Source organism: Podarcis pityusensis (assembly GCF_964106645.2).
Source record: "Podarcis pityusensis genome assembly, chromosome: 3".
In the NCBI taxonomy this organism is placed as follows: Eukaryota; Metazoa; Chordata; class Lepidosauria; order Squamata; family Lacertidae; genus Podarcis; species Podarcis pityusensis.
The window spans coordinates 39,640,907-39,861,086 of record NC_138026.1 but is presented as its reverse complement, the minus strand read 5'-3'; the positions used below and the strand labels follow the sequence as shown (position 1 = coordinate 39,861,086).

The window sequence follows — 220,180 nt, the reverse complement described above, 5'->3', positions numbered from 1 at the left end:
TTTTTATGTTGTAAATCGCTCTGTAATGAAGGGAAGCATACAAATTTATTAAATAATAATAATAGAATACATAATACTTATTCAAAGTGTAAAATTAGCTCACAAAGTTAGTGAATTAAATATATTTTCTTAAGATTATGGTTCTTAATATAGCCGATCACCTAAAAGAGGAAGATTTAAAAAAAACACATTGTGAAAGAATGGGCTTCTATCGCTAATACGAATTTTACTGGCATACACAACCATGTTAGGTTTTCCTGCAGTTGAATTCCCAGCTAAATAATCATTGTCTGAGTCAGTGTTAAGGCTCCACTTAGAGGATTCATAGACAACTGCAGTGGTGTTCACAATGATTCTGTTGTTCCTTTAAACCAGGGAGGATACGTCTGTGAGTCCCCTCATTGCTACAAACTTAGGTGCAGAATTATATTCTTAATGGTCACTAGACTTAAGGAGAAAGGAAATGGTGGTTCAGAAAGTGCCGTATTTTTCGCTCTATAACACGCACCCGACCATAACACGCATGTAGTTTTTAGAGGAAAATCCGTAGGCATGCCACCCATAGGCATTCCCTCCATAAAACGCACAGACATTTCCCCTTACTTTCTAGGAGGAAAAAAGTGAGTGTTATGGTGCAAAAAATACAGTATATAGCGCAAGTCAGAAAGAGATAGGAAAGGACCTCTGTACAACCACCCCTTTTGTGGAGTAGTGTTTAAAGTGTCAGACTACTTCTGGGGACATCTGGGTTGAAATTCCCATTCAGCCATGAAGCTTACTATCCTGGGCTAGTTACTATCACCCTCAGCTACATCACAGGGTTGTTGTGAGGACAAAAATGTGGTAGAAGAACAGATAAATTTAACAGAAAACCTTGGAGAAGTAGGTTCAGCAGCCATGTGCAGACGTTTTATCTGTGTAATGACTGATCAGAAGGGAGGGTAAGAGGAAGAGGAGGTCAGGATTAAGCCTACTAATCCTATCCCATACTACATTCAAGGGCTCATTGTCATAAGGGTCCTAAATGTCAACACTTCAATATATGTAGGCTCTGTATGTGTGATTGAAAACTTGCACTTCTTTTCAGGATACAAGTTGAACAATAAAAGCTAAATCAAATCATATAAAACCTCTGGGGTGACAAAATCTTGAGTGCAAGGGATGGAACCAAATGATGTGATCCCAACCCATCTCTCTTGTGTGTTGGTCAGACTAAACATGATCATGTTGATCTACATATGTCTATTCTCTAATTGGTAAGTTTTATTTTTACATATCAAAGTCAACACAATTAATACACAGTTTAAAGCCCTACTATAAAAAAAAATAAATGACTCATTTTCCATAGCGTGGAATTCAACGAACTTTTACTCAGATTAGCCACATTGAAATTAGTGGACCTAGCTTAGGCATGTTCACTAATTTCGATGGATTTACTTCGAATACATTATTGAATTCCATCCATTATGTATACTGCGTGCTACTGGTTTTTGTTCTCTAGTTGTCCAACATCTTAAATGCACTAAATAAAAGAAAACTTGAAGAGAGATCAAAATCAAAACCAGGACATGAAACAAAGTTATGATAATTAATGCAAAATTATGAAAGTGATATGTGCGTGTATCAGAGAGAGAGAAAAAAATATGTGCTTTCCCTTGCAAGGCTTAAAATTTCACAGATTATGAAAGCCTTATTTCTTGAATGTAAATGACGATTCACTGTAGGCGATGCAAATTCTGATGCCTTGATATGCTGTGGGAACACTGTTCAGCTCACAGGAGCCTCATCCATGTTTGCCTGCCAAAAAGTACAAAAGGGATATCAGTAGTGACAGGAGCAGTTCTGCTGCTGTTGCTGTCAGGAGGATATATTGGAAAATCCTGTGAGGAAGCTGCAAGTAGCTCAGCGCTATGAAAGCCGACAGCAGCTGAACATCTTATGTAGCAGGAAATAAAAGTAATAAAAAATGCCCTAGTTTATAAAACTATGCAGTTGCATCTGAGCGGATGAATAAAAAACAGTGGGGAATGTCACCAGCAAAAAGGTGATCTGAGACTGGACATCACCAGGGCAGCCAGGTCACTCTGGTGACTAGCTGTGGGACCCCTCCTAAAATGCGGCATTTCCCAGGCAGTGTCCATCCTCAAAGTGAGCCCTACTGATGAGACTGGTGAGACGTTTTTTCCTACACCATTCCCTTAAATAAAAAAGACAGAGGCCTGAATATGTTATCTACCACAGGGGTTCGGAAACCTTAACCTCTCTATCTGACCCTTGCTACTCTCTCCAGGCCACACATCTTCTCCAGCTACATCCTTTCACCCCAGACCCCACCTTTCAATTAATTTGACATATTATGCCCCTGGCCCCACTCACCTTTTGGCTTGTGGTCCCTTGAAGGTTACTCAGAAGGAAATGTGGCCCTCAGGTTGTAAAGGTTCCCAACCCTTGATCTACTGGACTAGCAGTTAAATATTTATTGATGCCACCATGCTTTGCTTGTAAACTTATGGTTGGCCACTGCCAGAGACAGAAGGCTGAAGCAGATCCAACAGTTTTTATGATCGGGATTGCATGCGGCAACCACCCCGCCAACATAAGGCCGCCATCTTAAGTGTCTTGAGTTTCAAGCCCTGAACACTCTAACAGCTCAGGAGCTTCAAGCCCTTTCATCCATTCAGTTTTGGCATCTGAAGACTTAAGGTGGGCATTAGAAAAATGGATGTCTTGGTTCTACAGGCTGTAGACAATCAGGGATAACCAACATGGCGCCCTATCTCCATATATTGTTGGACTACAACTCCCATCATCCCTGACCATTGGCCAAGCTGATGCATCACATTAGTAATTAAGTGAGATACCTTTTCACATTCTGGATCTTTTCCACTCTCCAGTTTGAGGAACCTTAAGTTTGGAGCTACTCTTCCAAGCTCCAGGGCCTTTGGCTACCTGTTTTCCAATTCCAATCCTCATCTCCTGCTACTACGTCTTGTCTTACAGCTTTACTCCACCTTTACCCTGGGCTGTCTACTACCCCTAATACTCTTGGAATGTCCATCCCACACCTTACTGCCCATCTAGATTTCATGCTACAGTTCTTTCTCTGGTACAATATTCAGCCACACTTGGGCTTTTAGCCCAGTTAATTGACTAGGAGTGCCACCCTAGGCTGCAGATTTTCTTGGGCATCAATGTATAAACATTCTTTCTACAGTGGTACCCCAGGTTAAGTAATTAATTCGTTCCGGAGGTTCGTTCTTAACCTGAAACTGTTCTTAACCTGAAGCACCACTTTAGCTAATGGGGCCTCCTGCTGCTGCCGCACCGCCAGAGCACGATTTCTGTTCTCATCCTGAAGCAAAGTTCTTAACCCAAGGTACTACCGTATTTTTTGCACCATAACACTCACTTTTTTCCTCCTAGAAAGTAAGGGGAAATGTCTGTGTGTGTTATGGAGAGAATGCCTACGGGTGGCATGCCTACGGATTTTCCTCCTGTAAAAACTATGTGCGTGTTATGGTCGGGTGTGTGTTATAGAGCGAAAAATACGGTAATTCTGGGTTAGCAGAGTCTGTAACCGGAAGCATATGTAACCCAAGGTACCACTGTATTTTCATTGTCCTTTTCGTTACAATACACATTTTTTGGTAATGTTATGGAGCCTCTTAAACATGACATAGTTTAGGGACTCAGCATGTTTTAATCTTTCCCTGTGGTCAGGGTCCATTGGCAGCACTCAATTCTGGTGGTAGCCCTGCATGTGAAATTCAGTGGGATTCTCTGAGGGAGAGTTAGCTTCTGATTTCACAAATATGGGGTGTGAAGGGCAGGGGTGATTGTTTCATTTTTGAAAGCTGGCAACATTTCAAAAAAGGAAGTTTAGTTTTTTTATCATTTGCTAAAAACAAATGATTGATTCAATCTTAGTCAAAGATCAATTAGATTTGCCTATGGCTGCCTTCGCTTCCTGTAATCCAGCTAGGAATTGGCAGTATTATCAACAATGTAAATGTATTCCTAAATCTATATTTGCAAAGAGTTTTGTGACTAGGGTTACTGGTTCCTTTATATTTTCTGATCATTTAATTAAAATGTAAAACCTGCACTACAATTTAAAATGGTTTGCTTCTACTTTCCATTCAACACTGTCAAAATCTAATATAATTTGTTGATGATACTAATAGTTTGTCTTCTGGTTTCTTGTTTAATCCTGCTATCTTCTGTATGCTTTTTTCTTAAGGCCATTCTACTAGTTTTAAATGGTTATGAGCCTCTTCAATATAACAAAATAAATATGGGCGCTTTTATACATGACATTAAAAAGCCATTCAAGCTTCTTCCCTGCCATTTGACTCATATGTAAATATTGTTAATATGGAATATGAAGCATAAGGTAGCATTTTTAAAATCCGTTACATTATGATTATGACAAATGTAGTTTTTACATTCATATAATATGCCTGTTTGGACTTATTCATTTAGTATATCCCCTTAGACGATATATGTTATTTATTTCACATATGTAGATTCCATCTGTGTGAGTGACAATACATTATCACATCTAGCAATAATACTTTGGTACCAGAGATTTTCTCTCAGCACTTAATACTGCTGTACCCAAGTGTAAAAACATACAAGTGTAAAAACGTACAAAGCTTAGCTAGGAAAATTTGAATTTTTCAAGTTATGTACAAACACATGCCAGACACCAAGGACACAACTGGATATGTATTTCCAGGGGGTGTTTTGGAGATCAGAAGAAAATGTATTACAAAAGCGACAACAACTACTTCCTGAAAGGGAATAGCTACAATGACCAAGACAGTGTTGGTGGCAATTCAAACATTGTGGCATTGGCAACCTAGTTAACACACCAAGTGCAAACAAACACTCACGATCTCAATTCAAAACCACAAATGACTGGATTGAATTGCCCTGCAAGGCACTTTAGAAATAATACCAGATTTACAGCTCACTCCTAATCATGGCCACATCCACATCATATATTTAAAGCACTATGACCAGTGCTTTTTTTCTGGGGGGATGCTGGGACACGAATACCCCTAAACATTTTGTGAATCTTTGTCCTTTCGCTGTATTTATTTGAACTATCAAATTGTGATTTTCCTGAGTCAAAATGAGAGTACCCCTGAACATTTTTTTTAGAGGAAAAAGTACTGACTATGGCACCAGAGTCATAGCTTTCCCCCCAGAAAAAGACTTCTGGAAGCTGTAGTTTGCCAGAGGTGCAGAGAGTGGTTTATGAGACACCCCCTGTTCTCCTCAGAAGAACTACAGTTCCCAAAATCCCCTATGGAGAGGAATTGCTCCCATAATTCTCTGGGGGAAGCCATGGCTCCTTACAGCGGTACAACGGCGCTTTAAACATATAGCGTGAATGTGGCCCGTGTCTACTCAGAAGCAAGCCCTACTGAGTTTCACTTCCAAGTAAGTGGGGGTCAGAACTGCGGCCTTATTACGGCACCGCAGGAACCAGCTGCTGGGATAGGACGCTCCCCGACCCCCGCTGCTCTTCTCCTTCCCGTCGGGTTTGGCGAGCTTCCGCCCCAAGTGGCCCAGCAGCCAATCAGCACCTTCACCTGCCCCAAGCTTCGGTCCAATGGAAGGTTCCCTAGAGCCTTCTCCTTCGGCCCGCCCCTTCCGGCCCAATCGCACGCGGCGATTGGGGTTTCGAGCGAGGGTTTTGGCAAGGAAGGCGGCCAATCGGGGGAGGGGAAATAATCGGGCTCCGGGTCCTCCTCCTCCTCCTGCCCTGGTCCCGCCCCTTTCCTTCTCGCCTCATCCCCCGTTACCTTGGAACCTGCTGTAAATATCCCGGGACGCGCGAGATGGTGGCGGCGGCGCGGCCCCTTTAAGCTGAGCCTCGGCAACCGTCCGGCTCGTGCAAGGGGGTCGAGGAGGCAGGTAAAGCCGGGGCGGGCCGAGGGGCGGGAGGGGGCTGGCGGCGCCTGTTGCTCTTCGGATATATTCTTACCCCCCTTCTTCTCCTCCTCCTCCTCCTCCTAACTCCGAGTGTTGTCAAAAGGCAGCAGTGCAACAACAACAACAAAAGCAACAACGCAAAAAATCCCTATAAAACACCCACCTCCCTCTCTTCCTCTTTTGCCAAATGTTTCCCAAAGGCTTAAAGCACCTTAGTGCGAGTGGGCGCGAAATAAATCTTTTTGCAGTAGATGAAAGCAAAGGTTTCTGACTCAATTACACACAGACAGAGAGAGAGAGAGAGTATATATACTGTCTGGATTAGGCTGCAAAAATGAAGAAGAAAAGCTAAAAAGCAAGCCATAAGTCTTAACTCAAGTGCAAATTCTGGTGCTGAAAACGCACCCCATGACTCCTAACATGCTCATAGGCACCCTGCTCTTTGAATTCCAAGCTGCAGGTCGTTGATATCTGGCTGGTAAAGCCTGAGGTCCTGGTAAAAAAAATAAAAATACAAAGTGTAGAACCAACAAGCCTGAGGACAACGCACGTCTGCCGCCAGAACTTAACAGGTTTGTTGTAGTATATGTGCTTTCACAAACTATCAGATGTGGGATGAAGACAAATAAATATTTGGAAGTGCATCTGGTGAAGTGGGTGCCAGTCCTTATTTCCATAGTAAAGTTTGCTGGTCCTTAGGCTGCCTCTTTGTTTATTCTTTGTTTGCTGCCACAAACCAACACCTCCATCCCCTTTGGGAACTTGGAGATCTGTGGATAGTATTTTCATTTAATGAAGCAGGACTTCCTTCATAAGTAGACATGCATAGAATTGCACTGTTTATTTCTGATCTTGCATATATTAGGGCTGGGGGTTGAATCTCTTGTGTTTCATGGCCTCCTGTTCTCCACGTTTGCAACTCTTTTATCTCTATGTGTGTATATCCGCACAAGCCAACTGAGCATATAACACTTAATGCTTGGGCAGTGTTCACAAAATCCTATTTCTAGCTTATGAAAATTTTCACCGCAATAACAGTGCAGTACTATGCATGTTTATTCAGACGTAATTCCCACTGTGTTCAATAGGCATTACTCCCTTGTAAGTGCATTTAAGATTTTCAGGGGAAGACTGTTAGTTTTTAAGATAGCCTAAAATGCTTGGCTGTTTTCATTTAATCTCTGAACGTAAAACCTTTCTACCCCTGCCCACTCCACCCCCACCATTCCAAAACTAGAAGCTGTGGTAAACAAAACCTGCCTGTTTTCATAACTCTTTTTTTACTTTGTGGACAGGTCAATTAGGTACACCCGGTTCAGTACTCCAGAATACATAGAAGCTGTACATTTTTGCCGGCACAGTTATTTGAGGTCTGGTTACTTGTACTATTTTTTATATTCAGAAAATAATAGAGAGATGTGTTAACCATTCATAGGCAGACATTTATGGCACCTGTGCTGCAATCCTAAGCACATATGCTAAGGAGGAAGGCCAACTGAACACAGTGGCACATAATTCCAAGTAAACATGGATTGGATTCACTGGTATTGATGTAAGGAATTGTGCATTTAGATTCTGCTATTTCAGAACTTTCTTGTTGAAGCATGTAACTAGATTCACAACTGTGGATTCTTTATATTGTTGACCATGATGCCATGAATCCCTTGTTTATTTACCATAAAGCAACGTATCTTCTTCTGTCAAATACTGTCAGATACTGGCCTGTATGTATACATATGTTGCAGAATACTAAAATACTTGTCAAACATTAAAAAATAGATACATAGAATAAACATAAAATGAAACAAAAAGTTTTCAAGCATGTTCACCCAACAACAATAATAAAAAGGACAAATCCTATCTCACCTTTGGCCCTCCAGATGTCAGTGGGCTACAGTTCCTATTGTCCTTCACTGTTGGCTGTGTTGGCTGGGGTTCATGGAAGGTGGAGTCGGGCAGCATCTGGAGGGCTGCTGGCTCCCCACCCAAGTTATTCCAGGAAAACACGGTCTTGTTCCCAGCTTGCATTCACCAGTGAGCTTTCTTCCATTATTTTTGTATGTGAGGTGTTTCTGCTTTGGTTACTCATATGTGCTCGCTGCCATTAGTGACTATTCAATGTGATGAAATAATTCTGCACCTCATTGCAAGAATTCTTTGTAATCCCTTGCCGTTCGTCCAATCCTCATACTGTTAAGCCAAGTTGAAGCCCCACTGAAATGCAGTGGTACCTCAGGTTACATACGCTTCAGGTTACAGACTCCGCTAACCCAGAAATATTACTTCAGATTAAGAACTTTGCTTCATGATGAGAACAGAAATCATGCTCCGGCGGTACAAGGCCCCATTAGCGAAAGTGGTGCTTCAGGTTAAGAACGGACCTCCGGAACGAATTAAGTACTTAACCCGAAGTACCACTGTAAATGGAGTTTGCATTGGAGTAACAGTCTGAGAATTACAGTGTTACATCCGAAATCCTCAGCTGAGGAGGAGGCATTGATTTTTGATGGGTCAGAATTGCAGGCTGAGGCTGTGATTCTAAGCATACTTGTTAAGAAATAAGTTCAATTGAATGTAGTGGGAATTACTTTCAACTAAACAGAGTAAAGCTACAAGTCAGCTTTGTTCATCATTGACATCCTGTACTGCAACATCCTTAAGGAAGAGACTTGGAGTGCCTCATGTTCTCTGTACCTGTGAACATGCATTAGAAAATGAAACCTATGAGGAAAATGGAGATATTAGTTTAATAAGGCCAAAAATAGCCCTTCGTGGCTTTTATTAACTATATTGTACTGTTGTTACTTCTATAGACTTAATTTCAGTACATGCATATTACTTGCAAGTAAGTCTGTAAATGACTGGAATTTTGAACAATGTTATCGAAATTGCCAAGGAAATGCAGATAACCTTGAGGATTTAACTTGCGTGTGCTGAAATTAAAAGGACTTCATAATTAAATGAAAGTGTTCCATGATAGTTAAAGGCAATGGACCAAGAAGTTTCTTAATTATAAAAGTCCTCATACTTGCTGAAGTAACTCAAATTTCAAAGCAATTCATTAGCCTCTAAAATGAACAGTACTTCTTTAGGATGAAGAAATTGCTTACAAGTTGGCAGGGTACCAAGCTGGGCAAAACTTGGCAGATAATATTCTGGATTTTCAATGGAAAATAAACCTGTTCCTAATTTATAAAATCCACAATTGTATTGAGTTGGCAAGGACCCTCAAACACCCTTTTACTGATTTGACCATTTACACTGGTAAATCTGCCTATAACGCCACAGTTGTGTAACAGCAGTGTTTGTTTTGTTATGTGTTGCTGTTGGTTTTGGATTCTCTGCTCCTGTTTGTTCTGCAGTGCTCTTAAGCCTTAGGACTAGAAGGATACTTTGACAAAATATCACTTGGACTACTTTGAGACTAATTTCCTTGATGTTATATTTTTCTGTATGTTTCCCTTTGAAAAAATGTAGCGAAAATAGCAAAATTATGTGGGAGCACAGCAGTGGATTGGAAATATGTATTTTCATCATAGCATTTTCTGTCAGCTGTAAGATTCTGACAGCTGGTGATTTTCTTTTTAACATTTAATTCTCGGTTCAGTTTAATTTCCACATTGGCCATATATGGTGTGTTTGTATGTATACATGTACAAATACATATACATATACAGTCATCAGGGTAGCCAAAGTAGAATAATATGTCTGATCAAATAGTTCAGTAGGAAAATATGCATATTTTAAATGCCCCCAATATCAATCACTTTCTTTTCTACCTTTTGCATCTTGATTGCATCTTGATTTAGTCTTTCAGTTACACAGATCTTGCTGCCAGCATAATTTTCAAGCTAAAGATTGCATTTGTAACCCCACCCCCAAATTAAAATCAGTCACAAGATTAAGTAATAAGGAGAATGGGGAAATGCAAGATTGTCCTAGTACTATTGAAAACCTTTCCTTAGCTATCAGAATATTGTCATCTATATCTTTGTTTCCAAAGGCTTCTTCAGTCACAGGTGACATTTTATTTATTTATTTTTTGTTTCATTGATGCTACATTTAATGGTTCTTATTATTTTAATCATTTTCCGCCCTTTGAGTATGTTAATGTTGGGGGAAATACTAATCAATGTGTTTGAACTAAGAAGAGTACTTTTAAATTTGCTTGGAGATACTCATTGCCTATTTCTGTAGCCTCTCAAACTGCATTAGAAAATTCAGTTTAATTCATTATAATCTTACCATATCAGCTGAACAAGGCATACTGTATTTATATACAGGAGTGTGGATATTCATCTAATTAGATTAAAATGTGTTTCTCATATTGGAAAAAAATGCTTCTTTTCAATGAAAACACCAATAACGTATTAAAACTAAAATCTCTGCCTATTCTTTTCTGCATAATATACTCACTGAGAAGGACATTCTAGTTTCTACCACTTTGTTTTCCCTAATGTGTTTCTTATCAAAATTCCACTGGAAAAGCACAGAGGTTGGACTAATCAAACTACATATTCTGGAGTAGTTCCAAGGACTTCAGTGGGATTTTAGTGATTAAATGGTTTCTGGATCATAGCCAGAATGTGTGGGAGGCTAGAAAGGTGACTCCTGCAGTTACAGGCTAGGGTCATGTGTAGTATGAGATGGTTCACATCTGTGGAAATGAATGGAACGCTAGTTAAGGAGTTCATAACAATAGGAACTTTGAATCCTCTTGCCCTAGGGAATGAAAATAAGCCCTTGAGGGTGAGTGACCCAGGAGCCACGTGGGAGATCCTACTTCTATCCAAAGGAATAAAGTTATGAAGAGAAAAGGATTCATAAAGTTATAGGTTCAGACAGCTGTAAGTATTTTGAGGTTGATTTCATTAGAAGACTCAGTGAAATTTTGTAGAATGGTTACTAAAATCATTAATAGGCTAGAGTTCCTTTCCTACAAACTTCTGAATCATTTTGTTCAAATGACAAAGTTTTTAAATAAGATCCCGAACAATATAGAGACATTTTTTTATCATCATCATCATTGTACCTCACCCATCTGACTGGGTTGCCCCAGGCACTCTGAGTGGCTTCCAGCATATACAAAAACATAATGAAACATTAAACATTAAAAAGCTTCCCTATACAGGGCTGCCTTCAGATGTCTTCTAAAGGCTGTACAGTATAGGTACTTACCTCCTTGACATCTGATGGGAGGGCATTCCACAAGCCCAACAGGAATTTAGGGTTGAATCAAGTTGGTGGATCAAGTAGAAGATTTTGAATTTGGCAGGGTTAATTTGTTTTTTAAATTTTGTGTTCTTTTGTTGTTGTAAGCCACTTTGAGACCTACATGGTGAAAAGCAAGGTACATTTTTTTAAAAAAATAATGCATGGACATAGGAAGCTGCTTATAATGAATCAAACCCCTGCTCCATTTCTTCAGAGTTTAACACCTGAGCCTACCCTGGGAAATAATTATTTCGCATAACGTTCTGGTCCACATGGCACATTAAACTATAGTTAATGTTTAACTATGCCCTAACGTGAAGGAGCAGAATGCTGATGCACACTGTACCAAAGTTCCCACTTTGCTCCTCCTCTTCCTCACCATGTTGTCCTGGGAGCTGCATCCCACAAGCCTGATGATGCCCAAACCCAGGCTCCTGGTGCTTTCCATGATCTTAGGCAGCTTTTTAAACGTATTAGACAAGTTTAGGAGAAATCAGGTGACAGCTGTTAGCCACAATAGCTAAATGAAGCCTCCATATGTTGGAAACACGCCTGGGAAGACCTCCAGCTTCCCAAGACTCCGGGGCATCTCTCTGGTGGTCACACTCTGGCTATAAATCTCCCTCAGTCCAGAGAGACCGGTGATAAGCGACCCCTCCCTCCTGAGAGGAGCACGCTCGTCTTCTGGCATCTCATAGCAGAAGAAAGAGTCAATCAGTAGCTCTAGTGTGGTGAGAGAGCCAGTGTGGTGTAGTGGTTAAGAGCGGTAGACTCGTAATCTGGTGAACCGGGTTCGCGTCTCCGCTCCTCCGCATGCAGCTGCTGGGTGACCTTGGGCTAGTCACACTTCTCTGAAGTCTCTCAGCCCCACTCACCTCACAGAGTGTTTGTTGTGGGGGAGGAAGGGAAAGGAGAATGTTAGCCGCTTTGAGACTCCTTCGGGTACTGATAAAGCGGGATATCAAATCCAAACTACTACTCCTCCTCCTCTTCTTCTTCTTCTTGTCCTTTAAACTACTTTATTTTACAGTCTATATACAGAGAATCCATCAGCACGTCTGTGCTCTTTGAGCACCAGAACAGAACAGAAAAAACACTTTCAGAAGTGAAACTAACTTCCAACAGTACAGTGGAACCTCGGGTTACATATTCAGGTTACAGACTCCGCTAACCCAGAAATAGTACCTCGGGTTAAGACCTTTGCTTCAGGATGAGAACAGAAATCGTGCTCTGGCAGCACAGCGGCAGCAGGAGGACCCATTAGCTAAAGTGGTGCTTCAGGTTAAGAACAGTTTCAGGTTAAGAACGGACCTCCAGAATGAATTACGTTCTTAACCCGAGGTACCACTGTACTCCAACAGTACTCAGACTTCCTGTCTCACACTCTCTCAGATACTCACATGATATACACAAACATAGTGCCACTGCTGGAGCTGCACGGATGGATAAAAATCCTAAAACCATATTCCAAGGTGCCATACACTGATAACATACAGGACAAAACCATCACCTGCAGGCCTGGCTTGTGATCTCTCTACAGATCACCGGCAATTGTAAGAAACAAATGCTTGATTTCAACCAGGTCTGGGGAACCTGTGGCCCTCCTGCTGCTGCTGGACTGGGGGTAGATGGGAATTGTAGTCCAGCAACGTATAGCAAGGCCCCAGCCCTGGTCTATATTCACCTTTTGTTGTTGTTGATAGGTTTGCTATTATAATGGTAGGGAAAGTATTCGAAATATAAAAAATCTGATTACCACAATCTTAAATAGTAGCTTATGTAGAGCTTGAAAATGTTCGATTATTCTGAAATCAAACCACCGTACTTTCAATTTTTATAAAATAATGGTTGATGAACAGATGGGTTCTTCTGCTCTGGTTTCCTTGTTTGTTTCCTTGTTTATTTAAACAATCCAGATACCATACCTTTTAAATTATTTTGTTTTCAAGTGATGTAATGCACTACTTCAAACACTTTTTAATTTTTTTTTGTCTCCTCTGCCATGTTACCAAGAATGTCAAAAGTGTACATATTTGACAGCAGCTTTTAATGAACAAGCCAAAACTGCACTTCTCTGATACACACAAACACTAATTTCAGTGTTGGATGCAGAAATAGCTAGCTACTTTTTTGCAAATTATTTTATCTGTTATAAATATGTGTTTGTGGCAGGTGGGTTGTTGTTTTGTTGCTAAAAATACCTTGTATTTTTATCTTGTGAACCACCCTGATATCTTATGATGAAGGGCAGTATTTAATTCTAATAAATAAATAAATTAAAAATAATTTTTAAAAAGTTACAAAATGAAACGCTAAATCACTTCCATTCCCCTCTCTGAATTCAGAAACAAACATACATTCTGAACAAAACTACTGACTGCCAAAGGGAGAGGCGGCAACCCTCCTTCTGAATGTAGGGTAATGATGAATTGGCAAGCAGCCAGCCAGCACTTCCACTGTGACTCTGTGAGCCGTCCTCTGGCAAGATGAATATTCCTTGAGGAAAGGTCTTGAACATTATTTTTATTTAGAATGGGGGAGAGAGGAAGGAGTCTCGATTCTGGACCCAACAGAAAATCAGACAGTGATAAAAGCAGTAACTCTTACTATTCTGACGACGAGTCATCTCACGGCTCTGACCATTCGCCAACGATAAGCACTCAGTCTACAAACGCTGGAGAAAAAAGCAGCAAATCACAGACTTTGAAAAGCCTCGCACATTACCAAGGTAAGTGGTAGGTAAAATACAATTTCTAAGCTAAACTGCAAGCCTAAACATATGCGAAAGTAAAATAAGTTTTGCTGAACCTTTCCTTCTTGTGTAAGCATAGAAGTTATATATATGACTGTAGGTCAAACAGTGCTCTATTATTTATAGTCTATTTTTTATATTATAGATTTATAAAAAGTTGTTTTTATTTTTAATAAGAATGAAAAAGAAAAGAGTTTTCTGTCAGTGGGGGGGATCCTGTAGTTCCACAACTTCTAAATGAGCAATTGAAACCTAATTCTTCCCTTATTTTGCTGAGGCATTTGCTCAAAAGACTGACCCACTTGCTTCGCAGAGCTGTTCTGGCACCGTTCTCCTTCCTTTCCACTACACAGTTTTTGGTCTGACTTGCTCAGTTGTTGTGCTCTCTTGAGCAGCCAGCCTCTGACTGTGGCTGTGTAGAATCCATTTGGTGCTTCTCTGCTATTGGAAGGTATCTGACGGGAGAACCAAGAGGGAGGCAATTTTTGGCGATTCCCTTCTCCCCTGCAATCCAACCCCGCTCGCCCAATATCTTCTCTAGAAAGTTGGAGGACTTTGGAGCAGATTTGGGGAGCTAAGTGCCGGGGGGGGGGGGGCTGGCTGGACGAATCTCTGAAAACTGCCTCCTTCACCTTCCATCAGTAGAGGCACAACAGTAGGATATTACCATATTACCCACTCTTGAGGTGATTTGCTGGGATCAAAACACCTTTAAAATAGATCTCCAGAAGTAATATTCAAAGTTTGCTAAACCAGTTTTGCTATACAGCTATCCTTTTCTCTGGAAATAGAGCTGAAATTATGTGTTTAATGTCTTAGAAGTGGTACAGAACTTTTGTTGCCTGTTACTAAGGGACATGCCTATAACATGCCTGCAAGGAGAGCTCTTGTGTGTCTTAGAAGTATAGCAGTGGGTTGTTGATTTTCATTGTAACACCAACATCATCTTTTGTTGCAGGCACTAAGCAAATTGCCTCTAAATATGCGCCCAGCAAAAGAGGGATCCGCTGGGGGTTTCGCTCCCAGAGCCTCAACAGGGAGTCTCCTGCCAAAGATATTAGCCTAGTTACAAAAAGAGTTCTTTCTGCCAGGTTGCTGAAAATCAACGAGCTCCGTAATGAGCTGACGGAACTGCATGTCAAGCTCGATGAGCTTCAGAAAGAGAACAGGGCGCTCAAGCGTCTTCAGTACAGGCACGAGAAAGCCCTGCATAAGTTTGAGGACACTGAAAATGAAATCTCTCAGCTCCTGGCACGGCACAGTGACGAGATGAGGATACTGAGGGAGCGCTTGAGACGATCTCAAGAAAGAGAACAAACGACGGAGCGGAAACTCCGGGCTTCGGAGGAGGAGCTGTACAAGGCCAAAAGCAACTTGCAAAAATTGAGAAGGCTTGCTGAAGACAGGCACCTCCCGGAACGCGATGAGCTGGCTAAGAAGCTGGCTTTAGCAGAAAACAGGCTGGATGACACTGAGAAGAGAATTAAGGTAGGGGACGGTGGACGACGACACTCAAACTACTTCTTATCATTCTTAATAAATTTCTCATTGTATAGGATTGCTTATATAGAAATAGCCAAGCCGTTGTTGGCAAAAGTATAGCAGAGAGTGGGGAAAAGAAATGCAATGTAGAAATACTGTATATACCCGAGTATAAGCCGAGGCACCTAATTTTACCACAAAAAATTGGGAAAACTTGTTGACTCGAGTATAAGCTGGTTCACCACACCACAAACCTCTCCCTGCCCAGCCCCTCCTGTCCCCCTGCCTTCCTAGGGTGCTGCTGAGAGGCAGAGGCTGGTGGCGGCAGCAGCGGAGGAAGAACAAGCAGCCTGAAAGGGCTCCTTTTGGGCTGCTTGTTCCTCCTCCTCCACCTTTGCCACTGTCGGAAATGCGCTTAGGTGGAACCCTCACTCGAGTATAAGCCAAGGGGGGCTTTTTCAACATAAAAAATGTGCTGAAAAAGTCGGCTTATATACATGAGTATATATGGTAAATATAGTAAATGCTAATTTCACCAATAATTATGCTCCACCAATCATTAATGCTGTTGTTATTCACAACGTCTTGAAATCTCAACGACTGCATTCCCATATGTACTTACCTGGGTATAATATTCCGGTGTATTCAGTGGGATTTACTTCTAAATATAAATCAATAAAGTAAGTAAGTAGGTATGTATAGGACTGCATAATAGATAAAGGGAACTTCTTTATCCATCTTTCCATTTTATTTACTGGGTTGGATTGTAAGATCCTGTGAGCAGAGTTCCCCTCATGATGTGACTCACCCATTGCTTGCTACTGGAAGACAGAGAGGCATATTTTTTTTGCCAGTTGTCCATCTCCCCCATCCTTGTGTCCTCTTGCCCCCCCAAAAAAATTTTCTCTGGGTTTGGAGTCCTCTGGAACACCATGAAGGATGGGCAGCTGGCTAAAATTGCCTCCCCACCTTCCCTCTGTAGATCCCTCTACTGAATCAAAGGTCCCTTCCATTCATGAAAGTGCCCCTTCGATGAACAGAATGGCACCTTTGGATCTGACCTTAGTTGTTGAATTAAAGATTTAAACAAAGTATAATTTTACAAAAGCTTAATTAATGGGATGAACAAAGTCTTTGAAGATATGTTGGTTTCCTGCTGCTGCTTTTTATGAAGCTGTTTATGATGATGATTAAATTACTGTTGATAGTTTGTTTCATTTCATTGTCAGGATTTTTTCCCTTTTGTTCTATATTTTTATGCATAAGCTGCCTTGAGTTTGATTTTTCTCATAGGAAAGCAGGATGAAAATGTTGAGATAAATAAAATATAAGTAAAATGAAATAACATACCAATTTGTAAAATAAATGGACAAGATTCCTTGCACCACCATGAAGATTGGTGTTGAGGAAGGTCCTGTGCCCAAGGGTTGACAACCAAGAACCTGTCACAGTGGCACCCCTCTCTTGTTAAATAATTATTTCATGTTGTCCAAGTTTGGAAAATTAACAGACATTTGGAGAAATTGATATTTCTGATATATTCAATCATAGGACTTGGAGAAGAACCTTGACCTCAGTAATAGTAGTTTCCAAAGACAGTTGCATTCTGAGAAAAAGAAATTATGTGATGCCCAAGAAGAAAATAAAGTTCTCCAAGAGGAAGTCCAACGGCTAGGTCAAAAATTAAAGGTAAAAACTGCAACTTTTCTTGAATAGAACAGCCTTAGCACATGATTTTCCAGGACCAAGATAGACCCACTGGTGGCCCAGGAGTTGCATCGGGACTGCACCATGGTAGTATTTTGAGCTTTAACCAAATGGATGGCATGGTTATGCATTTGAATAATGTGATATATATTCCAAAACACCCCACAGCACAGAATATGCCTGTACAGGCGAAGTTAGTTTTTTCAAGGACTCCACAGTAATGGCAGTCTAAATGAGCTGCAGTTGGTTGTAGTGAATCTGCCTGGGCACTCCAGTGGGTGTCGGACACAAACTGGGGACTACAGCTAAAGAGATTATAAAGTTGCTGTACTGTGCTAAAAAGAAAAAGTCACTGCTTCGGAGCATTGCTCAGCAGCATGCATTCTACCCAAGCACATGGAGAAAAGCTATTCCACGGAAGTGTTTGTGTGTCATTATGCACCCTGCTCATGTGACTTCCATTGTCATAACTGTGACTGCAGCATTCATGAACAGGATTTGAGTGTTTCTCAAGTGTTGAGTGAATAAGTTTGCAGTGGCAACTCCTGTTAGGGGGCTGCAGTGAGTGAATTCCTAAAAGCATTCTTGTCTTTCATAGTTGTATGTTTCTTCATTGAAGCAAACATATTGCAAGATGAATGTTGTTGTTTCAACATGGCTTGGATCAGGAGTTGCATCAACAATAATACTTTGGCTAGTGCTACATAAATAAAATTATGTAAAATAAAATAAGAATAATATTATTATTATTACTGAATGCTCTCCCATCAGATGTCAAGGAGACAAGTAGCTATGCTACCTTTAGAAGACATCTGAAGGCAGCCCTGTATGGGGACGTTTTAATGTTTAATGTTTTGTTACACTTTTATATATGTTGGAAGCCACCCAGAGTGGCTAGGGCAACCCAAACAGTTGGGTAGGGTACAAATTGTTGTTGCTGTATTGTCCTTTATAGGCAAATTTGCTCATTTTACACCTCCAGTTGTGTCTTCATTGTATGTCAGGAGGTAAAGCACATTGTAAAGCAAGACTTGCAAAATAATTGTTATAGACGCTGAAAAGCAAATATTTTTAGTACATAACTTTTTTGAAGATCGTATCTAGAAATTCTGTAAAACAAGGAAAGTGAAAAGTGTTTCTGATTAGCCTTTTGACAATTCACATTTTTTATTAGGAAAAAGAAAGAGAACTGGATGCAAAAAATATATATGCTAATCGGATGTTAAAAGTTTCACCCAAAAAAGATGTTGATTCTGCACCAAGGAAAAAAGGTAAACACTTTCTGGAAAGTTTTATAAGCAAATCTATTGGACAAGCTGAGTTTCAGGGGTCATATAAGTCAATAATGATCAACGCCTCCAGTATTTCTGGAATTTTGACCCCACAATTTATCCTTTCAATGTTTAGGTGTTTTTTTAATCAAAATGATATTTATCCTGAAGTGGCACAATTAAAAATTCAATGAATGTCATTGTATGGCAAGAATATACTTAAAAGAAGAATGAAGTCTAGTGTGGTAATGAATGAGATGGGCTGACACATCAAGAGGTTTGAGTTTTGAATACATTGGTTTTGATAGGGAATGAAAACTAGCCTCCAAAGATATGTAACTTTCCCCCTTTATAGCTCCAAATTCCATTATACATTTTCTAATATGTGGGCTTTGAGTTGTATCCAGTGGTGTTGCTCAGCTAAGGCTTCCATCAGTGAAACAGCGAGAGAACCCACTTTTGGTGATTCCTCCTTCTCCCTGCAAAACCCTTCATCTGCCCTTCATCTGCCCTGGAGGGTCCCCCAACACTCTACAGCAGATTTTTGGGAGAGGGGGGGTGTACTTGAAAATTGCTCCCCTTATTCCACAGACAGACGCCTGACTATCAGGTTAGTACAGTTGTAACTTGGATCTCAAACGCCCTGGAACTTGGATGTTTTGACTCCCAAACGCTGCAAACCTGGAAGTGAGTGTTCCAGTTTGTGAACGTTCTTTGGACCCAGATGTCTGACAGGGCTTCCGTGGCTTCCGATTGGCTGCAGGAGCTTCCTGCAGCCAATCAGAAGCTGCGCTTTGGTTTCCAAACGTTTTGGAAGTCGAACGGACTTCCGGAATGGATTCCGTTCTACTTCCAAGGTATGACTGTATATGTTTAAGACCTTCAGATGACTAAGGAAACACGGGCCTTCATGTTAGACTGTTTAAAATGAATCTATTTTAAAAGTGATGTGAATTGAGCATTCATCTATTTACAGCTTTTAATAAGAATACTAAACGAGAAGTACAGATAACAAAAGGAGTCCAGACTACTGGATGCTCTTCTCCAGTAGAATTTCCTCAACCACCAGACTTTATTTCTGATGGAATACCAGAGGAAAAGGAAGATGATGCACATCTCAGAATGGTGAGTTTAGCCCGCATTCTGCAAATCACTGTTCCCAGTGCAATAAGGATAAGTTCCTAAAGGGTGGTTGAAAATGAGCCTTGTTATCCTTTGTACCTGGGGTGAAGGTAGCGCAGACTGAAAGTATGAGTTTGTTAATGAGAGGACTCCCAAACAGTGTAAAGGACAAATTCAGGATTGGTCCAGTCTCCAGGGGTCACCTGCTAGTGGTGGACATGGCCAAAAGGAGCTGTGCCCTCTCATAGACATGCCCCACGCATACAGCTCAGAGCATACATTTTCCTTCACACACACGTAGGCACAGAGGCTTCTCTCTCATGCACATACCACACTCATCTCCATCCCATCACTGGGCTCAGAGAAGATGTTTAAACCTCTGCTCTCTGCCCAGCACTGAGCTGAAGAAGGAAGACTGGAGCTGGCTGACCACTTTAAAAGCCTTGTGCAGTGAGGGAGCTCATCCAGCCTGTGGGTTGTGCATTCAGCACCCTTACACTGATGGGGGAGAATAATAATAATTGAATGTTTGGATTAGATATAATCCTCTGCCTTGTTGCTGAAGAAATGCCCTGGAGTTCACAGGTTTTTGCCCCCCCCAACCCCCCACCCCCAAAAAACCATTTTCATGTGTGATCCAGATACTGAAAATGTTATCACTGCCTTCAGGATGTTGTACTGTGGGATGGAGGAGAACATGGGTGGGGAAGCAAAAGGGGATGGACAGAGCACACTGCATATTAGAAAACAGAAAAGGAAAGAGAGATTGTCCCATCTCTTTATTTCCATAGGCTTTTAAGTGTACCATGTCAGTGTTTGAATTCTCCTTTCAAAACTGACTCCAGGAGCAATGAACTGGAGCTCTTTTATGTTTTTAAAAAACCACTGCTGTATATTTTGATGCTACAGTGGTATATAAATATATAAATTAGTGTTGTGAGCACGTCCAGTGGTAAGTGAGTGGAGGATTTGCCCTGAAGAAACAGTAGGTTTGGGGAAAAGTTGAACAGTCTGTTTCTTAACTGTTTCCCCTGTGAGGTCTTTTATTTGTTTTGAGGATCAGGCTCTGTGCAGCTATGATATGATGCCAAAGTTTCCATTAGTGGAAATTAATATAATGCCATTGAATCGACTGGCTATAGCATATCCTTTTCCAAATATCTTTTAAAAAAAATAATCCTTCAGGCAACATTCACCTAACCAGACCTGTCAACGGAAGCCCTGCACAAGGACTTCCGCTTGCTCAGTGGGGCTTCTCCCCTCTCCTCCCTTGCTCCCGTGCCCTAAAAATTGGTTTTGCAAGGGCACACAAGGGAGGGGGTACTGTTTGATCAGGCACGCCTACACAGATGGAACAACAGGAAGAATGTGATGTTATATTCCCCCCCCCCTTCAATTCTATATTTAAAACTTCCTACAGGAACGGTCAATTAAAGACTGGAAAGAACAAACAGAACGCTTCAAGGAAGAGCAGAGCAGAGAAAGAGAGGAAAGACTGAAAAGTGATCAAGAACTGCAGGCATTGGAAGAGAGAGCCAAGAAACTAAGAGATGGTAAGAAAATGCACTTAAATTTGCAACCGGAGGCTGCCATCCTATCCACTTTTCACTTGGACATAAGGCTCTGTGAACTGAATAAGACTTACTGCTTACTCTGAGTAAACATGTACATGATTGCGCTTTCTTTTAGTAGGCAGGATATTAATTCATATGTGAAACACTTCTTGCTAGTAAGCATAGGAAATTTTATTTTTCTTGAAGAAAATAAAACGTGTGATTCTTAGTATTTATTGGCTGTGCTGCTTGTGAAAAAATTATGGGCTGTGTTCAAAATAGTCCTCTTTGCGGGCGGAACAACATACGCCATGCAGTGGGGCTTGTTTTTCCTCCCCCGCCCCCTGCATACCTTCCAAATCTGTTCTGATCTATTCTTTGAGGTAGATTTGTGGACAACACAGAGTACATACAAGGAGGAGGGAGCCCTATTTTACCAGCAGAAGTCATTCTGCTCACACATTTTTTTAGCCCTGTTCCTTCTCAGATTATACTGAGTTCTCATGTTCTGCATTTATTTAAAGGAGTGCAAAAAGGTAAATAAACATGCCATTAACATTTTGTTTTTTCATTTCATACAAGAATTGTCCTTTGGAATTATATTTCCCTTTAGAAAGGTTAGTGTTAAGCTTCAATACAGGAAACTTGTGTTTTTTGTGCATTGTGGAGGGATGTTTTTATCAACAGTGACAGGTGAGTTGTTTCAGTACCAACACAGTCTAGGTCACTGCATTTGTGGAACAATTTTGCTCCAGTTTTCAGTTTATGTGTGTACAATGCCACTGAAGTCAAACCTGAGAAATGTGTGCAGAACCAAGTGCAATTATTGGTTGTGGGAGGCTATCCAGCATGGTGAAGCCCACGTATGTTCCCCATACCTGCTGTGTCATGGCACATGGGCTCAAGCATGTTTAACTAAACATGGGGTTCCAACCTCACTGCACAATTCTCAAAAATCGACCAAAACTCCAGTAAAAAAGTAGAGTTGGGGGGGGGGCGAGCTTTATATGATGTTAAGTTTTCAAGTGGAAATAGTATTTCACCTGGTTCACAGACTACAGAGTAAATGGAGTTCTTTTGCATTTGGACTCTGAACTCTCATCAGCCCCAACCAGCATTGACAAAGGTCAGAGATGTTGGGAGTTGGAGTCCAACAATTTCTGCAGGGCCACAGGCTCCTCATCCCGGAGTTGTAGGGATAGTTGTAGATCATTTGCAAAAGCTTGATGGTGACAACATCAGTCAACACTGAGCTTTATATAATTGTTTGAACTCAAAGGGGAATGGAATTCTGTAAAATAAGCAAGTACGCCTTGGGTTATTTAGAAACCAAGAATGTGTTTCATTGTAAGTCATTCACAAAGGTGACTTACATAATAATACATCATTCTAAGTCAATGTTTTTGATGCTTTAACCCACAGAATGGGAGAAGGAAGAATCTGAGAGAAAAAAGAGGGAAAATAGTCTTCTGCCGGAAAAAGAAGAAAAAGCAAAAATGGAGACAGACATATATAGTTTGGGAAATGGGATGCAAAATAATGAAAGCGAAGAAGAGGAAAGACGGAAGGCAATTCTGCTTTCTAAGATGTATGAAATTGACAAGGAAACGCAGATCAATATAAAAGTTACTTCACAGGAGCACACTTCGGAGACGGCAACTATACCATATTCCTTGGAAAAAAGTAAGAGGCCGTACCAGAGCTCAGAAGCAACTGAGAAATTATTCAATGGTTTTCTGGAATATGGCCAGCACAATACGGCTACGAAAGGAGAAATCCAGAAACAGCAAAATATAGAGACCACAAGCCCAAGCAGCAATTTGACATTTGGTTGCTATGTACCTTCTTTTGGGAAAGTATCAGGGAGGCCAAGTTGGGCTAATCAAAAAAGTGACTTCCTTGACGAACCCACTAAGGAAGACTTGGGTCTCCACACAAAGAGAGATAAAAAGGCCAACTTAATGGAGCAGCTGTTTGGAAGCGGTGCCAGCACCATCACTCCACCTAAGAAAAATGATTTGGGTACTTTCCGACAAGACAGCGGCCCAAACAATGGTTTCCAGGATAAAGGCTCTACGGTCAATGTAAAAGACGACGGCGATCTTTTCTTCAGTGAAGGGAAAAACTTCAATCCCAAAAGGCACCGACTGCAGCACACAGCAAGCAGACCAGCAGTGAAGGCTTTTGATTACTTGGAAGACGAGATTGAGGAAGTACTGTTGCAATGATTATATTCTGCAAAAGTCCGTACGTGTAAAGAGTACATGTATTTAATGAGCTATTTATAGTTTTTAAAACTTTTCAGATATCGTTATAAATATGAAGTGACTGAAAATATTTACGTGGGGGGAAATGGGATATGTAGCCTGATGTGTCATCAAGAACGCAGCTTTTTTATCTAGGGTGCCCTAAGCAATTGAAAGTGGTGACTGATATAGGTATACCAATCTGTTGGGTTTCTTAGCACAATCCTACCCAGTCTATTCAGTATTCTCTGCCCGCCCACCTTCATAATAATCTCCCCATTTTCTCTAGATATTTTCCATCCTTCAGTTTTAAATGTACACAGCTTGGTGGCACAGTGAGTCAGGGTGCTTCTGCGTGACATCATTAGCGATACATTTTGCATGTGGCCACAAAAAGAAATAGCTGAAATTCCTTTCTCCCCCCCCCCCCCCCAAAGTAATAAAGTCGGTTCCATCACTACTCTTCTTTAAATTGTTTCTCTAGGGCTACAAATGACTTTAACCAGTTCTGAGGGCAATTTTAATCCTCCCCCTGTACCATCAGGGAAGGGAGTCTCTGCTATGGTGAGTCTCCCAAGTAGTATAGTTTCAATACAGCAGAGGTTAAATGCAAACATTTTGTTGAACTAAGAAATGAGAACAATTCAAAGGAGACGGCATATTATGACTTTTCAACCCATCAGCTTGTTCATCTGGTCTTGCATAATAAGCCTAAATATTGAGAAAAGCAATACCGATGCTATTTTTCTTATAATAGAAGGGAATCTGATTTTGTCATTCAGTCAAATAGAATGTAGGACTTGATGGGACTCTAGATAATTTCGTAATTTCTCACCACCTGTTGGAATGCGTATGAGAAAATGGTTTAATGGTGAAGTGAAAAAGTGTTGCCACATTTTAGGTTAACCTAGCACTTGCTTAATTTGTCATCAGCCACACTCCGGCATATCACACCAATCCCATTAACAAGCCTTCTCTGTTGTAAATGGGCTGCAGATTGCAGCCATGAGCACAGTCCACTTAATGAAGTGGACTTGTCCGACACAACCTTGTGCAGTTGTTCTTAGTGGATTTATTAAATAATGCCTGATGTGATATCCAGTGGTGGCTGTTGGAGGATGGAAGAGAATTAATCAATGGAACTGGAAGGAAGGCAATTATTTGCAGTCCACTTCTCTTGTACAGTACACAGCTCTCCTTCTAAATCTGTTCCAGGGCATCCTCCAACCCCCCTGGAGCAGACTTCAGGACGGCACTGAAAGGGGTACAAGTGACTGCTGAAAATTGCTTCTGTCCTCTTTCTAACAGATTCCTTTCCATCAGCAGGCGGTTAGCCTGCAATGCCATAATGGAAAATACTATAATATTTGAGCAAATAAATGGGATTTGTTTTAATACTTAGTTTTTGTTCACTTTCAAAACTTTAATGTAATGTTTATATGAGACTTAGGAAGATCTAGTGCTATGGCTGGTAAAAATGTACATTTGGCTGTGTCACTTAGTTTCAGTTCTTTGGTTGTGTAAAATGCTCCGTTCATACTACTTATATGGAACATTTTGAATAGGAAGCAATCTAAAAACATCAGCAAAAGAATTGGTTAGCAGCAGTCCAGATCTCAACTTAAATACATCTGTTGGACTTGCACTATTGTGCAGCTAAAGCAAAGCACCAACTTCACCTTTTGGGGCTGTTTTTATTTTGGCTATAGACAATTGTCCCAATCTAGAGAACATAGTTGAGTTGGGTCAGATCCACATAAAGTGCAAAAAGCTGTTGAGAGATGAAAAATAGCCTTTCACTTTGGTGTGCATGTAGAACTATGCCACCCTAAAGTTTTTGACCTCCTTAGGCCTGTCAGAGGCTTTATGAGCACTTGCAGTTGAGTCTCCTAGCGATGATAAGGAGGATGCTTCAGCCTCTGATGGCAACTGTTGAGTAGGAGAGAGGGACAGGGACTAAAACTAGGTGCCTCTGTGGCCCCGCTCCCCTTGCATGCATCCATCTAAACAGATAACTCAAGCTGTCAGTGACTTTGTTGGGGCAAGAGATATTGAGTAAGTGCTCACAGACAGACGAAAGGAATACTGGTGTTCTAGAATGAGGTTAAAGGCAATGCAAAGAAGGAAAACACTATCATTTGCTACAGAATCAAATTAGGAAACAATTCCACAGTGAGAAACAGTAACTGTCCATTTGGTTCATGGCTATTACGCTATGTAGCTACCAGTTGCCATTTTCGTTTTTGCTGGCTAACCTGGATTTTTTAGAGATGCCATCTTTGCTTGACGCAAGTCGTGGGTCCGTACAGCTCCAAAGTACCCTCCGGTTTTTGCCAATCTCCTCAGCTACTAGTTTAGTTGCCAGGATTTTTGAAACCTTGTGGGAAAGACCACAGCGGATTTTTGGGGCAGTGCAAATAGCTATTGTGGAGGTTTGATTTTAGTATTCTGCTCTGCAATATAGATGGAGCTTGACCATTTCGAAGTTTCCAGTCGGAATCTCAGCAGACGTAAGTCCATCTTGACATTTGTTTGTGATCCGCCTGTGAGAGCTGGTGGGAACTTTTGACAAGTGTTTCGCTGTGGTCTTCCACGTGTCATCTGTTGGCACCCTCTTGTGCAGCAGCTTCAGGGTCCCAGCAGCTGACGTGTGGCCTGTAGCCTGGAGAGGGAGCTTCTTAGCACTGAAAACCTTTGCATTTCTAATGCAACACTAAAGGGCGATAATGTTTTTTCTTGTAATATAAAACAAAGCATTTTTATGATTCAGAAGAAAATAGTATGTATTTTAAAAGAATTGTTTTAGAGCTAATGCTATAAAAATATTACCATCTGTACTGATTTTTAATATCTATTTATTATGTAATGTTTAATTTGTTTTTATAACTTTATATTTTGTGTCAAAAGTTCTACCTTGGAACAATGCTTGGGTGTTTTTTTTTAACAGAATGATTTATATTAAAATATTTCTGTGATGGGTTTGTGTAGATCATATCTGTTTCCAAAAAAAAAAAAAAGTGTTTAGACCTCTCCATACCTTTCCCACCTTATCCAAATCTTGGGATGGGTTACATTAAGACTTTACGTAATAACAGTCCTATGTGATCAGGATGAAACAATGTGGAACGCCAACTTTCTACTTCCAACGCTGATGCCCTCCTGTACCTTTCTGTCTCTGACATCTTTTAATTTTACTAATGAAACCATTTTTCACTGAAAGAGCATGTAAAGATTCCGTTCACCACACATGGGATACCAATTGGTTGCGGAGGTATGAAAAGAATTGTGCTGCTGCACATGCATTAAATGCCAACATAGCATATCTCTCAAAAGTCAAAATTCTCACTTCTGAAATAGGCACGTGCCATATTTTGTTCGTTTTCTAATGGCTTATTCTAATTTACTTATTAGAAGAAAATATCCTTTCACTTTTACTGACCCCCTTTATTCCTAACACAAAGCTTCTAAGAGGCACAGAACATAGAAACTTCCGTTTTTCTCCAGACCAAATGTATCCTTCATCCAATAAAATTATTTCTTTCAGTCAGGAATAAAATCTGAGTGATATCTGTACAAAAAAAGCAAGCCGTCCTTCGGTACTATTGTCAGCTGGCTACTAGCATGTTGCTAGGATACACACAGTAGATTTGATTAACTGCAGTTTGCATGAGAAATCCATCCACATATTTGTTTTGCGTTAATATAACTCTCAATGGTACATATATTTAGAAAGAAGTAGGTATTTATATTGAGCTTTTTGGTTTTTTTAGCTTTGCCATTTCCATATCTGATTTTTCTCAAAGCCTTTGCAAAATGAACGCTAACAGCAACTGTTGGCTCCGCCAGTTAAAATGTGCTTACTCTACCCTAGTTGTGGGAGAGTGGTACCCAAGTTATTCCAACGAGAAATGTGTCTGTGGGAAATCCTGCACTGGGAACAATCCATAAGAAAATCTCCTTCCCAATAAAGTTCAAACTGCTTCTAGCGGTGGACTAGACATTTGGCCTTGTATCTTCTGTCCTAAAAAAGGACAGTCCTTGCACATGTATCAGGACCTGCATGTACTAAGCAATGTGTGCAGATTCCAATAAGGGTTAACAGATCTTATTAAATGTTTCACAAAATCATGGAATTGTAGAGTTGGAAGGGACCCCGAATCTTTTGCCCATCATGGGGCTCGAACCCATGAGCCTGAGATTAAGAGTCTCATGCTCTACCAACTGAGCTATCCCAGCAGGATGGTGAGTTTTCTACACTGGTGCATTTGTGATTTGATTCAAAGACCTGTTTGATGTTCACTCTTCTTGAGGAGTTTCATTCTGTTTGGAGTGCAGATCCTAGAGGGTGGTGATGGGTGTCTTCTTGGAATCGTCCTTTTGTTTATTGTTGGAGAAGGCTGACCTGTAAAGAGACAAACTCAAGCCTACAAATACATATCCAAGTGATTGCAGCCTTGTTTTTCATAACAAAGATTAACAGGTGCAGCAGCTCAGTTAACCAGGCCTCATAACAAAGGGTGCAGTTGCAGAGTCACTTTTAACTACCACAACTCTATAAATAAATGGTTTGTTTAAATGACATCTTGGCAAAAAAAAATTTGATCACATATTCGAAGAGTATATGATTTTGAGGCACAATTTTATGCACCCTACTCTGGCATCAGAACTTTCCACCAACCGCCTCCCATTCTGTTAACTCATCAGAATTTCTGGTGACAAAAAAGAAGTCGTTTGGGGAATAAAGCATTCCCTAAAAATGAATTAATTGCCAATGGCTGTGTGAAGTTCATCTTTCCTTTCTTTAAATAAATTGCAGATCTTACTAACTCTATGACTGGTTAAATGTTGAGGAGAGTCTGTTTCATTCCACCAACTTGAAATTATCTGGAATATTTTCCATAATGGTGTCTCTCTCTAGTTTCTAGCTTATGACTGTTATTTTCCTGGACAAGGAATTGGAATGGAAAAAGCTATTTAATGAACTGTAATCAAACAGAATTCCTTTAGAGGGCACTATTTTACTTCCATAGAGTTGTACGAAACTGCTGATATGAGTAAGATTTAGCCTGCATGGGTAGATATTTAGAGTATATGTAGTCTTAAAAAAAGAGAAAGCTTGGTTTTTAAAAATTAGGCATGCATTGTGTCATGTCTCATGGATCTGTAGAAAATACAATTGCTAGTGGTCTATCAAATATTATGTCATTCATACATAGAGTTCTCACTTTTGCTAGGCTTCTTCCTTAGGGCTGATTCCCACTTCTTTGCCAGAGTGAAAAATGTCCACAATGCTCATTAAAACATTCATTATATTGCTCTTTAAAATATATCCAGTAATATTTGAGGCCCAGTCCATCTAGGGGGTGCTGCAGGGCATTGCAACTATGATGTATTGAATTAAGCAGAACAGAAGGCATGAGGCAGGGGGTGCTGAATTTTGGCCTTGCACAAGGTGCCGCTGAAATTTGAAATGCCAAAGTCCATCCCTGCACTAAAGAGTTATTTCAGAAAATGCATAGTTTCTCTTGGTACTATATGGAGCATCCCCTTGTCACCAAAGATTGCATGCTTAAGTCTTGCTCATCACATCATAGGCTCTCTTTGCAGATTGTTCAACTGCAAATAGTTGTTGTGGCCATCAAAACACACCAAGGTGGTGTTGCCAGTGACTTGAGCCATGAGACAGAAGTGTTCTTACAATTTTTTTAAAAATCAGCTTCTTAGATACGGAAGAACTATTTAGACTTCCCACACGCACACTGAAAAATATAATTTCCAAATGTCAAAAAATAATTTGAGCAATAGATTAGGAAAAAATCTAACAGTGAGAGAAGGGTCCTAATGCCCTCCTATCTTTCTCCTTAGTGATTAGTTTTATGTGTGGATGTTGACAAGATCTGAGGGATAAATACAGCCCCAGTGCCGATGTCTAAAATAGTCAAATTTTTTTTCCAAGCCTTCATAGAGCTTGGCAGCTCTGTAGTTTTACATTCCAAAAACCGAACAGCAGCATCAAAACAGCATTATTTTGTCTTCGCCTTATCAACAACATCCTTTATATTTGGAAATTCCAATCGCTTTCCCAGATGCAAACTGGGTAAACATTTCCCCCTGGAAGCAGAATAATCGTAAGAGAAGAAAATGGGGCCAGGCTGAGAGAAGGCTCTGGTGCAAGAATTTTAACTAGGCTAAAATTTCAAACAATTCTCTGCCTCACTGGAGAAACTGAGAAGTCGGTCTCCATCTCCCACCCAGTATTCCGGCTCGTATGCCAAAGATGCCGTCACGTGTCTGCAGCCATCAGCTCTTAGCCATGCTGAAGAAAAAGTGTGAACCAAATGTGAGTTTTTCTGTGGCACGTGGGCATGCTGCCAAGATACTAATGAAGGCTCATTCCAAGGAGAATTGTCGGCCTTTTATTGTACTGTTTTTCAGTATTCCACCTACACAAAGGCTACAGCTCATTTGGTTCCATTCTGCTGTTGGGTATTGTAAGAAAAGAGAGTGGCGGCTCCCTTTGTGACATGACAAGACCCCTTCCGGCTTTAAAAACAAAACAAAACAAAAAACTCACCTGAACTTTGGGTTGAAAGCATCTTTCTGCTTTCAAATGTTAATCCATTTATTATCCTGAGCTCTTTAATGTCTCGCAAAGTATTCTTTAATTCAAGACGGGGGGGGGGGGGGGGGAGAACCTGCTGTTCCCGCTACATTTTCAGGAAACCCCACAGGACCTCAGGGGCAAAATACAGCTGAAGATGACACAAGCTTCTATACACCAGATTGGTCTGTTTGTTCATCTAGCTGGTACCCAGTTGGCATTGCCTCTCCAGAGTCTCAGGCAAACCCCCAGCAGATATAGCCAAGGAAACTGCCTTATATTGAGTCAGACCATCTTGCTCAGTAGATTGACCATCAGTAGAAGAAGAGTTTGGATTTGATATCCCGCTTTATCACTACCTGAAGGAGTCTCAAAGCAGCTAACATTCTCCTTTCCCTTCCTCCCCCACAACAAACACTCTGTGCGGTGAGTGAGGCTGAGAGACTTCAGAGAAGTGTGACTAGCCCAAGGTCACCCAGCAGCTGCATGTGGAGGAGCGGGGAAGCGAACCTGGTTCACCAGATTACGAGTCTACCGCTCTTAACCACTACACCACACTGGCTCTTGTGCCTCTCTAGGGTCACAGGCATGGTTCTCAAACCTACTTGGAGATGCCAGGGATTGAACCCAAGACATTCTACATGCAGAGCAGATGATCTGCCACTTCTCTTGACTTCTGGCTTTGGAGCCCTACCAATAAAAGCATCTGCACCGACGGCAGAAAAGCACGGTGATTCTGTTCTGTTTGCCTAACTGCACTTTAAGTTGCCCTTTTTCTTTATAGGGATTGGGAAGCAATTCCATTCTGACACATGGATCTACTGCTCTCCCATGTAGCCTGACCATAAATGATGTCAACCATTCCCACCCCCACCCCCTGGATTAGAAAATGCCATTTCTTTTCTAGAGATGTCATTGAAAACAGATGATTGGGGATCCAATTTTGGTTTGACATTTTTAACCAAAGAGTTCAGGTCCCATCACGAAAAATTCTCAGAATAGCAACTTGTGTTTTGTTTAATGATTTATAGGAGCCATATCTGAAGGAGCTAGGATTGCAAGTCATGTGGTAAAAATGAGATTTAACTGAGATTCTACCAGCTGGAATGTCAGATTAGATCCAGTAGTAAGTTGTGTTTGTGGCGTGATTCATCCTACACCCCATGTAAGCTTTTTTGGTAACCATTGTTTCTTGTTCTGAAAGCTGTCTAAACACTCCTTCTGCTTCTTGATACAAAATTGCTATAGTGAATGTCTAAAAGTGTCCTAATAGAATTGTATTCCCACCACTTTTTCTAGACGTTTTAAAGAAGTGTGTGGCGCAACAGCTTCTGTGGAACATTATCCTGATTTCCATATAGGTATGACTGTAGAACAGAGAATAATTGCACCAAGGATTTGATGTTTCTGGAAAAATATATAAATACAATGTATCCACATAAAACTTCACTATTGCTGGGACTAGTTTATCATCCCTTCAAACTGAATTTATTAGTGACCATCATTTGCATTAAAGATCCTAAAAGGGTAAAGAGCTTTAATACTAACGCATTTGCTGTGATCAGCAAAGTGAAGAACACTCTGATCTCAAAAATAATCCTTTATAGTTGTTATATTGTTATGTAGATATACTGATAGCTTTGTCAAGGGAACGGGGCACCTCATACGAATAACTCATAGGAATGTATTGTTAGATGGCACAGTTCCATACAAGAAGACCTGTCAAGAGTATAATGTGTACTTTACTGGTTGTGTACATTACTGTTTACTCTGCCTCCAGCCCACTTCTACTGCTGGTGTTTGAAACAGTGTACACGACATTAGCCGCAAGCTATATCTATCCTGTAGTTTTGTGAGACATACCAACGTGCTTCCCATCGAACCAACTTCCATCCCATTTGAAAACATAAGCCACATTCGCTTTGCAGTTAAACTGTGGTGTGCACATTTGAGACAGACGTTGCACACAAGCAGATGGCTGCGCAGGTGACAGGTTCACTCACAAATAGGTGCTGGGGGGGGTCGCAGGTGTGGGAAAACCAAACAGGTGAAGACTTCTCTGACCTCTCTCTGGTGCACACAGTAACATGCAAATGCAGTTTGAAATGCACTGGTGGGGTGGGGGGAAGACAGCCCTGCTGCATTTTAAGATGCTAATTTGTACAAAACCAAACACGAGGAAGTTCTTTCAAATCCCTTTGCTGGTCTTTGATTTTCATGCCACCATCCTTTGAGCAAATGAGCCAAAATAATCTGGGCTTTCACCGAAATAGAGTTGACAAGTGGGAACTGCAACATAATGTTCCAGTATGGAGTACTCAGTTTAGCATTTCAGCCAGCCATTTTTGCAGAACACTCCATTCCGTTTCCTCCCTGCCCCCATTTTCCTACCCTGCCCAGCAGTCACCGAGTATTCTGTGCCAGATGAGTATGCTCAGTCCTCATTTAGATTATTTTTTGCAGGCAGGGGTGTGTATCTCCAATTCAGAGTTGTTGTTTTTACCTCTGAATGATATTTCTGCATAACTTGGGTTTTTCCCAGGCCTACCAATCTACTTCCCTCTTGTGTGTGAATGGGGCCATATTGTCTACATCAGACCCAAACTCAGAGAATGAGTCCTTCCTCTCTGCCTTGACATTTTTGCCAACGCAATTTCTCATACATATTTTACAATGTGTTAACTGAAATGCTTCTTTGATGCGTCTAGATCCAGCCCCTCTGTCCTTCTCCGCCTTTCTCTCTTTGATGGGCCCATTTTATCCAAGTTAGCCATAGTTACAGTATGGATTTTCTCCAGATTATTATTTCTATTCTTAATAATTGTAATTTTGCTTCTTTGTATTTAGCATCTCAGCAGGAATATACCACACTGTGTGGCTTGAAGACTGTATGTAGCTCAAGTCAATAAATATACAAATATACATCAGCAAACATTCTAACTTTGCAGCTCCAGGTATTTTTGAGTTCCAGTTTAGACCATTTACATTTCCCCTTTCTGGCTGCTCTCAGGGATGCATTTACACTGAGACCCTAAATCTTTGGATTTCCACAGATCCCATTTCTATGGTCACTAAGTTACAGGCAAGCATAATTAAATCTATGCACTGCAGAATGCAGAGGCTGTGTCCCCAGAGAGGCCTTGATGCCACAGATAGTCAAAGTGGATGCGTTCCAGGAGACAGCTGGAAAACATCCTCCTTTTGCACCTAGAAGCTCCTTCAGCAGTCCTACTGAAAGTTTGGCTAGCTTTTATATTTCATTTCGTAAGTCAAACCACATGTGACTTTCTGGCTCTGAAAAGTTATTATCCATTTTGTTCTATTTCGGAATGGCACATCAGTACTGCGTAACGATGAACAGAGCACAAGGAGGATGAGAGAACAGTCAAATGACAGGTCTCAAGTGTGGGGATTCCCACAATTGAAGATCTGGATGAATCACTGGAAAACAGGCTATGCTCAGTAACCCCCCTCCCCCAAAGTCTTTTTTTTTTCTTTTTCAGCCTAGAAATATCTAACATGGTTCAATTTATCCATCCTTTAAAGACAGCACAAAGGAGGCAACATACAGAAGAAAATATAACTGCCAAACTCTGTAGTAAGATTACTAAAGTGAAAGCGCTAGGAGACTGAGATCCGGGGACTCCTTCAACTACAAAATGTTCTACCACTGAGCTATGCTCTCACTTACCTCTAACAACAAAGGGAAGTTCAGATACAATTGGGGACCACTTGATCTACATGCATGTAGCCTACAAATGAGCTATACCTCCACCTGCCTGAGAAACCTAATGTCTTGCCTTGGGAATGGGGAAAACATACTGATTTCTTTATGAGTAGGTCTCAGCTCATTGCCAGAAATGACCTAGAAACTTCTACAGCCACTTAGGTGTGTATGTATATATTCCATGGGTACTCGCTCGCTAGGAATACTTCTTTGAAAGACACACATGATAGGTTTAGCAATCTGGAACAGTTGAGTAAAACTGAAGAGCTATCTTCTGTTTATCTCTATGCAGGAATCATCAATCAATGAGTTGAGAATGGAAAAACATGGGGAAAGTAAAATAAACTTTTACTTATGTAGAATTTTCATAAATGATATGGTTGATCCACAAATCTGGTCAAAGCAGGAATAACATCAGGCCTTCATTCCCATCAAGTTGACTTGTGTTCTCACTGATCCAAGATCTATGAGCAATAGTTGAAGGAGCTGGGTGTTTGGCCTGGAAAAGAGGAGACTGAGAGGAGATATGAGAACTATCTTCAAATACAGTCATACCTTGGTTGTTGAACTTAATCTGTTCTGGGAGTCCGTTGGACTCCTGAAACGGTTCAAAAACCAAGGCATGGCTTCTGATTGGCTGCAGGAGCTTCCTGCACTCAATTGGAAGCTGCGGAAGCCGTGTAGGATGTTTGGCTTCCAAAAAACATTCACAAACCAGAACACTCACTTCCGGTTTTGCAGTGTTCGGGAGCCAAAATGTCTGAGTACCAAGGTGTTTGAGAACCAAGGTATGACTGTATCTGAAGGGCTGTCACATGGAAGAGGAAACAAGCTAGTTTTCTCCTGCTACCAATGGCTTCAAGTTACAAGAAAGGAGATTCCAACTAAGCATATGAGAAAACTTTATCCTTTTTGAAAAATGTGTTTAATACAACCACATTTACTTTGAAATAAAATCAGATGCATGGAACCTTGCATCAGTTTCCCACCTAATATCACCGGGCCCTTCCTTCACTCTTTCTCCCCTAAGGTACTGTCTATTTCAAAAACAGCACTCCTGGAGCACAAACAGCAGCTTGGGAGAAAGGCATTTTTGGCAATGAACTGGCATGGAGCCCTTATGTCAATTGAGAACACAGCACTGCATCAGGACTCCACACTTCTCCTGCAAAATAAAAGTGGCAGTGCTAAGCACACTTTTCAAAAAGCATGATTAATACAATGTGTTGTTAGGTAGCTGCAGAGATCTTATGTGAGTGCACTGAAAGGTAGCTGCTCTTCTGAGGATGTGTGATGGGCAGAAGAAAACAGTGAAAGATTGAAAGACTGAAGTAAAATGATCTTTTCTTCAGCTAGCATATACTGGTAGAATACTTACACCCTCATTTGTGTGAATGACTACAGTTGAAGATTCCCCTGCCTCCTCCATCTAATTTGTGCCCAAATTTGGTAAGGCTATTTTAGTTTATATTGCATTTTACTTTGAAACCGTAAAAGCATTCATCTCACAAGAAGCTGAAACTACTCTCAATCCATTTTTAAAAATCTGGATGGGCTACAGTACTGATCGGATTTGAATATGTTTGTTATCGGAAACTAATTTGGCTCCTTAATAGTGAATATTCTATTTTCCAGATTCTCCAACTGACTTGAGATAAAATATTAAACATGGTCATCCCTTCTAATGAAACAAGATAGCATTTCTGTATTAAATTGTTAAAGATTACATACCACACCTTCTGAGAATATTTCTTTCAAAAGAAAATTATTGTTCGGTTATTGATTGTGTATTTTTTATTATGACCTATGCATTTGACAATGTTCTTAGCTTGGGACTTCAGAAATGAAGGGAAGTCACTGGCTAGGTGGTCAAGCACTGTTGAGAAGTTGCACCCAGGAACAATATTATGACAAGGGAAAGACTAACCTGACCCGATCCGTGTACTCCATTTCTTGGTTTCCTCTCCCCCCTCCATGCATTTTCCCTTTTTTATCATGTCTTATTAGACTATGAGCCTACAGGCAGGGAATGTTATCTTTTAGCATCCGTACAGCACTTAGAACATTTTAGGTGCTTTAAATAAATACATACATACAGGGCCGGCCCACCTATGAGGCAAGATGAGGTGACTGCCTCAGGCAGCAGGATCCACAGAGGCAGCAGATTCCAATGTAGATCTTTATCCCTGCTTTGGTCCTGATATTTATCTTCACTCGCCGCTTCTTCCCTGGTGGAGAAGGGGCACCATTTTGTGGTTCACCTCAGGTGCCAAAATGTCTTGGGCCGGTCTTTCATGCTCCTTTCCCCAGAAGTCTCTCTTCCTCATATAGCTCTACTAAAAACATATTTATGAGAGTGTTAAAACACTGCCTACATTGCATGCCATGGTTGCTGTTGCCTTCCCAGGCTACACAAAAAAGGCATCTTCCGGTCAAAATAATCTTGCAGAATTTGACAACAGATCTGTCAAAAGTAAATGAGAGGTTCTTTCCAATTTGTCACATGCTGTCTCTATAAAAACAGCAGAAATAATGGATATGAATTTTAGGTTCTTGCAAATGAATTTAAATGCATCCTCCCTTTCCTCTTTTGTGTCTAAACTTCAGGATGGTGAGAGGAAAATGAGTCAGAAAAATCAAGAATTCAGAAAGAAGACTGGCAGTGAAGCTGTGGGGACTTGGAAGCTCCCTAGACACTATGACTAATGGAAAGCTTGAGATTGTAATAGTAATTTCATCCTGTTCAGATATGGGAAACGCCTGCTTTTCAGGGAAAAGGTTCTAGATATGTATATTTTGTATTGAACTTCTATCCCAAAGAGGAAAAATCCATAATAAAGCAATGTAAAGAAGCAGCAGCAACAATTAATTTTTGAAAATCGAGTGAGAAGTTAAAATTCTGTAAACATGAGAGGAAAAATTGAGCTGCTCATCGTTAACTATTTCATATCTGCTAGCAAGTACTCTGGGTTACTTGTGCAACACACATTTTACAGAAGTATTTACTATTGCAATTGATGTACTAACTCTGCATGTTTGTGTGTGTGCTGGGGGGAGGGGAGGACGTACACTGTTTGTTTGTTTGTTTGTTTGTTTGGCATACATCTCACAAGATCTCAGGGCAGTTCACAGAACAAAATATTGACATATGTGTACTGGAAACACACCACACAGTGCAAACAAAAGGAATACCACCTTGAGGGAAGACATCTGGATGCACTCTAACAAATGAATATAAACTGCTCACTTATGGAAATATAAAATGGCTGTTAGAAAAAGACATTTCTAATACCAATAAATGGAAGTTTTCATTTTGCCAGCATGGGTGTGTTTCTGGGTCCTGGAAGGGAGCCCTCTTCCCCACATCCGAGTGGAACAGGCCACTGCGCTGCCACAGGCCAACATCCCATCTCTTTAGAACTGCTGGGCCTCTTTATTAAGCAAAATTTGTACCTCACGTTTGTTTAAGCATTTATTTCATTTTGACAGCTGTGACGTAAAGAAGTCCCTTAAAAAAACACATTTTTTCCCTAGTAATAAAAATGCCTTTGACTACCAAATATCAATTTCCTGAGTGACCTGGAAACACCATAACCATAATATTTGAGGGCAGTAGTGTTGCCAGGGCAGGATTTGAGGTGACAGCCATTCAAGAGGCAGGCACTCTGTAGAATGAGCAGGACTCCCAAACCAAGAAGAGCTGACTTACCAGATTTTGAAATCGTTTTTGTTGTTGCCATGTTACAAAGTTCCCCCTCCCTCCCGCTGCATAAGACCATTTGAAGTACAGTGCTACCTCAGTTTAAGAACGTAATTCATTCTGGAGGTCAGTTCTTAACCTGAAACTGTTCTTAACCTGAGGTACCACTTTAGCTAATGGGGCCTCCCGCTGCTGCCGCGCCGCCGGTGCTCAATTTCTGTTCTCATCCTGAAGCAAAGTTCTTAACCAAGGTACTATTTCTGGGTTAGTGGAGTCTGTAACCTGAAGCATCTGTAACCTGAAGTGTCTGTAACCCGAGGTACCACTGCAAAGTGAAGTAATGCCTATTACTTCCTACCTTCCCTCCCCCCAACCTCCAGTAAATTCAGAACATAAAATTACCTAACTGCACCTCTGCTTCAGGGCTATTTAGACACCACCACCATTTGGACGTGTTATGAATGCAGCAGGGAGGAATGGGCTCATGCTTGCTGGAAACCAAGCCAAGTTCTTCAGAATGGAGAGTTTTAAGGAAATTCCATATATTGCTGTTGTTGGTTTTTTTAAAAACACATTACAAACAGGACCATTTCTTGAGCCAGGTAGCAATTTAATCAATTTAAATTGTCCGACGCTGGAGATAGTGACACTCAATGTTACTCACTGGGCTGTTGTTCTATAAACTGTATATATAAGGAAGGCAATTTCTCTCCCAGCCCCCCAACCTTATTTGACTACAAATGGTATTGGAAAGGTTACTTGGAGTTAATGGATTTTAAACAAACCACAGGGGTGGTGGGTTGTTTTTTTTTAACCTCCTTTCCCCTAGCAAAGCAGATGGCATTGGCAGGTGTTGTGCCTCACAGGTCTTAGTATAAATAAAAATTCTGGCTATTTGTTGGACAAAAAGGGGATGTATAAACAGACCCGGGCAGTCAGATGACCTGGGACAGGGAATGTAAGCACTTCAAAATCAAGTCTAAACCAAAGTTGCATGGACGTAAGGACAGGCTGAATGATGTAGCTTTGGGCTGCGTAACTTGAAAGGACAGACCTTTGTTCCCTACCCTAGCTAGGTCTTGTATACATTCCCTGTGATTTTGATGGCCAGCAGTTACCTGGAATGCTATGCTCCATCGTGGTTGAGGAGGCAAACCCTGTGTAATATGGCAGGTCATTTGGGGTTCTCCATTAAGTGGAAGTACAGTGTTAACTTGTGCTGTCAAGCAAGCATTAGTGTCCCCAGAATCTATTCTTGCCGTGTCTCTGTGGTCTACTTTGTTTTCTTTGTGATAGCAGTGCTGCTGGTACAAGGGTATTACAACGCATGATTTTAGAAACAAGCCTTTCCTTAGCCAGCAGTAATAGTAGCTGAAGGTGAAGCTCTCGCTGGCAGCCCCATTGAGTTCAGTGAGAAAGTAAATAAAGGAAGTACTCAACTCTTCCATTAAATCAATGGCATTTAAAAGTGCTCAGTCCCAGGCAGGGCTTTTTTCAGCTGGAACTCACTGGAACTCAGTTCTGGCACCTCTCTGGTGCCTCCAAAAGAATAATGGAAACTGTAGTTTGTTAAGGGTTTCAGAGAATTGAAGCTGTGAGGGGCAGAAAACTACTGTTCCCGTGATTTTTTGAGGGCAATAATGTGCTTTAAACATGAATTGGATGTGATTTATAAATGTATGGTGTGGATCTGCCTTAATAGTCCCAAACTAATATATTCCACTATGCAACTTTATCATCGCTTTCTGCTAAGAGGGAGAAGAAACCTTAAAAGATCTGTACCTAGGAGCAGTTCTGTTTACAAAATACAGTACAAAGCTGTATGAAACACGAAATGCAAAAGTGTGGGGTGGGAATGTGAGCTTTCACAAACAGGGGATAGAAAATGTAAAGTTATGACACAAAAGGCTGAACGTTATTTATCACAGGCAGGGAGGGCACATCCTGTTTCACTGATGCCCTGCCACTGCCACTTTCTCCCCCTCCTTTACCCAGATTGTGCAACCGAGCCTGTGAAGCCTTATGACCAAGTGATACTAACCTAAGGTTACCAGATGTCCCCATTTCCCGGGGACAGTCCCCGGATTTACAAATCAGTCCCCATACAAAATCCATTGAAGTTAAAGAGTGTCCCCGGATTCATTGAAAAAAATCTGGTAACCTTGTGCTAACTGCTGGCAGTCATCTCCAAGGTTCCTACTACACCTTTTCATGGTTCCTCATCTTAAAAACCAAATTTGGGTGGGCTGCCCTCAAACCGGGATACTGTCCAACAGAGGACCGTCCTTCAAAACAGAGGACTGTCCTCTATAAAAGTAGGACACAAGGCTAGCCACTTCCTGCTTGATATAGGCCTAATTTACCGGTATGTGAAATAAGGGCAAATCCATGACCTGATGGTTTTCAACTGACTGTTGAAATCTCTCAGATTATATGCCCGCCATATTTAATGAAGCTAGCAGCTTCCTCCGGAGCAGGCAGCAGAAACAAACAATATCGTAATTTGAAATTCCCTTGAAGTGCATGGCCTGAAGAGGACAACCGACATCTGCTCTCAAGAGGGAAGCAATCCGGTGCGTAAAATTAAAATAAAAGCATCAGAGACGAATGGATCAGGGCTGCAGGGATTTATTGCCAACCATATTTCGTAGGCTACAGCATTTTACACACTAACTCGGTATAATAATAATAATACCCTCCAAGTGTCCCTATTTTCCAGGAACAGTCCCGGATTTACTGAAAACGTCCCTGTTTCTGATTTGATTGCGAAATGTCCCGCTTTTCCTTAGGATGTCCCTGTTTTCACTGGAGGGTATGGTCTCGATATCAACATTATGGCAACAACGATGAGGTAGAAGGACATGTTAGGATCTTGGGAGGGGGGGAGCCAGTTGTGCCAAACGCGGAAGAGTGGAGAAGGAAGCAAGCCTCCTCTCCCCGCTACACTCGGGGTAAATGGAGACAGGGCGATCCGCCTTTCTCCTTCCGACCTTCCTTTGGGAAGGAAGCCTCCGCGCGCCGCCGGCTGGCCAATGGCAGGATCCCGCCTCGCCCCTCGCCCTGCGCGATGCCCCTGCATCTGAACCGCAAGGCCTTCCCCTCGCTAGGCGTCTGCGGCGGAGGGGGGGGGCTACCGAACGGGGGAGCCAATCGCGATTCAGAAGTGTGCAAATCCCCCCCCAACACACGCACACATGCGCGCGCTTCTCCTTCGCTCTCCGGACGAGGCGGGCGGTCGCTAGTGGCAGCGGGTGGAGGCCGCCGCTTGCGCCCCCAGGAAGGCTCCGCCGAGAGCGCCCAGGCTGCTGCCGCTGCTGCTGCCGCCGCTGCTGGTTGGGGCCGCCGCGGATCGGGGACATTTCGTAAGGCACCGCCGGAGGAGGACGCGAGATCTGCGCTTGTGCAGCGGCGGTGGCAGTCATAGCAGCAGCAGCAGCAGCGAGCGAGCAATAGCGGCAGCCGCTTCTTCGTCGCTTCCCTTCGGCGGCCCGCAGAAGGGACATCATGCCGAAAAGAAAGGTGCGTGGAGGTCGCCTCCAGGTCTGAGTTAGAGGGAGGCAGGGCGAGGGGAAAGAAACGCACAATAAAAAGAAAACGCAGCCTTTTGCAACGCGCGGCATTGGCGTGGTTCCGGGAGGCCGCGCGGGTCGTGCACGACTTCAGCGTTGCTGCTGTTGTTGTTGCTGGAAGCGCCTGTTGCAAGAGGCGGCTTGTCGGGAGATCTCTGTAGTGTGACATGTGCGTGTGGCCTTCGACGTCTTGCACGTTTTAATGGCGTGTGTTTGTGTATGATACAACCAGCAGTGTGGGCTCCTCGCTCCGTCCTTATCTAGTTGTCCCCGGAGCTGCTTTTGCAGCCACAACTCTTGCGCGCTCGCTGGCGCAACGTCGCGGCGGCAGCGCTGCCGCCGCTCCTTTCTCCGCCGGGGGAAGAGTTGGCTGCTGACAAACTCCGAGCGGGAGGCTGTGCAAACTGCCTCTGTGTGTTGTTATTGTGTGTGTGTTTGTGTGTGTGCATCTCCCCCTTCCCTCCCCCTTCGGGGACCTGCGCCCCTGCCTTGCGCCTGCCTCTTGTCTCCCTTGCAGCCTTGATGATGGTGGTGGCGCCAAGGTAACATGGAGAGACGGGGAGGGGGCAGACCAGAAAAGCCATATTTAGACCAAACGACACCCTTCTCCTCGCCTCCCGTGACAGACCCCGTATGTACCAACTCCGGTGTCAATCAGGACAGGAGGCGGCATCGACGGCCTTGGGCAGCACAGGCTGCCGGGGATCTGCTTGCGTACGAAGGCGGCAATAACAACGGAGAGTTTCCAAAGAGCACCCAGGGAGAGCGCTCTGGACGGCGGGGAGGAGCTCGGCACCCTCGGGGAGGAGAGAGGGGAGCCGAGAGGGAGGCCTCCTCGCCGATGCGCCGCTTGGCCTCGGAGAGTTTCCCACCTCCGCTGCCCATTCCTCGTTTCCTTCTGCGGCTGTTGGGGATTTCCTGCGCCCCCTGCACTGCACTCCCCTCCCTCCCCAAATTCAGATCTCGTGCCTCCCCCTGCACGCTTGGATTTGGTGGTATGTTCCTTCCCTATCTCTCGATGCGCTTGTTTCTGGCAGGTAGTTGATTTTGCATTTCACCCAGAAGCCAGCAAGGCAGGGCTGAAATGCTCAGAGGCAGTGCTCCCCCCCGGGGGTACTTAAGGGTACCCCCGCCCCCAAAAGTTAAATGTTAAAAGTGTGGCACTTACTGTAACAACTTCATGGTGAGTACCGGCACCTTTTTTAAAAAGAGCATGAAAATGTATTGTTTTCCCCAAAATGGTGCCCTGAAGAAATTTGGGGCTGGGAACTTCACGGGGTAAATTCTGAGGAGTTTGCAAGTCTATTAATCCAATGTAAGCATGTGTAACCAAAACAACAACAACATCTGTGGCACTCCTGATACTACAATTCCCAGCACCTCAACCATTGGCTATGCCAGCTGGCTCTGATGGGAGTTGGAGTCTGCAGTGCCACGAAAGAGGGCTTTCTCTACATAGAAATGGAATTTCTACAGAGGTTCTGTAGAAGTTAATATCTGAATAAAAGGTGCCGATGGTTTTCTAAGGTTGTTTAAAACATTGAAATAAAACATGCTGTGCGGTTTTGACAAGAGGAAGAGTAAATCCAAACTTGACAAAGTAAAACCAATACACCTGGCTTTGGGTGCCTTTTCTTGTCTCTTAACAGCTTGTGTCCTTTCCTTCTCAACCCCTCTTTTTATCGCCCTCTGTAATACAGTCGTACCTCAGAATCCGTTCCGGAAGGCCATTTGACTTACAAAATGTTCGGAAACCAAGGCACGGCTTCCAATTGGCTGCAGGAAGCTCCTGCAGCCAATCAGAAGCAATGAAAGCCGCATCGGACGTTTGGGTTCCAAAGAACGTTCGCAAACCAGAACACTCACTTCCAGGTTTGTGGCGTTCAGGAGCCACAACGTTCGACTGATAAGGCGTTCAACTTCCGAGGTACGACTGTAAAGAATGCAGATAACCATATTATCAAGAAAAGTATGAAACTCTAGAGCCAGGGATTTCAACTCAAATGGTATTTAGATATATTTTGAAGTTTTAGCCATCAGTGGACTGGAAGAATCAAAGTATTTGTGCAGAAAGAAACCTATCAATTACTGAACTATAATACAGTGAAGGGTCCGCGCTCTAAGCTCTTCCAGTTAGGCTTTCACATGTCTGCTGCTGTACTGAAAATACTGAATTAGCACTAAGTAAACCAGAGGGACGCGGGTGGCGCTGTGGGTAAAACCTCAGCGCCTAGGACTTGCCGATCGCATGGTCGGCGGTTCGAATCCCCGCGGCGGGGTGAGCTCCTGTCTTCGGTCCCAGCTCCTGCCCACCTAGCAGTTCAAAAGCACTCTTAAGTGCAAGTAGATAAATAGGGACCGCTTTATAGCGGGAAGGTAAACGGCGTTTCCATGTGCTGCGCTGGTGCTGGCTCTTCGGACGGCGCCGGCTCCCGGCCTCTAGAGCGAGATGAACACGCAACCCCAGAGTCGGACACGACTGGCCCGTACGGGCAGGGGTACCTTTACCTTTAACCAGAGTTTTAGTATGGGATTTATAGCCCAATACTGCACTAGAACATTTGTTTTCCCCAAAACCCTTTCATATATAATGCTCAGAACAAATGTGCCGTCGCCAAGACTGGAAGAGGCCAACTTTTGAGGTTTACTGTGAAGCTATATGAGTAGTGTTTTGCACCGTTTTGCACAGTAAAGAAATCTTGTCATGTGACATATTAAGCTAGAGGGATGCAGTTATGCTGTTTTGGACACAGGACTTGGTGGTCTTATGGTGGAGCCCAATGGGTTTTACTTTACTTTCTTCAGAATTGTAGTAACTGGGGAACTTGGTCATTCTGTAAAGTAGGACCATAAATTACTGCCCCAAACACAACTCTTAACAGCAGCACTGTGCAATTTGCTGTACATAAAAGGGAAATTTGTTTTTAACGCTTTGCCTTTGCAGGTCTGGGTAAAGGTAAAAGGACCCCTGACCATTAGGTTCAGTCGTGACTGACTCTGGGGTTGCGGCGCTCATCTCACTTTATTGGCCGAGGGAGCCGGCGTACAGCTTCCAGGTCATGTGGCCAGCATGACTAAGCCGCTTCTGGCGAACCAGAGCAGCACACGGAAAGGCCGTTTACCTTCCCGCCAGAGTGGTACCTATTTATCTACTTGCACTTTGATGTGCTTTTGCACTGCTAGGTTGGCAGGAGCAGGGACAGGGATTCAAACTGCTGACCTTCTGATCAGCAAGTCCTAGGCTCTGTGGTTTAACCCACAGCGCCACCCGCGTCCCTGCAGGTCTGGTTAGGTGACAGTAAATGCAAATGCAGCTTTAAGTCAGACAGTGTCCTGGTTTGTACATAATACTAAGCTGTGTTTTGGACAGACAGTGAGCTAACTATGAGTTGTTCTAGAGAAAAACAAGCTATGGCTTGTTTCTCTAAAGTTTGCCCTGATTTCCACCAGCTCTTGCTTCATGCTCTTGTAGTTTAGTGAGCTGCTGGGGAAGGATGGTCAAGCAAACCATGGTTAAAGAAGGGTGCTTGGTGTACATATAATGCCAAGCCATGGTTAAAAGAAATGGATGTTTGTCTAAGCCCAACAACAAACCATGGCTTCAGATCAGCATTATGTGTGAGCAAGCCACTGGTTTCAGATGCTCTGTGGTTCTTTAAACTCAGCTCCACCCATTGTTACAGCTTTGAATGATTTGTTGTTAGACCATTTTATTTTTAAAACATTTTATTTACAACCCCCCTCAGTCGTTGTAATGTTATCTTTAAATAAGAGGTTGGCGGAGGGGAGGTTTCACTAGTAAAGCAAGCACATTGAATTGTTTTTAGGGTTTTCAACCTGAAAATATCAGCTCCTGATGTAATATTGGATCTTTATAGTGAACAGAGCAATCCCGTTTTGCATGTATGGGAACCAGTAGCTCTCCAGATGTTGTTGGACTGACCACTGGCCATGCTTGTTGACACTGATCTGAGTTGGAGTCTGCAGGTTTCCCCTATCTGCTGTACAACAGTTACATTGAGGGGGCAATCCCTGATTTCCAACCACTCACCCACTAGTTTACTTTCTGTCTTTGTCCGGCCAACTCTCTGACCACGCTCTCTTGAAGTTACATCCTGAAGCCAGTTGAAGCCAGATCAAATTATTATAGAATCATAGAATCATGTGAGTAAGCGGATCCCTGTCTACCACTTAAAAACAAACAAACATGTTATTGTAAATATAGAAAAAGCATTTGTGATACTATACTCATTCATCATACTATAAATAACAAATAAAGAAGAGGTTATTCTAAACCAGAGGAAATAGTAAAAACAGATTTCAGACCTTCAGATTTTCATTCCAGTAAGGTTAAAAACCACACACGTTCTCTGTTGGACAGCATCTAGGATGGAGGAGTTCCTGATGGGGAAATAAAGAATTGGGTGTCACTAGAATTGCAACTTGCATGTGCATGCAAAATGCAACTTAAGACTGCATGCACACTGCAGTTTACTTTCCTCCTTGTGCCTTCTCACTACTAGTTTGGGAAGTAGCTTGCACAGGGCTTTAGCCACAATCTATCCTGGTGTTTGTACAGTGGTACCTCGGGTTACATACACTTCAGGTTACATACGCTTCAGGTTACAGACTCCGCTAACCCAGAAATAGTACCTCGGGTTAAGAACTTTGCTTCAGGATGAGAACAGAAATTGTGCTCCGGCGGCGCGGCAGCAGGTTAAGAACAGTTTCAGGTTAAGAACAGACCTTCGGAACGAATTAAGTACTTAACCTGAGGTACCGCTGTACTGCCTTTTGATGGGTTCTCCCCTAAACCAGCTTTGATCTGAATAGAGAAAAAGAACAACCTAGCTGCATTATAAGCTGGTAGGTAATGTGTACACAGCCTTGTTTAGTGAACAGTATGCACACCCTCCAACGTTTCTCCAAGGAAAATAGGAACGTCCTATTCCATAATTATTTTATTGTTTATACCCCACACATCTTACTGGTCTGCCCCAGCCACTCTGGGCAGCTTCCAACATATATAAAAACACAACAGAACATTAAACATTTTAAAAACTGCCCTATACAGGATTGCCTTCAGACGGCTTAGGGGGTCGGATAATTCCATACACTCCCAACATTTCTCCAATGAAAATAGGGACATCCTAAGGAAAAGTGGGACATTCCAGGGTCAAATCAGGAACTGGGATGGCTTCTCTAAATCAGGGACATCCCTGAAAAATAGAGACACTTGCAGGGTCTGCAGTATGAAACCAGTGACTGAAAAAGGACTGTGGCCCTGCTTCTTTGTATTCCCAGCAGAGCAGCAGTGTACATGTGTATGTCCTAGTACCTTGTACAACTAGGCTGCAGTTGTAAAATACATTCCCAAGACAGTAAGTTCCATCTGCAACACCTACTTCTCTGAAGAAGGAAATTTAGGATGGAAGTATGTCAGGGATTCCCATCTAGCCCCACAATCCTAAGTGAAAATGCTTTGAAATAAAACCTATTAAATTTAACGAGAGATTTCAAAGTAAGGCCTATTGAAAGCAATGAGGCTTCTAAGTCATTATAATTAGGCATGGGAGTTCAGGCCTGCTAACTATATGGTGAATTTCTTTTTTTAACCAACATCTCCTGAAGTTTTATTGTTTTTTTAATTATGTTTTATGGGTATTTATGGACTGGTTTTTATTATATTTTGTATGTTGCAATCTGCCTAGAAATTCATTATTAAAGTGCAGACTGTAAATACCTAAATAAAACAAATAAGTATCAGCTTCTCGATGGGGCAGACCTCTTCACTTTGGCTTCATTCGTTTATTTCATACAATTTATATACCCCTCGGTTGTAAAAAGAAACCTCAGAGTGGTTTACAAAAAGAATAAAACAATGAAATTATCAGTAAAAATAATTAAAAACAATTAGTTTAAGCATTCAAATGATAATTAAAATCTGCACAAGCTTTGTTGTTGTTGTTTAGTCGTTTAGTCGTGTCCGACTCTTCGTGACCACAGCACGCCAGGCACTCCTGTCTTCCACTGCCTCCCGCAGTTTGGTCAGACTCATGTTTGTAGCTTCGAGAACACTGTCCAACCATTTCATCCTCTGTCGTCCCCTTCTCCTTGTGCCCTCCATCTTTCCCAACATCAGGGTCTTTTCCAGGGAGTCTTCTCTTCTCATGAGGTGGCCAAAGTATTGGAGCCTCAGCTTCAGGATCTGTCCTTCCAGTGAGCGCTCAGGGCTGATTTCCTTAAGAATGGAGAGGTTTGATCTTCTTGCAGTGCATGGGACTCTCAAGAGTCTCCTCCCTGCACAAGCTAACAACGCATTAAAACACATAGAAACATTCTACATATCTGGGTAGGCTTGTTTAGCTAAAAATGTTTGTAACAGCCGCCCAAAAAGAGTACAGTAAAGGCGCCTGCCTGATGTCAGTAGACAGGGAGTTCCAAAGTTTGAGTGTTTCCGCACTGGAAGTTTGAATTCTTACAAATGCAGAACAAGTATTGTGTGGCACCTATAACAGCTCCAGCTCCGCAGATTGAAGCGGTTGTGTGGGCATTCTGTCCTCGCCTCCACTGAGGTACTTTATTGGTGATATTGCTGTTGACAAACGGTAAATTGCCTGATAGCTGAGCTTGTTAGGGCTAGATCAAAAAAGAGCACTTATGTAAAACAAATTGCTCAGATGGGGAGCCGGAGATTAATATAAGTAGAAGTGGAATGTCACGAAAGCTGGGTGACTTCTGAAGCCCAACTCCCTGCTGCTTTACAAAATAAATAAATAAAATGTATTAAAAATATTCACGACCTGGCATTCCGCTATACACCTCAAGATGTTCTGTACTCTGTAACATTGGAAATCACCTTTCCAGAGTCAGCTTCTAAGTGTGCTGTTTTTTTTGTAACCCTGTTAAGCAGTGCTATCATAACTTACACCTCTGCCATTGAATATCCAGCAGTTTTGCATCCACCTACTCCTGGGTAGGGGTCCCTTTACCTTTACCCCTGGGCAGTCCTTAAAGACCTACCAAAAATGGTGGGACGTTTGCTTTTTAAAAAGAAAAAAAAAAGACCACAATTCTAATGGTAGTGTTTAAACTTTATAGACATGGAAGCAAAAGTAAAAGATAAACAGCGTGTGCGTATTCAGGAGCTTTAGATATGCTTTCACAAAAACTCGTTTGCTGTACTGTGTTCAGTTGTAACCTCTGGTATGTTGCCTCGTGTTCTGTGCTACTCTGCAAGGAAACCAGTGTGTAGGTAGCCTTGGCCCAGGAAGCGAAACCATACTACCTTCATATCCTGCCCTATACTAAATCTGCTGGTTTGTAATGACAGGTACCTGTCAAGGCTGTGCAGGCCAATAAATCAATACAGAAATCTTCAGCTTTTTGCCAGGTACAGCAAACAATAATGTTCTCTAGATAGCAGTTCCCAATTTAAAATAAGCAAGTGTCCATAATCCATATATACACACAGGTTTTTTTAAAAAAAGAAAGGATGAATCAGAGATGAGATTGCAAATAGGTTTTCAGCAGATCAGTAAGAATGTTAGACTCAAATGGATCAATTTCATTGATAAGCTCTGTACTCCCAGAACAGTTTGTACAAATGTAAAAGAAGACTGTTGATAGTTGAAATGTCCTACAACTTACATTCTCATTCTTGGACCACAATTTAGTTACCCAGGACTGAATTGGATGGGGTTGGATCCAGGCTAAAGTTATTTGAACCTGGTTCTTGTTAAAATCAATGGGATTTGAGTTAAATTCTGACTAATGGCTGATTAAATTCAGTGGAACCCAAGCTTAACTAACTTTGTCTGAACCCATAGATTACAGTGAAACTTTTGAAGCATGTTCTGAGGTTCTAGGCTGCGAGGCTGAGACCTGAAGCTGCATTTTATTTGAAAATCAACAGTATGTAATTGCTCTGTTCATTAAAAGGGTGCCTCTTTATTAATCAGGGCAGCAGAAGTTTTTTTAATGCAAGTGTTGGTAAAAACTGCAGTAGCAAGGACTATCTTAAAAGAGGCATTCTCTCTTTTCACACGTACAATAGGAATGCCGTCTTTTAAATGATGCCAGGTATTGCATGTGTGTGCATTATCTAAAAACAAAGAAAATGTGCCTCTGTCTTGTTTCAGAAATACAGTGGTACCTCGGGTTAAGTACTTAATTCCTTCCGGAGGTCCGTTCTTAACCTGAAACTGTTCTTAACCTGAAGCACCACTTCAGGTTAATGGGGCCTTCTGCTGCTGCCGCACCGCCGGAGCACGATTTCTGTTTTCATCCTGAAGCAAAGTTCTTAACCTGAAGCATTATTTCTGGGTTACTGGAGTCTGTAACCTGAAGCGTATGTAACCCGAGATACCACTGTACTAGTTTGGATTCAGCTAGAGGCGAGCAGACAGAGGTGTTGTTTTGTGAACTGTTGTGAAATGTCGTTTACAAATGGAAACACACCTCTGGTTTTTAGTCGTCTTTTTCTCACAAAAGGATCTTGCACTAAACATGAAAAAGCCCTTCCATGTGTGGAGAAGCCCTTTGCTCCCGTCTAACTTAATGTTTGTACCTATATGCACATTTAACTGGTAGATGTATTAATCAATTAAACACATACAACTTATGATTAAAAATATTTAAGAAGAAGAAGAGTTTGGATTTGATATCCCGCTTTATCACTACCCGAAGGAGTCTCAAAGCAGCTAACATTCTCCTTTCCCTTCCTCCCCCACAACAAACACTCTGTGAGGTGAGTGGGGCTGAGAGACTTCAGAGAGAAGTGTGACTAGCCCAAGGTCACCCAGCAGCTGCATGTGGAGGAGCGGAGACGCGAACCCGGTTCCCCAGATTACGAGACTACCGCTCTTAACCACTACACCACACTGGCTCTCTCTTTAACTGGGTTGCAGCCCTAATTTAAATACATTGTTTGTCTAACAGAAGATGCAGCAAACCAAATGCATATATTTTGATAAAGAGCAATCACTTTGATCACCACCTAGAACCTGAGGACAAGCATTTGAGGCCTTTTTGTGCCTGTAAGTCTGAGTTTGGGAACCTATGGATATGCTACAACTTCCATTATCTCTGACCACTGGTCATGCTGGTTGGTGTTGATGGGAATTGGGAGTCCAACAATATCTGGAGGGCTACACAGGTTCTCTTTCCCTGCTGTAAATAGACCTTGGAGGCTGGGTATTGAGTGGTGTACTGTGGTTGTTGTGCACAAGTTATACTTGCTTCAAATTTATTTATATTATATCATATTTTATTTATTATTTTCATAGCCCACATTTCCTCCCAAGGAGCTTAAGGCAGCATACATTATTATTATTATTATTATTATTATTAATACCCCACCCATCTGTCTGGGTTTCCCCAGCCACTTTGGGCAGCTCCCAATAGAATATTAAAACCATGATAAATACACCAGACATTAAAAACTTCCCTAAACAGGGCTGCCTTCAGATGTTTTCTAAAAGTCAAGTAGTTGTTTATTTCTCTAGAAAGGGTCTTGGGGTCATCTAGACCAACCCCCTGCAGGCTGAGAGTGAGTGACTGGCCCAAGGTTACCCAGTGAACTTCATGACCATGTGGGGGATTTGAATCCTGTTCTCCCAGGTCCTAGTTCAACATTACACTACGTTGGCTCTCAGAGTTGGCTCGGTTGGTAGAGCTTGAGACTCTGGATCTCAGAGTCGTGAGTTTGAGCCCTCCTATGGGCAAAGATTCCTGCATTGCAGGGGGTTGGACTAGATGACCCTTGAGCTCCCTTCCAACTTTGCTATTCTATGATTCTGAGCTTCAAAAGTGTTGGTCCTGTGTCCATTACTGGATCTCTTGAATTTACCAGGCTAGATTCCAAGGGCAAAGACGGATCAGGAAGGGATCAGGTACAGTGCAGAGGAGGCACAGGGGTTTTTTCTGTGTCCTGCAATCAATTGTGTGTGAGGGTGTACACACTCTTTTTTAATAATAATTTTTATTAGGCTTTCGAGAATAAATATAAAAGCGGTGGAAGTTACCTGCAGGATAAAGTACAGTACACTGATACAGTTGCAGTACACTTTTATACTTCACTTAGCAAACATACATAGAACCACTATAACAAATAAACAAACTAATTGAAACAAAACTAAATCCCCCTCGCTCCCCTCAGTAGGGTTTTTTTTTTTTTTGTTCTCTGTTCTTTTGATGAATAATTCATGGAGTAATTTTGAATAGATAATTTTGGCTGTAGAAATATAGCAAAGATTTAAATGGTTGTGGTTTTTGTGTGTGTGTGTGTTTTTTTAAAAAAGGGGTTAAAACTGTGTATGCCTACAATCCATATTCTACTGAAGCGCAAGCTCCATTGAAGTTAATGGGACTGTCTTCTAACTAATAAACTAATAACTAGGATCAGCCTGTATATCAGGAATGGGAAGATGCTTGAAATTCATAGGGTTGCGTCCAAACAAATCCTTTGTGTGCACAGAGTGAATTCTGCAAGCACAGTGGAATTTCCATTTACTTTCTTTCCCCTGGTGTGCTCCCAAATCTGCCCTGGGATCCCCCCCCCCCAATTCTCTGGAGTAAATTTTGGGGTGGGGAAATAGATGGAGGGGTAGTTCAGTTTTGCTCACAGAAGTGATTTGGAGCAAGCAGTGATTTATCTCGATAAAATCCATAGTGTCAGGTTTTTAGCTTGGTGTTGATGTGCCTGGAGGTTTTTGTTTTTTAGCCCGGTGTGTAGGAACCTGCATGTGTTTTGATGTCTTCAAGTCATGTGGCTATGTCGCCATGATCCAAAAATTTCCTGCAGCTGTTGGAGCTCTGTCTCAAACATGGTTTCCACATCCAGAAATGTTGCCCAGTTTGTTTCAGCGAAGGCTGTCAATTGCACATACATTCCTTTGTGTGACACACACACAGATAGATAGATTGTATTGACGTAAACAAGAAATTTGGCTCACATTGCCCACTGTTTTTCTGCTCTTGGACTCTTCAAGGCCAAGGCCTCACTTTATTGAACTCTGTGGGCCTTGCTTCTGAGTCAGTGTGCGTAAGATGGGACTGGCAGTGTATTAAGCATTAGCGCCTAGTTCATTCTCATTTCAGGAAAGTGTCACTTCATGATGTTGACATTACCCTCTTAAGGATTAGAAAATTATCATTCTGCTTCCAGTGCATATTTTTAGAATTTAAATCTTCTCTGTGAAGGAGTGAAACTGTTTCAGCCATTTTGTGTGCTTTGTTCTTGATTGTAAAATGGTTTCTTTTAGTTAGTTTGCTCTTTGCAGGAGGGTCAAATTTTCAGCCCTAGAAAAGGAAAATTAAGAGTGAAATGAAACAGTAAAATAAAAAGAGGGGGCCGGGAAAGAAAGCAAAGAAATTGTGGGAGCGAGAAACCCACAGAGAACTCGGCTGCCCTTCTGATTGGCCAAGACATTGGAATAGGGAGCGGAAATAATGTATATAAGTAAAGCTGATAAGTATCGTTTGACCTTTGTTTGAAGAAACGAGAAAGCTAAAATCAGAGAAAAGAAGCCAGGATGGAGAGGAGGGATGCAGTAAACCTAGAATCCAGAAGCTGAACTGAGAGAACTAATGACTTGAGTAAGGAAACAATATAAACTAGGTTTATCTGGATGTGTTTTCCTATTTTATATTTCAGGAGTAGCTCACCTAGTGGGCAGAGCTGCAGCAGTCGCCTCCCGGCATTGGTGTCAGGTTTGGGGCCCTGCTCAACTTGGCAAGCCACTCCTGATATATTTTTTAAATTTGCTCTTTTGGTTAACTGTTCAAACTGTTACTAAAAACCGGCTCACTTTATGTGTGGCCTTACTATTCACCCCATGCCTCCTGGCCAGGCCATGCTACCCAGAGAAATGGCTAGGCCACTAAATAATTGGCAGAGGTGAACATCCTGTTATATGCAAGCAACCAGGGAATAAGGTATCTTTTTGGTGGTAGTGTTCAGGACCAAGGAAGAAAGGGCTGGATTAGCGGGTTTCCTCACTTACCTGCTTCTTACAGTGCAGGGCAGGCTGCGGTCCATGGTCTCATACTGATATTTTCTTCTCTTAGATTTCATTACGTATTTCATGGAAGCATCTACATAGCTGTGGAAGCACCTTTTATTACTGTATGCACATTTAGTTTGAAGACGCAGGTTGCAACTCAGAACTCTCAAACTACACTGGTACCTCGGTTTAAGAACAGCTCTGTTTACGAACTATTCGGTTTACGAACTCCACAAAACTGGAAGTAGTGTCCCGGTTTGTGAACTTTACCTCAGTCTAAGAACGAAATCCGAACGGTGGAAGGGCACCGGCGGTGGGAGGCCTCATTAGGTTTTGGTTTAAGAACGGATTTCCGGAACAGATTAAGTTCGTAAACCGAGGTACCACTGTACTAGAATAAGGTACAAATACAAAAGGTAGTAGTCTAGAGAGGTGCTTTGGCCTACATATGCTCTAAAGGACTTTGGAAAGAAATTAAGTGGCAATGGTTCATGCCAGAGAAGAAGCAATTCTCTGGGAAACATTTGTACTGACTAAGGGTGGAATCCTTGTGTTGGCTGGGCTTTCCAGCATGGCCACATCTCTGCTGCTCATAGTGTCCTCAGCCAAAGGGGCAGGGCACTGATCTGATCAGGTCTGATGCTGTCACATGATGGCAGTCAGACCAGCTTGGCAGCCAGCAGATCCACAGCTAGCTCAGCCCCACCCTGAGAATGCCCTGTTTTTTGAGGCCTCCCATTGGCTCTCACCAATGGATCTCCTGCCCACCTGCACCTTTGGCAGGTGGAAGCGGGATATTGGCAGTGATGGAGTGACATGGGAGCCACGCTGAGCCAGGGGAGGACGTAGCCACAACTAGCTTTTTAGCTAAATCAAGATCTGGGTGTTTCAAAACAGACCAATGATGTGGGGGAGAAAACTTTCCATTCCAGTCCCTTATTTTTCCACCAAAAGAAATCCATTTCAAGAAGATTATTCGTTCCATCAACAGTTAGCAGCAATGACAATATTGTGTAAGCTCTAAAGTTGTAACTGATGATTTTCTGGATGTTTTTCTTAGGTAGTATGTTAGAGAGCGTATAACATGCTTTATTGATTTTTAGATAGAGGTACAGACAAGTGCATATACTAAACCAAACTCAAATTCATACTGTAAATTTACCTATTTGGCTGTGCAGGTCAGATTAGCACCAAACCTGAAATTGTTCAAATTGCTAAAATGGAATGGAAGCATATCCTGTTGTTTACATATTACACTTAAGCTACATTTAAGTGTGCATTCTTTATTCTTGAATCAAATACTATTTACTGTTTATATACCTGCTGCTTGGAGAGTTTTATTTTTTTTAATCCTTCCCCAAAATAAATCAAACATGTTAAAGCAGATCACACTGTAAATATTTAGGGCGGATCAGAAAAAACCATCCAGTTCAAATCACAGGATATGGTAAAGGCTGCTGTTTAAATTTTAAATGTGAAAATTCTATTGAGCCCATGCAAGCATGTAGTTTTTATACATCGAAAAAGAGGGCTTGTATTAATGCTTATTAGGCAATTGATATATACAATATACATACATTGAATATTTCAGAATCTATGGAATGCTAGTAGTTGTTCTATTTTAATACTTTTTAAAACCTTTCTGATGTTTAAAAGTCACACAGTAGCATTGTTATTTGTAATTTTCATGGGTTGTTTTAGGAAGAATGTCCATAGTAAGTAAAAAGCTGGTTGAGTTTGCCTAGGTTTTCTGTGATTGCAGAATTTTTATGTCCCACGGAGAGCAATAGCCAGTATATCAACAAACCAAACTAGTGAGATTCCCATTGGTTTTTTGAAATACAGAGTATTGTGGTAGTGCTTTTGATCCATCATCTCACTCTGAAAACCGAATGTGTGGTTTGAGAAAACTCCTGGTTTCTTAAAAAAATAATTATGGTTTATTTGCCATGCCCAGAGGTGCTAGTCAAAATTCTGGGGCGAACATTTAAACAATCCCCACCCCATAATAGACATATATTAAATACATACGTAATTCTGATGCCTACTTTAGAAGCTTAGAATAAATTTATGGACTTGTTAAAGGTATTTCATAGGCTAGATAGAAGCCCTATTCACATGTTACTCTGTTATTAGGAGAAATCTCTACTACCTGTGTTAGACTGTCTGTCTGTCTATTTTTGTGAAGTGTGGTGCTTAGGAAAGAATTCCCTAGAAATGCGGACCAATGTAAGTGCAGGATTTTTAATTGTGCACAACAACTCAGAAATCTTTATGAAAGCGTCCAATTTTTCATGTTTCAGATGGTGGGGAAATCTGTTTGCTAATACTGTACTACTATATAAATAACTTTTGAAAAAGCAGTTACGAGTAATCACAGCTTCAACAAAACGTGGACAGCATACTGTACCAAGTTTACAAAATATATTTGGTCAGAATATACATTAAGGCTGCCATTTTGATCCTGCTTCTCTAGGACTGAGCCCCAGGGAACTTACTTCTGAGTAGGCATGCCTTGGATAGCATTATAAGAGGCATTTTCATTTTGCAGTTAAAAGGGAACAAAAGGAGGAAAGGAAAACTAGACACATGCTTAGAACTGTAGGAGCCAGAAGTCCAAAATATTCTCCCAGTTCTGTTGTGTCTTTCTCTGTGTTGGAGAGGATGAGAGCAGCCATGCCAATTGTATTTTAAAAATCATTTTTCCACACCTACAATTGCTGAGCTATTGGCCTGGTTTGGGAATATTTTTCCCCTTCAGTCAGCAGTAATGGTAATTGAAGCAGTTAATAAGGCAAGGCTTATCAATACATTTTGTCTCGTCACTGGCTCATAGCAACACTGCATTTAAATTCAGGAGATTCTGCAAAAGAATAATTTACAATTAGATAAGAGTGTCTTAGAGAATCCAATTTCACCCTTCACCTCCTTCCACTCATGCCCCTCAACTTTTGGCATTTACACCAAATGTTTGCCACAATAAAATATTCACCACAGCTTATGATGAAGCTTTTATTATTACTAAGGCTTTTTATTAACATGCATTTTGGAGCACAAATCTCCTAACTTGCACTCTCTCTCTCTCTATTACTAAGTTATTAACCTTGAAGAAATTGGGCATTAATTCTATACAAGGGGCTTTTGCACATTTTGTTTCTTTTGCGGTTTCCATCAAGAGTAATATATTAATACAGTAGATATTTAAACAGTTTAAACTGTTACAGTCTATATATCATTACAGTCTATATAGCAGAACTTTTTTTTTTTAAGGAAATCTTTTTTCTTGAAGCGTTTGTTCTTACCCTTATGGTCACAAGACTGCAGCCTAAATTTTCGTTCCTTTGCCTACTTACTTGGAAGTATTTTGTGTAAAGTTTAGAGTTGTTTGTATGATGACATCTGTAGAATAATGTATTTTTAACATTGGCTCAAGAGAGCCAGTGTGGTATAGTGTACAAAAGTGGGATGTGAAATTAAGGTGTGAAACTTCTCGAACAGTGATCTTGGCCCCTTCATAGGATTCTTGTGTGGATGAACTATATGCTACCTTAAGTTCCTTTGTGGAAGTCTGAGATTTAGACTACTGGCTGATTTGGAAGGTCAAGGAATCAGTTTGATTGCTTGTAAAATAAAGATGGCAGGAGCTGTGAACAGCTAAGTTCACCTCCCGCCCTAGTCAGTGCAAACATAGCAGTAACTGATCACATCTGCCCTATTTACTGGTGTGGCTGATCGGAGACCATTTTTGAGGGAAAGCACACAGGATACTTACCATGGGACAGGATAATATCCCACGCACTTTTTCTAAACATTTGAATAATAATATGATGCTGGTGCCTGTGAATTAATTTCAGTTTTGTTTTCCCTGCCTGCTGAGCAGCTGACATCTAATAATCTAAAATAATTCCAGATCTGGGACTCAGTAGAGTTCCTTCTTCTCTCTCTCTCTCTCTCTCTTGTTAAGGTTTTGCCTCTGAAATTTCATTTTATCCATCGAAACCTTTAAACAAACCAGAACACACTGGTAAATTCTAAAAATGTAGGCTTTGGTTATCTTTTTATTTTATTATTTATTTGTGTTGCATTCTTTTCAATATATCTCGCCCAGTGGCAGCTTACAAACATTGTAAAAGACTGTACACAGTAAAATCACAGGTGTTTTTATTATTTTTAAAAGCCATGATTTGGAAAACAAAACACACAGGCCTATATTTTCCTGAAACGTGCAATTCCAGATCACTGGGCAAGTCTGCCTTGTAAGCATGCGTCATCTCCGCAAAGTTCATTTCCCTCCTTTTGTTCTCTTTCCTTGTTAAATTTGCAAATAAAAAAATGAATTTTTAAAAAAAAATCACTAGGCCATCCACCAGAATCGAAATATATGCTGGTTTAAGAATTTTACTGCTTGTAAACCATACTTGTAACTGCCATGGCATGCTCAGTTCTTGTTAGATGATAAACAAACCTTGGTGTTTGGGGTTCAGTTAAACAAAATAAGCCTCTGCGGTAGGCTCATGATAAAATACTGAAAAGTGGGCAAGGTTGAAAACTGTTGCTTTGGGTAGAGAAACCAAGGAAACCTGTTTATGTTATGCATCCTAAGCTGGAATAAGCCCCACTAAACTCCATGGCATTTTACTTCTGCGCAAGAAGTGTGCATAGACCAGGCAACGTCAGTCTCATTTCATGGCTTCACTAATAAGAGACGTTGTTTGCTTTCATTTTTGCAGGCTCGCTCAGGTTGAGTAATCAAGCAGTGAGAAATCAACTGTTGTACATGCATGTGTCTGAGCTGCCTATTGCTCCCTCAGCTCCTTTCTCAAAATGATTCTATTGATTACTTGTTTTCATTACTTCTCTCTTCACTTCTCTTCTACAGTGACTTGTAAAATAAACTGGAATACTGTACATGCGTAATTGAATGGTTGTTCTACTTGAAGCTGCCGCTGAGTCTTCTTCTGAAGCCATTTTAATTTTAATTTACATTATATTTTCCCTGATGGCCCAAAGCATTTCAGGGTCTGGAGCATATCAGTTTTAAAGAGTGATGTGCTCACTTTCTAGGATTGCGGCTTGCAACAGAAACCTAATTCAATTTTCTTTGCTGAGGCATTCAGGTCTCCCTTTAGCAGAAAACTGTAAATGAGATGTTAGTCACTAAGACTGCAGGGCAAGCGAATAAGCCTCGTTGAATTAAGTGGGACTTGCTTCTGAGTAGACATGTATATGAGTCTCCTGTTATTTACTCAGTGGCCACTCCCACTGAGCTTAGTCCTGAGTATTGAATTGCAGTGGTGCTCGGTAATGCATCAATACATCATCCAAAATCGGCTTGAAGTCCACATCGTGATGGGGTTTCATAATATTTGACATGGCAATAGATCGTAATTCACAATGTGTTTGTGTGCTATGTAAAAAAAATGTGATGTGGGAAAATCTGTGAAGCTGGTTATCCTTTCTCTCATGATTCCTGCTGCCCTGTTGCTCTGTATTATAAAATAACAGTTATAAAAATATGTTTAAGTAAAAATGTATCAGTTTTAGACCCCCTAAGTAGTAGCAGTTGCCAGGACATTACAGTCGTACCTCGGCTCCCGAACACCTTGGGAGTTGAACGTTCCGGCTCCTGAACGGTTGAAAACCGGAAGTGACTTCCTGCAGCCCATCAGAAGCCGTGCTTTGGAAGTCGAACGGACTTCCAGGACGGATTCGGCTTGACTTCCGAGGTACAACTGTACTCCGTTCGCCTCTACATGGTTACATCCTTATTTCAGACATTGTGATACGTTGGTGATATATTTAGCTGGTGATATATCGTGATGTTGAAAGCTGGACATCACTCAGTCCTAGATTGTATCCTTTGTCAGTTTGCCGGTGACATTACTTGTGTCCTGGGGAAAATGGGGCGACCTCATGACTGCCTACATGAGAGGCAGGATGAATTTGAAAATCAATTCCCGTGCCATAGTTTGGTCCATTCGTCATTTCTGCCTCATGGATCTCTTAATATTGGAGGAGCCCATGCCTGTGGGAAGCGAAGCATTTGGTGTTCCAAGAGATTTCTACATCCTTGTTAGGTTAAGCCTCAAGGCTCCACTTCATTCCCTTATCTTATCAATCTCCAGCTGTTGCATCCCTCTATGAACGCACCTTGTTAATCAGCTGGAAACTCAGCTGAGGAATATGAACGCCATCTTTTTTAGGCTGTAAGGCAGCCAGTGTCATATCCTTGGGGAAAGCCTGATTCTTGCCACAATGAAAAACTTACATAGACAAGATTTCAGCACTGGGGTTGTAGCCTGAGAATTCTGAAGTGCCTTCAGGATGTGTCTGAATGCCGTCTTGTAAATCTGCCATTTTGTTTAAAGTGATGTTCTGTTACTGTCATGTGTAGAAGCAAGGGAAATACATATTTAGCCTGTGCTTTTCTTGTCTCAGTGTTTCTCTGTTATTGAGGGAAGTTTAAATATATTTTGCAATTGCACTCCATTACCCTGACCCCCTAGAGCTAGGCAACGCAATTGCTGAGCTACCATTTGACAGGTATTTTGATTGACTCTTGTTTGTTATTAAAACTAAATAGTGAATTTTGAAAGCATTTCAGGCAGTTTATTTCATGTGTAATTTAAAGCTACCTTTAATGGGAAATGCAAAGCCAGCTTCAGAGATGTTTTTAAAACTGGCAAGGTCAGATGCTCTATCCCTGATTAAAATGCGTGTATTAGAGACAGAGCAACCTATTGCTATCATGTTTCACCATGAAGTCAAGGTTGCGCTCATCACTGCTGCTCTGAAACACGTAAAGCACTTAAAATAAGAGTAGTATTTTAGAGGGATAGAATAATGTGTAATTCTTGGCTTTTGCTTTCTTATTTCTATCCTGCTTGTCTGATTTAAGGAAGTAGAGTGTAGTGTAACTAACTAAATTCTATCATTTCCTTCCTAGTCTCCAGAGGGTGCTGAAGGCAAGGATGCCGCGAAACTAACAAAACAAGAGGCAAGTGTGACTCCCTCCTTCGTTTCTCAACCATTCTTTATAAATTGGTGACTTTATAAGACAAAATACTAGCGAGACAGTAGAGTTAGCTCACATGTAGCCAAAGTGCAACTTATCCGCTAGTACATGCAACTATCTGTGAGGGGTGAGTCAGGCCTGAAATAGTTTGTGTGCTGTGTCATTCATATTCAAAGTTAACAGTACAACGACTAACTCATATTCTGGGTCAATGAACAAAACACACACACACACCTGTGACCTGATAATTTACATAAGTTAAAACAAATTTGCTTGCTGAGTCCGATTTTCTGCTGGATTTAAGAGAGCGACAGGAAACTGCAGACCTTCAAAACGTCATCTCCTGTGCTTCTGCATAGATTCCTCGATTCTGAAATACTATACTACAAGCACTGGCTGAATATATTTTCAGCAATAAGAGCCATAAGAAAAGAGAGAAATTAAACACTAAGATTGTGTGTGTGTGTGTGTGTGTGTGTATTGCTTGCTTTCAGATGGCGGCTGGCTGGTCTAGCTCCATCAGAGAGCACTCCCTTTGCATGCATGTTAAATCACTGGCATCTTCAGGTGTCCCTGGTCTGAAACTCTGCAGAGCCTGTGACAGCCAGTGAAAATCTTGATATGGCAAAATCTGTTTTCTGGCCACATCAGAAAAGCTATTACAGAAAGTTCATTTACACAGAAGATATTGAAAAAGCCACTGTTTTATCCTGTCTGGCATGACTTTATTATTAATATATAATGAGGAAGAAGAAGGACCCAGATACAACAGCAGATTATGGAAGTTTGTGGGCCTCTTAATAGCTAAAAGAGACTTGATGTGGAAGATCAGTGACCAGCATCTTGGAAATTCTGTGTGCCACTGGGGTGTGGGTTTGTTTAGAGAAACCTGGTCCTGTTATTCCTTGTAGGGTACTTGCAGCCATGATAATAGACTGAACCAAGCTATGATTATTTATTATTACACCAATTTTCTCACTAGCATGGCACAGATTGTGGCTGCATGGAATATACAAGCTCAGCTGAGACTCGTACTGTTTATTATGGATCGTATATCGTTGACACATTGTCTGAATGCCTTGGGAAGGCTTGGCTTTAAAAGCAGCTTATAAATGATGATGATGATGATGATATCACTAGGCAGTATAATGTGCTGCTGTTTAAATTCTGTAAGTTCCCACTTCTGTCTCCTAAATCTGAGAATATGTACAAAGGCACTGTTGAGTTGGAAGACTTAACTCTGAGGGCATGTCTGCTCTACAAGTGAACTCGCTTCCGTCTGGCACTGCCTTTGTTCACTTCACTGGTCTGCTGCTGAGGCAGCCTGGATGCCCTGGTCTGCTCCTTACGACTGGGACAGTCTCCAGCTTTGGATCTCTTTGGGGGGCAGCTTGAAGCAGCTTCTGCTGCCAGTCATAATCTTAAGGTTGTTTTTTGACAGCAGCCGCCTTATTTTGCATTTCTCTTACTCTTTAAAAACATTTTCTTCCTGGGAAGCACAGCTGATAGACTTGCGCAAATCAGACAGGTAGGTAGAAAACAGCAGCGTGGTGAGAGTTTATCATTGTTCCTGTTTCTATAAGCCTGGAACTTACTCAGGGGTTACATTCTGGGGATTGCAGCTAAAGCCAAAATAATGCATAGTTTAAACACATTGGGTGCAAGTGGGATTGCCAAAGACTTTTTTTCCCAGATGCCCATCCCCGTTTTTATTTTTTTGCCAAGCACATAAAGCTGAATGCACGCAAGTTAAACGAACATTAGTTGCAGGCACACTGTATACAGTTCCATGCAGACTGTATTTATCAGGTAGGGGCCATAGTTCAGTGGCAGAACATCTGCTTTGCATGCAGAAGGTTCCAGGTTTGATCCCCAGCATCTCCACTTGGGGATGGGAATGTCCCCTCCGAAATCCTGGAGAGTTGCTGCCAGTCAGTGAGGACAGTACGGAATAGATAGACCAGTGGTTTGACAGCTTCCTAGACACAACTTTTTGCAGAATTGTGCAACCTTAACGCCTATACAAGGGTCCATTTAGTGCCAGTGTAGATGATAGCAGGTGGGTGCAGGATATGTTTGTATAAGAGATGACACAGTGTGACCTAAGTAGCCAACAAAAAACCCCAACTTTTAGCACTTACACTCATTTAAAAGCAATCGATGCATTAAGCTAGTCTCAAAACTGCAGGCATTTTCGCTAACATTTGATTTACTTACGCGCAGTAAGGGAATGCTTTTCCTGATCGGATCAATGTATGAATGTCCTTATTTTCAAAGAAGTTACCAATCTGAAAGAACAAATTTTATTTACAAAACCAAGTGCCTGGGATAATTAACAATGAATTGCCTCTCTTCTGAAGCACTTTTAATGTTCTCTAGAGGGCATATTTGAACTTAAAAAACCTGAATGTTAATTGTGGAAATGAGAAATGTAAAAATTTGTGAAGCATGTGAGGGTAGTTGGCTGGAGGCAAAGTTGTGTTGGGTAGTTGATGTTTTTTTAAGATGACTGTGTAGAAGAATACACTTTTTTTTGAAACACGAGTAAAAGGCTAACCATAGCTGCTGAATGAAATGGTCATTTTTTGGAAAAATGGAATGTTACTTCAGGCTGACACTGGTGTGATAAAGTAGAATAATTCTCTTCGTTACTCTGACCTGGAGCTCAGTGCGCTGCGCAGGCTTATTTACGTCATGTGAAGAAATTTGGTTCTGGAGCTGAAAATTTATGGTCTGTGTGTGCTAAAAGGTGCCCTTCCGCAAGGCGAAGAAGGCCTCTTCAGTTTGCAGCAGCAGCTTTCCTGACTTAGTGCAAGATACTTGTGCGAGGAAAGCAAACTTTCTCAACCTCTTGAACGATATTCCTCTAGCTCTTGCACAGTAGTTCACAAACATCAGACTTGGCCAGAATTTCTTCTGCACATGCTCCTCCAGGTGCAACTCCATGTGTGCAACCATGTATGAGACTACTAGATTGAGATGCACGCATTTAGGAAAGAAAATGTGTTTTTCACACCAGTCCTGTGCTCATATCACATCATTGCTGCTTTGCCAGTGAAATGTCCAGTGCATGCCCAAGCCTGGAAGGGGGAAGAGAAAATCCTCAACCAGAAAACACAAACATGGTACAAAAGCTACAGGCATGCCTCAGGTGGCACACCAAATACTAATATTATAGTGTTCTCCCTTTCCTGTTTCCTAAGGTGTGGTCAGCCCTGTCAGTTCCGACAGTGCTACACGGAGCAGGGGATGCTTGCACCGAGATTGTCATCTGCTTATAGCATGTGAACAGATGGCTAGCACTGTGAAGAGCTACCCCTGAAGGGTTATCTCTTAGGTGGCGCAGGAGTACTGTGTGTGTCCCCTCCCCAGATGAATGTGACTTTCTCCCTCCTACTCAACCATGCCTGGCAGTTTCTCAAGCTTCCAATAGGCTTTCCATGGGTGGGACCATGTCCCCATTCATGGTTCATTTTTGTTAGATCAGAAAAACAGCAGAATGTGCTGGTGGTGTCGGTGTACCGTAGGACCACAGCTGGCCTTCACCTGAAGACATGCCTTTTGCCACGGCCTTTTTCTTGAAGGAGAGCTCAGTTGATGGGTTTGCTTTCTACAGCTGGACTTGGTGATATCTTAATAACCTTGGGTTGTTTGTATCTTTACCCCCTGTTTTTATTATTTTAGTATTTTATTGGAGTGTTTTTGATATCAATGTTTCATGCCGAACTTTATATTATTGTTCATTGCCTTGCAATAAATTCTCTAAAAGCGTTAATTAAAATAAACAAATAGAACATTGTTGTTTTAACTTTGGCCTGACTTACGTCACAGAGGAAAGCAAAAGTACTTCCGATTCAAAATTCCTAAATGAATGTGTGGTTTGATGCTTCACTCGCCAATCCATGAAGCCACAAATTCCCCTTAAAAATCATGGTTGTACTTTTCTCAGATTTTCCGCACAACTCTACCAGTTATTTACAAGTTACGACTTTTCAAGATCCTCTCCCACCAGATTCCAGTTTACAAAAGGAGCAGTAAATTAAAGATTCCGTGTCAGCACTGATGTTTTCTTATCATAGTATCAAATTTCAATCATTAGCATCAAGACTCTTTAGATTCCGTTGCAAAAGAATCCAAATTCCACATCAAGAAAGTCTAGTTTACTAGGTGTGCATTATTTATTCCCCAGTGTTTGGGTGCTCAAAGAATACGGCATTATTATTTTTAGAAAGCTCCAAAGGCCACCAAGTCACTCTTACTTGGGCTTTGGGAATGGGGGTTTCAGATTTTGTTTGTTCATAATGTGCCTTGGAGCACAGTCCCAGAAATAATTTCCACTGATCTTGCCACAAGAGGTTTCCACAACCGTAGAGAAACAAACAGGAAGATAAGATTCCAAAACGTAGTAAGCAAATAAGCTGAGCAAGTACATCGCGTACATGTAAAACAATAATCCCTCAGGATGCAAAGACCTTTGCATTTGGTAATAAAGACTTCTGTTGTCTTTCAGGTACATTTTATTTTGTTGGCAAATGAGTGACAGATTTTTGCCTTGTGTGGATGTGAACTGCTGCAAATCTACAAAGATATTTTCTTTCCTTTTTATAGCCAACAAGACGATCTGCAAGATTGTCAGCTGTAAGTATTTATAAGAGCTTGTTTGTGTAGATAGGAAGCCACATTCTTTCTCATGTCAAGCTTGACAAGGTGGCAGTGGCCATGCCGTGTGGCGAGTGGTAAGCCAATGTTACCTAGATTTGGTGTTTAATCCTTGAATGTTAATCAGGCGTCTGGAACGATCAAACTTTCCTGAGCAGCAAGAAGCCCCGGGACAGCTACGAAGGGTTTTGTTTCCTTTTGGTCTGAGCACAAGATCTGTAGCATTTTTATAATAATTTATTTTACCTACAAATATGCACATAGAGCATATTGGAAGGAACAGATCTTCCAATGTTGGGTATCAGCACTCCTGATCCTGCTTTAGATACTCAGCCAAACTCTTGCAGCCTCTCTCCCCTAAGGCAAGTAGTAGAACTAGCTCCACTATTTGTGGCCCCCTTCCTCTGGATGAAATGTGTCACTTTCCAAAGTCTGTAAAGGATATCTGGAGTGCACCCCCAGTCATTAAAGAATATTAAACTCCAGTTGTTAAAGTTTCTGAGATTTATAGCAGGCACAAGGAACCTGTGGCTTTCGAGGTGTTGTTCGACTACAGTTCCCATCATCCTTGACCATCAGCGATGTCAGCTGGGGCTGATTGGAACTTGAGTCCATCAACATATGGGGGACCACAGACTCCCCATCCCTGATTCACAGGAATCTGAATAACCAAACTCACATGTTGTGTTGGTTGGCTGGCTCCTAATATCCTTTCCAGAAAAGAAATGTGTGGTCATTTTGTGTGTGTGTGTGTGTGTGTGTGTGTGTGTGTGTGGAGAGAGAAATGCAACCTCTTTTGGAGATGACAGGAAACTGTTTCTCACAGTATATCTATAACGTGCAGAGAACCAGACTTTCAGACATTTTGATAAGATATAGAAGGTAATTTTGACTGAAGCCTATCTGTAGAAATGGCCTCTGGCTTCTTTGGTGTCCCATGTTAAGAAGTGGGGAAAGGGGAAAGATTAAGAAACAATTGGTAGCAACTGTGCTAATGCTTGGATTGTCTGAAATTCTTTCCTAGAAGCCAGCTCCACCAAAACCTGAGCCTAAGCCAAGAAAAACCACTAAGGTAAAAATTTATTTTAACAGTGGTTTGTTTTTTGTTTTACTCTGCCTACTGGGCGCTTTCTCTGTACCGCTATATTCTCTTGCTCAGTCTACCCAACATGACTAGAGGGTTATAACTGTTAATAGTTAATGAAATCATTACATCTTAAAGTAATTAAAATTAATATAGGATTAACATAAGAAAAGGCAGCAACTGTGGGTCAATTCTGTGAAACTTTTGCAACAGTAAACAACCTGAGTTGTAGGCTCACAGCCTGGGATAGTTGTCACATAATGTATTGTTATAAGCACAGATACTAACAACATTCAGAGGTGAAAACACAGTATCTATTTATGGGAAAGGGAATGATGAATCAATTTCTTCAGTTTAGCAAAATTTTAAGTTAGGAGACTATATTGGGCATGAGCTCTGTTCCATGATTGCATGGGCATGTCTCTGGAAAACAAATTAGCGATAGTTTTTGTCAGAGTATATTGATTTATTGCTCAGATAAGCGTGAGGTCCGGCACACTTCCCTGCGTAGGCCTCTGCATTCCAATGTCCACATATCTGAGCATAGCAGAGATCGTCAGCGGCAAGAGGAAACTGCAAAAAAAACTCCAGTGCATTCTTCAGTGTGCTTAAATAAAGTCCACTCATGATCTTAGCAGCTAAAAGCAGTTTTATTTACAGCAGGCTATCCATTATCTATCACAGCGAACAGCATCGCGAAAACATGTCCTCTCTCCTCAAAAGCGAAAGTAGAGAGAAAGAACAAAGACTTGAGTCTCTCGGAACTGACGCAGAAGTTCCCTCCCAACAGTAGGCAGGGCGTACACACTGAGCTGTTTAACCCTGTAAGCTCAGGTTCTCCTCACAGTTTTTACTTTACATAGTAAGTACCTTGCAGTTCTTCATTGCTGGTGCACCTATACCACATTTTAAATTTTATTTTGTCACGAAAGCCAAAAACATCTAATTCTCACAAGGTGCAAAAATAAAATGGACACTCCTGAGATTAATTCTGCGCCCCCTCCCTTCCATCAGATTTAAGCCTGATAAGCAGTAGCTTTATAGCCCGCTCCACAATCAAAGGAGCCCCAAGAGAAATGATATCCCGCTTCTCTGGAGTCTAGAGCTGTAGCAGTCTCCCAATTAAGCTGTCAGCCAGTGTCAATTGAAACCGAAAAGCACAGATATGAGAGGTCTGCTTTGAATGGGCATCCCGCCAGAGCAAGGGACTTTCCGCCTTCCCCTCTTTCCTTTTCATGTACCCTGCACCCTCCCCAAATCTGCTCTGGAGAGTTAGGGGAACATCTAGAGCAAATGGAGAGGGGAATTCCTGTTGCACAAATGGAAATTGTTGCAGCGATGGGACATATTACTTTGCGCTACCTTGGGATAAATGCCCAGTACTTCACAAAGGTGGAGCAACACTGATGTATGGTTAGCATGTCAGACTAGGATTGAGGAGGCCTAGTTCAAATGCTCCCTCAGCCATGGAGCTCACTGGTAGACTTTGGGCCAGTCACTACCAGCCTAACTTACCTCACAGGGTTGTGAAGAGAAAATGGAGGAAGTGTGTGCCGCCTTGAGTTCCAGGAAATAAAGGCGGGATATAAATAATACCGCCGTGGCAAAGTAATTTGTGTTGTTATATTAGCCTGAGATAAAAGAATAATAGAAGCATTGAAAATAGTTGATCATTTAAGGGCTTCACACAGTTTGGTAAATCCTAATTAGATAGAGCATGCAGTTGTTTTCCAGGTGTTCTGACTTCAGCCCTGTCTTAAACTCACTTGGCCTTCCACCTTTTTCTCCCAAGCCAAACATTACTGAACACTTGGCGAGCCAAGTATGTAATTGTATATAGCTCTGGAGCCATGTATATATATATATATATATATATATATATATATATATATAGTCCACACACCCACTGCCCTGCATACAGTGAGGGCTTGGTTTGGCCTGAAAGGAGGGCCCCCACCTCTGAGCTGCAATATTTGCAGTGGGCTACATTATAGGGCTGGTGTAAGCTACTCTCAGCATAGTCCTCCAACCTGCAATCAAGGCAAAACACTTAACCGCCCTGCAGGGCTGTTGTACCCCGAAGACTACCAGCCTATTTATTTTTATTTTTGTGAGCCATCTTGAGTCCTGGTTCCGAGGAAAAGGCAGGAGACAAATTGAATGAATGAATAAATTAACCTGGTTATAGTACATGGTTAAGGGTTTTTTTGCTATGGCCAAATCTGGGACAGGTTGCCTCCCCTTCCAGCTGGCTCTGATAAATGTTCTTTGCAAGTTTTGACCTTGCCTTCTAGAAAAGGAATTAATCATTTCTTGCAAGCTCCACTCTCCACTGCCCTTAAGAACACTTACAGGAAGTCCAGTGTTCCAATCTCCACAAATCCGATGCAAGTCATTGGGGTCCTCCAGCTAGAGACATGAGTGCTCAGCGAGTTAGGGAGCATGGAGAAGTTCTGCATGTGTCAGGCTCCTCCCCTCCCTGCTTTTCCTAGAGAGAAGCCTTCATGCCACCACATCACAGGAGAACTAAAGTAATACCACTTCAACTCGATTTAGTGCCTTAATTTATTTATAACAGGCATAGACAACCTCGACCCTCCAGATGTTTTCGGACTACAACTCCTACCATCCCTAGCTAACAGGACCAGGAGTCAGGGATGATGGGAGTTGGTAGTCCCAAAACATCTGGAGGGCCGAGTTTTCCTATGCCTGATTTATAAGGTCAACAGGATCAGTCCAGTGTAGAAACAGCTGTCATGCAAGAAGTGTTAGTCTGGATAATTAGTTGTTTGGAGTTTCACCTTCTAGCATATTCCATGTTTTTATTAGCCAGTCCTTAATATATAGGCACTTCCTGAGATGATAGATGATACAGTGGTGCCCCACAAGACGAATGCCTCGCAAGACGAAAAACCCGCTAGACGAAAGGGTTTTCCGTTTTTCGATGTGCTTCGCAAGACGAATTTCCCTGTGGGCTTGCTTCGCTAGACGAAAAAGTCTTGTGATTTTTTTTGCTCCCCCCCCCCTCTAAGCCGCTAAACCGCTAATAGCGCTAATCGGGTTGCTTCGCAAGACGAAAAAACCGCTAGACAAAGAGACTCGCGGAACGGATTATTTTCGTCTTGCGAGGCACCACTGTAGATAGATAGATAGGTAGGTAGATAATCTTACCTCTCTACTGGAACCAAAATATTTTCAGTGCACAAGATTAAAATACCTTGTAGTTTTTTGGTCATCTTCCACAGAAGTGGTGAAGAAAGATGCTTTGGGTTCCTGCGTGCAAACACATGTACGCCAATCTCATTTCTGGACTGGCATATGTACCTTTCCCTCTTCACACAAAACCTGGAAGGGTGGAGGCGGAAAGGGATTGTGCATAGGTAGCTCAGCTGGTTAGAGCATGGTGCTAATAATGCCAAGGTTGCTGGTTTAATCCCCATATGAGACAGCTGCCTATTTCTGCATTGCAGGGGGTTGGACTAGATGTTCCTCGGGGCCCCTTCCAACTCTACAATTCTGTGATTCCATAGGAGCCCAGGTGCCTGTGGAATGTGCCAAGAGAGCCTCCAGTGTTTTATTTCTGATGGGTTTTTGCAGAGTGCTCGCAGTTCCTGGGGAGCTTTCTTGGTTCTGTAATGAATCCATCTCCCTCCGTTTGATCTTGTTTTCCAGAAGGAACCCGGAGCAAAGGCCAGCAAAGGTGCTAAGGGGAAGAAGGATGAAAAGCAGGAAGCGGCAAAGGAAGGTACTGCACCGTCTGAAAATGGTGAAAGTAACACTGAAGAGGTACTTGGCGCGCAGAACTCCTGCCGATTCACTCAGTTGTGTTTTGTAATTCGGTTTTTCCAGCCATTGCAAGCATGTTCATAATATTTCTTTTTATTGCCCCGTGATGTTATTACAGATCCGCATCTCTCGCTCCACTGTTAGTGTTTCAGCATCCAGAGGTGCCCCACCCAGCACACTGTCAGTAAAAGGGCAGATTGAAACAGTGAAAGTTCAGGGTACGGTAGAGCAATCTGCATGTGTGCAGTGAATAGAGGCAGATAGTAGTGTGGTGCTTTTCATTGTGAACAATTGAAGCTGGCAGGTAAGGCTTCTCTGGCTTTTGAAAATCAGGAACCAATGAATGTAAGATTATAGATGTCCTGTCTATATTAATGCAGTGTTTAAAAGTCTGGAACTGGGCTGTACAAATACTGCAAAAGGAAAGATTGCATATTGGTTGTGCTGCTTTTTTAAAAAAAAGAGACTTACATGTAGTGGTCAGTTGCCAAAACCTTCTTTTCCGTTTCCTTTTTTTGCAGGTACAGAGAACTGAATCAGTAGATGACAAGTGCGTGTGAACTGACATGAACATTTGAGGATGATTTTATGTACCTCTAGACAACTTTTAAAAGATATTTTTATCAAGTATTTTGTAAATGCTAATTTTTTAGGACTTAAAATAAGTTGACAAACTGTATATGAACATTTCCCTCCTTCCATACCCACGCTTCTAGAAATCCCCAATGTTGCCAAGTTTTTAAAAAGTATCAGCTTAACATTGGGGGAGGGGAAAAAGTGTTTGTAAGGTTGGACCAGCATTCCATATTCTCGCTTTTCAGAAATGTACGTCTTGTGCATATGGTGATGTTTTTACCGTGGGTGTTTGGGTTTTTCTTGCGGTTTTTTCTAGAGCAATAATCCGTGGTGTTTTTGTACTTAAGGTTTATGCGATTTTAATGAAACATGTACAGATAATGGCCACCTGCTGACTCCTTTGGGTTCTTTTCATTTGTTGACAATAACGACGTCTCCTTGCCAGCAAATATAACCCCCCAATATTTTCACTAAATCTGAGATATGCTGCCTTATAGATAACTTCGTTCTGGCTGGGAGGATACTAAGCACACTTATTTAGAAGATATGTCCCATTGATTTCACAACTTAATAATTTGGCAATACAGCGCATTGCTTAGAACCAGAGGATTTAAAATACAAAATAATTCCAACTAAGTGGGTTTTAGGTGAAAGCCAAAGCGCTGGGTGATCTCCATGGAGCACTCATAATACATGCAGATCTGTGCGAAAAGATTCACATATGCAGACCAGCACAGCTTGCGACAAGTTGTGTCGTAAGTAGCCAGCCAACCATACATTGTAGGCTGCTAGGCCTTTCAGAGGTCGTGTCTGCATATGCAAAACCAGAAAGCTTCTTGAGCCCTGGTGGGCTGCCATACATGGCTGGCTGGGTCCAAGGTCTGACATTTTAGCACAAGGTCTAAAATGCCCAGCCAGGCATGGCCAAACTTGGCCCTACAGATGTTTTGGGACTACAACTCCCATCATCCCTAGCTAACAGGACCAGTGGTCAGGGATGATGGGAATTGTAGTCCCAAAACACCAAGTTTGGCCATGCCTGCGAGGGGTCTTTTTCCAGCATTTTTGTTTCCTGCTTCAACGTAAATAGCACTGTAACAGCAGAAGCTGAGCTTTGGAAACTCAATTTCTTTATCGCTTACGAGATGCAGCTTTGATTTCACATCTCCTCTTAATCAAACCCCTGTTCCATGTAAACACTGGAGATTGTGCCACTGTAATTTCTGTTATGTTCCTGCTTTTAATCTCTTATTTGGCAATTCCACCTGCTTTATTGGAGGAATGGTGGTCAATGGAGGTTAAACAACATCATGTGGTACCTGGTAGAGAGGATGAAGCTGGAATATATTAAAAGGTCTGGGGTTGTAATGGTGGTGTTAAACAAGCTGAATGATTTCTAGTGCCCATGCTAACACTGCTTTGGTCCATTATAAGCATCTGGTCATCTCCCCCTCTCTATTTTTCTCCTATTATTTTGCCTGGAACTTGAATATTTCTATTGTTTGCAGAGTGGGAAGGGAAAATATTTCTTGTCTTTTCATAACATTTATTTTCATTGCTGTGCTGGTGGCCATAATGTCTAGGAATATATGCATGTTTCAGTCAATAAATGAAGTAATTATCACCTAACCCCTAGTGTCTTTATTTAGGACTGGGCAAAAATGGTACCACCTGCAGTAGCCTCCTACTTTGAAAAATATTGTTTCATTTCAGTTGGTTTAGCTCCTCTGTTATACACACACATTACAGAAATGGAGGGAAACTACACCTAACAAGTGCATCTCGTGTTGATATACAAGAATAAAGTGACATACAAAAGCTTCAGAACATGTTTATATGCAAATGCATTATTATATTTTCATTAATCCTCACCAGATCACAGTGCATTGCATTGGTTCTTAAACAAAACCCAGCTGTTTCCTTTAATAGAGAATGTCCTACCTAAGCATACACAATTGCCCTGTGATTTGCTTCCTGCCGTGAAGCTGTATCGACTTCGTTATTTAGCTGCTCTCACCAGAGTTTGAATCTCTTAACACACGCACACTAATGAATTTCTTTGCAACATCCCTTTGATGTAGGAAGGTATTATTATCTTCCATCTTACAGATAGGTAATTAAGACACAAGAGATTTTGCCCAGCCCTTAATGCTATTCTACCGACTGAAAATGGAGTGAGCAGAGATTGCCTTGACCAAGAGTTTGGGAAAGTATTCATGTGCTGGACAAATTAGGAATTAAATCTAGTCAGAAATCATAGCCTTCTAACCTTTTTGTGTCTCTGCTTTAATTTAGCTTAGAGCAGGTATGTTCCAGACGGGTTATTTCCCCTCCCCCCCCAGCAAGTCCATTTGGATTGCAGGAACCAAATGCTGCAGCTGTGAAACGCTAACTTAAAAGTGCCTGGTGCCTTAAGAGGGCATTCAGTTTGAAATAATATGTAAACCTTCCTTTCCTGGAAATGCTATCTTGCCTTGAAGAGAATATGTAGGAGGCAAGGTCAAAGGGAAAGTGATAGGATGTACTCTGAATGGGTGAATGTTCTCATCCATGCTTTTCTGCAAAACTTTGCAGTCTCCATTTATGTTATGTCTGTTATAGCTTCTTCCCTAGATCAACATGATATATTGCTGTTACATAGATTTGTGGTGTGACCACACTTGAAAAACTACAGTTCTGGTCACCACATCACATCTCAGAAAAAGCTATTGCAGAGCTGAAAAATATACAGAAAATAGCAAGCAAAATTAACCAGTGGCTAAAGTGAACTCCACTATGTGGAAAGATTACAACGATTTCGGCTTTTTAGTTTGGAAAAGATACAGGGAATTTTTTCTCCCTTGGTATTAAAACCGAAGGTCATCCAATGAAGCCAGATATTGGAAGATTCAGGGAAGACAAAAGGAAATATTTATTTACACAAATCTTTCTTTAAACTCTGTAATTTGCTACCACAAAATGCAGTAATGACTACCAACTTGGATGGCTTTCAAACCATTAAACTTTTATTTTGTTTAACACTGTTTAGGTCACTGCAACGTAAGGAGAAGCTCTTGGTGTTTGCAGAATCTGAGTAATATTTAATTAAAGGTTTTATACCGTTAGCAATACTTTCAGACAATTTAACAAAAGCAAGATACAATACCGAAGTAAAAATAAAGCATAGTTTATATGTTAAAATAGCACGCAGTGACGAAAAGATTGTGCAGCTGGTGTCAGACAAACATGTCTCAAAAGGCAATTTGATAGACTGAGCACCACAACTAACAAGGCCTTCTCTGGGTGCCACTCACCTGATTTCACTAGTAAGGTAAAGAAACCTCCCTCTCGAAAGTGGAAAAACATTGTCCATGGGACCATACTACCTAAAGAGTGCTGGGAGAAATGAGGAAGAGGAAGGGAGCTAACCCCCAAGATAAAATGGAGAACCCAGACCTTGGGATTAGGCTCTTAAGAGCGCTAACTCAACACAACCAAGTAAGAGATGCCTTCCTGAAAGTGTCAGTATCCTCCAGGCGCCTCTGATGAATAGCATACAATCAAACATAACTGCATGAGTGCTAGCTGGTGCATGAAGGGATTAAGACTACAGAGCTGGATTCCTAGACTCTCCAATGAGAGAGAAAGTAAAGCCTTCCCTTCCTGTTCCTTCTCTCTCTACGTCATGTAACTGACCAAGGAAGACCTGCCTAAGCAAGCGCCAAGCTTTGAACATGTGTTTGAAGCTATCTCTCTGTATTTTCGACCCAAGCGTATTCTGCCTATATTCTCCTTTGCTGCTGCTTCGAGAAATGCATGAATTTGACCCTTGGGACCGTTTGTAAGTAAAGCATTTAAAACTTATTTTGGAATGTGTGGGATGTTCATTGCAAGAGGGGTAGAAATAGGAGCACTGTTTCCAAGTGGACTAAACGGGATAAAAGGGTCTAACAACCTATATTCCCAGTTTAAACTCACAAAAGTTTAGCAGCAGTAAACTCTGCTACTGCCCCATGTTTTGAATCGAGGCACCCAACCAATGCATTTATTATTCACCCCACACACGTGGGTCACAGGGATTCATATTTTTCCTTCCAAAGATAACAAATCTAATATCTTTGAATTGAAGCGAGGTGTAAATTGTACTTGGAGCAGACTCGTTTAAATTAAAGGGGTTTTAGTTAATCACGAGCAACCAAAGTCCTACTAATCCACACTGGATTCAATCCATTGTAAGGAAACATTATTGGTATCAGCTTTTCAAACAAATAAGATTTAGTGGCTGTGTTTCAATGTACTATGAAACAATGATACTATGTGTAAGGGACAGAGCTGGAAATGGTCAGTGCTTTTTCTGGGAGTAGGGTTTACATTATAATGTAGAAGTAATATGTACACACAATGTATTTTGATGCATGGGAAATGAAGAAAGCGGCTGTATTTTGCTCATCCCCACCCTGCTTCCCAAATCCCTGGCTGTGGTGTTATGGGAACATGAACACACCAGACCCGCACCCTATCAGCTGCCTTCCTAATAAGGGAGCAGGTGCTGTTTATCTGCCTTCGCTTTTGTATCTCTGCTTTCCTGTCTGAAATAAGTCTCTAGCCAGACACATTAGTGTTTTTACCCTGGAACTCCCTAGGGAATGGAAGTTTTGAGTGTGACTGCTTCCTCATCGATGGTATAGCCTATTTTTAAATTAATCAAAGATGGACAAACATAAGAAACAAAAAAACACTGCAGCTTTTTTGTGTGTGCCGAGTAGTGTCTGCCTTACCACTTGCTTCTGTATCAGAGTATTGCTTAGGTGTACATAGATGCTTCTTCTTAGGGTATGTCCTTCAGACCAGCTGTTTTGTATGTTACCAAAGATCATGCAAGGAGCTGGTGCAGCCTGCTCTGCATCCTAATCTTCAACCATTATCAGACTTTTCTAATTTTTTAAACAAGACTTTAAGTAGGGATTCACGCCAACAGAGTTGTGTCAATATAAACCTTGTCCCTCTCACTCCCTCTCTTTGAAAATCATGGTTCAGGAGAGGAAAAAGTGAAAACCAATTAGTACATACTGTACAAGTGGCTTCAGACTAAAGGAAGCAATCAACTTTGCTGCTGGTCCACTCATATTGAACTATCCTCTCCTGCTGCTTAGTGGTAAAATATGCATTTGCACATTCTTGATCTACTACATACATATGACTGAGCTGTGCTTCCCATGGAAATGCATGGAGGTATTAAGGACACAGGTTCTTCATGTTAACAAAACACAGGGGTCCCCACAGCAAACCTGATCCCTGTGTTACATGTAACAGCTTTCTCCTTTGGAGAAGACTGCACAATAGGTCCAACATACCCTGCTGGCTTTCCAATTGCGTAGCCCAGAGCTTTCCAAACTGTTTTTTGCAACATGTCAGTGTGTTGGCTGCAGTTTGTAGGCGTGTCATGTGAACGCTCCCCGTGCTCCTCCTGGAGCTGGAAATGGGTTAGTTTAACCTCCGGTTTGCTAGTAAAACTGAATTACTGTGTGGCTAAATGATGCATGTATAAAAGGTGTGTCACCAACATGAGAAGTTTGGAAAGCTGATGCAGGCCCTCTGTTGCCCCTGCCATTTTACAAGAGCTATTTACAACAAAATTGATTCCTCCATTGCATGTCCTTTTTTCTGATTTTGCCCTGCTAGTGCTAGTAGTTCTTTAAACATCGGAGGAACTTCAAATAACAATGTACAAAATGTGACTGATTTGGGACACCTAAAATGTTACGATTTACAATTTTTTTGCACAACTGTTAGATTCTATCACATTTGTAAACACAAATTGAGGTAAGTACAGTTCTTGAAACCAGAAGTTCCAGAAAACCTTTATCTGGCCTTGACTTTCTTGAGAAGTCTGTTTAGTAAAGTAGGTTTTTATATTATTTTGTTAATAAGTACCGTATTTTTCGTTCTATAGGACGCACCGGCCCATAGGACGCACCTCGCGCGCTCGGCGGGACCTCCTGCCGGGTGCGCAAGGCTTGCGGACACTCGCCGGGGCTGCAGGCTGCTGCCTGCAAGCCTTGTGAGCCCGCGGGAACTCCCACCGGGCTTGCAAGGCTTGCGGATAGCTTCCTGAAGCCTGGAGAGCGAGAGGGGTCGGTGCGCACCGATGCCTTTCGCTCTCCAGGCTTCAGCGAAAGCCTGCATTCGCTCCATAGGACGCACACACATTTCCCCTTCATTTTTGGAGGGGAAAAAGTGCGTCCTATGGAGCGAAAAATACGGTAGTTTAATATATTTTTCATATTTTAAAAGGAAAAAAATTTAAGGATTCAGAACTATTTGAAAACATAGTTTTATTGCAGAATGATGTGCACCAGTAGCCTGGACAATTTCTGAGTTTGAATACACACGATAAAGCCTCTCCTTATTGCAGAAGACCGGTGTCAGGTAATTTGGATCCTACTATAAATGATGGATTCTAGAAAACTCATTCTGATATGTGATTTTGAAGCCGAGTATTATGAAAAGATGTACCGTATTTTTTGCTCTGTAAGACGCACCAGACCACAAGAAGCACCTATTTTTTGGAGGAGGAAAACAAGAAAAAGAATATTCTGAATCTCAGAAGCCAGAACAGCAAGAGGGATCGCTGCGCAGTGAAAGCAGCAATCCCTCTTGCTGTTCTGGCTTCTGGGATAGCTGCGCAGCCTGCATTCGCTCCATAAGACGCACACACATTTCCCCTTACTTTTTAGGAGGGGAAAAAGTGAGTCTTATAGAGCAAAAAATACGGTACTTTAAAGGTTAGATAGCAGGGGAATTTATACTCCTGCATCACAGACCCTGGAAATGGCAGAATCTTGTAATGTGTATTCTTAACTAGAAATCAAGAAAAATCACAGGTTCTTGTTACCAAGATTGAAAGTGCAGCAATGGAAAGTGAAGTAAATCACAATTTTCTGGATCCAACAGGGCAGCTTAAGTATGTCATGGAGCAGCTGATCAACATTACACAATTCTGAGTATGATCTCCAAAACAGACAAGATAACTTTTGACTTCTGCTTTGAAATGCCATAGAGTCCTTATGCAACTCAGGTGGTTAGAAACCATTCTGCCCCTCTCCTGCCCCCAAAATCTCCCTGTACCTTAAAAAAAGAAGTTGTTGCCTGTTTATCACAAAGCCAAGCTAAGTGGCATCACAAAACACTACTGAAAAATGAACTGTCTGTTGTATAGGAGGCGAGGGCTGATCTGTGAAGGAGGCAGGCTAGATGTTGGACTCCAAACCCCTACTGACCTTTTCCTGGCCAATTGGCTATACAGTGGTACCTCGGGTTACAGATGCTTCGGGTTACAGACACTTCAGGTTACAGACTCTGCTAACCCAGAAATAGTACCTTGGGTTAAGAACTTTGCTTCAAAATGAGAACATAAATCGCACTGCAGCGGCGTGGCGGTGGTGGGAGGCCCCATTGGCTAAAGTGGTACCTCAGGTTAAGAACGGACCTCCAGAACGAATTAAGTTCTTAACCTGAGGTACCACCGTACTGATTAACTGTCCTTGCTGTAGGATGGCAACTAGTGTGGCGGTTGTAGTAGTTGCAGACAGTAGCAAGTTGGATACGTAGTGTGGATGCGACTTGAAAAGGAGATACATTTTGGGGTTTAGAATAGTGGGCTGTGGCTGCAGTAAGAATGGATAGATTACTCTGTAGCAAAAAATTAACACAGTCAATAGAATTTTGAACAGCTGAGGTTATACTAATCCTTTTGTACATCTGCGAACAAAATACCCAGGGGATTAAATATTGAATGGAGACAAACCTTTGCAGTTCTAGATTCCCCCCCTTTCTGCTACCTGAAATTTGCTGTCAGAGTTTCAGCGTCCTGTTTTATTTTTCAACAAGCCATGTAGCTGATGGTTGTGTGTAGTTAGTGAGAGATATTTAAGGCCAGTGAAGAAGTGGGATATTTAGAACAACAACTAATTGTACACAAATGGCCCCTTTATACTTTGCTATGAAAGTAGAAGTGGGATTGTTCTAAATATCCCACTTCTTCACTGGCCTTAAATATCTCTCACTAACTACACCCACTTTGGCGCATGTGGCGCTGTGGTCTAAACCACTGAACCTCTTGGGCTTGCCAATCAGAAGGTTGGCGGTTCGAATCCCCACGACGGGGTGAGCTCCCGTTGCTCGGTCCCAGCTCCTGCCAACCTAGCAGTTCGAAAGCACGCCAAAGAGTGCAAGCAGATAACTAGGTACCGCTCTGGTGGGAAGGTAAACAGCGTTTCCGTGCCCTGCTCTGGTTTTGGTGTTCTGTTGTGCCAGAAGCGGCTTAGTCATGCTGGTCACATGACCTGGAAAAACTGTCTGCGGATAAACGCTGGTTCCCTCGGCCTGTAAAGCAAGATGAGCGCTGCAACCCCAGAGTCGTCTGCGACTGGACTTAACTGTCAGGGGTCCTTCACCTTTTTATATCAAAGTTTACCAGGCTTGTGTGTTGAGCACACTGCTTTATGGTAGTGAGATGTGGGCAACTTAACACCCAGCAGGAGTGATGCCTTAATGCCTTCCTCATGCACTGCATCAGGAAGATTTTGGGCATCACGTGGCAGGACAGTCTGAAACAAAGATGTGCTCTCCCAAGCCCACATTCCCAGATGTTTGCATTTCAGTCTCAGTGACATCTATGCTTGCTTGGTCATGTCTACAGAATGGAAGATTGCAGGATCCCCAAGAACATGCTCTACGGAGAGCTGGCTTCAGGTACCAGGCCCATTGGCAGACCAACTCCGATGTCTGCAAATGTGACATGAAGGCTAGCAACCTTAATTTGACCGTGTGGGAATCCCTTGTAGATGACCGCAGAGTCTGGTGACAATCAGCCAGGTTGTGTAAACAAAGCAGTAACCAGAGAAGGAATGACCACTGGGAGGAGCGCAGAAAGAAAAAACGCCATGGTACACATGCATCAGCAGAACCGGACACCTTCATTTGCCCCAGCTGCAACAAAACATGTCTCTCCTGTATTGGTCTCTACAGCCACAGCAGGTGGATAATAGCTTGACTTCACCCCCAAAGGCACACTCCTCCACTGTCTCCGGAGACAGAAGGATGCCAGCAATATCAGTTTACTTCTGCTGTTTTTACTTTATTTATATTCTACAACAGGAATGCCTTTTCTTTTACAGCTCCGTATTTCACCCATATGGTGAAATGAGATTCATTATGAGTTTTTACTTATCATTTTTTCAATTGAACCTTTAATAATTTTTAAAATGTAACTATTACTTTATTGGCATTTAATTAGAGGGAAATGGAAAACGCAATCAAAGCTGGTATACCTATAGCATACTACAATGTAAAAGAAAACTCTATTTTACATTAAGCTAAAGTACCCTAATTTAAGTTGAATAAACACTTCCTTTGCACATTTACTTGGAAGCAGATCCTACTGAAATTAATGGGGCTTTCTTCTGAGTAATTAGGTTTATGTTTGGATACAAATCCCATTGACGAGTCATCCAGCTTAAGTTCTTATTAGCAGTAGTAACTAAACGTGTCACTGGTTTATGTAGACTGCATTAAAAAACTACCACCATCCATTTTTCAAGGGCTGCATCACCAGTCCTACAGTCCTCATCTGTACCGGTATTTTGTTTCTTCTTCAAATGAAATGGTTAATCTCTGAGCAACAACATGCATAGGTCACTAAGCAGTACGGCAGGCTTCTACATATGATTTCATCAAAAGGCAGGGTAGAAATTTTGCTTAAGTATTCTTCAGCTGTTCAGAACTGTTTGTTTCCATTACGATGAAATGATAGCTTAAAAGTAGTGTAGTGTTTATGTTCAGTTTATTTCCCAAAAGCTACCTTCCATTTAGCAGAATATAATTTCTTATATATTCTATTACCTTCATATTGTCTTTAAAGCTGTTTTGACACTTTTGGTGCTTTTGCCTGTGTAAATTTCTTGACACCCCCCCCCCCAAGAGCTAAAGGCTTATCTTAACTCCTGCATCATTCTCTGCAGTGCCACTTTAAAAGGCGTCAAGAGTGGGAGGTGATCTGAATCAATGCTTTTAACTTTTCAGTACAGATAGACTGCAAAGGCTTCTCAGCCTTACTGTCTGAATCAACCTGTTTTACACACCTTGCCACACCTTCAATAGCAGCTATCTTTAGAAGGAACTTCTTACAGTTAGACAGATCTAGGGGGCTGGGACGTTGACTGAAATATTTACAACCATAGAAATCCTGTGCAAGAGGAGAAGTGGAAGGCTTGCTGGGAACTTCCTGTTGCACTACTTGGGGAAGAGCTGTGCTGAAGGGGATTGGTTCAAACACCTGGGCTGCATTCCCAGTTCTTCTCTGCTAGTTGGGTTGAGACTCTGCCTGCGTCAGAGGGGTTGCCATTTTGAAAGCCCAAGGAGACAGGGACAAGAGGCCCTGGTATACTTTTGTTGCTAGACAGCCTTAATGAAAAGACTGAGGAGCACCTGAAAGAGAGTCTGGGACCATGGTTCTCAATGGGCGTGGTGTGCCACGCTGGTGTGGCAGGAGAAGGTGGAAAGAGTGGTGGGAAGATTCAAGGACAATCAAAGCAACATTTAAACATTTCAGTGTAGTATAGTATTAAAAATAACTATTTATTTGCAGAATATGGATATGTTTTCAAAATGAGAGCAAGAGCATCAAATGATACTGAGGACTAATAAATAATAATAACATGCTAATTAATATGCTAATATGATTTATCAGCTACTTTTAAAATGAGGCTGCATTTTAAATTGCATTTTAACCTGTATTTTAAATTGTTTTTTTCTTTTCTTTTTCTTTTCCCCCTATTATGTTTTTACTGTGATTTTATTGGTGTTAGCTGCCCTGAGCCCGGCTCTGACCGGAGAAGGCGGGGTAAGAATAAATTTTATTATTATTATTATGATCCAGAATCACCATTCGAACATAGTACTAGAGACCAGCAATGGCTATTCTTCTACATTACCAGAAGTAATGTATTTAGTGTTAACTCCGGAAGTGTATACTCAATTCTGACCAAATCAAGCCTTCTGGTGTATATTGTGCTCTGGTTTGGAGGCTTAGTACCCACCCCTTATGCTGTCATGACTTAGCTGAATAGAGGTCAGGTGAGTGGCACAACCTCAACACTGTCCACTACTTTCTAATGCTAGAGGTGCAGCCCTGGCCTTTTATATGGCAAGTCAGCTGTAGCTAATGTGCCATGTTATTTCACGTAGAGAGCTGTATTGCCAGAGCAGACTGTGTGATGACTGAGATGCTGCTATGTTGCTGAACATAAATAACTATATAATTCCTATCATCACACACACTATTATCTACTGCACAACAGCAACATTTGCTGGTGGTGTTAAGACACATTCTGCTGTGATCTCACCAGCCAGCTAGGGACACAAATATCGTGGCAGTGCTTTGACTCTGCACAACCTAGAAGACGACAAGTAGACTGGATTTTAATTCAGGAATAATTTCAGCAGCTCACCTGCTGCCAATAGAGCTGGCATTTCTAAAATAAAGCTCTGCCTCAAAATAATGTTTTGTTTTAGACGGCACTAGGACTATATGATATATAAGAAAGGGATTATTGTACTTTTACTTTTCAGGGCAAGCACAGAAGAAAAGCCTCACTCAGCAGGTTTCTTCACATTAACTACCTTTTGGACAGAAACCTGCAGCGAAGCTTGCAAAAAACACTTAATACATAATTTACTATTGAATGAATGCACCGATTTGGGTGTTCTAATTAGAGCGTTTACTATACAGCAGTGGTGCAGGTAGATAATTTCGGAACCTGGACTTAATGGTCTTACAAGCTACCCTCACCCCCCCCTTTAGATGGCCGCATGTATTACCCCAGTTGTGAAACAGAATTAACATTTCTCTCCTCACCGCCCCAGGTCATTCTATGCTTTACAGCTGCTTCTATATTCCTGATATGTGAGATTGAAACACAGACAGCCCCAATTTAAACAAGAAATATTCTGAGCAGGTGTAGTTTCATGTTTTAAACTCAGTTAAATAATAGGATCATCGTGACTATGGGAATAAAATGGAGTTTGCTTCTGTTGCCCTGCTGCTACGCACATTTTTGTGTGAATGCAGATCACTTTGCTGTGGAAAATATGTGTGTGTGTGTGTGTGTGTATAAAATAATAATAATAATAATGATAATAATAATAAAGGTCTAGAACTCTGTAGACATACACGCTGTATTTACTTGAATGTAATGCACACCTTTTTTGGCCAAATTATGTCACGGAAATTAGAGTGCACATTAGATTTGATGGTGCATTTACATTTGCTAGTAAATACTTCTTTGGTTTCAAGGTTTTGAAAATTGAGGTGCACATTAGAGTCACATAAATATGGCATTAAAAAGAAAGGATATTGCAACAGTCAGCATCAGCACCATGCTGGTCCAGGTACTGACACCAGGCCTGTTTGCTGCTGCCCCTATCACCTACCACTCACTAGTTGCTGTCTGCAGCTGAAATACTAAGAAATACAACAACTGATTATCAAATTAAACAAACAACTACACTTGGATCTTCGGAAAGCAGACCATAGAGGTATGCATATTTTAAAAAAGAGTACCGTTTATTCATCTATGCAGATAGAAGTGTGTTGTGCTTTGTGTGTGTGTGTGCACTTGGGGAGGGGCAGGGAAGTGCTTTCTACTATGAAAACCCAGTATCCATCCCACAAAAGATGTATTAATTAATTTATTATTTTAGGAATTTATACCCCAACTTTTTCATAAAAATGTTTGGCTTCCTCCAGGATACCAACAATAATTTATTTGTTTTAAAATCCTTTTTTACCAATAATAATAATAGTAGTAGTAGTAGTAGTAATAATAATAATAATAATAATAATAATAATAATAATAAATCACAGTAAATGCAGCAGGAACAAAGTCAGGAAAGGCTCAATATGCTTGTATTAATTGCCAGGCAAAGCCTAGAATAGGAAGTAGTCATTCAGCAAGTGCCAGTAATGAAGGAAAAGTAGACGCTTGCCTTATCTCAGAAGGGGAGCTTTTCTATAAACCATGTGCAATAACAGAAAACATCCACCTCGTTGCAAATAGACCTCCACTGACTGTGGAACAAACAGGAGGGCCTCATTTGACAATCTTAGGGGAGAAGGCATTCCCTTAGAGAACCTGGTCAGAAGTTGCTTACGGCTTTATAGATAAATATCAAAAACTTAAACCTGGCCCAGTAGCATGCTAAAACCAGTTCAATTTTTAAAAAAATTAAAAAATGGTGTCGCAAATTTGCAATAAATTGCCCCAATTAGAAAGCTAGCCATTGCATTCTGCACTAACTGCAGTTTCCCGACTGTTGTCTTGTTGGGCTGTGTATAAGTGCTGCATTTTGACTAATAACTAATCAAGGATGTTACATATTAGCAGGAGGCATAGCTGCTCAGGACCCCTTCACATGCAAGCAAAATTGGCTGCTGCGCATTACTGCACAGACACTGTATCCGGAAGTGTAGCCAGCCTTGTAAGTTCACATACATCGCATGCACATATGTGCACATTAAAAACGTGTGAGCAGCCCATCAGAAATTTTCATAATTTCCTTGCTTTATTTCACTCACATGAGATGCTGACCGTACTTGCTTTGTGGTAGTTTGTCACATCAATATATGTGTTTACTTTGCCCACCACCACTTAAATATTTAATTGGCAATTAATATGCTGAATTTTTACTATATTAATCAGTAGGTGCAAATGTTAAACAGCGAGGCTGAGTCTTAAACACACAGTTCTTTTTAAAGCTATTTTGGTTCTAGTGTAACTGTAACAGAGAATGAAAAAGGATATTCTGAGTGATCAAAAATGAACGTCAGCTTTTCCTTAATCCACTGTGTGCTCTCATAGTTCCTTCAATATCTCAAAAAGGCCCCTTCATTTATATCAATTTGAAATTTAAATTTAAATTATTTTGTTGAAAGTCACGATGATTAATCGACTAAAAGGTTTAAAATCGGTAGATAGCTCCACTTATAATATGTAAGCAAAACAATTCAACAGCTGCAAGAGCCAATTCCCAAGAGACAAGACTGTGAAAGCAGACAATATACTGTTCTAACCAAGTAGGAATAATTGATCTTTCCCCCATATATCTTATTGTGACAAATGGAATGTGTTTGTACATTATGTGTTTTACATGTACATTAAACAGACATATGATGTAAGGAAACTGTATACTTGAATGCATAGTGAATAACTGATTTGGAAGTAGCTCATTTAGTGAATGCAAAAACAATAAATATGCGATAAAAGCTTTAGAAATATATTTGAATTCTTAATGGCTTTCAAAGAACTTCTGTTAGATATAACCAGTTCATATTAGTTTTATAAATACTTGATTTAGTATCAATTGTAGACAGAAATATAAACATTGAACTACATTAAAATACCTACAAATAAAGGAACAATCAGTAGATCTTCCGAGTCACCGAATTAATCATTCTTGAAAGATATTGTTATAACTTTGATAAAGGAAATCTGCAGTAAAACATTATTCCATTCTTCCTTAATTAAGTTGCTTCCTAGCAATGTGATGCTTCAGAAAAAAGTGCTTTCGCATCAGGAAAGGCTTGCATTATGTCCACAGAAAACTTTACTAATCTTGTGTGCCTAAACTCAGTTGATAGTAGTTTGCGGCCTTATCAAGCTTTTATGAATATATATGATGCTGCCTTATACAAAGTCTTTGGGGCTTTTAAATCTGAAAAAGGCAAGTAAAATAGAGGCATATAAAATTATACACACTGGCAGAAAGTAGAATGTGAATGTTTTCTTCTACTCCTAATACTAGAACTAGGTAAAGGTAAAGGGACCCCTGACCATTAGGTCCAGTCGTGGCCGACTCTGGGGTTGCGGCGCTCATCTTGCTTTATTGGCTGAGGGAGCCGGCGTACATGTGGCCAGCATGACTAAGCCGCTTCTGGCGAACCAGAGCAGCACACGGAAACGCCGTTTACCTTCCCACCGGAGCTATACCTATTTATCTACTTGCACTTTGAAGTGCTTTCGAACTGGTAGGTTAGCAGGAGCAGGGATCGAGAAACAGGCATTCACTCTGTCGCTGGGATTCGAACCGCCAACCTTCTGATCGGCAAGCCCTAGGCTCAGTGGTTTAACCCACAGCGCCACCCGCGTCCCTACTAGAACTAGGGCTCATCAAATGAAGATGAATGTGCAAAAGGAGGCATTTCCTCACACAGCATGTAATTAAAACTATGGAAATTTATTTCACAACATGTAGTGGTGGCCACTAACTTGGAGGACTTTAAAATTCATGCATAAGACTATCAAAGGCTACTAGTCATAATGGCTATGTACTACTCCCAGTGTCAGAGGCAGTATGTGTCTGAATCCAAGTTGCTGGGAACACAAGAGGGAAGAGTGCTGTTGCACTCATGTCCTCCTGCTTATGGGCTTTCCCTAGTTATCTGGTTGGTTACAGTGAGAACAGGGTGCTGGACAAGGTTGTTTTGGTCTGATACCAAAGGACTCTTGTTATATTCTGAAGCCAGGTTATAGGTCCCGCTAGCTCTAGGCAGCCTAATGTGACAATGGATGGGTCTTTTTGAATGCTGTTACCTGAGACTTTAACTGGAAAGGTTAGGGATTGAACTTGCAACATTCCATGCACACCATAACACTGTTTAAACCTTTCTCCAGAAAGCTCCCCATCCGATACCCAGAGGATTCTTAATAACCATAGGAGACTAGATAAATGGTTATTTACAGAATTTAAAAAGGAATGGCATATGTTGGAAAGATACACAACGGCAAGGTTTTGGATGACCAAGGTTTATGATTCTGGGAACAAGTGCTCCTTCTCTGCCTCACCCCTCAAATCCTGGCTCATTATCTTGGCTTGTTAACTAACAGTAAACCAGAACCATCCTGTTCAGATATAATGGGAACTTGGGCTTAGAGCAAGCCAAGAATGAAGCAGCTGTGTGAATGGAAGAACATTTGATCCAAATTCTCATTCCTGGCTTTATAAACCATGGTTCATCAACTTAAGAAATAGCTTGAACGCTGCCAGCAAATGGTAGTTTAAGATGATGCTAGTGATGTATCTTAAAATGAAATATCTAACGTAAGGAGGCTTAGACTTGAATAACTGTGTAGTATACAGTAGGCATACACTTCTATGTAACTTCTCCCCATGGGCTTATTATTGATTTTAGATAGTAGCAACTGATGACATTTGTAAAAGGAGAATGAAATATCATGCCATTCCACTCCATACCACCACATATTATTGTTAAACTGTTCTACAGGGCAAGTCACTCATCTGACCAATGTCTTGAAAGATGCAACATATTAAACACAAGGCTGTGTATTAAGATCAGTGCCCTGACTAACCCCTCAATCCATGTGGAACCCATCTTCCAAGAATTGTTTCCTCACTCTCTACAGATTCGTAGCAGATTCATTTGTGTGTATAAAAATTAACACTACTGAGTTATCCTCTCACATTCTACAGTTTAGGGACTGCACATGGGTAAGGTAACACTTCAAAAATGTAACATTTAGCTGATCAGCTGTTTAGAAAGAGACAGAGGTGCTTAATCCAGTCCTCCTGTCCACCAAAGAGCCAATTTGGGGGACTCCCCCTCCCCACACCACCTTTGTATCAGGGCACTGGTTCTGAGCTGTTGACACCTCAAATGTTGTTTTCCCTTCTATTATCTTGAGGCTTGCTTGGTGATGATACCAGAAAGCAAAGATCAGGATCAATCTTTGAGAAAGATCTTATTTGTAGCTTTGAGGAACATTTCTGTAATGTTGTAGAAAGTTGTAAGTTGACTCAAGCTTTCTTTCAATTAGTGAACAAAGCCCTTGACTTCTATGAAATAATCCTAATTTTTGAAATAGATACACAGCATCAGAAACTACATTAGCGTTAGGTAGCTCACTAGTCTGTTGTGTTGTAGCTTCTTAGCAGATTGGTTTAGCTTCATGACAGTAATTGTCATTAAGTAACTATAGTGAACTGAGCTAGGCAACTGCATTTAGGTACAAAAACCAATTGAAAGCAGTACTGTGAACTAAAAATTACAACTTTCCAAAGGTACAGGCCTTTAGCTATTAACTGACTGTTGTTGCAGGGTTTTCAGGCGATGAGTGTAATACTTTGTACATGTGTGTTTTTAAATAGTTTTGTTTTAGTGCTGTTTTTAATACGGTTATTTATTTGTTTTTTAATATTTATGTTGATTGTGTCTTTTAGTTGTAACTGTATTAATATATGCTGTAAGAAGTCTTGGGTCCCGCACTGGGCAAAAGGAAGCATGTAAATAAAATATAATAAATAAAAATAATATGTATCTATTTAGAACTGCTAGTATGCAGGTTTGCTTATTAATAGTCTGAGCCAAACTTAAGATCCTCTGGGATGAGAGTGTTTAGATCAAGCAGATCCTAGACTTTCTTTCTAAGCTGGGGCTTTGGTGGTCTAAGCCCCTCACCCTGGTTGGGCTGGAGATAAGGTGGTGGAACTTAGGACAACCTAAGTCCCCCAAAAGGGATGATCTGGGAGACAGGGCAAGCAGAAACCTATTCCAAAACCTGTTCAGCCCAGTCATGTCACCTAGGGCCCACTCCTCAAAACTCATGTCCACACTCACCTGCCAGTTTAGTTGGCAACAGTCCCTCCCAGAGGCTCCTAAATGCCATAACTTCCTGTAGTTAGGATTATTTTGCTAGTCCCCATCCACAATACTCACATGTCATGACTGAACTTCTAGGACTGAAATTACATGAAATGTCTAAGGGAAAATGTGCAAATGTTAATCCTGGACAATGTTTACATAATTAGCGTTTAGAATACTTTGATGCACACTTGTATGTAAAATTTAACAAGAGAGACAAAATAGTAAAAAATAACCATATAGGAAGAGAGCCAGAGTAAGAAATATTAAAAAGGCTATGAAGTTCATTGAAAAAAATGTTTGCAAGATATCTCAACTACAGGCATCAACCCTCACATATATTTTTAGCACTACTTCCCACTATAGAATGTGACAATTTTGGATAACTTTAATTCCATGACTATGTTTCAGGCCTTTGATTGTGCAACAAACAAATTCAAGAATCTACTCTCACATATTCTCAGTGTATTAGCCCTGGCAACTTGCCCATCGTACTTGTTCCTCATTACTAAAACTACAAGTTGAAAAGTACAAAACAGGCAAGGCAAGAGATTCTGGGTTTTTGCAGAAATGTATTTGTATAGTCATTTTAAACAACTTTTCACAACATTCCTCATTTCACCACTTTCCTCAACAGGGTGTGTGCCAGCAAAAACATTTATGCAAATATATTGATAATGCACTATAAGTGGGTCTGAAAATGGTACTGCATAACTTATCAATCCATATTCATTAGAGGTCCTTTACTCATACTGTGTTCCACTAGTATGTTAGTTATGATAAATATGTAGAAACATTGCTATTTCCTTTCGAAAATAAAGTATTTCCTGCTATTTTATTATAACAGTATGTTTAGATCCAAGTGTGTTGTTCCACAAGCAGAAAGCATTTTCTGCTCATGGAAGGGCTATTTCTGACATAGCATTATGTGAAAGAAAGTGCAACACAATTAGTGCAAATCACTGCACAACCACTTGTGAAAGACAGTTTGCTATATCTCTCTGGTTTCCATTGGTTGGCATTAGAGATAGCATGAGCGTTGCTCTCAACTTCTATGAATGGAAGGGGGAATTTGATTCTTAAGGATTCCTTAAACCTCTGCTCCAGAGGATTGTGAAACCTTTCAAAAAGCATGGAAGGTGGCTCAGGTTGACTGCAGAAGGAGGGAGAAGTAGGTGAAAATCACATTTTCCCCCTTTACATTTGCAAGAGCCTCTAGTAGAATAAAGGCCCTTGCAGATGTGGAAGGGCACCTTTGCATCTAGCTCCAAATCTTCCAGAAATGCTTATGTTTAAATCACACATTTGGAAAGCAAGCCCTAATGGATAAGGTGTGAGAAGCTCCGCATTGCAAAGCAAACCTTAATGGCTGGGGTGCAAAGAGTTCTGCATTGCAGAGTGAATATTGCAACGTAGAAATATTTGCACCCTAGATCTTAGAGCTTGCTTTGTACTGGGGAACACCTCTCAAACAACACGGGCCCCCCTATCTCCCTATAATTGATCATATGCCTAGATGCAGCGCTTATACACTACAGTATGGACCATACTTTGTTTCCATACTGTGGTGTACCTCCAGGTACTTTGTTCCATGAAGTTTTCAAACAGTTCATGAAACAATAATAAGCATAGTTGTTCCGCTCATGTTTCTTTGGATCCATCCCCCAAAGTGTTTCTCAGCCTTAATAAAAACATTTTCCTTTGGGGCAATGCCCTTGATGTTTCTCACAATTTCCTGTCTTGCTGAAAGAAATGTATATACAATGATATGCAGTTAATTATATCTATTTCTAATATTCCAGAAATACTACAGTCAGTGTTATCTACATTTGTTTTAAATACAGCAAATATTTTTATTGTCAAATATTTTTCTAAAGAAGGAGTTTCATAAACTGCTACTAAAGGTCTTTCAATTTCTCTGTAAAATATGGTGTTGCATCTACCATGGGGAAAACAAATCTTTGTAAGTTTCCTGAAACTCAGCAACCCTATAGTAATGAAAGGAATGCCAAACATTCATTTTCAGAAAGTTAAATTAAAACCATGTTACTACCACCTGTAATTATAACATGATTTTGTAAAATTAAAACCATAACGTCACTAGTTAGACTACATCGTTACATATTTTAAATAGCTATTTTATTCTGAAAAGGGGAATCTTACTTGTGTAGGACAAACCTCATTATAACAGAAGCAGTTCACAAAGAACCTATTACATCTCAATGACAGTGGAACTAAAATATTTCTCTTTAAGGATATTGCAACTCGACACAAATGCAGGAATTTCAAAATATACTACTGGAGACCGTGTGAGAGATTTCAGAAATACATTTTTCTAGCAAAGAAAACAATAACATTACTGGGACTTAGCACAATGCACTGCTGAGATATCACTGATAATAAGCTGTTACAATTAAAAGAACGAACAAACCTCAACATCCTCTATTCTAAATGTACAATACCAAAATAATTCTAAGACTTATGTAGAAGAAAAAACAACTTGCATGCAAAACAAAAGCCAATGATCTTATTGAAGAGAAATAATTTTTAAATGATAGAACTGCACCCTCTGCTTGTATTTTTAGTGTGCTATACTGGTGATAATAGAAATGTCAGTGTTTTTGCATGTGAATTCAATCAACAGAATTACTGTGGGATATATAATACAAAAAAGGAAAGCCTTTATAGTCACAATCATCCTTCTTCTAATTAAAAACTAATTTCTTTCAGAGTAAGTAACATTGAAATACAGATCCAGTATCAATAGATCGTAATTCATATAAATACCTTAGCTATATTTGTACACATATAAGCAACCATAAAAAGAGCAGGATAAACTTGCAAATCTTATTAGCACTGCCTATTAAGGTCTTTATTCACATTCTACATCTTAAATATAAGGCTCCAGAGTAACTGAAAAATATAGTACTTTATTAAAAGATTGATTAAATTAAAACCTTCATACAATTCTATAATGTAAAATAAAAGTATCAGGTTCAAATGGGGGCCACAAAAATAGTAGGAAAATGAAATGGTGAAGATACTAAAACAGAAAAGCTTGTAGTACAAAATCACTTCAGTTCTAACTTAATATTAATCCTGTATTAATTTGTTACTCATCTCAGGATGACATGTGTACCTTCTAGATATCAATTTTTCTAATTCCAGAAATAACTAACAGCAGTGTGGGACTTACTGCAAATCATACCTTCATACATTTTCCAGATATATGCTTTCTCTTTTTTGTGATATGATGCAAAAGACTACTGTAGCAATTGCTCTTGCAATGCAATCATATTCAAGTTTACTCAGAAGGAAGACCCACCGAGTTTAATAGGGCTTATTTCAGGGTAAGTTGGTGTAGGATTGCAGTCTTACTACAGTTCCAGTTTTGTGCTGAAATAAGCATATATGCAGCCTCTTTTGTGAGCCGGGGCCTTAATAACTTGACACTTATAAAATCATTAATACAACATATTATATAATTATTTACTTGAAAACTACATACCTTATTTTCGTTCAAAGCTGCAACTTCAGAGAGAGGAAATCATTTTAGGTTAACATAGTTCGAGCATCTCTAGAACATATCACTGTAGCTTTACTGTATTTGATGAGCAGTTTTTAACTGATTTGCACTAATTGCTTAAATGGCCGCTTTTTCTTTCTTTTTTGGAATACAAAAATTGCCCAATGCCCAACTTTCAATCCCAAAACATTGATATATTACATAACAAATGCTAATCACTGTTTACTCTGATAAAATTCAAACTGTAACACATCATGCCTCTAAAGACAGTTCCCTAAGATGGAAATAAACACTTCAGGCAGGTGAGCCCTGTTCATTACCTAAATACAGCATGAAACACAAAATGTAAATGTAACCATTAATCATGCGATAACCCTTCTGTATGTTATCGATCCAGCTGTAAATTACCTCAAGTCCAGCCATAGGTTGCATCCATTTTCATCCTTTTCACTTGTCTGCTTTCATAATAATATTGCTGTCTTAACCCGCCGTCTCCCACTATCTAAGTAATAAACCAGGGCAAACGCAAATGTTGACATTGCACCTTTTAATAACACCAGGAAGTCACTTCATGCTCCTCTTTTAAGCCAGAGGGAGAGAGTCAATAACAAAGGAAAAGCTGTAGAGACAAGGCGTATGAAAAATATATATACATTTTTATTTTTTCCTTACACACATATACATATAAACACGCTCGCCCACCCCTAATGAGTAACACTTAGGAAAGAGGAAAAAAACAAACCAAAACCACGCATGACATTGCAACTTACAAGCAGATGGGAATCTGTAGCATTTAAAGGCGACAAGGAGGCATGTGGAAGAAGAGAGAAAGCCTGGAGAGGACGGGCCCGACCTGCTCACCCCCCTCCCCCAGCAGGCCCTGGCACGGCGAGGGCCGAGAAGAGCCTCTCACGCCCGCCTCGCCCAGTGGGGCCTGCGGTCCCTGGGGGCATTTTTTTTTGCCTCATTCGGTTCCTAGTTCGGCTACATTGAAACTGAGCAACTTCCAGCGCCACCGCCGCCAAAGCGCCTCTCGCTCTCTCTCGCGCACAACCCCCCCCCCCGCTTCCATCGCTCCTCCCGCCTCCGCGCGCGCCGTATCCCTCCGCCGCCGAGGCCTCCCAGCCCTTCTCTTACAGAGAAAGCGCCTTTCAGCCGAAGCTGCCCGCCCACCCATCCACACCCCGCCTCTGCCCGCTCGCTCCGACATCTTCGCTCGGCTTTCCCCCCACTAGTCCGGAGCGAGCTTCAGCTCGAGCGCGTTGTTTTGTGTGGGGAGGGGGAGGAGGAGGGGGAAAAGAGAGGCAGGGCTCTCTAGGGCGGGGAGCGCAATACCACCACCACCCAACCCCGGGGAAGGCGACCTGAAGGAAAGGGAGTGAAGGGGGTTGAGGGGGGGGGGCGTGTGCGTGTTTGTGTGCGCGCGCGCCCGCCCTGAGGGGAGGGGGGCTGGGACTCTTTGTCTCGGCGGAGGGATCGCGTTCTCTACTCCGCCCGCTCTCTCTCTCGCTCGCGCCCGAAGCTGGCTGGCTGGCTGGCTGACGAGAGAGGCAGCAGCAGCAGCAGCAGCAGCAGCGCTTGGGTTGGCGGCGGGTTTTGCTGCGAGTTGTTGTTTCCTCCTCCTGCTGCCGCCGCCGCTGCTACTGCCGCCCGGGGCTTGAATGGTGGAGCCGAGCGCCTCGCTGCTGCGGCTGTTGCCGCCGAACAAACAGTGACAGCTCCCGGGCGAGCGCCGTCGTCGTCTTCGGCTCGCAGGGCCCCGCCGCCGGGGGAGCTCGGCCTCAGCCAGCCGGGCTCCTCTCGCTCGCCATGTCCGGGGACGGCGGCGGCGGCGGCGGGAGCAACAACAGCGGCAGGCACTCGGCGGAGCTGCGAGCGGGTAAGTGAGGGGCCGGGCTGCCGCCGCCTCCTCCTCCAAGGCCGTGTTTCTCTCCCCCCCCCTCACGGCGCGTGTTCGCCTTTCTCAACCCCCCCGTTTTCGCCCTTCTTCCCACCCCCCCTGCAGAGCTCTATTTCCTCATCGCCCGCTTTCTGGAGAACGGACCCTGCGAGGAAGCGGCTCAGGTAAGCGCGCTGGCGCCGGGGTCTGGGCCTGCGGGGTGGGCTGCCGCCGCCTCTTCCTCCGGTTTCTGACGGCCCTCCTTCCGCTCCTCTTTTGTTGCTCCCGCAGGTCCTGATCCGAGAAGTCGCCGAGAAGGAGGTAAGCGCTGCGAGCGCCTTCCAGCCCGGCGCTCTCCATCCGCCTCAGCGCCGGCGGCTGCAACGGCCTCGCCTCCTCCCCTCCCCTTTCCTCCGCCATCCCGGGCGGGCGGGCGCTGCTGGGGCGTCGGGAGGGGGGTGGGGTGGGGGGGGCGGCTAGTAGCCCTCGGTGACCGGGGGTGTGTGTCTTTTTTTCTCCCCCCAGTTGCTTCCTAAGCGCACGGACTGGACGGGGAAGGAGCATCCCAGGAGCTACGAGAGCCTAGTAAGAGAAGCGGCCGGTCGGCGTGGTTGCGATGTGATGTACTAGGGAAAGTTTGTGAGCAGCCCTTTAAAAATTGAATTTCCCGCAATTTTTTTTTTAAAGCAACTTAAAAAAAAAATAGGGGCCAGTTTTTAAGCTCCCGGTTTTTGCTTCCTGGACGTGGCGGTGTGTGTTGTTTATAAGAAAGCAGATGGTGCCTCCGAAGTCAGAAATCTGGGGTCCCCGAGTTAGGGTAAATAATAATAATCCTACTAATGCGAGAGCCCTAGAGTCACTATGCTAGAAATAAAGGTACGTCATGGATGTTGTGCGGGGAAAGCGAGAGAACAGGGAGGGGAGGAGCGAGCAGGAACTGCTTGCGAGAGGCAGGCAGGCCTGTAGGAGATGGGGGCGCTCTATTCCATGCAGTCTCGCTTCACATACACAATGGGGCTGAGCAGATATTGAGCAACTGTAAGCAGGCTTTATTCAGGGAAGCCCCACAACTTGCTTAAGCTTTTATCTTTTGCTTGGAACATAACTAATAAAAGCTGCTTTGTGGTTGTAGTCTCAGTCAGTATATGCATACAGTAATCTGCTCTTTGTGTCCGAGTTCTGGTAATGTGGAATTTCAGAGCAGAACGTTAGTTTTAAATAGAGTTCTGTTAGGCAGTGGCAACTTTGTGGACTAGCGTGCTGTTTTATGGAACAATTATTGTGCGTTCATATATCACTTTGGTTGCAGAATTTGTTTTTTTCTGTCCTGCGTGTCATTCTGCTTGTCAGTTTTAGGTGGGCTTTGTTTTCTACTCTTGATTGAAGGAGTGCTTGCTTTAAAACAAGTCAGGCTAAACTAGAAGAGACACTCAGATCTGGGTTTTTTTGGGGAGGAAGTTCAAAGTAGCATTTAAGATGCCTCCAGGATATATTTTACTGCCCACCCTTTTCAGGCCAAGTAGCAGGTGGGTGAAGAGTTGTAGATCAGGAAAACAGTACAGAAGTGAGAGCTTGAACATCTTTTCTAGCAATTTCACTCCTTCACATAGCTGCTTGTAAAATGTGTGAGAGAGAAATCTGTGAGAACTTTGATCATTTAGCCTTCAGTGGTTTTACTGGTTGTGTCTAAATCAATATTTCTCAAACTTCTAATAGTTAGGACACACTTTTTATGAGCTAAAATTTGAATTGTGCCATCATTTGTACACTCCCCAAACCACACTTTCATAGTATATTGGAATAAGAATTATCCACTTAAAGAACTGTTCATCTTGTGTGTTTATTTGAGTGAGTGATCTGGCCATGCCTCCCTGACTGAAAGCAAGCAGGGCCAGAACAGTGACTCATACAGGACAGGCACAGCTAGCTGCAACATCCAAGGGCAGGTAGCTCTGCTTTGTTTCTCAGCAGGAGTGACTGAATGATAATCACACCCAAAATTTTCAGTGCCTGGTGAAGTCTTTATTACAAGGGCATAAGGCCAAACCAGTAATTATGCAGAGTTGCAGTGGTCTGCCTCTTTTCTGAGTGGGTACTATTGGCTCACAGAAGCTTTTAAAGTATTTTTGACATTCTAACAGTTTCTCATCCAATGCCAGTTTTGGCATGGTCCTGAATATTTTTAATATGCTAGTAGTTTAGATCAATAAGCTGGAAATGTTTAGTGAACAATAAATGACTTGTTTTAAAGTCAATCTTTGGCTTTACTTGCATGCTAAACTACTACAGTTGGAATGTTCTTTATACATCCATTGCAGCATGTGAGTGATATCCCTGGAGAGATAGCTCTCGAGTGCTTATGTTTTCCAGTGTTGTTAATACTTGAATGAGGCACATGGAAGGCAGCAGTGTCTTTGGAAAGTAAAGTTTATGTATAATCACCTTATTTTTTTAAAAAAATAAACAAGTGTGAAGTCCTGGATTTTTTTTTATTTGTTGGCTCCCCCCCCCAAAAAAGTTATGAAGCCAGAAATGCCTCTAGGCTCCTAGTTACCAGTACAGCAGCAGACTTTTATAACGGCACAACATGATTTGAGGTCATGTTTGTAAAGTTCACTTTTCACAAATTCCTAAAGTGCTTTGACTTGACGCTGAAAGAAGAGGTGAGGTGAGGTGAGGAATCATAGGAGTGGACTTCTTAAAGAGGAATCAATACGCCTACAGTTATTTAACTCTTCTTTCAGTACAGAATTGAAGTGCTTTTAAGAATTTGGACTCCAGCTCTTCTCAGTCGCAGCCAGCATGGTTGGGGATAATGAGAGTTGTGCTCCAGCAGTATATGGAGGGCTCAGTTTCTCCATCCCTGCTTTAGATCAATGTAACTTAATTTTAAATACTGTAGTGTTGATGAATTAACTGTTCTGCATTCCCAAAGTTATATCCATGTTGAACATAAAAACGCTGAATGAAATTGCTTGTATGTTTCACTTTCTAAGTCAACAGCCAAATTCTGTAGTCTAACTAAGCAGATTACTGGTACATGGACTCTTATTACAAGCAAAACAGTTACCACATATTCAGCCAGCAGTGCCCAGCTCTACCAGTATGAAATAGCAGAATTAAAATAGTGTTAAGCAAAATTGACCTGTAACACACCTATCTGGTTTTTTTTCCAATTGCATAAGTTCTCAATCATTCATGTTGCAATGAAACAGTTCTAGCAACACCATAGAGAAGACACTGGTTGGGATGCCTTGGTGCCATTGCAGACAGCCAGTTAGATAATTCCCAATCGTAGCCAGTGACCAGGACTGAAACCATAGGTTAGAGTTTTACAATAATAAATGAAGGACGAAAGTCCAAATTCTATTTGTCGTAATTGATGCCATTTATTTCTTATTAAGGACGATTTTTGCATTGCTTAATAAGAAGAAAACTCTGTGATGTACATAATAAAATTATCAGCAAAACAGATAAAATAAACAAGAAGTTGTTAAACACACATAGATAACTAAATTATATGTCTGGGTAGGCTTGCTGAAGTAAAGTTTGTCCCATGCTCACTCTGGATTTGAAGTTGAGCCCAGTTTAATTTTTGTTACAGTGAAATTTGTGGATACCTACATTAAAATACATTATTTCTACATTGTAAAAGTATGTGTGTGTGTTAGAGAATGAATGAGGAGGAGGAGGCACAGTCTTTCAAGAAAAAATAGTGAGACTAAAGTGAAGGGTTAGTCAGTGGCTGATGCAGTCTTGGGATCTAATCTGGCTCCTGATAGACATTGCATTGATTTTTTTAAAAAATAGAATAATCTTATATTTATTTTAAATTGAGTAATACAGAAGCAAGGATGAAGTTAGCCTTTCCTTATAAATCTGATACACACATTACTAATCACATGAATTCTTGCTAGCCTGTCTGTTTGCACATACTACATACTAATTTGTGTCATATTAACTGCTTGAAGAAATAACCAGACCTTAAAATTTTAAAAAATAAAACCCCTTCCTTCTCTGACAAGGGTTATTCTTAACTGTAGCAGGCAGCCTGACAAGTAAGTGTTGTCAACTCAAATGAATAAATTCAGTAGTCATTGGGATTAGAATCCTGTTTCTCATTTGGAGACTTCCTAAACACCCTCAGTTTATTCCTGGATCCCTGAGGTTTTGGGTGATGTTGTCCACCTTCAAACCATAGCTCTGTGGGTAAAGCATGTAGCTTAAGGCCTCAGGTTCGTGTGTGTCTGGAGACAAATCTTGAAGACACTGGAGGGAGCTATGCTGGTCAATATGTTTGGATTTAACAAGTGATCCAACACAGTATTATTGACTCCTTACACCATTAGTCCTTTTCTTCCTCATCTTTCCACTGCTGTCCACTTGTATAGTCTTTTGGTTAATTTCTTGTACATGGCTATCGTTTTCTAAAGGTTCTAGATTCAGGTAGGTAGCCGTGTAAGGTCCAGTAGCACCTTAGAGACCAACTAAGTTTGTTCTTGGTATGAGTTTTCGTGTGCATGCACACGTCTTCAGATACAATGAAACAGAAGTCACCAGACCTTTATATATAGTGAGAGGGTGGAGAGGGGCATTACTCAGAAGGGTGGTGGGAATGGGTGATTGGCTGATAGGTGTGGTAAACCTGTTGGTCTTACAGGAAAAAGCAAGGGATGAGATGGCCAAAAATAGCTTTATCATGTATAATGAGATAAGAATCCAATGTCTCTATTCAGACCAGGTCTCTTCATTAGTTTTCTAAAGTTGCTGCCTTCATGGCATAGTGGACCCCTGCTGTTAATTCTTGGTTGCTGAATGAACAACACTGCATGTTTTATTGGGCATATGGTCAGTAATACCAGAAGTACTGGCAGAATGACTGCTTAGCCATTTCTTTAGAATCTTCCCTCTGCTTAATTCAGTGGGTTCACTGGGTTACTGATCGCTGCACTTCTGTGTTGCATTGTGAACATATTAGATGTGTGTTTTAAGTATAAAACATGTGTTTTGGGCGCCTTTAACCAAGTATCCCCTCCTTCTCAAGTGTTAATGTATGTTCACATTCTCAAGGTGATTGCTATTAGTAGTTTCACTTCTCCATCTGCGCTTTCCGCAGTCCTTTTTGAAAGTCCAAACTTAGGTTCTTTGATGCTACTTGTACAAGGGATAGTAGAGATGCCTTTTGGGTTGGTTGTATCTATGGGGTGGAGTACTTGGTCCTCTCATGGTAATGTATGCTGTCCTTCCTTCTTTTTCTGAAGCCTCCCAGGGGCTTGTGGTGGTTTGTCTATGGAACTTTTTTTTACTCACTGTGTTATTTTTATGGTGGTAGTTTGTTTTTTATGAGCTGCTGTGAGATCTTCATATGCCTTAAGTTGTGTGCATGGTTTGTGGTGCAGAATTGCATTGTTGCAGTTGTAGAATTGGAGTTTTTAGTAGTTGTTCATGTCTGCAAAGTGGAGAAGATAACACTGTGTCCATTTCTCATCACCATTTTGTCTTCTACTCAGTGATCCCGTTGTGTATTTCTTGTTGCTTGCATTCAGTATTCACGATCAATTTTTCCATAATGTTGCAGAGTGTGGAGCAGAGTAGTGATATGTGTGTTCCCCATCCTCTGGCTGCAATTCAGATGTGACAGTGCAGCGTTGACTTATCGTGGCAATGTGTGCTGGCATTTGTTTTTAGTTGTGGTGCTACCTGTTGATAAAACATGGTTTCTATTTTCATAGCAGAAGCATTGTAAGATACATTGTAAGATACATTGAATCTGCAAGAACTGAAGTTGAGAAGGGATCTATGTAAAGTTTATGCAATAGAAATCCAGACCTGTTAGATGCTCAAAAAGGGATGTGCAGAATTGAACTGTGATATACTTTTTTTCTTGAGCTGCATGTGTATTTTGATGTTCACAAATACCTCCTGTAGGAATAAGCTTTCCAGTCAGTTCAGCGGAAGGCACAGCAATTCATGAGTATCAGTAATGTTTGCTTCTTTTGAATTGAGCTTTAGAAACCGTACTGGTATGAGAACTCTGCTTGTTCATTGAAGCTCCTGTGCCTGTGAGATGTTACTAGACTTGGGAATTACTTGCGAGCATGCTTTTAATGTGCCACTTAATGTATTGGATTCCTATTGCTCACTGAGGTTTCTGAGTACTTCTGCAGTTTTCCTGTTCTTCCATAAACTAGAAGGATATGTTTAATTGTCTGAAAAAATAGGTAAGTGTAAGAACATAAGAAGCCCTGCTGGCTCAAAGGCCCATCTAGTCCAGGATCCTGTTCACATAGTAGCCAACGAGATTCCTCTAGGAAGCCTGCAGCAACACTCCTGCCACTTGTGTTCCCCGTCAAATGGCATACAGAGGCCTGCCACCTCTGATACTAGAGAAAAAAAATTCAATCTTGGGAATGCCAATGATTTAAATAACTATCTGATAAAGCTACATGTCCCAAGTGTAGAATGCAAATCTAGACACTATCAAATGCTTCTAAACATTGCTTCCCTAACTTGGTCGCCAAATGGTCATTTATTCAATGGAAGGCAAGGATGGGATCTGTTTGTGTAGACTGGGGACCCTTATTGGGAGTACAGATTCTTGTTTGTAAAGCCTTTTTTGACTTTCTGCTAAAAATGTGAAAGTTAGGCACATTTTGGCAGATTCAATACTGCTCCTCCCACCCATGTTTTGATAGAATGTGTGGCTGGAACATGTAAAGAAGCTGTCTGAAAAATGTTATCACACATCAGAAACCATTCAGTTTACATGTATTATATCCATTCATTATGTTATTAATTAATTTTATGAAACACTGCCTTTTTAGAAATGGATTTTTTTTTGTCAGAAAAATATATCAGTGGACAATTTTCTGGCAGACATCTGTAAGTATAGTAAGAATTAAATTAGACTCTTGGCAGTGGTAAATGCACTCGCTAATTGTGCTAGCACAACATTGAGGATGATTCATATATGACCCTTCTATGATAGGTGTAGAGTTGTGTTGGGAAAGAAATATTTGTTTAGAAGTTCACGATAGTTGCTTTTCCGTCTGTGCTATAAGATTGCTTAGGGGAAGAAAAGGTTATAGCATTTGGCATTCTTGTTATGACGTAGCTGGCATAGTATTTTCTAGCTGTATATATTTTGCATACTGGATTGGAGCCAGGTTAATTTATTTGCGCTTTGATTTTGAGTGAGCGTGTCAAGTATTTCTCAGAAAGCATATACAGAGCAGGAAAAGATATGGAAAAAGACACCTAAACTGATTTAAGGGCTGGAGCACTTCCTCTGCAATGAAATACTAAAGCAATTGCATTTCCTTGTTGAGAAAAAAGAGAGATCGTGGGGGAATAAGGAAGTTGGTAACATTTTCTTCTTTTAGAGTGAGACTGGTAGCTTCAAGGCTAAGGACTTTCTCAGTGGTAGCAACTGAGGATGAGATTGATAATAATAAGCTGCAGAAAGTTTTTGATAATTGCATGTTCTATTGCATGGTTTATTTTCCTACGATCTATTGTGTTTTTAAATGGATTGAATTGTTCATTGTTTAGATCTTTTTAAAAAGATTTTTTTTTAAAAAAAATTGTGGCTTGTCTTGAATATCTGTGTAGACCAGAAAATAGAATATGAAATAATGTAATAAATGCTTTTATTTACACTTACCCTTATTTACACTTACCCTGCCCTTTCAACTTTTCTATTGTGAAGCTCTGCATATTACACTGCTGGGCACTGCTTGCATACCCACACTACATCAGACCTCATACAGAAGCTCTTGAGTTGTCCTGTTCTTCCAGGTCTTGTTTACAGCTCCTCTCATGTTGATTATTATAGCTGTGAAAGTTCCTAAGCCCATGTTGGAATGCCTCACTTTGTCCCTACTTTCCAGTAAGTATTATAACCCTAGTCATATTTCTGGACCAGTCCAGATCAGAGTCTATCGTCCTGCATTCTATTTAAAGTAGTGACCAGCTGCATGGTTTGCAGCCTCCTCTCCTATTAGTTGCTGCCTATAAAATGGGGATTCAGTTTATCACAATTATAATCCTTTTAGATGTATTAACCACAAATTTGTGTGATCCCTTATAATGTCATCTAAAGCTAGTGACAACCACCATATTTTATGTGTGTTACACTCAGTAATTTCTTAACTTTTACTTCTAGCTTTGTGTCTATGTTTACCTTAAAATCATACTGAGTTTCTTTGTTTTTTGTTTTCCCCTAAACCTTTTTCTGATTTCATCTGTTTGGAAGCATCTTCTCACTTTTTGGTTTTAATGCTTTTAGTGGCTGTGGTTGGTTATCATAGGAATGAGCTACACTGAGCCTTGAACTTGTATGCTCCCTCTCCTCTGGCATGGCTCTAAGGAAGCTTTTGCTTCCATTTTTGATTACTTACAACTTGTCATTATGTCTAAATCCTAAACTTTTGTTAATCTTAACTATGGTTTGTTGCTTCAAACTATGCATACACCAGAGCCATGTTTTCATTTACTCATGGTTTTCTTGTTTGCTTTCTTTAATTGTCTGTTTCTATTACTATAATTTACAAATTCTGGGGAGTAAAACTACATTTAAAAAACAACTAGTTTAACTACTTAAAATAAGTTTAAACTGGTTCAGATTCATTGTTGCAAATTCAATACTTGCAACAAAAGTGTCTATGAATTTTTGTTGTTAAAAGCAGGTTGGGTGAGAGCTAATAACTGTGCAGGAAGCTCCTCTGCCACCACCAGTTCATGCTTGCTGAGAAGCTACTTCCAAATGTTGGAGAACCAGGAGCTATAATCAGAAGTATCAGTTGCAGAAATCCTGGAGCATGCACAAAAGTGCTTGAGGGGATGTATGGGGATATTTAGATGCTGTTGTTATTTGCACACTTGTAATACAGTACCGCATTTTCAAGAATGAATTGAGTGCTTAGAAGGAGAATAAATTTCATCACTCCAAATGATAGTTCCAGTTGTGGTTATACTTTTCTCATGCAAACTAATTGATAGCAGTTATGTTTATTTTTATGATTATGTGTGCATCTCCCCCATAGTAAAAAATACTTTAACTTTTATTGACAAGGAAATAATACTTTCAAACCTCCACCCATGAAGGACCTATGCATTTGTCTAGATCAGGCATAGGCAACCTTCAGCCCTCCAACCTTCGGCTACAGTTCCCAACATCTCTGACCACTGGTCCTGTTAGCTAGGGATCATGGGAGTTGTAGGTCAAAACATCTGGACAGCCAAAGGTTGCCTTTGCCTGGTCTAGATGTTTTGATGCTTGAATTGTCACACTCTTTGGGAACCTGATCAGTGTTATATATTTGTATCCTGTCTTCCTGACTGACAATAGACTTCTAAGGTATCTGAAAGTAGATGAAAACTGATATATATTAACAAATTAATAAGATTGTTTAAAGAGGAAAGACTGACTTTTATTTAGAAAGGAAGAGGGGGAACAGTGATGGCACATGTTCTCTTCCTGGGCCTTAGATGTTGCCACTTCCGTGTCTGTTTCAACTGCTGTTCTCTGAAGGTTCCATGGAAACCATAGAGGATAGTAGACCCCTCCCTTGTTTGTTACCTATCAATCAGGGCCAGGGAGTACCAGATGTTTCAGTTCCCAAGAGAATAGAGCATCTTCTCACATGGGCAGCTGGACAGTCAGCAACTCCTAGCGTTTTCTGATGACGGGGGCCTGATGAAGGTTCTGGGGGGACGGTGATGGAAAATGTCCTGTCCCTGAGCTTTACTACTGATGCTGTGATTCTTTCAACTGCTGCTTTTAAAAGTTCCATGTTGACACTATGGGTGAATAACACCTCTCCACAAAAAAGTATGCTACCTTATAACCCATGATCAGCTACTACCAGATTGATTAGTAATCATCTGATGTTGCAGCTCCAGACTTGATGTAATTTAGTTCACTCTAATGGTCCAGTATTTTTACCCTGATTCCTTCAGTTCCCCTGGTCACTGGCAAATGGGTACTGATTATAATTTTCATGGGGCACATGACTGAGTTCTTCCCTCCAGCCCCAAAGAATTTTTTTCCACCCAGGATTACCTTCACAGCTAAAGAAAGGATAAAAATTATTCCCTGCAAGGAAGCAGTTGAATTGGTAGCAAGTACTTTTTAACTCTACAGTTTTTATTTGAAGTATTTTGGGATTTCTAACCTCAGAAGTTCAGGATGGTGTCATTGGATACAGCCTTTCTCTCATACTAGTTGGAACATGGTTCCCATCAGGTAATTGATCATGCCTGATTCTCATGGCAATGGCCTCAGTCGCAGCAACAGGCTTTGCCTCTGTTGCCCTTTCAGACCGAAAGCATGGACAGAATTCATGATGAATAGATTAATCAGATGATGCTCAGTCATGCACATTGTCCTTCTGCACAGCTCAAATTACCACCCATGTCTATGGATCTGTGGAGGAGGAGGATGGATCCAGCTGGCTGACTAACTGGATCCAAAGGCTGATAGCTTGTGAACTGACACAACAGCTAAGACTTCCTTTCTGTTCACCTGTTGTGGTGCTTCTTTCTGGACATGATTTGGCCATCATGAGGCTCCTTTTATGTCTTTGAAAAAGCTGTTTGACTGTGGGCTCAGTTTTCTATCTGGTGAGTGCTCTTGGCAAGGTACTCTGCGAGTCCTGTTTACTCCACAGATTTCTGTGGCAGCGATCATCACATGATTCTCATCAAGGCTGGGGAGTAGGTTGTGGGAAACTCATCATTTCTTCTTTGTGGTATGAGGCCCTTGAAATGTCCATACTCTTCCACACATTTTGGCCTGCAAGATTCCCCTTGGAAATATTTCCTCATAGCATAGCAACCATTCCCAGAATAAGTAATTAGAGAAGTATGGAATCAGGTACTCTTGCCTCTGAACTTTAGCATAGCAGTGGGGCGTACACAGTGGCATCATTCCTACAGCAGTTGTTCTCTGGGAGAGGATGATAATCTCACAGGCTTCTTGGTCAGATGGGATGCTGATTGCACTGTGGTCCAATACTTGTTCCACTTCTGGGGATCTCTACCTCTGCTAACAATGAGTACCTCTAAATCTGTTGCTGAGCAACCATGGGTTGGAGAATGCATTTCTTTTCAGGTGGGATGACTATTTCCTTTCATACTATCTTGCTGATAACAAGGACCATCACAAAGATAAGATGGACAAGATAGACTGCATTCTTTCCAAGACTGCCATGGTTACTACTGTTTGCTGGACTTTTCAGACCTTTCTCCTTCAGATTAAGAGCAGACTTTCCTTCCCAACAATGTCAGATCTCAAGAGGATAGTCTGTCAGGTATTTCAGATGAGACTGAGGGGCATGTGGTCTTCTCTAAGGTTCTCGCCTGACAAGGACCCCAGGGTATGCTTTGGAAGAACAACAACCCTACAGAGAACTCCTGCACAGCTGGGACCTGGAAGAACTCTGTTTCATTGCTGATTAAGCAGAAGTTTGTTTTTTGTTTTTTGCAGTTTTTCAAAGGGGCAGGGGAAACCTTAGGAGAAGTGGAAGTTTATGCAGTATTTTTTTTATAAAACAAAACCTCTCTGCTTTAACAAAATAAAATGTATCATAACTTAGAATATAAAATTGCACCATTTAATATGTTTTTAATGAAATTTAAAATGGTGAACTGCAAATATCCCAAATTTTAGTCTACTTCTGTGGTTGGTGCTCAGTTCTTACTCAAACTTCCAGATTTTTTCTTTCAGGCTCTGGAACGCATAGTTCCTGTTCCACCTTTTTCCTGACCTTTTTTTTAAATCATCTAGCAAGCCAGGGCAGTAACTTACTTGTTTCCCAGTTTGTAGCCAGGTGTCTGTCACAGTCATTTTGAGGGAAGAGGTGGAAGGGATCATCTTTGAAAAGAAAAGCATATTTCATAGGACACTCACCCACAGTGTTCTCCCCACATTTCCCCTGGAAACATTTAAAATTTATTTTGGAGGGGAAATAATTCTTCCCTACTCTGTATCTCGCCCACCCCCCCAACATGGGTCTTGACATCTCTAACGTGACCTCTTTGGGCCTGGAGTATTTGCTGCATATGCTGGAGGGTCTTCAGAGCAGGTCAGCAGCTTTTAGCCAGGATTTCTCAGTGGATCCTATAAATTCAGAAGCATTATAGCACTTAGTATCAGGGTTGGGGGGAGGCAGGAGAAGGCTGCTCCTAACCCTAATGTTTCACTCATCTTTCACCTTCTCGGTTTCAGAGATTGCATTTCTGAAAGCTGAAGCAAACTATCACCTATTCACAAGGAACTGTAATGAAGGCTACTCAAGTTCTTGTTCATCAGATCCTTGACCAAGTTTTTTAAAAAAACAAAACGAGTTTGGGTGTTTCCTCAACCTCTAACAAGAGTGCTGCTGTTGAGTTCCCCATGACTCTCTATGACTTTCTCCAGAGTGCTAAGCTGTAAAGGGCTCATAGAGGCCAATTTTGTTACCCCAACATTTTGCGTCCCCTCCCCCCATTTGACACTCTTTCCATAGTTTCTGGTGTATACTGAGTGTGCTCAGTCCTCATTCTGTTCTTGTGAGGTCTCTCTTGTACCTTCTGCAATCATGCTACATCTTCACCTTTTTTCCCCTCAGTGTCTCCAATTTGTCTCTATTGCTGTAGGTATGGTTTTCCTATTGGAGGGATAGTAAACCTTTTTGAAGCCATGCTAATTATCTTGAAGCAGTGAATTTCATAGTTCCATCATGTGTTTTATATAAAAGTTTTTTTTTATTTTTGCCTGTTCTGAATGTACTACCAGTATGTTCTGTTGGGTGGCCCTGAGATCAAGTATTAGGAGAGAGGACAAAATCATTTCTCTATCAGCTTTTTCTACACTGCATAAGTTTATTCAAATGTCACACCTCACTTCTTAATCCTCCCAAACTAAAACACTGTAGCTCTTCCTTACAGGGGTGATGCTTTAACCTCTTATTTTGGTCACTGTTTTCCACATTTCATTGTAAAAGATATGGTACTGGAAAAATCTAACATCTGACATGCTATTTTAAGAACAGTTACTACTTTTTATGTATTGTTTTAGTTCAGTTTGCATTTACTTACTTTTTAAGGATTATCTTAAATATGTTTTTAATGTTTCATATTTTATCAGTATTTTAATTTGTGTGGGTCGCTAAAGTCTCTGCGTGAAAAGTGGAATATAAATATAATAATTATAATAATATTAGTTACTAGTGTCCTTTTTCTTGCTTGTTAATACTAAAGTAAGGCTCTAGAGGAATACATTAAAAATACATTTTTGTTCCTCCTTATTCGGGGCCTTACTTTCTTTCTTCTAAAATTTTGCTTGCCTGTTGACTGACAAGCCTCATTCACAATCACAAAGGCATTTATATCTATATGATAGAAAAATTGAATTAAAAGAAAAGGGAGAAACCTTTTAAATTTTCTCTAGAAGCTATAACTGGTAGTGAGAAAAGCAAATAGAAGTAATTTTTCACTTCTAGAACTTTGGTTTTGATTGATTGTTACGCAAAGTGTGGCCAGAGCATGTTGTAAATTTAATTTAATTTCTTACTAAAAAGTTAGTGATGTCCTTTAAATCCAGCAGTTTGTGTTAATTCAAATCATGCCCCAACTGGTTTTTATCCATTCACTTCGGTGAGTACAGCAAAATATTCTCCTGTGCACTATATAAGTATGAAAGGGGGAGGTGTGCCACCTTTTTCTTTTTCTTTTATTAAAAAATAGTCTGTTAGATGTGTCATTCTGCAGCAATTGACAAAAGTGCAGTGAGAAAAACACCCATCTACAAAGGCAAGGTAGGGGGCGGGAGGACCCTTTAAAAACAAAAAGTAAGCTTTTTTTTAAAAAAGATGATCTTTTGTGCAACTACTTCAGTGAGAAGGGAGAAAGCTGGGTTGCTTGTCACTGATTACGTCATAAATTGTCTCCTGTAGATTGATGAACTTGGATAATGACATTTTCATGTGGCAATTAAAATAATAATGAACATTTTTATCTGGGGAGGAGTACTGCATTTTTCTGCATTCTGAATATAATAACCTTGTAACTTAAGTGCTATTGAGAGAAAAGACATGCAGATGTGCACACAAATTAGAAAAAAATATTCTTTTAATATATAATAAACTAGTCATCTGGGAAAACCCGTTGTTAAAAAGAGTATCATCACAATTGATACTGTTTGAGTATTTGAACAAGAAGTGCATGAATTGCATGATGGGGTTCATACTGAGAGGGAAAATACAGTGCGGAAAAGTTTTCCTGCTGAGATATAAAGAGTACACAGTTCTGTCTTTGCAGATCCAAATTTGGCTGCATTTGCATGTAATGGTAAGCCAGGGTTTCTAGCTTATTGTGGTATACTATAAATAAACAGTGTGCTAGTTCACACTGTGCGATCACTCCTTCTTTGCTTCTCCTCTGGTGCAGTAAACAATCCAGGAAGCCTTGGCTTTCCATTACGTCCAAACCCAAGGGTCTTGGTTTGTTTCTCCCTAATAAGTCATGATCTATAAGTTAGCAACAAACCCATGGCTTAAGATTTGACGAGAAACAAACCGCAATCCCTGGTTTGGTAGAACTGACTTTGGTAACTGCTCCTACTTTGTAGAGAAACAGACCACAAGCCTGGGTTCGGACAGCAGTACAAACCAGACTGTGAGGCAGCCAGAGTAAGGGAGGTGGTCAAGGGAACTTCAGTGTGTACTAGCACACTCATTCATATTAAATGAATCAGACCTATGTATGTGCAGTGTTTTAACTATCAAAACATTTTAATGTTAATGCTAAATACTATTTCTAAAATATGTCACCTTGTTTTCAAATTGACTCATTATGATACTGCGTATTCAATACTATTTCTGTAGTGATTCAAATAATTTTGTTTTCAAATTCATAAATATTTTAAACATGAGGTTAGGGAAAAATCAGTCTAGATTTTATTTGTGTGTTCATGTGAGTCCTCCTTTAAATACTGCTTTCATTGTTGTGTATACTAGAAATCATAGAAGCATTTCAGGTATCAAATACTGTCCCCTTTTCAAAACATCACCCCCCGATACTTTTCTAAATTAACAGAAGAATATTGGATATTTAACTCCTGGTTTCTTCTTAACAGGTAAAATACTATAGACACTTGGCACCTGATCACCTGCTTCAGATATGCCATCGACTAGGACCACTTCTAGAGCAAGAAATTCCTCAGAGCGTTCCAGGAGTCCAAACATTATTAGGAGCTGGAAGACAGTCTTTGCTTCGCACAAGTAAAAGTATGGTTCCCCCACCCCCCAAATGACTTGTACACTTATTTTGTTATGTTTCTATGTTTATATTTTATTTTATATAATCAAATAGGCTGCAAGCATGTGGTGTGGAAGGGATCTGCTCTTGCTGCATTGCACTGTGGAAGACCTCCAGAGTCTCCAGTAAACTATGGCAGTCCACCTAGTATAGGTAAGAGTCTTACTAAATAAGTGTGTAACATTGCTAGTGCAGCAGTTGGATTTATGTCAGTAAGGTTTGGTGGCTATTTGTTGCTGTGGTGTGTGTTACTTCTACCACTTAGAATTTTTCTGTATGTTAGTCGTAGTGCTCATAAATCCTGGTATGACATCTGATTTCAGGCTTTAGGAAGGCATCTATGTATTCAAAATAGCTGATTAGATGCCTTTGCACGTGTTTGTAACCATCACATCCCAGTGTCTGGGAGACTTCAGCACTGACTGAAACCTGCCAGACATTTGATTATAGTGTACATCTAATGAACATCTAATTCTGTGCCTACAGGATTATTTCTGCATGCATGCTTTCTCTTTACACTCTTCTTTTTTTGCCCATCAGTCTAGGTAGCAAGTCCAAATTGCTTCCCTTTCTTGTAGTTAGTAGTTTCTGTGCAAAAAGGTACTTGGGAGCTTGGAGAAGATGACATGTTTGCAAGTTAGTATAGAAAATGGCCAAGAGGAAGTCATAATCTGTTTCTTCCCACATTTATTGTCTTCCTATTGAATAGTAACAGTGAAAGAATTGGGGGAATCACTGGTGGTCAACTTTTTACTATCCAAAAAGGAACTATTTAGGAACCATTTTTGTATTGCTTTAGGAATGATATTTGCCTCTTTCTGGATAGCCACCTGACTGACATACAAAATGCTTTTTTTTTAATAGCTGAAACTCTCTTTTCAAGAAAACTAAATGGAAAATACAGGCTTGAACAACTTGTTCCAACTGCTGTATATCAACATATGAAAATGCACAAGCGAATCCTAGGACATTTGTCTTCGGTATATTGTGTAACGTTTGACCGAACAGGCAGACGGATATTCACTGTAAGTGCAAATTCATGAAAATGTGCATAGTCATAAAAATGTTTAAATATATCTTTAAGGATGATGTACTGTACACATTACTATGATGCAAAGCAGGTAGCTTATGGCAAAAGGTTAATTCATCTCGTTAAGCACAAAATTTCTACATTTCTCTCTCTTATGGTGCTCTTGAAGGGGTGGTGGTTCTGTGGAGCCTCTTCTGAGGTGCTGGTCTCCGCAGTCCTATTTCAGGACGAATGTAATACTTTCTGTGGTGGTACAGGCCAGCCTCATAGTCTTCTTTTGACAAGAAGACCTGCTTTCTTTGGAAATAGTTGCGAAACACAATATTTTACCTGGATATAAACAGAGGGACATTTTGGAAGCAGGAACTTCCCGCTGGAGGCAGGAAATTCATAATGAACTTAACTGAGAGAAGGGACTCCATGGTCTGTTTCTGCTTGTTTTGCTATGGTGTTTATTTCTTCTGTCACGTGTGCCCTTGGTTGCGTTTTATTCCTCTTCTGAGTGGATGAAAGGTAGGGCGCAGAGGGCCTTCTGGCGGTTCCCTCACTGCGAGAAGCAAAGCTACAGGGAACCAGGCAGAGGGCCTTCTCGGTAGTGGCGCCCACCCTGTGGAACGCTGTCTCATCAGATGTCAAAGAAATAAGCAACTATCTGACATTTAGAAGACATCTGAAGGCAGCCTTGTTTAGGGATGTTTTTAATGTTTGACGTTTTAATGTATTTTTAATCTTTTTTTGGAAGCTGCCCAGGGTGGCTGAGGTCTGGCTTTAGCAGTTAATTGAGGTGAAAAATTGTATCATTTTTCTGTTTGTGTGGAAGATCTCACTGCAGTTGCAGTTCAGACTTATGACTCTAGGAGAGGAACATCTGGTGAGTCATCTTGCCGCTCCAAAGTATCGTAGCTTTGTTATTTCACTTTCCTCTTTATCACCTAGGATCAACCTGGGGTTAGTGAAGGTGATGATGGACTTTCTGTGTTTTTCTCGACCTGTGTACCTTCTGTTGTTTTGGATAGGAAAGATTAAAGGTTGATTGGAAGTGACTGGAGGATAACATGGAATAATTCCCATTTCAGTTGGATGTAGTAGGTATCCAAATGGGTTATGTATCCTCCTGCTGCTTGGAAGGCAGGAAACCACATATCATAAGTTTGCTGAAGTTTTCCTCATCAGCTGAGTCTTCATCTCATTTCTTGACTCAGAACAATCCAGTTTCTTCTCCTCCATTGTGTTTATTTCTCAAGCTCAGAGAAATGGTTTTTTCCCTTGTATTACTCTATTTTTCCTGCCATTTTTGTCTTTGCTTCTTCTCAGTTGCTGCTATCATTTTTTATGTAAAAAAGAAGAGAGAGATCGTTCTATTCCTATGCCTTTCTCCTCTCAGACTTGCCCCTTGCCTTCCTGCTGCTCAACTCTTGGCAAGGGAAGCTCCTAAGGCCACCTCTTCTGTAAAGCATATCTTAGTGGTCAAAACCAAGTGGACTGTCTGAGGAATGGCTGCAGTGAAATTTCCGATGACTTCCTCACCCATTGTACTTGTTCATCAGGAGCAGTCAGATTGTCTCCTGGAAGGGCTTCAGCCATCCTGGCTGTAGATGCAACTAGAGCATTGATTTCTGCCATTTCTCCTTTCACTCCCCAATTGACAACTCTGGTGTCTTCCCTGCTCCCCACAAAAGCAGCTAATACTGTCTCCTGCCCCTTTTTCTTCCACTCTTTGCACCGCAGGCCTTAACTAAATTGCTTGTAACTGTGCAGTGCCTTATATGAACCAGCAGAGGGTGCAGGATCCCAACAACTTGATTGAAAAACACAGTTGGATGGTGGGGGGGGGGGACTGACTCTTAATGCAGCTCTTGTTGTAGGTGCCATGCAGAGTGTTTGGATAAAACATTGGAATATTGATGCCACTTCTAGGCCTAATATAGCAACAATCCTAGTGGAAGTTTGCAGCATTTCCTACCTGCATGGCAACATAAAATGCAAGATTGCTGGAAAAGGTTAAAAGTAGTGGTGGCAATATTTGTATTAGTAACTTTAAACTATGGGTTCAACTTCCCCTGCCCCCAGACACAGTCATGGCTATATGCACTTTGTATTGCTCTCTCTGTTCCTCCTCCCAATTTTTGGAGTTTTGGGGGAAGGCTTAGATGGGCTTGAGCCCTTTTGTTCTGGTGATCATGATAATTGATGGTTGTGTTGGCAATTTCAGTTGCTTCCTGTTTGCTTATTCTGCTCTAGTGAACAGAGCGCCGTGCTGGAAGTTGTTTATGTATGGGGTCACTGGGAAAGATGTAGTCTACTCTCCCCTCTTGATAGGCCCGTATAGGTGTCACTGAACTTCCTTTCATACATTCCCTTATTAAGAGAATTTGCTGTCAGACTTAATGTTGTAATGCTTAGATCTCAGCGAAAGTGATAATTAAAAGTAGGCAATCAGACTAAAAGGATTTTGATTTTTCTTCTTCTCCATGAATTACCTATGCCAGCACTGAGAACTTGTAAATGATATTAGGGATAAGAAATCTTTCTTAACATAATGCAGTAAATAGTTCCTAAAGGCTTATTTTAACAGAAATGCTGGCATTTAATGCAGTGTTTGGAATTCAATTTAATTGCGTTAATTCTGTAGCTTTGCCATCGTATCATTAATGTTTTGCTCTTTCTTAATTTTTAGCATGTGTAACTTGCAGTTGTTGAAATATATATGTCTAATTCTGCTGTAGTAGGAAGGTGTGTGATGCTATTTAGGGCAGGGCAGGGAGGAGAGATTCACATTCGGTACAATGACTGAATAGGAATCAGAAGCAAACTTCCTTGCAGAAGGGGTTGCTTGGATCCAAATGAGTGTATATTAGGGTCCGTATTAGGATCCATATGAAATCTGTATTGGAGTCTCATAAACTAGCTAAGCTCATAAACTAGCTAAGTGCCATGAACTTCAATTGGGCAGTAATTGTGGTTAATCTGTTTTAAGGGTTCTGATGATTGTCTTGTGAAAATCTGGGCGACAGATGATGGAAGGTTGCTTGCTACTTTAAGAGGACATGCAGCAGAAATATCGGACATGGCTGTTAATTATGAGAATACCATGATTGCTGCAGGGAGCTGTGACAAAATGATCAGAGTGTGGTGTCTCCGAACATGCGCCCCTTTGGCAGTTTTGCAAGGCCACAGTGCATCCATAACATCACTACAGGTAACAGTTTGCTTCCTTCTATGGCATGATTTGAGCATTATTAATGTTATCTTCTCACTTGTGGATATCTATGACACTTGACTTAAACAAGGCAGGGCTGCTCAGTCAGATATCAAATGCCTAGACAAATTCTTATGTGTGAATTGTTAAGTGGATTATTTTGCATTCCTGTTTGAAACAGTATAGGTTTTAACTGTTCTGAACAAAGACAATGGCAGGGGAGAAGGAATATTATTTGTGATTTTGTGTGTGCATGTGCGTGCGTTCTTCTGCCTGCAGTGAAGATCTTTCTGACAGACTTATGCATGTGGCTGATTAAGTAACTTTTTATAGAAGTGGTAATTATGATAGAAATTTGACTTTATACTGAATCATTTGGATCACTTGTTTTCACTGTTTGCTAAAAATCAAGAATTATAAATAGCTTTATTTGTTTTGCAGTTTTCACCACTATGCAGCGGCTCAAAGCGATACCTGTCTTCAACTGGGGCAGATGGCACTATCTGCTTTTGGTTATGGGATGCTGGTACACTTAAAATAAAGTTAGTTTCTCTCTTGTATGGTATTAAGCACACTGTGGAATTAAACACTGCAGTTGATAATGGGTGGCTTTGGGAAGTTATGGGCTTTTACTGTTGTTGTTGTTTAAATTTATATACTGCCCTTCACCTGAAGATCATAGGATGGTTTACAGAATGAAAGCACAAACATACATTATATAATAAACAAAACCATACCCTCACAGTTTAAAAGGCCATAGATTGTTTAAATAGCCAAAGGCCTAGGAGAAGGAGGTTTTTGCCTGGTGTCTAAAGAAGGCACCAGGGAAGCTTCCCTAGGGAGAGCATTCCACAAACAGGAAGCCGCTGGAGAAAGAGCCCATTTTTGTGTTGTCAGTCTTCAGACCTCTTGTGGAGGAGACACACAAAGAAGGGCTTCAGATGATGATTGCAGTGTCTGGGTTGGTTCATGTTGGAAGAGGTGATCCTTAAAGTATTAAGGTACGCAGCCATTTAAGGCTGTGTAGGTCAAAGCCTACACACTTTGAATTGTGCCCAGAAACTAATTGGCAGCCATTGAAGTCGGGTCAGGATTGGTGCAATATCCTCAAACTATCCTGCGCTGGTGAGCATTTCTTATTCTCTCCCCTCCCCCCAAACTCTCCAAAGGTGGTTTGTGTGTGCATTGGGGTCTGGAGGGGACAGTAGAAGTAAAGGAAGCTCCATAGAATTCTGCCCTAGGTTGTTTCTGTGTGTGTCGGTGCTAATATTATAATTTATATTGCTTTCTATATATCAGAAAAAGTAGCAGAGGATTCATACTAGCATAACAGAAAATCCTATGCCTGTTCATTCATAAGTAAGCTACATGGTCTTCAGTGAGGCATGCTTCTTGGTTGATGTTCTTAGGATTATAGACTTGCAGTTTATTCTTATTCAAGTCCCATTGAGTTTAATTAAACTTCTAGTTAAGTATGTGTAGGATTGCTGCCTAAGCCATGAATCTTCAGTGTTAGGGGTCAAAAGTCTCCTCCCATTACTACTTTTGAAATGATGATGCAGCATTTAAACACAGTCTGTTTACTATTTTACTAATTTCAGTTACAGTATCTTTTTATTATAAAAATGTTTCAAAATGTCTGAGCTGAATGTAAACATCCATGTTAAGGCTACTAATGTAACCTCTTTTGTAAATCAATTACTGGATGCCTTTGTGACATTGGGTGATTAACAGATGGGCAGCCTTAGACACCTGTCAGATTGGGCCATGAGGGAGGAAGATAAGAATCTAGCCCTTTGGCCATATCCAGTTCTCCACCCTCACTGTAAATGTCTACATTTTTATAGAGCAAAATGTAGGTAGGTAGCACGGGCATAGATTTTAGATAGTGCCTTTATGCTGTATGACAGATCTATTTAATTACAAAGCAATACGTTTTTTAACCACTATAGTATGTGTTCTTATACAGGAAATACTCTTAATGAAACTGACTTCAATAGGCCACTGATTTATGTTAGCAACCCTTGATTGGCTTTCTCCTATATTAGAGCATAAGAAAGGGTGGGATTCTTGATTTGTGTATTGAAACTCGGAGAATGTACCTGGGATATATACCCGGGATTCACAATGTGGCTGTAGCTCTAGGGCATGTACCCACTGTATGTTTGGAGACTTGTCTCCCTGTCACATCTTTCATATTTATTGCAACAAACACCAATGTACCTGTAGTGCAGGGGAAAGTTTGAAGTTGCTGTAGGCAAAGAGTAGACAGTTTATGAAATGACTTTGAAGTCCTTTCAAAAAGAAATAAAAAGGCATGGCTCTGGAAAATACTGACAATACCCAACACACAGATGTGGTTTCTAATGCATCACAGCCTTTATTTTATTACTACAAAGTACTGTTCAGATCCCTGTAAAAGGAACTAAAACGTATACTGTTATAAAAACCTGTCTTCGGTAAGGTTGTATTTTGCTTTTCTGTTACAATGGAGTTTGCTTCATTATCCTAATTTGAATCCTACAATATTGCCCAGGGAATATAATTAAAGAAGATTTCCTACATGTTGTCCAGGCCTAGGGCTTGTGTATAGATTTAGTATCAGAAAAAACCCCAGCTACTTCCATCATTATAAAGCATAATAATAATAATTTTATGAAATCTTGGATTCTGATGCACAGCATGGTGATTTTTGCAATTATGAAATGAATGAGACTCTGATTTATAACAAGCAGTTGGTGAAGTACTGCAAGAGAAAAACCATGCCATCATTTATTTTTTAAAAACTCCTCCCCCCGCCCCCATATTAACATTGCATGGAGTTGGTTGCTGATTGCAACCTATTTCACAGAGATCACTAATAAACTAAAAACAGATTAAAATATGCACCAGCACTCTCAATATCTGGGTAGACTTATCTAAACAAAAATGTTTTGTACAAAGAGTACAGTGAAGGTGCATGCCTGATACCAATAGCCAAGGAGTTCCAAAGTGGGTACTTTGTGATACCTGTAAATATGCCAGTTCTGCAAATTGAAGCTGCTGAGTAGGTGAATATGGGGTAAGGAGGTCTCACAGGTAAACTGGCCCCAAGTTGTTAAGGGCTTTATATACTAGCAGTAACACCTTGAACTTGGCCTGGTAGCAAATTGGCAACTGGTGCAGGTCTCTGAACACAGGTGCTATATGCTGACAGGTCTCATTCCTGCTGCAGTGTTCTGCTTTATCTGCAGCTTCTGGATCAAAACATGGGAAACCCCACAATGAGTCTTGAAATTACCAATCCTTTAACTTTTGGGGCTCGACTTTCCCTGTCTAGGAATAGCTGTAGCTGTTGAACCAATTGCAGGTAGTTCTAGGCAACCTGAGCTTCCAGTGACAGAATATATCTTAGCCTAAGAGAGTAGGATGAACTCTATTTTAGTTAAGTCTTCCTTCTCATTTAGATTAATGCCTTTATTTATGAGCTACTGACTAATTCAGTTGCTGTCTTAGGTTCTGGTCATGGTTTTAACTGTGTGTTTTAACCTTGCAGTCCAAGACCAACAAAGTTTACAGAGCGTCCAAGACCTGGAGTCCAAATGATCTGCTCATCTTTTAGTGCTGGTAAAGTGCTCCTCCTCTCAAACCCCGTATTAGTGACATATTCATAACTTTTAAAAATGTAGCAGTAGAATTTGCTAAGTAGCATCCTGATGCTGATTTCTAGATGTCTGAATTGTAAACAGTAAGCAAAGGATTTGTTGAAGGCCATCTTGTAAGGAGAGCAGTGTCTGAGAAAGTCTTGTGATTTTCCATTAAGTGGCAACGTTCTTAAATGATACATAAATGATATACTGTACCTTTATCCTCTTCTGCCTATGAAAGCTTAATTGCTAAAATATGTGCTCAGGTGAAGTATCTAATAATTGTGTCTAGAAACATTGAATCTCAATATAGATTTGGATAGTGGTTGAGTAAAAGTATTATTGTTTTGGTGTTGATTTTTTTGTCCATGTCCATAATGATCAGTACACTGGAGCAGACATTGGCAAGTGAGATGGAAGATTGTCTAATTGAGAAATAGAATATTATGATGATGGTGGTACTTTTTGTTTCCTTTAGGTGGAATGTTTCTGGCCACTGGAAGTACAGATCACATCATTAGGGTTTATTACTTTGGATCAGGTCAGCCAGAGAAGATATCAGAGTTGGAGTTTCATACTGTAAATACCTCCTCAAAATTGCTTAGCTATTTGTTTGAAGTGCTTTGGCATCTTGTAGTCATGATGTTAATTTTTTTCTTGTTCACACAGGACAAAGTGGACAGCATTCAGTTTTCTAACACTAGTAATCGGTAAGCAACTTAACCATTTGTGTATATCATAAGGAATGCCTATCAAATTTGACCCCTATGGAACCAAAATCATTTCCCACCCATGGCCTAAGGATTTGGCAAGCTGAAAGGGTGTGTGTGCTGGTGAGCAGGGGGAGAATGGTTTTGATAAGGGGATGGTTTTGGCAAGGTGATTGGAGGTGGATAGGTGGGTTTGGCAAACAAAGTGAGCAGCCCTTAGAAGATAAAATATATACTAGGGAGGGAAAAATGCTTTTAAAAATATTTGCTCCATCCCCATGTGAGGTTTTTTTTTTAAAAAAAAGCTCTCTTGCATAATCCTGACCTTGTGTTCTGCAGGCTTCTGTTCTGCCTCTACATGATTCCTCTCTTCCAGCTGTGTTATCCAGCAAGTCTTTCTCCTTAGTGCCTTTTTTGCTTGGTGCCTGCCCATTACCTGTGCTGCCTGAATCCAATGGCAGCTGTAGTCCAACAGCACCTAGAGGGCACCAGCATTGGCTTCCCCTGCTTCAGATTATATAGGTTGGAAGCTTTGGCACTGGACTCAGGTTGCTGGTTAATAAAAGTTGGGCTGCAATCCTAAGCACATTTCCCTGGGAGTAAGTCCCAGTAAATCCACTGGACTGAGCATTGGTCTACTTCTGAGTAGGCATGTATAGGATTGCAGTATTGTTCTCGTTACACAGCACTTTGTGTATGCCCTGCAGATTCCATCTAATGCTGTTAGTCAAGAATTCAAGAAACCATAAATAGACTAGTGCACTTAAAAGTATTACTAGATTGCAATATGATCTTTTGTGAAATCTGTAGAGAAAGCATTGCAAAAAACTGTTTTGCTTGTGAAAGACAATTAAAGGCATTTTTCTCTTTGTTAGATTTGTCAGTGGAAGTCGTGATGGCACAGCACGCATCTGGATGTTCAAGAGAAGGGAGTGGAAGAGTATTTTGTTAGATATGGCTACTCGGCCTGCAGGGTAAGCCATTTTGATATTGAGTATGTTGAGTATGTGGTTAGGAGTAGCTGAGGCATGAAATATTTAGGAGTCTGTTGGAAACAAAACAGGAAAGGAAGGGCAGGGCAGGGGAGACAGGACAAGTGCCACTTAGAAATCAGTGAGGGCTCCGTCCATACCACAATAGTAGGGATTGTGGACAAATGTTCTGATTCAACTAAGAATGTAAAAGGAATGAAGAATGAATATTGTTGGATAATAAATAACAAGATGAAAGATTAAAAAAAAATTATTAAAAGATGATCCAAAAAGAACTCCCTTAAGAGAATCAAGTCTTTTTGTCTTAAGGCCGTCCTTCAAAGAATTTTTACGTATTTTTTTTTTAAAAAATTATAATTCCAGTAGCCCTTTAAAGACCAACTAAGTATAAGCTTTCTAGGTATGAGCTTTCGTGGGTATACACACTTCTTCAGATACTCTGAAGCAGAGGTCGCTGCAACCTTATAACTGTTGATGACTGTTACTGATAGCAGTTGGTTCCACAGGGAAGGGCAAGGGATTTTTAAAGGGATAGATGACCAAAATTAGATTTAGAATGTATAATAGGACTTGAATCCAATATCTCTATTCAGACCAGGTATCTCCATAGTTTTTAGTTTGGTAATGAGTTGTACCTCAGCAACTTCTCTTTCAAGTATATGTCTAAAATTCTTTTGCAATAAGACAGCTACTTTAAGATCTTATATAGAATGTCCTGGGAGATTGAAGTGTTGGATAAGTTAGTAGAATTTTGGATTTTATGCATATATGATCATTGTAATCCTAGTTCTCAGGATAATTTTCAGCCACCTGTGTTTTTTTAATGTTCAGCTTTATTGTGCAGTCTCTTTGCATCTAGTACCTAGTGTGTGAAAGGATCATGACAACTTTCAAGTTGACCAAATCTCTAAAAATAATCTTTGCACTCCTGAAATTCTGACAGTTTCTGATTAACATTTTTATATGCTGTTTTGTTCATTAATTGTAGACAAACTTTACAAGGAGTAGAAGACAAAATCACAAAGCTGAAAGTTACAATGGTGGCTTGGGACCGTCATGACAACTCTGTTATTACTGCAGTTAATAACATGACTTTGAAAGTCTGGAACTCTTTTACTGGGCAACTTATTCATGTCCTTATGGTAAGGAAAATAAAGTAACATTCCTCTTTCTATAGGATTGCTGTGCCTTCCTACTGAAATTCTTCTGTTGTATATATATTTTTAATTGTTTCAGATAGTTTAAAATATTGATCATGCAAGATAGAAGAACAAATTTTTGGAGGGTGGAAGTGTTGGAAATATTATAGATCCTAATGGGCTGGTTTGCATATAATACTAAACTATGGTTTAGTGTTATGTAGTTGAGCTTCAGTGAGTGCCTCTCTATTTCATCCACTTTTTGTATGGCCAGGAAGAAAACTGCTTCTGAGATCACTCTCAGTTTCAAAAAAATTGGATTTCATAATAATATATAAGAATCTATTATTAGTTGCTAAATAAGCCAACTTTATAACAGGATTCCTTGTTTTTACGTAATGCTAAATCAGGATTCTTTGAAATGGTAAGGAATCTCATCATGGCCATGATGAAAATGTCATTGTATGGGATTTGGCTAAGGGAATGCTTAGAACTTACTACATGTTAAATAATTGGATTTAACATGTTCAGTTTAGTTAATTTGTTTTCTATTCTTTTTTAAATATCAGGGTCACGAGGATGAGGTATTTGTACTTGAGAGTCACCCCTTTGATCCTAGAGTTCTCTTCTCTGCTGGCCATGATGGAAATGTCATAGTATGGGATTTGACAAAGGGAGTAAAGATCCGATCTTACTTCAACATGGTAAATAATTTGGTTACTTATATAAAAAATGATGTTATAGAAGCTCATTTTTCCTTTAACAATTGAAATCAAGTATGTGGTATATACTTATTATAGATGCATACATAATACAGACAGATTAGTAATGTAAACACTAGTGCGCTGATACTTTACATTTTTCTAGACTTATTAATGTATGTACATTGGATAGGTGATTTAAAAACTAATTGCTGCTTAGTCAGTTAAATCTGAAACCAAGAATATGGTGTAGATCCATTTTATTCATTATCACAGTTACATCTCAACTGCAACACCTATTCATCACTTGAGGAATTTTTTCAGTCAGGATTGTTTGATGATGTTGTGTCAGCCCATCACTAGTCTGTCCAAATCTGGTCCATAGTTGGATCAGGTTTGGGCAAACGTAAGTAATTTAGGAACACCTTGAACATGACTTGAAAGATTAGATTAAATTTATTTTATAGAAAGAGAATGAAGAGCAGTATCCCCTGGTGGAGTTCATAGAGGTTTAGGGGCTGGTGATGATCGCATGTAACAGCACAAATGTGCAGATTGATGTGGGTGACATGGTGCTATAACTAGATCATTAAGCAGAAATTAAACCAGCATTTCTGAGTTGAGGTGTAACAGGAAACATTTGCTATGATATTGGAAGTGAGGAGTGCAAAGAGGAGGGAGCCACAGCTTATTTTCCTGATATCATTAAGTAAACTGGGCCTCTGGCCAATCTTGCAAATGGAAATGTAGTGTACAAGATAGCATGTTGAAATGAGTTGGTCTCATGTCATTCATTGCATTCAGTCATACCAAGAAGGTATATACAGTCGTACCTTGGAAGTCGAACGGAATCTGTTCCGGAAGTCGGTTCGACTTCTAAAGCACGGCTTCTGATTGGCCGCAGGAAGCTCTTGCAGCCAATTGGAAGCCACGGAAGTCCCGTTGGACGTTGGGCTTCCAAAAATAGTTCGCAAACCTGAACAGTCATTTCTAGGTTTGCGGCGTTCAGGAGCCAAAATGTTTGAGAACTAAGCTGTTCGAAAACCAAGGTACGACTGTACCAGATGAACAAAGAAGCTCACTAAGATGCTTACCTGCTCAGTGGACCAAGATACAAATGAGCCTTTTGGCCATGCTCACGTGCTCTTCCCTTCTTGCTGTGCCTAAATGCAAAACAGACATTAAACATAGTTTTCTATTCTGTGCAAACTGGGAAATGGTGGTTACCAGCTTTGGAACAAACCAGGATAATAAATCTAATTCAGAACATGGCTTAAGATCCTGGGTTGTTCTGAAACTGGTAGTCATAGTTTCCCAGTTCAGACAAAGCAAGAAGCAATTACTGTTTTGGTATTTCCTGGTTTAATTATGGTTCGCATGAAGGGGCTGTGTACACTGACAAAGGGGTTGTTGATATCTTCGTTTATTTAGCAGAAGTATGATCATCTGAATGTGGCTGTGGTCCAGTTGCCTGGAACAATTATTCTTTGCCAATAGCTATTTATAAACTTGCTGTATGAAGGAATTGGGACCACTTCCTTTATCCCTTGTAACAGGAACATTATTTGTATACAGTTGCTGCTTTGAACATGAAAATTAAGGGGAATTCTCCTCATGCTAATATTGCTCATTTCTAAACTCTAAGGTGAAATCCAACTTTAAAAGAGCACTTGAGATTTATTGAAATGTTATAATTGAATTCTTTTTGCCTAGACACTCTTTGGATAGTATGATACTATCTACTAATTCAGAGCAAATGGGTTCTTGTAAACTGTAAATCAAGCAGAGATTAAGGTTTGTGATACTCGTGATTATTCCACATCTCATGCTCATTCAGTAAATCCCTTGCATTTTTCAGTTGTTGTCTCTTGCTGAAGATAGTGTTGTATAAATAGATAAAACTGAGCCAGTGCAAACCAATGAGTTGCCTTGTGATCTTTTAGGGTGCTTCTGTTAGTTGTGGTTATCACGCACCATTTTGCTGTTAAGTGTAGCAGACGGCTATCCAGGTTGTTGAAAATCTAGTCTTAATTTTAAAATTAAGTATTTCACATCTCTACTGCTGTTCAGTACTTCCAGCACACCTTTTCAGCATCTGCCACTTTTCCAACCCTAAGCCTGCACTATTAATTAGATTGCCCATATTGGGGATTAGATCCTGTTGAAATCAGGACTTTCTTTGAAGTAAACATGTAAAGGATCAGGCTCTGAATGCTGTGTTAAGAAAAACTACTAAACTGGTAGTCAGATGACTTTTCTAAGTAAACTAATTCTGTTTAACGAATTTGTAGACAGACTTGTAAGTCTTATAGCACTGAACGTTTGAATAGCAACTGATGTGAGATACAAGGCTGTATCCATCGCAGGCATTGTTAGCACAAATGCATTTTTGAGCTTGTGCTGTGGAACTTCCTTCCTTCCCATGATACAAAGGGTCCAACCTCCTTTCCCTTTGATATCAAAGACTAAAAATTGTGCCATTAGAGAGCTTGAGTTGATACAAAATTTATGTAGCTATCTTTAATAAAGGTTGCTTATCCTATTCAACAACCCCTTCTTTGACTCTTTTTAGGATAGAATAGTAAATGCTTTTCTCCATCTCTTTGGTCCTGTTGTTTGGAAGTAAATTCTATTTGAACTAAATGGAATTTACTGTCAGGTAATATGTTTATTACTATGACTTCTTGTTTACTGATTCTGATGCACATCTAGAATTTTGAAGAGCATGGAGTTACACCATAATCTCTGGGCCCGCTATGCTGTATACACTAATCAAGACAACCTCTGTACCTTATTTTCTTGATGAGAAATAGGACTATTTATCATTCTCTTTCTTCAGAGAATGCAAGGTTCAGCTAGCTCTTATTTGTGGAAGGGAACCCCATTTCCTCGCTTGCCTTGCCGTGGTTAGGTGAAAGTGTTTTGCGCTTAAGTGCCACTGAAATTATTTTGCAACTGGGAATATTGGTAGAGTACATAGGGCATGAAAGTTCAGAGTGGTGATTGGTCACCTGTGCTTGGTTGACAGGTTTCAGGGAAAAACAAAAACCCATTTGTTCTGGATTAATGGAAGTGGAAAACCTGAAAATGAGTATCAGGTAAATTCTTTTTAAAAATATTTGCAGTTCTTTATATGAGTTGCAATCAATCAAATACAGTGTTCAGGTTGAAAGTAAAAAGCAACTAGTTCAAATATCCTTATTGCAGTGGCAACAATTGGGCAAGTGCTTTAAATAAACAGAATTCATTGTGGTTTGCAAGAAGGGCCAAGAACTAATTTAGCACTTAGTCATGAAATGAGACCAAAGGGCAAGTGTCAAATACTTTTGTTCCCATGTTGTAAACTAATTTTTATTGCAGCTTTTAATGATAGTTACAGTAATAGCCTGATCCTAAACATGTTTACTTAGAAGTATCTTCAAATGAGACTTGCTTCCTAGCAATAGAATATTAGGATTACAGCTTTGTCTTTATTGAAAATATAGTGGAGGAAAATGTATATCCTCCTTAAGAATAACTATATGAAAGACAGTGTAAACTTAATTGAGTAACCTTATATTTTTTCTTAAAATGTCAGAAGGCAGGAAATGTAGTATTGTTTAATGAATGGTGTATTGGACTTTGCTTACAAGTGATATAAAAAAATAAACCATGCTGAATGTAATTTTCATCTAACAGCATATTTCCTTTTAAAAATAGGTTTGTCATGTGTTTGAAAATAATATGACAATTTTGGTTAGAAGTTTGTTGATATTGTGTGTTGTTGTATTTTAGATTGAAGGACAAGGACATGGGGCAGTGTTTGACTGCAAGTGTTCTCCTGATGGCCAGCATTTTGCCTGTACAGACTCTCACGGTCATCTTCTGATCTTTGGATTTGGCTCCAGTAGCAAATATGACAAGGTATCGTGCAGAAAACAGCTTAAATTTGTTTCAGTTGTAGCTTTTGTACAGGATCTATAATTTACCATGGCCATCCAAACTGACTCTGGTTTATATCCAGATACTCCTGCATTTATGTAGCTTTTCCTATTTCCTATTTAAATAGCTTTTCCTAGTTAGGTACAAATAGGAAAAGCTATTTAAATAGGAAATCGGAAAAGCTACATAAATGCAGGAGTATCTGGAACACAAGTGTTTCTGTAGCTTGCTAGTGCTTTATGGCTCTTCTGAAGTTGACTCTTAAAATAATAATAGGAAAGAGCTGCAAATAACAATGAAATACTAGTTTTGTCTATAATTTAAAATTTGATTTATTTACAGATAGCAGATCAGATGTTCTTTCACAGTGATTATCGGCCTCTCATCCGTGATGCCAACAACTTTGTATTGGATGAACAGACACAACAAGCACCACACCTCATGCCTCCACCATTTTTAGTTGATGTTGACGGTAACCCTCATCCATCAAGATACCAGAGATTAGTTCCAGGACGTGAAAACTGTAGAGAGGAGCAACTTATTCCCCAGATGGGGGTAACTTCTTCAGGTATCAACAACTTCAACTTGACATGGGCCTTTGAAGTTTTATTTGAGTATGCAGTATTCAACAGGATTTCCAAGGAAGATGTCTTAGCACTGTTACCAGACTAAATTCACAGAGTGATGTGCATATGGGAAAAGCAATGAGATAATGTTAATTATTTTCCAGCATTATTTATGCTCTCTTAATGATCACTAATAAAGGGGCAATGTCACGTTCATAACCTCCAACTACCTTCAATGCAAAGGGGAATCACTTTCTAATATTCCAATACTTCTAATACATTGAGAAATTATGGATCAGCTGAAGAACTAAATTCAAATTCTGCTTTTCATAGGACTGAACCAGGTTTTGAGTCAGCAAGTTAGTCCCTTGGACAGCATGATACAGAGACTTCAACAAGAGCAAGATCAAAGGCGATCAGGAGAGGCTGGAACTAGCAACACTAACAGAGTTGGCCGGGGTAAAATAACTCCTTATTTAAATAGCCAAATAAGCAGGATCTGACTTGCCTCCATTCAGTATATCACATTTATGGAAAGGGGGCACTTGAGCAAAATAATAATGTCTCTCATCACTTTCCAGTAATAAAATGTATTTGTTTTTAAACCAAGGAACTTCATCAAATTGCAACTAGCAGGAAAGCTTAAGGTAGTTACATAAGCTGTCTTCAGACATTAAAATAAGGAGTGGAGTGAACTCATGAGGAGGGTAGTAGGGATGAGCACTCAAGTCTCATGCCGTGTTGCCATTTCGGTTACACTCCGTCTTGCAAAGGGTGACTGTTTGAAGCAGGGAGCCTTCTGCTCACGAAGGTTCCCCATTCATTTTAGATCCCTGGAAAATAAGAATTTGCATTGTGTGGGGAGCCTCCTTGTACAAGGAGGTTCCCTGCTTCAGATTTTCACCCTCTAAAGGGGGCAGTAGAAGTAGGGTGCTAATTTCTGCTGGCTCCCTCCATGTGTTCACTTCAATCATTGTAACACCTGAAGAAGGCAATAGTGGCACCCATTTTACAGTTTACAGCCTAAATTAGTTGAATATAGTGGACTTACAGTAGTGCTTTATAAGGGTGGTTAATTTATATTGCCAAGCTACCTAACTATATTTAGAAATTGTATTTTTAATCTACATGTAATTGTCTTGCCTGGAATCCTGAGTTGTATTTCTGTGAATAGAACAAATACTCTTTCCGTGGAAGGGGTTCAGTTTCAGCAAAGGCTCTTGGAGCTGGGAAGGTGTTTTTTCCTGATACCCTCTATGGCTTTCAGTGCCACTTTTCACACTGTTCTGCCGGGGGGGGGGGTTTCCCAAATCTCTGTAGCCAACTTTTGAGCTGGGCTGTGGGGAGATGGGGAAATTGTGAAAATCCCCCTTTCTGCCAGCAGTAACATGCTGTGAGTGAGTTTGTTCACAGGAATTAGGTTCTAAGCCATTAATTTTATGCATCAGATTCCCTCAGAACTGTCTCTGAAAATATTGTTTTTCATTTCAAAGGCTCTGTAAACTCTACCTCTGAGGTACATTCACCACCAAATGTGGGGTTAAGACGCAGTGGACAGATTGAAGGAGTGCGGCAGATGCATAGCAATGCACCAAGAAGTGAGATAGCTACTGAGAGAGACCTAGTGGCATGGAGTCGAAGGGTTGTGGTACCAGAGCTGTCAACAGGAGTAGCTAGGTAAATTCAAGTATCTTGGTATCAAGTTGCTAAGTTTGAATAGCTAGGCTTACAATTAACCTTGGAAGTTATTTGTACATATTTCATTTAAAAGCCCCAAACTGGTATCAGTCTTCACAGGATGCTTTTGCTTTTCTTTAAGTCCATATAACAAGCAGTGTTCTCAAATTTATTATTGGAGGAATGGCTGCAGATACAGAATCTCTTCTTTCACTTGCTGTGCCTGGAGTATATCTATTATGCCCTTAGTGGTCACCTTTAAAACAAAAAAAAATTGATCACCCATGTTGGTTCGGGAGAATCTGCACCATTAGGGTCCTGAACATCTAGCCTTGACTTAATCATTCTTTATCTTTTACTGTATCTATTCAATTTGCAGAAAGAGATATTCTATGGTACTGTTAAAACTTCATCTTTATGACACAGGGAAAAAATCACCACATTTAAAATGTGGGTTAATTCTGTGAGCCAGAAGTGGGTGTGCATTCCTTGGACTTAACATTTTAGGACTCTAAAATGTTCATTACAAAATTGTTCAGTTTTGTGAATATGAATAAATGTGTGTACAGTGGTGCCCCGCAAGACGAATGCCTTGCAAGACGGAAAACCCGCTAGACGAAAGGGTTTTCCGTTTTTGAGTTGCTTTGCAGGACGAATTTCCCTATGGGCTTGCTTCGCAAGACGAAAATGTCTTGCGAGTCTTGAGATTTTTTTTTTGCTCCCCCCCCCCCTTTATCTAAGCCGCTAAGCCTTTAATAGCCTTTTAGCAGCTAATCCGCTAAGCCGATAAGCCTTTAATAGCCGCTAAACCGCTAATAGCGCTAATCCGTTAAGCCGCTAATAGGGTTGCTTCGCAAGACGAAAAAACCGCTAGACGAAGACACTCGCGGAACGGATTAATTTCGTCTTGCGAGGCACCACTGTACAGATCTATCATCTTTTTCACCTTTTGAGGGGATTAAAAATTTTGGTATGCTATTTTAAAACTGCAGAAGGAGTTGTTGATTTATGTTGGCATATATACTTTGGAGTCCTACGTTGTCAAACATGGAACATATTGAAGTGTGTGGGCACATGGCCTCTTCTCCAGGAATTGGCATGGACCTTGTAATTCTACTGCATGTAGAATTATACTGTAAAATACGTGCACATTAGTATCTAAATTTCTCTTTTGTAGTAGGCAGGAGGAATGGAGAACAGCAAAGGGAGAAGAAGAAATCAAGTTATACAGGTCAGAAGAGAAAAGAAAACACATTATCCCTCATGTTCCTAGAGAGAATAAAATACCATCTTTACCTAAGGTAAGCAGTGAACCATTGTCTCTAATGCAGTCCCTCATGAAAGGTGCAGCCCTAAACAGAATTACTTTCAACTAAGCCTTATTGCAATCAGTAGGAATTATTGCTGGGTAGACTCAAATATAATTGGGATAGAAGTCTGATATAAGGTAGAACAGGATTTCAACCATAGCAAGGCAGATCTTCGGGAAAGCTGAGGGTATATGGGATAGTAGGGCATGGCTTTTTAGGGGTGATTTTTTTTTGCAAATTTCTTCTATGAGGGGGGCGGGTCTTTAAAATATGCTTTTGGGTGTGAGGAATTCAAATCTGGGGTTTTTTTTGATGAAGAAGCACATAAATTGCTTTTGGAAAACCAAATAATTTTAATTTTACTTTCTGAAAATGTAAACTAAATGTGAATGCTAAATAATATTAATATATAATATAACTACAAGTACTTGGAAATTATTTTTACTGATTTCTGTGCAGTTCTACACACATTTTACTTACCAAGCAAAACTATATTATATTAATTTAACAAAAATATTTTTGAATTCCCAAGTCATGTTACCACTTTATAGTACCTCTCATTTTTTTTAATTTTAAAGTTGAAAAACTTAACATACCCTAGGATGTTGTAGCAGTATGTGAGCTGGATCAGTTGCTCCAAGCACAACCCTACTTTTGTATACTTAGATAAAATGTTGCAGTTGCTTCATCCCAATCTTCTATATCATAAAAACCATATAAAGTTAAATCTGTTCAAAAATTCAATCTACATGTTAAAATCGTTCATCAAAAAGAATTTGGGAACAGTGACTTCTTGTGTATCTTCTTGTAATGGCCATTTTGTGTCTTCCTAGAATCATTCTCATGATCATCTGTTAGATGTTGGTGATTCAAAAAAGCAACAGGCCAACCAACATAACTACCGTACTAGATATGCACTGGAAGAAACTGCCAGGCCAAATGAAGATGCGGAAAAAGGAAGCAGTTCCTCTGAAGTAAGACACTGAATTATATTTTATGGGACGGTGACAGTAGCATTCGTTCAGGTTTATGTTGGTGGTGGGTCAACATTTTTGTGTGACATTTAAGTTGCATGCATCAAAACTGACATACTTGCTTTAGCAAGGCAGTGCTGCAGTGTGGAGGGCTCCTGTTCATCATACCCGGCAGCCAGGCCCCTCTTCCAGGAAACAGCATGTGGGTGGGGGAGTGCAGGGAGCAGTAGATGAAAATTGGAGAGGGATCTACAGGAAAGGGACCTCTGCTGGAAGCTGATTCTGCCTTTGTGAACAGAAGGAGCCCTTTGCTCACAGGGGACAAGTCTAGACCAAACCCAACTAATATTTCTTAGAAGAAATATTATTGGACACACACACACACATATATAATATATGATGTTTGTATTATGTGGATAGATAGTATATTCTAGTATGTATTACTAGTTATAAACAAACATTATATTCCCTTGCTCTTAGGAGGGAGAAGTAGTTGTTGCAAGTGGAGGAACATCTGAAGACGAGAGGAAAGCATGGCACAGTGATGGCAGTTCTAGGTAAGAGACTGAATATAAAGGTCCATAAAGGTTGTTAAATGCACGTGTACACACTCTCTCTCTCTCTATATATATAGCATAAAGGAAAGAAAGAAATTTAAAAAGGGAAAAAAATAAAAACAATGAGATTAAGAAAAGATGGATTAACAAACAGTTATGGAATGCAAAAGAAAGAAAGAAAGAAAGAAAGAAAGAGAAAAGAAAAGAAAGAGACAAAGAAGAAAATAAAATACTTAGGCTGGGATCCAAGCTGCTGTACATGCACAGGGGATTTTCATCATCCCCTTTTAAGCACCAGTCTCTTCCATACTTTGAAACCCACTCTCAAGGTAGTAAGGTGCTCTAGGGTAGCAGTCCTATATCCCTTGCATATATAGTTCATGTATTTGTAGGTCCCAGCTATAGTCTATAAGATTTTCCTGTCTAAGCTAAAGCAAAACTTGAACACTGAGAATGGGTTTCCTGTAGTTTGAATAGTTTAAGATAGACATTGAAGAAACATGCATAAATATATTTTGGTCTAGAGGATAACTTTAGTTTAAGTAAATGAAGGAACTGGAAATTTGTCAAAAAAGTATTCTGTACTGATATTTTTGCAAAGTCTGTATACTTGGGTCACTAGATAAAGGCAAAGCATTGTTGAGCTAATGCACAAAATGTAAGAAATCATTTAAATAACAGAAGAGGAAGTGTAACAGTGATTAAAAACAGTACTTCATGGGCCTATTTTTTGAGGCGTTCAGTAGGACAATTATTCTTAAATGTTTAATAGCAGAAGTATATTTAAGGAGATTGGAAAAGTAGTTCTGCAGTTTTGCAAGTGACTGATTTCATGTATTACACAGAATGGTAACCTGAACCTGGTTAGTATAAACTAGAAAACAGGAAATTTTAAAACATTAGAAATGTTACTTTAAGTACAGTAAATGTTAACTATAAGTAGCAATATTCTATTTTTTCAAGCTTATAGTTGTATTTGGGACCCAAAGATAACCGCTATATTGGAAATAAGATTAAATATGTGTTAATTGGAATATTTAAGGAAAGTTTCATAATTTGGTAGTTTTTATTTTAAAAATACATTCTACTCTTGTATACCTGTTTTTATGCTTAGGATTATGTTCATCCTTTAGCGATCCATTCAGGAAATGCATGTAGAGTCAATCAATTCTACTTCTAGTAAAGGTGGGGTAGGAAACACTTAAATCTTCTTAGCATCATCATCATCATTATTTATACCCCGCCCATCTGGCAGGGTTTCCCCAGCCACTCTGAGCGGCTTCCGACAGAATATTAAAATACAGTGGTCCGTTAAACTTTAAAAGCTTCCCTAAACAGGGCTGCCTTCAGATGTCTTCTAAAAGTCTGGTTGGTGTTGTTCTCTTTGACATTTGGTGGAAGGGCGTTCCACAGGGTGGGTGCCACTACCGAGAAGGCCCTCTGCCTGGTTCCCTGTAACTTGGCTTCTCGCAGCGAGGCAACCACCAGAAGGCCCTCGGCGCTGGACCTCAGTGTCCGGGCAGAATGATGGGGTGGAGATGCTCCTTCAGGTATACTGGGCTGAAGCCATTTAGGGCTTTAAAGGTCAGCACCAACACTTTGAATTGTGCTCGGAAACATACTGGGAGCCAGTGTAGCTGTCTAGATTTTAAGTCCTAGCTGGAAAGTTATTTTTGTGTGTGTTAAGCTTGTGTAAATTTATTATTGGTTTGTTCTTTCTTCTAGTGACTACTCTAGTGATTATTCAGACTGGACAGCAGATGCTGGAATTAATCTGCAACCACCAAAGAAAGTTCCTAAAATTAAGACTAAGAAAGCAGAAAGCAGCTCAGAAGATGAGGAAGGTCCTGAAAAACAGAGGCAAAAGCAAATCAGAAAGGAAAGAAAAAAAGATACTGAATACAAAGATGGTCCAACATCACCAAAGAAAAGGAAACCCAAAGAGAGAAAGCAAAAGGTTGTTATTATAGTAGTAGAATATTAGCTAATATAAACATTATTCTGATTAGCAGTAATGTTTCTTTAATTGTTGTCAATATTGATCCCTATGAATGGCAGTTATAATTTTAAGGCACCCACCACACTACATTAATGTACTTACATGTTTCTGAACTTGAAAGTGCTACTTTCTTTTTTTACTTTGCAAGAGTTTTGAAGTCTTGCATGTGTTAAATACACAGGAAAGGAATCCTTTCATCAACAGAAGAGAATCTCTTTGATCCAACCCATTAGTAGAGTGGTTTTGTTCTCATGCAGTGTGACTTTCATTCAGATTAAATGTAGTGATGGTACCTGTCCTCCTTGTGCATTTTGAATGCACCTTTTTTTTTTTAATCATTCACCTGTGGAATGCTTTTATGTTAATCCATTGTCATAGAGGACAGCCACATAAAAGCTGTTTGGGGACTTGGAACAACAACCTTGGTTGTATTCCTGTATTTCTTCTGTGTTTTCTACTACTTTGTAGGGCTTTTCCAGATATTGTTTTGGATCTCAAGTTGCTCCTCTGTTCCTGTAAGAAAGAAGGACATTTCTGTAAAACCCCTTCTCTATTTGTAGCCCTCTGTACCATATCCCACACTGTTCATTAGGGCCTCCCAATCCCAGAGCAGATTTCTGAAGTAGCAGAATGCATAAAGGGAATGGGGAGGCAGGAAAGCTCTGTTCTGTGAAAGTAAATTCTGTTCTGTTCATAGATGTATGTTTGGATCCGAGCCAATGTTTTTCTGCAGCAGTTGCCTACTTGTTGATTAATTGTACAGGATCCTGAGTACCTGTGTGTGGGGGCGGGGACTGCCATCCCTTGAATGGCAAAATTCTAACCTGTTTCACATATAATGCTAAACTATGGTGTGTTTGTGTGTAGAATATTTATATCTATTTTCTAACAGAAAATTACTCAATATGATTTAATGTTATTTGCCCAAGCCTCAGTCCAACCCCCTGCAATGCAGGAATATGCAGCTCTCCCATATGGGAATCAGACTTGCAACCTTGACATTATCAGCACCATGCTCTAACCAACTGAGCTATCCAGGCTAACTGTAGCTTCTCATGACATCCAAACCAGGACAAATGGCAGTTAGTCTTAGTGGATTAGTGGAAATGAACCAAATTGATTTATGAAGCTGGCTTGTTTTCACTAACTACAGTATAGTTAGTAGTTACTGTATTCACTAAATACAGCTACTGTATTCACTAAATACAGTATATACAGTATAGTTAAGATTAACCACAACTGAGTTTGGATGAAGGCTAAATTGTGCTTAATTTAAAGCAGAAGCTTCCGATTTCCAAACCAGAAACTGAATTGCAGGGTTGGTCTATATATCAGATAGGAGACAACTTGCAATGTATCTAATCTCCATTTACTGGTCCCACTGCTTCAATCTTCATGGCTTCACTAATTCTTTTCATTAAAATTGTGGGGACCCACCATTAAAAAATAGCAGTTGGTAAAAATCATACTCTGCAGTAAGGATGTGAAGATGGTGACTATCTTTTGAAAATTTACTTTGAAGACCTCAATTAGGCTTTATTTTAATAATGTGGATATGAGCACAACCAAGGTAAATTCAAGCTTATAGAAGATTTTGATGCTGTGTGTTTATATTCTAATAGACTTGCTTTCTACTTTCCAACTGTATTCCTCAAAGCAACTCCAAACATTAAGGAAAAAGAATGGACGCATTGAAAACCATGTACTTAAAACAAACAAACAAGCAGCTGAGCTGGAAAAGGATCAGCCACTTAACACTAGCTTTCCCTTTCCCCCTCTCCCTCCTGGAATCCTTTCCAGACCGTAGTTGCTGTTAATGGCTGCATAGCGTGAGAGAGAACAGTGTTGCTAGAGCAGCATTGCATTTGGACATTTTTTAAATTAATGAAAAACATTTTGGGTGGTTTCCCAAACCACACAATTGAATTTATTTCAAACCGGATAGTTAGAAAATACAGATTCTGTAAATAACAATTTTGTATGCAATAAGAAGATTCTCTCTGCATTACAGAGAGCTGCTTCTTCATCTCTGCACCTTTCTATATATCCACCCATCGAAAAAAGTTAGCTCCCAGGGTTCCACTATGCTTAGAATCATAATGAGAACTGAATCTTGCAACAGAGCTAAATTATGCAGATAGAGTCTGGGTCGATTCTTAGTGGCAACCAGTGGATCAATGGGATGAAGCAAATGAACTGCAAATTGAGGTATAGCGGAAGTGGTTGAGTTGCCTTACAGTAGGCTTCCCACAAAGCACCCACCCATTTGTGCCTTCCCATGGTCCAGGCAATATATACCCTCCATGCACACACAGGAACAGATGTGCTAGTAAATACACAATCTTTCATTTTCAGAGTTCTATCACAGTCTAGCATAAGAAGCAGGGCCCGTGGTGGGAGTCCTATGTAGACAAGGGGTGTGTCAGGTTTGCTCCTGTTACAAACATTCTCCTATTTCGTTTTTCCCCCCAGGATGGCTAACCAAAATATTTCAAATTAAATATATTTTTCAGTAATTCTTTAGACTTCTAATGATGCCTCAAATACAGTTGTTGTTTTTTAAATAAAAAATCCTAGAGATTAATTCAGATTTATTGGGGGGGGGGTGTTCTTTTAGAGGTTGGCTGTGGGAGTGTTGGCAGAAAATGGCTTGACATTGGAAGAATGGCTGCCTTCTGTGTGGATCACAGACCTTGTTCCTCGCCGATGCCCATTTGTACCACAAATGGGAGATGAGGTACGTTTAAAAAATTCTTTTTCTCCCTTTATTCTGTGCTCTGTCTGTGTATTCTTGTTTTATTGTATTAGTCTATTTTCAGAGTAATTAAAACAAAAACAGAGCAGAACACTGGAATAACCCAGAACAGTGGTGCTTGTTTTTAAAATACCAGTTATCTCTACTTGTCACTGTTGAGTGATTCAGACACCGGGGTGCAAACAGTATAAGAGGAATGCATTGCAATTCATAGAGAAGGAAAAACTATATATGAGATGCTTGTCTCTTAGGCCTGTATACTCTTCAGTCCACAAGATGTGTGAACCTTGCAAATCATTGCAGTGGTGAGGTGTGCAGAGTTAAGAGAACATTTCCCCCCTCCCTTATTTCTTCTCCCTTGGCAGGCTGCTGGGAACCCTTAACAGAATTTGCCATGCTATAACACTTTGTTGCAGAGCCATGCTTGTTCTCTGTGTCTTATATTCTGGTGTGAGTACAGTGGCTTAGATAGTTAAAACAGCACCATTCCTGCAGAAGTAGCAACAGGCTTGGAGGAATTCCTATGTCTTCAGAAGTGCAAAGAATCATATAGGGGGGAGAATTTTAAAGGACCCCCACCATCAAAACCCCCAGCGATAGAGGAGCATGCTCAGTAGCCATGGAATGCTGTCTGGCTGTTGTGTTTAAAAAGGAAAAGGCTAGCGGGAGTAGAAACAGATTTGTAGCAGAGGACATGACTGGAACAGTGAAAATGAGGTAAGGGAAGAGGTGGCCACTGGTCAGGAAGTAGAAATGACAAATTGCATGTCCTCTGATATTTAAGTATATGTTATGTGGCTGGGTGAATGGACTTCCAAGTTTTAAAAAGAAGAGAATTTCAAGAAAAATATCTCTAGACATTTAATGTTTTTGAATCACCAACTTTTTCACACATCAAGTAAGGTGGCATTTTTTTTTTTAAAAAAGTCTCTCTTCTATTCTTAAGGTATATTATTTCCGACAAGGCCATGAAGCGTATGTTTTAATGGCAAAGAAGAACAAAATATATAGCATTAATCCGAAGAAACAGCCATGGCATAAGATGGAACTACGGGTATGTCTCTTCTGTTCCCCCCTTTAAGTTCTGTATGTGTTTATCTTGGAGTAACTCCCCTAAACTCAGAAGGATTTATTACTTTGTAGGCATACGTAGGTTGTCCTCTAAAATAAACCATGGCAAGGTGGCATTCTTTATCTTGACCTTCTCCTATCTTGTGTGCATTTCCCTCCATCCCTTGCTGCCATTGACTGTTCCTAACTTCTTGTAAGTTGAGTGCAATTTCAATGTTTTGTGGTCATGACAGCAAAGGATAAATATATTGCCAAATGAAGAGTGGCTGTTAGCATAGTCCTCTTTCTTATGTTTTTGTATAATGTTTGCATATTAAGTTTCTGTATAATTTATAGACCACATTGCCTTCTCCTCAGCCCCCTCTCATGTACTGTAGTATTTGAATCACATTCTCTATCGTCTTTAGACACTGAAGTAATGTACAACATTAAATACATTAAAAAATTACTAAAAAGTAGACTCCATTTCACTTCAAAATACAAGGAAATATACGATAAAGCTTAGAACTCCCAGACTACTTTTGCTGTCATATGTTAACTCGAGTTTCTGTTGTGTTTTCTTAGTTTACTTAATGCAAGGCTTTTTTTTGGTCTCCATCAGGAACAAGAACTCATGAAAATAGTTGGAATAAAATATGAAGTTGGGCTACCTACACTTTGCTGCCTTAAACTTGCTTTTCTTGACCCAGATACTGGTAAATTGACTGGAGGATCTTTTACAATGAAGTAAGGACCACTGTTCACATACAGCTGTTGTAATATTTGTGGCTAAATAAATATTTGTAATATGCTCGCAATGGATCTAAATTAAAAGGTCCTCATAAAATGAAGCTTAAAAGGGCTTCCTAAGTAACTTTCAAATATTCATCGCTTTGAGCTTCTGAAAGAAATTCCTTCTTCCCTTTCTTTTACCTGTTGAAAATAGAAGTCAAGAGAAGATAAGAGAGCAGTAATGGGCTATACTTCTGTGTGCACGCCTTCATTTTAATCAGCCCCCCCACTTCCCAGCAATTCAGTGTTAATTTGGTCTTCTACCAAACTTCTACTTTATCCCTTAGTGTATTGGGGGGGGGGGGGACGGACGGACACTGAAGTTCTTCTACAAAGTCTACTAAATCTTTACTTGGCATTGATATGTTCTCAAATACTTTTGGCTATGAAATAGCAAACACCTTTCTTAATATTTTTGTCTTATTTTGGTTATATCCAGGTATCATGACATGCCAGATGTTATAGATTTCCTAGTCTTAAGGCAGCAGTTTGATGATGCAAAACACAGACGTTGGAACATAGGTAAGTACCTTTAATACAATCACTGTATCAGTAATTTTGGGAGGTGTTAACTATAATTCTGAGCATTAAATATATATACGGATTATTTACTCAAACCTGCTGAGTTTTCTGCTTTGAACTAGAGATGCCAGACTCAATGTATTTTCCCAATTTTGCGTTTACTTTTTTAAGGAAGGTAAAAGCTGAGCTGACTAGGTCAATGCAGAAAACTGTGGCAACATGGCTTTTATCCAGCTAATTAAAGGCCTGCAAAGCCTGAGCTCCTTGATTAAGAACAGAAGTCCTTTGAACCAAGATCTCAGATTTTGGGTGGATGAATGAAACAGGAAGCCATATAGATTCACGTTAAAACAAGTTGCCTCACCTGAATTTTAGAAGCAACAATAATTGAAAGCAATTATTAAAGCAGAAAATTTTAAAAATTCATTTCTATACTATACAATTGACTATAGGATTATGATAAATCTTTTATTTCTTAACAATACTAATCAATATTAGTATTGATTAGTAATACTAACATAGATATTACTTTTGCAATACAGTTGGGTATGAAAAACTAAATAAATAAATAAATCTGAAGAGAATTTAAACATTTTTGTTTTAGTCTATTTTTAGGAGTATGTTCTGAATGAATAAACTATTGTCTGCCTTGTCTTCTGTAATTGTAAATCAAAAAACGGGATTTCAGGGCCCTTCTTTTATCCCTGGAACAACAGTGTCTGCTGAACAGATAGTTAGTGCTGTCAGTACTGATCACATACAGGGGTGGGGAGAGAGAACTGAATGGAGAGGAATCAGCCCTCACCCTCTAAGCCAGGTGAACAGAGCTGGCTAAAGCCCACATGCAGGATGCAGATCTGCATTTGAACTGTTCATGTCTCATATGTTGAGAAAATGAATGCTGTAGTAGGAGGAAGGAATATGGGCCAAATTTATGGCTGCCTTCTTTATATCTGGAAACAGACTGCTTCTGTCATACAGTCTCAACATGAGATTAGAGGATGTGACACAGACCTCTTTAATAACAAAGAGCCTCTGTGGCATCTTACCTTTGGGAGTATTTTGCAGCCCGCTGAAATGAATCTTCTTTTGTCAAGCTTATCTGGTTGTAATGGTGTCATTAGAGTGCTGAAGCTTTATGCAGTCCTGCTAATGGAAAGTTGTCAGGGTGTTGCATCTTCTTGTTTGTTCAATAGTTGGCAAAAGCTACCTCTAATAATATTGGTCATGATTATAAGAAACTGTTAAGATATAGTTCTATCCCTTCTGGAGTAAAGACGTGACTTTGTATTCTTGTCCAGGTGATCGATTTAGATCAGTAATTGATGATGCTTGGTGGTTCGGAACAATAGAAAGCCAAGAACCTCTTCAGCCTGATTATCCTGACAGCTTGTTTCAGTGCTACAATGTCTGGTTAGTAGCTTTTGCTTTATACATGGGGTTTTATTTTTCTCTTTTGGTTTTTAACCTCATGTGTGTTTAATCATTAGCTGGTACATTTTCTACCTGCATTTTGTTGAAAATATTTTTGGGGTAAAGTGTTGATCATCTACATATTCAGATAAGTAATAGTAACTTTAACTTGATTGTAATTTTCTCTCTCTCTCTTGAAGTTGGGACAATGGAGATGCTGAGAAAATGAGTCCTTGGGATATGGAGCCTATACCAAACAATGGTATGTGTCTACTTTCCCCTAGATGTACAGAAAGGAGACAGAACTTACTATGTACGTATGTGATGAACTATAAAGAAGTTAAGCTGATTATGCTATAAAAGAAGGGAAAACAAATCAATTTCTTTATTACATTAATAAAATGTCTGTGAACTAACTCGTTACCTGTTTTAAGAAAATTGAACATTGCATTTTGGTTGCCTGGTTTTCAGAAATTGATACAAAATTTTGTTGTTAAACTACTTGGAAGCAAACATTTTGCAAAGACTCCAAAACTTGTCCTTCCATTGCATTGCTGGGGTGAATTCCCAAGGTCAGAGTTCATAACACTGCTGGATTCACTGTAATAAATCCTGACTCTGTTAAGTTCAGATATTGATATATAAATTGATTAAATTTAACACTTTAGAAGTATTATGATGATTGCTTCTACTCATGAGTGGTAAAGTGGAAGAATGAAGACTCTGTCCCAGTTAATTTGTTTATGTAGGTCAGGTGTGGGAACCTCTGGCCCTTCAAATGTTGCTGAACTACAACTCACATTAACGTTAGCCATTGGCCATGGTTGCTTTGGCTGATGTGAGCTGTAGTTAAATGCTTGGAGGGCCAAAAATCTCCCACTTTGGTGTTGGCGATCACTTGAAATATCTGTATGGAGACAGCGGCACTTGGCAAGCTATTTGGGTCCCCAACCCTCCAGAGCTGATTGGATAAGAGCTGCAAGGGAGACGGGGATTCCTTCCTGTTCCACTGATGGAAATCTGTCTGCTCAGCAACGCTTTTGGATACAACTTTCAGTCCGTCACTATATTTGTATTCTGTTCTTCTATATAAGTACACCCAAAAGCAATTCACAGAAAAGTAGGAAAAACAAAGGGAAATTGTAAGTGACCTGGAACTGATATTGTAAGTGACCCGGAACTGGTCTGTGACCGTAATAATAAAATTCTATTCTATTCTAAATAAACACCAGCAATACATTGCTATACATGTCATTTCCTATAAAATACAAATAACATTAAAATAACTTAATTTAAAGAATCTCCATCAATGTAAACAATTCACAATTCATTACGAACAGGAAGAGAGAAAAGGCAAGAGGCAAGAAGTGCTAGTCACCTCATCAACAGAGCAACTAAATAACTTTCTGCCTTGCTTCCAACCTTGGAGCTTGGAAAAGGGGCAGGAATCACTATGCAACTGCAATAATGTACCCTACCCATCTCCATAGCTCCAAAGGTGGAAGGAATGCTGATCACTTGCCATGTTGACTGCAGTGAGAAGAAAAGTAGAAACTTCATAAACCGCTTGCTATATGGAACAGCCTCTACTTTTATAAAGAAAAGCTTTGACTATTAAATGTTGGAATTGTCAAGGTTACAAAGTGGTTTAGTGGTTTACAAAATGCTTTAGTGTACCCTAGTGCTAGGAGAGACATAATTTCCCCTAACCATAAGTTTCTTTTGCGCCTTCTAACATTATTCTTCAAACTTAGCTACTTAAGAGTCTAATTTTAGTTGGATCTCATTTTAGCTCTTCCTTAGAAATCCTAAATTCTTAATGCCAGACTCCAGACTGGTTAACAAGAATGTTTATCATTATATTTGTGTGACGTGGAGATGAATTCATTTACATGCTGACCTCAATCAAGAAGATTTTCAATACTGTAAAAGTAATTAGATATATTAAAAATGTAGATGTGTAGCTCAAATGTATATAGCCTTTCATCCATCTAACTCAGTCCAATCCCTTAAGGATAGATTATTTCATTTCATTCTTTAAACAAAATAAATAAATAATCCTAGCTAGCTATGACTCTGTGTAAGTATGTTAATAATGGAAGATGCTCTGTAATGCAGAAATAAGTATTTGTTTTTCTTCCAAATGCATTTATAATATTCCACAATCAGTTAGTTGCTCTTAAAAACAATAGTGGGCTGTGAATTGTTTATACCATTGTGTTGTTGTTTTTTAAAAAAATAGGTATGCAATTTCTTAAGTTGCAAGGATAATTATATCAGCTATTATGTTCATTTTGTGTCTCTTTCAGCTGTGTTTCCAGAGGAGCTTGGAACTAGTGTTCCTTTAACTAATATTGAAAGCAGATCATTAATCTACAAGCCTTTGGAAGGAGAGTGGGGTTCCAGGACTCGTGATGATGAATGTGAAAGAATAATTTCAGGGATAAACCAGCTGATGACTTTAGGTAATGTGAAAGAAGGGGGAAAAAGTGTTTTTTTATCATTTCTATCCATTAAGATAGTCTCACATTCCTGCATATTTTTAATTTGGCCTTCTGTATTAAAATTCTTCTCAAAACACATACTGAAATTCAAGTTTTTCAGTCCACTTCATCTGTGGCAATCATTTCTATGCTGGAAAATGGCATGCATGAGATGGACTTTGGAGAAAATATTTTTGTGTGTGTGGGTCATAGAATACATATATTCAGTACCTTACAAGTAAAAAAAAAAGTCACTTCTACTTCACATTCTTATTGAAAGACTTGTAGAATTCCCTCTTTAGCTAGGCACTCTCTCACTCAAATTACTGCTGCACATTAAGAAAATTGCTTCCCTATCACTAATGTAGTAATGACATCTTTGTTTTGTGTTTAGATATTGCTTCTGCTTTTGTGGCTCCTGTGGATTTCCAAGCTTATCCAATGTATTGCACTGTCGTTGCATATCCTACTGATCTTAGTACAATTAAACAGAGGCTGGAAAATAGGTTTTACAGGTTTGTTTTAAGTTTATTTTATTGTTGGTGTTTCCAAAAATGTTTGTGATTTTATATATGTTAGGGTAATTTCCTGGGCAGCTTTTGCTTCTAGCTGAGCTGTGTACAGCACAGATCAATTACTGTGATGTACAATGAAATGTCAAACTGTCGTATAAGACTATCTTGTCCTATGGTTAAATCTTGCAATGCTCCAGCCCACTGTACCTTGATGTGGATTGCCTCTTGTCTAAAGGAAATCCTAAATGGCTTATGGGTCCCTTCTTTTCTTAACTGTTTTTCTAACTGAGCAAGTACTTACGTTAAAGCTGCTGTTCCTCTTGGAACTGCTTAAAAGGAAGCCTACAGGAGGTATTTTTGATTATAAGCTCATAATTTTATCTCTTTGAGCCTCCTCTCATAACCCAAGGAACCAGAACCAACCAACACAGTATTCTGTGATCTCTTTTCTCTAGGCCAGCTGCACTGTTTTCTGGTCCTTTTCTGGGACTAATTCAGAATGTGGGCATTGATCTTTAAAACTCTTTATGGCTTGGACCCAGGATAATTGTAGGGCTGCCATATGCAGATATATGTACCTATACATTTGCAGTGGAGGGCCTGCTGTGAGTGCTGCTGCCATCTGAGATAAGGTGGGCAGCTACCAGAGCGAAGGCTCCCTCCGTGGTGGTGCCCCAGTTATGGAAGACCTGTCCCCAATCTGATCCATTAAAATCTAAATATGTAATGACTCCACCTAGTGGTCAAAAGCAGGAAGTAGGTAGGTACTATAATTCAGTTTGCGCCTGCCTTGACTGAAGCAGTCATGTATTAAGCTCTCATTTTTTTCTTCTTGTCAGGATGGTTTTATATTTCTGACAATTTGTCCATATTATTAATTTAGCCCTACTCTGAGAAATGTGTATCCCGATAATTGTTCCAGAAGCGACCGTCTTTAGGAGATTTTGGGGATGTGGGAGGGACAGAGAGTAAGGGTTATCAGAAGTTTGCTTGTACAACACTGAACATCACTCTTCGTTTCCAGGTCTTTACATATTTTGAACAAAATTTCAAAAGTTATTTTTTCTGTGATACGCATGTGTTCTTTATTTCAAAGGCGACTTTCTTCACTTATGTGGGAGGTTCGGTATATCGAATATAATACACAGACGTTCAATGAACCAGGAAGTCCCATAGTTAAATCTGCCAAATTTGTCACAGATCTGCTGCTGCACTTCATAAAGTAAGCTAATGAACAGACCCACAGTGCATATTGTGGAAATAGCATAAACCAGAGGAATTCTTTACATGCTTTTAATCTATAGTGAATGTTATTTATGTTTACAATGGGTAAGAGTGAACTATTAATTGCTATTGTGAATAAGAGAATTCATTTTTTCAGCAATTACCACTCTTCCAGAAACAACTTTATCCATGGAAATAGTGTGTTGTAAATTCCATTGTGGGCTCATTTAATCTTGTTCTCATTACTGGAAGGCAAGGAATTGGGAATACAGTACGAACGCATCTTATGCGTGATTAATTTGTGTGATATCAACTTTGTGTGGTTGAAAGCCGGGTAGTTGAAATCCTGCAAATTAATTGCTGAAAGCTTAGAAGCTGCTTGTGCCTGGGGTTTTCCTGTTTTGTTTTGTTTTTGAGTAGAAGTGGCTTTGGATAGAGAGGCAGGAAAAATATAATCTGAGAAAGATACAAAGAAAGACAATGTTTTATACTCGGCATATTCTTTTACATGTTTAGAGGAGAGAACATGGTTAACATTACCATTTAAACAGTAGGAAGGTTGATATTTAAAATCTTCCTAATGTTGGGCAGTATTCCATGCTCCCATTCTGCTAGTGCAAAAGCCTTGTGATAGCAGAATGGAACTTTCTCTCCTCTCCCCTGCAGCTCCATGCGCACCCTCAAAATCAGCTCTGGAAAGTTGAGGAAACTTCAGAAGATTGGGGAGAGGAGAGGGAGTGGAAGCATTGCACCAGGGAACTCTGCTGGCATTACTTTGACTATAATCCAATAACATGAAGCAATAAAATTTTGTATTGTATAGACATTTAGATCCTGATTTGGTTTTCCATGAGCGTAAGGGTTCCTTCAATTAATAGAAGGGACTCTAATCCAATGGAGGCTCCCACTGGTGGAAGGGAGAGGGAAGACTATCTTCAGTTCCACCTCCAGCCCCCAGTGCCGTCTCCCAGGCTACTTTAGTGGGTCACCCAGTGAGCAAGGAGCTGCAGTGGAAAAAAGAACCAGCCAAAATTGCTTCCTCCCACCAGCGAGTATCCTGTAACTGGATTTCTGCTCAGGATCCAAGTTACTCTGTGCATCTGTGGCTGCAAATAAGCTCATTAATGCAAAGTGTTTTATTGAACAGAGATCAGACTTGCTATGACATAATCCCACTGTATAATGCCATGAAGAAAAAAGTCCTGTCTGATTCGGAGGAGGTAAGCTAACCCAATATGTCATGCATTTCTTTAGAAAGTAGTTATATATATTATTTAAAGTATTTTTCTGCCCAAATTTAGCTTTCAGAGAGGGGTTCTGCAATGATAATCAAATTCCTTCTAGTTCAAGCTCCTCATGTTCTTTACAGGAAGGATGGTTTTTAGTCCCTAATTTATTTGAAGTAATATTTGTGTGCTTTATTTATTGCAACAACAATTTACTTGTTATGTGAATTATGAGTGAACATTATTTCTACATACAAGCTCCATGAAAGTATATGCATCACACACATGTACACACCTCTGTCCCCAAATATAATGCAATTCTAGTAAAATCAAGTATTTAAGCCTTAAGCATTCTGTATGCAGAGAATTTCATTGCAGGTGTGTACCTTCCTCAGAATCCCTGTCCTTAGAGCCACTGCTGTTGTTTTGATGTTATGCTGGTACAAAGCTATATACTTTTGCCAGCTCTCTCACATCCAGAGCATAGTGTGCAACATAAAACCCAGTCGACTTTTATTTTTGGATAAAAGTGCAGAATTTGGATTCTAGTTTACAAAGAATACCTGTGTAGCTCAAATTAAGATAGGAAGATAAATTATTGCCTGGTTAATGTTCTTTATGTTAGTATAAGAAAACATTAATCAGATCCATAAATTCTGATATAATGTAATTTATAACTGTCCCTATACGTGTGTTTGTGTGTGTGTGTGCTTGTGTTTTAAACAGTCACCGTTTTAAAATTTGAGATTCTGGAAAATGCATCCCTATCTCAATACGAGTTAGTAATAACTTTACAGGTATTTGTGGGCCTTGTATCACACACTGAACTTCATGCAGGCAAGGAAACGACTGGAACTAGTAGCAGCAGTAACAAGCGTAGGCAGTGCCTGTGGCTGCTGTTTACAAATGCTGGCTTCTTAAAGTGTAAAAATATTTTCAGACTTACAAGTTCATAATAGAAAGGAAGTAGAAGTAAATAAATAAATAAATATGAAGTAGTACCCAAAGTTAAGTATATTTCAAATGCTTAGTATTTCTGCATCATGTGATGAATATTTTATTGCCCAAAGGAAGAAGAGAAAGACATTAACATGCCAGGCACTTCTACTAGAAAGAGGAAGGTAATATTTGTTTTACATCAGTGATTTCTGCTTTGGTTATGTGTGAAGTGGGAACAAACAAATTTAAATAAGGCCTCTTTGATTATGTGTATCTTCATGTTTAATATTATTGATTATTTCAATAAACGTTAAAACTATTGATTTTCCAAATGGTGGGTACCACCAGCAGCCCATGGCTTCCTTCTCCTGATTTTTTCCAGATAGATATTAAAAACTGACTGGGTTCAATTCAAGTAACAGTGCAAGGCTTCAAAATGTGAGAGAGGTCACAGAATATTTTTTCCTTCAGCATTTTTCCACAAGGGGATAATCAGTTTTCTGTTTAATTTGCAAGAACAGCTACTTATTTGATAAGCCGTATTCAATATTGCTGTTCTAGGATCATCAGCCCAAGCGGAGGTTACGTAATAGAGCTCAATCCTACGATATTCAGGCATGGAAGAGGCAGTGCCAGGAATTGCTGAATCTAATTTTTCAGTGTGAGGATTCTGAACCTTTTCGCCAGCCAGTGGATCTTCTTGAATATCCAGTGAGTATTTTGAAAATATGATGTTCTTCTGAAACATTTACCTTAGAAAACTGAAGTGGAAGAATAATGATAAACATTTTATTAAGTAAAAGACAATGATGTTGAGTTTTCAGCAAAATATTATTATCTATCTCTTTTACAGGTGTGGTTGTATTTGGTATTTCATGCATTCTGTTTGTTGAGGCTGTTCATCTGCCATACATCTGATTTGTAGCACATTCAGAAATTTTAGGCCTTTTTCCATTGGGGGATTTTGCTTAAAACACAGTATAAGATTTATGGTTTTTCATACTGGCTTGTGCAGTTATTTTCTGCTTTTTCAGTAATTAGTAATATAACATTAGATTGTTGAAATCAGTTCATTAATGTTTCTAAACATTTCTAAAGGATTACAGAGACATCATTGATACGCCAATGGATTTTGCCACGGTTCGGGAAACACTAGAAGCAGGGAACTATGAATCGCCAATGGAATTGTGTAAAGATGTGAGGCTAATCTTCAGCAACTCCAAAGTGTATACACCGTGCAAAAGATCAAGAGTATGGCTTTGCAATTTATTTCTTGATATGTACTGATGTTCTTTAAATGTTGTGTTTGTTGCTAGAGAAGCGGAATGTGTAATTGATTTGAATATGGACAACAAAACACGTCTCAGACGTTAAATTTAAAGTATATTTAAAGATATAGTTGGTGTTACCTGAAATAATACCTTATTTTGGGTCTTGTGCCTGTTCACGGAGAATCCCGATACAATTCAACGGATCCTTATTCCCTGCATCTACCTATTTTTCCTGCACTTGGGCATGCAGACAAGCAACGTGACAGGAAGGAACAATAGAGTAGATGTGAAGTCTGTGGCCCCTCTCCTGTCCTCATCCAGTGTTCCCTCTATCTGTGTTGGCTGCTTACATTCTGACCAAAAGCACCTATGGAGAGTACAAGGCTGGGTGAAGAACTGTGAACATTCCTTCTAATGTTCCCATTGCGGTGCATGGGAAACAGAGAATGTGATGCTGTGGAGCCTTATGGGGATCTTCTGTGCAGTTGATCTTGCTTCATGTGTCTGCTGATTTGTGTAAACTACTATGGGCATCTTGGGACACGGGTGGCACTGTGGGTTAAACCACAGAGCCTAGGACTTGCTGGTCAGAAGGTCGGCGGTTCGAATCCCCACGACGGGGTGAGCTCCCATTGTTCGGTCCCTGCTCCTGCCCACCTAGCAGTTCGAAAGCAGGCAAAGTGCAAGTAGATAAATAGGTACCGCTCCGGCGGGAAGGTAAACGGCGTTTCCGTGTGCTGCTCTGGTTCGCCAGAAGCGGCTTAGTCATGCTGGCCACATGACCCGGAAGCTGTACGCCGGCTCCCTCGGCTAATAAAGTGAGATGAGTGCCACAACCCCAGATTCGGCCACGACTGGACCTAATGGTCAGGGGTTCCTTTACCTTTACTATGGGCATAAATTTAAATGTAAGACAAACTGTTCAATTTTTTGTCATATTAATACACTTTAATATTTTTAATAGATTTACAGCATGAGCCTGCGCCTGTCTGCCTTCTTTGAAGAACACATTAGTTCCATCTTATCAGATTACAAATCAGCCTTGCGTTTTCATAAAAGAAGCACAATTAAAAAGATAAGGAAGAAAAGAAGCAGAAGCAGTTCTCTTTCTAGTAGCGTTGCATCAAGGTATGATAGAGTTCTTCGTTCTTCCAAGTGCAATATTTGAATGTTTTACATTGGTGTGGCAGCACTTGTGGCTTCCTTTTGTTAATATTTTACACTGCATAAAAAGATATTTCCTAGCTTACTCCCATGCACAGTCCCAGGGCTAGCTTTGATTCTTCCAGTCCATTTGTCCAAGCTGCCACTATCATACATGAGGCCACCTGACCCCTTGGTGTAGGAGTTGTTTTCTCCCTGCGCCCCACCCACACCCCAGCATCTGAGAGAATACAATGGTACCTCTGGTTACGTACTTAATTCGTTCCGGAGGTCCGTTCTTAACCTGAAACTGTTCTTAACCTGAAGCACCACTTTAGCTAATGGGGCCTCCTGCTGCTGCCATGCTGCCGGAGCACGATTTCTGTTCTCATCCTGAAGCAAAGTTCTTAACCCGAGGTACTATTTCTGGGTTAGCGGAGTCTGTAACCTGAAGCGTATGTAACCCGAGGTACCACTGTACAGTTAATTCAGTAAACTTACTAACCATAAGGGGATACTTGCAGACCAGTACTTAAGCTGTGGTTAAAACTTAAAAGCTAACTACAGTGGTACCTCGCAAGACGAATGCTTCGCAAGACGAAAAACGCGCAAGACGAAAGAGTTTTCCGTGTTTTGAGTCTTTCCGCAAGACGAATTTCCCTATGGGCTTGCTTCGCAAGACGAAACGTCTTGCGAGTTTGTTTCCTTTTTCTTTAAGCCGCTAAGCCGTTAATAGCCGCTAAGCCGTTAATAGCCGCTTAGCCGCTAAGCCGCTAATAGCCGTGCTTCGCAAGACGAAAAAACCGCAAGACGAAGAGACTCGCGGAACGGATTAATTTTGTCTTGCGAGGCACCACTGTAAAAAGATACTTAAAAACCTAGACATTAAAAAGGTCTTAGCTTGATAAGCTTTAGACATCAGACTCATTGGCTAATGGAGAACATTCTAGAGTCATAGAACCACAACATACAATGCCTTTTCCCAGTTTGTCACCCACCTAATATTCAGCAGCAGAAGTAATCAATTTCTACTGAATATTCTAAGACCTGGGCAGGTTCATGTGGGATTAGGCAGTTCCTTGGATACCTGTGGCCCTAGCCATTTAGGCCTTTAAAGGTTACAATCAGCATTTGAATTGCTGAAGAGGCATTGAGAGAGATGTGTGTGGGTGAATTGGACCACATAAAGACAAAATGGCTCATGGATGAAATTAGTTGATAACCAGGGCCTATTGCTATTGCTTTACGCTATAAAATATGAGTTGTCAGACTTCTCATCTGTTTGTAGTCCGGACAGGAAACGAAAAATAATAAAACCACAGCTGAAAGCTGAACCCCCTGCTATACCTTTGCCCCCTGCACCATCACGTTCAACATCCCTGAGAAACACTGCTGCTCAGATGAATGGAAAAGCAGATGTGACTTTGGTCCGAACAAGGAGTACAAGGGCAGTAGCAGAAATGGCAGTTAATGAACAACCATCTACTTCTTCAGGAGGAAAGCCTACAATTGTGAAACCTAGTGCTACTGTTACATCAGGTAAATCAGGTGGGTAAACTTATTAATAAGTGGTACAGATCTGGAACCTAAAATATAATGGCTTCCACTGCAGATGCAACATCACATTTATATGTTCATATTCAGATTAGGAAGACTAGGAACGCAATCCTAAATGGAGTGAGGTTGGGGATGCAAAGGGGCAATTTTACTGCCACTTCCAAAGGCCTGCCAGCGGGGGGGGGGGGGGGAGGGGATGGGCAGACTTGCCTTTTTTCCTTCACAATGTAAAATTTTCATTTCTGTCCCCTTTCCCATTGCACATTCCAATGGAGGCAAATTTAGTTAACTCAGCTGCAGGCTTGTTGTAGAGAGAGGGCCTGATTCCAGCACTTCTCTAATGAATGTAGGGGCTTTGGATACTACCTTCCCCCCAAATACACTATTTTGGGGCCTGATGCCAGCTACTTCTGGTCAAAGGACCATTGTGGACATGTCCCAATGTTCTTCAGTAGCAGAGAGCCACGTCTCCTTCCAGACCCCATACAGTCAGCAGATTTGGGGGTTGTGTAAATCATGGAAGTATAGAAAACCATAGAGTGAGGATAAATGAGTGAAATAATCTTAAATAGAACCCCTCAACAATATTTTGTTGAAAATATATTTCAGAAGAAATAAGAAATGTATTTATTTGACCAACAAATATATAGTAATTGAAAATCTTGTTTAAAACTTACCTTTTGCTCTCTCTGTTGTCTTCCAGTACTAGAGGATTCCACCAAACATTCCAAGAACCAGAATATTTTATCAGTCCATAATCAAACCAATTATACTCATAACACTAGAAATAATACTGCAAGAGAAAATGTAGAGAAGGATAAACAAATTAAACGTAAACCAAAATCTTCCACTCTCAGCCCACAAGGTAAGCTTCTTGTATTTTTAAATGTTGGTTGTTATGGAATATATAATAACTGGGGCTGCAGTTTTAGATTGATTAAAAGTAATTTCCACCAAGTAACCACTAAGTAATTTATAAGGCAAGTTTTTAGTTTATCAGTTTACAGCCCTGATTAATACTAGAAAATTTTATGGTGTTTTTGGTGTGTTTAATCATTCAGATGAGTCTAATTTGTATGCAACTAAATTGAGGCCTGATTGGTCCTATACTTAGGATTGCTCTGCACTTAATTTTTATTTGCTTGCAAAGGAGATGGGTAATGCAAGTCACTGACATGTTACTCTGTCTTTATAGCAGATTGCAAGAATAATGTCATGGCTTTGGCATCAGGAAGCATCCAGGTAAATGGACATGGGGGACAGTCTTCAAAGCCTATGTTTAAGAGGGGTCCTGGACGGAAACCCAAGATTGAAACAAACAACAATAGTTGTGAAGTGGTGCACAAGAAAAGAGGGAGGAAACCAAAAAACCTATTACTTGCTCAGCAAAAGAATTTAGGGCAGAACACAATCCAGACTACTAAAGACTTAACAACAACAACAACAACAACAACAACAACAACAACAACAACAACACCAGAGGAAGCATCTGTTTCCACTGCATGCAATTCTCTCTCTGAAAATAATGTGAAGGAAGACTTGTTGCAAAGAAAAGGGCGTGGAGGCAGAAAGCCTAAAAGAAAGCCAGAGGCACAAGAGCCAGGATTAGAACTTACGTTTTCTGCAGATCCTAAGATTCAGACGAGAAGCAAGAGAAAAAAGACAGATGAACCTATTGAAGAAGAGCATGAAGAACTTAAAGATTCTGAACCCCACATGAGAACTAGAAATCAGGGTAGGAGGACAGCTTTTTACAATGAAGATGACTCGGAGGAGGAGCAAAGACAACTATTGTTTGAAGACACCTCTTTGACTTTTGGGACATCTAGCAGAGGCAGAGTCCGCAAGTTGACTGAAAAAGCAAAGGCTAATCTCATTGGTTGGTAACCAGCATTTAAAAATGCTAATAAACAGGTACAGCTGAGGAAGTGGTAGAACTAAGGATATCTGCTTTCTGCTGCTATTTACAAATGAGAATACTTCTGATTTGGAAAAAGTATAGCAAAAACAAACTGAACATTTCTTTGAAAGAAGTATGTATTTTAAACTTTTGCTATTTATTGCCCTCCAAGTAGGTTATACATTTCAATTCACTTTGTTCAGTTGGTATTGAAGATTGTATAAATGGAAATTCTTGATTTGCAGAAATGTTACTGTAATTTTGGACAGTCAGTAACCTCTATTTGATTAAAATTGATAGAATTTTTAATGTAACAGACTGAGAACAGAACTCCTATTTTTGAATGAGCAAGGTACAGTACATTTGTATAGAGTGTAGTATCTGTGTTTTGCAGGATATTAGCAGAGTGTGGCAGTAAATGCCATTGAGAACAAATGCAAAATTCCAAACATTGCTAATAAGATGTTTAATTTCAGTAGTAATTGGGCACACAGCTTTGTACAAACAAACCTAGTGCAGCTTGTTGGTTTATCTAGGTTCAGCCAGAGAGAAAAATCACACTATGTAGATATATATATCCACATTGGAAAAAGTTTGACTAATATGTCTAATTTTTCAGACCTTCATTCTCGTATCAATCAAATCTCTGTTTATTGTGCCAAAGACTGAAAACCGGTGCAGTAGAAAAGTTTTTAGTGTCAGTGCAGCATACATTTTTCAATTATGCTTATGAATCTATGTTCTAAATATACACTGTTCTGAAAAATTATCTCTACTGGTACTTTGTAGTAAAAACAATTAATGCACTGGTGGGATCCTTAGGCAAAATGTATAATTGGGTTAAAGGATTCAAGGAAACTGCAGGAAAAGTGTGAGATTCTTATGTTTACGATGCGATCAGATTGATTGTTTATACAAATTGTGTTAAAACTGACTAAAATTTTAAAAAGTGTCTGTGTATGTATATATTATGTACACAAGCACATAAATATATACAATATTACCCAGGAATAATTTTTTTCAGGACTTTTTAGATAATACTAGATAAAATTTTAAAATGTCATACTTTTATTTTAAGGGGAAGATTGGTTATTTTCAATTATTAAAGATAAAAAGGCCAAATCACTTTTTATGCAATCATGTTTTATACAGTGTTCTCATTGCACATTGTTTTTCTGCACTTTTTACAGTGTACTTATCAAGCTGACATAAGTCAATATATACACCCTAAAGGAAAATCCCACTTAATGATTGTGCCTTGTAGTCTATTATTTTGTGCATCTTTAGTAAACTTAAGTTGTCTATTGTAAATGACTATATGACTTAGGGGAATGTATTGCTGTATGTACTGCTATGGAAAAAGAAACAGTTATTTATTTGTTTATGGTACATTTACTTATTTTATACCTTTAAAACAAAGTTTGTATTAAAACAAACTTTAATACAATTTCTATTGTTTGAAAGTATAGTCCAGTTTAAAAAAAGACAAAATACATCTTTAAACAGTTGCATGGTACAAAAATGTAACCACACTTTTTTCATTTAACACCCATTGGGAGAAGTAAGCCTCAATCTAGAGATGCAGATGTATACATACCTGTTCAAAAGATAACTGGTGCCGGCAGCCTAGCTGTTTGGAGGGTAAGGATCTGAATATAACCTCCCATGCTTCCACTGGTGGGGGGGGGGGAGGAGAATGTTAAAGGGGCTGCTTTTCCACCTCTCCAAACAGATTATTGGCTCTACCATGTTGACAAAACACAGCTAAACCTTCGGTTACGTGAATATAATACTGGTAACAACACACACAAAACGTCAGGCTGTTTGTGACTATGTAACTTCTTTTTCAAAAACAATTCAACATGTAATATACAATATCACAACGTGTAATTCCATAAATCAACAGAACATATTATGATAAAGTAAAGTCCAGTGGATGGTCAGGAGAGACAGTCCATTCAGTTATTAATTTGGCAAACAGGCAATAACCACGATATGGTATGCTTATCCTGTGGTGTTCCACATCTCGCTGCTTTGAGGATTCTAGCGTTCTAGTGCTTCTTACATGTAGATATTAGATGGAAAGCTTGAAAGTATGGCACAATAAGGATTCCGGGATAATACCTTGTTTCGCCCAATCTGGCTTCGTCAGCCGTGCATATTCATATTCTTGTGTGCCAAAAACATGGAACATAATAGGTAGAGTTATGAGTATTCACGGCTGACAAAGCTTGATGGGGCGAAACAAGGTATTATCCCGGAATCCTTCGTTCCATACTTTCAAGCTTTCCATCTGATACCTACATGTAAGGAACACTAGAACGCTAGAATCCTCAAAGTAGCGAGGTGTGGAACGCCACAGGTTAAGCATACCGTGCCGTGGTTATTTCCTGTTTGCCAAATTAACAACTGAATGGACTGTCTCTCCTGACCATCCATTGGACTTTATCAGAATATATTCTCTTGATTTATGGAATTGCATCTTGTGATATTTTATATTATATGTTGAATTGATTTTGAAAAAGAAGTTGCATAGTCACAAACAGCCTGACGTTTTGTGTGTGTTGTTACCAGTATTATATTCACGTAACCGAAGGTTTAGCTGTGTTTTGCCAACATGGTAGAGCCAATAATCTGGAGAGGTGGAAAAGCAGCCCCTTTAACATTCTCCCCCCCCCCCCCATGACCAGTGGAAGCATGGGAGGTTATATTCAGATCCTTACCCTCCAAATAGCTAGGTTGACAGCACCAATTATCTTACGTTTTGTGTGTGTCTACCATGTTGGCAACATTGACAGTCTGTGTTAATATGTAGTTTCCAGTCCGGGTTTGAGGACTGCAGGTGGAAGCAACTTCAGGAACTATGTATGCAACACAGCTATGTATGCAACACGATACTCAATTAGTGCACATATGTTGCTCGCAGTGGATGGTGTATGAGGTTCAAGATTAATATGCATCTTTTATCCATTTGTGTCCATGGCAGTTGGTTCTTAAAATGCATTTCTGATTTTATCACAAATACTCATAAACATCAAGATAATTCACTTTTATTTGAAGTAGACTAATCGACGTTATGATCAGGCCAGTTTAGAATGTTTGGAGGCAGGGAAGATTCTGTTTTGGTTGGTTAGTTGCCATCACCATCTCCTCTAAATAACCCATATTGGTTTGGCTTTTAAGAAAATATCTTCAACTAAGAGTATTTGCCAAATCATGATTTACAGTAGAATAATAAATTCTACTGGCACTAGTCCTCCTTGGATACCTATTTTCATTAGCATACTATAATTATGGGATTTGGGACACTGACTTATGTTTTTAAACATGCATTCTTACTAATATTGCAGACATTAAACATGAAAATATTTCAGCAGCCTATGTACAGTGATAGTTCATTTCACAATGGAAGCATTACAGTAGATTTATCTTGTCCATTTAAGAATTTCACTGTTGATGAAGGCAATCAATTTCAAATGTGTGATTTCCTTTTGTTATCTGCATTGTTATATAAAAGAAATTGGCAAAGCAAACATGAAACCCCATTGCTGTAAGTTACTCCATTTATAACTATGTCCCACTTGGCATATATTTATGTATATACTTGTATACATCAAGTATGTGTATGTAACGTTGGAGAATGGAATAGTACACATCACCATCATAGTGTCTGAAAATTACACATTTCAGAACAAAAGAATCGAAGTCTTATTTGCAATACACAAATGTATTGTTCCCCATTCATGAATAATTTTGTACTAAGAGTTCACAAGCTTATTTTTTTCTAACATTATTTTGGTAATATGTTTGTGTAGAAACACTTAAAACTGTAATTGTGCTAAATATACTATATAAGTGCTGTAAATTGCATTGGTTTGACTTAAATTACTGTCACTGGTTAGATTTGACCGATTTGCAAAAAATTTATTGTACCAACACAGAAGAGCTTTTGATTTAGCACATTTTAATATAAGCAATAAATACTGGTTCACTAACTTTTGGAGGGAGAAACCATAATGAAATGTGTTATGGATAAAACTATTGAGAGCAAAGTAATATTTATTTTATGGCACATTTACATGGAAAATACTATGTAGACACTCTTTCTGTTGGTAATTACAGATATTCACACAAGCAATTATCTTACAAACTTGGCAGTAATGAAAACAAATGTAAAATGCAGTCTACTGAATACAGCTTCTGATACAGAGCGGTCCATTAGTTCCATAATGCTGAACATTAAATTACTTCAATATTAACCAGTGGTTACTATACAACGATGTCTGATAGCAGCACATTCCATTTTCTTTGATTGGGAAATAAGTTCATTTTCACTCCAGTAATCAATCCCTTGTTTGGCTAAGCGGGTTTGAAATTTAATTGTTTCCCAGGGATTAAGCTTGAATTACATTGGTATAATACTGGGTACTGAAGAAATGATCTTTATCATTGTGGTATGAGTAGCGATGCAGCTTTACAAAACCCGTCTTCCTATAGTACTGCTGTGATGTAAACTTGCACAAAATTATTCGTACCATACTGTCAATTTTTTCCATGTGTGGTTAATTCAGTTGTTTAATACTTTTATCTTAGTTTGGATTGATCTTTGTAAAATACCGATTCAAAAGCATGTAGTACTTCTCAACGTTTAAAAATGAATGGGGACATAGTTTCAGTACATAAGTCATGTGCTGTGTTACGACTCTTTGTGAAATACCAATTTGAGCTTTCAGTTTCATGAGCTTTAGTACATCTAAAGTGATATTAAGACCCCAACCAGAACTCCATACACACAGCTCTTAAGTGTGTTGATTTCTGCAAAGAGCTGATCCTACTGTGCTGAAGAATCTGGATCCTTTTCTTTGAAGCAAGAGCTCCTGGTGGTCTATTTAATGAAAGCTTAAGGCCACAATCCAGTCGTGCCTTGCATCCTCAGGGCATGCAGGAGTTTCCTGCCATCCATCTCACCCACACCGGCCATCAGACTTCCCACAACTGGAGAGGTGCACTTGTGGGACAGCTGTGTCCTAGTGTGTGTAAGGGACCGACTGGATTGAGCCTTGTAAATTTTGATGTATCAATCTTGCATTTCATGTTCTTGGACCTAAGCATTCATCTAATAAAAGGGCTGTCCAGTTTCTGCTGTAAATAATGTACATATGTTTATAATTCAAAAAAGGTGTACATTTCATATATAGTGGCCAAGTCTGAAAATTATTTCTAATATAACAAAATCTGGTATTGTGTTTTTTTTTTAATGTGCTAACTTTACATAATTACTCTTGGAATAATGGTGAAGCAGAAAATTATTTTGTTGCTCTCATTTTCCCATTTAGTTCACAACATTTTGGAATAAAAGGTACCCTCTGTTTCAGGAAGGTTACATTTATTTCAGGATATTTTTTGTTAAAGTACCGTAGATGTGAGATGGCATTTTGAAGATGGAAATAGCATAATATTTGCTGTTAAAGACCAAACCCCAAATTTGCCTTTTTTAAAGGGTAAATAATTTAAGGAGCTATTTATATGAAAAATCATTTTTCTTTTGATACCAAAAAGGGAGCCAAATGCTGAATATTTGAATTTTAAATAAATGCAGATAATTGCTTCAGGATATGGTATAAATTTTTGTTCATGATATAATTAGTGCTGGAAATGACTACACCTTTAAAGATACAGCACCAAATTTCTACACTTTCACATAAGACATTTAACATGGTATATTTATCTCAGATGCATGTTTTAAAAAGGATAGGCTATTGACACACATTTTGAAGTTACATTTTTGGACCATTACACTGCAAAAATTGAAAAGAAAGTTATTGAGTGAATACCTTAAATCTTGCCACTTAATGTTGAAACATATAATGTAGTGTAACTTAAGGAAATTGTCTGGAACATCTAATTTTGAAACTGACACATTTTAAAGCTTTGCTTACTTTGTACAGTATGGTGTAAATCCCAAAAATGTTCATGTAACCAACATACAGTTTTACAAGTTTAGGTTTTATCAAGGTTATTTTCTTTCTCTTCTGCTTTATCAAGTTATAAAGTGCAGTCTCACACCTGGATGAACAGTGCCCTTTCTTTTTGTACATATTGATCGAAACTTTTATTGTTATGTGAAACACTTACGTTGGTTTTGATGAATAATACTTGGAATCCTTTTATACAAACTAGAATGTATGTGTATGAATTACTGTCACTGCAATGTAGTAACTACAAACCTATTTTTAAATAAATAGAAAACTCGTTTTTCTAAGCTGCTTTGCTTTTGTTATTAAACTAATATAAATGTGTGAAGTACACAAGTTGTGTCTAAAAACTTTCACCATACTGCAATCCTACGTTGACCCAAAAATAAGCCCCATCAAGTTCAACGAGTCTTAGTCCCAGGTAAGTTTCTACAGGACTGCAACCTTAATGACTTAAATATAAAGGATATTGATTGGCAACAAGAGTAACTTAGTTTCTTAACACAAATGCTCTAATGGAACTGGTAAATTTTACTACCATCACTACATGTGTGAGACAGCCTTACAAATTCTATTATCCAGAGATGTGTGATCAACTTTCTTTCTGAAGGCACTTATTCTTAACAGGTGCATAGGCAGGTATGATAATATACTATAATATAAAATGGACATTGTGTTGGGCTAGGAGAATGAAAAACATCTGCATTATTTCCTTGTTAGGAAAAGCTGCCCCGCCCCCATAACCTTGCTTCCTTACATTAGCAAAGCCAGAATAAATTCCACAAAAATAGCAAACTGCAGATGAAATACAAAGAGTGAATAGTTCAAACAGGTTGGAAAGTTAGAATTTTATTAAATTGGAGATTAAGAAACTAGGCAGAGTTGTAAGTTCTATCCTTTTTGTTTAAACTGCATTCCTTAATCTGTGAAACTATTCAAGCAGAAATCACTCAACACTTTGCCTAGTCTCACCACCAACACCCAAAAATTAGCAAGTTTTTCAGCAACAATGCAGTTTTACAGTATTTCCGTCTCTTATTCATAATTTCTTAACTCAGACTGGTTATATTTGAGAAATTTCTCATGTCAGACAGTAAATGCACATCCTTATATTTGAAGGCCAGGAGCTTCTGGCATCCAAGGAATTTCTCCCCTGATAAAACTACTCTCAACAGAGATTTCTTGAACTACACTGACAATGTGGCATTTCACCAAATGCAATTTGTCCAGTGTAAAACACTGAAAAAAAAACTGGTTTCTGTCATCAGCCATTAAGAATTATTCTAAACAGTATATTAAAAATGTACTTGTATCTATGGCTATCACAAGCATTCACTAGGTTGATTCCAAAGTTTGTTTTATTCATGGAAGGAGCTGCTGATAATGGAAAGTGTCTTCTATGAACACGAAGGCTTCTTCATGGCAAGAAGTTTTCTTCCAAGAAATGAAACGTAAATTGGGATCCAAGCCACAGCTTGCGTCCAAGTCCAGAGAATTACAACCTGTGCTACAATTTCATGGAATCGTTTAAAAAGTGAACAAACGTCAGAGTCACTTTAACATTTTGATTAAGGAAAAGCTAGTTAAGCTTCCTAAGAATAATGTTCTTCCCAAAGGAAAACACAAGGATTCCGGACTTCAGTAATAAATCAGTTTACATTTATGTGAGCTGCTTGTTTTCTCTTCCTTTCCCCCTTTATTTCAAAAACAGCATATACCCTTGAGGAAACATAGATGGTGGCACTCTGGAGTCTCTGCTGCAAACCCAGTGAGTCTGGGGCGTTGGCCAAGTGATTTTCGAGGTGGCCCTCCCACTCTTTCACTTCCTCTTCCCTTATTAGCAAAGGCTTCCCAAGGGGCTGGCCAAGCAACTGGCAAACTTCTTGAGCTTTTTGCCGGGCACTCCCAACAGCAGCAAGACAAACCTGACGTCTGAAAAAAACAACAAAGACAAATGAGAAGATTTAGCTAATTAAAGCAACAAAAAGGGAGTGTGTCAATTAAAACCGTTAACCAATGTAGTACCTACTTTTGAGCACTGTATACTCTGCTTTTCAATGAGAAAGACCTTCACAAAGCAACTAACAGTACAATCCTATACAGGTCTACCCAAAAGTATGTTAGTTTGAGTTCATTGAGTTCATTCCAGGTATCAGTGTAGGATTTCAGCCTCTATATATTCAGCGATGTTATCCCCTCCCCCATTTTATGACATTTAAAATTTATGCAACTTAAACAACTAAATTAACCCCCTTCCCCCACTCCACCAGTTTACATTGTTGTGAAAAACAACAACACACATGTCAGATTGGAAATCCAAGGTAAGTTTGTCAAAGGCTGAGAAAGGCAAATAAAGTTCCAATCTCACACAGAACAGAGTTAATTTGTCTTTTCAGAGCAAAGAGCAAAAACCAGCTCATTGTGTCCAGAGTGAGGTGCATGCTGATGGTGGGATCTCCCATGTTCTGATATGTTAACCATTAATAAACATGTAACAAACTAATGGAAAAGTATTTTTCTTCCACAGGCAACATTTAACTTTTGTGTTAGTTTTGCATGAAAAGTTAGCTGCCCTACCCTTTGATACCATTGATCTATATTCATTCTTTGAAAGTGTTACCAACTGCATGCTTTCACAGACCCTGCTGCTGCAGTTCAACAGTTTAATAGTTCTTTATGCTTCAGATCTGAATCAAGGCCTATATATACACTTAAGTGGTGTTATTATATACATGCACTGTCATTTCAACCTTTCCATACCAGACAGGCAAAACTCTGACATTAAGCCAAAATATATGTGATTGCATTTATCATCTCTTCTTAGGCTGGCTTTCTCCTCCTCATAGGCTGCAATCCTGTTCCCACTTTACTGGGAGTACAGTGGAACCTCGGGTTGCGAACGTGATCTGTGTGGGAGGCACGTTCGCAACCCGCAGTGTCCCATCTGCGCATGCGCGTGATGTGATTTGGCACTTCTGCGCATGTGTAAAGCGTGATTTAGTGCTTTGTGCATGCGCCGAAACCTGGAAGTAACCCGTTCTGGTACTTCCGGGTTTGCCGTGGTCTGTAACTCGAAAACACGCAACCCACAGTGTTCGCAACCCGAGGTATGACTCTACCAGATTTCACGGTTATTCATGTACCAGCACTGGGGTGCTTGACTGAATGATTTGTCATCTTAATGATACATTCCAATTTAGAACCTTCAGAAGAATATGGAGCCTTGTTTCGCTTTTTTGTCTACTTTAATATTATATCAACCTCTTTCATGGGGGATTTGCTCCTGCCATGGCGCTTGGCTTAGTGCTTCTGGTCTGCTTCTCTTCAAGTCACAAGTAGCAATCAAGGTTTGTTCTTGGTTTACTGTTCATGGTTTATTTGGGGAAAACAAAAGATGAGCTTGGATTCTTACATAATACAGCTTGCTTTCCAGCAACGGGACAAAAGTAAAACACCTGCCGTTTCCAACTGTATGCACTAGCACATTCATTTTAAACCCTCATTTATTTTAATGATGGTTTACTATTACGTAGGAGCCATATCTATACGAACATGTGTATTCCATCAGCTGTTTTCTTGGACTGGTCAACAAAATAGAAGCTTTGGCTACTTATTAGAGAACAGATTCCCAGAGGCATGGCACTGGTAAATCAAGCTAGTGAGACCTAACTTTCTGGTAAAAGGAGGAAGACATAACTTACCGAAGGGCATCTACAGCCTCCACTGTATGGTAAAAGTGAGGTGGGCTGATGATAACAGAGCTACCTAGCTTCTCAACAAGGAAGTTACAGACGTCTTGCATTTTGCCGAAATCACTGAATGTAATGCAGACCTATATGGGAATGTAAAAATTTGTAAGCCTTTTCAGTGCCTTAGCTAAAAATTGGCTAAAGATGAATAATACAAAATCAATTATAATATGCAGTTTGTACAAAGCTAAATTAGATTATACTTTCATTTATATGCTACCTCTGTACAGTAACTTCCAAGTACCTATGCTACAGAACTGCCTTAGAAGTAAACAGTGAACAGTGCATGAGAAGTCCCGTTGTGTTAGGGCTGTCATACGTCTGGAATTGACGTCTTGGTGTTTTTGTAAAAAGCTCAACAATTTCAGTGGCGTCCTTTAAAAAAGCAAACTTTTGGGCCTTCCTAAAAAAAAAAGAGCTCAACAACTTTTGGGGTGTCCAGGTTTTTACTACCGTACACTCTGTTCAATAAGACTTCCAGATAAGCATGTATGGGATTGAAGCCTAGATCCAAGGCTGCAATTCTAAACACAATTCACATAAAGAAAGCTTTTCTTAGTTTCAATATGAATGTTTTGAGGACTGGATTGTAAATTTGGTAGATGTTTCGATTTCTGCTTCCATAAATAACTACACCAGTATCTCATTATCAAGCGTGCTGTGATGCTGACATAGTTTTGTAAGGCTATTAAGATGGTATTGCAGGAAAATATTTCAGGAGTGGGATGGCAAAAAAGATTGTAAATAACCACAAGCTGTAATACTGTAATGCATGGGTGTGGAACCATTTTCACCCTTGAGCAGAAAAGCATATTAGGACATAGTTTCACATTTCTTGTTTAATGCTCAAGATATATATAAAAAAATGGTATTTGAGACATATGACCAATACTCTTACTTAAGACACTTGCCTCTGCTTCCATCTTATACACATTGTCTATTCTACTAAAGTTCTTTGTCACAGTCATGTCGTTCTCCTAGGGAAAAAAACCAGATTTAAGTACAAAAGTAAGGAAGAGAATGCTTTTCAGTGAAATTATGGTTGCTTAACTAGTACTAAGCAACGCAGCAGAGTTCATGGTACACTATTTCAAGGTAAAAATAAAAAATCCAGTTTAGCATAGATGAGTAAATCTTGTCTTCACCCACAATTACTGTATCAAATACTACTCTGGACTGTTAACCCAACCTAAGTAGAGCATGAAATCATTTGTCATCCAGCCTGTTACTCCGTAAATATATCTTGTTGCATTGAATACAGAGAGCAATTTTTAAAACCTGGTTGCCATCTAAGCAACCTGTGCGCAGCCTTAAGTTCACTGACAGCAGGGCAGGATGGAAATGCAGCAAATACACAATCAGGAAAGACACAGTAAACTTGGGCTTGTAGCCAAGGGTTTCCTCTCTAGTCTAATCATTCCACTGCGGTTTGAATGCTTCTCCTAATGGTATGGTGTGGAACCACTGCCCCTCCACATGATGCAGCTCGGCTTCCATCAGATCAGTGGTGTTGAGGATATCTCTAGGGGTACAAGCGGCCCACCCCTCCCACCAAACTATAAGAGCGAAAGCTTTTCCGGTGCAGAAGATGTGATGATGTGGTGTAGCCACAGAGAAAGCCATTGAGCTGCGCGCATGCGCGAGAGGTGGGTCGGCTCTCCTTCTCACCCTCTACCCACCGAGATTCCTCCGCGCTGCCGGGCGCTCTGGGCGACATAATCCAGCCTCCGAGTCACGCTGCTCCGCGCCGCTCCGGCCTCTCCTTTCTTGCTCTTCAGGTAAACGGTGACTTTCGCCCGGTCCGGCCTAGCGCTGAGCTCCGAAGTGCCGCTGACGTGAACTTCCCTCCCCGGCGGCCTCGGGACTTCATTCTCCCGGCTGTTGTCCCCAACGGCGGGCGGAGGGACCAGCTCGGCAAACACCCGGGCTGGAGAAAGCGGCGGTAACGGCATCCCGAGGGAGTTGGAGAAAGGAGACCGCTAAGGCGCCATGGCAACGGAGCCCTCAGCGCCCAAAGCATCACGGGGGATGTAGTTCTGGAAGCGGCCGCGTCACGTGGCCTATCCGGCGTCCCCCTGTCGGGAGAGGCGCACCTCGGCGCTTGGGAGCGCGGCGTCCCAGGGTTCGTAGCGCCGTCTTCCCGTTCACGTGACGCCCGCCGAGGTGCGCTACTTTGTTTTGCCGAGGGAACCCGCTGCCCTGTTTAGTTTGAGCGCTCGGAGCTTGGGCGCTTCGAAGCTGCGAGTTCCCTTAAGCAGCTAAATCGAGTTTTTTAATTCTCTCTCTCTCTCTACGTGAAGTGTCCTTAGAGAATAAGTTGGTAGTTTTCTCTCCAAGCAGCGTTAGCTCGATTCCAAGGAAAACAACACGGGAGAAAACTCACCTGCGCATGCACCCTTTCACATCTTGAACTTCTTTGGCGACGTTTTAGAAATGAAAATACCAAGCAAAAGCAAGGCATGTTTGCTTACTTACGTGCTGGAAAAGCCCGTCTAACTGTATGAGGCTTGTTACGCATAAGATTAAACCATCTCTGTATTTTCACATGGAGTGAACTGAAATACAGTGGTACCTCGGGTTACATACGCTTCAGGTTACGGACTCCGCTAACCCAGAAATAGTACCTCGGGTTAAGAACTTTGCTTCAGGATGAGAACAGAAATTTGGCTCCGGCGGCACAGTGGCAGCAGGAGGCCCCATTAGCTAAAGTGCTTCAGGTTAAGAACAGTTTCAGGTTAAGAACAGACCTCCGGAACGAATTGTACGTAACCCGAGGTCCCACTGTAAAAACTCAGTCACTTTATTTAGGTGCAGCTCCGAGGACCTTCTGGTGATTCCCTCCCTACGAGAAGTGAGGTTACAGGGATCCAGACAGAGGTCCTTCTCGGTAGTGGTGCCTGCCCTGTGGAATGCCCTCCCATCAGATGTCAAGGAAATAAACAGCTATCTGACTTTTAAAAGACATCTGAAGGCAGCCCTGTTTAGGGAAGTTTTTAATGTTTGATTTTTTTTATTGTATTTTAAATATTCTGCTGGTAGCCGCCCAGAGTGCCTGGGGAAATCCAGCCAGATGGGCGGGGTATAAATCATCATCATCATCACCATCACTGGGTGTACATTTCTGTGATTCCATAACCCCTATCTTAAAGAACTGAATTAGGCTCTAGTCCTAACCCCACTTACCTGAGAGTGAATCCCACTGACTTCAAGAGGACTTCTACAAAGATGTGTTTAGGACTCTTCTGTTAGAATCTTTTTTTTACACAATTTGAAAAAGCATATTTTCAAGTTGGTTTTACAAGCAGATCCTAAACGTAAGCATCGGCTCCAGCAGGAGGAAGAATGGATATAAGATGCAATTATTATTAATAATAATAATAAATGAGCACAAGTGCAGTCTAATAAAGCTCTCCTTGCTAGTTAAACCCACAGAAACCTGGTTTGCGCAGTTTCTCCTCAAATCAATTTGTGGTGGAAGAGAGGGCCTCACGTCAGTCTTGCATTATGCATCAGTTGAATGTGGGACCTGTAGGATGATTTTGTTGGGCATGTGCATTGGGAAGCTTTTACTAATGGAAAGTAATCTCTCCCATTTCTTCAACACCTCCATTCAGCTGGGCTGTCTGGTGATTTAGAAATACACATATACATCTCAATTAATGACCAGATTTTGCTGTTGAGGGCAAATTTGAAACACCTGACTCTGGTGATTCTAGTAGCAGATCCAGCAGTCACTCATGCTACAGACAGACAAGGAGAATGCTTATCCAATGTGCAGTGCTCATTTGATTGCACTGTCATTTAGAGTGATCACTGAAGTGTGTTTAAGAAGAAGAGATTGTAGTTCATTTCAGAAAAATCAATACAAATCTGACCTGCGTTTTGCTTTGGGGATAAGAAAATGCCTGAGAATGCTTGTGACCAGCATATTAAAGAAAAAATGAGCTAGTTTGTGATTGTTTGGAAATAATAACAAGATTGCAATTGCAGAGATGCCCTGAATGTGAAGCTTTGTTGACTTTGTTATACTGAGGACCTGAGCTTTGTTGTGCTTTCAGCTTTAATTACTATGAATCACCACAGCCAAATGGATTTTATTTTCACTTTATTCTTATCAAAAGACCTTTGGCTGAAAATTTGCTTCTCGGCATACTTACCAAAAAGGGTTGTTGCAGATAGAGGGAATAATTTGTGATTTTTACCACTGCACACATTAGATCCCAGGCTAAGGGCATGTATTAGATTGCTATATAGCTTAGTAAATACAAATTCAAAGTATAAAAATCTTTTTAAAATATATTATTTAAAAAGTACCCAAAGGTTTCAGTGATTTAATTTTTTTAATTTACGTTAGTGCACTAAAATAAATTATTTTATTGTGCATTGTTCAATAAATAATTTCTAAATAAATCATTTTATTGTGCAATTTATTGTGCATTGTGTTCACAATATTATTGGGGTGGTTACACACAATCCGGCTTTCAGTACTGTTGGCACATGCAAAAGTTTTGAGATAAACATACTGCTTCATTCTAATAAGTGCGTGTCCTGTAGCTTCCTGCTAAAACTCATCCTCGCCCCCCCCCCCCCAAATCCCAGGGTGTTTGTTTTGTCCCACTTTTTTGTGCTATAGTGCATTGGAAGAGCATATTGGAACTAATGAAGTGGAATTAAGTGCTGGCAGTCCCGAATAAATCCACCACTAATGCACTATTATTGTATCAATAACAACTTGTAGAATATATCTGGGGGGGAAATCGCAGTCTGGATGAACCCTACATACCGATTGCATATGCTGAAACAGCAGTTAATATTGCATATGCAAGTTTACTTATTTAGCCAGGCCAGTTAACTATGCTAGCAATTTCTTAACAAAAGCATTAAGTCAATTATTGAAGTCTGAAATGAATTTTATTATTTTAAAAGGTATTCCCCTCAAGAGCACTGATTTTATCAAATGCCATACCTGCTAACTTGTGAATTAGGAGCAAATAGAAACTTAGTCTTCTCTGGTCAACTAAACTTTTAAATTTCTGTAAAAATATCACTTACAGTTTCCCTTATACAGTGAAAACAATTTCAGAAGTGGTATGATAGTCAGATATTGATGCATTTTATTTTGAATCTTGTGCATAATGTGCTCCGCAACTGTGATTTTATTGTGTCTATGTGCTTTGAATTTACTTTTGAGTCTGACTGTCCACAAAGGACAAAGTATACCTCTGGTGCTTGCACTCCTCCCAGAAGAATAGAGAGGACAGAAGTTGGGCACTGTAAATTTGGAAGACGAGAATCTTCCAGTATCATATATATCTTCAACTCACCTTGTTTGAGAAGGTGGCTAGTGTCACTGCATGCAACAGGAAAGCTCTTGTATCTTTAATAGCTATGGAGAAGAAACAGGCTATTGTGTCATACTGCGATACGTTTTGAGAAAAGATGCAGCTGCTGTAATTCTCTCTTAAATTGTAGAATTGGAAGGGACCCCAAGGGTCATCTACTCCGATTGCCTGCAGTGCAGGAGTCCAGCCCACGTCCTTCCCTGGGTGGGCTCAAACCACCAACCTTCTGGCTAACAACCAGACACTGACCGTTTGTGCCACAGTACAGAAGACCTGTCCTGTCACTTATCTGGTCACCCTAAAAACAACTGACTAGGATGGGGAAATAAAGTTCATTATATGCAATGGCAAGAAATCACATAAGGTGGCAGTAAGAGACTACAAAATATTCAGTCTTTCAGAGTGACATATTTCAGTAATTCACTATTCACTGAAAGCAACTAAGGGCAGAGCCATACCAAACACTGAAAGCATATACAACACACATTTAAAGGACATGACTTCTCCCAAAGAATAATGGGAAGTGTACTTTCCCCCTCGGAGCTACAATTCCCAGCCCCATCAACAAACTAACGTTCCCAGGATCCTTTTAAATGTTTTAAAGATTTTTTTCTTAACTTTTCTGCGTTAAGTGTGCATTCAGTAGTTTACCTCCTTTGTAATGTTTCATTTTGAAATCTTTAAGATAATATTTTAGTTTCCTTTAAAGTATGTCGCTTTGAGGGTATATATCTGATTTTCTTCAGTAATGTTTTATTTTGGATTGCTGTATTCAATGTTTTAATGTGTTGGGTTAAACCACAGAGCCTAGGACTTGCTGATTGGAAGGTCGGCGGTTCTAATCCCCGCAACGGGGTGAGCTCCCGTTGCTCGGTCCCTGCTCCTGCCAACCTAGCAGTTCAAAAGCAAGTCAAAGTGCAAGTAGATAAATAGGTACCGCTCCGGCAGGAAGGTAAACGGCGTTTCCGTGAGCTGCTCAGGTTCGCCAGAAGCGGCTTAGTCATGCTGGCCACATGACCCGGAAGCTGTACGCCGGCTCCCTCGGCCAATAAAGCGAGATGAGCGCCGCAACCTCAGAGTCGGCCACGACTGGACCTAATGGTCAGGGGTCCCTTTACCTTTACCTTAAACTGCTTCGTGATTTTTTCCTCTAAAATATTAAGTGGTCTAGAAATGAAATGAATAATAGCAATAATAATACACCTGAACCCAGGCTCGTCTCCCCCAGACAAACTGCAAGCCCCCATTCAGATGTGATGCTAAGGCAGCAGCAAGACTGTGGGGAAAGTGCTATGGCCATGATTGGCAGTTTGAGAACCTGCTTGTTTGCACTAAGGCATGGTTTGGTTTAGTATGCTGTCCAGACATTATTTACCTGTAATTCAGCGAGATTGAAATGATGCGACCTTTTTGCTCAAATAGCTGAATATGACATACATTTACATACCTGATAACAGCACAGCAAGGAGGCAAATCTGTTATTTATATATGCAGACATTTTATTCTAGCATCTCGTGCAAAGTCACTAGAAACCACTTCAAGCTGATCTGATAGGGACAGAGCAGAACAAGCAATCGAGCAGGAGAGGTCTACATTGCTCCATAGAAAATCACAATTTAATTGATTTCCAAGAGCTTATCTCATGCCGCTTTTTAACAAGACTGAACCTGCCACCTACCATGACAGGAAAAACTCTGTATGAAATATGTCAAAGAGAGATTGCAGTAAGAGGTCTCATAGTGATTTCTTTAAATCTCAGGGCATAGATGTCGCTTTCCCAGGATACGGATTCTTCCCAACAGGTGAAAATTACAGCACAATATCCCTGAGTTCTGTGCAAACTACTTTTACACAGGGATATTGATCATGGCCATGTGAGAAAGGCTTATGCCTGTGTAAAAATTAAATCGCAATATGAGAAAACATGATAGTGTATAAATTGTCAGAGCCGCATTGCAGGCCAAAAACCCTAACAATTCATTTCTGGAAAATGCTAGAGCTCCTAAATCAATACATTCTGGGTTAAAGCTTGAATGTGAAGAAATGTACATGTTTCAAGGCATTTGTTTTACACATTGGAGGGCACTGCAAACTGAATCTAGGTTCTGAGCCCTGTATGAGAATCAAGTCCATTGAGAGGGCCAATGCATGCATAAAAGCCAAAAGCCAAAGGGTGTATTTTTAGTATGCAGAGACTCAATAGAAATGTTTTTTTAAAATGTCCGCGAGAGATAAACCCATTCTCTATTGTGCATAGATGTGGAGTCTTTTGCTATGTACAGAGCTACCAAGAAGGTAAGAGAACCTGGCTATCCATTCATATCCATAATAGCAACTGAAATGAAAACTTTTTAATTGAAGGTGATGGTTCCATGCCGTGGTCTATTCCACGTGTATCTCTGGACATTGGGGCTTTATTCTCCTCCGCTGAGCCCTAACGTGTCACCTCTGCTGCCAGATTGAAGGCCAGTCCACAGACTCTCCCTGAGGAGAGATCCAAGCTCTGAAAACCCTAATACCTCAAAGGAGTCAACAGTTGCAGAAGAAGGCACCAGAAATGGTTAGGAGGCAGTGAATGACTGGCTATGCCTGCTATGAAACTCAGCCAGTTGCTCCAGGATCTGAGACAATGGGATGTTTCACTTCAGCTTCAGGAGCACTGTCCATGGTGCTAGAGGCACACCTTGATCTCTGTCCATGGTTCTGACTTTTGTCTTGCCCTGTCTTGCTGTCCTGCCTGTCTAAGGAACCAGAAAGTACTGACTGCTCCCCATTGCCTCCCTTTGGTGAAGGCACATTGCTGGTGTGAAACTCCAGAGTAACTCATGGATAAAAACAATTGATTATTATATAAAAACCTTTGTATTTCTATATCAATAACGGACATCCACATCTGCTTCTTTTACAGTAAGAAAAGGAACAAGGTTTTAAGCTGCCTTGGCTACGTTTAGACTGCCAGGTACGGAGAAATATAAGGCAAAGCATCAGACCAAAAACAGAGAACGGTCAGGGACAGTCTTCCAACTAAGTTATCATCATTGGCAAAGGAAATAATGGGATACCAGACCGTCACAAATTTATTAGTAAATATTTAGAACATGATCCAAACAGAGTTAAGCACTTAAGTTTAATTTTATTTTGGCTGTGCTCATTTAACTTTGATTTTCTTAGCTTTTCCTTCTTTTCTCCTGAGTTCAGGAGAGCCTTTGGCCTTCCAGAGGTTGCTGAACTACAACTCCTACCATCCCTAGTCATGGGTCATGCTTGCTGGAGCTGATGGGAGTTGCAGTTCAACAATACATAGAGGGCCAAAAGTTCCCTGCCCCTGCTGTAAAGTGCTGACAAGCCGTTTTACACTTACATTTTTATGCAAATAAAGTTCTATCAGAGTAAAACTGCTTAATGCCTAAAAACCAAATTTCTCTCCCAGAAATGTAATGTGACACTGAATAATATTAAATCCCTTTCTTCCCTGCCTTTGCCTTTATAAGCCTTTTAAAATAATGTAATTGGTCTCGGCTATCTGATACTTGCTTATGCAAACGTCAGTTAAAATAATTGAGCTGAAGTTTCCATCTGGTCCTCTTTATAAAAGATTTGTGCACTTGAATTTTTGTTGAGTGGCAAAATAGACTTAGCAGAGTGGTAAAGCCTCAAGGAGACAAACAGTTCATCAAATAGTAAAATTGTTCTCATGCTGCACCATTTCGGACTACATGTAAAGGAAGGCAGATGCCTCCTGAACGAAGAAACTATCACGCTACACACAGAAAATGAGCCATGCTAGGGAGAAAATCAAATGACGTGCTTTCGCCCTGACACCTCTAGTTTTCTAGGGAAAGATGTGGGTTTTTTTGTATATGCTGTGTTTTACCTGCAGCCCTGTGACAGGCCACAAGAGTAACTGGTAAACTGTCTAGATCATGGGTAGGCAAACTAAGGCCCGGGGGCTGGATCCAGCCCAATCACCTTCTAAATCCAGCCCGTGGATGGTCCAGGAATCAGCATGTTTCTACATGAGTAGAATATGTCCTTTTATTTAAAATGCATCTCTGGGTTATTTGTGGGGCATAGGAATTGGTTCATTTTTTTTCTTTCCAAAATATACAAGGTTTGTGGGGAAATTGGCTGGCCCCCTGCTGAAAAAGTTTGCTGACCCCTGGTCTAGATTAAAAAGGTAAAGGGACCCCTGACCATTAGGTCCAGTCGTGGCCGACTCTGGGGTTGTGGTGCTCATCTCGCTTTATTGGCCAAGGGAGCCGGCATACAGCTTCCGGGTCATGTGGCCAGCATGACTAAGCCACTTCTGGCAAACCAGAGCAGCGCACGGAAACGCCGTTTACCTTCCTGCCGGAGCGGTACCTATTTATCTACTTGCACTTTGACGTGCTTTCGAATTGCTAGGTTGGCAGGAGCAGGGACTGAGCAATGGGAGCTTACCCTGTCACGGGGATTCAAACCGCCGACCTTCTGATCGGCAAATCCTAGGCTCTGTGGTTTAACCCACAGCGCCACCCGTGTCCCTTGGTCTAGATTAGGGGTAGGGAATTGCATGAGGCCCTCCAGATCTCTCTGTCCAGTCCTTGGGCCACATCCCTCATTAGCTCTGATGAGCTTTTGCCTGACTGGAATGTGTCATTGAGTTCTGATAATACCTTTTGCTTGCCGGAATGGAAAGAGGTGTGTGTGCAACAGGGATGGAGTGAAATTCAATTCAGTTCGTACATAAAGGCAGATCTATAAAAATTGCTTTTCCCAAAACGATATGAGAAATTCACACTTATCCGAATTATGCAAAGCAGTTCTCCAACCCATGTTTGCAAAAATGCATATATTAGAGGAAAGTGTACATACAGATTAACTGGGCAAAAAAAAACCCCATACAAAAATGCATTTCATTTTTTTGCAAGAATGTGAACACTGCGTACAAAAATGTGACATGGGAAATTCACACAAAAATGCTGGTGCGTGTTTGTGAGGACTTAAAAATAATCGCAAACTGCTGCAGAAATGTAGGGAACTGAATTTAAGATTGGAAAAATGAGAAGCAGAAACAAAATGGACATACGTGGCCTCAGATATGCTGCCATGTACCTCATGTTGCATGACATTTTAATGTGATTTGCAAGAGTAGTCCCGAAGTCCCCAGCAAGATCTTTATTCTGCAGATTCCATCTCAAGGTGAATTAAAGACCAAGCTTTCTCTTCTCCACTCATATATTATGGTCTATCAGAGCCAAGCAGTAAGGATCACCCAGCTTCAGGCAGTTGTAGGTAGAAAGCTGTTATCAAAATATGATGTTAGCATTGGTAAATCCGAAGACTTACTATCATGTGAACCCAGGATTTAATTTAATAAAAGGGGTGTTTTCAGGGGTATACTTGCACCACTTATCTAGCACAAGATGGTCCTACATAGTTGTTTCAAGATTCCTAAATTACAGTTATATTGTTTTTGCGTGTGTTTTAAACCATTTAATTTTCTGGTTTTCAGATTTGCAGGGGGAAAAATTGTGAAGACAATCTTGTTTGGGGACACATTGGAAAATAAAAGGAAAAGAAGTGATCATTCAGTAAGCGCAATGATATGACAGATATGCAAATAGATACGATTTCAAACAGATAATGCTAATAAACTTGGATACGTGCTTAGATTTCACTGAATGGCACTGTGGTCCTTGGAAGTGAAGATCGTCCGATTATGCAAGACTAGTATGAACAGGAAAGAGGACAGATGGCAGGAGCTTTAAGTGCAAGTTTTCTTTATGTAGCTATCATCGCCTTCTCTCTAGAAGATATTTTGAATCCCTTGCACCTGTTCTCTTCCCCCCAACCCCACTTAAAAAAATTCTGTTTATAAATAAATCAACATTGGCTTGACTCAGCTGTTCAAAATTCGCCAGCTAACTTTCTGTGCCACCTGAGATGAATATTGTAAAGTGTTTTTTTCTGTTGAGCTTATGCTGGGTAATGCATTTCATGCCTGAAAGAAGTGTGTATGTGTTACACTTCAAGTGTATTCTTGGCATTTAAAAATGTAAAAATACACAGGGAACTTATGGGATATCTAGCATAAAAATGCCATTTGCTGCTCAGTCCTAAGAGATGCTGCACTCAGGGTTGGGTGCAAGGGGATCAGAACTTTACACTAGTGACTCCAAAATATGCTCCTGTGGAACATGGGCTTTCCATCAGCAGGACCAAAGTGCCCTGTCACTGGAATCTCTCTCTCTCTCTCTCTCTCTCTCTCTCTCTCTCTCTGTGTGTGTGTGAGAGAGAGAGAGAGAGACAGACAGACAGACAGACAGACAGAGACAGAGAAAAACTGTTAAGGGGAGAATGGATTTTTGGATTCCTGCTGTAACTCGTGTAGGAAACCATCACTCATCAGTGCTTTCTGATATTTCGTCCCGCCTCCACCACTGAGTATGGTCAGTGGCTTAGGAGAACAGGCAGACTACGGGTGCTCAAACTTTTGAAAACGAATAGCATTTGTAAACAAGGAATAGCCATTCTCTAGAATCTAGAAAATATATACTAATCGTCTCTCCCAATGTTCACACGTAATTTTGCAAAATGCAAATTTCTCAGAATAACAGAATCATTAACATATAAACAGACAATATCTGTGATCATTATAACCAATTAGCAAACTTTAACAAAGAACAGATGGTAAGGGAGAGGACGCTATGGAGAAGGGGGTTTCAAATAAGTTTTCAAATCTATATATCTCAGGTTCTGTGAGATGTTGTTGTTTATTTCATTTGGTTGTTCTTATGTCCATTTGTTTCCTAAGGAAACAAAGAAACCAGCAAAATGGCTGGTGCTGAAATGGATACTTTTTTCTTGTTCTCTAACTGTGTCATACTGTAATTAAAATGATCAACGCCTGCATTATTCTGTAATTTGGGTTAAATGCAGGAATTTTGGGAGTACAGAGAATCTTGCCTCAGTGGGTGGATTAGATTGACACTGAAGCCTTCCAGCCTGTACTTTCATGCAAAGTTAAGTTTTGTTGAAAATAATCTGCATATTAGTCATGGCAAATCAGGTTTAAGACAACTTTCTTCAATACCCAGAAGTTAATACTTAGCATTTTATGGCTGCTGATGTCTTCAAAGCACTGCATGGCATTAACTAATTAATTCATTCACAAGCACTTAAAAGAAATTCATCAAGAAAATTTGAGAAGTGTGAAATAGGAACAGTGAGTACCAGAGGTGATATTTCAACCTGGATTATTTGAAAAAAAGAAAGCACTCAAAGTGAAACATTTCATCGTTATAAAATTGCTACCAAAAGAAAAATTAATTCCTGTCAGAGCTTTCCATAATACCTAACACTTAGTGCAGGGTATTAATTTTGGATCTAGATTGATCTGTGAGATATAAAGGTTCCTCAACAGAAGGTCATGGCAATTCATTTATACTTGAAGGGCATCTATCAGTGTGGGATCTACATTAACATTCTTTGAGTGGTATTCAATTACGTTTCACTAGGAGAAGACTCACTGAAATTAACAAACATGACTAAGTTAGGTCCATTAATTTCAGTGGGTTGCTTTGCATAGAAGTTGTTTTATTATTATTAGCCTTTACTGGCATAAGTTTAAACAATAAAATCATCCAAATATGTTGATAATCCAAACACATACAGTATATAAAAGACTAGATAGCCACCATTGAATAAGCCAGGCAACTTTAGCTTTAAAGATCTCAGCTAAATACTCCAAAACAATCTTGGTAGTTTTGGGAGTATCATTCCTCAGCAAATATTGGATTACAGACTCTTCGTAAACTGATATTTTAAGCTGTAAGGGAGTCACTAGGAGATCTCTGTGAAGGGTGTTGAGAACAGGGCAGTCCAAAATTATGAGATGTATTGTATCTGGTGTTTTCTTATAACAGGAGCAGAATCTGTTCTGGAAGGGGATTTTTTGAAACCTTCTGAACAAAACAGATGAGGGGGATGCATTTAGATGAGCTAGCATAAAAGCTCTGCAATGCGATGGAATATCTAAATCATAAAAGAAATTAGGCATTGCACCATGGTGGGGCTGCAATCCTAAGTAAGCAGATGAACGTACAAAAGGTAGAGTTTTTGGATTTCATGGTCTAACAGTCTCTGCTTGATGAGAAGATTTGTGACTCATCCGTAGAAGAAGGGAATCTATTGCAATCCCTATTTGCCTGAGGATAATATCAGAAAACTATGTAAAATTATGTGTATCTCTCAATAAATAAGTTAGCAAACTTTCCAGGTCTGCATTCAAGTGAATTTCTGGCCAGTATTTGAAAGTCACAATCCAGCCTCCATCTCGGCTCGCTCCCTCCCGTCCTCCGCCTCCGCGCCTCGCCTGCCAGACTCGCATCCCTGCCCAGCGGCGGCGGTGCAGCGGAGGCCGAGCATGGCGCCAGCAGCGGCTGCCGGGGCGCGCGGAGGAGCGTCCGGCCGGGCAGCTCGCTCCGCTTGCTGCTGCTGCTCGTAGTGGGTGCCTCCTGGGCGGTGCGCCCGCTGGACCGGAGCGGCCGCCAGAGACGCGGCAGCCCGCGGGACGAGGCGGGCGGCCTGCGGGGTCGCGCCGGCAGGAGACCTCCGGAGCCGGCCTCTCTGCTCACAACCTCCTTCGTGCTGAAAGGCGACGCGGCGCACAACCAGGCGATGGTGCACATGATGGGCGAGAACAGCAGCGAGAACGGCGGCTACATGGGCCACATGACGAGGTCTGGTGGGCCGGATTCGGCCCGCGGGCCTTGTGTTTGACACCCGTGTTCTAAGAGATGCTGGCCTAACCCTGCACACATAGGAGACACATTTTGGAGCTCCTAGAATTTGTTGGAAGAAGGATGCCTGTACACCCCCGACTTTGTTGTTAAAGTCAGTTATCCACAAGGGTATCCCATAAAGGGGTTGTGAAACAATATAAAACTTAGTTGAATACCACCCTTTGGGTAGAATTTGGTGTCATGCTATGTTGATAGTTCTGTTAGGGGAAGCATTTTGGCTTGCCAACCAAATGACACCCCCCCCACCCCCGTCCTGGCTTTCACTTGTAGAATCAGCTCAACTATTAAGGCTTCATTCCAGAATTCCCTATAGCACCCCAGTGTTGATCAGGTTGTGGGTTACACAGTTCAGAAGTCACAGCTAGGCATAAGCTACAAGGCTAGGCATAAGCTAAGAAATTGTCCCAATAATTGACCTACTCCCTGAGCTTCCCTTTTGCTTTCCCAAGTTGTCTTCCTAAGCTGTGGGACTGGGCAAGCAAGTGGGCCCTTCTCCGAAAGGCTGAGTCTGATGGGTCTGCTCATGCCATCACAGTTGGCACCATGTCCTTGGTGACAGAGGTGGTGTCGACATGCTGTCGGTCTAGTGTCCTGCTTGCAAGTTTGTTGCAAACAGGATACTGGATACGGGACTGGATAGGCCTGTAACCTGATCCAGCAAGGATCTTCTCGTATTTCTGTTTAAAGCATGCAAACATTCAAGAAGCAAACAACTTGAGTTTGACCTGTTTTTAGGAGGTAATTTTATACCAATGTTATATATCTGATGTTAGCCACCCAGAGCCTGACATTTTATTTATTATTATTATTATTATTATTATTATTATTATTATTATTATTACCAGGATCAGGTGGTCAGGAGCAACTTGCAGGAGGCGCTATCTTAAATCTTAAATTATTCATGAATAAACCACATCGAATTCAATGGGATTTACTCCCAGATAAGTGGGTCTAGGACTGCAGCTTAAAACACACACTTTTATATCCTGGCAAGATGCCAACAGAGAGATTTTTTGAAAGCATTGACGTTTAATATCAGTTAGGTCAGGAGATGTACTCTTTCATGATACTTCACACTGAAATCTTGGTGCTTTTGATGGTCCTGAAAACAATGGATTGTATTGCAAGGTAAGGCCTGCCCTATCTCTCTCTGTCATAGCTAAGCTATGAATTGATGTGCTTTCTTTAATGCACTTTTCTTCTTGTGCTTAGGAAGAATAATATCTGTTCTGCTGTGCTATGCCAAAATTGCACTGAAACAGCTGCCTCTCCTTCGCTGGCCTAACCTTTTAATCAAAAGCATTGCAGACTTTAGTATAACTAATTAGAGTTTAAAGTCTACCATGTCAGGATCTTTCCAAGCCGCAGACTAATTTATTTATGCTCATATGACTTTAAATATTTTAGGAGAGATGTCTTTCTTCTGTTTAAATACCCTTTTGGAAAGTTAGGGAACTGACTCAGCAGATGTTTGAAATGTATGGTGCTGCTTAGCAAGTTAGCAACCGGGGTCCTAAGCCTTGGAGATCTGCCCTTTTCTAAGCAGATCCTCTCAGATGGTCTTCTCCAAAATCTCCTTCTGCTCATATATACATATACAGAGAATGGTCGATCCTTTAAAATGAAATGCTGTATCATTTAACCCTTTTGTTGTTCAAATCAGAAAACATGTCTATAGACGAATGGTTTGGGGCATGGATATTTCGACCACTGATACAGGGGCACATTTTTACCATTTCTGTTAAACACTCTGGGGTTTTTTTGTCTTTGTTTTTTTCCAATTTTTTTAATTGGTTTTCCAAACAAATAGAACACAAAAGACAAATAAATAACAAAACAGATAAAAAAGAAAAACAAACCTACATTCAAAACTTCTTGCAGGTAAAAATCCAAATTAAATTCCATTATTAAATGACTTCCTCAAATCCTTCCTAACTGATTTTCATTAAATCTCATTTTAGCAATTTTCTAATATCCACTTTCTAATAAAATTACTTGTTCAAATTACTAACTTCTTTTCTTTTCATAATATTCTCAAACCATATTCTTATACAATTCAACATACCTACTTTAATCCTAAGCCAAATTTAGTACTTGCAAGTATTTCCACTTATATTATATTATAATATTTTGCTAAATATTCCTTAAATTTCTTCCATTCTTCTTGATGTTCCTCCTCTTTCTGATCACGGATTCTTCCAGTAAGGTCAGCCAGCTCCAAAAAGTCCAACATCTTCACCTGCCAATCTTCCACTGTTGGTATTTCCTGTGATTTCCAATTTTTGGCTAATAAAATCCTCGCTGAAGTTGTGGCATACAAAAATCTGTTAAACACTCTGGGTAAACTCTACAAACCAGCCTTGGGGAACATTTCTCATGCTGAGGGCTATATTAACATGTAGAAAGCAGGTGGGGGCCATATACACACAAGCGCAGCCATAAATCCTTAGCACACATACAATCACATGGACATACAAAGGTCCTGTAGATTCACAGTAACTCAAATTTCACCTTTTATTTTCTGCATAGGCTTTTTCTTTTACAAAGCTTGCCAAACAAACAAACAAACCTCTCAAACAGCCTTTATTTGTCCTGAATGTGCAAAAGGCAAAAGGAACTCTGTAATCCCAACAGAAGTATGCAAGTAAGGTCAATACACAGCTAAGCAACAAGCCCTGCTTTACAGCTATTTAAAGCCTCAACCTTCAAAATGTGCAGATGATCCTGAAAATTGCATGCACAGAGTTACAAAATGTGTGGGCTGCTTTTTGCGTATTTGCAAGGAACACAGGCCTCCTGAAGATCCCCACTTCATTGATGAGAAGTTCTGCCTCTGCTTATTTCAACCCAGCACTTCATGCTTTAATCTTCGTTCCTCCATATTCTTATGGATGCAGGAATGCAAGTTACACAGCATCAAAGCCCTTTCCTCTCCCTACTGGATAACTGGTAGGCCTGCCACCTGACACTCCCTCAAATGCCTAATTACTGCTAAGGATTACGTTTCATGCGTCTGGTGAAGTGAGATTATGCCATAGTAAATGTGTCAAGGTGTCACAAGGCTCTTTCTTCTATTTTTGACTGTGCACCTTAAACAAATAGATAGTTCTATAAGGATGTGGGTGGTGCTGTGGTCTGAGCCTCTTGGGCTTGCCGATCAGAAGGTTGGTGGTTTGAATCCCTGCAACGGAGTGAACTCCTGTTGCTCTGTCCTAGCTTCTGCCAACCCAGCAGTTCGAAAGCATGCCAGTGCAAGTAGATAAATGGGTACTGCTGTGGTGGGAAGGTAAACGGTGTTTCCATGTGCTCTGGTTTCCATCACGGTGTCCCGTTGCACCAGAAACAGTTTAGTCATGCTGACCATATGACCCAGAAAGCTGTCTGTGGACAAGCGCCGGCTCCCTCAGCCTGAAAGCGAGATGAGCGCCGCAACCCCATAGTTGCCTTTGACTGGACTTAACCATCCAGGGGTCCTTTACCTTTTACCTTCTATACCATACCTGTCTCAAACTTCAAGGTTCTGCCCCCTTGCTCCATCCCAACTCCCTTCTTTGCCCTGGGCACCAGCATTTAAATTCCCCCCCACGTAACCCTAGGTGAACAGAGGGATACACATGTGATAAATATATGAGACTCATACCATTCAAGTCCTCTTCTTAATCCCATAAACTATAGCAAGAACTGTAAAATCATTCCAGGTTTCACATCACACACTATTATCTTGTATTTTTTTAATACAAGATAGCTTACACAGGATCAAAATAATACAATATAGAATCAGAAAACTAGTCTGAAAGATCAGTGGTAATTAAGACAAGAGGAAGTTTAAAAACCTGGAAAACCTCCACTTAAACCAGAGGTTATTTTGGGATTCAGACAAGGCAAGAGGCATACTGGGTCTGTTCCTTGATAAAGATTTTATTTACAGGCAGGATGAGAAAACAAAGCAAGAAACAAAGCAAAAGCTCTGTCAGGAGTAAACTGTTCCCGGGATCCTTTGAGGGAAGCAATGTGCTTTAAATGCGCTTTAAACGCATGGTGCTTTAAATAAATGGTGTGGCTGTGACCTGGATGGACCTGTGATCATTGCTTTAAGTATCTGTAGGGTTTTCCACTTTCTTTCTAAGGGACAACTAGAAGGGGACACCCAGCCCACAGTAAAGGCCACAGCAAATAAAAAATCTCTGGAATTCTTGTACAACAACTCTCTAGAGACCTTCTTGCATGCCGTGATGGTCAGATGCATCACACCTTTAGAGAAAGAGGAGGAAACTGCCCACATGTCTGCCATGGTCCCTTTTAGCTTGCCCCAAGAGAGGGCTTTAAGAAAGAGAACAAGACTCTTAGAGGGGGGTCGACTCACACAGCCTGTTCATCTGCAGAACATGGTGCAAATGACTTTCCCTGTTATGAAACGGGAATCCCTCACATTTCTTTTCGCACCCTCTAGTGTAAAATGCTTTATCTAAGTAGCGGCAGAGTGTGAGGGAGGGTTTCTCTTGAGACAGAGCCTGTGTTCCTCAGCTAAAGAGCAGTGGGCAGAAATGACACTGATTGCATTTTCTTGTTCTGCTTTAGGTTAGAGCACCCTAACTGTTCTGGCAATTTCTGACGTCAATGGCACCGGTGTTTGTTTATGGCCTTTTGCAAAGGACTTGATGTTCAAGGTGATGCCTCATTTCTGTCTCTTCGTCTTCTTCTCATATAAGCAAACATCATCTTTCAGTAGATCTAAGAGGACCCCTTTAGATGGCATATTTCCCCACAGACATCTCATGAAACTATACTTTCCCATTGTAATCTGAATTTTCTTATGCCAGCCTGTAGTACAGGGCCCAGCCACTGCTCGCAGGGTGTGATGGGCACCTTTAGAAACAAAAGTTCTACATGCAATGAAATCCCAAGGCCAACGTTTGGGACTTCAACTGCACAAGTTGCCCTTAGCAGGTGGGCAGAAAAAGGGTAAATAATTCATGTTCCTTTCAAACAACAACAATAATTTATTATTTGTACCCTGCCCATGAAGGTAACCAGCCTTAAGAGCTTTGTATACTTTTACCTGAACAGCTTCTAAGGCAGCCAGATTGTAAGAACAGACTGTGTATTTATTTTTAATCTTTTGGCTACATGCCGTGTGGTGGTGGGGAGCATGTTAGATTTATTTTAATATATAGTAGATATATGTAGCCATAAATAATGTCATCCCCTAATAAATGAGCAAATGAAGCAGAAGGCTTTAAACAAATAAATACAAAGAGGAGACTGCTTAATTAGTGCAGAAGCTGAGAATTTTTATTGCTTTTTAAGACAATTATTTTTTTAGCTCAATTGAAAGAACAGGGGTTTGATGCCGCAACAACAAAATAATTCAAATTATAAAGTGGAGGAAAGGGGGGAATTAGCATGTTGGCTTGCTAAAAGCTGAGAACTAAAGATGAGGAAGGAGATAAAATGATGAGGTGGCAGCCTTTAAATAAAAAGTGGGAAGCATTAAGGAAGCCTTTAAAGAAGAAGAAAAGAAAAAATGTTTTTATTCTCTTAGAAGAATTCAAACCAACTTTTTTATTTTTATGGATAGTGACACTTTGCTGTTCTTACAGATGACGAAGCAGCTGCTCTTCCTGTCTGCGCCAAAGAGGTTACCCTTCTGGTATCAAGATGATATTTGTCCCCTCCCTGTACTTGGTTTACTGCCATTACACCCACTCCCCCACTCCCTGAATAGTATTAATGCTTACAAAAAGAGATAGCAAAGGACAAAATGTACTGTTCTCATGGCAATAACACAGCACCCCAACTCTTTGCCATAATCATGAACGCACACAAAATACACACAGAGCGTGCTCTCTGACTTTGTTACACTTCATTCTTGTTTCATAGGCTGAGTTCACAAGCACAAATGAGCTGGGTTCTACTCAGGAGCAGCTTTTCTTTCTGAACTCGGTGTACACGTTTTTAACCTAATCTACAGCCGCATTTGGGGCTACACAGGCCTAACTCGAGCTAGATACTCTGAATAGTATCAGTTAATCAGCCTTTGGTGGGAAGTGAATAAATCCAGACCCTCACACTTTCTCCAGAACAGCTGGTTCAGAGCACCTAGCTAATTGATCGAGCTAAGGTCTGACAGTCATTTGCAAATACGGTAAATACAGTGGTACCTCGGGTTACAAACACCTTGGGTTACAAACAGTTTGGGTTACAGACTCTGCTAACCCGGAAGTAGTACCTCGGGTTAAGAACTTTACCTCAGGATGAGAACAGAAATCGTGTGGCGGCGGCGCAGCAGCAGCAGCGGGAGGCCCCGTTAGCTAAAGTGGTACCTCAGGTTAAGAATGGTTTCAGGTTAAGAACGGACCTCCGGAACAAATTAAGTTTGTAACCAGAGGTACCATTGTACATGGAAGCAGGAATTGATCAATCTGTCAGTTTGGGTTTCTCATTTTTTCCAGGCTGAAATTCTGTTCTCCACATTTCTGAAACAATTTTTGCCATTTTGATTTTCGCGCATGAAATTTCAACAGCATTCTGTGGCAGATTTCCCCACATACACATTTTTTGTATGCAGTTTTTATTAATATGCACATTTTTGCTAGCCATTTCCCCATACGTACTGCATTGTTGTATGCTCATCAGGCCCCTATGTGCATGGCCAGCAGAGGACAGGGCCAATATGTGGGGGGAGGGCAGTGGGTGAGACAAGCCTCTGCAGCCCCTCAGCCCCCTCATGCTTTGGGTGAATGCATGTGGGTGTGTGAGTCATATGTAATTTCCCCCCATGTGTTACTTATGCATTCACCAGTTATGATTGTGGGCTCTTATTAACCCCCACCCCAAATATGCCCAATTCCAACATGCATCTCTGCACTTGAGTCACACCGCAAATTATTATGATGTGATGCAAAATGCCATGTGGAGACATCTCCATAGGATAATGAAGCGGTGAGAGGTGTGTACCTGAGGAATACCCCTCTCTCCTTCAAGACACTACATATGCTTAGCAGCTTGCATAAAAAAAATAAACTGGGAGAACAGCTGTTGCAAATGGACATGTCTGTGAAAATGTAGCTCTAAAGAAATCTTTCATGAATGGGCCCCAACAGTGCTTTCCCCCCAGAACAGGGGTCAGCAAACCTTTTCACCAGGGGCCGGTCCACTGTCCCTCAGACCTTGTGGGGGGCTGGACTATATTTTGGGAAAAAATATGAACGAATTTCTATGCCCCACAAATAACCCAGAGATGAATTTTAAATAAAAGGACACATTCTACTCATGTAAAAACACGCTGATTCCTGGACCGTCTGCGGGCTGGATTTAGAAGGCGATTGGGCTGGATCCAGCCCCTGGGCCTTAGTTTGCCTACCCATGCTCTAGAAAAATAGGTGCTGCTACTCACAATGAAGTTGTTACAGTAAGTGTCAGACATTTTAATAACAGAAAAGAGGTGCTGGTACTGCGTACCCTCGAGTACCCCCTGGAAAACAACAACAACAACACTGGGCCCCAATAATGAAGAAGTAGTATGTTAACTTGTAGACATGTACACTTTCATCTTACAGAAAGGAAGGAAGAAAAGGAAGAGAAACTTCTAATAATGAGGGAAGAGGGTGGATGATGCCCAAAGTTGAAGCACATTGTCAGACGTCAATCCATACAGGAAATGACATCACAGGAGGGATAGCATCCTACTAAACAGGTGCCTTTCGGTGCTGTGTTTTCTTTTTAAATGCCACATATTTCCCAGAGCTTTGAGGCCATTTCTAGTGATGAAATCGCCTCACTGTTGCCGCTAATGAAGAAAACCTTGAGGAATGAAACCTCCAACTTTTCACCTGCTTAACTAGAGAATTAACTTAAATCTGCGAAAGCCCCACAGATGGATCACAAGCACTGCACAGTTAACACGTTGATGGCCTTTATGGATTATGGAGATGCATTTCCATGAATAAAAACACTTTATCTCATTCTTGCCTCTGCCAAATGTAATAAATTGCAGCTGAAAAGCATTGAATCACAGCGGCCTGTGATTAGCACTTAGCATGGTTTGCATTTTGATGCGGCAGTCAGTCTGAATTAAACTCAGCCATGCACAGACATGCCATCAACAGCTCAGCAGCTACCCTCTCCCCATGTTTCTCAGGTGGAGCAGCTATGTGGGAAGGGCCAAAGCACAGGGGTAGAACATCTGGTTTGCATGTGGCAAGTCCCTGGTTCAATCCCTGGCATCTCCAAGTAGGGCTGGGAAGATCTTGGTCTGAAACCCTGGAGAAATCTGCTGCCGCCAGTTACTTAGGCCAGGGATAGCCAAGGTGGTTTCCTACAGATGCTGTTGGATTCCAACTCTCACCAGGCCCAGCCAAGATAGCTGCTGGTCAGAGATGATTGGAGTCCTAGTCCAGCAATATCTGGAGAGCACCACGTTGGCCAAGCTAGGTGGGCCAATGGTCTGGCTCAGCATAAGGCAGCTTTCTATGTTCCCATGATGCCCCAGGTTCCATATTTCTAACTGGGGCACCAGGCTGGCAAGGTAAATGGATGTACTCTTCCTAAAATACTCTGCGGTGAGGATTTTGCACCCAGGCTTCTGATATCTTTGAACCTCTAATTATCCCTTTATAACAAATCTGTTCAGAGTCCTTATGATATTTAATTTTAATTACATTTTCCAAAACAGTAAGTAAACTTTGGGACCTGCCTGTGGTTTGGGGGGCTAGAGTCTTGCTTGTTCTTCTTTGTGGGTAAAAGCTGACTGCATGAGCAGCCATCTTTGAAAATTATTGCCTTTGGGGACAGATGTCTTTGGTGGCTATTCCCCCTCCTCCAAAATGTTACACTTTCATTTCATGTTGTAGGCGCCTTGACCCTATTAGGCAACATCAGGACCAGCCCTATCATTTGACAAAGTGGGGCAGGTTTCTTAGGTTGCAGAGTGGGGAGAAGGGAAAAGTAGCAAGGTGTTGGTTGGACAGAGCTGTGTGGGCCTTCTGGTCTACCCTGCAGCCCTTAGCTAACCTGCTACCCTTAGGTATGGAATAGGCTGTTATCCCATCACCAGTGTTGAAGTAACATTCACCTGTCAGTCCAGGTGGCATTTTTATGTGCAATGTCTGTGTGTTTGGCACCTCAGGTAGCAAAAGGGTATTGCTTTCTTGCCCTTGGCAGCATACACATCTAGGCCTAGACACCTGAAACAACATGTCTATGTCCCTTAAAAACTTGCCCCTGGTGTTTAGCTTCACACATGGAGAACCTTTGATGTTTTTTTAATCAATCAGCAACCTGCATCAAACCCAATGGATTGTGTGGTACCACAGTCCCATGGGAAGATGGGCCATATGTTCGAATATCATCCAAATAATACTTTGGCGAATCCTGAGTAGACACATCTAACCTTCATGCCCAGCTTCAGGCACAGGAGATTCATCTTGTTCTGTTTCCTGCTCCCTACCTTGTTTTTGCATAGCACCAGGTTCGCAATCCCTTCTATCACTTCTGTAACAACAACAAAAGTCCTTATTTTAACACCTGATTTTAGTTCATTGCTGCCCACCACCACACACATGGCTAAAATCTATGGTAGAATATAGACATAATTTTAAAATGTCTATCCTGCCTTTCCTCCCAAAGGAGCCCAGGGCAGCAATTATAGGATAAATATTGTTGAGAGTTTAGCTGGTGTCTCCTCTTTGTCCTCTCCTGCTCCTGCTGAAAGGATATGTTCCACTTTTCTTTTTATAATCTTGCTAGTCAGATGATAGAATCCTCAGAGTATTTTAAAATGTCAAGTGCTCCATGTAGCTTTGTTTGTTTTAAAGTTATAGTCTTAGGAGAGCAGCGTCCTGAAACTTGATAAAATGTTTACCACTTTTAACTCTTGCATTTCCCCCTTGCATTTCTAACTTAGTTATTGCAAACCTATAAAGTCAGCATATTCCAGTGCGGAGGGTGGTGTGGTTGACGACTGAAACCCTTTGAATGAGCGAACAAGTAGGTGGGTGTCATGGACTGGCAGGATGATGGGGAGGAGGAAGAGGATCCAGGTGAGGGGTGTAGCCAAGACTGGGACACCCCGGGGCAAACAGGGGCTGGGGAAGGAAGTACTCACAGGGTGATGGAAGATGGCAAGAAGATGGGGGTCAATGCACAGGAACCAGAGCAGCAGGACCCATCACCAGAGCCAGAGGGACCCCTGTCTCCATGAACACGGTGGGGTCTGAGATGTAGGGAGCTTCATGGTTGAAACCTTTATGTTACAAATCTGTTTTAAATATGCATGTGTTTACAATGTTTATTGCGCTTTGTTATGATTACCTTTAAACCAAAACTGTTTCTATATATTTTAATTCACTCTGCTAGCTTCTTATACAACATGTGGAACATGTAATGTACTTATACAGAAACATTCTTTTCGCACTATCCATATGCCAAACGATGATTGCTGTGATTATCATATTTTTAATCACTAGATACCGAGCCATTCCCCACCAGGTTTTATAAGACATAAAAAAAACACACACGAAAATGCTATAACCGATACCAAGAATTAAACAGTGTTGTTGGGCATAAGGGTTCTAAAATATATCATCTTGCATGCAAAAGCATCCTCTGATAGTAAAAATGGCATGAAATTAAAGAGAAATCAACAAATTGCTTTCCTCATTCTGGCAAACTTAGACTTACAGGGAGAAAATACATTAACATTTTCCCTCTCTAAATGAAGTCGCTAAAATGCTATTTATGAATAATAATTGGTATATTTGCATACAAAGCTAACTGCAGAGTAGGGGGAAAAGTTTGCATTTGCATATTTCTTCTTGTAAAGTTAAAGAATAAGGACAACTGTTCCCAACATCAGTGCTCGATATCTGGTATACTTAACGTTCCTTTTCAAAGGAATGAGTAGGCCAATCTGCAGTGCAGTTAAGTCTGAGGGATGTGGGTTATGCAGATTTGGTCTAACTGAAGTATTTTGTCTCGGTCCATAGAACCACAAGGCTGACTCTTACAATGCTGGCCAAGGTAGAACCAGAAGCCTTTGATGTTGCCCCCTAAAAAGTCATCCACAGAGTTGAGGGCTTTTGCCTGTGATAGTTCCAGTCAGCTCCTCCTAGGAGAGGATGGTACACCTGCACCTTGGAGACAGCTGATGGATTGTTGGATAAGAGATCTCTGCTTTGCCTTCCCCTCCTCCAATGGATAAAGATGCATCAACATATAAATTGCAATATTTGGCCTGGATTTATTTCATTTTAATTTATATTTTTATCTCACAATTTCTCTAAGGAACCTGGCATAGTGCACATCAGGTGTGGCGAAACTTTGACCCTCCACATGTTGCTTAATGCCAATTTCCATCATCCCTGGGGCTGATGGGAGTTGCAGTTCAGCAACAACTGGAGGACCTAAGGTTCCCCACACCTGATATACATGGTACCTGCCTATTTTACTCTCTTAACAAACCTGTGATGTAGGTTAGGCTGAGAGACAGTGGCCCAGAATCACGCAGTGAGTATTATGCCCAAGTGGGGAGCTGAACCTTGATTTCTCTGGTCTAATCCCAACACTCTAGTGACTGTTTCATAACTTGTCATCCTGGGAAGTGGAAAATCAAATCCGCTATCATCTGGCAACAGCATAAAGTAAGCCACAGCCTAATCAAACACAATGTACTGTGTTATGAACAGGGACTTTATTTACACAAATTCATCATTAACTTCATTTAGCAGTTTGGGAGCTGGTAGCGGTAACAGTAATAAGGATGCCAATAGGGTTTTAATTGAGTTTTAATTTGATTATTAGCTTTATCGTGCAGTTTTAGCAGTGGGAAAAGGAGGGTGTCTATGCATTTCAAATCTGGCCTAGTTGACACGGAGGAGACCAACTCAGCAAATTTATATGGCTTATGGACACACTGTCCAGTTAAAGTGCATGGCTTCTGCCAAAGAAGCCTGGGAACTGCTGTTTGTTAAGGTTGCTGGAAGTTGTAGCTCTGGGGTATAAAAACTACATTTCCCAGAATTCTTTGTGCTATGTGCTTTCAATGTGTGGTGCGAATGCAGCCCTATGTGAACCCTAGCTTTATCATTTGTGAGTGGAAGATAGGACTGCAGATGAGGCAGAGCACAGAACAATATCTGGCTTCCCCCCAAAAGGCTCGTTTAAACTGGTTTCAGAATTTAGCTGGCAGCCAGTGCATGATAATGGTTAGACTGAACTTTCCAAACTGTGTGTCGTGACACGCTAGTGTGTCGGCTGCAGTCTGTAGGTGTGTTGCACGAACGCTCCCTGTGCTCCTCCTGGGGCTGGAAACGGTTAGTTTAACCTTCGGTTTGCTAGTAAAACTGAATTACTGCATCATGGAATGATGCAAAACTGAATTACTGGGTCATGAAATGATGCATGTCCAAAAAGTATGTAACAAACTGAATGTTTGGAAAGCTCTGGGCTAGACTGTCAGGCTAGGACTCGCGCAGTTCGAGGCTCAAATCCCCACTCAACCATGAAGTTCCCTGGGTGACCTTGGGCTCACCGTCCCACACTTTGTCATACCTTATGGTGTTGTTGTTGTGGTTAAAAAGTGTGTGCATGTGTAAGAGAGAGAAAACTGTGAGCATTTATCCTTTTCTAAAAAGAGTGGAATATAAACAAATGTTCACATCTTCAACCTTTTGCATTTTCAGGGAAAATACATGAGAAATTTTAAGATGCACCTTTTGGTTTGATAGTTTCCCTCCCCCACCTGCCCAGTAAGGTACAAACACAGCTGTTTTCTTTTTAAGGAACCCTCCTCCACAACATTCCAGCCCAAAGTTGTAGGAATGTTTTCCCCTCTATCCTGCAAATGTGGATAGTGGAGATCACCACAGAGGGGGAAGAAGCCACACGGCATGCAGAAAGATTCCCAGCTACCTGACAGCATCTTAAAAAGCAGAGACATCACCTTGCCAACAAAGGTCCATATAGTTAAAGCTATGGTTTTCCCAGTAGTGATGTATGGAAGTGAGAGCTGGACCATCAAGAAGGCTGATCGCCGAAGAATTGATGCTTTTGAATTATGGTGCTGGAGGAGACTCTTGAGAGTCCCACGGACTGCAAGAAGATCAAACCTATCCATTCTGAAGGAAATCAGCCCTGAGTGCTCACTGGAAGGACAGATCCTGAAGCTGAGACTCCAATACTTTGGCCACCTCATGAGAAGAGAAGACTCCCTGGAAAGGACCCTGATGTTGGGAAAGATGAAGGGCACAAAGAGAAAGGTACAGCAGAGGACGAGATGGTTGGACAGTGTTCTCGAAGCTACCAGCATGAGTCTGACCAAACTGCGGGAGGCAGTGGAAGATAGGAGTGTCTGGCGTGCTCTGGTCCATGGGGTCACGAAGAGTCGGACACGACTAAATGACTAAACAACAACAACAACAAAAGGCAGTGATAAAGGCTATTATAATGACATACATCTTTATGATTGTGTCTAGTTACAGGAACAGGGTAATAGGTACCTTCTGCCAGGTTGTTTGAATGAAATAGACACATTTCTTTGGACTGTGGTTTGAATTAGAAAGGGTTATTTTCCACATTACATGCCTCATTAAACATATTCATACAGAAAACATTTACAGGCCGATTCTTACTATCATTTGGGAAAATAGCTTCTGTCTATGTGAGACCCTTTCTGCCCTTTACATTTTACTGCTGTTGTCATCATCACAGCAGGTCTCCAGTGTGGTGGAAAGGAAACGGCAAACTGCATTGTGAAATCCATCCCGATTGTGAGAGTATTAAAAACAGCGTGAATGGCACCCAAGTGAAGAGGTTCGCATGGTTAAAATGTCCACTGTTTGGTTGCATCCTGTGACAATCGGCAGCAACTTGGACATTAACCTTTAATTCCTTTAAGATATCTCATAACACAGCCCACTCAAAATTAACGTTTTAAAAGGGCAGAATAAATATTAGAAAAACCCTTTAACGTCTGACAAAGAAATACTATAGACAAGAAAAGAATATCTTAAAAAGACGGCAGGGGTGTTGCTAGGTATTTAAAAGCATGCAGGGCACAGGACTGTGACAAAGATTTGCAAAAAATAAATAAATGCATATGCTAATTTATATGCATGCATGCCTTTGGGAAATTAAGATGGTGGCTGACTGGCATCCCACCAACACTGTGCATTGTAGTCTGCCTAGCTGCCATATAGGCAAAGTTTTTTTTAAATGGGTGGAGATGAGAGGCAGGAGATTTGGGACCTACTGTAAAAGACTTAAGTTTTGCTCAGGTCTCCTAGCCACCCCCTGATGAGTACTTGTAACCAGGCAATGTAGCATCAGGTCATAGTTGAGGTTCATACTCTGTTCCTCAGTGTTTCCTTGGAGCATGGAAATCCCTGGAGAACAGTCAAAAGCGAAGGAAATATGGGAAGGCTTAAAACTAGCCTGAAGAGCAGGGAAGCCTGGAGGAAGCAGCTGTTGAGGTAGATGATTAGGTGAAACTTCACATCACTGACTAACACATGTAAAGGAGGCTCCAATACCTTTCTATGTAAGAAAGCAAAGCTGCTTGGGGAGATGAGAATTCACAGTGGAGAAGCATCAGGGAGACGATGCTTCACCCTTTCCCTACCTGTTGTTTGTCCCCCACAGCCAGGACTAGGCACTGATGAAATAGAGTAGAGTAGGCCCTCCAGGTATTGCTGGACTCCAACTCCCATCAGTCCTACCCAGGATAGCTAATGGTTAGGGGTAATGGGAGGTGAAGTACAGCAAAATCTAGAGGACTACAAGTTCCCACACTGATACTGTTGTCTAAAAAAGATGTGGGAAAGTACAGAAAGAGGACATTTTGGGAGGTCAGAATTATGATAGCAGAAGGATGAGCATTTAAAAACTATTCGGTTTGAGTGACATTTTAGCCTGTTTCCTTTCTTCAGAAGAGATTCCTTAATGATCATTTTTATTATCTGTCCAGGAACTCAGGATGCCTTGGGCTATAAATATGAATGTATTATGAATGACTTGGTTTCAGAGATCCCATGAGTGGAATTCCGCTTGTGCAATACAGTGGTACCTCAGGTTAAGTACTTAATTTGTTCCAGAGGTCTGTACTTAACCTGAAACTGTTCTTAACCTGAAGCACCACTTTAGCTAACGGGGCCTCCTGCTGCTGCCACGCTGCCGGAGCACGATTTCTGTTCTCATCCTGAAGCAAAGTTCTTAACCTGAAGCACTATTTCTGGGTTAGCGGAGTCTGTAACCTGAAGCGTATGTAACCACTGTATTTCATTGCTGGCTGAAGGGGAAAGAAGGTGATTTTGGTTGCTTTTCCCCTTCCTCTATGCCCACCTGCAGCTTTGCTTGGAAGGGTTGAGGGGTCCCTCCAAAATAGTGGGAGGGGGGAATGGGAACCAGGGAAAATCACCATGTCCTCTACCCCAGTGGGAGCCTTGAGTGGGCCCAAGACCTTTCTGTGGGTGGTAGAGCAAGACTAGATCCAAGTTATTACTGTTTTTGTTTATGGTGTTATTGGGATAACACACACCATGATGTACATTTGTAGTAATATGAGGTTTCCCAAGAGGATCTCATTGTTACTATGTGGTGCTTTTTTCTGGGGGTATGCAGGGGTACACATACCCTTAAACATTTTGTGAATCACGTTTGGCCTCATTGAGGGGGAGTATTTCAATATGAGTAGGAATATGAGAGCACCCCTAAACATTTTTAAAGAAAAAAAGCACTGTTCCTATGAAAAAGCACAAAGGATGGGAAGAGGGGAAAGAAGAATGTGGTAAAAGAAAATATAGTACTTACTTCCAACTGTCAACATGCTTGTGGAGAAACATTTCTCTCAGATTCCCAGAGGACAGGGACATTTCTATATTGGATGTATTTGGGGGTTTAATGTGACAGGTTGACACCACCAAGTGAGTGGAAATACAACATTGCCCAAAGGACTCTTGTCAAAGCAATACTAATTATCCCCCCTCACACTCCATTTTGCACCATTTCCATGATGACATGGACAGGCTACTGTCTTGCTTGAATTAGTAATATACCTGCCTGACAATCTGACAGATGTACAGAATGCAGTACACGGGGCCTGTAGCTGCCATGCCCACACACAATATATCCTCCTGGGGATGCAGAAGTATTCTTCATGTGTGAGACACCCTAGAATAAGAAGCCACTCACAGGAGGCAAAGGAACTGATGAGGGAGGAGCCAAAGAAAGAGGACTTTCTTCACTTCTCATTTCGCCCATAGAGGTAGCTTGTGCTCATGGAATTATGTTTGTTTTAACACTCCTGATTTCTAGAGTCTAGAGCAGGTGGGGGCAACCTGTGGCCCTCCAGATGTTGCTGAACAGCAACTCCCAATTTTTCTGACCATTGGCCATGCTGACTGGGGCTGTTGGGAGTCTTAGAATCATGGAATTGTAGATTTGGAAGGGTACACAAGGGTCCTGTACTCCAACCCCTTGCAATGCAGGAATCTTTTGCCCAACATGGGGCTCAAACCCATGACCCTGAGATTAATAGTCTCATGCTCTACCAACTGAGCTATTGGAGTCCATGTTATATGGCTTTTGCTGGCAGCCTCCATTTTGTGTCCAGAAGTGAACCAAAGATGAATTTATCTAAAGTGGGTGATACTAGGAACTGATCACCTCCAAACACCTTGACCTTATGTGCAGTCTTGTATCTTATAGTCTCTGTGCCTGACTTTCTAGTCAACTAGGTCATGAGGAGGAACAAAAGTCCATTTATCCTTAGGAGGCTAGGTTGCAATAATAGCAATAATATAATAACTGTTTAGTAAACAAAAATGCACCAGGTATGGGCTTTGAAATCATGAAGCCTCCATTTTAGACCCCACGGAGAGGCTCTTTCAAGTGAAGGTACTCCTAGCAGGGAGTACAGTGAGGCATGATAGTCAAGCCCCTTTTGAAAATGAACATATTAGAGAATGGATCCTTTGGTAGTCTCATATCAGCTCGCCTGAGAGTCACATTAATTCACACAAACTATATACTTCCTATTACCAAACATCTTTAAAAAGCAGCAACATGCCCAATGGAAACTCTTACTCAGGTTATAGCCACTAAAGCATAGGCCTGGTCCTTCCACTAAGCAGAGCAAGACATCTGGCTCAAACAACTGATTTTGGGTCTGTGAAAGAGCAGCTAATTGTTAGTTAATTAACATAATTACTGCATTTTTCATTCCTAGGGAGATTTTTCTGCCTCAGATGATAAAATATATTGGCTGGCTTTAGGTACTGTGGGGTTATGTGTTATTTACCAGCCACCTCAGGCAGCAAAATGTCTTGGCCTTGGACACAGGTACCCTCCCCTCTCAACCTCCTGAAACAAAAACCCATGTAACTGCCCTTCTAATACCCACTCTCCCAACAGCAAACCTCTTAGTTAAATGGTTAACTAAGCTCCCAGGATTGATTGGTAGCAGCCGCTGAGGTACCATATACACAGGCTGGGATTTAAAGCAGTGGTTTATGACACACTGACAATTTCTGACTGACAGCATTGGGCTTCATTAACTTCCAGGGGGATGCTTGTCTGAGAGATCCAAGCCAACTTTTAAGCTCACAGCTATAGGTAGAATTACAGCTTGCTGCTGTCCGTGCGGCAGCACTGCCAAACGTGATTAATTCACAAAATGTGATTAAACATTTTGGCAGGATTTTTCATGGTTTTTTCCTCCATGAATTATTTCTTTTTTTTGGCAAGTAAATTTTTATTCAGAATTTGTACAAAAAAAAAAGAAAAAGAAAAAAGGAACTAACAAATACAAAAATAAACATTTTAACATAAATTATTCATCCTATTTTCATACTCTACAAAAAGGAAACATACAATCATACAAAAAATAATAATATAACCATTAGGCTCTCCTTAGCCTTTGACTTCCCTTCACCCTTTTGGTAAGTATCAAATAAATCTCGGATTGCGTAATTAGTTTATTAAAGTTTATAGTTATTAGCTGATAAAGTTTTTCTAATACCGCCAGTTCCTCCTATATATCCGTTCCAATATAATTCCAAAATTTACTCCAATTTTTTTGAAATTTCTGGTCGTCTTGGTCTCGTATTCTGCCTGTTAATCTATCTAGCTCGGCATAGTTGATCATTTTGACCTGCCAGTCACTTATGTTAGGAATAGTTTCTATTTTCCAGTTTTGTGCCAGCATAATTCTTGCGGCTGTGGTGGCATAGAGAAATATTTTTTTATCTTCATTTTTTATTTCCTTACCCATTATTCCCAGCAAAAAGGCCTCAGGTCTCTTGGGAAAAGTATATTTAAAAACTTTTTTAAGTTCATTATAAATTGCTTCCCAAAAAACCTTCACCTTGTTGCATTGCCACCACATATGGTAGAGGTCTCCCTCCACTTCACCACATTTCCAGCATGTCTTATTTTCTGATCTATAGATTTTAGCCAATTTTGCCGGCGTAAGATACCATCTATAGAGCATTTTCCAAACATTTTCTCTCAAACTCGTACAGGCCGTAAATTTAATATCTCTATTCCACAATTTCAACCACTTTTCAAACTCGATGTTATAACCGAAGTCAATTGCCCATTTAATCATTGCCTCTTTGACTTCCTCGTCTTTTGTATGCCATTCCAGTAATATGTCGTATAATTTAGACAATGTTTTGTTTTTACCTTCTATTATTTCTATATTAAATTTTGATTTCTTGTCCTCAAAGCCCATTTTTCTTTTATCTTGTTTTAACATATCATTCACCTGATGATATTGTAGCCAACCGGTGAATTGATCCTTTATTTCCTCATACGGTTTAAGTTTAAGCCCTTGTTCTGATTTTCTTACCAAATCTTCGTAGGTGGCTGTCTTCCCTTCCATGTTGTTTTTTTTTATTGTTAAGACCTCTACTGGTGAAATCCACCATGGTGTTTTTCTTTCGAGAAGGTTCTTATTTCTTTCCCAGACCTGATATATTGGTCCCCTGAAAATATGGTTTAAGAAAGCCCTATGGACTTTCACCTTCTCGTACCAGAGATATGCGTGCCACCCATACCGATTATTGAAACCTTCTAAATCTAGTAGGTCTCTGTTCTCCAATTTTATCCAATCTTTTAGCCACAGTAGGCACGCTGCTTCATAATATAGGCTCAGATCTGGGAGAGCAAAACCTCCTCTTTCCTTTTTATCAGTTAGTATTTTCAGTTTAATCCTTGGTCTTTTCCCCTGCCAGATGAATTTCATCAGGGTTCTCTGCCATTCTTTACATTGTTTTAAACCTTTAATAACTGGAAGAGTTTGAAATAAAAACAACATCCTCGGCAAAACGTTCATTTTAACCACTGCTATCTTCCCTAAAAAGGAAAATTTCATCCTCCCCCATATTTCCAGATCTTTCTTTATTTTTTTCCATGTAACTTCGTAATTATCTTTATATAGGTTTATGTTTTTTGCCGTGATCCACACTCCCAAATATTTCACTTTTTTCACCACCATGATTTCCACTTTTTGTTCTAGATCTTTCGTTTCTTCCTTAGTTAGATTTTTAACCAGCATTTTAGTTTTATTCTTGTTTACCTTAAAACCTGCCACCTCTCCAAATTCCTCAATTTTTTGTAATGCTTCTTTTACACTATCTTGTGGATCTTCCAAAGTCAGAACAATATCGTCGGCAAAGGCTTTAATTTTGAATTCCTTCTTTCCTACTCTAATTCCTTTCACTTCTGTTGCTTCCCTCAGTCTCTTATTAAGTACTTCCAAAATTACAATAAATAATAAGGGGGACAGGGGGCAACCTTGTCTGGTCCCTTTATAAATGTTAAAATATTCTGTTGTATTATTATTTATCACCAGCTTTGCTTTCTGTTCTTTGTATATTGCTTCTATGCCTCTTCTAAATTTTTCGCCAATTCCCATCCTTTCCAAAACCTTCTTTAGGAAGTTCCAGGAAACATTGTCAAATGCCTTTTCGGCGTCTATGAAAACCAGTGCGGCTTTTCTGTCTATTTTCATGTCCAGGTATTCAATAATGTCAATCAAATTCCTTACATTATCCCGTAATTGTCTCCCTGGGAGAAATCCTGTTTGATCACCATGAATTTTATTAATCAAGACCTTCTTTAATCTTTCCGCCATTATGTCTGCAAATAGCTTATAATCATTATTTAATAATGAGATTGGCCTATAGTTCTTTACTTCCATAGTGTCCACCTCTTTTTTAGGGATCAATGTAACATAGGCTTCCTTCCAGGTATTAGGTATCTTTCCTTCTCTCAATATATTGTTCATAACCTCTCCCAGCACTGGTGATATTTGGTTAATTAATATTTTATAATATTTGGCCGGAAGGCCGTCCGGTCCCGGCGCCTTCTCAGCTTTCATCTTTTTAATAGCCTTTTTTATCTCTTCCTGTGTTATTTTCTCCTCTAGTGCTGCTCTTTCATCTTCTACAATTTGTTCCAGATGGTGTTTTTGCAGAAATTGATCTATTTCTTGTTCTGTTTCCTCTCCTCTTTTGTACAAATCCTTATAATATCTTTGGAATATTCTTTTTATTTCTTTTGGTTCTTCCATAATCATATCTCCTTCTTTTATTTTACTGATCGTACTCAACTTCTTCCTTTCTCTCAACTGCCACGCTAGATATTTCCCTATCTTATTTGCGGACTCAAAGTTCTTTTGATTCATCCTCTTAATTTTCCACTCTATCTCTTGGTTAATTATTGTAGCAAATTTAGCTTGTAGTATTTTTAAGTTCTGTTTTAAACTTTCTTCACTAGGGTTAACAGTTAATTTTCTTTCATTTTCCATAATCTGTGTTAAAATCTGCTCTTTCTTTTTTTCTTTTTCTTTTCTTAATTGGGTATTTTTCTGAATCAAAAAACCCCTCATGACCGCTTTTCCTGCGTCCCACACCGTCTCTATGGAAGTTTCTCCATTTAAATTCCACCTAAAGTATTCTTCAATTGTTTCTATAGCCTTATTTACTATCCTTTGATCATTAAATAAATATTCATTCATTCTCCATCTGGCTGTTTTAACCTCTCTACCTTTTAACTCCATGGAAACCGCACTATGATCAGATAAAGTTCGGGGCCAAATTTCAGACTTAATTAAGTTCTGTACCAATTCCCTCGAGACCCAAATACTGTCTATCCTCCCCCAGCTCTGATTCGGATTTGAAAAAAAAGTGAATTGTTTTGCAGTAGGGTTTTTAAACCTCCAGACATCCGTCAATCCCAAATTATTTACCATGTCGAAGAAAGATCGTGGTAGTTTACCTTCTTTCCCATCTTGTCTTTTTGTTAATCTATCCATATTCGGCGTCACCACCCCATTAAAATCTCCCATCAATATCATTTTCTGGTCCATCCATTCCATTAGTATATTATCTAATTCCAAAAAGAAAGCTGATTTTTTCTCATTCGGGGCGTATATTCCAACCACAACTGTTTTTTCTCCATGAAACACCATCTGTACCACCACTATTCTCCCATGTTCATCTTTGTACAGTAATTGCGGGTCATATTTTTCCTTTATATAAATTACTACCCCTCTTTTCTTAACCTTGTCGGAGGTCACAAAGTCCAGTCCCAATCTCTTATTACTTAATACTCTCTTGTGTTTTCCTATAACATGCGTTTCTTGAAGACAAATTAAATCCCAATTCTTTTTCAACAATACATGTGCAATCTGGTTCCTCTTATTTTTATTATTCAAACCTTTTACATTCCAGGTTATTGTTTTTAAAGCCATCTATTAAACTATTCTAGCTAATTTAACTAGATTAAATAGGGACTACTGTTCCTTGCTTTCCTCCTCTTGTTCTTCTCCTTCTCCTGTTAAGCTCGCCTCTTTTTCTTCTTCTTCACTCCCTTCACCCTCCTCGTCTCTCTGTCGTTCCTCCCTTTCCACCTCCCCTTCAACTTTTCCCAGGTCCTTCTCGTATCTCCTCGCAAATTTTTGGAGTTCAATACTGGTGCTTAATTTAAACCTTTTTTCCTTAAAGTAGAATGAAACGCCTTCGGGAAACTCCCATCTATACAATATCCCATTCTTCTTCAATTGGTTTGTTAATTTTTTGTATGGCTCTCTCCTTCGAAGAAATCTCGAAGGAATTTCTCTAAAGATAATAATTGGGCTTCCTCCAATATATAACCTTTTTATGTGGTTCTGTTGCAGTATTTCATTTCTTATTTCCAAAGTGTTGAACATGACAATTACCTCACCTGGCAACTTTTTCTTTCTGGCTCTGTCTAATTTTGGTCTTATTCGAAAAACATTTACTAAATGACAGTTTATCTCCTCCTCGCTCTTATTTAACCAAGTTGCCAGCTCTTTTATCATTTTAGATCTAATATTCTCATTTGGGGTCTCTGGTACACCCCTCAGTTTTAGGTTGGTTTGATTTTGTCTCATTTGCGTCATAGCCATATTGTCCAACAACTCTTCCTGCACTCTTTCTATCTCTTTAACTTCTACTCTAATTCTATCCACCTCCTTCTTACTAGTTTTCGTATCTTTTTGCACCTTTTTCATTGAATCTTCCAAAACCTTAGTTCTTACTGATAAATCTTTAACTTTTCCTGTCAATTCCCCCACCACTCCCTCCAATTTCTTATCCAAAGTGTCCTGTACCTCAAGTAATTTTCTCTCAATATATTGTTCATTATTTTTGAATTCTTTCCTTATTTCGGCCATCAGACTGCTATAGTCTTTAATTTCTTTACTTTCCTTAGCATCCTCTTGCCTCGACGACCTCCTTTCCGCTGGTGTTGCCACGCCTTTTTTTGCACCGTTTGTCATTTTGTAGGCTTGAAAGGTCTTGGGGTCCACCACACTAATGTTGTTCAAAAAGGGATGAGGCACAGGATCACCGATAGTCTCTAATAGGTTAATAAGTTACTGGGTCTGGCGTTGGGGTATAATAACAGATATTAGTCATCACACATCAGGCTATACACAAAGTTTTACAGTCTTTACCTTTTACAGTCTTTGTCCTCTTAGAGGGTGGTATAATAGAGGTCTGGCGTCACCAAAAATTTTCCTTTACTGGAGACTTGGAGGTTCTTCAGGAAGTGTTCTTTATGCTGGTTTAAATTCTCCTATTTGGCTTTTGGCACATGTCCCTTTAAATCTCAAATACATGCAGAGGCGTAGTAGATCAAGGACAAGATGAAATGGCAGGTAACAAAGCCAAGATAAGTCTCGAAATGGCTTCCTCCTCCCTTTTTTATACCCATAGGGAAGTCACTAACATAAAACCAGCATTAAGGTCTGGGGATTATTTCTTTCCCGACACGGCCATTATATTTTGACAGAGCACAGCCTCTGAAAAAAATGACATCCTGATTTTGACTTTAGTGTCTGTGTCTAGTGCTTATATTGTAAAAAATTGCATTCAGCTAAGCAGGTGCAAGATCCTGGCACGGTTTTTGATGCAGCAAAATTAAAATCACATGTATCACTTTTGGCTTGCGGCAAAAGTGAAAACAGAAAACTAGGTTCTGATGGAGGCTTTGGCCCTGCGGAACAATATCTTAGATCTATGTTAGTATTAAAACAGGAAACATTTTGGTGTAACATGCAATTTATACAATAAAGTTGTCAAACAGCACTTAAGTGAATGTTTCCATTACAAGTGCCTTTCCCATTGCTTATCTTAGGCTCCTCCATTACCTTCCACCTAGCTGGTGTAATTACTGCTATTTTAAGTTGAGTACTGTAGTCATCCCATGTGTAAACAGTGCATAATGTCAGAATGAGAAGCATTTTTAGATCATAGAAATTAATCGAAGTGCTGGTACCCATGTATGAAGATGAAAATGTCAATCACGCCACAAAGAAAATCGAAAGTTTGCAGGGATTGAGGGCTTAGAAGCAGACTCTTCTGTGGGCGTCACTAAGCAACTATCCTGGAGGCATGAGCAGGGTTCAAGTACACTGGTACCTTGGGTTACAGATGCTTCAGGTTACAGACTCCGCTAACCCAGAAATATTACCTCAGGTTAAGAACTTTGCTTCAGGATGAGAACAGAAATCGTGCAGCCGTGGCGCAGCGGCAGCAGGAGGCCCCATTAGCTAAAGTGGTGCTTCAAGTTAAGAACAGTTTCAGGTTAAGAACAGACCTCCAGAACGAATTAAGTTCTTAACCCGAGGTACCACTGTATAACAAAGGCCAATGCTAGCATGACTGAAGGTACAAAGCAGGGAGATTTTCTGGAACTTAAAACGTGGTGAGGTGTGTGACCCTCAGCAGTTGATTGTTGGGATCTATAAGTGGAGGGCCATTAGAATCACAGACTTAGTTGGAAGGCATCACAAAGAACATTGAGATCAGCCACAGCCACTGTAGGAAATCTACTATTACAGGATCTCTATTTAAATGCTGTACTTAAAAACCTCTAGCAAAGGAGTCATGAAAGGGTGTATAGCATATTTGGACAGATCCTGAACCGAAGAGGGCAATTTGGGACAGATTTGAGGCTGCTCAGAGTCAAAGCAGGACTTCTCTGAAGCACCCGGCTCACAAAATAATGCAGATTAAATGAATCCCTTTAAACCATCCCCAAATGGTAAAAGCTTCCCTTTCAGGAACACTGCTGCAGTTAGCCTTCTGAAATTTGGCAGGACTCATCCCCCCGCAGGAGCTACATGTCAACAAATTTTATCCAATTCTGCCAAAAAATAAAGCCACAAGCAGTTTCTTTTCTTCTCTCTTTAGTTAAAATTATAAAGGTACCCAAAACAAAACTCACTGGACCATTTTTCTGACCACATAGGGCAGTTGTGAAGCTGGCTCAGATTGAATCAGGCTGAAGTACCAAATTGGGGTCAAACCCAAATCTTGTGGTCAGTGCAGACGCATAGAGTCTACCATTTTTTAAGGTAGAGTGTTCCACTGTCAAAGAGCTCAAACCATCAGAAAGTTCTTCTAATGTTTAGTCTAAATCAAGGATTCCCAAATTGTAGTTTGTGGACTACCAGTAGCTTGCAAAATTTATTCAGGTGACCTGTGGCATATCTCTATTAAACATGCATATTGATTTTTTAATTTTATTGCTTTTTTAAAGGTTGTATTTCATTGTGTTTCAATTTGAATTCTGTGGAATGCACACTGTAATGCAATTAAATTCAATATAAGAAATAAAAGAAGCAATAAAAACACCATGAACCATACTGCATCTAGCACAGAACAGCACAGTTGCTACAACAGGCAGAAACATTATTAAGTGGTTCATGAAGACTGCCAGCAATTTTCAGGTGTTCTGGAGGAGGGTGGAGTTTAGGAACCACTGGTCTAAATATTTTTTTCTTGAAATTTGAACCAATTAATTCAGCTTCTAACTCCTTGCAACAGAAAATAAACTTGGTCTATCATCAATGTGACAAATATTTGTCGCATAGCAATCAGACCTCTCAATTACCTATTTTCTCAACCCTTTCTTGTAAGACTTGATCTCCAGGTTCTTCACCATCTTTGTTTTCCTTGTCTGGACATGTCAAGGTCCAGTTTGTCAATATCTAAGGCCCCCAGAACTGGACTACTGGTGATGTCTGCCCAAACAACAGATTTGGTGCTCTACTTCTTTCAATCTGAAAACTGGATTCCTGTTGATGCAGCCAATCACATTCACTGCTGCATTGCACTGCTGAATTGTGCCTAGTTAATGGTCTGCTAAAACACCTTGATCTTCTGAAGAACATGTACTTCTGTCAAGCTGGTGTCACCTATCCTGTATATGCATCTCCCTTTGCACTTTTTAATGACTTTCAATTTGTAATTTTCTTTTCTCTTTCTCCGCTCCATTCATACTCCTCTAGCATAGTACATCTGCTCCCTAAGCTAAATGATGCCTTGTTTGGGCAAGCAGATAGCCCTGAGAATCTGAGTGGTAAAATGAATGTCAGGAGTGGGGAGTAATTTACCTTCTGTATTTTGCTCATCCTTTTAGTTTAGCAAGGTTGAAGCAATTCAAAAGATGGCAGTGTCTGATAACTAACCACACAATCCTATTCATTCATCTCTCAATGGATGGAAAGGATACCATCGCTCAGTTACATTTTAGTGCTACAGCAAGCAGAATTGTACTTAGCACCTTAGGTACCCTATGTATGTACCATCATTCACAAATGACAAATTAAATGGCACCAGCTTATGCAAGTATATATATTCCGGTAAAAAGAACAAAATAGGCAATTGCTTGAGAGTGGGCACTATCTTTTTTTTTTTTAACCTCTAGCCATCATCTGTGTGTGTCTGTTAACACATAAGCAGGGTGGGAGCCATTCTGATATTGCATTTTTGGTGCAGGAATGATAAGGCAAGCATTAGCGTATATGGAGTTACACCCTTTCCAGTGCACACACAGCAAGGGCTTTTGTTTACTGTTGAGAGACACCCCATATGTACAGTGTATGTGTGAAGTTACCCTTCAGTTAATGAGGAGGCAGGGTCAACCCAAATGCCCCCCAACCCCTGAAGTCAAAGTGCGTAATATCCCAGTTCAGCTTTCCATTAGTGAGGTTCTACCAAGCTTTATTCAGTCTTAAAAAGGAATGGACCTAATTCAGTCATGCTTGTTAATTTCAATGAGTCCACCCTGAGTAACATTTAGTTGCGGCTTGCATCCATGAAAACCTGCATAGGATTGTAACCTTCACAACATAAAATAAGGAGGAACAAGCCATGGACTGTGCCTGTTTGCTCCCCTGTCTCCCCCCCCCCCCAGCGATTTTGGATGGCCTGCAAAGCCGCTAAATAATTTGGATTGCACTCCTAAACAAGTTTTTATTTTAAAAAACATTGTTTTGTAACAACAGGTTGTGCTGTTTCACCCAAACCACCGTGAAGAGATTTTTATTTATCTGATAGATGGAGAAAGAGGGTGCTTCTCTCTCTAACAGGGCACCATTCTTAGAACAACAGGGGCTAGGGCAGACTCTGCTATGCCAGTATTGCCCTAGAGAGCAAAACCACTGCTGAGTGGGTGCCTGTCTGTCTGCTTTCTCATCCCTCACTATAGATGCGCATGCATACAACACATCGCAGAGACCTATTCATCCAGCTGGGAAAACTTGTGGGAGTGAAAACGACTTGAAATTACAAATGGTGGGCACCTTGTGTTGAGTCTGACCACTAGTCCGTCTTTCTCAGTATTATCTACGCAAACTGGCATCTGCTCTCCAGGGTTTCAGACAGGGGACTTCCCTTCTGTACCTGGAGATGTCAGGGATTGAACCAAAGACCTTCTGTACACAAAACAAGTGCTTTGCCACTGAGCTACAGCCCTTTCTAAATAAGCACATTCAAAATGGACAGAAAGTAGAATATTGTGATTTGTCCATCCCTACCTGATGATAAGCAATATGACTTCAGATGAAATAAGTAGGAATGAAACAGAGTTCTTCAGCTTATCTTGTTGTATGTTTGGCACACTGGTCATGATCATAGCTGTCAACTTTTCCCTTTTTTAAAGGGAAATTCCCTTATTCTGAATAGGATTCCTTGCAAGAAAAGGGAAAAGTTGACAGCTATGGTCATGATATGGGGCAAAGGAATTGGCTTTGTTACTCTGCTTGCCACAACTACAAGCTGCTTTTCAGGCCAGCATTGGAGGAAAAATGTAAGGCCATCACAAAAATGGAGGATGGCTGTTAAGTTCAAGAAGATCCAAACTCTAGATGTGTTTCATCAAGAAGCCTCAGGCAGAGCAGCCAACTTGTTCCCAGAGGAAGATACAAGTAGTTGCTGCAAGGATCCCATCAAACTTATAATCGCTCTCTTGCTCACTCTTTTTGGAGTAGTAGGGGGAAAACAAGCCACTTTCCCATGGATTCTGTGTCAGCTATGATTTATTAAAAGCATTTTCAAGCATTATTTCCTTTTATTACACAGCAAAAGCTTATTAAGATGGCCCGGGAATCAAGAAGGAAAACAATGAATCACTCATGAAGAATAGGAAAATGATTTTTCAAGAGGCTCCTAATAAAGGAGCATTCATCATCCTTTCTTCATCTATCTTCTCCGTCTCTGAGCTGCAATCCCATCGCCAGAGCCCCTGCCTCTGCCTTGAAGCTGACTACTCGGCTCTTTCTTTCATTCACTCCTCCCTCCCTGCATCTGACCAGGTGGATCATCTTAGGCGGATGGCATCTGGAGGCAAAAGGAAACATGCCAAGATCCTCTCCCTCCCCCCCCACTCCTCTCCCTGTTCTCTCTTGCATTCTCTCCTTGCTGCTAAGCAAACATTTTAACCAACTGAGCAAAATGAAAGATTTAGTATTTTCCTTCCTACGGTCTCAGTGTATTTCTTTTTTTAAGACATGCATTATTTGCTCTGCTTATTGAGCCACATAGAGAGGGACAATTTAGCTTGATGGCTGGAAACGCAAAAGCATCTGCACTCCAGTCTCCAGCTCTTTCCCAAGGACAGCATCTGCTTTCAGTCTCTTTTCAAAGCTTTTGCACATCAGGGCAGCTTCACTCAATGCGGATTAGGAAGGGCTGTAGCTCAATGGTAGAACTGCTGCTTTCCACACAGAAAGCCTCAGGTTCAATCCCTGGTATCCCTAGGTAGGGCTGGGATTGTCCCCTCTCTAAAACCCTGGAGAGCCACTGCCACTCAATAGTACTGAACTAGATGGACCACAGGGACGCGGGTGGCGCTGTGGGTTAAACCACAGAGCCTAGGACTTGCCAATCAGAAGGTCGGCGGTTGTTGCTCGGTCCCTGCTCCTGCCAACCTAGCAGTCCGAAAGCACCTCAAAGTGCAAGTAGATAAATAGGTACCGCTCTGGCGGGAAGGTAAACAGCATTTCCGTGCACTGCTCTGGTTTGCCAGAAGTGGCTTAGTCATGCTGGCCACATGATCCGGAAGCTGTACGCTGGCTCTCTCGGCCAATAAAGCGAGATGACCACCACAACCCCAGAGTCGGCCACAACTTGACCTAATGGTCAGGGGTCCCTTTATCTTTTTTGGATGGACCATGGGTCTAACTTACTCATAAGGCAGCACCCTCTGTTCCCATAGTATAGGCAGACTCAACCGGGGCAGCCAAAGGCATTTTTCTGCCTGAAATAGAGCCTTTCCTATTAGGGGCAATGCTAGAACTTCTTGCTGAACCATCCAGACACAAGACCAGACTTGTCTTTCTAGAAGCCACCTTGGACAGGTGATTTGTTTCACCAGTACACCAAGCATTGCTCATCTGTGCTCCCCCTTTTAAAAGAACCACTTTTCTTTGGTGAGTGTATAGTATTGTGTGGTTCTAAGAAGATTAGATGTGCAGGTCATTGGCTATGCTTTGTGCATGCTGATATAAAGAAAAACGTTCACCTTGCTTTGTATAACGTTCTCCCTTTCACCTTTCTTTTTCCACACACATGAGAGAAAGAGGGATTAGATTGTATTAGATACAACGGGGTGTCTTGTAATTTTTAATCCCTGCGCAGGAGGCAAAGTTTTGGTGGCTGAGTTCTGTCACTGGTTGCCCTGCACTATAATGTATGGAGGTGCACCTTCTGAAACCTCTTTTCCTACACAGTGCTGACCCCAGATTTACTGCTTTTGGTCATTCAAATGCAAGCTGGGCTTCAGTTGTTCACCAGCCTGGCTCTGTTGCCCATTAGGATCAGCCTGTTTGGGTTTCCATTTTTTGTGTGCTTCTCATCTCACCCCTTCCCCCTGAGTGCCTGGAGATGGTGTAATGCAACAGGAAGAAGAAGAATCAGGGCACTTTGGGAGATGAGTTGGAGAGGAGAAAGGGAGCAGAAGGAAGGAGCTGGAGATGAGTTGTGGCCACAGGTAACACCCACAACCCACATTTAAAGAATCTTGGGAACTGTAGTTAAAGGGTACCAGGCTTTGCAGCTCTGTGAGGGGCAAACTACGGCTCCCAGGATTCTTTGGAGGAAGCCATGTGCTTTAAATGTGCTTTAAATATATGGTGTGGATGTGGCTATAACCAGGGACTAGTTCTTGTAAACCTGAAGTAGGCAGTACTCTCGTGCATTTTGGCATACTGGTTTCTTCCAGCTGACAGTAAATCCCGGAAGCATGTTAGAGTCCCAAGCTTTGAGTAATACTTTAAATTTTCTGAGATATTTCAAAGGAGCAGTTTGTACCGATGGTTGCTCTGGAGATAATTTGCTTTTCAAAAACGATTTACCCTGTATTTTATATTAGCACAATCAAAACCAGAATATCAAGTTCCCTTTGAAAAGGAGCCGGGACATAGCACACCGCCCTAAATTCTTTTGTCAGGAAAGAATATAACACCATTTTGTGAGACAATCAGCAAGCAATTATTTCAGTATACATTTTTTTTTTAAAAGGCATTTGATAGGTATATGAGAAATCAGTAAGTACTCCCTACTTTCAAAGAGCAAATCACATTGATATACTATTCTCACTCACCATGTATTTTTTAAAAACTTAGGAAGAACATTTTCTTCTCATTTGGGCTGAATAAATGCAAAAATGGAAACCAGGACTGTCACATTTCCTGTCTGGATAGCCCCTGAAGTCTCTGGGACTGAATCAATTAACCATCCAAGCAGTCCTACGGAACTAGCTTGTGGGTCTTACTGAAAGCTCAATGTGCCAGCATTATAGACCTAAACTGTTGCAACTTCATATTTTACCCATGAGCTGAAATCCTGTGCCAGGGAAAATGCTGCCAATTGCTGCAATTATCTAATTTGTACGACCACAAAGGAGACATCACCTGAACAAAGCGCCACGATTGAAACAATTAACAAACAAGTAAACTGAAGCCAGACACAAGATTAAATGAAAGGAAAAACAGAGCCTAGGAAAGTTGTCACTTGAAACTGAATACAGTACTGGGAGGACACGAATGGCTTCTTGCTTTCTGTTTGTGTGCATCACCCTATGGGGCAAAGACAGGTGGCATATTCTCCAGCAGATGGCAACCTAACTACAGTCAGCTAATTATTTTTTTAAAAAAATCTGTCCGCTGTGTTCCTCCAGCTTGTTTTCCTCTCAGCACAGAGGAATGCCGATACAGTGGTACCTCTGGTTACAGACGCTTCAGGTTACAGACTCCGCTAACCCAGAAATAGTACCTCGGGTTAAGAACTTTTCTTCAGCATGAGAACAGAAATTGCGTGGTGGTGGCAGCGGGAGGCCCCATTAGCTAAAGTGGTACCTCAGGTTAAGAACCAGGTTTCATGTTAAGAACGGACCTCCGGAACGAATTAAGTTCTTAACCCGAGGTACCACTGTACTGCAAAACAAGTAGGGCTGGAGACCCTCAGTTGCAGCTTCCACCCAACAGAACTTTTTGGGTCTATTGGTATTTAGCAAGAGTTACCCTGGCACCGGACTTTAGATCAGAGATAAAATATGAGAGTTCAGCCCAAACACAGGCAGTTTTCTCTTTACTTCAGTTTTAAACTTTTTTTCCTTTTTTTTAGTGTGGCTTAGAAGGTTTCGATGTATGGAAGTGAGAGCTGGACCATAAAGAAGGCTGATCGCTGAAGAATTGATGCTTTTGAATTATGGTGCTGGAGGAGACTCTTGAGAGTCCCATGGACTGCAAGAAGATCAAACCTATCCCTTCTGAAGGAAATCAGCCCTGAGTGCTCACTGGAAGGACAGATTGTGAAGCTGAGGCTCCAATACTTTGGTCACCTCATGAGAAGAGAAGACTCCCTGGAAAAGACCCTGATGTTGGGAAAGATGGAGGGCACAAGGAGAAGGGGACGACAAAGGACGAGATGGTTGGATAGTGTTCTCGAAGCTAGCAGCATGAGTTTGACCAAACTGCGGAAGGCAGTGGAAGACAGGAGTGCCTGGCGTACTCTGGTCCATGAGGTCACAAAGAGTCGGACACGACTAAACAACTAAACAACAACAGAAGGTTTCAAAAGACCCTGTGCTATCTACTGAGAGCATGTTGCATGTCCAACACCTCATCTGCAAATTGCAGAGAACATTCCTAAACATGACACTCCAAGGGATGTGGCGCTTGGCAGGTTTGTGTTGGAATTCTGCCTGGGTCAGAGGAATGTGCCACAGCGTAGGCACCGTCAGATATTCCTGTCGACCTCCCCGCGTCTCCCAACCTCTGCTGATAAGCAGGCGAGGTCCGGCGATTCTTCTCAGATGTATGAGAGGAACACACCGTTCTTCCTCTCTCCCCTTTGGTGTCCCCAGGGAGGGGAAAGAAGCAGACAGAAAACTATTTACATCATTTATTTCTGCCTCTTACATCAGTACAGAGAATCATGTCTGCACTCAACAACAGCAAGAAGAAACTCCTCCCAAGTACATCCAGTACGGGTCATATGACACACACACACTGAGCTAACATCCGGTGCTCAGTACAGAATGGACTGCCCCTTTGTTCCCATGGCAACAGTCACAATCATCCTGTCTGGCTTTCCAGCCACAAGCAGCTGGCTGAGCTGCTAGAGCCTTTGCTTGCTGCAGCATTGGTGCTTTATGGTAACATACTCCCCCTAAAGTATCAATGTGTGCCGCGAGCAAAGCGTCATCCAGAGAAGAAAACAAACAGTTGTTATATTTATAACATTCCCCTGTTGTTTCAGTTCCACCCTTGGAACTACCCGCCACTGGTTTAACCAATGTACCTCTCTGGTTGTGTGACTTCGTATTACCTCGGTTAACACTTCTCTGTTGTGCCTTTGTCTCTGACTCAGACACAGCTTCAATCTGTCCTTGGTCGTTTACAATAGCAACATATGCAAGGTTAGCAAACTCCTTTGAATACCTCTTGGGTGGTACACCCTTCGTTGCTCTCTCAGACCTGCGTATGAGGTTCTGATCCTCTGTGCTCACCGGTTCAACCTTTGAACTCTCTGGAGAACCAGTACTAAGCTTAATCAATGGTTCATCCTCCTCTTCTGAGGGTCTAGTCATTATGTGAGATTTCCTCTCAATGACTGTGACAACTGAGCTGTCTGAGCTATCGCTGTCATCATCAGTACTACTGAACTCAATAAGATCAAACTCAACATCATCATCATTTGAATCGTTACCTGTGGGAAATGTCTGTACTACCCGCTCTTGCTTTGGAGCACTCTCTAGGAACTTTGTGAGAATCACCTGACCAGATTCAGACAAAATTACTCTGTAGAGACCCTTTTCATAACCCACAAAAATGCCTCTGGCATTCTTTACTCCACCTGGAGCTTCTGTTCTCACATGAGACCCGAAAACCTTAAAATAGGCAACAGAAGGTTTTCTATTGAACAGCTTCTCAAAAGGAGAATATCCCAACTCTGTTGAGACTTTTCTCAACCACACATGAAGATAGGATATTAACGACTCCGCCCAATATTCATGTGGCAAATGTGAACTCAGCAATTGCGCATTCATCCCCTTTTGCAATTCTTTGTTCACTTTCACACAGACCCCCCTGTTCCACGCTTCTTGCGAAACTGCCACTTTGTGGTCTATCCCTTTTCCATCCAGGAACTTCTGAAACTTCTGTAACAGAAAAACTTGTTTGTCATCTGTGAAAAGACAATCAATGTTAGCATCATGCATACTTTTAACCTTGTCACAAAATTCCTGAAACTTTTCTAAAGTTTCTTGCGGTTTCTCCATCATATAAACCCAAGAATAATTAGTGAAACAATCCACACACACAAGGTAAAATCGTGCACCGCCTCTAGATGGTTCTAGAGGACCAATCACATCAGCATACACCCGCTGAAATGCTCTGTCGACCTTCTTGGTCTTAGTCACCTTCCTGGTGCTCACACTGGTCACACCTGCAAGAGAGATTTCGTTAGAAACAGAAGAATTACATTTCATGTAATCACTTTGATCAAAAGTCAACAAATACAGTCCATCTTTCTCTTTGGCAGTAAGAAACAGTTCTCCATTTTTGTAGATCTTGCAGCTTTTAGCATCATAGGACAGTTTCAGTCCTTTCTTTGCAATCTGCGACACGCTCAGCAGATTAAATCTCAGTTCTGGAACCAGGTAAACATTGCTTATAGTCAAGTTCAGACTCTCAAGATACACAGTCCCAATTCCAGTCGCTTCCAACTCCTGACCGTTGGCCTGTTTCACAGTGAAGCTTTGCTTCCTCAACGTCGAAAATAGTCCTCTGTGCGGGCACAAATGTTTTGTACAGCCCGTGTCGATTATGAATGCGTTCCCAACATCTGGCGTGGTTCCTTTCGTCATCATAGCCTTTGCAGGTTTCACCTGGCACTTGGTACGGCTTTTGCCTGACGCCTGAGGCTTCGTAGAGCTGCTCTTTGCTCCTCTTGACTGGCGCGGCTTCTTACAGTTTCGCTGTAGATGCCCAGTCTGTCCACAATTGTAGCATCGGACAGCACTCAATGCTACACCATGCTCTCCAATAGCATCAGCAGTGGGGGAATTAGAACTCTGTTCTTCCCTCCCCCTGTCTTTTTCTTCCAGTGCAGCAAGTCTGTCGTGTTCATTCAGGACCACAGCACAAACTCTTTCCGCGGTCAGCTGCGCGGCCGGTAGGGAACCAAGCTGACTGGCAACAACCTTGTAGGTGCGGCTAAGGCTGTTTATCATCATGAAGCAAAACACTTCCTCCTGAAGACGGAAATTGCGTTCCACCATCTGTTGACGCAGAAACTTCATTTCTGTCAGGTGCGCTTGAACATCTCCATCAGGCGCAAGTCTCAGATTGGTCAATTTCTCAAAATACAGCAACGCTGAAGAACCAGCATCTCTCTGATGCGTTGTACGCAGCATGTCCCATACCTCTTTCGCATTTTCTAAATGCTGAACATGCACCAACTGATCATCTGAGACACACAGAATTATAGCAGTCCTGGCCCTTACATTCTGTGACTCCCAACCTCTGGTTGGTGCTGCAGGGATGGGGTTTTCAATTACATCAAAAAGCCTCTGATTCTGCAGCAGGGCCTTCATCTTTACAGACCAAGATGAATAATTGTCATTGGTTAAGGGAGGTGGGCAAGGCAAACCTCCCCCTTTCTTGGCATCCATCTTGAAGCCAAGCCTCTCTCACGCTGTCAAACAAGCTGCAAAATCCAACAGCTGTTTTTTTCTTTCTCACGCAGCAAACTGCAAATTGTTTATGCTCTTTGCACCTGGCAGCTAAACTCAGGCTGCTATTGAAAAGTCCCTTCCAAGAGCTCGTAAACCTTGTAGCCGAAACATTCTCTGATTTTGTTTCGCTTTCCCAGGCTCACACTCAGAGTCCAGCCCCTTTGCCAGTAACTTTCCAGGACCGTTGCCTAGCAACAATGCATTTCAATAGGACATCTTATCTACCACAAAAATTTGTGGAATGCAGGCTTCAGCCTTCAAGCTGCAGGCCTCTTCCTCCGGAGCTTTTGTTTTCTTTGAAACGCAGCTCCGTGAACCAGGGAATTAATCTTCCTGCGTTCACACTTTTAGCCCGAAATGCAGCATACCTTGAACTTTGTTGCTCTGGAAAACACCTCTTCTTTCCACCAGCTGTCTGTGGAGCCTCTGGCATTTCCCAGACGCTTCTCTTCCTCCTTGGAGCAGAGGAGGACAATCCACCAGCCTCTCATGCAGATGTCCGATGAATCGCAACCATCCGAAGGCTGCCACTGTTGGAATTCTGCCTGGGTCAGAGGAATGTGCCACAGCGTAGGCACCGTCAGATATTCCTGTCGACCTCCCCGCGTCTCCCAACCTCTGCTGATAAGCAGGCGAGGTCCGGCGATTCTTCTCAGATGTATGAGAGGAACACACCGTTCTTCCTCTCTCCCCTTTGGTGTCCCCAGGGAGGGGAAAGAAGCAGACAGAAAACTATTTACATCATTTATTTCTGCCTCTTACATCAGTACAGAGAATCATGTCTGCACTCAACAACAGCAAGAAGAAACTCCTCCCAAGTACATCCAGTACGGGTCATATGACACACACACACTGAGCTAACATCCGGTGCTCAGTACAGAATGGACTGCCCCTTTGTTCCCATGGCAACAGTCACAATCATCCTGTCTGGCTTTCCAGCCACAAGCAGCTGGCTGAGCTGCTAGAGCCTTTGCTTGCTGCAGCATTGGTGCTTTATGGTAACAGTTTGCTGGTCCTGGGCAACTGCCTCAAGTGACCTGAGCATGTGCCATATAGTGACTGTGGGAAGATGCAGATTGGAGAATGCTATGCCTGTCAGGGAAGCTTGTCCATTGTTTATGGTCTATTTGTGGAGGAACTCCTGGGAAGCTTCTGAAATACCCTTGGTTTCAGCAGCATGCAGCTCAGAAGCCAGGGCATCTAAAAGCATATCAGCAATGATTAGTGGAAAGGAAGAAAGGCAAGACAAGACCAAAAAAAGATGTGTTTAAATGGCAGCTTTGAATGACCAGAATAAATGAATCGCAGCAATGTAATATTAACTAGCTGTTTTCCCTTTCTCATTAAGGCAAGATGTTAACTTCAAATGAAACTATTTTTTCTTTTAAAAAAGAACATAGCATCCGATAGCCATTTGTTTGCAATGTAATTTGCTGGTGCTAAACAAGTAATGAATAAGGTTGAATAAATAAAGCTCATTGGATGGCATGTTATGAAAAAATGTATTTCAAAAGAACAATTTGTAGGAACTCGCAAACATATTGAGTTTTTATAGGCTTTGGTTAAACAATGAGGCAACAGAAGAAAAGAGGATTTATGAATACTGGTGCATATATTAAACATGTTTAATATCTGTAACAAATAATCCCTTTCAAAGAGACTAAAAATCTCATCTGATCAAAAAGGATCTTGTAAAGACTTGCATTAAAATTCAGTTTTATCAGATGCGGCTAGACCTCACTGTGGACAAAACCTTGAACATTTTATATAGTGTTGTTGTTGTTTAGTGAGACTGACCCAGAAACTCCAGCGGGTGCAGAATGCCGCGGCGAGACTCCTTATGGGGTCTTCGCTGCGAGATCACATTCATCCGGTACTATACCAGCTGCACTGGCTCCTGGTGGCGTACAGGATCAGGTTTAAGGTGCTGGTTTTAACCTTTAAAGCCCTATACGGCCTAGGACCCTCGTACCTACGGGACCGCCTCTCCTGGTATGCCCCACAGAGGAACCTACGGTCTGCAAATAAAAACATCCTGAAGGTCCCAGGCCACAGAGAGGTTAGGCTGGCCTCAACTAGAGCCAGGGCTTTCTCGGCAGCGGCTCCAATCTGGTGGAACGCTCTGTCACAAGAGACTAGGGCCCTGCGGGACCTGACATCTTTCCTCAGGGCCTGCAAGACAGAGTTGTTCCACCAGGCCTTTGGTCAGGGCGCAGCCTGACTCCCTCCTCTGGCAACCTGCACAGAATTTTGCTTAACGGTTGCCAGTAATTTGTTTTAATTAATTTCTATAATGAAATGTTTTTAGAATGTTGGATTATTTGATTGTTTGATTATTTGATTGTTGCTAGCCGCCCTGAGCCTGGCTTCGGCTGGGGAGGGCGGGATATAAATAAAATTTATTATTATTTATTATTATTATTATTAGTCGTCTTAGTCATGTTCGACTCTCCGTGACGCCATGAACCAGAGCATGCCTTGGAAACTCTCACTTTCTTCTCAAAGCTTCTTCTTTTTTTTATGTCCATGGAGTTTTCTTGGCAAAATACTGGAGTGGTTTGCCAGTTCCTTCTCCAGGTTTGATATAGGACATACCCACAATTTATGATTCTAGACATGAAGACATGATGTATATTTTAGTCAGGCTACTGGTTCATCTAGCACACTGCTGGGAGATGATTTCTTCAGAAATCTTGGCTGTGTGCACACCATACATTCAGGCACTGCTTTTTTTCCTTTAAAAATTATATATGTTTAGGGGTACTCTTATTTTCCTACTGATATGGAAATATTGCCCCTCAATGAGGCCAAACTTAGATTCACAAAATGTTTAGGGTTATGCACCCCCCACGCCCCCTGGAAAAACCCACTGTATTCAGGGCACATTCAAAGCACATGGATTCTCCAGTGAATCCCGGGAGTTGAAGTTTATCCTTTACAGAGCTACAGTACCCAGCATACCTCACAAACTAGAGTTATTAGGGTTCTTTAGTCATGCACTTTACAAGTATGGTGTATACGTAGCTACTGTCTTGCAACATTTAATGGAAATGGCCTTCCTTGTGATTGGCCAAGCATATAAGCAACAAATGGCCACCACATATCTCATAGAATCATAGGTGATCATCTAGAGCGACCCCCTACAATGCAGGAATATGCAGCCCGTCCCTTACGGAGATCGAACCTGCAACCTTGCCATTAGCAGAGCCATGCTCTAACCAACTGAGCTATCCAGAATGGGATAGATACACTCTATCGGAGTGTGTATTCTCTGCCATTGAACTATTCCCTTCTCTCGAGAAAGAGCTCCCTGCTAGCTTCTCACCCAGGAAAAGTGGTGTGGAACAATAGTCATTGTACAGAACAACAATACAGTGCTACTTTTACAAAGACAAACATTAACCTGGGTCTGAGGAAGCCCTGTTTCTTGCCAAGAGCTGCAGCCACACATTATAAAGCAGCAAATCCAGCTTTCCTGGACACTGCACATTTGACAGGGTGCAGTAGCCAATTCTGGTTCTGGTTCATGAACCTCTTGTGTATATGACATCTGTGTTTCCAAGCACATTTATTCTTAATTTGTGCTTTGCATACTCAGGTGCACACCTAAAAAGTGTAATGTGTGCAGTAGCCATCAGTTGCCAAAGAATAACTTGCCAGTACAGCCCAAAGCTGCTTTACACATTAGTTTTTCCACATAGAAAAGAAAAAGGGAAATATGTGCTTTCCCACAAAATGTGAGGCTTTCCCACAAAATAAGTGTTTTCCAGGCAATGCCAACTGGGCAGCTGTGGGCAACAGCAGGGAACAAGGCAGGAAGCGAACAGGCCGTCCAGCATCATGCTGCTGAATGGGCCAAATCATTTGGTGTGGAGTTTGAAAGTCGTATCCTGTTGCTCCAACTTAACCCGTGAAGAGAGGAAAGGCTTGAAAGTTGGGGGAGAGAGACCAACTAACACTGCAATTCTGTCCCACCAGGCAAACCACTTCTGAACCATGGTTAGAAGGGTCCACAGGTTCCTCATATTCCAGTTAACCAGTGCTTCCTGCCCTCACATATGAGACAATTCATTTATTTTCCAACCCTGTTTATAAGTCCTCTTGAAAAACCCAATTCCGTACTTACCGTATTTTTCGCTCTATAAGACGCACCAGACCAGTTTTTGGAGGAGGAAAACAAGAAAAGAAATATTCTGAATCCCAGAAGCCAGAACAGCAAGAGGGATCATTGCTTTCACTGCACAGCGATCCCTCTTGCTGTTCTGGCTTCTGCGAAAGCAACGCAAAGCCTCTTCAGGGCAGGGGAAATGTTCTTCCCGCTGCCCTGAGGAGGCTTCGTGCGGCTATCCCAGAAGCCAGAACAGCAAGAGGGATCGCTGTGCAGTGAAAGCAATGATCCCTGGCTTCTGGCTTCTGGGATAGCTGCGCAGCCTGCATTCGCTCCATTAGATGCACACACATTTCCCATTACTTTTTAGGAGAGAAAAAGTGCGTCTTATAGAGCAAAAAACACGGTAGTAGTCTAGGATTTGTGGTCAGGATGAAGGCAGCCTCTCCTTCATTCTGCATTCAGTCCAACCCTCTTGCTCTCCATCACCCTCAATTTCGTACTCTTCCTCCTTTTCTACTTAATTGTCCTGTCATGTCTTTTTCCTGTTCACTGTGCATCACAGTGGCTAAAGGCTAGTGGCAAAGCATTGTTTCTTATTAACGAGGCAACAGATTAATTACAGTACACCAATTCAACAACTCTTTCGAAATCCCACACCAAAGCTCTTGGTGTGTCAGTTGTGGCATGAAGCAGTAACACAGCACAGAAACGTGAGGTAAAGTATATTGAAATTTGTCATGGAGGAGTTCAGCTTTTTCTAGCCAGGAAAGGGTGGGAAAAATGGTTTCTCCATTCTTACACTTCAGTAAAGCTGAACCAAGGATGGTTTTCAGCTCTAGTGAAACTCACACCTGTGAAAAGAAATTATTTGAGCTCTCACTTCAGTTGATTTGCTCAAAAACCTGGTGAAGGCTCTATGGGAGAAAACTCTACAAAGAGAGTAACATATTGTTATGCTTATCCCATGTTTTAGAGTGGCAAGAAGTTCCAGGAGTACAACAATTACTTAGCTTTGGTTTCCCTCAGAAGGAAATCACTGGAGCCTCATAGAGTTTTGTGACACAGGCAATTCTAAACCCACACTGGGGTTACATTCCAGGGATAGCGCCTAAAGGGTGTTAAATGGTGGGTGGGATTGCCAAAGTCTTTTTTCACAGACACAAACCTCCTTTCCACTCCTCTTTTTCAGCCAAGCACGTAAAGCTGAATGCACACAAGGTGTGTAAGTTCCAAGTTACTAGTATTTGAGTTTACTTACATATACACAAATTGTGCATAGGTGAAGGCACATTCCAACAGGGTAATCCACTGTACTACATCAGATCTTGGAGATAGATAGATAGATAGATAGATAGATAGATAGATAGATAAGTAGATAAGTAGGGATGGATGGATAAACAAACAAACAAACAAACAAACACATAAATAAATAAATAAAAGCCAGACAGATACCCTTGATGCTGTTAGCTGACAGTCTCTCTCCCCCACCCAGGCAATTCCAATCTGTTTTGCTTTTAATCCCCAAACTATTGATTCTCTTCACATACAGACCTAGATTACACCACCTCCTGCCCATTTCAGACATTACAGAACAGTCTTATGTCAAGAAGCAATTAGCTTCCATGGATGGAGCCTGAATAACCCGGGTTATTAAGACTCCTTTGTCAAGTCCAAGATGCTAAGCAGGTATCTCTTTAGGGCAACTCTTTGCAGAGTTCAATTTATATTTAGATGAGTATATTCAAACAAACAGACTAGGAAAACTGGTATTTGATGAACTGAAAGGAAAATGAAACAAAACTGGTACAGAGCATTATATAACATTTGTAAAAATATGTAGAGTTGGCAGGGAACACTGTTCACTAAGGGGTACATGCCATTATGTACCTCCCCTCTCCACAGCATCTGATTCACCTGCCATTTTTCTCCATGATACTGTTAACTGCTTCACTTCTTCTTCACCTGCTCTGGAATAACTGCTTTGCATTTTCACCAACTCAGTCGCTGCCCCGGTGGTATATTCCATTGGTGTATCTGATGTTGCACCAGTGTAGCAGTAGGGCTTCTGCCATATCCTAAAGCCCAGGGGTGGAAACCTGTGGTCTGCCAGATGATGCTGGACTACAAGTCCCAGCATCCCTAATGATTGACCATGCTGACTGGCTGGATGCTGATGTGAGTTGGAGTCCAACATCCATCTGAATCTCCATCCCTCCTAGATTTCTTCCCCTGGTGTATCTCAACTATAAGACTGTGCCTTAAGTTGGTGAATTTTATTAATGGTAATAACAAGTCACATTCCCAAATAAACAAACCACCAAAGTTCCTCGGAGTCTCTAACACGATTACGCAATCCAATTATATTTGTTTCATTAGTGGGAGCGATGACATTTGCTGCCACTTCCCCCCATATTATAAAGCTGTTAATAATTAATAATTTGTCTATTCCTACACAATCTGTATGACTCATTTATAGCACTAAATGTTAACAAAAATAAAAGAGCAAGGGTGAAGAAACCCATTATTGTTTAGTTAAAAAGTGCCTGCCTTGTATGGAAAGTATTGTAATGATTTCTTTTAAAAACAAATGAGAAAATGCAGAGAAAATGCTTGACCATATATCAACATGTGATTTGAACGGCCACATATGAACCCTGTTGAAAGGAACTACAAATAGTCTAGAGCAGTGTTTCTCAAACCTGGGTCCCCAGCTGCTGTTGGACTATAACTTCCATCATCCCTAACTAGCAGGACCAGTAGTCAGGGATGATGGGAGTTGTAGTTTAACAACAGCTGGGGAACAGAGGGTCACGTAAGCTGCTCTATATGTTGGTCTGAATTAGTGCTGAAAGGAATACTTTTTTCCAAGTTTACAAGGGCAATTTCAAGACTTAATTTCCCCTTTGATAAGGATTTACTTTCAGATGAGCTACTTGTGAACAAATAAGATGAGTGTTAAGTTGTGGGTGAACATATCAGACGAAACAGCGATTCTTCAAACAGCTTTTGTTTATTCACAGGCCAGAACAGAACTGAACTGAAAGGTTCAGCCAGCCTGCTTATATAGAGCTCCACTAGAACGCAGCAGTAACCACTTTCTGTAACTATCTAATCACTGAACGTCACTTTCAATCCCTTATTTGCATATGTGGACCTGAGTGAAAACTATCTACAGTATCCCCCTGCTGGCCCAGGGTGAGAATTTCAGTACATAACAATGAGGTACAACTGAAGTTTGCTTCGAATCATAATTTTAACCACTTTTTTTTTAAACCAACCCACTCCTAGAGTAGCTTATATTTATATCCTTTTATAAATCAGAAAGCTTGCTGTAATAGACAAGGAACTATATTATGACAAATTAGATGGATGGCCCATTTTGCACAATAGATTCAGCCCCACCACCACTTTGGCAAGCGCTAGTTCACAACTGCTGAAATCCTTGTGGGTTTCCCCTGCACATTGCTATGTACTGCTCATTTCATAAGAGATGCTCTAGAGGTAAGCATTAATTTAGATGCGACATCATTCTGTCTCGCTGACTCTGAAAGGACCAGTCTTGCATTACATGCCTTTAATTTTAATGGCAACAAAATGCTGCACAGGAAAGCACTGTGGTTACATAAAAAACTCTGACGAATCATTTTCAAAGTGAAATTAATAAACAGAGGCCCATCAGGGAAAGATCAGAGACACTTGTCAAGAATGAATTATAAGGGGGCGTGGCCAGCAAGCTAGAAGATGGCTGCATGAATCCATAGCTCCCCCCACAGTACCAGAAAGCATTATTTATGACAACCTCAAAGTTAGCAATCTTTAAATGCGTTGTTATCAAAGGTGAAAGTTGGCTGCTGCTCCTCACCTTAAAATGAGCTATTTAACTTCAATTTTTTGTTCAAGGGAGAGGGGAAATAGTGAGGCCTTTGTACTGTCAGCAGAAAATGCCTCATCCAACATGGTGCCAGGTTCTGCTACACAATCAGACAAATCGCTGGAGGGGAAAATGAACTTAAAGGAGGAGTTTGTGGCGCAACAAACACCCCTTCAGTATTCTCTTATAGGTGGGGTACCAAAGTCTGTTAATGCATATTAGAAAGTAATAAATAGTAGTATTAAGATAATAACTCGAGTATTGAAGGGAGGATTCCAGCCAGTGGAAAAAGGCAGGCTAAGCTTCCTTTCCAAGCCAGGGATAGTGGCCGTTAACATGCCAAAAGGTGTTGATGGGCCCTTTGGAACAGTATGGAGGTGGTGCAAGGGAGCTGAATGAGAAAGGAGGAATCTGCAAAGCAGTGCCATGAAGCTGTCTCCGCAGGGCGGCAGGCAGTGGACACTTGCGAGGGGCAGCAGATCCAGCCTCTGAGGAGTGTGCCACTCACCACTGCCTTGGGTTGGTAGCCTCCTCCGTATAGCTGCATGCCCATGTGCCTGTCGGACTTGCGTTCAACCGAGCTACTCCTGCAGTCGAGTCCTCCAATGTGATTAATGACCTGAGCCTTTGATGAGGCTCCAGGCACGTTCCCTCATTACGCAGAGTATACAGCAGCAGCAGAAGACGAGAAATATGAGCTACATGCTAAGAGTTTTATTTCTAACTACGCAGACAGAAAAGAAATAAAACATCCTCTCTCTGTGAGAGCAGAGAGCCAACTGTACAAAGAAACAGGAAACTAGTAATATCAACATCTGTCTCCCGTCTCCCGTGAGACTTCCAACAGTCTGGAGACTCTGGAATGTAAACGGAGTCTTGTGGCTCCAAGCACTGCACAGTGGCAACAAACAGAAACCTAACAGTGCCAACTTGCCCCTGCCTGCCTGCCGCCCCTCCTACCTGCTTGCTACTTCCATTTGCGCCTCTCTGGCCTCCAAATACTCCCTGGGCCACCTCCAGGCATCTCAGTGGTGCCTGCAGCTGGGGAGGAGACAGGAGGCTGCAGAGGAGTTGGGTGGGATTTTCAGTTTTGCCTCCAGTGGCAAAACCCCCTGCGTTCGCTCTGCTGGAAAATCACCTCCTTCTCCTTTATCTCCATCGCATCAAAGAGCTTCCCATCAGCAGGTGGACGCAATTGTATGTCATGCATCCCAATGTGATGATGCTTTTACTGAGAGCTGTTCCACATTGAAAATGTGTATTTCTTACAGCCTACAGAGGCAATCCTTTTAAAGAGCGAGAGAAAGAGAAAAGGCAAGAAGAGGAAAAAGGTGTCGGCATTTTCTCCTTAAGCACACACTTTGCAAATGTCAGCCTTGTTTTGTATAGGGAAGCCACCTTCTGTTCTTGTCCTCATTTGCCTCCTTACAATGTGTGCCTCTTTTTATTGTGCACATTCGTTATTCTTTTTATTATGTGTTGGAGATTATTATGCTTTAATTGCCTTTGAGTGGCGCAGGGTTCTGCGATCTCTTTGATGGAAGATGCTATATAAATAAAATTGAATTAGATTGGATTAAGCTTCCTCTCAAGCACTGAGCCTCCCAGAAGTGCATGTTTTCAATTGCCTTCAGTCAAACTGGGGGGGGGGGGGCAAAAACCCAAAACAAAAAATGGTTTGTCTGCAGAAGTGAAATTTCATGTCACAATTCCCCACATAGTCTTTGGAATTCATTCTCCTTCTGTGTAAAATATAATAGTTTTGAGGAGGAGGCAGGTGTCATCTCTTTCTGACAATACTACCCCCACAATATTAACTGCATTCACCCTCCTTCCTAAGCAAAACTCATGTGATAAGTATGCGCACAACAGCAAATCCATAACAGTGTTTAGTCTGGTACAACAGTTTCTCTATTTAATCCCTTAGGGCCTAGTGAATGAAAAACCCAGGCGGAAAAAAACTTATTTAACTCAACTCATTGCTTCCTTTATGTTTCTTTCATTTCTCCCCACTATAAACATTCACTTTCCTCCCAATGAAATTAATTCGGATGAAGGGCTCAAAGCATGAATTTCAGAAATTGGTAAATATTCTCCTATCAACTTTAATCAACATGGATGCATTAGGTCCTGTGTTGCAGCACCAGCACATGCTCTGCATGTATAAGGGCTCAAGCTGAGTCCCTGGCAGTGCATATCTGATTAAAGGATCTCATTTAGCCAGACTAGGAAACAACTTTGGCTTTGGAGAACTTCTGCCCATCAAAGTGGACCACACTCGTTTAGATGAGCCAAGGGCCGGAGTCAGAAGGGATGTTAACACATCACATTGAATGCTGATGAATGCACATCCCGACTGTCGGAAGGATCTGTCTATGTGTCAGCGCAACCCATGCTGTTTGTTATTCTCATTATGCAGAGCAGGAGAAAACATTGCAAAATCAACAGAGGGCATATCAGCTGAACCATCAGCTACCTTCTTCTCCCTCACAGTGGAGCATGCTCAGTAGCCAGTTCCTCTGGGAAAGGTTCAGAAGCCAGTCTGGAGGAGGCGGCAGATGGGCTGCTCTATGGGAGTTTGAAGGAGGCCTAGATGTTTGCTTTAAGCTTGTTTTCCATTATTTTGGATTTATCTAGGATTCTGATCTACCACCAGCAGAACCAGCCCACCAATGACGCAGGGGAAAGCAGCTACCTTGGGCGGCACCTGAGAGAGGTGGCGCCAAGGAGGAAGAGAAAGGTGTTGCCCCATCCCTGCTTCAACATGGTGGGGTCACCATACCTGTTGTGTAAAGTCATGGTGGCAGCAGTGTCTCCTCCTCCTCCTCCTCCTTCTCCTCCTCCTCCTCTTCTTCTTCTGCCTTGGTGAATAGGCTTGCTGCTCTTATATGCTATGTATGAGAGCAGCAAGCCTATCTACTGAGCACATGGGGAGCAGCAAGTCTGAGGCTCTGCACCCAATGCGACAGAACCAGTCACGCTCCCCTAAATCCACCTCTGTATTTTCCATGTATTACCCTGGTTCTGAGTGTTCCTTTTGTGTGTTTGTTTGCTTCAGGAACCTTCGTGTGCCAGGTTTGTAAGAGATAAGTCCCAGGACTGGTGTGTGACTTCTTTGGTTTTGCCAGGAGGAAGAATAAAATTCTTAACTGTAAGATAATCTGTGCACTGTGGAAACGGTGGCTTGAAAGGCTTTTGTGTAAAAGCCATGGAGGGAAAAGAGGCTTCAACCTTAAGCTAAGAAGATTGATTTGCCACTGGAGTGCCAATAAATCTGTTACAGTGGAGAGCTTCTGGAATAGAATGTGCAAAACAATAACACTTGCTCTTTTGTCCCCTTTAATTGGTTTGTTCAGCACGTTGAATTCAAAGTGTTCATTCTTTTAATAGCTTTTAGTTTATTTATCAGATGTAATTTAAATAGTTCCTTCCGTTTGGAGCCTGCAATGATTGCATATTCTAGGCCTTTCTCCCATCCAGTTCTTTCTCTCTTTTAATGTATATTTCAGTTAAGGTTTTAGGTTATATTTTAGTGACTGAGATTTTAGTGATTGAGAGTAGCCAAAATAGCACCACCTATGCAGAAGAGTATTAGCATACTCAGGAGTGGGGGATAATAGCCTCATATAACCAATATACAGTGGTACCTTGGCTTAAGAACTTAATTTGTTCTGGAGGTCTGTTCTTAACC

General features: G+C 40.8%; 4 protein-coding genes and 2 long non-coding RNA genes across 19 annotated transcripts; 3 read left to right on the top strand and 3 right to left on the bottom strand.

The window, feature by feature from the left end:
• The first annotated feature begins 4,452 nt into the window (after positions 1-4,452).
• Positions 4,453-26,160, top strand: LCA5 (lebercilin LCA5). Of its 4 annotated transcripts, none has more exons than XM_080998865.1 (9): positions 4,453-5,925; positions 10,670-10,790; positions 13,689-13,885; positions 14,868-15,397; positions 16,943-17,080; positions 18,273-18,369; positions 19,346-19,494; positions 20,912-21,044; positions 22,467-26,160. In XM_080998865.1, exons 3-9 carry the CDS (start codon positions 13,690-13,692, stop codon positions 23,270-23,272), a joined length of 2,049 nt encoding a protein of 682 aa, XP_080854991.1. In that variant the 5' UTR covers positions 4,453-5,925; positions 10,670-10,790; position 13,689; the 3' UTR covers positions 23,273-26,160. The 4 variants fall into 4 exon arrangements, with proteins under 4 accessions (XP_080854991.1, XP_080854988.1, XP_080854990.1 ...); XM_080998862.1 differs by having other exon boundaries at positions 4,454-5,925; positions 13,503-13,885; XM_080998863.1 differs by lacking the exon at positions 4,453-5,925 and adding an exon at positions 6,398-6,515 and having other exon boundaries at positions 13,503-13,885.
• A 14,336-nt stretch (positions 26,161-40,496) lies between these two features.
• Positions 40,497-71,641, top strand: HMGN3 (high mobility group nucleosomal binding domain 3). Of its 5 annotated transcripts, XM_080998880.1 has the most exons (8): positions 41,398-41,429; positions 52,957-53,014; positions 59,839-59,889; positions 64,516-64,545; positions 65,591-65,638; positions 69,323-69,436; positions 69,555-69,654; positions 69,958-71,641. In XM_080998880.1, the coding sequence occupies exons 1-8, from the start codon at positions 41,410-41,412 to the stop codon at positions 69,969-69,971; spliced, it is 435 nt and encodes a 144-aa protein (XP_080855006.1). In that variant the 5' UTR covers positions 41,398-41,409; the 3' UTR covers positions 69,972-71,641. The 5 variants fall into 5 exon arrangements, with proteins under 5 accessions (XP_080855007.1, XP_080855006.1, XP_080855009.1 ...); XM_080998883.1 differs by lacking the exon at positions 69,555-69,654 and having other exon boundaries at positions 69,323-69,395; XM_080998882.1 differs by lacking the exon at positions 69,555-69,654.
• On the bottom strand, positions 50,941-53,013 carry LOC308473414. Of its 2 annotated transcripts, none has more exons than XR_013984080.1 (2): positions 52,893-53,013; positions 50,941-52,188 (listed from the first exon to the last, which is right to left on the bottom strand). It is a non-coding gene; the product is annotated as an uncharacterized lncRNA (long non-coding RNA). The 2 variants fall into 2 exon arrangements; XR_013984081.1 differs by lacking the exon at positions 52,893-53,013 and adding an exon at positions 52,555-52,822.
• On the bottom strand, positions 61,614-92,642 carry LOC308473405. The gene is made up of 3 exons (XR_013984071.1): positions 92,004-92,642; positions 91,216-91,238; positions 61,614-62,195 (listed from the first exon to the last, which is right to left on the bottom strand). It is a non-coding gene; the product is annotated as an uncharacterized lncRNA (long non-coding RNA).
• Positions 92,643-92,777: 135 nt separating this feature from the next.
• PHIP (PHIP subunit of CUL4-Ring ligase complex) lies at positions 92,778-155,865 on the top strand. Of its 6 annotated transcripts, none has more exons than XM_080998847.1 (40): positions 92,778-93,112; positions 93,239-93,297; positions 93,404-93,433; positions 93,638-93,697; positions 108,231-108,381; positions 108,467-108,565; positions 109,277-109,437; positions 112,420-112,641; positions 113,083-113,183; positions 116,177-116,247; positions 116,746-116,846; positions 116,937-116,977; positions 117,853-117,951; positions 118,958-119,111; positions 119,678-119,812; positions 123,584-123,712; positions 124,073-124,298; positions 124,630-124,755; positions 125,790-125,973; positions 127,154-127,274; positions 128,117-128,257; positions 128,738-128,814; positions 130,540-130,771; positions 133,431-133,550; positions 134,515-134,622; positions 135,241-135,365; positions 135,850-135,932; positions 137,234-137,345; positions 137,546-137,658; positions 139,655-139,810; positions 140,223-140,343; positions 141,440-141,565; positions 142,715-142,787; positions 143,864-143,914; positions 144,294-144,443; positions 144,831-144,983; positions 145,968-146,131; positions 147,435-147,694; positions 148,407-148,568; positions 148,899-155,865. In XM_080998847.1, exons 1-40 carry the CDS (start codon positions 93,043-93,045, stop codon positions 149,588-149,590), a joined length of 5,559 nt encoding a protein of 1,852 aa, XP_080854973.1. In that variant the 5' UTR covers positions 92,778-93,042; the 3' UTR covers positions 149,591-155,865. The 6 variants fall into 6 exon arrangements, with proteins under 6 accessions (XP_080854973.1, XP_080854976.1, XP_080854975.1 ...); XM_080998850.1 differs by having other exon boundaries at positions 127,151-127,274; positions 137,546-137,607; XM_080998849.1 differs by having other exon boundaries at positions 127,151-127,274; positions 147,435-147,685.
• Positions 155,866-156,407: 542 nt separating this feature from the next.
• IRAK1BP1 (interleukin 1 receptor associated kinase 1 binding protein 1) lies at positions 156,408-161,429 on the bottom strand. The gene is made up of 4 exons (XM_080998877.1): positions 161,007-161,429; positions 160,239-160,304; positions 159,280-159,410; positions 156,408-157,510 (listed from the first exon to the last, which is right to left on the bottom strand). The coding sequence occupies exons 1-4, from the start codon at positions 161,277-161,279 to the stop codon at positions 157,228-157,230; spliced, it is 753 nt and encodes a 250-aa protein (XP_080855003.1). The 5' UTR covers positions 161,280-161,429; the 3' UTR covers positions 156,408-157,227.
• Between the last annotated feature and the right edge of the window lie 58,751 nt (positions 161,430-220,180).

What these genes read in the sequence shown, in the direction of transcription:
- LCA5 (XM_080998865.1), top strand. Translation starts at nt 13,690, where the DNA reads ATGGGGGAGAGAGGAAGGAGTCTCGATTCTGGACCCAACAGAAAATCA. An exon ending in ATGATGCACATCTCAGAATG is followed by an intron (nt 19,495 to 20,911) that starts GTGAGTTTAGCC and finishes AACTTCCTACAG; the next exon opens with GAACGGTCAATTAAAGACTG. An exon ending in AGCCAAGAAACTAAGAGATG is followed by an intron (nt 21,045 to 22,466) that starts GTAAGAAAATGC and finishes TTTAACCCACAG; the next exon opens with AATGGGAGAAGGAAGAATCT.
- HMGN3 (XM_080998879.1), top strand. Translation starts at nt 41,410, where the DNA reads ATGATGGTGGTGGCGCCAAG. An exon ending in CGAAACTAACAAAACAAGAG is followed by an intron (nt 59,890 to 64,515) that starts GCAAGTGTGACT and finishes TCCTTTTTATAG; the next exon opens with CCAACAAGACGATCTGCAAG. An exon ending in AGCCAAGAAAAACCACTAAG is followed by an intron (nt 65,639 to 69,322) that starts GTAAAAATTTAT and finishes CTTGTTTTCCAG; the next exon opens with AAGGAACCCGGAGCAAAGGC.
- PHIP (XM_080998845.1), top strand. Translation starts at nt 93,043, where the DNA reads ATGTCCGGGGACGGCGGCGGCGGCGGCGGGAGCAACAACAGCGGCAGG. An exon ending in CAGGCAGACGGATATTCACT is followed by an intron (nt 109,438 to 112,419) that starts GTAAGTGCAAAT and finishes ATCTGTTTTAAG; the next exon opens with GGTTCTGATGATTGTCTTGT. An exon ending in CCAGTAGCAAATATGACAAG is followed by an intron (nt 123,713 to 124,072) that starts GTATCGTGCAGA and finishes ATTTATTTACAG; the next exon opens with ATAGCAGATCAGATGTTCTT.
- IRAK1BP1 (XM_080998877.1), bottom strand. Translation starts at nt 161,279, where the DNA reads ATGCCGTTACCGCCGCTTTCTCCAGCCCGGGTGTTTGCCGAGCTGGTC. An exon ending in GGCAGCGCGGAGGAATCTCG is followed by an intron (nt 160,305 to 161,006) that starts GTGGGTAGAGGG and finishes TTTTTTCCCTAG; the next exon opens with GAGAACGACATGACTGTGAC. An exon ending in GAGGCTGTAGATGCCCTTCG is followed by an intron (nt 157,511 to 159,279) that starts GTAAGTTATGTC and finishes TGTTTTTTTCAG; the next exon opens with ACGTCAGGTTTGTCTTGCTG.